The sequence below is a fragment of the Peromyscus californicus genome, unplaced genomic scaffold, assembly GCF_007827085.1.
Source record: "Peromyscus californicus insignis strain IS unplaced genomic scaffold, ASM782708v3 Scaffold_6__1_contigs__length_162567912, whole genome shotgun sequence".
Lineage (NCBI taxonomy): Eukaryota > Metazoa > Chordata > Mammalia > Rodentia > Cricetidae > Peromyscus > Peromyscus californicus.
Genome location: NW_026294584.1, coordinates 59,453,996 through 59,737,436, shown reverse-complemented (window position 1 = coordinate 59,737,436; position 283,441 = coordinate 59,453,996). Strand labels below are relative to the sequence as shown.

General features: G+C 45.8%; 8 protein-coding genes, 2 long non-coding RNA genes, 2 other non-coding genes and 1 pseudogene across 19 annotated transcripts; 6 read left to right on the top strand and 7 right to left on the bottom strand.

Annotated features, from left to right (window-relative positions):
* Positions 1-5,939: 5,939 nt before the first annotated feature.
* LOC128099375 (glyceraldehyde-3-phosphate dehydrogenase-like) lies at positions 5,940-9,367 on the top strand (annotated as a pseudogene).
* Positions 8,052-8,155, bottom strand: LOC128100192 (U6 spliceosomal RNA). The gene has a single exon (XR_008214709.1). It is a non-coding gene; the product is annotated as a U6 spliceosomal RNA (small nuclear RNA).
* A 3,888-nt stretch (positions 9,368-13,255) lies between the features above and the next one.
* Positions 13,256-43,737, top strand: Znf777 (zinc finger protein 777). Of its 3 annotated transcripts, none has more exons than XM_052720497.1 (6): positions 13,256-14,901; positions 18,904-19,761; positions 20,933-21,059; positions 25,189-25,302; positions 38,082-38,333; positions 42,271-43,737. In XM_052720497.1, the coding sequence occupies exons 2-6, from the start codon at positions 18,919-18,921 to the stop codon at positions 43,443-43,445; spliced, it is 2,511 nt and encodes an 836-aa protein (XP_052576457.1). In that variant the 5' UTR covers positions 13,256-14,901; positions 18,904-18,918; the 3' UTR covers positions 43,446-43,737. The 3 variants fall into 3 exon arrangements, with proteins under 3 accessions (XP_052576457.1, XP_052576455.1, XP_052576454.1); XM_052720495.1 differs by lacking the exon at positions 13,256-14,901 and adding an exon at positions 15,471-15,598 and having other exon boundaries at positions 42,274-43,737; XM_052720494.1 differs by lacking the exon at positions 13,256-14,901 and adding an exon at positions 15,471-15,598.
* Positions 43,738-78,757: 35,020 nt separating this feature from the next.
* On the top strand, positions 78,758-94,398 carry LOC128098483 (uncharacterized). Its single transcript, XR_008214270.1, has 3 exons — positions 78,758-79,207; positions 80,647-81,052; positions 94,316-94,398. It is a non-coding gene; the product is annotated as an uncharacterized LOC128098483 (long non-coding RNA).
* Positions 85,106-85,177, bottom strand: Trnac-gca (transfer RNA cysteine (anticodon GCA)). Its single transcript has one exon. It is a non-coding gene; the product is annotated as a tRNA-Cys (tRNA).
* LOC128098480 (zinc finger protein 282-like) lies at positions 94,290-106,059 on the bottom strand. Its single transcript, XM_052719682.1, has 5 exons — positions 105,920-106,059; positions 102,791-103,144; positions 100,754-100,880; positions 96,905-97,012; positions 94,290-96,211 (listed from the first exon to the last, which is right to left on the bottom strand). The coding sequence occupies exons 1-5, from the start codon at positions 105,941-105,943 to the stop codon at positions 95,124-95,126; spliced, it is 1,701 nt and encodes a 566-aa protein (XP_052575642.1). The 5' UTR covers positions 105,944-106,059; the 3' UTR covers positions 94,290-95,123.
* Positions 106,060-106,198: 139 nt separating this feature from the next.
* On the bottom strand, positions 106,199-120,076 carry Znf783 (zinc finger protein 783). 5 transcript variants are annotated; one of them, XR_008214269.1, is made up of 8 exons: positions 119,005-120,055; positions 116,910-117,248; positions 116,697-116,823; positions 116,455-116,580; positions 111,408-111,542; positions 110,388-110,495; positions 108,340-109,348; positions 106,199-106,312 (listed from the first exon to the last, which is right to left on the bottom strand). XR_008214269.1 is itself a non-coding variant. In XM_052719685.1 (8 exons), exons 1-8 carry the CDS (start codon positions 119,026-119,028, stop codon positions 109,334-109,336), a joined length of 951 nt encoding a protein of 316 aa, XP_052575645.1. In that variant the 5' UTR covers positions 119,029-120,066; the 3' UTR covers positions 109,208-109,333. The 5 variants fall into 5 exon arrangements, 4 of the variants coding, with proteins under 4 accessions (XP_052575643.1, XP_052575645.1, XP_052575644.1 ...); XM_052719685.1 differs by lacking the exon at positions 106,199-106,312 and adding an exon at positions 109,487-109,563 and having other exon boundaries at positions 109,208-109,348; positions 119,005-120,066; XM_052719683.1 differs by lacking the exon at positions 106,199-106,312 and having other exon boundaries at positions 107,450-109,348.
* Positions 120,077-124,698: 4,622 nt separating this feature from the next.
* On the bottom strand, positions 124,699-142,485 carry Znf212 (zinc finger protein 212). Of its 2 annotated transcripts, none has more exons than XM_052720813.1 (5): positions 142,180-142,485; positions 135,219-135,608; positions 134,964-135,090; positions 128,287-128,367; positions 124,699-126,598 (listed from the first exon to the last, which is right to left on the bottom strand). In XM_052720813.1, exons 1-5 carry the CDS (start codon positions 142,471-142,473, stop codon positions 125,760-125,762), a joined length of 1,731 nt encoding a protein of 576 aa, XP_052576773.1. In that variant the 5' UTR covers positions 142,474-142,485; the 3' UTR covers positions 124,699-125,759. The 2 variants fall into 2 exon arrangements, with proteins under 2 accessions (XP_052576773.1, XP_052576774.1); XM_052720814.1 differs by having other exon boundaries at positions 124,699-126,595.
* On the top strand, positions 142,374-152,475 carry LOC128099122 (uncharacterized). Its single transcript, XR_008214434.1, has 2 exons — positions 142,374-142,487; positions 150,263-152,475. It is a non-coding gene; the product is annotated as an uncharacterized LOC128099122 (long non-coding RNA).
* Positions 152,476-152,754: 279 nt separating this feature from the next.
* Znf282 (zinc finger protein 282) lies at positions 152,755-180,191 on the bottom strand. Its single transcript, XM_052720815.1, has 8 exons — positions 179,758-180,191; positions 177,181-177,600; positions 168,170-168,296; positions 167,255-167,374; positions 164,940-165,059; positions 163,210-163,323; positions 162,334-162,447; positions 152,755-155,184 (listed from the first exon to the last, which is right to left on the bottom strand). Exons 1-8 carry the CDS (start codon positions 179,920-179,922, stop codon positions 154,355-154,357), a joined length of 2,010 nt encoding a protein of 669 aa, XP_052576775.1. The 5' UTR covers positions 179,923-180,191; the 3' UTR covers positions 152,755-154,354.
* A 3,500-nt stretch (positions 180,192-183,691) lies between these two features.
* Positions 183,692-215,355, bottom strand: Znf398 (zinc finger protein 398). Its single transcript, XM_052720812.1, has 6 exons — positions 215,094-215,355; positions 210,049-210,444; positions 198,163-198,289; positions 197,705-197,815; positions 193,752-193,868; positions 183,692-191,788 (listed from the first exon to the last, which is right to left on the bottom strand). The coding sequence occupies exons 1-6, from the start codon at positions 215,115-215,117 to the stop codon at positions 190,632-190,634; spliced, it is 1,932 nt and encodes a 643-aa protein (XP_052576772.1). The 5' UTR covers positions 215,118-215,355; the 3' UTR covers positions 183,692-190,631.
* Positions 215,356-230,375: 15,020 nt separating this feature from the next.
* On the top strand, positions 230,376-246,638 carry Znf786 (zinc finger protein 786). The gene is made up of 4 exons (XM_052721115.1): positions 230,376-230,503; positions 234,006-234,132; positions 237,485-237,640; positions 244,533-246,638. The coding sequence occupies exons 1-4, from the start codon at positions 230,486-230,488 to the stop codon at positions 246,515-246,517; spliced, it is 2,286 nt and encodes a 761-aa protein (XP_052577075.1). The 5' UTR covers positions 230,376-230,485; the 3' UTR covers positions 246,518-246,638.
* A 5,504-nt stretch (positions 246,639-252,142) lies between these two features.
* Positions 252,143-278,405, top strand: Pdia4 (protein disulfide isomerase family A member 4). The gene is made up of 10 exons (XM_052720572.1): positions 252,143-252,391; positions 257,325-257,499; positions 263,487-263,692; positions 266,693-266,831; positions 270,051-270,256; positions 270,372-270,530; positions 272,442-272,593; positions 274,948-275,104; positions 275,805-276,038; positions 277,652-278,405. The coding sequence occupies exons 1-10, from the start codon at positions 252,304-252,306 to the stop codon at positions 278,065-278,067; spliced, it is 1,932 nt and encodes a 643-aa protein (XP_052576532.1). The 5' UTR covers positions 252,143-252,303; the 3' UTR covers positions 278,068-278,405.
* The last annotated feature ends 5,036 nt before the right edge of the window (positions 278,406-283,441 follow it).

Here is a 283,441-nt window from a genome sequence, read left to right as displayed (position 1 = left end):
TGCTCTATCATCCCAGCAACTGGAAGGCAAAGGCAGGAGGGTCACTGCAATTCAAAGCCAGCCTGCTCCACACAGGTCCAGTAAGCCAGGGCTTTTCATCATGAGACCCTGGAAAAACACAACTGGAAAGTAACTATAATTGTTTTAAAGTTCTTCTCATGTGTGTGTGCTTGTGTGCGTTAGTGTGCACCGTGTGTAGCAGTCCTCAGAAGTCAGAAGAGAGTGTTGGATCCCCTGGAACTGGAGTTGCAGGCCCTGTGAGCCTCCACACTGGTTCTGGGAATCAAACTAGGTCCTGTACAAAAGCAGCAAGAGCTTCTAACTGCCAAGGAAGCCACTCTCTCCACCCAGCTATGATTCAAACAAACAAGCAAGCAAACTCTTACATCACTGAAGGTCTCAGTGCCACAGAGGCCCCATTCCATGCTCCCTGGTTAGTAAAGGTTAAAATCTAAAATTCAGCATAGTGCTTCTAACCGTTTGCATCTCACCCTAGAAAAACAGCCACTGGCTCCCCCCAGAACTCCATGTCACAGCCACTGCAAACAATATCCACCTTCCCCTTGTCCCCAGTCCACCTGGTACATTCCTACCTCCCCTTGGGTCTTGGCTCAAAGAGCCATCCAGCCTCCCCTGGTCTCTGCAAGTGGAACTGACACCAGCCTCTCTCCCAGACTCCTGTGTAGATTCCATCTGTCACCTTATCCAACCCTTTCCTACCTTGTAGATGTCTATGGAAGTTGACCATTTAAAAACAAGGCAAGAGACATAGAAAACAAGACCTTTTCTCTTGGACAGCTGTAAGACAGAGTTCCTAATTTGGGTGTAATTCATAAAGTTTCCTACAATGTACACATGATTGTTTAAAAATATTAAAAGACCATTTAGACATTAATATATACTCTCAAATAATTTCTATGTTATTTTTAAAATGCAGGGGTATCAGGTGTGGTGGCTCACATCTATTAATCCCAGCATTTGGGAAGCTGAGGCAGAAGGATCACTTTGAGTTCAAGGCCAGTCTGGGCTGCCGAGTGAGGCCCCGTTTTAAACAAGGGGCAGGGCTGGGGGAGCCACTGGAGAAATGGCTTAGTGGTTGGGAGCACTTGGTCCTGCAGAGGGCCTGAGTGTAACTCCCAGAATGCTCATGGTAGTCACACCCATCCATAACTCCAGGTCTGGGAGATCTGACACCCCTTTCTGACCTCCACGAGTACAAAGCATGCACATAGTACACATACATACATGCATGCAAAACACTCATAAATCTAAAAAAACTTTTTAAATAATAAATGCAGATATTGTGAACCATATGACCCAAACAGATTGCTGATAAGTGCATCTTGAATTTCTAAAAAATACTTAATAAACATGCTTTCAAATACAAAGCTAAGACAAAAAATAAAGGGTAAAGACTATATGCCCCAAATGAAGACAACTGCATGCCCAGTTACAAGTCCCTGTTGTACCTCCCTGGGGTTGGTTGGGTCTGGAGAAGAGCACAGCCATAAGTCGAAGGCAAGACTGGACTCCACAAAAACCTTGTAAGCCATGTCATCAGCACACACGAGGTTCAAAAACACATCCTGGCACCGTACCACCATGTGACGGTGGGTCCTCTAGGAAACGAGTGCTAAGACAGTCTGAAGTGCAAAAAGTTTACCTCTGGAAGATCAAAGGGAGAGGAAGCAGGGCTTCACAGGCTATACATCTCAGGCCACACGGCCACTGGAGCATCTGCAAAAGGACAGCCGAGGAGGCAGGTTTGGAAATCAGGAACAAGGCAGGATGCAGACCTGGCCGTTTCAGCCAGCCCAGCAAGGTGATCTAGAGGAAGCGCTGCCCACTGAAGGAGTCCTATGCTGGACAGAAATGACCAGGCCCTGAGCCCCAGCTGCTCAGTCCCTGTCAAGCAGAACATTAAAACCAAGGCATTTCCCAAAGGTGTTCACAGGCAGAGCTGAATGGCAAGCTCTTAAACTGAGATCCAAACTGTAGAGCAACATGGCTGCCACAGATGACAAAAGCTTGTCCATCTGAAGCTGGGCTCTGGCCATGGTAAGAGCAATATCCTTCTTGAGAATTCAAAACCAGAACTTGTAGCCAGGCAATGGTGGCGCACGCCTTTAATCCCAGCACTTGGGAGGCAGAGGCAGGTGGATCTCTGTGAGTTCAAGGCCAGCCTGGGCTACCAAGTGAGTTCCAGGACAGCCAGGGCTACATAGGGAAACTGTCTAAAAAAACAACAACAACAACAAACAAAAATCAGAGCTTGTATCTGCTAGTACCATACCTAGCAGGTTAGGGGTTCAAATTTACCTTATCTGAGGGGTTGATAAACGGACATAAAAAGTGGACAGAGAACAACGATAGAACTGAAATTTCCAGGTGAAGCAGACAACAGGAGGGACCACCCCAGAACACAGACCTGAAGCCCTGCTCAATACAAACACACAATCACACATTACAAAACCAGAAACAATCCAGCCAAGAGGTGGCTAGAAAAACCCTGTCTCAAAAAAATTAAAACAAAACAATCTACCATTAATAAGGAACACTAACAACATGGTTAAGTATCCAGAACTCAAATTCATATAAAGATACTCCTAAAGCCAGATGTGGTGACTCACACCTTTAATGCAAGCACTCGGGAGGCAGAGGCAGGTGGATCTTTGTGAATTCAAGGCCAGCCTGGGTTACAGAGTGAGATCCAGGACAGTCAGAGCTACATAGTAAGACCCTGTCTCAAAAAAAAAAAAAAGATATTCCTAAAGATAATATAACTTGTTTAGAGTGTATAAAACTTAACAGCACAGAAGCAGAAAGTAGAAAATGCATAGTCAATAGAAACCACCAAACCTTAATCATCAGTCTTACACACAACTGTGAACCCCACAAGCTCCAGTAACCATCCGCCTGGTAAGACATGCCCACTGGCACAATGGTGGCTTGAGTGTCATGGGAGTAACTGACCCTCTCTGGTTGAATTTAAGGCCCACTCCACAGGATGGACCCCATGCCTGGCACTGTTACCAGGGTCAAAAACCTTTGGCTAGACAGGTCATAGGCTCTAGGGGAGAGCCCGCCATTTCTCTCTCTCTCTCTCTCTCTCTCTCTCTCTCTCTCTCTCTCTCTCTCTCTCTCTCTGCCAAAGGGACATAGTATTAAACTGACTCCTAATGACTTCCTGTTAGGCTCATAGATTAGTGCATCTCTCAAACCTCATCAGAAAAGTTTTTTTTTTTTTTTAAGAGTGTATGGCAATTAACACAGACCCACATTTGGGCAAGGTGCAGAGAATAAGGAACTACGAAGTGACGGCCCTAAATGTGCATCTTTATCACCACTCTCTTCTCCTACCACGGCCCAGGGACGCTAGTGGGAAAAGGGGTGGGGTGGAACGGTTCTAAGAGCCAAAGGTGGTAGTGACTACAAAAGAACCCCGCAGGGCAGCTGCACAGAGGCACTTCCAGCAGGTAGGAAACCCCAGCACACAGGGAGGAGGTGGGCACAAAGCTACCCCTTGCTGAGTTGCTGCTATTGGTAATAGAGAGTTGCCGGGATTAGGAGAGTAGTTTTCTTTAAGGGTGTGGTCCCAGGTAGGTTAAACACACTACAGTGGATGGACACACACCCAAAATGATATAGACAGTGCTAATTGGTCTGGATTTCTTTAACTGAGGACAAATAGTTGGGTGGGCATGGAATTGGGGATGGATTTGAGAGGAGTTGGGGGGTGAATATGATCAAAATACAATGTGAAATTCTCAGTTACATATATGTGTGTGTGTGTGTGTGTGTGTGTGTGTGTGTGTGTGTAAATAAAATCATCAAACCTTAAGAAAACCAATATACTATGAAGAACAATGTACCATTTTTTTAAAAGGTATTTCTAGACAGGCATGATAGCCCACACCTTTTTTTTAAAGATTTATATATGGATGTTCTATCTGCATGCATGACTTTATACCAGAATAGGACATCAGATCCCACTATAGATGGCTGTGAGCCAGCTGCCATGTGGTTGCTGGGAATTGAACTCAGGACCTCTGGAAGAGCATCTAGTGCCCTTAACTGCTGAGCCATCACCCCAACCCCTAGCCCATACTTTTAATCCTAGCAATTAGGAGGCAGTGGCAGGTAGATAACTGAATCTGAGGCCAGCCTGGTCTACATATGGAGTTTCAGGCCAGTCAGAACTACATAGTGAGAACCTGTTGCAAAAACAAACAAACAAATAAATACGATATTTCTAAAAGTAAAAGTATGGTGTCTTAGGGTTTCTATGCTGTGATGAAGCACCATAACCAAAAAGCAAGTTGAGGAGGAAAGGGTTTACTGGCTTCCACTTCCACATTGTAGTCCATCACTGAAGGAAGCCAGGACAGGAACTCGAACAGGGAAGGAACCTGGAGGCAGGAGCTGATGCAGAGCCCATGGAGTGGTGCTGCTTACTGGCTTGTTCAGCCTGCTTCCTTATAGAACCTAGGACCACATGCCCAAGGATGGCACCACCCACAATGGGCTGGGCCTTCACCCAACAATCGTTAATTAAGAAAATGCCCTACAGCTGGATCTTATGGAGGCATCTCAAATAAGGTTCCCTCCCTTCAGATGACTTAAGCTTGTGTCAAGATGACATAAAACTAGCCAGGATGTATCATCACAGAACTTGAAAAAAAAATTAATGGACTGATTAAACAACAGAACCAATAGTTGAAAAAGAAATTATGGTCATTCATCAATATTAGGGAAGGACTCATTCCAAAGCCCTCACCCCATAGCATTTGTATATAACCTATACACATCCTCCCAGCCAGCTTAAATCACACCAATACTACTAGTAACATCTAATACGATATAAATGCTATACAGATAGTTGATATACTATATTACTTAGTGGAAATGTGACTACTTTTAAAGAATATTTTATGTCTAAACCCACAAATACTGGGATCTAACTGTAGTTACATCAAAGATAGATGAAGAACCTACAATGAAGAATAGAGAAAATGATAAATGGAAATATGTTGTGTTAAATGCATAAACTAGAGGACTGGAGAGAGCCCAGTGGTTAGTGTAGTCGACTCTCCTTTGGGTCACCAACTCACAAATAATGACCCAGAGCTTATTATTAATTATGAAAGCTCGGCCTTATCTTAAGCTTGTTTTTTTAAGTAGCTCTTATAACTTAAATTAACCCATTTCTATTCATCTATGTTCTGTCACATACCACCCATCTTGCTTCTTTTGTGTCTCCTGGCGACTCATACCTAGATTCATCTCCTATTACTTTCTCTCTCTGCCTGGAGAGAAAGTATACCTCCTGCCTAGCTATTGGCTGTTCAGCTCTTTATTACACCAATTACAGCAATACCCCTTCATACTGTGTACAGATATCCCACAGCAGTTAAGGGCGCTTAGTACTCTAGCAGAGGTCCTGGGTTCTGTTCCCAGTATGCACATCAGGGAACTCCTAACTGCCCATCTGTTCCTAGTTCCAGGGAATCTGATGCTCTCTTCTGGCCTTTGCCAGCACATGCATGCACACGAAGACCATAAACTCGCACAGGCACAACATACCCATAAATAAATAAATATTTAATAAAACAAAGCAAAATTAAAATAATAGACAACAATAAAATCTAAGATGGAGATGATTTAAATGAAAGCATCCTATGGTCCCTGTGATTTCACAAAGGTCAGAGATGTTGAGAGTAGTGGTCCCCTGTAACCTCAGCACCATGAAGGCAGCGGCAAGAACATCAGGAATTTAAGGCCATTCTCCGTACATAGTAAATTTAAGACTAGCCTGAGCTACATGAGCTTCTAGCTCAAAAAAAAAAAAAAACAAAAAAAAACAAAAAACTTTTAATCAAATTAAATTTTTAAAAAGAAACAAAAAGATACCAATTTCATTGTTTTTTTTTTTTTTTTTTTGAGACAGAGTCTATGTAACATGGGCTAGCTTGGAACTCACTATGTAGACCAATCTGGCCTCAAACTCACAAAGATCTACCTGCCTCTGTCTTTACTGAGTGCTGGAATTATTGGGCATGTGCTACCGCACCCAGGGAAGCAGGTTTTAGGCGTTCTAAGTCAACCATACAATTTAAAATGTTCATTCACACCACTAAAAGAACAGTAGGATGGCTCCTAGCAGAGGTAAAAAATAGGAAGAAAATCTGCTTCACTGAGCATGGTTGTGTGTGCATTTAATCCCAACACTCAGGGACAGAGGCAGAAGGAGCTGTTGAGTTCCAGGCAGCCTGGGGTACAGAGTGAGACCCTATCTTTAAAAAAAAGAAAGGGCCAGGCGGTGGTGGTGCACGCCTTTAATCCCAGCACTTGGAAGGCAGAGCCAGGTGGATCTTTGTGAGTTCGAGGCCAGCCTGGTCTACAGAGCGAGATTCAGGAAAGGCGCAAAGCTACACAGAGAAACCCTGTCTCGAAAAACAAAAAATAAAAAATTAAAAAAAAAAAAAAGAAAGGAAGAAAGGAAGGGAGGGAAGGGGGGAGGAAGGGAGGGAAGGCAGGCAGGCAGGCTCCTCCAGAGACAGCCATATCTTCTCATGCAGTGCCAGCCTTGTCCCTGAGACTTGATGGTGAAGCTTGAAGTGAACGGATTTGGTCGTATTGGGCACCTGGTTACCAGGGCTACCTTCAACTCTTTCAAAGCGGATACTGTTGCCATCAATGACCCTTTCATTGACCTCAACTACAGGGTCTACATGTTCCAGTATGACTCTACCCATAGCAAGTTCAAAGGCACAGTCAAGGCTGAGAATGGGAAACTTGTCATCAACGGGAAGGCCATCTCCATCTGCCAGGAGCGAGATCCCGCCAACATCAAATGGGGTGAGGCTGGTGCCGAGTATGTTGTGGAATCTACTGATGTCTTCACCACCATTGAGAAGGCTGGAGCCCACTTGAAGAGTGGGGCCAAAGGGTCATCATCTCCGCCCCTTCTGCTGATGTCCCCATGTCTGTGATGGGTGTGGGACCATGAGAAGTACGACAACTCACTCAAGATTGTCAGTAATGTCCTGCACCACCAACAGCTTAGCCACCCCCCCGCCCCAGCGAAGGTCATCCATGACAACTTTGGCATTGTAGAAGGCCTCATGACCACAGTCCATGCCATCACTGCCTCCCAGAAGACTGTGGATGGCCCCTCTGGGAAGCTGTGATGTGATGGCCATGGGACTGCCCAGAACATCATCCCTGTATCCACTGGTGATGCCAAGGCTGTGGGCAGGTCATCCCAGGGCTGAACGGGAAGCTCACTGGCTTGGCCTTCTGTATTACACCCCTAACATGTCCATCTTTAATCTGACATGCTACCTGGAGAAAGCTGCAAGTATAATGACAGCAAGATGGTGGTGAAGCAGGCATGGGAGGGCCCACTAAAAGGCAACCTGGCCTACACTGAGGACCAGGTTGTCTCCTGCAACTTTAATAAGGATACCCACTCCTCCACCTTTGATGCTGGGATTGACATTGTTCTCAATGACAACTCTATAAAACTCATTTCCTGGTATGGTACTGGTATGATAACGAATCATACAGCAACAGGGTGGTGGATTTCATGGCCTACATGGCCTCCAAGGAGTAAGCAGCCCTGGACCACTCACCCCAGCAAGGACAGAGCAAGAGAGGCCCAAGGCTGCTGAGGAGTCCCTGTCTCAACTGAGTATCTCCTCTCACAGTTTCCATCACGGACCCCCCAGGAGGAGAGGAGCTTAGGGAACCCTACTCTCTTGAATACCATCAATAAAGCTCACTGCACACACACACACACACACACACACACACACACACACACACACACACAGGAAGGAAGAAAACCTGTTTAATCTAAGAAAAAGGAGAAAGTAACCCCAAAAGAATAGGGGAGGGTGAGCAAGATGACTTAGCAGATGACGGCACTTGCCCCCAAGCCTGATGACAGACTGAGTCTGATCCTTGGGACCCACAGATCGGAAGGAGAAAACCAGCTGTCCTCTCATCTCACACGCGCCTCCTCACACACAAAATAAACAGGTGAATGAATGGAAGTTGAAAATTTAAGACAAATTTTTGTGCCATTCTTGCTCAGAGGACATGCTAATCCCTGCATCATTCCAATTTTAGTGTATGTGCTGCTACAGAGCACTAATGTTAAAGCTTTGGCGGGTTGGTTTCTTTGTTTTTATTTTTAGACAAGGTTTCACTGTATGTCCCTGTAACAAGCTATAGAAACCTGGCTGGCATGGAGCTCAGAGATCCACCTGCCTCAGCCTCCTGAGTTCTGGGATTAAAGGTGTATGCCACCATGCCTAACTTAAAAATGGTTTTTGTTTTTTAACTAATTTTTATTTCTTTTTCTGTACATGTCTGTATGTGTTTATGCCACACATATGCGGGTACCCAAAGAAGCCTAATGAAGGTGCCAGATTCTCTGGAGCCGGAGTCACGGTGGTTGTGAGCTTCCTGACGTGGGTGCCGGGAACCGAACTTGTGTCCTCTGGAAAAGTAGCAGATGCTCTTCATCGCTGAGCAGTCTTTCCAGCCCTTTAAAACCTTTTTTTTTTTTTTTTTTTTTGATAGAGGAAAATCTAAACCTTCACTATGAAGCAGAAAAGCTCTCTGGACGAAGAACAAATTGTGCTTTCAAGTTGCAGGAGCACGAACCCACTGGGGCAGAAACATTAAAGTGTCTTCCTTTCTGTGGTGACTGCCCTGTCCCTGCATTTGTGTCAAACCTTCCTTTCTCACTGGTTATTCGGTACCATAATGACACCTTGCTAAAATGCCAAAAGATTTTGTCACTTGCTCTCATCAGGAAAAGTATCGTGCTCCTCTGAGTCAGATTGTATTTAGGGTTCAGTGTGAAACATTCAGCAAAGAACTGGCTGGCTCAGCCACTGGTGAACCCAGCAGAATGCTCTTCCCACCTTCCCTCCTAGCCTCCTTTCTCTTCCTTTATTTCCTTTGCTCAGACCTTGGCCTAGACTTAATTTTGAGACAGGGTCTCACTAGCCCTGACCAGCCTGTAACTCAGAGATCTGCCTGCTTCTGCCTTCTAAAGAGATGGATTAAAGGCATATGCCGCCACACCCAGCTCATGGCCTAGACTTTCACAAAGCATTCTTCTGGCTTTAGGAGTTTACACGGAGCTGGTCCCAGTGGCCCATACCCTTAATTCCACACCTGAGAGGCAGAGGAGGGTGGATCTCTGTGAGCTAGAGGCCAGCCTGGACAGCAGGGCTATAGAGAGACCCTGTCCCATAGATAGATGATGGATGATTGATAGATAGATGATAGATAGATAGACAGATAGATAGATAGATAGATAGATAGATAGATAGATAGATAGATAGATAGATAGATAGATAGAGAAAAAAGATAAAAGTGTTTACACAGGAATTAGGAGCAGAGGATACACACCTTGTCATCAGCTTGACTCCATTATTGCCTGTGAGTACCTGATTGTGGTATCCAGGGGTCATCCTGAGCCCCTAAGGTGTTGAGAATCAGTCCTAGAGAGGTACATGGAAATCCCTGCATCTCTGTGGTGTAGGCTTCTCACCCTACAGCATGAAGCCCAGAGCGCAGCCTGAGACCAGCCCCTTCATCCATGATGTTGTTTCGTAGGAGGGTGAGGAAGCTGCTGGAACTCTTATGTAGCTCATGTACTACTTTGGCGCAAGGGGAGCTGGAAAGGGCTAGAAGCCACCCTGTACTAAAACATGTTTCTGTGTCTTAAGCGTGCCCACTCCTGAAGGAGATTAATAAAGATCACATGACCTGTGTTAGGCTCCACATCTGCTCGGTATGTGTGATGGGGACAGCAGTGATTGGCCAGTCCTGGACAGACAGTGATCATGCCCCTGAAGCTCTGTCCCATCTCTTGGGAACACATGAAATTAAAAAGTGGGGTACCTTCAAAGTTAATCAATGGACGAGGAGGAAAGACATTAACCAACATATGCCAACAACAAGCCAGGGCGCGAACACTACCAGACAAAGCGGGCTTTGATACCATAGGCACTACCTACTGGGATATAAAAGCCACAGTATCAAAGGGAAAATAAGTTTAATGTACCTAACATGGCCTCAAAATACATAAAACAAAAAAAAATTACAAAACTATAAGAAAAAATTCAAAATGAGATATGTTCACATACTTTTCTCAGTAATTGGTCAATTAATAAGGCTATAAGAAATTTGAAAGGTAGTCAAGTGGTTGTGGAACACCCCCTTAATCCCAGCATTGGGAGGCAGAGACAGGAGCATCTCTTTGAGTTCAAGGCCAGCCTGGTCTACCAAGTTCCAGGACAGTCAAGGCTGAAAAACAAACAAACAAACACACAAACAAACAAAAAAATTGAAAGGCATGGTTAGTTTTTATCCTGAGATTTTTTTTTCAGTCATTTACAAAGCAAGTTCCAGGGCAACCTACTTAAGACCCAGTCTCAGAAAACGTATTATCACTGTTGCAAAGCAAAACATAGCACATTTCAAATAACCTACTTTGTTCAGACTGCTCTTAAAAAAAAAATCACCATACACCAAAATAAAAAGCAAATAATAAAATGATACATAATTTGTGTGAGGGGTACTGAGAATTTGACCTGGAACATTTTACATGCTAGGCAAATATTTTACCACCCAGCTATAATCATAACCCTATAAAATGTTTTTGTAACCAGGCATATTGGCAAATTCCTTTAATCCCTGCAGAGGCAGGCAGCTCTCCTGAGTTCAAGGCCTGCATGGTCTACATATTGAGTTCCAGGGCAGACAGAGATACATAGTAGGGCCTGTCTCAAAAAAAAATTAAACCAAACAAAAACTTTGTAAAGAGAATAGCCATTTATTGAAGAAAACGTAAAATATTTAATAGTATTTTGGGGAAGCAATCATCCCTTCCATCAAAGTACTAACCAGGCCTGACCTGGTTTAGCTTCTGAGATCAGACCAGTTCAGGGCAGTCTGGACACACATCAGAGCAATCTTTTCTATGGAAAGTTCATAACAAAATTTCATCTGATTACAGAACATGTAACATTGATGTTTAAATATACAGTTGGTAATCCTGAAGGGGGAAATATAGAGCACATACCATTACAGAAACAAACACACCAGTGTAAGAAACAAAATGCTGAGAAACAGAGAAAACTACGTGCTTGGAAGATGTGAACGGGAATACAGTCCAAGGTCCCAGTGGACTCGTGGCCTCAGCTAACACAGCACCCTATTATACAGCTATCACTTGGTACCGGGATGATTGGGATGATTGGTTTCAGAACCCCCATGAGTACCAAAACCCATGGATGCTCAGGCTCTTATCTAAAATGACAATGTATTTATACAGAACTTATGTGTGCCTTCTCATATACTTTATGTCATCACTAGATTAGTTATATCTAATACATGCAAATGATAAGCAAATACTTGCTATATGGTATTGTTTGGGGAATAATGGCAAAGAAAAAATTATGTAGAGATATGATTTTCTAGACAGTTTTTCACATTTGTTTATTTTTGGTGGTGGGGTGTCATGAGGCATGTGTGGAGGTCAGAGGACAACTTGTGGGAGTTGGTTCTCTCTCCCACCATATGAGTCCCAGGGATCAAACTGGTCATCGGGCTTGAGGGCAAATGTCTTTATGCACTGAGCCATCTTCCTAGCCCCTGATACAACTTTTTAAAAAAGGTCCTCTGCAAGAACAGCAAGTGCTCTTAACTGCTGAGCCCGCCTCCAATCCATTCGAAGGAGTTTATGAAAGGCGGAGCTGGATGGATGTGGTGCTGTGATGGTGAAACCCACCTCTAACCTCGGCCCTCAGGAGGCAGAGGCAGGAAGATGTGCGTTTGCCGTCAGGGAGTGGGCGACACAGCAAGACTGTCTTGGTCTGCTCTTTACTGCAATGGTAAACACCACGACCAAAAGTAACTGGGAACAAAACGGTTTATTTGGTTTACACCACATAACAGCACCTCAAGAAGGGAAGTCAGGGCAGGAACTCAAGGCAGGAACCTGGCGGTGAGAACTGAAACACAGAACTGCTGCTTCCTGGCTTGCTCGTCCCTCGTGGATTGCTCAGTCTGCCTTTGTATACAACCCAGGACCACCTGCCCAGAAATGGCATCACCCACAATTGGCTGGGCCCTCTTACAATCATCTATCCAAAAAAAATGCCCACAGCCTTATCTACAGGCCAATCTGTTAGCAGCAGTTCTCAACCTATGGGTCATGACCCCCTTGGGGGAGGGTGTCAAACAATGCTTTCACAGAGGTGGCCTAAGACCATCAGAAAACAGGTATTTACATTACAATTTACAACAACAGCAAAAACATAGTTATGAAGTAGCAAGGAAAATAATTTTATGGTTGGGGGGGTCACCACAACATGGGGTACTGTATTAAATGGTCGCAGCGTTAGGAAGGCTGAGAACCACTGTGATAGATGTGCTTTTTCTGAACTGAGGTCCCCTCTTCCTAAATGACTGAAACTTGTATCAAGTTGACAAGAAACTAACCAGCACAAAGACCCTGTGTCCCGATACTCTATAACTTAAGGCAACTACTTAAAGTTAAGTGTAACTAATAAGCAGACAGTGAAAAGCAAAAAGTAACTTTAGAATGAGAAAGCTGCCGTGGTGCTAGCTCACGGCTGTAAATCAGCACTCGGAAGCTGAGGCAAGAACACAGCTGCTGACTGCGAACTGGGATGCACTGAGTTCCAGACCAGCCTGTTACAGGGGAAGACTCTGCCTCAAAAAACAACAAAGTAAATGCTAATATAGTTAACCTATAAAAGGCAGGGGAGAGAGGGAGAGAGAGATCTTTGAACATCTGTAAGAGGGAGAAAATAACTCATAAGATGGTAGATTCAAGTGGAATCATCTTAGTATTCTTACAGCCAAGCAGAGTAAACTGTGGCTATGGTTTATTGAGTATTTCAAAACCGTGAGCAGAGGACTGGGAGTGCTTGCCTAGCATGCCAGAGGCCTTAGCCAAGAGGATATTGGGTAGTCCCAACACTAAGAAATGGTAAAGGTTTGAACTAATGAATAAGCCAGTTGTCCTGATCTATGCTGTACAGACAAACTGAAATGTTCAAATGCCATCCAGTACTTCACCAAGTCTAATGACCTGAGTTCAATCCTAGGAACTCACAGATAAAAGGGGAAAGCCAACTCTACAGGTGCTCGCGACATATGCATGCCCACGCCCATCCCCACCCACCCACCCACCCCCACATACACACAAATAAGTAAGTAAATAAATAAATGTAAACTAAAAAACTAAGGGCTGGGGATGTAACTCAGCGGTTGAGCAGTGCTCTAGCATGCACAAAGCCCTGGATCTCAGTACTGCATTAAATAAATAAGTAAATGCAACTGCGCAGTAGTTACATTAAGTGTTTGGTGGATGATAATAACCAGGATGTATTTCTTATAAAACACTATAAACCAATGGGAGAACAAACCAACCAACAGAATAGGCAAAGGATACGAAGAGAACTTTACGGGGTGGAAAACTGCTAGTGTTGAAAATATAAAAAGACAATTTCTTTAATGAGGGCAACATAAATATAAATATAAATGATAATAAGGAGTTGAATTTCTCATTCAACTTTTGGATAAAATTTCCAAGTCACTTATCAGTAAACGTTGGCCAGGACATGAAAACAGGAAGTCATGCATTGTCAGGCGGTAGGGTAAGTGGGCACCATCTCTGGTAAGCAGTTTGAAGCCTGGGAGAGTTGAAGGTACCCCTGCCACCCACTAGTCCTTATCTGGTGAACAGCACAATGAGCCACGTGTGCCTGTGATGTGTATGTGGCATCCTGGCAGCAGATTTGTTTTCATTCCCCTCAAAGGCTAATGAAATACTATATAGTGGTTAAAATGAATAGACCAACTAGACTTGTTCACATATGCTGTATCTCAAAATAACAATAATCCACCATGAAAACAAAAAGCTCAACAGGATGTGCGCTGAATAAATACCATTTAAGTAAAATTTCAAGACTATCGAGCCCAGTAGTGTGCACTGTTTGTGGATGCACACATGATAGGCAATTCTTAGACATACTGGGGGGAAGGGGGAGCAGATTGAGATGACCCTGGCCTGGTCTCCGTTTTTAGCAAGAGCTGTAGATTGCCCGGTTGCCTTCTAAGACCTGTTCCAACCCACACATCCCCAAGGTTCCATGAAGTGAAAAAATTATTCTGCCTTTTCCTCTCGGTTCCAGTTGGGGTTCATCCCTAACTGTAACCAGGGCACCTGCTCAGACTTTTTTTCTCTTTTCATTCCGTTCCCAGATCTTTCCAGCCTCGGCATTCAATAAACACGCGTTTCAGTGAACCTGTCCAGGAAAGAGGGTCATCTCTCGTGGTTGCAAAGAGCACTGTGTCCACGGGGGCGAAACAGCAACTTGGGGTCAGCAAGCCGCTCCCCGCTCGGCCTCAGTTTCCTCCTTAGCAAGCCCGTCTAGCCCCTTCCAGCCCGTGCCCTCAAGGATTCCAGAAATTCTGTCCTTTCTGGCCGAAAACAACACTGAGGCTTTTCACAAAGCACTCCCACCCCCACCCCTCGCTCCCCTTAGATCCACAGCCCGCGTCCCTGGAACCCGGGCTGCACCGCGCTGGTCACATGAACTCCGGCTTTCTCTGGTGTGACGGCTCTCTCCGATCCCTTTGTGAGCGCAGGTTTTGAAAGCCAACGACCGGGTTCTGGGTTTGAGACGCGCAGGCGGCCGCGGGCGGAAGGCTGTCGGAGCCCATCGGCCCGCCTCCAGAGCCAGCGCGCCGCACGGGTCGCGCGCCCCGGATTCCGCTCCGCCGCCGCCGCCGCCGCCGCCCGCCGCGGCCTGGCCCGAGGGCGCCGGGCCGCCAGGACGCCAGGTGAGCCGCGAGGGCCGGGGAGCCGCGACGGGCTCAGGGCGTGTCCGGCGCCGCGGCGGCCCGCGCCTCACTGTTCGCTCCTACCGGCTGTAGATGGAGCTGTCTGGGTTCCGGCCGCCTCCGACGAGCCTCCGAGCGCTCCTCTTGAAACGCCTGAGAGGGACATGCCTCCCAGGATGCAGTTTGTAGCAACATGGCAGCTGCGGTGCAGCTCCCCTGCTGAAGAGGCGCCGGGACGGCCGCGCAGCTCGCAGCCGGGACCCGGGCCGCAGCCGGGGTCGCAGCGTCGGCCGCTCGGGGCGGGCGAGCGCGCCGGGGGCGGCCGCGGAACGCTGGGGCCCAGCTTGCCGCCGGGGCGCAGCCAGCCCAGCCGCGCTCCGACGCCGCCGCCGCCGCCCGCGCCCGCCCGCCGCGCGCAGCCCCGAGCAGGCCGGGGCCCGACGGCCGCGCAGCCCCGGCGGGCGAGGCCAGGCCGCGCCGCACTGCCAGCCCGCCCACGGCTCCGGGCCTGCGTGGGACTGCGCGCGGCGGCGGCGGCGGCGGCGGGGACTGCGCGGCGCGGGCCGGGCGGCGCAGGGCCATGGCCGAGGCGGCCCCGGCTCCGGGGAGGGCAGCCCGCGCGCGCACGGACGCGCGGCCTCGGGGCTCGGGGGACTGCCTGCGTGCTCCGGGCTCGGCGGCCCGGCCTGGGGTCTCGGTAAGGGCCGGGCGCGGCGACGTTAGCGGGGAGGGGGCGCCCTGGCGGGCTCGCGCGCCCCCTGGGGGGGAGGCCGGCCGGGGCGGGCGGGAGCGGCGGCCGTCCGTGCGAGGCTGCGCGGCCGCACGGCGCCCGGACACGCGGCCCGAGGTGGGGCGCGGGCGGCGCGCTCGCTCCCTCGCTGCGGAGCCGGCGCTGCGTCCGTCGGGGTGGCCGGCGGCACGTTTTCCGCAGAGCTCGGCCCCGCGGAGCGGCTCCCGGCCTGGGCGCGGCGCTGACGCGGCTCTCCCATTTCGCAGAGCGGAGACACTGAGGCACGGACACCCGGCGGCGACCTGCCCTGCCTGCCCCAAGGTCACGTAGAGAGTCGGCCCGGGCTGGGTGCCCGAAGCCCCACTGAGGCCTGCCCGGCGTGCTGCGGGCCTGGACGGGGAGGGGGCGGCGCTGGCGGCGGCTTCACCGGGGTGGGCGGCCTGGGCTGGCCGAGCACTGGCTGCGGCCCGTCGGGGGAGGAGGGGAAGGCCGGGCAGCGCCCAGCCCAGCCAGCGTCTCTGGTGTGGGGAGCCCTGTGACCCACAACCTCTGCATCGGGAGGACCCCGAGTCAAACTTGGGGTACGGATGGATGGGGTCTGGCGAGTGAGCACCGAAGAGGTTGACGGACCTCTTCAGAGGGCCATTCAATAATTAAACGCCCTCCCACTCAACGTGCTCTCTGAGACACCCTGGCTGTGCTAGGCAGGTTTGCTGCATGGGAGTCCGTGCCTTTGAGCCTGTGTACGGAAGAGATGGGATAGATGGCTTTCTAAAAAGCCTCGCAGTTCTTAAAATAACAATAACAAAACTCCTGGGAAATAAAATGATTTTTTTTTAAACATGCCTACCTCCGGGCTTAAGTCTCCAGAACCCTTTCATGATATGGCATGTAATTCTGGGTGAACCATCCTGGGTCATGTAAGAAAATGGCACATCTTTTTGTAGGAAGTCAGATGTGTTTTGTTATGCATTTTTCTAGTACATTGGCTTGGATCCTGGGGCCCCCATTCTCTGATCATACGGGGAGGGAGAAAGAGACAGGTAGAATCTATGAAATGTGGCGCAGAGGGGTTCTAGCCTTCCTCTCTGCTAGCAGTTTGAGAATTTGAGCTTATTCATTTTAGATCTTTGCTTTAAGGGTAAGATCAAGCCACAGGTTTACTGGAACTGATGACATTGTATCAGGACTTAAGTAGTAGATGGGGAAAGGGACACATCTTGTGACCCTTCACCCCTTTCCAGTACTCCAAATTCCTAAATGGAGAAAACAAAAATTACTATTTTCCTTTGAGCTCTGATTCAACTGGCTAATAAAGATGTCTTGCCCTGCTAGCTTTATTTACTATAGCCTTTTTTCTTGAGTTAAAACCCTGTGTTATCGGGAAGCTAACCTGCCCTCCAGGTATTTTTTCCTTCTTCCTACTAATTGTAGGCAAATACCCCACAGGTAGACAGTCTTAATGTACCTATTGTGTTGGCTCTGTTGTCCCTTTACCCCGTGAGCGGGGCTTCCACCTAAGGGAGCTGTCTAGTCTTGCTACCAACTCAGCAGTGAAGGGTTGAGAGTTTAGGGGTCTTTGAACTCGGTGTTTGCAGAATTATGCATCTGTGTGTATTTTGAGGAGAACTCATCCCTTGCGATGGGCTTTCTAAGGGCTCTTAACACCACCGTAATCGGGGATGTCTTTAAGGGACAGGACCTTCTATTCCCACATGATTGCATGTGGTAAGCCTCCCATAGGTCTGTTAAATCACCAAGCCTCTGACTTGTTTCACACCTATCAGCTTCCTCTGTCTATAATTGAGGCCTAGAGTTCACCTATAGACTCTGAAGCCTGCAATCTATGTGACCTGAGGCAAGGTACATGCAGCCTCTCCTGTTCCCAGTGTTTTCATAGACTAAAGGTGGATAGTCCTAGTAGTGCCTGTTCGTTCCATCAGGTTTTGTGAGGCGCACATGAGATGATCCTTGAAAATGCTTTGACACAGTTTATGTCACATAATAAATCCTAAATATTTACTCAGCTAATGAGCTCCCATATAACAGAGCTATGGATCATGCTTTCTCAAAGATCTTTGCTGGACAAGGTCTCAAAGTCTTCAGTCCTTGGCTTAAAAGTAGAATGCTGCTTTAGTGAAGTCATCTGTGCGTGAATCAGCGAGCAGATGTAAGAAAGACAGCTGTGGAAGGCATGACGTGGGTTCAGACAGGTCTAAAAGGTGGCGAAAGGAACCTCGTCACTTACCTGGATGATCTCTTTAACTATCAGTATACAGTTGACTCATTGGACAGGCATTTATTGAGCACATACTATAAGACTGGACACAAGGGATATGCTAATTTTCAAGTGAAGAAAGCAAGTTTTAAGTACCTTACAAAACACTCTTACAGAGAACATAGAAGCTGAACAGGTTCTTTGAAGGAATATTATGAAGAAAAGAACAAAAATGGTTAGAAAAATTCCGTTTAGATCCAGTAAAGGTATTGAATGGCTAGGTCAGTGGACTAGGCACCCACAGAAGAGCATGGCTTCACCTCCCTGGTGGTTCAAGATTTTAACATGGATGTAGCAAGATGGGGATCAGACCGCCAGAAGGAAACTTACCTTTACTCTGCTGTGGTCCCCACCACTCTTACCACACTCTCAAAACTAGTGTGATGCCTGCCTGGCTTCAGTCACTGCAGGCCCACCTTCTCCCTTAACCCTACCTCAAGAACCACAGTGAGGGAGCCCAGCAGTGTACGCCCGCCCCGGTGGACCCTCTGCCTAGGAAACGGGCTCCTGAGGAGGCTGAATTGCCCGCGTTACCGTCACCACGTCTCAGTGTCCTTTGCTTGGAGCAGAAGCCAGTCGCCATGCCCCAAGCCCATCAGCTCTGCAGAGCTTTGCAGACAGACAAGGGCAGCAGTCCCAGGGGCAGGCTGTGGTGGAAAGGGCAGCAGTAGGTATTGATGGAGCCACGAGCTCAGTTCTTCCCGGTACCCTTCCCCTCCTGCACACCATTCGTCATGTCTGAAGCGTGTTGGGGAGGGAAGATGGCTCTGGAAAACAGAAGGTGGCATAGCCATCTCTTATGCGTTGTTCCTAATAGCTTTATCATTGATGTCAACATCAGTGCCACTATCAGAAGAGATGTGCTTCCTTGGAATGTGTCTTATTGTGGCAAAACCTGAGGGCCTTTTAGCATGAGTGCTTGTCTCTTGGGTTTGTTTAGCCAGCTGGAGACTGTGACCTTCAATGCTGTCTTTCCTTCTCTCCCTGAACACAGGTCCAGCAGCTGGACATGGAGGACGGACATTCATCACCTCTATCTTTCTCCAGGGGTCCACACAAAGAGTCTGTGCATCAGGCCCCTGCCGGACTCCCCAGAGAAACTGTGTTCCCTTCTTGCGTTCTTCCCCCCAAAGAAATTCCTTCCTTGTCTCCCACTGCCCCTCGGCAAGGTGCCCTGCCCCAGTCCGACAGTACTCCGAAGCAAGAGACTTCTGGCCAGATGTCACATGTTCTCCAGAAGGGACCTTCACTCCTGTATCCTGCCACCTCTGAGCAAGACGCACACCACCAGGGATCCCTGGCTTCCCAAGAAGAAACCCAGTACTCTCCTTCAGCTGCTGGTCAGGGGACCCCTCTCCTTTCCCACTCCACCCACCATCAGGAAGCTCCACCCCACTCTCCTGAAGTTCCTGAGAAAGACTCGCTGACTCTGTCACCCACAGTTCCCGAGACTGACATGGATGCCCTGCTCCAAAGTCCCACTTTGCAAAAGGACACTCCCTTCCATACCTCTTCTACAGCCCAGAAGGAACAGCCCCTGCCCACCGCAGAGATCACTCGCTTGGCTGTGTGGGCTGCCGTCCAAGCGGTGGAAAGGAAACTGGAGGCCCAGGCCATGCGGCTACTGACCCTGGAGGGCAGGACGGGGACAAACGAGAAGAAGCTTGCGGACTGCGAGAGAACGGCCGTGGAGTTTGCAAACCATCTGGAGAGCAAGTGGGTCGTGCTGGGGACCCTGCTGCAGGAGTACGGGCTGCTGCAGCGGCGCCTGGAGAACATGGAGAATCTGCTGAAAAACAGGAATTTCTGGATCCTGCGGCTGCCCCCAGGCAGCAATGGAGAAGTTCCCAAGGTACACCCATTCCACTGGGGTCTCCCCAAGGAAACCATCCACAGGGGAGCATGGCTTAGGGATTTAGTTCAGTTGAAAGAAAAGGAAAGTGATGGTTGGGAAAGGAAAAACAAGAAGTAAGAATCCATGACGTCCAGTATTGCTTCACCCAGAGCAAATTATTTCTGCTGTTGTTAAAGCACAGATTGGTATATAAGTCCACTTAGAAAGGAGTCGATCAAGCCCTTCCCAGAGCCTGAGACAGGCCGCAGGAGGAAGGCTTGGGAGAATGTGTGGGAGCCTGCCCTCCTGTCAGTCTGCCCTCCACACGCTCCGGTTCTGCATGCCGATTTCTGCCCACTCTGGGTTAATACGTCTGCCCTGAACATGAACGTGTTTTTCTCGCTGTCCCCTGAATGATAGATTATAACAGCTGTACCCAGCATTCACATTGAGGCAGCATCACATGCCATCAAGGGGTGATTTAAAGTGCTGGAGTTTTTTTTATAGTTTTTATGCAGATACTGTGCCATTTTATATAAAGACTTCAGCATCTGCAGACTTGGGTATCCTGAGATTCTGGAACCAATCCTTTGCAGGTACCAAGGGACGACTGTACCAATGAGCAGTGCTTAATGGGTTACCATCAGACTGGACGGGAGAAGACGGTAGTTTAACTGATGGAGGTTTTGTACCGTCTAACTTTTTTTTTCAATTTACTTATAAATCTTTAATGCCAATAAAACTCATTTCAGGATGTATCCTTAAGGAACTAAGAAACAGGCTTTAATCTTATTTTCCAGAAGGTTCTAAAGAACCTTTTTGTTTCTTTTTGTTCCAGACTGAGTCTGTACGCCAACACCTCTTGGAGGCTGTTGTACATTAGAATTCTAGGGTCTCCCTAAAAGCGTACTGGTCTCTGAAGGTCCAGGGTGAGGCCTAAGAGTGCATTCCCAGCCTGTTCCCTGCTGCTACTGCTGCTACATGTTTTAAAGTAGGAAGGGCCTGGGCAAGATGAGTCCTCCACCCCTTGGCCAGGAATGTGGCCAGATTTCAGCCCGTTTTTAGGAAAGCCCCCTGAGCAAGTGCAGGGGAGGAAGGCCTCCCTCTCCGGTCCTTGGGAAGGGGGTTGGGTTTAACAGTCTGTGGTGTTAGCTCTTTGGTCCTTGCTGACCCGGTTGCTTGGTTTCAGGTCCCTGTCACATTTGATGATGTTGCCGTCCATTTCTCGGAGCAGGAATGGGGAAACCTCTCTGAGTGGCAGAAGGAGCTCTACAAGAATGTAATGAGGGGCAACTATGAGTCTCTGGTCTCCATGGGTAAGTAGGCAAACATTTGGTTTGGTTTCGGTTTTATTTGGTTGATTGGTGGAGGTACTTGTTTGGGTTTGGTTTTGTGTATGTGTTGTTTTGTTTTGAGGTAGGGCTACACTGGCTGGCCTAGAACTTGCTGTGTAGACCGTGCTGGCCTCAAGCTCACCGAGATCCTCCAGCCTCTGGCTCCCTAGTGCTGGGGTTATAGAAAGGCACTGCTATGCACATGATGGGTTTAACAGGGTCTTGCTGTCGAGAGTTTAGCCCAGGCTGACCTTGAATTCCCAGTCCTGCTGCCTCAACTCCCTGATATTGAGATTATAGACATGCACTACCACACTAGAATTTTACTCGTTTTGTGTGTGTGTGTGTGTGTGTGTGTGTGTACAATGTGGTGCATACCTCTGTGTGTGTGGAGGCCAGAGGTCGATGTCAAATGTTTCCTCTGTTCTCCTCGTTAGTGTTTTGAGGTGAGGCCTGTCACCGAACTAGTTCACCTGACTAGGCTGGCTGGCCAGAGTGCGTCTGGGACCTACCTGCTCCCTTCCCCTCCCTCTCCTCGCCAGCCAGCACTAGGGTCACAGATGGTCACCACTACACCTAGTATGCTGGGTGCTGGGGATCAAAGCCGTGTTCCCATTCGTACAGAGCAGGCACTTTACCAACTGAATCATCTCCTGGCCCTCCAAACAGAATTCTAGAGAATACCACAAAAGGGCTAGAGATTGCTCAGTGGTTAAAAGTTCCCAGCACACACATCAGGTAGCCTAGAACTGCCTGTAACCCCAGCTCCAGAGGATCCAACACTTCTCTTCTGAACTTTGTAGGCACCTGGAATCACATGTACACAAACATACATACACATGTAATTAAAAATAAGATAATTTTTTCTTTTAAAAAGAGTGATATAAATGAAAAAAACAAACAAAAACGAACATCCCACATACTCTTGTATGTCAATATGGAACAATCTATTCATAGAGACTATAGGACACTTGGGCCGCAGGGGAAAAGCTGGCTAGACGTTGGTGGGCCACCATAGAGCATTTTCCCCTGCATCCTGTTTATAAAATTCTAGTGAATTATTAGTAAAAGGAAAGTAACTAGAGGAATACGGATGTACTGAGGGCCTACTGTGTGTCAGCGGGGTGTGAAATGTTTCTAGGAATAACAGTAGTGAGGGACTGAGGACAGGATTAGAGATCTAGTTTTCTTACTCACACAGCTGGACACTATTGCTACTAAGGCCAGATGACCCCAGGGTCCTGGTCCCCATTAGGAAGTCACAGTGTCATAGAAACTGTTTTATACCAAGGTCTGTTGATTCTTGTTTTCATTAAAAACATGAAAGGACAAAAAAAAAAAAGGAAAGATGGACTTTCTTTCTGTATGTATCCTTTTCTGTCATGTGTAGGATTTTTTGATATAGATAAAAGAAAAAGCTGAGGGTCTCAATGGATAAAGAGCTTGCTATGAAGCATAGGAAACCTGAGTTAAGATCGCCACCACTCACCTAAAGGCCAGCACAGTGGTGTGTGTCTGTAACTCCAGTTACAGCTGGAGGTGCCTGGAGCTTTACTGTCTAGCCTGTCTGGTCAAAACAGATTCAGGTTCAGTGAGAGATCCTATCTCAGAAAATGAGGAGGCAGAGTAAAGAGAAGGCACCTGATGTAAAACTCTGGCTTCCATGTATGCATACAGGTGAGCACACCTGCATACCCCGCCTCCCCAAAACACAAGTACAAGAGAGAAAGGTGTGAATGTTGAGTACACTGTTGGACAGAAACTTGGATTTGGGTGCTAGAGATGCCTCAGCAGTTAAGGGCACTTGCTGCTCTTGCAGAAGACCTCAGTTTGGTTCCCAGCACCCACATGGCAACTATCTGTAAGTCCAGTACCCTCCTATGGCCTCAGTAGGTATGAGGCACACAGGTGGTACACATGCAGACATGCAGGCAAACACTCACACACGTAAAATATGAATGAGTGAATGAATGAGCAAATGAATGAATATGGGATTGGAGAGAGCGCTCAGCATTTAAAAGCATTGGCTGCTCTTCCAGAGGACCTGGATTTGGTTCCCAGCACCCAGATGGTAGCTCACAACCATTTGTAACTTCAGTCCCAAAGGATCTGATGCCCTCTTGCCTCCATAAGCACTGTTCACAATGGTGGACAGGCATCCATGCAGGCAGAAATGCCTGAAGACATAGAGTGAAAATCTCAAACACTTTTAAGTTTAAAAAAAAAATCCTTTTTTAAAAAACAAACTTTGATTCATGCTAAAATAGGTAATTTTAGACATACTTTTCCATAGGCTAACATTACTCTTCTTAAAAATTTGTGTTTTTTAAAATACAGACACAATTATAAAAAGTCAACAATTTACAATTGCATAATAAAGAGCAACCACTAGCCCACAGAGGAGGCCACCAGGCCCCCTTTAGATCCTGTCCTTTCTCATCTTTTCTGTACATGTATAAACATGCACAGTGTATGCCCCGTTACACATGTAGTGTGGAGTCTGCACAAAGGCGACCATTCATTTGTAGTACCTCATATTAGACAGCTTTCCTCATCAGCACCTGTGGGCCACAATCCTTGGAAAGAAAGTACAGTATCCAGGAGAACTTTGGCTTTTTTTTTTCAAATATGTATGAGTGTTTTGCCTGCATGTTAGCATGTGTACCACATACATGCCTGGTGCCCATGGAGACCAGAAGAAGGCATTCAGTCCCTTAGAACTAGAGTTACATGTGATTTGTGAGCCACCATGTGGGTTCTGGGTACCTAACCGCGGTCCTCTGCAAGAGCAACAAGCGCTCTTAACCCCTGAGCCCCTCTCTGGGCCTCTGAACTCGGGCTTTTGACTGTACTGCTGCTGGGCCATGGTGCTTCTGTCTCTCTCACTACTGTTGTGAGAAACAGCCCTGTTTATCTGGGCAGTGACCCAGTGATTGACAGTACAGATGTGAAGTGGACTGTGGGGTAGAGGATGCACTACCGAGGAGCCTCTGACAAGGAACCAGTGTCTTGTCTGTAGCAGCACGTGAGAATGCCATTTCTCCACACCCTGGTTTCTTCTGTTGTTTTGAATCTCTGTCATGTTTTGTTTTGTTGTCTGAGACAAGATCATGTAACCCAGACTAGCCTCAGATGTTCTGACCTTGAACACCTGATCCTTCTCTATTCCAAGTACTTAATATAGGCAAATATTTGTCCCTTTGATAGATGAAAAAATGATACTATTTTTATTTGAATGTATTTATTTGATGATTAGTGAACTTGTGCATCTTTTTTTTATATAATTGCTAGTCATTTGTATGTCTCCTGTGAATTACCTATTCATACTTCTGCCCTTATTTTCACTTATTATAAAGGTTGCTTCTATATAATTATGAATATTAACCATTTGCTATATGTGGTAATATGTATGTTTCTAATATTTCTGCCATGTTTCTTCATCTTTTATTTCAAAATGATTTTTAACTTCTTGAGGAGTAGTGAAGGTTGAACTGAGGGTCTCCTACATGTTAAGCACATGTTCTACCACTGAGCTGCACGTCGGCCCTAACTTTTTTCTTTTTCTGTCGGTCTGGCTATGTGTCCTTGGCCCACCTGAAATTCACAATGTAGCCCAGGTTGACCTTGAACTCACAGAGATCTGCCTACCTCTGTCTCCCCAGTGCTGAGAATAAGGGTGTGTGCCACCACATCTGGCCTCCTATTGTGTGTTTTGGAACAGGATCTCCCTCTGTGACCCAGCCGCCATCAGACTCACAGCAGTTCTGTCTCCAGCTCCCAAGTGCTGGTATTAGAGGCATGAGCCATCATGACTGGCAACGCTTTTTCACACAAGGAACCCACTCTATCAGTATTTTGTTTTATGAATTTTATACTTTATCAGGATTAGTTTTGTCTGGAGCTCCTGGGCAAGCTTCATTCCCTGTGAGCAGCGTGAGACACATGTGCACACGGGTCCTGAGGAAAGAGGCTGAATACTTCCTGTTTATTTCCCAGCATTGCAGCCCCTGGCAGAGGGGCTGTTCCAGGTCACATCCCCACAGATAACACCTTTATAGCATACAATGCCACCTCATACCACAGAATATTTTCTTTCCTTCCTTCTGCCCAGACTATGCAATATCCAAACCAGACCTCATGTCACAGATGGAGCGTGGAGAAAGGCCAGCCATGCAGGAGCAAGAGGACTCTGAGGAGGGTGAGACGCCCACAGACCCCAGTGCTGGTGAGTGGCAAATGGATGTCCCAGGGCCCTACATCCTGGGTCTTTCAGTAGCTCCAGTCTAGAGTGCCACAGTCAAGACAGGACCTGAGCAAGCTGTATAGGAAGGAGGAGGCCTGCAGGTAGATGTCCTCTTGGGACACCAGTAGCACAGGTAGCTGATAAGTAGGAATGCATAGAGTTCATTGTCTTGGAGATTTTTTTTTTTTTTTGACCTGACCCATTCTTGCCATACTTTTTGCAGGAAGAATCATAGAGAAGGCATTCCTGTGTTATGCTCATACCTTCTGGCCCACAGAAGGGCCATGTCTCTGCCTGAATAGAGGGCAGCATGGACTTTACTAGGCAGTAGCCTACACACATTCACTGTGAGTGATATCTTGGTGCATCAGTTTTGTAGGCTCTGCTTGGGATTTTCCTTTGGACTTGAGTCACTTGCCTCAGAGATTTTCAGTAGAAACATCCCCTTGTCCTTGGTGGTGAATGTAACAGTCAAGCATAACAGAACATCAGCCAGGCAGTGGTGGCACACACCTTTAATCCCAGCACTAGGGAGGCAGAGGCAGGTGGATCTCTGGGTTCGAGGCCAGACTGGGCTACAGAGTGAGTTCCAGGACAGGCAGAGCTAGCAACACAGGAAAACCCTGTCTCAAAAAAATGAAAGGAAAAAAAAAAAAAAAAAACGACTAGAACAGCACTGGGGATCCTATTGACTGCAGAAAGGAGAGTGTCCTGCTGGGGAACTGTTGGTGACCAACAGACAGCTTTGTTATGATTTAATGTCATTGATTTGAAGACTGCATTAGCTCAGAAACAACCCAAGGCAGGGAAGGTTTGTCTGGGCTCCCAGTCTCAGAGGGGTCAGGCCATGGCTGCCTGGCCCATGCACTCAATGCCCAACATCAGATGGAGGGGTGGGGCTTACCCCAACTCAGTATCACAGATAAAAATAGATGAATTTGAAAGTAGATGAGGTTGAGGGGTTGGTCTAGGGATATACTTGTTATCCTCTTGGTTAGAGGAAAATCTGAAAACAAGAATTGGGTGGGAATAGAAAGATTCTGTGTGGAAGAACTCAGGCAGGGAGGCTTAAAGCAAGAATTGGCAGAGATGCTTCGTGGCCAAAACCCTGAAATATGGCTGCTGCCCCCACTGGTTTTGAGGCCAGGGGCCGCACTGGTAGCATCCACCTCTTTCCCTGTCTCCTTTTGCCATCTGCATCCCAGATGGGCCTCCCATTGAATAGGGTTTGAGTGAAAGACAAATGACCTAGCCCACTTTGCGCTGAGCTGGGTTTAGTCTGGCACACATGTCCAGGGCCTGAGCTTCTACAGAAGCAGTGGCCTCGTGGAGAGCCCGCCTGTGTCGTTTGCACGTCTCCTTCCCAGCCCTTGGAGCTGACATCAGTGGGGGGGGGGGGGCAGGTGACACGGAATATTTAGCCAAAGGCAATTGCTACCGGAGAAACTGTCGGTGTCTGCCCTTCCACAAACCTGGGTGATCTGCCCAGTGTCTTCTCCCTAGCAAGAAGGTGGCAGAGCAGCCCTCAACCAGATCCAAAGGTAGACCAAGAGGGTCATCTAGAAAACTGAGAACTTTCTTAGTTCCACGTATATCAAGAATGACAATTTTATGAGCTGTCTCAGTAAATTCATTCAGTGCTTTGGGTCCCTAAGAGATCCAGAGAAAAATCAGATATTTGCACTTAGCTGGAAGTACTCAGATTAGTTGTGTCCATGTCATCTGTCTGTGTGTCCATCCATTTGTTCCCTTCCCTGTGTACTCACAGCTTGCAAATGCAAAACAAACCAGAAGGCATGGAAGAAAGGAGAATTCTCATTTGTTTTAAACCTTTTTTTTAATTTTTATATTTTATGTGCATTGGTGTTTTGCCATGGGTGTTGGGTCCTCTGGAACTGGAGTTACAGACAGTTGTAAGCTGCCATGTGGGTGCTGGGAATTGAACCTGGGTCCTCTGGAAGAGCAGTCAATGCTCTTAACCACCGAGCCATCTCTTCAGCCCCTGTTTTAAACATTTTAAAAATATTAATACATTTAACCTAATAAGGTCGTTTGAGAGAGTCTAACATTGAACAGAATCTAAAATATAGTTTAAAACATACTACGTGTATCATAACATGGTACACTTTCTGTCGCCTCTGACATCGTATTATGAAGAATTTTTATACCATAAGATTCACTTGTTTGTTTATTATTTAGTTCATCAGATTTTTTTTGTATCAGGTACTTTGTCCGTAGCTGGGTACCCAAGAGGTCCTTGCTCTCTCTTAGGCTTACACCAGTAGAGAAGACCAGTTTTAGCAACCACATCTACACTATATGAAAACAGTCACTGGACTGGAGAGATGACTCAGCCATTAGCATGTACAGCTCTTGCAGAGGACCACGTTCAGTTCCCAGCACCCACATCAGATGGTTCACAACTGCCTGTTATTTCAGCCGTAGGGGACTCACTGCCATCTGGCCTCCTCTAGTATGTTCATGAACGTGGTATGTGCACATGACCTTTGTGCACACAGATGTACATATAAGTAATATAAGTATTTAAAACAAAGCAGAAAAATCACAGTCATATCCTATAATACAGCTGTGACAAAAAGCAGCCAAAGAAGAAAGACAAAGCAGAAGATTTTGCTGAGCTTGGGGGGTCAGAAAAGGCATCATACAGACTGGCACGGTGTCTCAACAGGTAAAGGTGTTTGCTGCCAAGCCTGAGCATCGGAGTTCAATCCCCAGGATACCCATGATAGAAGGAGAGAACCATCTCCAACAAATCCTCTGACCTTCACATGAATGTGTACACAACACACAAGTACAGTAAAAACATTTAGTAAAGAAGACAAATCTTGGAACAATGAAATTTTAGTAGAGACCTAAATAGCAACTAGATTCCTTGCTCCTAGGAGAACTAATTGAAAGGAAGATACTGGAAGCTGGGAGATAGCAGTATGTAGAGCCCTTGGCCACAGCCCAGTGGGAACAGTGGCTATTTGCAAGATATGTATTGGCTGTTGACCAAGAAAAACTTAGTGACTGGTGGGTGTGAGTAAGGGGAGTGGAGGGTGCAAAGGATGATTCCTAATCTCTAACTCAGTGAGACCTGGATGAAGAGAAACAATAAAAATTCACTTTTGAATATGTCCCAGCAAGACACTAAGGAGAAAGCTGCTGAATAGAGTCTGGAGTTTAGAAGCAGAGTTCTGGTGTTGGACATTGGGACATTTGGACATTAGGTATTGATGGTATAGACAGAATTAGATTGGTCTGAAAAGTACAGACTGTCATTGCAGAACCCCAACTCTTGGCAGAATTGGGGATCTGGGATCTGTTGATCAGAAGGAACACAAGTCTTGTTTTATCTTAATTAATTGTTTTATGTATGTGTGTGTGTATAGTGTGCAGACGTGTGTGTGTGTAAGGGTTCATGTGTGTGCAGGTTCCTATGTCTGTGTATGATGTCAAGAGTCTTCCTTGGGCTGGAGAGATGACTCAGAGGTTAGTAGCACTGGCTGTTCTTCCAGACGTCCTGAGTTCAAATCCCAGCAACCACATGGTGGCTCACAACCATCTGTACTGAGATCTTGTGCCCTCTTCTGGCCTGCAGGAATACATGCAGACAGAACATATTATACGTAATAAGTAAATTTTTTTTTTTTAAGATCTATTTATTTATTATGTACACACAGTGTTCCACCTGCATATGTGCCTGCATGCCAGAAGAGGGCACCAGATCTTATTATAGATGGTCCTGAACCACCATGTGGTTGCTGAAAACTGAACTCGGGTCCTCTGGAAGAGCAGCAGCCAATGCTCTTAACCTCTGAGCAATCTCTCCAGCCCCCGTAAATCCTTTTTTTTTTTTTTTAAGAGTCTTCCTCAATTGCCCTCCACCATATATATTAAGGCAGGATCTCTCAGTTGAACCCAGAGCTCACTGATACGACTAGTTCAGGTATCCCTGTCTCTGCCTTCCTTATGCTGGGATTATAGGTGAGCCACTATGCCCAATCAGCTTTTACATAGGTTCTGGGAATCCAAAGTGGTTGCTTATAGCCATCTCCCTAGCATAATTTTTATTTATTTTATGTGTATGAGTATTTTGCTTGAATGTAAATCTGTGCGCCCCACATGCATGCCTAGTGTACATGGAGGTCAGAAGAGGGCATTGGCTCCCCTGAAACTGGAGTTATTGACAGTTTGAGCCACCATGTGGTGGCTGGGAATTGAACCCAGGTCCTCTGCAAGAAAAAAATGCTCTTTTATTGTTGTTGTTTGTTTGTTTTGTTTGAAACAAAGTCTCTATGTAGTCTTGGCTGTCCTAGTGCTCGCTGTGTATACTAGGCTATCCTCAAACTCACAGATCCTCCTGCCACTACCTCCAACAAATTAAAAAAAAAAAAAAGGAAGGAAGAGATGGGAGAGAAAGCTGAGGACAAGGTGGGAAGCTGTGAAAGATCCTTGCCTTTTCTTTTTGGGAACCACTGGTATAAGCCAGTACACTAGAAGGGTCTAGAATTTTTACAAGTAGATGAAATTAATAAATGCTGCATGTGTGTGAATGCTTTGAGAGCAGAATTACATAGCTTGGGGACTGAGGAGGATTTGGAGCTGACTGTGTGGCCATTAACAGTGAGCAAAGCAAAAGAAAAGGGAAACAGCCAGCTGCAGACAAGAGCTCGCCAGCTGTGGCTCCGCATCAGGCTCACCGAAACCGTGAGGCATTTGGGGGCTGGCGAGAGGTTTGGAGGGAATGGTCCTGTCTAACCAGCTCAAGAAGTGCCCATACAGGTGTGTTTTTAGAAGTCATGAGGTGAGAAACACGAATCCTTGGAATCCCTGGCTACATAGTGAGTTTGAGGCCAGCCTGGGCTACCCACGGCCCTGTCTGTAGGACAGTTAGGTGGACACAAAGGTGAGAGAGACTGTATGCACATCCGACTTCTGAGACCTGAAGGAGAGCATCCAGGTACTGTTTATACCAGTGGTTCTCAAAAAGAACAGGCAGGGTGGGGTGGGATGGTAAGAGTCAAATCTTAAGTCACCTTTTTATTCTTTCCAGTGTTCTGTGATATGCTTACACATTGTTGTAAATTATAAGTGCATCCTGCTGTAAAACAAGTTCAAATAATATAGATGCACATTACTTGCCGGCTTTTTTTGGTAAAGTATCTGACCCAGGCAAGTAGTTTACACCTTCAGTTCCAGCAGTCAGAAGGCAGAGGCAGGAGGATTGACACGCGTCTTACTATTTAAATCTAGATTACTTTTAATAGCAGATTCTAATGTTCATAATCTATTTGCATACTCTCCTGTTGATACGCATTTAGGAGGCTCACAAGTTTTAGTGCTGCATCAGTAAAGACCCTTATAAGTAGATCTCTGCAATGGCCTGAAACTTTTAGAACTGGATTTTCTAGGTCAAAGGATATGCCCACTTAAACATTTAATAGATACTGGCAAATGCCCTTCAACTACTACCTCAGTCTATCTGCTTTCATTTAAGTATGAAAGTGATGCCATACACCCTGTCCAGTAGTCAGTTTTTAGCTTCGCATGACTTGCAGGAGCTATGGGTATAAAGCCAGTGGTTCTCAACCTTCATGATGCTTCGACCCTTTAATACAGTTCCTCGTGTTGTGGTGACCCCCACCATAAAATTATTTTGTTGCTACTTCATAACTGTAATTTTGCTGCTGTTGTGAATCATACTGTAAATATCTGATACAATGTGACCCTTGTGAAAGAGTGGTCTGACCAAGACAGTTGAGAACGGCTGCTACATCAGTATTTTGATGCCCTTCTTCAATTCTATGCAGAGTGACGTACATAGTTTCGCCTTTGTGTCTGATTCTAGGAGCTGTCTTGTACTCCTTTTCCTCTTTGAGATTATTTCTTTTCATTATTGATTTCTAAAAGCATTTTGTTAGTGTTGACAGGGTTTCATGTAGCCCCAGGCTGGCCTTGAACTCCTGATCCTACCGCCTCCACCTCCCAAGTGCTGCTCTAAAGACGTTTTAAATATCAGAAATATTCTTGGTTGTGGCTCTTTGCGAACTAAGCATTTGGCAGGTGGAGACTGGACAAACACCTAACCCAGCAGTGAGAGGCTGAAGCAGGCAGGTCTCTGGGAGTCTCGGGCCAGACTACATAGTGAGACCTCTCTCTCAAAAGCCAAACAAACAAAAGATATTGCCTGTCCTATCTATGAAAACATTTCCCTAATTTGGGGAGTATTTTTGTATTTAATATTTATATTTGTGTTGGTATAACCACTTTAAGTTTTTATTTATTGAGATGAATTGGTCATTGTCTTTGTGGTGTCTGAGTTTCACATCATCAACTATAGAAATATTGGGCCATTTTATTCAGTAATACTGTGAACACAGAACTTAGGCCTTTGGGCTTCCTAAAAACTGGTAAAAGCCTATAATGTCTGCTAATTAGGAAGATGAGAGAGTTGGATCCAAAGTTCACAGGCCTAGCTGGGCAGCTTAGTGAGCGGCTATCTGAAAAGTAAAAAGAGGAGCCCGGCGTGGTGGTGCACACCCCTAATCCCAGCAGCACTCAGGCGGCAGAGGCAGAGGCAGGTAGAAAAGGGCTGGGGCTAACCCTGAAAACATTGAAAACTTACAACAACTTTTGCCCTAGAGAACAAAACAAACAAAAAAAAATGCTAAAGTAAAGAATTGTTTATTTTAACTAAGTCTCTCCAAATATAACACTGCATAAGCTCCATTAATAAGTAACCCTTGGCCGGGCGGTGGTGGCACACACCTTTAATCCCAGCACGTGGGAGGCAGAGCCAGGCGGATCTCTGTGAGTTCGCTAGCCTGGTCTACAGAGCAAGATCCAGGAAAGGCGCAAAGCTACACAGAGAAACCCTGTCTCGAAAAACCAAAGCAAACAAACAAACAAACAAAACAAAAACAAAAAACAAGTAATCTTTAAAGCCGGGGCGTGGTGGCACACACCTTTAATCCCAGCACTCAGGAAGCAGAGGCAGGTGGATCTCTGTGAGTTTGAGGTCAGCATGGTCTACAGAGTGAGTTCCAGAAAAGGCGCAAAGCTACACAGAGAAACCATGTCTCCAAAAAAAAACCCCAACTAACCCTTTATATATTCAAAATCAGTTTGTTGGATAGAGTTTTTTCTGTTTCATAACAATCTTTACAAAAAATGATTACAGAGATTAAAAATGACAGAGTTACAGCCAGGTACAGTGATACATGCCTATCATCCCAATAGTTGGGACACAGAGGCAGGAAGGTCTTCACAATGGTGAGACCAGCCCAAGTCTACACAGCTAGTCTCAGCTAGCTGGAACATAGAATCACAGATTAAATGAAGATCTTGTAACCAAATACAAACAAGCTGCAAAAATACTTCCAAAATGACTCACAGGGACCAGAATATGGCTCAGTGGGCAAGAACACTGGCAGCTTAATCCTTGAGCCCACATGTGGTTTAAAGAGAGAACTTGTGGGTGGGGTTTTCTGCCCTGCCAGTCAGCTCTGTCTGGTCAGCCAGTTCCCCAAATAACCACACAGGGACTTATTAATTATAAATGCTTGGTAGATAGCTTAGACTTGTTACTAACTAGCCCTTACATCTTAAATTAACCTATATTTCTTATCTATGCTCTACCACATAGCAGTACCTTTTTCATCACGTCATATTCATCTGCTGCTTCTTCACCTGGCTTGTGACTCCACCCTTCTTCCTCCCAGCATCCTCTCAGTTTGGCTCTCCCGCCTAACCTCTTCCTGGCTAGCTATTGACTAGTCAGCTCTTTATTAACAATGATAGCAATGCATATTCACAGTGTACAAACGGATTATTCTACAGCATTTTCCCCTTTTTGTTTGATTAAAAAGGAAGGCTTTAACTTTAACATAGTAAAACTATATACAACAAATACATTTATCAAGTAAGAATCATGGTCACAATATCCAGTCCATTTGTATTTGGCAAAATCAGAGAAAATACTCGATTATCTTATGTTTATGAGTCTAAAGTTTTATATCTAATTTACTTTTTATCATAACTAAGGAAAACTATAAGTTTAATTATTTAGTCTTTAACTCCATCAAAGCCCCCAGAAGGGTGTGATGTTACCTAATGACAGGGACATCTGGCTGCCTGGACAATCACCCAAAGTTCTTTTGTAATGTTGGGGCATCCAACCCTGGCCTACAGGCCTAGTATATCTGAGAGACATTTCTGAGAAGCAGGGAATTTTGAAGGACTGTCCTACCTTGTCTTGACAAAGTTTGGTAGTCGATTTCTTTTGCATCCTGCTGGTCTAGTTTGGACAGTATACTGTCAGCAATTGAGGCAAGTGCAGTTTCTTTGCCCAGTGTCTAGCTTTTGCCACAAAGAAAGCAAACTCCATATGGAGTTTCTTCAGTGCCCATCATCTTCTTTGGAGTAAATTGGTGCTGCTGGGATCAGGCATGTCTCACTGTCAAGAAAAACCTTATGTTATTAAAACATTTTAAGTGCCATATTCTGTAGATCTTTGAAGTATTTGAAGATCACCTATCTATCTAAATATATCTATGTATGACATTGAAAACATATGTAACATGACTATAAGTTTGATAGTTATGGGTGACTATTAACCTGTATTTCTTTATTATCCTCAATAGCTTTGAAGGAGTAAAACTTTACATACTTAAGCAAGCTACATAGGTACAATACCTTAAACAAAAATAGACATGTCTGGCTTGCATGAGATCCCAGGTTCCATCTCAAGGACCACAAGAAATGAGAGGGCACCCCCTGCCTGTCCCAGTCTTACATGGAGCATTTCTGAGTTAACCCTCTGTCACCACCCAAATGATCCAAACTGGTGGAAGGTGTGTGCAGAAGGGCATTGCTCTTGGACCTGTATGACAGTCCTACTGCACATTAGGTTTAGCTTTATAACAAAATTAAGAGAACATAATTGTCAGCCAATGGCCACTAAGAACAATTTTTTTTGGGTGGGGGGTGGTTTTTCGAGACAGGGTTTCTCTGTGTAGTTTTGGTGCCTGTCCTGGATCTTGCTCTGTAGACCAGGCTGGCCTTGAACTCACAGAGATCTGCCTAGCTCTGCCTCCCAAGTGCTGGGATTAAAGGCATGTGCCACCACTGCTGGACTAAGAACAATTTTTGATGATGTGTTAACCCCATGCTTTTTGTAGCATGTAATTTAGGGTAAGTTCAAAGAATCAAGTGACATTTTCCCCCTGAGCATTTTCCAACCCACCCATAATACCTATGTCTGTAAAAAATGGAAAACAGAATAGACCTGATTCTGATCTGTCTAATTATACAGTAAGAACATGTGTTCATTCTCTAGTAAGTGAACTAATTGAGGAAAATTCCTACTTACCCTTATAAGAGATTTGTTTCCAAAGTTTTTTATTTTCCATGCTGGATAACTGTTTATCGTTCTGCATAATTGTCGCTAAGGATAACTTCAACCAGGAAGAAATGAACATGTCCAGCCTTGTGACTATTAGAGATGAAAGCAAGATTATCTTTCAGTTTATAGGAACATTTTTTGTGGCAGATGAGGTGATCATCAAAAGGCTCCTAAGCATGAAAGCGCATTCTATTAGGGTAACATTCCATGGGCAAAGTGGGATTGGAAACAGGCTCACAGTGAAGAGGAGTGGGGTATAAAGAACCCAGCTATCAAAGAAGAACTTGGCTGTGTATTTTTTTTTTTTTTTTTTTTTTTTTTGGTTTTTTCGAGACAGGGTTTCTCTGTGTAGCTTTGCGTCTTTCCTGGGACTCACTTGGTAGCCCAGGCTGGCCTTGAACTCACAGAGATCCGCCTGCCTCTGCCTCCCGAGTGCTGGGATTAAAGGCGTGCGCCACCACCGCCCGGCTGGCTGTGTATTTTTTAAGCAAATAATGATGGATTTAAAACTGCTGGAGTTTTTAGATTCCATTGGTGACATTAAATGAGGGATGAGGGAAAAGCTTATTTCTATCTCAATGTTTACTCTAGAAATCATACTTCTGTTGAAACTTTTTTTTAGTCTGTCTCGCTGTATCCCAGACTGGCCTCCAGCTTGTGACAATCCTGCCTCAGCCTCCCAAGTGTTCCGATTATAGTAGTGACCCCGCTTACCTATAGGTTTATTCAAAAAGGTGCAAAGAGACTGTTTTGAAGTTTTATTTTAGGGAGTAGACAAGTAAAATACTTTCAGGAGTTTATGCAGGTTAGGGAAGTTGTGTTTCTGGAGGGCCTGTAATGATTTAATATGGACTTGAGGCAGGATAAAGAGACACAATTCAGGAGGCCCCCAGAATGAAGACAGGCAGCATAGGGAGAGAGAGTGGACATAGGTTAAAGGAGGGAGGAGAGGTTGGAGAAGGGGGTGAGGCTAATCTGTTTTGTATTGCTCTAACAAACTACCCCAAAATTGGTAATTTATACAGAAAACAATTTTGTTGTAGACATTGTGTATCTATAATCTCATTCACTGGGAGGTAGAGGTTGGGAAAATTAGAGTTCAAGGTCATCCTTGCCTGCAACGCTAATTTGAGATCTGCCTAGGCTGTACTATAAGTTCCAAACCAGCCTGAGCTGAGAAGTGAGATCCTGACACTGGAAAAGAAAGCAAGTGTGTTTAGCTTACAGTTTTGGCTGCCGAGAGCCTGTCGCCAACACCTCATTACTCTTAGGAGTCCTTCTGGCTACATCATAGCGCAGCAGATGGCATCCTGGAGATGAGAGGAAGAGAAACCCAGGACTTTTTCTCAGCATCACTGCCTTCACAAGAGCAATGCCCCCAATCTACCCATCTTTTAAAGCCCCCCCCCTCAATACCATTACATAGGAACCAAACTGACTGCATGTGAGTCTTTAGAACCTTCTAAAAGGTTCTCAGGAGCAAACCTCTACAAAATATTTACATTACAATTCATAACAGTAGCAAACTTATAGTTATGAAGTAGCAACAAAAAATAATGTTATGGTTGGGGTCACCATAACATGAGGAACTGTATTAAAGGGTCACAGCTTTAGGAAGGTTGATAACCACTCCTTTAGAAGATACTCAAAAGATACACAGACCACCAGGACTGGAAGTTTGGGAGGCTGAGGCAGGAGAATCACAAATTTAAGACCTGACTGGGCTGGAGTGAGTTCAAAAACAGCCTGGAAAATTGAGCGTGAGCCTCTCTCAGAAATGAGAAATAGGAGCTAGAGAGACAGCTCAGCACTTAAGAGCACATGTAGCCCTTAACTCAACTCTTGATCCTCCTGCCTCCGCCCCTCGGACTAGGATACATCACTAACTTATATCTAAAAATAAAAATTAGAACTAGGTGGTACTCCCCACAAACGAAATCACTTTAAAGGACCAATAGAAAAAGGAAAGCATACCTAAACCTCCCCATCCAAGAAGCAGCCTCAGGCGGGCTGTCGGTGCCCTTTAATGATAGTGCCTTTAGTCCTGGCACTGGGAGGCAGAGGCAGGCAGATCCAAGTCCCAGGCCAGCCTGGGCTACAGGGTGAGACCTTGTTTCAAAAAACGAAAACGAAATGAAGCAACAAGAGGAAAGAAGAAGAATCAAAGTTGCCACTTTGTACATTACCTGAGGGAAGAAGTGAGCATGCGCAAATGTGGCTGGCGGGGTGTCGGGAGAGGGTCTCTTGTGAGCATGCGCAAATGTGGCTGGCGGGGTGTCGGGAGAGGGTCTCTTCCACAGCCTAGTGAAGGATGGGCTTCCATTACCTTACTGAAAAGCAATCTGGTTGATCCGCCAAAATTAACAATGTTTCATCTTTGGATGCTGTGGTCCCGTAGAAATGAAACCACTATTTTGTAATTGGGGATATAAACAGATGTTTGTTGTAGTATTGTTTACTGTAGCAAAAGATGAGGACAAAAAGTTTTTTCCATTAGGGAATAGCTTGCTAAATTACTGTATGAGCCAAGGATGGGATATATGGATCTTTAAAAGACTAGTTAGCACTGTGGAAAATCAGCTTGAAGGAATTTCTACAAGATAGTTGATACAGAGGAGAAAAAGAGGCTGCTTGATTTTAACTCCAACAGTGACCCAAGAATAAAATTAATGTATGTATGTTGATATGAATGTAACTATATAAGCATAGAGGCAATCATAGCTAATTATAGGAGTTATCTTCGTAATGATGAAATGAGAGGAGAAAGGAAATTAGGAAAAAAAGACTGCACTGAAAAGCAAAAATGGGTATTATGCTCCCATTTGTGTAGAACGATGCTACATCTATAAAGCCCATCTGAGATTAATATAGATCTGTGCAAGAAAACACAAATGTTACAGCCCTTTATCTAACGATGTCTGTCCAACTAAAAACAGACAAAACCCAAACACCCCTGTCTCAGTTATACCTGTGTGAGAAATTATGTGGGCCAAGAGAAGGGCCTTCCGGGAGTCTGTAGGAACCGGGTCAGATTGAGAAGTGAGGAGATAGCCACCTTTTTATGATCCTCGATGCATGAATGGACCAGCAAGAGAGAAACTGGGTTTTGGCTGTGAAATAATTTTCTAAACAACTTAGGATTTATAGAGAATAAAGTTTTAATCTATTATAATGACTCCAATTTGTATTAGCATTCAAGACTACAAAGTGTCCAGAAAATTCTTTCTGCTCACCATTAACTCTATTGTATTTTTTAGGGTCTCTTTAAAAAGACCTGTTGGAATGTAAATGCTAGGACTGTAGAAACCTGGGGAGGTGGCATGACGGCTCTGTGTGTCCTCACCTTCCTCAGCACACGATGGCATCGTGATTAAGATCGAGGTGCAGACCAACGATGAGGGCTCAGAAGGTCTGGAGACGCCAGAGCCGCTGATGGGACAAGTGGAGGAGCATGGCTTCCAGGACTCAGAGCTGGGTGACCCCTGTGGAGAGCAGCCAGACCTGGACATGCAGGAACCAGAGAACACACTGGAGGAGTCCACCGAAGGCTCCAGTGAATTCAGCGAGCTCAAGCAGATGCTGGTGCAGCAGAGGAGCTGCACGGGTAAGTTAAAGGTGGGGGTGGGGGCTGTAGAGGGAGGGCCCTGTCTCCTGACAAGTGGTCCTAATGAAACCTCCCAGCCTAGGAAAGAAGTTGTTCTGCCCAAGATTGGCTCAAACAAGAACTCAAAGGCAGATGAGGATGGAAACATGTCCAGGGTTACCCAGGTAGTGGCAGAGTTCAGACTTCCTTCTCATTCATCTCAGCACTGTTGTGTCTTTGGAGTTTGGTAGTTTTGTTTTATTTGGGTGGTGGTGTCTGTCTTTGAGCCAAGAGTCTCACCAAGTAGCCCAGGCTAGCATCCCGGTGCTGGGAATGAAAGTGTGTGCCAACACACCCTGCAAGAAAAGCATGTTTTAAAAACAACTGTGGGCAGTGCCTGTGAGCCAATACAAGGGTCTGCTGGCTCTGCCTGCCATTCTGAGTCCTAACCTAGAAAGGGTTAACTCTTCTCTTTCCTTTCCTGTCCATCTCCCCTACCCTCCTCATTCCCCACCCCTGTGCTGGCCAGAGCCTGAGTGTGCTTTCTCTTTACTCTTTGTCTAGGCGCCTCTCTGACCTCCGTGCCAGCCTAACTCAAACAGTATAGCTTTTTCCTTCATTTCTCCAGTCTCCTGTGAGCAGCTGCTGAGATTTACAGCTTGCCTGCCCTGGGGTTTTCCTTTTAAGCTCTAAAGAGAGAGAGAGACTGAGAGACTCCTATCCTTCTCTGGTCGACGACGAGTCACAGTGCCTGTTACTACATAATCTCTGTGTCCTCACTCTCCCCAGGAGTGCTGTACTGTAGCAGGGCATTAAGTGCTGACCCTGGAGTGTCCTTCCTGACAGCTTTTCCCGTGTCCCACTGTTTGGTTGCCTGTTTGTGTTTTTATTTGTCTGTTTTTGAGAATGGGGGCTTCCAGTTGTAGTTTAGATTCCTCCTGCTTCAGCCTTCCAAGTGCTGAGAGTGCAAGCATGTACACCACATCTGGCTGTAATTTGCATATTCTCACTTAGTAAAAACCTCATGGTATCCTTGGTCAAGTGGTCAGGATCTAATTCCTTAGATTTAAGTAAGTGCACAGAGGCCAGGTGTGGAGGCTCACTCTGCATACTCCTGTAACACTACAGGTTACAAGCTGTAGGGCAGCGGTCCTCAACCTTCCAACGCTGTGACCCTTTAGTACAGTCCTTCACACTGTGGTGACCCCAGCCATAAAATATAGTGTAGTTTTGCTACTGTTATGAATCATAATAAATATCTGTGTTTTCCAATAGTCTTAGGCGACCCCTGTAAAAGGGTCATTCATCCCCCAAAGGGTCATGCTATGCTCAGGTACAAAAGACAGGTATAAAATGTTCTACAAAGAATTTGTTAGAATTCAAAAACTAGACTGGAGACATAGCTCAGTGGTTAAGAGGACAGTTCTCAGCACTCATTTTGGGCAACTCAAAATTGCCTGCAATTCCAGCTCCAGTGGGATCCAATACCCACACACAGATACACACTTAAAAGATAATAACAAAGTCTGGTACACCAAATGGTCATCCCAGAAAACATATATACAAATAACATTATGCAGACTGAGTAGGTTATACTTAGGAGAGTGTGTGTGTGTGTGTGTGTGTGTGTGTGTGTGTGTGTGTGTAATAACATCTAAAAAGGAGGCCATGAATTTGAAAAGAGAACAAGGAGGGGTAAATGGGACGGTTGGAGGGAGGAAAGAAAGGGAAGAAATGTTGTAATTATGTTCTCAAAAAAAAAAAATCTGAGCATGGTAGCACACACCTTTAATCCTTAAGAGGCAGGGACAGGTAAACTCTTGAGTTCAAGGCATCCAGGGCTATAGAGAGAGACCCTGTTTCAAAAGCAAACCAAAAAACCTCTCCAATTAAAACTGGTTAGGAAATGCCAAAGGTCGGACTACAAAAGCACCTGGAGAATTCAAATGAGTGAGATGTTCTTAGGTTCTCAGGGGCCCCCATAGAACCTGGCTTTTTATAGATCCTGTAGGGACAAGCCAAGCTTGGAGGTAAGGGGACTCCACCAGTTGGGCATTGCAGGGCACTGCCCTCTGGAGCCTGAAGGAAGCTGTGAGGCTGGTGTTTTCAGAACACCTTGTTCTGGCTGCACAGTGAGACATGCATCTGTAGTTCCCTGGGTTGCCCCAGAAAACCAGAGCCTGAATCCCACCAGAGAGGAGCTCAGTTGGTATTCAATGTCACTCACGAGTCAGGATCACAAAAAACGACATGGAGACTGAGGAGGAGGGAGGAATTAATGGAGGAGGGTCAATGAAGGTGTGATGAGCCCACAGGTGGGCTCAGGAAGGAAGAACTGTCTGAAGACGGAGGAGAAGAAGAAAGTTATGCATCAGTGCTCATTGAGACCACTGCAGACACTAGCTCCAATAGAAAAGTATCGGGGACTATGGGGGTTCAGCCCCTCGATAGTCCCCTCCCAGGGTCTGGGAAGAATCTACAACTAGCTGATAATTTAATCTTTGATGATATGAAATGAATCTATGTACACGAAACTCCTTAGTCCACACACTTTATTCTTCTGAGTCAGTTCTCTCTCTACACAGCTTCTATTCTGCTCTCGTGCCTAGCTCCTTTCTTGCCTGACTTCTCTCTACATTTATCTGTTGTCCCCTCTAAGTTCTAACTTAATTCTCTCATCTTAGTTCTGCCCCATCTGGGTTCTCATCCATCTTGTTCTTACCCATCGTAGCTCCTCTCCCATCTCCTTCTCTCTCGTCTTGTTCTTCCCCATCTGGCTCTTCCCCATCTTCCATCTCATTCCCTCGTACTCTCTTCTAGCCCTTCAGTCTAGTTCTTCCCCATCTCAGTTCGTTCCTCTCCAGTTCTTACCATCTAGTTCTTCCATTCTCTTTTTTCCCCTCTCTCTCCTCCTCTCAGTCTCCTTATTCTCTCAGTTCTCCCCAAGTCTCTCAGAAATCCAGTTATAAACCCAAGCAATAGCAATCCTCTGGCAGAGCAAGGTCACCAGGCTTGAATTCTTACGGGGTCATAAAGGCAGATAAGAGTTTTCCCCAGGCAGTGACCACCAGGCTTTCTTTTACAACCCAGAAGGGGAGTGGTAAAGGAGGAGGTCAACTGAGAACTAATGATCGGTTAGTATATCAAAAAGGGAATTTATGTGCTCAATCTACATTCCTAGAAGTGGTTAGGTGAGAAGTTAGGAGTCTATGATGTTAGCAATAGAAAAGGAGGGTCTCAGGTTGCACAAGAAATAAAGCTATCCGCCTGACCTAGGGAACAGGCGTTTCCACAAGGGTGTTACCTTAGTTCAGGAGATTGTTTGGCCTTGGATGCTTGATAGGTATTTTAGATAAATACACTGTTAGGAGTTCTTGGAAGCACGCATAGCATTACAAGAAAATCACTGTAAGAACCAGCTAATATATATACAAAAGCTAAAATATCACCAAGACTTCTTTAGCCATGGCTTGACCTTTGGAAAAGTCCTTGACTTTTCCAGGTAGTAGCTTTTGTGATTGTAGCTGAATTCCATTATGTTTTCCTGCGGCTTGCAGCAGGAAAAGTGGAACTTTGCTGGCTCCCAGACTTGAGTTCATGAACACAAGCTCAGGCACACTGTAATGGTTCTTGGGACTGGTTTCTTTCCCTCTGAGGACTGATCCTCCAGCAGCTTCCTATCCTGAGCACCAGGGTGCCAAATAGCCATCTCCTCTGCTTCCTCAAGAGCCCTGTTAAGCTCTGAGTTTCACGACTGCTCATCTGAAGGTAGGAATCATGGGACAGGGAACTAGATTTTCCCAAAAGGAGGAATTTGGATAAATGTATGTATATATCTGTGTCTGTGTGTGTGCACACACATGTGTGGCACAAAATCTGTTGGTGAGGATGAAACCTTGTACTTATCCAGGATCGGGGTTCTAGATAATAGCTAAAGTCTTGCTTTCTAACCTTGGAGCAGAGGGGATCGTGATAAAGACTGAGGAGCAAGAGGAGGACGAGGAAGAGGAAGAGGACGAGGACCTGCCACAGCACTTGCAACCCCTTGGGCCGCTATCCGGGAGGTACGAGGCCAGTATGTACCAGACCCCCCTGCCTGGGGAGATGTCCCCTGAGGGCGAGGAGAGCCCTCCACCCCTGCAGTTGGGCAACCCATCAGTGAAGAGGCTGGTGCCCAGCATTCATGGGCATTCTCATGGGCATGGTGAGCGGCACCTGGGCGAGAACCGTGGGACCTCCAGCCAGCAGCAGCGGAACCGACGTGGCGAGCGGCCCTTCACTTGCATGGAGTGCGGCAAGAGTTTTCGGCTGAAGATTAACCTCATCATCCATCAGCGCAACCACATCAAGGAGGGGCCCTATGAGTGTGCAGAGTGTGAGATCAGCTTCCGCCACAAGCAGCAGCTCACGCTACACCAGCGCATCCATCGGGCGCGCAGTGGCTACGGCTCCCCAGAGCGCGGGTCAGCCTTCAATCCCAAGCACTCGCTCAAGCCGCGTCCCAAGTCACCCAGCTCAGGCAGTGGTGGTGGCCCCAAGCCCTACAAGTGTCCTGAGTGTGACAGCAGCTTCAGCCACAAGTCAAGCCTGACCAAGCACCAGATCACACATACCGGGGAGAGGCCCTACACTTGTCCGGAATGCAAGAAGAGCTTCCGCTTGCACATCAGCCTGGTGATCCACCAGCGTGTGCATGCAGGCAAGCACGAGGTCTCCTTCATCTGCAGCCTGTGTGGCAAGAGCTTCAGCCGCCCATCACACCTGCTGCGCCACCAGCGGACTCACACCGGTGAACGGCCCTTCAAGTGCCCGGAGTGCGAGAAGAGCTTCAGCGAAAAATCGAAGCTCACCAACCACTGCCGCGTGCACTCACGCGAACGGCCGCACGCGTGCCCCGAATGCGGCAAAAGCTTCATCCGGAAGCACCACCTGCTGGAACACCGGCGCATCCACACGGGTGAGCGGCCCTACCACTGCGCCGAGTGTGGCAAGCGCTTCACACAGAAGCACCACCTGCTGGAGCACCAGCGAGCGCACACGGGCGAGCGGCCCTACCCCTGCACGCACTGCGCCAAGTGCTTCCGCTACAAGCAGTCGCTCAAGTACCACCTGCGGACCCACACGGGCGAGTGAGCATGCGCCCCGCCCCTGCCCCGGCCAGATGAGCAGCCAGGTGCAAGGGTCTAAGGCCCCTGGGACAGGTGCCTCGGCTGCCCCCAGGCTGAGCCCAGTGGGCGGGAGCGGGGCGCCCCAAGCCCTTCTGCTGTGAACCCTCCTCCCCTCCTGTCCCTTATCCCCAGGAGGGGGTAGTGAGACCAGGTCGCTTGTTGCCTGCTTCCCCAGGGCCCCAGGGGGGGAGCGCTTGGGCCTGGGGAACCCCTTCAGGCTGTTAATTTCCTTGACAATAAAATGGATGAAAACAGTCTGCACGGGGGCGGTGATTTGGCTGCCAGCCACTCACAGGCGCGATGCAGGGCCATTTAGTCGGGGATAGAACTGTCTGATTACCTTTTGGATACTGTGGTTCTATTTGATAATAATAGAGTAATTTTTAAAAGACGAGCGTTTCCTGTTTGCTGTTCTTGTTTAGTTTGTAAGGGGAAGGGCTGAAGTGGCCCGAGGGACATGTGCCTAGTATCAGCTGATTTCCTTTCTCAAACTCATTGTCCATGCTGTGAGAAGGAGAAGCAGGTACCCTGACTATAATCCAGAGGAGGGGCAACAAAGCCGACCAACCCGAAGGATTAAAGGGAAAGTGCAAGGCTGCCAGTCTAACCGCCCCGGTGTCTACCTGGGCTGGGGAATCTCAGAGTGATCGGGAGGTCAGGTTGAGAATGACGTGAAAAGGTGCTCCTGAGGCCAAAGCTGGGGCCTTCCCTCGGGGCCCACACTTTCCTATCCAGCTTGGAATGCCTCTGACAGAGGAGTGGAGTCTGTAGAGGGGGTAAGGACGCGTCTCATGGGTTTGTTGGAGCAGCTACAAATACCATCAGGACGCTTCTCCTTTTTTTTTAACTTTATTTGTAATTATGTGGGGAATGGGACGTGTGTGTGTGTGTGTGTGTGTGTGTGTGTGTGTGTGTGTGTGTGTGTGTATGTATGTATGAGTGCACAGAGAGCTTATGTAGCCCAAAGTCACACAGAAGGAAATGAGAGAGCCAGGATTTTTGTCTATTTACTTTTTTTATTTTAGTATTTTGAAACAGGATCTTACTCTCACCCAGGCTGGTCTGGAACTCACTTTGTAGCCCAGGCTGGTCTCAAATTCATGGCAATTTTTTTTTTCTTTTTTTTAGACAAGCTGTCACTATTTACCTCTGGCTAACCTGGAACTTACTATGTAGACCAGAGTGGCCTGGAACTGATAGATATCCACCTGCCTCTGCTTCCAAAGTGTTGGGATTAAAGGCCTGAACCACCCATGTCTGGTTGCAGCCCAGATTTGAACTCAAGTCTTCAACCCAAAAAGCCGTGTTTGATCATAAAGTTCTTTTCCTGGGATCTGGAGGTTGTTGGAAAGAGAAAAGCCAGTCTGTTATCTAATCCATTTACACCAGATTTTTTTCATTGAAAATAAGATTGAGGGAAAAGGAATCTATTAAGGGAATAGGCTGTGTTTGTCAAAATGGTGAGTGTACTAAGATGGAAATGAACATTAGAGGTAGAGAAAACTCTGGAGTCAAGACAACATTTCCTAGCAGAAGTCATTAAGTGGGCAACTCATGGGTTTTCTTGGCCATCTGAGAGGCTCTTGTGCAGGGGCCAGGAGGAAACGGAGTAGGCATAGGTCTAGTACCTTTAAGGGTGCTTGGTAATAGCCTTCCAGAATTTACTATGTACTCAGCTCCATGAGGAAACAAAATACAAAAAACCATTACTGCCTTGAGAGTATGGATCTGGGCTTTGGGCTTCATTCTCTAAACTGAACCTTTGGCTCTGGAGACACTTGGGCCTTCGGGGAGAACTTTTTAACTCAGGTATCACTGGCAAAAAAAAAGGCCACATCTTTGATTTTCTACCTCTGTCCTTCCTCAGAGCAGTTTCGACAGCCAGATGCCAAGGGAGACCTTTCCTGAGGCACTGTGTGCCAGCTCTTCAGATTAAGGGATCAGGGACTGAGGCCCTGTAGGCCCTTCTGTTGCCAGGGTAATGCTGAGTCAGGCCCAGGCCTCTGCATCAGCCTTCTGGGAAGTGATTTGGCTGCAGAATCGTCTTGCTTCTCATAGTGCGAACCTTTACATCTCAATTTCTTCAAAATCAATTTTGAATTGATCACTTCAAGTTTGGTTCCTTGAAATGTGGATTCGAAGTAAACACATACAATTTAACTTTTCTATTTCTGACAAAGGATAGCTGCAGAATTAAAAAAGTAAAAAGAAAAGGAGTTAGTGTAATACCACTGATAGCAGCCTTACATAAAAACTGCTCTGAAGCCATCGCTCAGAATTTTATTAAGGATGATGACAATAACCTACACCTCATTGACTGTTACCACGTTCTAGGCATTGTGCAAGACCAACGCTTCTGTTTCATACTGTGACAAGCTATGAAATTGCTGTCTCTGTCCCTCTAACAGATGAAGTTCGGACATCAGCCCTAACTTGCATGGCCAGAATTTAACCTAAGCTCAGCCCCGACGTGTTTGCTGTCATGCCTCCCAGTTTCAATCCGGATGATCCTTAATAAAAAAAAAAAAGGCAAAAACTGCAGCTCTGACTCTCACGGACACCTCATTTAAGTCTGGACCTGGCCAAAAGCAGCCATCTTTTGTCACACAACATTGGGACATGCAGCACTTTTTTCCTTAGCCAAGATCTGGTAGATGTTGCTCACTACTGAAATGGGACTCGGGGAAGACTGTCAGTTTGTGTGTTTGTCAAAATGATGGCTGTAGTGATGTGAGCTACTTTGGGTCCTGAGGTTAACACAGTCTACCACCTCCTGAGGTTCTGTCTGAGGATCAGAGCAGCAGCTGGGGAAGGAGACTCTTTTTGTTTTGGTTTGGTTTTTGGTTTTTCAAGACAGGGTTTCTCTGTGTAGCCCTGGCTGTCCTGGAACTCCTCTGTAGACCAGGCTGGCCTCGAACTCACAGAGATCTGTTGTGGAATATTTGTTTACACTGTAAAGATGTGTCTCTGCCTAAGGTGCCTTCTAATTGGTTTAACAAAGAACTAAATGGCCAATAGCTAGACAAAAAAAAAAAAAAAAAAAATAGGTGGAGCTTCCGGACAGAGAGGGGGAAACTGAGAGGAGGGATCTAGGCACAATTTTGCCAACAGACTCGGAACAAGTCAGATGTGCTGTACTAAGAAGAGGTAACTGGGCCACATGACAAAACGTAGATTAAAAACATAGGGGTTAATTAAGTTATAGAGACTATTGGGGGAAAAAAGCCTAAGCTAAGGCTAAGCTGTCATAAAAGTCTCCAGGTCATTATTTGAAGGCTGGTGATCCAAAGATAGTTCAACAAGAAAACTTGCTACAGAGATCTGCCTGCCTCCAGAGGGAATGGGACGTGTGTTTGTGTGTGTGTGTGTGTGCGCGCGCGCGCGCGCGCGCGCGCGCACGCGCGCGCGTGCATGAGTGCACAGAGAGCTTATGTAGCCCAAAGTCACACAGAAGGAAATGAGAGAGCCAGGATTTTTGTCTATTTTTTTTATTTTAGTATTTTGAAACAGGATCTTACTCTCACTCAGGCTGGTCTAAAATTCATGGCAACTTTTTTTTTTTTTTTTTTTTTTTCGTTTTTCGAGACAGGGTTTCTCTGTGTAGCTTTGCGCCTTTCCTGGGACTCGCTTGGTAGCCCAGGCTGGCCTCGAACTCACAGAGATCCACCTGGCTCTGCCTCCCGAGTGCTGGGATTAAAGGCCTGCGCCACCACCGCCCGGCCTTTTTTTTTTTTTTAGACAGGCTGTTACTATATGCATCTGACTGGTCTGGAACTTACTATGTAGACCAGAGTACACATACATTTCCATCAGGAAACAGATGTAGACAGATGTTCCAGCAGGAAAGGAGATTCTTATAAGAAAAAGGCACTAATAAAGTAACACCCTGTCTCTGTGCTGCAGGGTCAGCTACCATCCCTCCCCACACCAATAAGAAGAAATCCTAAACCAACCCAGGCTGACTTTGAACTGGTGATGTTCCTGACTCAGCCTCCAGAGTACCTGGGGTTACAGGTGCCACCAGGACTGGCTCAGAAGCTTTGTTTTGTTTTTCAAGACAAGGTTTCTCTGTGTAGCCCTGGTGTCTGGAACTCTATAGAGTGGCCTCAAACTCAGAGATTCCCCTGCCTCAGCCTCACAAGTGGGATCAGAGGTGTGGCTCTTACCATTCTACCAGCATCCAAGATAAAAATTTTGTGTTGGGGCTGGAGAAATGGCCCAACAGTTGGCTGATCTTCCCGAGGACCAGGGTTTGATTCCCAGCACCCACATGGAGCTCACAACTGTTAGTAACTCCAGTCCCAGGGGATCTGCTGCCCTCTTCTGGCCTCCCAGGACACCAGGAACATATGTGATGCATAGATGTACATGCAGGCAGAATACCCACACATATAAAGTGTGTGTGTGTGTGTGTGTGTGTGTGTGTGTGTGTGTGTGTGTGTTTACCTAGTTGAACATAGTTATCAATGGAAATTACATTGATTTTGTCCAAAAGTAAAAGTACATTGGTTCTCATAATTTACTTCCCAATAATTTAATGATAATTAATGTTAAACTAAAATGACTGCTCATTTCCCTTTGTAATCATGTGTTTGCTTAACTTGAATTAACCAGTGCCTTATTCAACCAAAAGTTTGTGATACATCTTCAAGTAAATTTTGGGAACAGAAATTTAAAAGGTTTCAGAATGCTGGGGGTGGAAAAGAAGCTGCAGCAGCTGAGTGTGGTGGCACATACCTTTAGTCCCAGCACTACAGAGACAGGGTCAGACAGATCTCTAAGTTCCAGACCAGCCACTGCTACATGGTGAGACCCTGTCTCAAAAAGCAAAACAAGTAATATGATAATAATACCAAAACAAACAAAAAAGTCAATAACCAGACCAACTGACATGATCTCTGTATATTTAATTCAAACAGTAGACATATTGAGAGAAATAGAGATGCATTTTTCTTGCCAGCTGCCTGGATTCTTGGAACAAATATTAACTTCACCCAAACAGACTCGGGTGTTCATTTTACAGAAAAGATTAACTCGCCTTAGTACATAATCACAAAATTTGAAAATTTTACTTAAAACTTTTTTCCCCTCAAATGAAAATAGTGGGATTTTTTTTCCCCTTTCTGGTTTAAAAGGAATTTCTGAATTTTTTTTCCTTTGGTTTTTCTAAGACAGGGTTTCTCTGTGTAGTCTTGGTGCCTGTCCTGGAACTCACTCTGTAGACCAGACTGGTCTTAAACTCACAGAGATTCCCCCTGCCTCTGCCTCCCGAGTGCTGGGATTAAAGACCTGTGCCACCACCGCCTGGAGAATTTCTGAATTCTAAACAACAAACACTTTTAGGTGAGCAAATGACTTCTTTTGGTGCTAATCAATTTCTCTCCTAAATGTGATGGAAGAAATGTGTGGTAGGTGCCATCTGGCTGAGGACTTGTAGCCATTTGCATACCTGTGATGTCAACATGAAGTGTGTCACTAGGAAGAACACAGGGTGGCGGAGAACGCACTCTGTATGGAAGGGTGACCACTGGTCTCATTTCCCAAGTCCTGGAACAACCAGATACAAGACCGAGCTTTGTCAGCTCTGTGAAGACCTGCCAAGTCGGCAGCTCTAACTTTCTGCTCTCGGTCAGTATTCTCAAACTCTTGTTTTCAGCCTCTGAATCCCTTGTTTGAGTAGAGCCGTTTCCATGGGAGGGCGTCCTTCCTGCTGGCCACTGTCTGCCGTGGCTTCTGTGAGGGGACCACCAAGGGGGAGGCTTTCTTTAAGCCCAAGGCTCTGGCCAAATCCCTATGACTCTTCTTAACAGTTCCCCGTCTCAGACCAAGCTCTGTATGCTTAATGTATCCAGTGACACTTGCCATAGTTACCTCGCTCTTAGATAGAGCAAAGTTTCTTAACTTAAATTTTCTTTTGTGTTTTGTATGCTTGGCAGATATTATCAGAAAATGGTAAGTCCCTGTAACCTCACCAGGAAAATCTCAGATGCCAAAACTCACTAGGAATTCCTGGAAGGCTTTAGAAATGACAGCACAGATGTCCTTAAAGGATGCATTATAATTGCAGCACATGCTTCCACTGCGTATGCCAGGGAAGACTCCAGGACCGCCCCTCAGCTTATGAGCATCCTAGAGGGGCTGTGCTGGCCTGGGCTTAGTGCTACTTCCTTGGGTCACTCAATGGCCACCATGTGTTTGATTTTCTCCACAAATAGGGATAGCTTTGTTTGTTTGTTTGTTTGTTTTGTGCTGCTCTGGAGTCTGACACCCAGGCCTATATATAAGAATCTAGTGGTTAGTGGTAAATATGCTACAGGTCAACAACAATTTAAAAACTCTGCCTTGCTGGAATTTTGTTGTAGTTGTTTTTGTTTTCTAGGTTGTCACTAGGTAGCTCTGGCTGGTCTGGAACTTGTTATATAGACTAGGTTGGCCTCGAACTCAGAGCCCTGACTCTTGTCTCCCAAGTACTGGCATTCAACACCACCATGCAAAACCACCTCCCAGTCAAAAATACTTTTCTTCATTGTAGGCAATCCCAAACCAGAGCCATGTGTGGTGGCACAGCCACCCCCCAGTGCTCAGGAGGCTGAGGCTAGCCTGTGCTACATAGCAGATTGAAGGCCAGCCGGGGCCATAGCGAAATTCTGTCTCAATAAACAACAAAAAATCTAAAACATTTAAATGATACTCTCTTTTAGTATGCGTTCATTCTAGCATCCTCTCTCATATTTAATCCACATACTACACCTTTTTAACTGAGCACAAACTGTTGGAATGCAAAATAAACCAGATTCTGAGGCTCTTGTGTCAGATGCCTGACTTGACTGCCTGCCCACCCTCTAAGGCGCACACAGAAGCTCTGACCCTGGAGAGATCTCCCAAACCCCTTCCAGATCCCCTCCAGCTCTCCACTCCCAGAGTGGCCTTGATCTCCCTTGCTGGCCTCAGAGTCCATCATCTCTGCCCCAGAGACTTGATGGCAAACTTTCAAAGCCTGAACACCGGTGAAATCCTGCGGTTTTTGTCTCACAAGTTTCTGTGAGTGTGGCAGAGAGATCAGAGCCAAGGCTCCAAGAAAGCCATCCTGTTTTTCAATCCAAAAACATATAGGTTTCTATATTTATATTTTCAATAAATGTAAATATTCTGTTTATATATTAAAACTAATTAAACTAATTTTAATTCCAAGCACCCTCCCGCCCAGCATCTTCTCTAGGCCGGGCCCACATGCAGGCCACGCCACGTCGGGCCGCGCTGGCCGTTGTGCTGCCCCCTGGCGGCCATCATTGATAAGGTCTTGGAGGCCGGCGTCGTACCTGGCTGTTGGTGGCCGCTCTAGGAATGTGAGGGGGACCTCTCGGTGGTGGTGGTGGTGGTGGTGGTGGTGGCGCTGGCCGTTTCCGCGCGCCCAGTCCCCAAGCCACGCCCAGGGGTGGCTGCTCCCCGAAAGGCCAGCCCCAGCGTCGTCTGCCAGTGCAGTGCCCTTCTGCAGCGATTCCTCGGCGCCGGCGTCCTCGTTGCCCTGCACCCTCGAGCCAGCCTGGCACAGTTCCCTGGATCTTGTGCAACCCGTTCTTTATGCAAATCCTGTGCAAACACAATTGTGGGTACCCCAAGGCGAGGTCTCCAGAATGTGCAGGGCATAATAGATACGAGGTTTACCCCAACCGATGGCTCAACCAGTTGCCGCGAAGAAAGTCAAAAGCGAGAATAAAGGAATGAATCAGTCCTTTAAGGTTTATGTATTTTAAAATTATTTTCGTGTGTTTCTAAGCGTGGGTGCGTGCACATGAGTGCAGTACCCACAAAGGCCAGAGGCACTCGATCCCCTGGTGGTGGTGAGCTGCGAATTATGTGTGCTGGGACCTGAGCCCCAGTTGTCTGCAGGAGCAGCAAGCTATCCCTCCAGGCATTCTGGTTTTTGTTTTTAGCATTTATTTATTTTATTTTACGTGTGTGAGTGTTTTACCTGCATGTAAACGTGTGAGCCTCAGAGGTCACAAGAAGGTGTTGGGTCCCAGAGCTGGCTCACCACACCCACTAAGTCTCTCACAATTTTGGAGGCCAGAAGATCAAGTTCAGTTTGGAACAGATTGATTCTTCCTGGATGTGTTAGTCTGAGTACTGCCTCCGTGACCTAGCTGAACTTCTACCCCATCCTTACCATTGAAAATAGGCTATGTCTTTCTCAATAAAAAATAAATAAAAATAAAAAATGAAAATAGGTTGCCTGTAGGCTAGAAATCCCTCTTTTGGTAAGCCATCAGAACTAATTGGATATAAGACAATGTGTAACCTCATCCTGTTTGCATGCTAAAGAACACACCCTCCATTGCCATAACGGCTGACAATTTCCATGTGTCTATCTGGAAAGAACCTTTGAGAGAGATGGAGTGGGGAAGAGAAAAGAGGTGTCAGACTTCTGCGAAACTCACAGTCTCAAAAAGCATGCTGCTGCTCTCCTTGTGAGCCTACCTGCCCCCATTTCTTTTCTTCTATAACTTCCTAGACACAGAGTTGAATTGACTATGGAGTTTATCTCCTGCTTCTCCTATTCCTGGAGAATAATAAGAGTCACAGTGCTCGGTCGTCCTTACATTGGTTCCACAATTCCTAGAGGGAAAAGGGGCCCACTTTAGGTACAAAAACTAGGACCTGAAGCCATAGGAAAAGAATCTGTCCGTGGCTGTCTCTTAGCTTCTGATGGTTGCTCAGCAACCCTTGGCTTGTGGACCTATCAGCTTCAGCAGGAGACATTGATGTTCCTACCTGTGGGAAGACATCCGGTGAGCGGTGCTGGGCCAAGACTACTTGGATCAGTCATTTATTTTTGCCATATTGAAGCATAGCACAATTTTGGGGGAAAGTTTTCAGATAAGGACTCAGCCCGGTGAGTATAACAAAACTTAGGCATGTTTACATTGAAGCTCTTTACAAAGTACAAAGATGGGTTTTTGTTGACTTAGAAGAGTCAAGGGTCTAGGGAGATTGACTAAAGTAAATGTATGCCTGTGGGAGTCAGGATTTGGCCTGGCCCTAAGATATCATAGAAGTCACTTTGAAGTACAAATGATATTTCTCACAAGGATGAGGTTTATGTCCTAGAAGGTTTTAGGGGGAAAGAGTCAGGAATATGTAAAACATAAATTCTGGAAGATACGGGTGGAGCCTGGCTCATCAGACAGCAAAGGATCAACAGGTTGTAAACTCCGTCTATTCCCAGCATTCTGGGAGGAACGGGTTAAACAGCGCGTTTCTTGAAGGATGCCTGAGAGTAACTCTCCTGGCTTCTTCTGTGCTGATCTGTGTGCACACATGCTTTTTTTTTTTTTTTTTTTTTTTTTGTTGTTTTTTGTTTTTTGTTTTTCGAGACAGGGTTTCTCTGTGTAGCTTTGCACCTTTCCTGGATCTCGCTCTGTAGACCAGGCTGGCCTCGAACTCACAAAGATCCGCCTGCCTCTGCCTCCCGAGTGCTGGGATTAAAGGCGTGCGCCACCACCGCCCGGCCCTTTTTTTTTTTTTTTTCACACATGCTTTTTTCTCCACACCACCTGTAGCAGCCTGACCACTAAGACAGAGCTGAGATCATTAGCATATGTCAGAAAAGAATTTCAGAGCTCATCCCAGAGCTGAACTCCTGTGAGCCAAGGCCTTGGGAGATGGATGTACAGAATCAGGGGTTCAAAGTCATCCACGGCTACATAGTGAGTTCAAGGCTAGCTTGTGTTTCATGAGACCTTGTCTCAAAACAAAACAAAAGAATCTCAGGAAAAGTCATGGTGAAATAAAGTTGGAGTTCTTGAAGAACAGGGTTTAATATAATTTGATCATAGATATTAAAAGTAGGAGAGAGAGCCAGGCAGTGGTGGCACACACCTTTGATCCCAGCATTTGGGAGGCAGAGTCAGGTGGATCTCTGTGAGTCTGAGGCCAGCCTGGTCTACAGAATGAGTTCCAGGACAGCCAAAGCCAAAGCTGGTTCGTGGTGTCACAGCCTTCCCTCTGCTGGTCCATGATGTCACAGCCAACCTTCTCCCATGATGTCATGGCCTTCTCTCTGCTGGCCTGTGGTGTCATGGCCTTCTCTCTGCTGGCCTGTGGTGTCATGGCCTTCTCTCTGCTGGCCTGTGGTGTCATGGCCTTCTCTCTGCTGGCCTGTGGTGTCATGGCCTTCTCTCTGCTGGCCTGTGGTGTCATGGCCTTCTCTCTGCTGGCCTGTGGTGTTGTCCCAGCCTTCACCATATGCTCCATCTTCTCCACCTTCCCACCCATGGACATCTTAGTCATCTTATCTTCTAGGCCTCCACTCCCACCCCTGCCACTTTTTGGAAATGTCACTGTCTCAGGGAATTTTTGGAACCACTCAGTTGAGGATAACATCTTGCCCTGTCTTGTTCTGGGCTCACAGCACTTACCACAGTTATGACTGAGGTGACACCGAGTGACTATGATGTATTCACCTGAGCTCCCCCACCAGAAGCCTCTCCTTGAGGCTGGGAAGGAGGAAGACTGCATGAAGTTTATTGAACTCAGTAACTCAGCATGGCTGAGGTGCTAGCAGGTAGCATGGGAATCCTGTTTCAATAGGACTGGCCAGAGATGAGGAATGCCTATGTGAAGCCCACTGGAGACAGCCCATCAAGGAGGTCTCAGGGGCATGGCCCTGTCCTCAGGATGTTGTAGAATATTATTTTAACTGGGCAAAGATGTGTTACATTTGTTTATGCTACGGAATATTACTTTAACTGTGTAAAGGTGTGTTACTTCTGTTTACTCTGCATTTGTTTAATTGCTGTGGAATAATCCTTTTGTATACTGTGAAGATTTGTCACTTGGATTGGTTTAATAAAAAGCAGATTGGCCAGTAGCCAGGCAGGAAGTATAGGCAGGACAACCAAACTAAGGACACCAGGAAGAAAGAGGGTGAAGTCAGAGTCTCCAGCCAGACAGAGTGTAAGAAAGACATGCCAGAGAGGTAAATGCCACGAGCCTTGGGGGAGCACATAGAATAATAGAAATGGGTTAATTTAAGTTGTAAGAGCTAGTTAATAATAAGCCTGAGCTATCAACCAAGCATTTATAATAGTATTAAGTCTCCGTGTCAGTTATTTGGGAACTGGCGGGTGGGGAAGAAAAGTCCACCAAATGTAGTTATGAAGAGATGTGTTGTTTCACCTTGCCTGCCTAAGGCATCTGATTGGTCTAATAAAGAGATGAATGGCCACGAGCTAGGCAGGAGAAAGGACAGGCGGGGCTGGCAGGCAGAGCGCATAAATAGGAGGAGAAATCTGGGTTCAAAAAGAATGGGAGGAACAAGAGGAGGGGGAGAATGAGGGAGACGCTGGAGCCCAGAAGCCAGGCAGCCGCCGCCAGCTAGCCGATACGAGAAGCAGTGAGAGGGAGATATACAGAAAGAAAAGTCAAGAGCCCCAAGGCAAAAGGTAGATGAAGAGAAACAGGTTCATTTAAGTTAAAAGAGCCAGCCAGAAAAGAACTAGGGCTACAAGCATTCAAAACTAATAATAAGTCTCTGTGTCATGATTTGGGAGCTGGTTGGTGGCCTAAAAGAAAAAGCCTGGAACATCAGGAGGTCCAAATCTAGGCGTCACCTTCCTCCCTGCCAGGAGTGCACACGAACTGGAGCTCTCAGCCTGACCACAGTGGCCTTGCATAATCTTAGGAGATGGCTGCGCTTGTAGATGTTCACCTTAGACAAAATGAACTTCCTAAAGCCGCACTTTGATTTCTGGAATCGACGCCAGAGCCACAGGCCTGACAGCATAACTGTCCCTGATGGCAGACTCGTGTTCCCCCTAGGAAAAGAGGGTTATGTAGCTTCTGACCGTCTGCAGCTGCCATTGGTGCCTTCCTGAGGGTGGACTCTCAACTGGAAGGGAGGTAGAACAGGAAGGATCAGGAGCAAGCCGCACTCCTGGGAGGTCTGAGGTTCAGACTCTGAAAATACCAAATCTCCCATATCCCAGCCTTGAATGTTGCCACCATCCCCAAGGTGCTGGGCAACCTGGAGCCTCTTTCAGACAGAGCTCAAAGAAATTTTCCAGTGGCTCTGAGAGTTTGTGAGTATTTCTTTATTTTCCTTCCTTCCTTCTTTTCTCTTACTTTTCTGTTTTATATTTATCTCGTGTGTGTGTGTGTGTGTGTGTGTGTGTGTGTGTGTGTGTGTGTGTGTGTGTGTTGCGCATGCGCACACAACAGCATGTGAGTAGAGGACAATACAGTGGAGCACACCAGTAACCTCATTTCTTTTTTATGGGTATTTAGGTGTTTTGCCTGTATGTGTGTTTGTGAACCACATGTCTGTGTCAGATCCCTGGGGACTGGAGTTACAGACAGTGGTGAGCCGCCATGGGGCTGCTGGGAATTAAACCTGGGTTCTCTTAACCACTGAGCCCTCATATCTTTTGTTTTAAACGGTTTGGGTTTTGCTTTGTTTGAGACAGGCTCTCATGTAATCCAGGCTGACTTCAAATTCACTGTGTAGCTAAGAATGACTTTCAACTCCTGATCCTTCTGCCACCACCTTTCGAGGGCTGCAGCCACAGGCATACTCTATCACACCAACAACCCAGCCATCCAGCAGCTTTGATGATTTTAATGCAGGCATGCTGCAGACTGGCCACTTTGTAATCAAGAGCTACTTATAGACACTCAGTGCTTTAGAGTGTCTGTGTGCTTGATCTCACTCGAGTACTTGAACACCTATGATGTAAGGACAGAAGCTGGCTATATTGTCAGAGGAGGACTGGGGTCAATGGGGTGGTCACAGGCTCGGCAGCCTCATGAGCATCTCAAGCAGGAGCTATCATAGCTAGCAAAAACCATGTCACCAAATGGCAGTTAACATGAAAGTCCAGAGAGATATGACCTTGGTTTTTGTTTGCTTGAGACAGGATCTTATGCTGAAGCTGGCCACAAGCTTGTGGTGATCCTCCTGTCTCAGTCTCCCAAATGCTGGGATTCTAGGTGTAAGTCTCAGCTTTATTTGCATTTATTTCTAAAATTATTTTGCCTTAACAACCTATGAAGCTTGCAGCATGGGCATTTATGTTTCAGTCTGTGCACTTATTTGTATACAAACACAAGCGTCCTGACAAACTGAACCCTCGGAGGCTAAGGAAGTCCTTCCTGTTTGAGGGTGGACAAGAAACGGGTGACAGGGTGGCATGGGGCCCGTGTAACACAGTGGGATGAAGTCTTTAATTCCTCTGTGCGCCATTTTGTAACTTTTTGCTCCTGAGCTGTGTGAAAGCATTGTTCTTATGAGGGCTAATTAGCTCAAGCGTTCCAAAAAGCCTCAGTTATCCAGGTATAGTGGAATAGCCTGTAATCGTAGCACTCAGAAGGCATAGAAACCAGTCCACGGAGAACCCAGGCTACATAGTGTGTTCCAGGATGCCAGGGCTACATAGACCCTGTTTCTAAAAAGCAAAAACCAAACAAACAGTAAAGTTCACATTAAACAGTTGGCCTCTGTCTAGCGCTCTCATGGTACTAGGCTGGGTGGAATTTCTGATCCCTGGGCAACCCCTTCCCAGAGAGCAGCTGTGGGTGGCATTGGTCAAGGGGAAGGGACAGGGAAGGAAGAGTCAGTTGGTTGTGAGGCAGCATCAGAAAAGACAGCTGACCTCGGGACACTGATCATCCCCGATCCTGTCCACTCACTATCATCTGGAGCAGTTGCCTCGGTGTCCTGTGTCTCTGTTGTCAATTGCACCACCACAAATAATGTCTCAGCCCATACATATGAAGCTCCTGGCCCAATGTCTCTGGAGCTTTGTGCAGAGCTCAGAAAGAGGAGAGCAGAGGCTCACACCTGTAATCCCAGCACGCAGGTGAAGGTAAGAAGCCAGAGTTCAAGGTTGACCTTAGCTACAGGAAACCTAGTGTTAAAAAAATAAAACAAGGTTGGTGGAGAGACGGCTCGGTGGTGAAGAGCACTCTTGCAAAGGAGTTGGGTTCCCAGCACCCACATCAGGCAGCTCACAACCACCTCTAACTCCAGCTCCAGGGGATCAGAGACCCTCTGGCCTTCACAGGCTCCTGCACACACAAGGTGCATATAAACTGATGAAGAGACACACATGTACACACTAAATAAATAAGTAAATAAATAAATAAATAAATAAATCTTTAAAAGTCAAACAAAGGCCAGGTGGTGGTGGCACACACCTTTAATCCCAGCACTAGGAGGCAGAGGCAGGTAGATCTCTGTGAGTTCAGGCCAGCCAGGGCTACACAGAGAAACCCTGTCTCAAGAAACTGAAAATATATAATAAAAAAGAAAAATGCTTTAAAAAAAAAAGACAAGGAAAGAGAAAGGCATAGGCACAGCAGTTCTGCAGCTTCTTAGATACAGCTATTGAAGTGGGATGTGCTCAGGAGGCAGCTGGTTCAGGTGTAGATCAGGTGTCGAACACCTGACAGCAGTCCTAACGTTCTGTGATTCAAACCTAGGTGTGCCTCCTCCCGTAATTGTTGTTTCTGTACCTACTGAGTTCTCTGATGATGCTCCTCTTCCAGCAAAGCTCCTGAAACCAGGAGGGATGATGACATCGTTCCCTTTTAACAGCATCAAGATACTGGGAACTGCATCTCTCATCTTGGGAGTGGATGCTCGCAAGTATTGTTCAGATAAAATTAAATCAGATGGAAGAAAAAGCAAAATGTGGTACCGTGTGTATTATTCAGCCATTTGTGTTTGTAGAAAAGGAGTGGATGCTCTCTAGCAACCCACTTTTGGAAGAATACAAAAGAAGCTGTTGACTTGCTGTTCTAGATTCATTTCTATGGCTGTGGTTAAAAAAAAAAATCCTCTGACAAAAGACAAAAGGGTAGAAAGGATTTATTTTAGCTCACAATTCCAGGGTGCAGTTCACTCATCACGGCGAAGAACATAAAACAGACACTGACATGTCATACCCACAGTCAAGAGCAGAGGAATGAATGCTTTCCCCATTGCTTGCTTGTGCTCAGCTCCGTTCCTCCACTCTCACACAGTTCAGGACCCCCCCTAGGGAATGGCACCACCCACTGTGGGCTGGGTCTTCCCACACCAGTTAACTTGATTAAGACAACCCAGTGAATGACAGTTCCTCACTGAAACTCTTCCCAGGTGATTCTAGGTTTTGTCAAGTTCACAGTTTATGCTAACCATCACATGTGGGCTCAAAAAACGTGGGTAAATGAACCAACCAGAGGAGAATTTTTACTGCTTGTTATGTTCTTTTTGAATGAAAACATTGTGAATCCAGTGTTCATGTTTTAAAAGTACAACTGAACTGGGCATAGTGGCACAGGCCTTTAATCCCAGCACTCTGGAGGCAGAAGCAGGCAGATCTCTGTGAGTTTGAGGCCAGATCTACATAACAAGGAGTTCCAGGACAGCCAAAGCTACATAGTGAAACCTGTCTCAAAAAATAATTTGTTTTTATTTAAAGAAAAGGCACAATTTAAATTTGGGTATGGCCTGGAGACATGCTCAGTGGTTAAGAGCACTTGCTGCTCTTGCAGAGAACCAGGTTCTATTCCCAGCATCTACCACCATCTGTAACTCCAGTTCTGGGGATCTGATGTCCTCTTCCGCTCTCCTGAGGCACTGCACACATGCGCTGCACATACACACGTGCAGGCAAAACACCTGCGCACTTAGAATACATGCATGTTTTAAAAATGCTAGCTAAGGGCTGGAGAGATGGCTCAGAGGTTAAGAGCACTGGCTGCTCATCCAGAGGTTCTGAGTTCAGTTCCCAGCAACCACGTGGTGGCTCACAACCATCTATAATGAGATCTGGTGCCCTCTTCTGGCCTGCAGGCATACATGTAGGCAGAGCACTGTATACATAATAAATAAATAAATCTTAAAAAAAAATGCTAGCTAAGCACTCACGGCCTTCCTCCCCTTGTTTTCCTTTTCACTTCCCCCTCCTTCCCTCCTCTTTCTCTTCCTCTTTTTTCTCATTATTTTGAGAAACAATCTAGTTTCCCCAGGCAACTCACTCCGGCCCCTGCAGAGTGAACTTGCATCATCCCACTCAATCTCCCAAGTAGAATGTGGCTGGATCACAAACCTATCCCTCCAGGCCCAACCTCGTGCTTCACTTGTTTTCTGTTTTTGTTTGATAGGGTTTCTCTGTGTAGCCCTGGATGTCCTAAGACTCACTCTGTAGGCCAGGCTGGCCTCGAACTCACAGAGATCCACCTGGTTCTGCCTCCCGAGTGCTGGGATTAAAGGCATGCACCACCACCGCCCACTAAGCTTTGCTTTTCAATTTACCAGGCTGAGTGCCGAATGATTCAGGAAATCGACGTTGGCATGAGAACCACTGGTGGCAGAACTGATTGGGCATGGCTGGACATCTTCAAGAACATGATGAAGAGACACTGAGAAGAAAACAGACTTACGCAGGAGGTGGCTGGAGGGACTCGTGTCCATGTGTGATTGGAAGGGTCAAGGAGGCCAGAGTCCCATTACAACCTCACCATTGGACTGCACAGAATGCCACTTCAGAATTTACCGATGTGAGAAAAGCATTGGGGGAATCCAGGGTGAAGCCCCTAAATTTGTACCATTCAGTTTCTGCTGAACCCAAAATATAAATCAAGTTATTTTATTTTGTATTATATTATCTGAGACAGAGTCCGACTATGTAGCCCTGTCTGGCCTGGAACTCACTTTTGTAGACTAGGCTGGCCTCAAACTCACCGACGGCCACCTGCCTCTGCTCCTGAGTGCTGGTGTGTGCCATCACACCTGGTTTCGGGTTGTTTTTATTATAAGAGAATAAAGTTAACTATCCTCTATCCCTCAGCTTGTGCCGGAAGATTTTAGACCTGCACAGCAGGTCACAGAGCTGAGGAAGCAGCGGTGGTCAACTGGGGCTTAGAGTTTGTGGATGTGAGGATATATTCTGGTCTCTAGAGAGGGGCCAATATTTTGCAACAAGAATAATTCATATTAATTTTCCACAGCCTGAGAAAATAGTCTCAAGAGCATTTGATTCCATTTGCTCTGATGGCAGCCTCACTAAGCAACCTTCTGTTGGCTAATTTGGTTTCCCAGGTAACCTGAAGGGCATTCTGGCTTATTATGAATCAGTCCTTGAGAGTGTAATTAAAGAGGTTTTAGGAACACAGTCAAGTCAGGTTTCTGTACAAGTTGAGAGATCTGGGCTGCAAATCTGAGGTCCAAACTCCATTCCTGGATGGCTGCGTGGAAGGTCTGCCAGGTCAGGATTTCTGAGCGCTTTTCCTAGCTAATTATTAGCACTCTGGTGAGGGTGAAAGGCAGAGTGAATGCTAGAGCCAGCAGGCACTGTGGTGAGGGAGAAAGAGACCTGCCAGAAACTCTAAGGGTTAATCCTGAGACTCACTGTGAGCCACATTAGTCAGAGTAGCCTTGGACCCTAAGATTCTCACATTAAGGAATCAATCCAGGAGATACAGTCTGATATAGGGAAAGGTGTATGTTCAGAATCATTAAAATGTTGTTTATAATATTGGAAAAATAATCCACTTGATACTACTCTCTGTGTGTATATGGGGCATATGTACCTGTGAGTACAGGTGTCCGTGGAGAGTGGAAACCAGAGGCATCGGATCCCCTAGAGATGGAGTTACCAGTGGTCATGAGCCACATGATGTGGGTTCCAGGAATCTAACTCAGGTCCTCTGCAAGAGCAAGATGTGCTCTTAGCCTCTGAGCCATCTCTCGAGCCCTATATTTATTCTATTTCTAATTATGTGCGTGTCTGTGTGGGTTTCTGCACATGAGTGCAACACCCATGGAGGCCAGAAGAGGATTCAGATCTCCTGGAGCTGGAGTGGCCAGTGGTTGTGAGGGGCCCCACGTCAGTGCTAGGTGCTGAGCTAAAGGGAGTTTGGGTCCTCTGGGAGAGCGGGACGCACTGCTACCACTGAGCCAACTCTCCAGCCCCTTCACTACTCTTTGCTCCTTGGTCTCTCTCTTCCTACTTGTCCTTGTAGGGCAAAGCTCGACCTGGGATCAACCCAACAACACACTCACCCTAGGAGAATACTCAGTCATGGATATCCATGTTGCTAGAGGAGAAAAAAAAAAGTATAATTCTGGCATATTAGTTTGCCAGGATTGCTACAGGAAGGGTCCCTGTTTTAGTTAGGATGTCTTTTGCTGTAAAGAGACACCATGACCACAGCTACTCTTATAAAGGAAAACATTTCCCCGAGGCTGGCTTACAATTTCATAGATTTAGTCCATTTTTGTCATGGCAGGAAGCATGGTGGCAGGCAGGCATGGTGCTGGAGAAGGAGCTGAGAGTTCTACATCCAGATTGGCAGGCTTGAGCTTCTGAAACCTCCAAGTCCACCCCCCAGGGACACACTTCCTAAAACAAGGCCACACCTACTCCAACAAAGCTATACTCCCTGTGAGTCTCTGGGGACTATTTTCATTCGGACCACACAGTCCTCAAACGGAGTGGTCTGAACAATGGAAATTTGTTTTCCTTCAATTCAGAAAACCAGAAGTCAGAACAAGGTGCTGGCCAAGCTGGTCACTTCTGAAGTCTCTCTCTTCTGCTCTCTGCCTCTGTGTCTTCACATACGTGATCAGTTTTCAACCTTCTTAAAAATGTAATGTATATGGCTGTTTGCTCACAAGTATGTCTGTGCACCACCTGTGTGCCTGGTGCCCACAGAGGCCAGAAGAGGATGTCAGATGCCTGGAACTGGAGGTCCAGATCATTGTGAGCTGCCCATGTGAGTGCTGGGATCCGAACCCAGATCCTCTGCAAGAGCAGCAAGTGCTTTTAACCACTCACCCATCCCTCCAGCCCCTCAGTTACATTCTGAGGTCTTGGGATTAGAACTCGCACACAGCGGTCTTGATGCCACAGTTCGGTTGATAACAGCTGCTCGACTGCTCTCTAATTTTAAGGCCAGGAGCGTCGCTCATCTAGGTTCCAGCTGCCCAGGGGCGCCACACTGCATTTCCCAGCAAGGCATCCTTCTGAGCTCCTGGATGGCTGCAGCAAACCTTCTCTCCCCTGGTTTGCAACACTGTTCCTCCTCATATTTCAATAAGAAGTAGGAACCCTGCTCTGCCACTACCATGGTCTCCAGTCTGGAATTCTCCTTCCCCAAGGACAACGTGTCCTTGCTCCGCTCTGACCAAAGGCCGACCCTGTCTGCATTCTGTGTCGGTTGGTGAGTTTTGGGTTTTTTTGGTTTTTTGTTTTTTTTTTCTTTTGTTTGTCAATTTGACACAAACTCGAGGCATCTGGGAAGAGGGAAACTCAATTGAGAAAAGACTTCCTTGAGGCTGGCCTGTAGGCGAGTCTGTAGGGCATTTTCTTAACTGATGTGGACCGGGCCACTGTGGGCAGTGGCAGCCCTGGGAAGGTGGTCTTGCGTTGTATAAGAAAGCAAGCTGAGCATGCTGGGAGGAGCAGGCTGGTAAGCAGCACCCCTCCACAGTCTCTGCTTCAGTTCCTGCCTCCATGCTCCTGACCTGACTACCCTCAGTGTGCCCTGAGAGTTAGAAAAAGAAATAAGTCCTTGCCTTCACAAATTGCTTTTGGTCATGGTATTTTATCACAATAGAAACACTAAGACATCTGTGTTCCTACCCTTTCCGGCTCCTAACACATTCTTTTTTTCTTTTCTTTCTTTTTTTTCTGATTTTTTTGTTGTCTTTTTTTTTTTTTTTTTTTTTTTTTTTGCAATACAATTCAGTTCTATGTATCAGTCACGGATTCCCTTGTTCTCCCCCCTCCGGCCCCCCTCACCTTCCCTCCAGCCCTCCCCACAGTCCCACCTCCTCCAGGGCAAAGCCTCCCCTGAGGATTGAGATCAACCTGGTAGACTCAGTTCAGGCAGGTCCAGTCCCCTCCTCCCAGGCCGAGCCAAGCGACCCTGCATAGGCCCCAGGTTTCAAACAGCCAACTCATGCAATGAGCACAGGACCCGGTCCCACTGCCTGGATGCCTCCCAAACAGATCAAGCCTTTTGTTGTCTTTTGAGACAGGGTTTCTCTGTGGTCCTGGCTGTCCTGGAACTCACTTGGTAGCCCAGGCTGGCCTCGAACTCACAGAGATCCGCCTGCCTCTGCCTCCCTGAGTGCTGGGATCATGCCGCCAGGCTCTCCTAACACATTCCTGCATTCTCCGTGTTGCTCTCTCTGTTCCCTTGGCAACCGCTGCACTCCAAAGCCTGAGTCGTAAGTCCCCATTCCCCTCTCCCACCCCACAGCCTCCTCAGCACGTGCTGTTCTCTGTATGGACAGAGCTGTCTGCACTGCGTTTCCCCTCCACATCATGGTGCTCGCTGACTTACTCCGAGTCTTTGACTGTCGAGATCATCCGTGCTGCCAATCACTGCTCCGCTTCTCTGAGTCCCACCCCTCTATTCCTTGGCTGTGCCAACCCACAGACTCCTGCGTTCCCCTCCGACACATTCGTTTTCTTTGAGCTTTCATGACATATACCTCCTGTCTGCTCTTTACCCCACCTTGGAGCCTAGCCCTAGGCTCTTTGCTGTTCGTCCTTTGTCCAGTCTGACTGAGAGGTGTATGTCCTCGCAGCCCTTGTCATCTACTTCTGATTGCTCTAACTGCTCAGCCACACGGCCTTTCATCCCGTTCCTCCACACTACTTCTTCCAGTCTCGGGACTCAGGTGTAATGTACTAGACTTTTCTCCCGTACAAAGAAAGCCCTACACAGAACAGCCCTCCCCGGACATAATATGTCACATTGGCTCCATGCATCTGCTACGAACTTACTCTTGGCCTTGAACTCCTGATTCTTTTGTTTGTTTGTTGTTGTTTTGAGACAGAGTTTCTCTGTGTAGTTTTGGTGCCTGTCCTGGATCGCTGTAGACCAGGCTGGCCTCGAACTCACAGAGATCCCGAGTGCTGGGATTAAAGGTGTGCACCACCGCCGCCCGGCAAACTCCTGATTCTTACAGCCTTACCTCCTGAGAGCTGGGTTACAGGCCTGCGGCACCAGGCTCTCCCTTCGTTTCTTTTCCTGTTGCTGAGCTAATACTCTGACAGGAACAGCTCGAGGGAGAAAGGGTTTGTTTTAGGTCATAGCTGAAGGCACAGTTCATCCTGGCAGGCAGTCCAGACACCCGGAGATGAGGTCCCTGGACACACTGCTCCCACAGTCGGAACCACAAGTGGTTGCTCTCGCTGTAGTCCCGAACTCGGGAGGTTGAGGTTTGAAAGAGAAATGCCTCTCATAGCCGTGTGTATTTGAGCACCTGGTCCCTAGTTCCTGTACTGTTTCCTCCCCCACAGTACATTTTCGGGGGAGGGGTGGCTGGACAGAGCTTAGGAGGTCCAGCCTCCTGAAGGAAGCGCATCACTGCATGGGGACAGGGGAGCTTTGAGACTGTATGAGTCTCTATTTCCAATTCACTGGCGTCTCTGCTTTGTGCTTGTGGTTGAGACTACGCTCTCAGCTTCCTGTTCCGGCCACCACGCCTGTTGGCTGCAGGTAAACACTTCTCTGGAACAGTAAGTGCAAATAAACTCTTTCTTCTATACCTCCACATGGTACTTTACCACAGCAACAGAAAAGTAAATAATACAGGGAGCTAAGGCAGGAGGATTGCCATGAATTTAAGGTCAACTTGACTATATAACAGGTTCTGGGCTAGGCTGGGCTACAGAGTAAGACCCTATTTTAAAAAAGAACAAAAAAGGGCTGGAGAGATGGCTCAGAGGCTAAGCACACTGCCTGCTCTTCCAGAGGTCCTGAGTTCAATTCCCAGCAACCACATGGTGGCTCACAACCATCTGTAATGGGATCTGGTGCCCTCTTCTGGACTGCAGGGATACATGCAAACAGAACATTGTATACATAATAAATAAATCTTTAAAAAAAAACAAAAAAAAATAACAATAACCCTCCCACAAATATTCAGTATTGCCTTATTTTGTCAACTTTTGAACCATTAACATAACAGTTATTGCTGTAAAATAAATTAATTATTTTATATTTAATGATACTACATTTAGTTAATGTTCGTTTAGATTATGAGCCCGTTTCCCATTTCTTTCTCCATTTTCTCATATTGCCTATCAGTCACTCCTTCTGAATAGCGTTTTCTTCCTGAAAATGTTTGTACCTTGCCAAACATTTATCTGGTGGGCCATCAGATGGGTGAGCAGGTAGAGCTGCCATGCCTGACAACGTGAATTTAATCCTCAGAACCCACGTGATGGAAGGATACTGACTCCTGCACCTTGTCCTTGGACTTCCACGTGTGGCAGGCACATACTCAGCATGCACAGTTTTTTAATTAGATACGAAAATTGATTGATGAAAAAAATGTAATCAACAAGACCCTCTTATCTTGCTATCCTCTTATTTATTTTTCCTTCAGTGTTGGGAACCTGGTGTCAACCCAGGGCCTCCTGTATGATAGGCAATTGCTCTACACTAAGGCACATCCCAGCCCTTCTCATTATCCTTTTGTTTTTGTTTTTGTTTTTTTCCAAAACAGGGTTTCTCTGTATAGCTTTGCACCTTTCCTGGAACTCACTCTGTAGCCCAGGCTGGCCTCGAACTCACAGAGATCCCCCTGCCTCTGCCTCCCAAGTGCTGGGATTAAAGGCGTGCTCCACCACAGCCCGGCTCTCTTTATTTATTCTTTTACGGTGGCTTAGCTGATATAGGAGACAAGGTTCTCCAGAGAAAGAACCAACATTCATTCTTTCTCTCTCCCTTCCTCCCCTCCTTCTCTCTCCCTCCCTCTTCATCTGCCATGTAAGTCACAGGTTCGTAACCCAGAAAAGCCAATAGTTTACTTTCAATCCAAGTCAGAGGAACAGCAAGTGCAGGAGCCAGGAAAAGACAGTGTTATCAGTTTTTTGTTTGTTTTGTTGGTTGATTTTTTTCAAGACAGGGTTTCTCTGTGTAGTCCTAGTTGTCCTGGAACTTGCTCTGTAGACCTGGCTGGCATTGAACTCAAAGAGATCCGCCTGCCTCTTTCTCCTGAGTGCTGGGATTAAAGGTGTGCGCCCCACCGCCTGGCCCAATGGGCCTGACCTTATGCAGATCTTGTGTAGTCATCAGAGTGGCTTGATTCAAGAGTGCAATGGCCTTAAACTTGTGTAGCCAAGGATGACCCCAACCAAGATCCTGCTCCTTCTGCCTCCCTGTCCCAAGTGTGGCGATGACGGGTTTGTACACCACGCCCTACTCGGACACCACCTGCTTGTAATGTTGCAGGGAGCCACAAGAAGCAACAACCTTTGTTGTGTGGGGCGCAGACACCAGCCAGTACCTTGGGGTGTTGCAGTAGCAGGTCTTTGCCTCCACTGTCTCACATTTCAAGGAAGCTGAGGAGGCCACAGGAGTTCCCGGTGACTCTGGGACAATGGGAATGGCTTCACTTAAGGAACAGTCCTGTAAAGGAAGCAAAGGAAGCGTGCTCAGTGGGAGGTGGTGTCACACACCTTTAATCCCAGCACTCAGGAGGCAGAGGCAGGGGGATCTCTGTGAGTTTGAGGCCAGCCTGGTCTACAGAGCAAGATCTAGGACAGTCAGGGCTGCACAGAGAAACCCTTTAAAAACAAACAAAACAAGAAAGAGGGGGTGGGGAAGCATGCTCTTTTAGGGCTCCTGGGCTGCTCTCCCCTGAAAGTTTCAGTGGTGTTTTGTTTGTTTGTTGTTGTTGTTTTGGGTTTTGTTTTGTTTTTTGTTTTTTGAGACAGGGTTTCTCTGTAGCCCTGGCTGTCCTGGAACTTCTTGTAGACCAGGCCTGCCTCTACCTCCTACGTGCTAGGATTAAAGGCACGTGCCAGGACCACCGGGCTCGCTCTTTGTAGTTGTGGCCAGGGCTGGCATGGGAACTTAAGGGTACTTTTAGGCACACAGTCTTCTTTTACCTCTCTATGAGCCTTCCTTAAAATGTGAATCCCATTCTCAAAGTTGGCAGCTAGGCCTCCAGCCATCCATCTGTATCTCAAGTGGAAAGGGGTAAAATTAGAGTTCTAAAACTAAGGTAAATGATGGAAAATAATTGAGGTTCTCTGAGTTAGCCTTTGCGCTGCTTAGCTGTGTGTGTTTCTTTGTTTATTTTGTCAACTTGACATAGCTAGTCATCTGGAAGGAATGAACCTTAATTAGGAAAATGCTTCCATCAAGGTGGCCTGTAGGGACTCTGTGGAGCATTTCTTGATTAGTGTTTGAAGGAGGAGGGTAGTACCATCCCTGGGCAGGAGGTTAAGAGCACAGCTGTGTGAGGTGTGGGGAGCGAGCCAGTAAAGACATTCCTTCACGGCCTCTGCTCCAGTCCTTGCCTCCTGGTTCCTGTCCTGACTTCCCTCTATGATAGACTGTGATCAGACATGTAAGCCAGATAACCCTTTCCTCCCCAAGTTACTTTTGGTCATGGTCTCTATCACAGCAACAGAAAGCAGACTTGAACAGAGTGGATGTTGTCTAATGAAGTGGTGGACTCAGGACCTATCCCGCCCTCAGGTCTGCTGTGAGTTCTGCTTTTTACAATGTGTGGGATGGCAACATACCACGGTGCATGTGTGGGGGTCAGAGGATGGCTTTGGAAGTCAGTTCCCACCTTCCACCATGCATGTCTTAGGGATTAAACTTAGGTGGTCAGACTTGGTGGAAGCACCTTTACCCATTAAGCATCCCCTGCTTTGTAACACATAAGGTATGGCAAGTGTTTGGGGTCACTGTGTTGTAGAGCCCTAGGGTGCTATGCACCACCTGTGTGCTGTAGAAGGCTGCCCTGGCTGTGACGACATCACCTGTGTGCTGTAGATGGCTGCCTTGGTAATGACATCACCTGTGTGCTGTAGATGGCTGCCTTGGCTATAACATCATCTCCCTGGTAAAGATCTGTTCTATGAATGTCTACTGTTCTTCACAGGTAATCATAGCTATTTCCTAGTTGATGGGAAGTTTACACTTCTTTTTTATGACTAGGAAGCTGCAAGATGGTTTGTATTTCACTGTGATATCTTTTAAATCAGGACTTCGAGAATATTGTCTACTAGTCCTCCAGATTGTCAGCTCTTGTCTTTATGTTTTTGTTAGACAGGTTGGTATTTTATTGTAAGCCCTGGATCCTATGTCCCTTAAAAGAAAACTTGGGGTTAACAAATAAAGTCAGGATAGTAATTATTAGACACAAGGAACACTGACAAAGCCTGGGACAGATTTCCTCAAGTCCTTCAGGGACTGATTGTGACCAAGGGGGTAAAGATGAAGCGTGGAAAATGTCACAATAGGAGGAACATGCACATCTGTGACGCTGGTTTAAGAATTTCACGAGTCAGTCTACCAGATAAAAGGGGGCTACACTCCTCCTGGAATAAAAGTAGAAAAAAGCCACAGAGGGTACCTGTAGCGTGAATTCTAATTTGTCTTAATAATAAAAACCTATGGCATCCAACTTTGGGGGCCCAAGTTAATGAAAAAGCCGCTTGCCTGAGGCCTTGCAGCCACCGGCCCAGGCCAGAGCTGCACGTGGCTGGAGTCTGTACCCGCCGCTGGCTAAGGTTTTCTTTTCTTTTCCTCGAGCCTATGAGTGAGTTGGGATTTTTCTGTTACAGCCTCTCTGCAGCAAACTCCACACACAGGCGTTTGGGCTCCAAACGCTGCAGGAGATAGCTGCTTTCCTGTGTGTGTATGTGTGTGTGTGTGTGTGTGTGTGTGTGTGTGTGTGTGTGTGTGTGTGTCCCCGTCCCGTGTAGATGGCTGGCTCTTTGGCTTCTTCTCTCCCAGTGGGTTGTGGGCTTTCCCTGGACTCCCTTCTCAGGCTGCTGCCAAAAAGCAGCTGCTTTGAAAACCCACTCGGGCTTCTACTGTTCTACGCAGAAGCAGTCAGCCTCACATCTGAATCATCATCGTCTACAGATTTGGTGAGACAATTGGGAATTCTTAAAGGGAGGAATTAGTTAAAAGAGTTTTTTCCCCACATTAAAAAATAGGAAACACTATTACAATGGAGGGAGTTATATATCTGTATGATAATATGCTGGATGGTTTGAAAATGGAGCAATTAAATGAGAGGATAATTAATTTAGATGGGATTTACATAATGTTAATTATAAATATTATGTTTGATCATTTTTGTTTTATCATTTAAAAAGTTGGTTAATATGAGTGCCAAGATAAAAGTTTTAGAAAAACTTATTAAAACAGATCATAGAGATACTCAGACCCAGACAGAGGAATTTAAAGGAGAACCAGTCTCAGCATTATAAGGTTAGAGAGGAACAGCCTAAGGTTTTCAAACAGCCAACCTTAATTTATCCGGTAACCTTACAGGAACTGCCAAGTGATAGCTATCCTCAAGGCTGTGTAAGAGCTGAATGGACTCCTGTGCAAATGTTAGATTTGAGGAGATTCAAGGAAGTGATAGTCTCATATGGCATGCATTCACCTTTTGTGAAGCAGACGTTAAACTCATGGTCAACTTGTAATGGAATTATTCCTCAAGACTGGAGAGACTTTGTTGCAGCAGTCTTGGAGCCTGGTCCTCAATTACAGTGAAGGACCTGGTGGAAAGATGAGGCTAACACCATTGAACAATGAAGTAAGGCTAGAGGTATGGAAATCTCCCAAGACCAACTTCTTGGAGAGGGAGATTATGCTAATGTCGAAAGGCAATCTCTATATGATGACCACACCCTGGCTTTATGCTGTGCAGCAGCCAATCTGTGGGACAGAACTGTAGCTGGAATGTTTCTCAGTCCTGCCTGGCCCCTTGGTCCAGACAAAACTCTCCCACCTGAGGGACCGCAGATGCTTATAAAATAACCACTCAGGCCGGGCGGTGGTGGCGCACGCCTTTAATCCCAGCACTCGGGAGGCAGAGCCAGGCGGATCTCTGTGAGTTCAAGGCCAGCCTGGACTACCAAGTGAGTTCCAGGAAAGGCGCAAAGCTACACAGAGGAACCCTGTCTCGAAAAACCAAAATAAATAAATAAATAAATAAATAAATAAATAACCACTCAGAGGCTTATATTAATTACGGACTATATGGCTTCCACTTCTGGCTAGCTAGCTCTTTCATCTTAAATTAACCCATTCCTATTAATCTAATAGGATTAATTATTAACAACACATGGCTGTGTTGTTACTGGCCTGTGGCATCTTGTTGCTCCTTTGGAGGTAGCTGGTATCTCTCCCAACTCTGTTCTTCTCTCTCTCTTTCTTCCTTATTTATTTATTTATTTATTTCGAGACAGGGTTTCTCTGTGTAGCTTTGGAGCCTGTCCTGGAACTCACTCTGTAGACCAGGCTGGCCTCAAACTCACAGAGATCCGCCTGCCTCTGCCTCCAGAGTGCTGGGATTAAAGGCATGTACCACCATCGCCCGGCCTTCTCTCTTTATCTTTGCTTGGATTTCCCAAATGGCTGTAAGCTTTCTTGCCATAGACCAAAACAGCTTTATTTATTATCCAATGGGAGCCACACATATCACAGCATACAGAAAGACATCCCACAGCACAGAATTGAAGAAGTAGGAAAGAAAACTGAGTCATTTATTAAAGTTATACAGGGCCCAAAAGAAACCTTCACTGATACCTTACAAAGATTGACTTCAGCAGTAAATAGAATGATACCAAATTTAGAAGCTAGACAAATAATAATTGAATCTCTGGCTTTTGAAAATGCCAATGCACAATGCAAAAGGCTAAAGAGGCTGTTAAAGGCAAGATCAGCACCCTTAGAGGAATGGATCCAAGATACAGTCAATATTGAATCTCATAACTATGATAGTGCTTGGATAGGAAAGGTGAGATTTCCAGAGGTTTAAAGATAAATTGGGGGGAGGGGCGGGAAAAAAAAAAGATAAATTGGAATGTCAGGTGTTTCAATTTTGGTAAACAAGGTTACCTAAGAAGGGACTGTAAACAGGGCATTCCTAGAAACAATGTTTCTTCTAAACATAATCCCAACAGAATGCACCCCTTCTGTATTATGTAGAAGGTGTGGTAAAGGCAGGCATTGGACTAATGAATTTAGATCAACAAGGAACAATCAAGGTAACTCTTTGTCATTGTGAAACACCTAGAGGGGCCTCTCACAGGCCCCCATGTCAAATTCAGTTCAGTCATTTCCTGTCATCGTGGAGGAAAACTCTTTCCCAGAGCAATTAAAGAACCTAATGCCGCCAGGCGGCGGCGGCGGCGGCGGCGGCGGCGGCGGCGGCGGCGGCGGCGGCGGCGGCGGCGGCGGCGGCGGCGGCGGCGGCGGCGGCGGCGGCGGCGCACACCTTTAATCCCAGCACTCGGGAGGCAGAGCCAGGCGGATCTCTGTGAGTTCGAGGCCAGCCTGGTCTAAAAAAAAAAAGAGGTGATAGTTCATCAACCAGTGTGACCATTCAATCTACACTAACTTATAAGACTTACAAATGCTTTTCATTTGATCATATATAACTTGCCAAAAAGAAACCTCCCTTGGGGCTAGAGAAATGGCTCAGTGGTTAAGAGCACTGGCTGCTCGTCCAGAGGACCCGGGTTCAGTTCCCAGCACCCACATGGCAGCTCACAACTGTCTGTAACTCCAGTTCCAGGGTACCCGACACCCTCACACAGACATACATACACTAATACACATAAAATAAAAAAATAAAAAATTCAAAAAAGGAACCTCCCCAAAGGTAAGGTTGGAATAGGGTCTCGTTTTTGTCTTTCACGAGAATGAAGGCATCCAGCTAAGGAATCTGAAGAACACTGGACAAATGAGACATGTGAAGAAAAAGGACAAATCATAAAAAAAAAAAGTCCCAAGAAAAAGAGTAAATTGGCCTATTAGTATATCACATCTCCAACAGGATAAAATTTCATAAATCTTCCCAAATGTTTGTTTCTGTTGTTCTCTACAGACATATAATATAGTCTTTTTGTAGTCCCAGTCGAATTAAAAATTAAAGATGGCTTTGGAGATGAAGTGTGGCTCTCTCCTTCTCTAAACCCAAGCATGCTTGTTAAAGTAAAATCCAAAATCTCTGTCTTATGTCAGAAGAGCCACCTGATATGGGACAGAAGAAAAAACAAAATTCAGAATTATTTTATTGCCACTAATCTCGTAATCCTTTGGTTTTATTTTGACTCTTTAAAGCTTTTCTTAAGGTATAAATATTATCTCAAAATTTATAAGATTAATATATATATTAAACTTTTTGTCATGATATTAATGGTTATATAAAGTACTAACTAATTCTAGAAAAACGTTTCATCTAGCCTCCTATACATGATTTCAGGTTTGAGTCTCTATCAGGTAACTAGGAATTAAGTTTTTATACTTTGGATGTACATAACAAATATTGATCCTTTAACATCTTTGAATTCTGCTGCATATGACATTTAAAATGTTTAAGATTTCTGCAGTGAACCATGACCACGCCTAACAATGACCTTTGAAGTCTCCAAAAGAATGGTGGGGCCCCACAGTGATGCTTCCACATGGACTTTGATAATGCCACTAAGCTGACGAACACCACCCAAAGATCAGCTTTGAATTACAAACCACTCAGGACAATTTGAAAGTGGCTAGTTGAGATGATCCAGCTTCACAGATTACTCCAGCCAGGACTTCAGACAAGCCCTGCACTTTCCCATTACACAGAGACTGGACAACAAATGATACAGCTACCTCTCCCAGGATTTGACAATTAACCCAAATTTTTCTTTTCAGGATCCCCTAAAGATGCCATTGCTCCCAGACAGCAGAGAGTAAATTTAAGAACATGATGTCCACATTCCCAAGAGGTGGAGTGGGTGGTTTTTGGTCATTCAATGGTATGGATATCTGTCATCATTTGTGGGGTTGGTTACAAGTCGTTATTGATAGTGGTCAGGAAAAAAGCTGAAAAAAGGAGATTAGATTCAGAGTTCCTGTTTTAAAAAGAAAAATGGGGGATATAGAAATGATAGGATAGGACTGGAGAGATGGTTCAGCGATTAAGAGCACTGACTCTTCTTCCAGAGGACCTGGGTTCAATTCCCAGCAACCACATGGTGGCTCACAGCCACTTGTAATGAGATCTGGTGCTCTCTTCTGGCCAGCAGGGACACATGCAGGCAGAACACTGTATACATAATAAATAGATTTTTTTAAAAAAAGAAATGATAGGATAAAAAATTATTGAATCTACTTTTAAAAAGTAGCTACTTGTTTTAAATATTTTGCATTGATATAGATCTTTGTATATTGATACAAAGTTGAGATTATTTTTGTTAGAGCATATGTTTCTAATCTTGTTCAAGGTATTGTACCTATACAGCTCATTTAACGATGTTATACAAATTTCTAGTTCTTCAAAGTCATTATTACAGCCTATTTAGGATAATAATGGAATGTAGGTTAGTAATTAGTCACCTATGACAATTGAACTCATAGTCATATTAGGTATGTTATCAAGGTCAAACAGATATATTTTAGATAGATCATCTTCAGACACTTCAGAGATCTACAGAATATGGCATTTAAGATGTTTTAATAACATAGGTTTTTTTCTTTATGACACTGAGACATGTCTGCTCCTGGCAGCACCAATCTACTTCAGAGAAGATGATGGATATCAAAGAAACTCCATATGGAGTTTACTTCTTTGTGGCAAAATTTACCCACTGGGCAAGAAAATTTCCTTGCCTTGACTGCTGACAGTATGCTGTCCAAAATGGACAAGCAGGACACAAAAGAAAGGACTGCCAAACTTTGCCAACACAGGGTAGGACAACCCTTCAGAAAATCCTGCTTCACAGATAAGACTGTCAGACATTCTAGGCCGGTAGGCTGAAGATGGATGCCCCAACGTTGCAAAGGAAACTTGGGTGACTCTCCGGATAGCCAGCTGTTTCTGTTATTTTTCACATTTTTTGGAAGTCACTTGCTTGCACTTCCTGATTACTCAGGAATATTATATCCTTCTCAGGTCTCTAATGGAGTTGAAGACTTTATAGTTATAGTTTTTTTTTGTTACCAGATTCAGAAAAGAAATTCACTAAAGAGGTGTAAAATGTATAAGGTTGAGAGACATTAAAAGATAATTTTGGTAGCCGGGCGGTGGTGGCGCACGCCTTTAATCCCAGCACTCGGGAGGCAGAGCCAGGCAGATCGCTGTGAGTTCGAGGCCAACCTGGGCTACCAAGTGAGTTCCAGGAAAGGCGCAAAGCTACACAGAGAAACCCTGTCTCGAAAAACCAAAAAAAAAAAAAAAAAAGATAATTTTGGTAATGCAAGTTAGACTAGAAAGTGAATTAGGTACAACCTTTTGGATTCACCAAGATAGGATAGATAATAGAGTATTTTCTCTGAATTTGTCAAATGTTTATGGACTAGACATTATGGATGTAATTATTGCCTGTATATATTGTATGCAGTTATTGTACTTATTGTATATAGTTTTTCTTATATTATTTATAACTTTTTTATTTAGACAAAAAAGGGGAAATGTGGTAATACTTTGTTTGTGCTCTAACAAATAAAGCTTGCCTGGAGATCAGAGTGTGGAGCTGGCCACTAGAGGCCAAGCAGTGGTGGCACACACCTTAATCTCAGCATTTGGGATCACATGCCTTTAATCCCAGCACTTGGGAGAAAGAAACAGGAAGTGATATGGCTGGAAAGAGAGAGGAAGTGATAAGGCGGGGTAGAGACAGGAGCTCTGCCTTTTCAGTCTGAGGATTCCTAGAGGTAAGAAGTTTCACAGTTGCTGGCTGCACTGTTTCTCTGGTCTTTCAGTTTTCGCCCTGATGTCTGACTCCAGGTTTTTATTATTAAGACCAATTAGAATTCACACCACAGGCACCTGGATTTGAACCAGGGACCTCTTGAACTGCAGTCAAATGCTTTACCCCTGAGCTATATTCCCAAGCGTTTGATAGCTTCTTGTAAAACCGCTTCATGATCACTGACCTCTCCAGCTGTGCTATGGCTGGGTTGTCTTCTGGGGACTATCCAAGCCGTTCTTCTGCCCACACCCCTGCAAGGCTCAGATCTGCTCCCTTGCCTGGGTGTTCCCACCCACTCACACCCAAGCACCCCTCTCCAAGAAGCTTCCTCTCTTTCCTCACTGTTCCACTATTGGATACGAAAGCTCTCTGGTCATGCTTTCTACTTCCTTTGCGTCTTTTCCCACGCCCCACTTGTTTTGGTTTTCTTTACCAGCGGCAAAGGCCTAGGCCATAGAGGAGGCTGTTGCAGGGCCTGACCAATGCCAGGAGAGGCATCTGGCCCACTATGTTGCAGTCTCATAATAGGTCAAAGTGGTGTATGCAAGAGTAGGGCCAGATGTTAGCAGAATTGGAGAGCCTAGGGTGGGCATGGAGACTGCTTGCTTAGGGCCTTGAAGAGTGCCTACTTTAGTAAATGTTCTACTATTAAGCTGAGCTTGAGACACACCTCCAATCCCAGCACTTGGGAGGTAGAAGTGGGAGGATCGGGAGTTCAAGGTCATCCTTGGAGTCTTGGTTGGTTGGTGTTGTCAATTTGACACAAACTAGAGTAACTGGGAAGAATCCCAACTGAGAAACCCTCCCTAAGATTGGCCTGTAGGCAAACGTGTGGGAAATGTTCTTGACTGATGATTGATACGGGAGGGCCCCGCCCACTGTGGGTGGTGGTGGTGCAAATCAAATGATCCTGGGATGTATCAGAAAGCAAACTGAGCAAGCCAGTAAGAAGCATTTCTTCATGGCCTCTCATTCCGTGCCTGCTTTCAGGCTCCTGCCTTGACTTCCCTCAGTGGACTATAACCCAGGATATGTAAGCCAAATCAACCACTTGCTCCCGAAGTTGGTTTTGTTCAGTGTTCTATCACAGCAATAGAAACCTAACTACAACTCTTGGCTACCGAGGGAGTTGGAGGCCAGCCTGAAGGGCATGATAAAGACTGCCTCATAAAAGAACAAAGAGTCGGGAGGGCAGTGAGAGGGCTCAGCAGGTAAAAGCACTTGCCCCATGCACAGTAAGAGCAGCTGCTGCTCCTGCAGAGGATCCAAACACCCTCAGCAGCAGGTCCACAACCACCTGTAACACCAGCTCCAGGGGATCCAGCACACGTGAGTGCATACAGAAAAAATTCTAGCTTGTTTTGTTTTGTTGAGACGGGTCTTCACTGTGTAGCTCTGGCGGTCTGGAACTCACTATGTAGACCAGGCTGGCTTCACTTACAGAGATTTGCCTGTCTGTATCTCCTCAATGGTAATGTCATGCCTGACTAACTTTTTTTTTTTTTTCTTTAAAGAAAATTCCTAAAAGGTAACACCAGAAGAAGGTAGAGTTCTTGCTGAAGATGGGTGCATGATTGGATGGGACTTGGGAGTCAGTGAAGGGTGAAGAGCTTGATTAGATGCTGGTAATGAGCAGGTTTCTAGGGTGATTCCTGCTACACTGACGTGGCAGAGTTCTTTGCCAAGGCTGATTTTACAGTGGCATGCACAGATGGGCCTGTCTGTAGTTAGGGTCCCTGGGAAAGCTGGGACTGATGTTCTGCTCTGAGAGGTAAGGATCTCTGGTCAGCTGTTGCTTCCAACAATTATCTTCGTACTGCCTCTTAAAACACCTGACTCACTGACCGCTCTGATAGTGCAGTGGGGCTGTACATCTCTCTCGAGATCAGCTGGCATAGTGTAATGCTTTGTCATGAGAGTGCAGTGGGGCTGTACATCTCTCTCGAGATCAGCTGGCATAGTGTAATGCTTTGTCATGAGAGTGCAGTGGGGCTGTACATCTCTCTCTAGATCAGCTGGCATAGTGTGATGCTTTGTCATGAGAGTGCAGTGGGGCTGTACATCTCTCTCTAGATCAGCTGACATAGTGTAATGCTTTGTCATGAGAGTGCAGTGGCCCCAGAGAAGGAAGAATCCATGTTCCTGATGGCAGTGTGCTTTCTTGGCAGGTTCCTGCAGCAGTGGCGCTGGTGGCCAGGGACTGGACCAGATTGCAAGGATCGAGGAATGCTTACGCAAAGCAAAGCGGGAGAACAGACCAGAAACACACTGCTAAGACTGCCGGTGAGCCTCATCAGCGAGGGTGCCCAAGGCCCCCAACTATTAAACACACTTCTAAGCCGGTGAGCCCTTTGTATACCCAAGGTGCCCGATTATTGTTTGGGGCTTCCTTTTATGGGGTTCAAGAGAAGGAGGAGCTGGCTGTGGTGGTGCAGGCCTTTAATCTCACACTATGGCGGCAGAGGCAGGTGGATCTCTGTGACTTGGAGGCCAGCCTGGTCTGTATAGGGGGTTCCAGGTCAGCCAGGGCTACATACTGAGACCTTGTCTCACAAAGAAGAGAGGAGTTTGTTGCTAGGGCTTTAGTTTGGTGGTTCTCTGTTTTGACTGACAGGCTTGGATGACTTAAGCCCGTGCTTACTATATATGCTCCATCCTATAATACATCTAATTTTAACCATATACACACCCACTATAAATAGGCATAAGATGGCCGAGCGGTGGTGGCGCACGCCTTTAATCCCAGCACTCGGGAGGCAGAGCCAGGCGGATCTCTGTGAGTTCGAGGCCAGCTGGTCTCCAAAGCGAGTTCCAGGAAAGGCGCAAAGCTACACAGAGAAACCCTGTCTCGAAAAACCAAAAAAAAAAAAAAAAAAAAAAAAAAAAAAAAAAAAATAGGCATAAGATGATAAATCGGGGATTTTCCCTAGAAGTCTGCCTTATTGCACGTGCACCTAAACCCTGGAGTTCCCAGAAGTGTAATAGAAGTGAGGCATTATGGAGGAGTGGTTAGGTTTTTTGTTGTTGGTTGGTTGGTTTGTCATTTGACACAAACTAGAGTCACCTGGGAGGAGGGAACTTCAATTGAGAAAATGCCTCCATCAATGGAACCAGGCAAGCCGGTGGGGCATTTTCTTGCTTGATGGCCCCACAGCGGGGAGGGCCATCCTGGCACAGGTGCTTCTGTGTTAACTGAGAATCGGGTGTGGTGGCCCACGCCTTTAATCCTAGCAGAGGCAGGCAGACCTTTGTGAGTTCTCCGCCAGCCTGATCTACGTAGTTCCAGGTCAGCCAAAGTTATACAGTTAGTCCACATCTAAGGAAAGAAGGAAAGAAAGGGAGGGAGAGAGAGAGAGAGAGAGAGAGAGAGAGAGAGAGAGAGAGAGAGAGAGAGAGAGGAGAGGGGGGAGAGGGGGAGGAGAGGGGGGAGAGGGGGGGAGGAGAGAGGAGGGAGGAGAGGGGGGGGGAGAGGGGGAGAGGGGGGAGGAGAGGGGAGGGAGGAGGAGAGGGGAGGAAAGGGACAACTAAGCAAGCTAAGGAAAGTAAGCGGTAAGCAGCACTCCTCCATACCTCTGCTTCAGTCCCTGCTCTGATTTCCCTTCGTGATGGACTTGAAGTTGTAAGGTGAAATAAGCCCTTTCCTCCCTAACTTGCCTTTGGTCACGGTCTTTATGAAAGCAGTAGAAAGCAAACTACATTGCAAAGGAGAGTAATGTAAATAAATAGAGCAGGGGATTATGCTTCTTCATAGCTGGGCCTGTCTAAAGCAGGCATACTGCAGTTCTATGTGGATGGAGGTTGTGGGTTGCAAACAGATTCTGAGAGGGGTGTGTGCAGAGTCCCAGGTTGCTAAACTCTTCCCATGTTTGCCTGCCTCAGCAGGTAGCAAATGCTGCTCCTGCCTCCTGGAGTACTTGGGACCAGCAGCACCCAGCATCATGCACCAGCTTGGGGCACCTCCCACACGGGTGGCTTCCTCTGACTGTCCTTACGCTGCTTTCAGGTACGATTGCTGTTTTTATGGTATACAGCTGAGCAAGACTGTTACTGACAATTCACCCCAGCACCCTCTTGAACTTTGAGAGCTAGCCAGCAGGAAGGAAGCTGCCGATTCAGTTCTCCAGCTTGATTTTTCTGTGTCCTGCAACCGAAGTGTTTGGCATTGGCACTGGTAAAGTGCCAAGCTCTGACAGAAAATCCCCACACCCATGATTCCATAAGCAGTGCACTGAGTCATCATAAAACGGGTGAGGAGTGAGGGGGCTCAGCAGGTAAAAGCCTTGAGTGCCTGGACCTGAGTTCCACCCTCAGAATCCACAGTAGTTGAGACCTGAATCCCCAGTGTTTCCTCTTTCTTTCAGACACCTGCTGTGACATGCACACCTGCACACATATTATGCACATAAGGGTAAGAAAGTAAATAATTTAAGAAACTGTAGCTGGCTGTGGTGGCACACGCCTTCAATCCCAGCACTCAGGAAGCAGAGGCAGGCTGATTTCTGAGTTCGAGGTTAGCCTGGTCTACAGAGTTCCAGGACAGCCCAGGGCTACTCAGAGAAACCCTGTCTCAAAAAAACAAAACAAATGTTGTTGGATGTTTTTGCTCTTTTGGGGAAACTGCCACCCAACTCCCAAATGAACCACACGCAGAGGCTTATTCTTAATTATAAATGATCAGCCTTAGCTTGGCTTGTTGCTTGCCAACTTTCCTTAAATTATCCCATCTACCTTTTGCCCCTGGGCTTTTCCAGTTTTCTTACTTCTGTAAATCTTACTCTTAACTCCATGACTTGCTGTGTAGCTGGGTGGCCGGCCCTGATGTCCTCCTCCTCCTCTGGCTAGTTTTTCTTTTTCTCCTTCTATGTATTTTCTCTGCCTGCCAGCCTTGCCTATCCTTTCTCCTGCCTTGCTATTGGTCGTTCAGTTCTTTATTAGACCACCAGATGTTTTAGACAGGCTTTTAGACAAGTAACACAGCTTCACAAAGCTAAACAAATGCAACATAAACAAAAGTGACACACCTTAAAATATTCTACAACACAAAAAATTGTAAAAAGACATGCAAGTAGAAAGGGCACTAGCTAGAAAGGAAGATGATAAGTGTGAGTGGAAGGGCAGGAGCTGGCGAAGGGGTGAATGTGATCGAAATATGTTGTATACGTGTGTGAAAATGTCATAATAAAACCATTGCTATGGAATTATATATAACTAATATAGGCCAATAATTATTAAGGGGTCCCTGGTTCAAACCCAGATGCCTCCTTTGAGTGAAATGAATCCTTCTGGAGCCATTTTAGCCCCTGGAGCTAACACGGCAGGACTGGGAAAGCTCAGAGTCCCTTTTGCACAGTTCAGCGGCTCCACCTTTACACTCCTTTGACTTTGATGGCCCTGTGGTAGTTTTAAAGTGTGTTCACAGATCTTTGATACTTCTCCCTGAAGGCTGTGAAGCTCAATTAACCTCCCTTTGAAGGCGAGCTGACTTGGTCACACCATCCTAATGAACAGGATGTAACAGAAGTATCACTTCTGAGCCTGCTCACAGCACACACTGACTCTGCTCGCTTGGATCTCTGGGGCAAGTCAGGCACATGTCATGAGGACACATAGAGCGGCTCTGTGAAAAGCCCCGTGAAGCATGTGAAGCATGAAGGGAGACCTCCTGCCAGTACCAGTGAGGCACTAAGTCCTTTCCAACAACCATGGCAGTGGGCTGGCTTGGAGGGGCCCCTCATGGGACAACTGGCTTGGAGGGACCCCACCTGGGACAGCCGGCTTGGAGGGGCTCCTCCTGGGACAGCCAGCTGGCAACTTATGGCAACCTCCTGAAGAATCCAGAAGCACTAAGGTAAGTAAGTCCTTTCCTCATTTCCAGCCAAGGGAACCCTCGGTTGTCCAAGAGGTAACCGATGTTCAAAGGGCCTGCTTTGCCAGACTGTACCTCACAAAAAGCTAAAACAAAGCTTGAAATTCCAAGTGCCTCAAGAGTATGTAGAATTTGAAGGAGACATGTGGGAGGGCTCATCTTGGTCTCTACCTGAGTTACAGGAAAGAGACCTTGTATTAGTACTTTTCTCATTGCTTTGTCAAAATACATGATAGAATCAAGTCAAGGAGAGAAAAGTTTATTAGCTGACAGCTGAAGAAGTGACAGTCTACCACAGTGTGGAAAGCGGTGGCAGAAGCTCTGAGAGAGCAGGAAACACTGGGGCTCAGCGCTTTTTCGTTGTTGTTCTATGTATGTGTGTGGTATTGTGAGTGTGTGTATTCATATTCAAATATGTGTAGATACACATGGATGTGTGGAGGCCTGGAGTAGATGCCGGGCATCTTCCTCTACTTCTCTTCACCTTATGTACTGAGGCGAGGACTCTCACTAGAACCTGGAGCTTGATGATTCGGCTAGTCTGGCTGGCCAGCTTGCTCCATGATCCTGTCTTCATCTGCTGTGCCTGCTTGGTAATTACTGGTTGCTGTGGATCCGAACCCTGGTCCTCACGCTCACACAGCGTGTGTCTTACCCTCTCCCCAGCCTCCGCTTTCTCCTTTTCATTCAGTCTGGGATCCCAGCCCATGGCATGCTGCCACCCACATTTAAGTGGGGGCTTCCTACCATCAACCTAATCCAGGAGCTCCCTCAGAACTCCTGAGGTTCATGTCCTAGGTGATTCTAGAGCCCATCAAGTTGACAGCATTCCCCATCCCAGCTCCCAGCAAAGATGGCAATGAGTCCTCTAGTTTTTGCTTAGAAAGCAGCCCCTTCCCTTGGGGTTTGTCTTCTGCTTGGACTCCAAGCCAGAATAGAGTATCACTTCATGTGGAACCTGCCGTGACCTTCCAAGCTCGTGGCAAGAAGTGATGGTTTGTTGTTGTTGTTTGTGTTTTGGGACAGGGTCTTTCTGTGTAGCCCTAGCTGTCCTTGAAATCCATATGTGGGCCAAACTGGCCAGCTCACACAGACCCACCTGCCTCTGCCAGGACTATGGGTGCACACCACCACACCTGGCTGATGGTGGTTTTGGAAAGTGTTGTAGAATATTATTTTAACATATGTTACTTTTGTTTATGCTCTGGAACGTTTGTTTAATGATGCAAAGATGTGTTTGGTTAAATAAAATTCACCTGCTCAGCAACTAGCTGACCGGAAGTGGAAGGGAGGAGCCAGGTGGAGAAGGGTTTTTAAGGAGGGGCAAAGAGAGGCACGAGGGCTTTTTGGAGCAAGGAGAGGAGGTGAGCTACTTTCTATTCAGCCTCTCTGGAGAGCAGAATTCCACCTTAACCTTTGAACTCTTGCAAAGGACCCAGGTTCAGTTTCCCACATACATGTTGGCTCACAAACACTAATAACTCTAGTTCCAGGGACTCCTAAACCCTTTTCTGGCCTCTGTGGACACCACGCACCCACTTGGTGTACATACATGCATATAAACATTCATACACATAAAAGAAAAATACATTTTTAAAAATAAAAATCTACAAGGTAAGCTGGAGCACACGCATAAGTAAAAATAAACAACTTTTGAAAATCAAATGTTCTGTACCGTCATCATCATATATCTCTTTTCATAACTCATCCTGTAAAGCTGAGACATTATTAACCAGTAACTCGCCATTCTCCCCCTTCCCCGCCCCTCAAAGCCACTGTTCTACTTTCTCATCATTTTAATGGCTTTTCTTCATATAAATAGAACCGTACAGTTTGTGTGTGCACTGTACACCTTTCGATTCTTCAGTTATTTGGGGGTGTGTGCCAGCCACAACAGACATGTGGAAGCTGCAGGGCAACTTAATGGGAGTCAGTTCTCTCCTTCTACCATCCAGGGATTGAACTCAGGTCATCAGGCTTAGCAGCAAGCACCTTTACCCACTGAGCCATCTCATTGGCCCAAGCCTAGCTTTTATTTTGCTTTATTTTTTTTTCTTAAGGTGGGTGCTGAGGTTTGAACTCAGGTCCCAGTGCTTGCGCATCGTACCAACTGGGGAGTCTTCCCAGTACCCGCATTAGTCATTACGTGACTAGATTTTTTTCAGTTAGCATAATGCTCCTGCTGTGGCATATATCTGAATGTCTGTTGTGTAATGTTTTGTTTGTGTTCTGAAAAATCTTGCCTGGAAATCAGAGGGCGAAGCTAGCCGCTAGGTAACCATAGAGGCCAGGCAGTGGTAGCACAACCTGTAATCCCAGCACTTGGGAGAAGAAAGCAGGAAGGTCAGGAGTTCAAGGCCACCCTGGGCTACATGAAATTAAATCAGTCTAAAAGAGAAACAGAGCCTGGCAATGGTGTACGCCTTTAATCCCAGCACAATCAGGAGGTGGAGACAGGATCTCGGGGCCCCCATTCAGTCTAAGTATTCATAGAGGTAAGAAGTCTCTAATGACTGCTGTTTTCTGCTTCTCTGATCTTTCAGCTTTCACCCTAGATATCTGACTCTGGGTTTTTATTAAGACTAATTAGGATCATGCTTCAAATGTCCTTTTTATTGTTACTTGTTTTGGTTTTGTTTTGAGACAGGGTCTTCTGTACATCCCTTGCTGGCCTGGAACTCCCCATATAGATCAGGCTGGCCTTGAACTAGCAGACATCTACCTACCTCTGCCTCCTGAGTACTGGAATTAAAGGCGTGCAGCACCATGTGTCTTAGTTGGGTTCCTAGTGCTATGATGAACCAGTGTGGTCAAAAGCAACTGGAGGAGGAAAGGGCTTATTTCACTCGCTTCCACACAACAGTTTATCATCAGTAGTAGTTAGGGAAGGAACTCAGACAGGAACTTTTGTTTATGGAGGCAGGAGCTAATGCAGAGGCCACCAAGGAGTTGCTTACAGTTTCAGAGGGCAAGTCCCTGACCCTTCAGGGTGAGGAACACGGCAGCAAGACAGGCAGGCAAGATGCTGGAGCAGTAGCTAAGAGCTTACGTTGTGTCTGTGTCTGTGTCTGTCTGTGTGTCTGTGTGTGTGTGTGTCTGTGTGAGATAGGGTCTCACTTTATAGCTGTGGCTGTCCTGAAACTCGATGTGTAGCCCATGCTAGTCTCAAACTCTGAACTCAGAGATTCTCCTGCCTCTGCCACTTATGGGATTAAAAGCATGCTAAGAGCTTACACATAATCCAAAAGTTGGAGGCAGAGAGAGAGACGAGGCCTGGTGTGGGCTTTTGAAACCTCAAAGCCTGCCCCCAGTAATACACCACCTCCAACAAGGCTACACCTCCTAATCCTTCCTAAACAGTTCACCAACTGGGAACCAAGCATTCAAATATATGAGCCTATGGAGGCCATTCTCATTCAAACCACCATACCCAGTACCTTCTTTGGTACACTTGAATTAGTCTGTCAAATATATATGCACACTACATTTCGTTTGCCCTTTTATCCCTTGCAGCCCGTGTTGCTTCTGTATTTCAGCTATTAGGAATAACACCACCATAAATCTAACTTGGATTTCCTGTCCTCTCTTCCTAACCCGCAAGGCCAAGGGGTCTTTGCGCTTGAGCTTTGTGTGCAGATCAACTAGGAGAAACATCAAGATCATTGATGTTTTTGACAGCAATGTGGGGAAAGAAGAGAGCTTGCAAGGGTTATGGGATTAAACCCTCTGCAGGGGAGGCAGACTGTCAAGGGGCCAGGTCCAGTCCAGCCCTGGTCATCATCACAGGGTAGCTGCTCTAATTTCTATTCTCTCCAGCCAGGTCTTTGAAGTAAACATGGCTAGATGAGTGGTTTTTGGTTTTCCAGTTTCAGCCTGATAACCGCTCCCTCTGGTGGTCACCTATTTATTGATTCTGTTCCTTCAGCTCTTCAGAATTTCCCTCGTTTCCCCACTATCGACACTTTTTTCATCCCAAATAGACAAATATGACTGCATATGCAAAAGAGTGACCCACACCTGTGATAGGAGGGGGTAAGGGGGCACCTGGACTTGAACCAGGGACCTCTTGATCTGCAGTCAAATGCTCTACCACTGAGCTATACCCCCTTCTGGTAGCAAGCAGTCTCACTAATCCCATTTACTTTCAGTTTCATGTTATGGTCACTGTTTACAAAGACCGCCATTAGAGCCGGACGGTGGTGGCTCACGCCTTTAATCACAGCACTCGGGAGGCAGAGCCAGACAGATCTCTGAGTTCGCCAGCCTGGTCTACAGAGTGAGATCCAGGACAGGCACCAAAAACTACACAGAGAAACCTTGTCTCGAAAAATCGAAGGAAAAAAAAAAGGTTAAACTCTTCTTCCTAGAGAAGATTTGAGATTGAATTGACCCTTAGAGAAAGGCAAGAAATCCCAAGGATTGATAGCCATCCCCAGGAATGAGGAAAGGGAGGGAGAAAAGGAACCGAGCCTCCTCCTGGATCTCACACTTCTGCTCTTGAGAAATGTGAGATTAAACTTTTACTATTGAGACCACCTAGTTTGTGGTATTTTGCTCTGGCAACCTTAGGACACTTGGTCCCAAGATGGGGGTTCCCTGGGCAGAGCCTTGGTCTGCAGAGAACAGTGAAGTGGTCCTGTGTCTCCACCGGCGTCTCCAGCTTCACTGACCTGCTCAAGATGTGCAGGGCCCTGGGGTGGCATCCTGTTAGACCAGAAAATAGTTTTCACTGGAGCCCGACTCCCCAGATAGGTAAGCTAAGTAAGAGGCACTAAGGAAAGAATTCAACTCGGATTGGAGGAACACATACGGCATCAACAGCATGTGATGCTAAGAGATACCTAGGCAGGCAGGAGTGCTCACACACACCGTGCAAAACCCAGTCCTTCTATCCGAAGGCAGGGAGTGTGAGCCGCTTCCTGCCAGCACACCCGCGGACAGAGGGAAGGAAGCCGCAGCACTCTGTGGTGGTGGAATGTGTAAGTGAGCTGGAGTGCGGCCTTACCTTAGCCTCTCAAGCAGCTGGGCTCACCAGTCCATGCTACCATCCCCAGCATGAGATTTCTTCCAAGACAGGGTTTCTCTGTGTATTCCTGACTGTCCTGGAACTCACTCTGTAGACCAGGCTGGCCTCAAACTCACAGAGATCTACCTGTCTCTGCATCCCAAGTGCTGAGATTAAAGGGATGTGCCACATACATATTTTTAAAGTCTATTATTTTTACATGAGAGGCAAAGGCATGAGGCATGGTCTACAGAGTGAGTTCCAGGACAGCCAGGGCTATATAAAAAAAAGCCTGTCTCAAAATAATAATAATAATAATAATAATAATAATAATAATAATAATAATAATAAACAACTATTATTATTATTATTATTATTATGTGCATGGGTATTCTGGCTGCATGTGTATGTATGTGTGCATGTGTGTGCCTGATGCCTGCAGAAGCTAGAAGAGGTTATTAGATATTCTGGAATTGGAGTTACATAATGGTTGTGAGCTGCCATGTGGATGCTGGGAATCAAACCCAGGTCCTCTGGAGAGCATGCTTTTAATCACCGGGCCACCTTTCCCGTTACTTATTACCCATCTCAAAAGGAAGAAGGTGTGAAAAGAACAAAGCTCCAACATACTCCAGGAATTGCCTTCTGTGTGCTATGGCAATACTTTGTCCTTTCACCTCTGTTCTTTCCCCATTGGCCATCTGTGTCCCTATATAAACATGTACATTCTCTTAATATAAAATATAAATGACTGAGTATACCTCAGTTGGTAGAGCAATTGCCTAGCATTCATAAAGCTGTAGGTGACACATGCCTGTAACCCCAGAACTAGCCAGGTGGAGGCAGGAGATCAAGAATTCAAGGTCATCCTTAGTTACATAGTAAGTTCAGGGCCGGCCTGGACTACATCAGACCCTGTCTCAAAACAGACAACAAAATATAGAGCTAGTCATAGTGGCAGTAGCATGTACCTGTAGTGACATCCACATGGGATGCTGAGACAGAGTCACTTGTGTCTAGGAGTTCAAGATCATCCTGGAAAGAGATACACACGCACGCACGCACGCACGCACGCGCGCGCACACACACACATATGCACACACGTTGTTAAAACTGGGATTGGAGAGATGGTTCAGTGGATAAGAACACAAGCATGAGGACCTAAGTTCATGATCCTATCACTTTGGATCCCCAGAAACAACATAAAAAGCTAGGAATGGCCACATGTGCCTATAAACCAACCTGGGGGGGGGGGGAGGGATCCAAGAACCTATCAGAAACAGCAAGTTACTGGTTTAATGAGCAACTCTGTCTCACGTAGGTGGAGTTTCTCTGTGTCTTGGCAGCCACTCCCAAATAACCACCCAGAGACTTATTACTAATTAAAAATGCTTGATTGATAGCTCAGGCTGGTTACTAGCCAATTCTTACATTTTGAATTAACCCATATTTCTTACCTATGCTCTGCCACATGGCTGTACCTTCTTTTAACAATGCATGTTCATCTTGTTTCCCTCTGTGTCTACTCTCGACTCCCCAGACTCCACCCTTCTTCCTCCCAGTGTCTTCTGTCTGGCTGTCCCGCCTACTCCCTGTCCAGCTACCAGCCAGTCAGCTCTTTCATTAAACCAATCAGAAGGCACCTTGGCAAAGACACATCTTCACAGTGTACAAAAAGATTATTCCATAACAGTCTCAAGGAAGAGGGGCTCAAAGAAGACACCTTATGTCCTGCTCAGGTCACTACATTCAGGCACATTTACCCACACACTCATTTTAAATGAGTATATGTACGAGTGTGAGTGGGACCTTGCACGCCATGCACATGTGCTGAGGTCAGAGAACAACACTTTATAGTCAGTTTTCACCATCCATCTTTATGTGGATTCCAGGAATCCAAGTCATCAGGCTTTTGTTGTAGAGTAGCATTTGCCTTTGCTCATTGAGCTCTCACGGCGGCTAAAACACGTTTTAAAGATGATAGGACTAATATGGTCTCTAAACCCAGTTGCTTGTGAGTTATTATAAAATACAGGTAAAAAGGGATTTAGGAACCAGGGGTGCAGCTCGGTGGTAGTGCTTGCCAAGTACACCTAAGGCCCTAGGCTTGATCTTCAGCACTGAAAAACAAACCAAAAACAAAAAACAAAAACAAAACATTTTTTATGGAAAGGAACCACACTTTTTTTTTCTTTTATGTACACTGGTGTTTGACCTGCATGTACATCTGTGTGAGGGAGTTAGATCCACCAAAATTTTAGTTACAGACAGTTGTGAGCTGCCACGTGGGTGCTGGGAACTGAACTCGGGTCCTCTGAAAGAGCAGCCAATGCTCTTAACCACTGACACATCTCTCCAGCCCTGAAAAAAAGGGTGATTGGCACTGGTGGTCTAGGTTAGTGGTAGTCAACTGCGTTGCATGTGTGAGACCTAGGGTTTGATCCTGAACACCAAGAGAACAGAAAAAAAAAAAGGGATTCATACTTAATACTAGGCACAGAACGTTAAATTTGTGGACATACTGTTTCTAATACTAGTGTGGCCCATTGTTATTTATAGAATGCCCTACTGGACCAGGTCTGAGTAGGGCATTGATATCTGCCTCCATCCCTCTACACCTTCCCATAAGGACCACCACCATGCCTCGGTTCCCTGTGTTGCTCCATCATTTAGTGCAGAGACTAACATGCCACTGAGGACCAGCAAATATTGCTAAAATAACGAGGGACAATCCAAACCCCATAGACATCTGAGCAGTCCTTCTCAGCATCCGCAGTGCTCGGCAAACACTCAGTAATGTCCACAGGACCAGTGAATACAGCTGAAGACAGTGTGCTGGCCCGTTCCTGCAGCTACACAGAGTTCACTCTGCCTTACAAGCCATTTTCTCTCTCAGCCATCGGCAGCGTCCCTACTCAAAGGCCCCAAATATTGTTAAGTGACCATTTGGGGCTTCAGGAGGAGTTAAGTGTGATTATAAGGAGTATAGTGGGGGTAGGCACTCTCTTCCTCTGAGACAAGGTGTCAGTCACTGTGTAGCCCTGGCTGACCTAGAGATCAGTATTTAGACCAGGCTGGGCTGGAACTTGGAGATCCACCTGGTAAAGGCATGTGCCACCACACCTGACCTGTTTCTTGGTTTTGACCAATCGATGAGGTCATATAAACATTTTTCTACTGTGCATGTTCCTTCCCATAATGCATCTGATTTTAATCATAGGCATGCCAATTATGCATATACATAAGATGATAAATAGGGGATTCTCCCTGACAGTTCACTTGAAGGATGCAGTTTGCCTTACTGCTCAAGCACCTGTTACAGAGTTTGTGATCCCTGAGGAAAAAAAAACATATAATCAATCCAATTATAATTAAAGATTTATTGATTAGCTGCTAGCAGGACAAAAAAAAATCTCTGAGTCAAATTTGAGATTGCTTTAAGAGAGGGATGAGGGAAGGGTTTTTAAAGGGGAAAACCACAAGAAGACCTTCAATATCAATGTAAGCAAGAAAAACTGGTCTGTTTTGCCAAGTTAAGTGACGCAAAACAATCTTCAGGTATCTAGGTAAGCAAGTTACAAAAGCCAAAAAACCAGTCATATAACAAGTAGATGGTCACGGCTGTACATTTTTGGGTGGAGGTCATTGAATCAGGGTTACTGGGAACTTACTTTTCAGGGACTGGAGTCAGAGACAAATGTCTAAAGGGTACCAAGATGGATGCTGTCTTAGGGTTTCTATTGCTGTGAAGAGACTCCATGACCACAGCAACTTTTTTTTTTCACACAGTAACTCTTATTAAGATAAATGTTTAATTGGAGTAGCTTGCTTACAGTTTCAGAGGTTCAGTCCATTATCATCACGGCAGGGATCATGGCGCTGTGCAGACAGACATGGTGCTAGAGAAGTAGCTAAAAGTCCTGCATCTCCAAGGCAACAAGAAGTTGACTGAAACATTGGGCAGTATCCTGAGCATAGGAATCCTCAGAGCCCGCCCCCACAGTGACACACTTCCTCCAACAAAGCCACACTCCCTTAATAGTCCCACTCTCTATGAGATTATGGGGGCCAATTACATTCAAACGACCACAGATGCCTAGCATAAAATGAATTTCTTTAGCTATCACACACGCAAAACCAGTTTAGGCTGGACTGGCCTATTTTTTTCCTATCCAGATACATTAAGAACACACTTGATTGTTGTGAGGCATGGAGAAACGTATACTAATGTCAGTGAGGGGTATAGCCTGATAGAGGTGGGGGTCTGAGGAATTCTACAGTTGTTAGGTGTATTGTTTAGAAGAGTGTGTGTGTGTGTGTGTGTGTGTGTGTGTGTGTGTGTGTGTGTGTGTGTGTATGTGTGTGTGTATGTATGTGTGTATGTGGAATTTGATGTGTGGACCAGACCGGCCTTCAACTCTGCCCCTGCTTCTGCCTCCTGAGTGCGGAGATTAAACATATACATCATCACTTCCCAGTCAAATTTCCTTGCTGTTTTTGAAACAAGGTCTCATATAGCCAGGCTGATCTTTAACTTACTTTATTGCTGAAGCTGGCCTTGAACTCCTGATCTTCTTGCCTCTAGGATTACAGGTATATGCCAGCATGCCTGGTATATTCTTCCTTTTTGATCAAGATCTTTTCCCAAAAGCATCACTAATCCTGTTACTTATAGTTAAGTGGGTTTTTTGGTGTTTGTCTTTTTGTTCTGTTTGTTTTTAGCTCTTCCCATAATGCATCTGACAGGGCATTATGTGTAGTTCTGTGTCTACACATAATGTAGATAGGGTCTCACTGTAGTCCTGGCTGTTCTGGAACTCACTGTATAGAGCAGGCTGGTTTTGAACTCAGGGACACGTGTGTCTATGCCTTCTGAGTGCTGGGATTAAAGGTGTACACCATCAGCGTCAAGACCTTTTTGTTTTTCCTGAGACAGGGTTTCTCTGTGTAGCTTTGGTGCCTTTCCTGGAACTCACTCTGTAGCCCAGGCTGGCCTTGAACTCACAGAGATCCACCTGGCTATGCCTCCTGAGTGCTGGGACTAAAGGCGTGCGTGCGTGCGTGCGTGCGTGCGTGTGTGTGTGTGTGTGTGTGTGTGTGTGTGTGTGTGTGCGCACGTGCCTGCGTGCTGCGTGCGTCTGTCACCACCACCTGGCTCAAGACCCCTCCCCCCTTTTTTTTTATTCTGCAGAGGGCGCCAGATCTTGTTACAGATGGTTGTGAGCCACCCTGTGGTTGCTGGGGGTTGAACTCAGGACCTCTGGAAGAGCAGCCAGTGCTCTTAACTGCTGAGCCATCTCTCCAGGCCCATCAAGACCCTTTTTAAGAGAATATTTTTTTAATGTGTATGGGTGTTTTTATATGCATGGATACTTGTGCATCTCTAATGTGCCTTGTGCCTACAGAAGCCAGAAAGAGCATCAGATCCCCTAGAACTGGAGACTGGAGTCACAGACAAGGTGTGAGCAGTCATATGGGTGCTGGGGATCACACCCAGGTCCATTTGGAAGTTTTTAATCACTGAGCCATGTCTCTAGCCCATGATGATTCTCTTAGCCATTTCTGAGCAATCGGTTTAGAAGAAGTGGCCCTCGGTCTATGGCTGCCTAAAGCTTATTATTAAGTTCAGTTTCACTGCTCCATAGGTGCTGACATCATTTCAAAGCACTGGGCCAACATTATTCAGTTTCTATAGAAATTTGGCAGGTAGCAGGTACCCATCTTAAAAAGGAATAGCACAGGGACACTGTAACAGCATATTGACAATCCTGGTTTGTAGAATGGTTTCCAGTTACGAACTCAAGACTGAAGTTAACCAACTAAACCAACCAGATGACAACAGGGGGTAAGACTTGTAAACAAATATTAGAAGAAACTAGTTGAATTAAAATAACTTGAGAATGATGAAGAGCTATAATTGAATAAAAGGTATACTATAGCTTTCTTTTGAAATACAATTTTTCTGTTTATAATCACCTCAAGTGTCTACCTTGGCTTTGGTAGCTTTCATAGTTTTTTGAGGCAAGGTCTTATTGTGTAGCTCTGGCTGGCCTGGAACTCACTAGGTAGAGCAGGCTGGCCTCAAACTCAGAGATCTGCCTGCCTCAGCCTCTGGAGTGCTGGGATTAAAGGTGTGCTCCACCACGCTCAGTGCCTTTACAACACTTAAGTATCCATTCACTCGTTGAAATATTTGGTAATCATCTAAGGCATGCCAAGCAGTTTTTTTCGGGAACAAAAAGTCCCACTCTTGTGGTTTTTGTCATGGAGGAAGATAATCAATTGATTGTAGGTCAGACAAAGAGCTATGGAGAAACATAACAGAGTAAGGGAAATAGGAAGGGCCAGAGTAGACTGTGAAGTCAAGCATGGCTCCTCATACTGTAATCCTACCACTCACAGGCTGAGACAGGAGCTTCGGGCCAGTCTGGGCTACTGCATGTAAGACATGGTCTCAGAATACTACGTAATGGAAGAGCAGAAGGGGAATATAGTAGTTATTTTTGTGATCCTGGCAGAGTGTCTAAGAAGTAGTCTAACGGAAGGGTTTATTTTGGGTCGTAGCGTAAGAACATTTGGTTGGTCCATCATGGTGAGGGAAGCATGGCCACTGTGTTGGCCTTTGGCCACGGTCGTGAGAGCGTCTGCACAGGGCTTCCTCCTTTCTGGGTAGACGGAGAAGAGGAAAGGCTTTCCATCTCATCACCAGCTCCACAGCTTCGGACACAGGACCTGTTCTCTTATAGATCCCCAAAGCTCAGCATCTTGACATGCAGTAGGCAAACTCCAGCACCCTCTGCACAGGACTAGATTTCCTTTCCTACCACCTGTCCCCAGACGCTTCCAGTTCTCAGACATTCAGCTCCTGTTAGTAAGACTCTTTTCTGAGATGGTCTAACTGTAGTCCAGGCTGGCTTCAGGACTTTGTCTTTGAAGACAGGGTTTCAGGTAGCCAGGCTGGCCTTAAATTCCCTGTCACCAAGGATGAAGATCATTCTGCCTCCACATGCCAAGTGCTGGGATTATGGGTGTACACCATCGTTGCCAGTTTATATGGTACTGGGAATCACAGTTTCATGCATGCTAGGCAAACAATTCTACCAGGCTCCATTCCCAGTATATAGTATTATCCCAAGACACTTGTTCATTCTTTGAGATTATGCAACCGGATGCAGGCCCTTTGTGAGGACCATGAATGACGTCCTCACCCTGATGGTGGCACTGCAGAACAGGCTAGTTTCCAGGTCCTTGTCCTACTGTGACATGGCAGCTGGGACTTGGGGTTATGGGGGCACTTGTTCATTAAGGAGTGCTTTCTACGATATGGGAGGGGTTTGTTGTTGCTTTTCGAGACAGGGTTTCTCTGTAACAGCTCTAGCTGTTCTGGAACTCACTCTGTAGACCAGGCTGGCCTTGAACACAGAGACCCACCTGCCTCTGCCTCAGTGCTGCGACTAAAGGCCTGCACCACGTGCTTGGCTACTATGGGAGTTTTGAAATAATGCCACTGGGGTCCATGCTCTGAGTGTGTGGGCTGCGTGTGTTATGTAAAGGGCTTACATCTGGTACAAAGTAACAGGGGAGGAATACAAATTACCACCAGCACCTGGGGATGGGGAGACATTTGCTGGTCAGCATCTACCCAGGAGAGCCTGACATTTTGCTCAAATTGAAAATATGGCTACAGTTGGGATGCACTTACCTTGCATTGGTAAGTCATAAGGACAGGGCTACAGCTTTTCTTTGCTTAGAGAAGTAGAAAATAAAGGTGTTTTACAATCAACAGACCTCAGGATTAATGAAAGTTAATGTATAAATATTGAGGTGGGAAGAGATGAATTGTGTGGTGCCCCCTAACGGAAACATAGCACCCATTCCACAGATAATGCTTGCTTTCTTAAGCTTCTCTATGTGCACATGTCTATGTGAGCACATGCTCCGTGTATGTGTGTGTGTGTGTCCCTTGAAGGGGGCTTGAGTTGCAGGCAGTCATGCTTTCTATGGCCCAGACACGGTGCCCTCCAGGAACACATCAGCCTGCCCCACCCCAAGTCTGCCTCCATGGTGCTTCCCATCACTCTTTCTTTCAGAACTTCAACATGGACACACAGTTAAAAATAACTCGCCACTATTACCCAAATCTAGAGCCAAATATTACTGCAAAACAATAACCAATTTTGGCAGGGTCATCAGGGCAAGAAGGGGAGTTTATAGTTCTTCATAAATATCTTTATTTACAGGTTTTAAGTGAATATGGGAAATCTCAGATCTTGGTAAAAATCACCTCCAGACGCAGACAAAGCCCAGAGGGCAGAGCAAGCAGCCCAGGTCTGTTTTCCCACATTCCTCCAAAGTGGGGACAATGACACTGAGTCCCAGGCCCTCCAGTGGGAGTCCTTGGGAACACGCATGCGGTTATTCTACAAATATGGGCCACTGGTGAGACACAGGGTATCTGAGAACTCCTAAAGGAGACTTTGTTTCTTTAAACAGGGACACTGTAGCCAAACAGACCTTGAACTTCTGAGGATCACAGGTATGTGCCATCATGGCCAGCATAATTTATGCTGGGGATCTAACCATGGCTCCATCCATGCATGCTAGATGGACACTGTTGAGTCACATCCCCAGCCCTGTCCTAGGTTAATCTTGGAAACTAGTTTGAGTTGAGTTGCCCAGACAGAAGTGGAGCAACTCAACTTTTCAAAATTGCAGCATTCCTAACTGGCCAAACCTCTTTGATGGTGAAAAGCTCATTGCTGCCTAAACCGCTGAGATGGTGATGGAGCTGCCAGGATCTCAGGGGACTCTGCTGCTGCTGGCAGATACTCACGTTTCACTTTTCCCTTCACCTGATGCTGGAGCCTTCCCTGCAGCAAGAATCTCAGGGCACTTAGCACCTGCAGTCTGAGGGAGACAACCTTCCCCGGGAGGCCTAGCAGATGGCAGGCACCACACATCTGACCCAAGAAGCGCCCCGTAGGAGGCAGCTTGGATTCAAGGGGACCCAGAAGCCCTGTGCGGCCTCATTAGGGAACTCTCGGGGTGCTACCCTGCATTCTCCATCTTTACAGAGAGACAACTATGCAGAGACCCCACCAGACCTTCCTGACCCTGGCCACTGAGCTGCTGACCTCTGCCATATGCCTTAGTGTCCTTGGATCTGGGTGAGCCAGAAGGGTCACTGGAAAACTTCCCCCTAGCTGCGCCTTTAAGGAGACCTGCCGGTGACTCATGGCTTGGTGAGCTCTTCTCACAAGTCACGTAAGTAGAGGCGGCTGAGCGGGCATGACTGCCCTGGTGGCGCACCAGCCAGGAGCGGCAGGTGAAGCTCTTGCCACACTGGCCACAGGTGAGGCGCTTCTCCTGAGAGTGGCCGCGCAGATGCCGCAGGAAACTGGGCTTGTGCGTGAAGCAGGAGCCACACTGGGCGCACTGGAAGGCATGCTCCCCGGAGTGCACACTCTGGTGTACTGTCAAGTTGGCCAAGCGCGTGAAACGCTTGTCACACTGGGTGCACGGAAATGGTTTCTCACCCGTGTGTGTGCGCCGATGTTCCACCAGTGTGGACAGGCGCCCAAAACGACGGCCACACTGTGCACACGGGAAGGGCCGCTCTCCGGTGTGGGTGCGCTGGTGCTCCAGCAGCGTGGACAGGCGGCCAAACCGCTTCTCACACTCGGCACATTTGTAAGGCTTCTCCCCGGTGTGCGTGCGGTAGTGCGTGGTGAGTGTGGACTGGTGGACGAAGCTCTTGCCACACTGGATGCAGGTGTAGGCACGCTGGGCTGTGGGTGCACGCCGGTTCCTGGTGAGAGGGACCTGCTGTGTGGCACTCTGGGGGCACTGGAGACTGGCAAAGGACTGAGCTCCATGGTGTGGGTGATCATGCTGAGTGCCGGGTTCTTTGACAATGAAGTTCTGGCCATTCTCAGTGCCCTCAGGAGCTGGCACAGGCTGACTCTGAGAGCCTCGGGGGAGGGAGGCAACCTCTCTCTCTCTGGAAATAGGGAGCAGATGCCCACAGGTTCCCCTCTCCAAGTCCTCCTTGCTGGCTCTTCCATCGGTTGCCCAGGCTGACTCTGGTACCACGGACTCTCCTTCCAGGGTCCTTTTCTTGTTAGCTAGCCAGGTTTCTGGTGGGAGGAGACACAGCAATGAGTCATCTCTGCCACAGGCTCTGGAGCGAGGCCACCTGATCCCTCCTGTTCTTTGGTATGGAAGGCCTGAGGCTCACATGAGCCTGTCACTCTGGCCCTAACCTACCCATTTCCCACTTGCTTTCTGCCAGAGGCCTTAGTCTGTGTCATCTACATGTCATCCAAACGCCCTTGCAGCTAAGCTGTGGCTTCAAGAGCCTCCTAAGACCAGCTTCCTGACAGCCCGATGGGTGCCACCAAGACCATGAATGAGATAGCCCACCCACCACACCCTGATTACAGAAGGCCTTCACATGTAAATACAGTCTAAGTGTACGTGCCTTCTGAGGATACTGTCCACAATTTTTATCATTCTCAAAGGGCTCTCTGGCTCAGACATGGTTTATTCCTCTTAAGTTGTACTGTTAATTTGTGGTTGTCTTTCTCTTAACTGAAAAGTCCTGTGGAGATGGGGCTGTGTCCTCTGCATCAGTGTTACAGTGCCCACCTAGCACAATGCCAGCATAGTTCCTAAGCCAGCCAGCATACTGTGGGACAAGTGTCCACAGCAGACAGCAGAGACAACAGGGTAACACAGGATACTTGCTCGCTGCCACTTCCAGACATGAATACAGAAGGCCCCCCGGAGGTGTTCAGAGGCCCAGATAAACAGCCTGCCCCTGGCCTCACCTGAGCACAGATATGCACTGCTTGTCTCCCGCAGGCTCTTCTCATATGCCTCTTCTTCTTGCTTGATCCAGGGAAGAACAATTGGGACAGATTCCAGCTGGCCTGTTTCTAAGGAAAAGAGAGGAAGCCCCGAGGGCATCAGATGTCATGGCCTCTTTCCTGTGATAGTCTCTGTCCAGGACCACTGACCACAGTGCGCTCCCAACAGAACCACAGAGCCCAGCAAAGCCAGAACAAATAAGTACTGGGATTTCTGATAAGACAGGAGAGCAGGAGTACATGACTTCTGAATGACCAGTGGTAGCCTATGACCAAGGGCCGGCAGCCTTTCATCTTTACCACCCCGCTTTCTGAAGGAAAGAACAGCTGGAGTTTGGCTGGGCCTTCAGATCCCTCCAGAATACAGACCATGCCTCTAGAACACTTCTTCAAGCAAATAACCAACAGGATGTAATAAGGCTCAGACTTTTCTAGCTACATGACCTCTGATAATTTACCTAGCCTCTCTGTGGCTTAGTTTTTTCATCTACATATATGAAAAGACACAAACCTACAAGAGATTTAAGTGGATTAATATTTATCGTGCATAAGTACTAACTTTGCTTGTTAAATTGGAAATAAATGTATTGTACTAAGAGAAAAGGCAATCCTTTCCCTTCTTGTTTTTTGTTGTTTTTCAAAACAGGGTTTCTCTTACATGGCTCTGGCTGTCCTAGAACTTGCTTTGTAGACCAGGTTGGGACTAAAAGTGTCACTGCACCGGGCTCCTACTAGCTTTTTTTTTTTTTTTTTAAAAGATTCATTAGATATACAGTGTTCTGCCTGCATGACAGAAGAGGGGACCAGATCTCATTATAGATGGCTGTGAGCCACCATGTGGGTGCTAGGAATTGAACTCAGGACCTCTGGAAGAGCAGCCAGTGAGTGCTCTTAACCTTTGAGCCATGTCTCTAGCTCTAGCTTTTTTTGAGACAAGGTCTCACTGTGTAGATCAGGCTGGCCTCGAACTCACAAAGTTCTACCTGTTTCTGCCTCCTGAATGCTGGCATCAAGGTGTGCACCACCACCACCAGCTCTACTTGCTTCCTAATGGTTACCTTGAATAGCAGTGGCAAAGCTACTCCCTAGGAAAGGCAGAGCGACAGGTTGAAAGACACTTGGGTCTGGGACATCTGAGCTGCCAAACAAGCCTGTCAGGAGAGGGAAACCATCTTGTCTAAGCTGTTACTGCAGTATTTGGGTATGGGTTTTATCAGTCTCTGTCTGGCAGCCTATGTAACACAGTACCCTAGGGTAGGTGTCCTTCAAGGTCCAAGGGACCTCACTACTCTGTGCCCATCTCTAAGCTCCACATCCATACCACAGCACGTCATCCATGCTCCCTCCTGATAAATAAATGCTGCCCAGCCACGTGTAGCCACCTCCCCTACACAGGCTGCTTCCATAATTTTAACTGGTGGCACTTCGAACCTTGGGAAAAGAAGTCAACAGTAATGTGTCACCTGGGTAAAGCACTTGCTACCAAGTCTGATGACCTGAGTTGAATTCCTAGAACCCATGTGACAGGAGAAAAGTGATTCCCACAAGTTATCTTCTGACTCACACACGCACACTGTGAGGTCTCTGAGTCCGAACACCAATAATAAGAATAGCAGCTATGCTGGGAGGGGCTTAGGATGGGGGAGGTAGCCAACAAAGAGGCTTTAAAAATATATGGTTATGATGCATGTATGTATGTGTGCACATGAGTGTGGTGTGCTCAAGGACAGCCGGCATCAGATCCCTGGAGCTGGCGCTACCAGCAGCTCACAGACACCTGACACGGGTGTCTGACATCGGTCCTGGAGTCAGACTCAGAACCCTTAGATGGCAGAATGCAGTCTTAGCTTCAGAGTCGTCTCTCCAGCCCATGAGAAGCCTTTTAAATTGGGCCTGGTGGTGCACAACTGTAATCCCAGGTCTTAGAAGGCAGTGGTAGAATGGCAGCTACAAGTTTAAGGCCAGCCTGGCCTATATAGTAAGTTCTGGGCCAGCCAGGGCTACATAGCAAGACCGTATGCAGACAAAGAAATGCTTGACCTCTGCATTGCTGAGCAAAAACATATTCATGTAAGAATGCACTTGCATAATCATCAAAAGGCTAGAGGCTCATCAGCCCCTGCCCGGGGGACCCCTATAACCAGCTTCTCAAACTCTGAGGTATCCAAATCACCTGAACATGTTGAAACTGTAGGCCTATGCTTACTGATTGAAGATTCTCAGAAATTTGGCAGGAAGAGCTGCCTTTGGAAACTTGTAGAAAATAAAGCAAGTTTACACCAAATGACAGTGAAGTCACTGCTAAGGCAGCAAAGACTCTCCAAGGTGAGGCAGTCCTAAGTCCCCTAAGGATACCACATTCCAGAGCATGCCAAAGCTCCAGAGGAAAGTTCTGGGCACCTCCAGGGACATACTAGCCAAGCCCAGCCTGTTCTGCATCTGCTTTCTGACCACACCTACCATGGGGCCCCAGGTCCCCTCATTGTACCACAGGAAGGGGAAGCAGGGTCCTCAGTGAACCAACAAGTGCCATCACCCACTAAGTAAGCTCTCCTGGCCCTTTATATCTCCCAAGCACTATTGGCTGATTTCTGTATCCTGGCACTCTACCTTCTCTGTGGTATCCCTACCCCTGCAGGGACCCCAAAACGCTTTTAACCTCAGTGCAACTTGCCTACCACTCAGTGTGCTCTTCCTTAATTTACCTACCCAAAGAGACCCCTTCAAATGAGGGCTTTTCTCCTCAAATATAGTAAAAATCTAAAAACAAGGAACAGGGCTTGAGAGAGAGTTCTTACAGAGAACCTGGGTTTGGTTCCCAGCTCCTACCACTGACTCTTAACTCTTCCTAGGGGATCTAACATCACATGTGTGCAGTGTCCCCACAGGTACATACACACACACACACACACACACACACACACACACACACACACACACACACACACACACACCCCAACATGGAATGGTACCTTGGCTAATCTTTGTGTTCTCAGCAAACAGGGAATCTATTTCCTTTCAGTGGAGTGCTCCCTTCTTCTCCTATTGCTTCTTCCATTTGAACTAAGGGTTTCTTTACCTTTCAAAAAGCCAGGGTGGGTCACACCCATAATCCCAATACTCCAAAGGCTGAGGTAGGAAGCACAAGTTCAAGGCTAGCCAGAGCTACCCAGTAACTTCCAGGCCAGCCTAAGTTATAGTAAGAGCCTGCCAGATACAGGGGAAAAGGCTGGAGCTATAAGTCAGTGGGAGGGGGCTTCCCTTAGCATTCACAAGGTTCCATCTTTTTGCAAGCTCCAGGATGATGCAAGAGCTGGGGATGTGGCTATGAAATTCTAGATCAAGTCTCACATAAAACTCCTGCACTCTTGGCTGGAGGGCCTATTGTTTACTGCTAGCCCTCAATTCTTAAATCTTAGATACCTTTACAAATCATGCCCATGGGGCTGGAGAGATGGCTTAGTGGTTAAGAGCACTGAATGCTCTTCCAGAGGTTCCAAAGGACCCAGGTTCAATTACATGGCAGCTTACAACCATCTATAACTCCAGTTCCGGGGATCCAATGCCCTCTTCTGGCCTCTGCAGACACCAGACATGCATATGATACACAGACACACATGCAGGCCAAACCACCCATACACACAAAATAGAAGCATGTCTACACTTAGTTCTAAAGATGGGAATTAAGGATACCTTCTACCAGCTTCTAAGACAGAGGCCCAGTCTACTCTGGCTCTCAGATCCAAGAGTCTCAACACACTGAGGAAAAGGATGAAAGCACATCTGGAAGCCCTTGGGGATGTCTCTTACCCAGAGAGCCCAGCACCTCACGGCTCTCCTTGGCTCCGTGCGTGCAGAGCTCCTTCTGCCAATCTTCCGGACTGCCTTCCTGTTGCTCGGGGAAACACCCAGCTACCTCTTCAGCAGTCACAGAAACCTGGAGGAATACAAATCCCCACAGCCCTTCAGAGAACAGCCAGAAAGAGCTCTGAAATTGTGGGCACCACTGGCCAAATGCTAGCTTCTGCCCACCACATGTCCATAGAAAGTGTCCCCCCAGCTCCTCCCGTGCACACCTGCATCTTCTGTTGGAAGCCGAACGGAGATGCTTTCTGTAGATTTCCTCGACTTGAACCAGTCCTCACTCTCAAAGTCATTCTGGGGCCTTCCCTTCTAGCCCATCTCCATTCCTTTGTGTCAGTTGCCCACACTCAAACACTTTCTACCAAAGACCCCCAGTGGCCGAACCAGGCTGAGGCTCAAATCGGTGCCTCATTCAGCCCTCATCAGAGAAGCTTCTTCCAATAGGAGGTGGGAATTAACAGAGACCCACAACTGGGCAATGTGCAGAGTGAGAAATTTGGAGCACTCAGTCCTAAATGGAATGTCTTCATCCCCCCTCCCCTCAAGGCTCAGGGATCTATGCGGAAAAGGAGGAAGAAGCCAGAGGTGATGGACGACTCCTTGGAAAAAGTGTCCTCCAGACCCCGATGCACGTGGGAGCTCAGGGAGACCGGCGTGTACACATGACCTGCACGGGTTCAAGGCGGATGCAAGTCCCACCCTAACTAAGGAGCTATCCGACATTGACAGCCGATGGCAAAGGAAAAAGCAGTTTTCCAGTGGAGTCTCACTGGGTATATTAACCACACTTCACGGCAGGCCCCATGTCCAAGAGGCGTCGGTCAACATAAAACAAACTCAATGGTATTTTTTACAGACTTTAATTTTAATTAAAATTTTAATTTTAATTTTGCTTTGTTTGGACATGTTTTTGTCTTATTAGTAGTCTTTTGCTTGTATATTTTGGTATCTGCTTTTTTATTTTTGTGGGTTTTTTCTTTTTCTTTTTTTTTTTTTTGTCTTTTTTTGTTTTGTTTTGTTTTTTTGGTTTTTTTCGAGACAGGGTTTCTCTGTGTAGCTTTGCGCCTTTCCTGGAACTCGCTTTGGAGACCAGGCTGGCCTCGAACTCACAGAGATCCGCCTGCCTCTGCCTCCCGAGTGCTGGGATTAAAGGCGTGTGCCACCACCGCCCGGCCTTTTTTTTTGTCTTTTGAGACAGGGTTTCCCTGTGTAGCTTTGCGCCTTTCCTGGATCTCGCTCTGTAGTCCAGGCTGGCCTCGAACTCACAGAGACCAGCCTGCCTCTGCCTCCCGAGTGCTGGGATTAAAGGCGTGTGCCACCACCGCCCAGCTGTTTTTGTTGTTGTTGTTACTCTTTAAAGAGAGACAAAAAGAATGTAAAGTTGGGTGGGTGGGGAGATAGAAGGATCTGGGAGGAACTGGGGGAGGGGAAAACATGATCAAAATATATTGTATGAAAACATTTTTTTCTTTTTTTTTGGTTTTTCGAGACAGTGTTTCTCTGTGTAGCTTTTGGAGCCTGTCCTGGAACTCACTTTGTAGACCAGGCTGGCCTCTAACAGAAATTCACCTGCCTTTGCCTCCCAAGTGCTGGAATTAAAGGCATGCACCACCACCCAGCAACAACTTTTTTCTTTTTCTTTTTTGGATTTTCAAGACAAGGTTTCTCTATGTAGCCCTGGCTGTCCTGGCACCCTGTAGTCCTGGCCTCAAACTCAGAGATCCACCTGCCCCTGCCTCCCAAGTGTTGGGATTAAAGGTGTATACCACCAATTGAAAACAATTCTTTTCAATTAAAAAAAAAAGGGGGGGGTCATTCTGCAATAAGACAGCTGTCGCTGCCCAAACGTATCCTTCCCAACAATTCACTCTACTGCCTAAGCAGACTCCTTTCCAATGTCACATTCTCTTTCTGACATTTTTAACAGCTCCTTAAGGTCCACTGTAACTAGATTGGAGGCCTCCCTTCACACTCTATGAATACCTTGGGGGCTTCATCCTTGCTGCTAGGGGGCAGCCTCAGGACCCAGGAGTTCCGGTTTTGCATCTGACTTTCTAGGTTCTCCAGCCGACGCTGCAGCAGCCCATACTCCTGCAGCAGGGTCCCCAGCACGGCCCACTTGCCCTCCAGCTGGCTGCTGAGCTCCATGGCTGTCTTCTCAAAGTCAGCCAGCCTCTTCTCAGCTGACCCTGTTCGTATTTCCAGGCTTTGAAGATGGACAGCCTGGGATTCTGTTTTCTTCTCCACTGCCTGAACAGCGGCCAGGATGGCTAAAAGGGAGATCTCTGCGGACTGGATCTGGACCTGTTGTTGGAGGTCAGTTCCCACATGCCAGTCCTGTGACCAGAGACAAGGAGATGGGTTAGCTTCCAGAAGGCCAAGAACTGTTCTCAAATATAGTAAGATCAGGATCCTCTGGAATGGGTTCAGATTCCTCACGGGCTAGATCCCAGTCAAAAACAAGACACTGGACCCCACAGAGCCTTCATGGGAGGAATAATTCCCATTGCAATGGAAAGCAAAATAGTGAGCATTCAAATGTATACTGGATTTACTCTTGCTCTGTTGAGGAATATTTGTTTATGCAAAGATGTGTTGTATTTGTTTATGCTGCAGAATATTTAACTATGTAAAGATGGGTTGCTGTTTTACCTTGCCTGCCTAAAGCACCTAATTGGTCTATGGCCAATAGCAAGGGAGGAGGTATAGGTGGTACTTCCAGGCAAGGAATGAGAGGAGGAATTTTGGCTCAGGGAGAAGGAGAGAGACACAGAGACACCAGGGGCCGGACAGACAGACATGGAGGAAGCAGGAAAGTAGGACATACAAAATGAAAAAAAGGTAAAAAGCCTCAAATCAAAACACAGATGAATAGAAACAGGTTAAATTAAGTTAAAAGAGCTAGTGGGACAAGTCTAAGCTAAGGCCGAGCTTTCATAATAAGTCTCCATGTTTTTATTTGGGAGCTGGTTGGTGGCCAAAGAAAACTCCAACCACACTGCTTTTCTTATATTATTAGTTCTATCAGTTACTTAACCACCTTTTCTTCCTCTGGGAACACAGTCCAACAGGAAGGTCACAAAACCTGCATACCCAATGGCAATCTCACCCCCCCTCCTCCCACCCACAGGGGTTCTCAGTATATCCTTGGCTGTCCTGGAACTCACTCAGTAGACCAGGTTGGCCTCAAACTCAGAGATCTGCCTCTGCCTCCCAAGTGCTGGGATTAAAGGCGTGCGCCACCATGCCCAGCACCCTTACCTCCTCTTACAGCAGCTTCCCCTAAAGTGAGGCCCTGCTGTTCTGACCTCAGTGATCTCTAAGGGCCACATGAATCATCTAGTGCTGTGTGAACTCCCAACCTGCCCGAGACACTAGGTGTCTTAGTTAGGGTTTCTATTGCTGTGATGAAACACCATGACAAAAAACAACTTGATGAGGAAATGGTTTATTTGGCTTACACTTTCACATCACTGTATATCACTGAAGGAAGTCAGGGCAGGAGCTTGGAGGCAGGAGTTAAAGCAGAGGCTGTCGGGGAGTGCTGTTTAGTGGCTTGTTCCTCATGGTTTTCTCAGCCTGCTTCCTTATAGAACTTAGGACCACCAGCCCAGATGTGGCGCACCCACAACGGACTGGGCCTTACCACACCAGACACTAGTTAAGAAAATGCCCTACAAGCTTGCCTACAGTCTGACATTATGGAGGCATTTTCTCAGTTGAGGTTCCCTCCTCTCAGTGGACTCCAGCTTGTGTTAGGTTGGACACGGGGCACTTTACTAACCAGCCCCTGAAGCTTCCTTCTCCACTGGAAGGCTAGATCTTAGCTGCCAATAAGCATGAGTCAGAGAAAGCTGAAAGCCAGCATCCTTGTCAAAAGGAAATATCCCGAAGAGCACCCTGTCTAAAGGAGGTGGACAATGTTATCATGCATAACTGCAAATAATAAGACAAAGAGCAAGGAGCTCCTCTGTGGGCGGCAGATAAATCCTGCACCAGGCCTCTCCCAGAACTAAACTCTGTGCAGTTTGAGGCAAAGATACACTATTCTCCTAAGGCTGTTTTCTCAATTACAAGGTCATCATGACTTTCCTATCTCTTATGCAGTGAAGGATGAAATAAACTACAGGTATAAAAAAAGCACTCAAGGTGTACCACATTACCTTATATTGTATTATTACTAATAAACACGAAGGTTACAGACCACCGACCAGAATGTTTTATGTATTATAAACCAAAGACTGCAATTAATCAAATTTTGTGACACTAAACTTTCCCTTAGACATCTTCCATAAAAAGTGCCCCCCACAATTAGATACTACTTGTCACCGACACTGATCCTTTCCTCCCTTCATTCACAGCACCATGACACCATCCTGAGGTCTGACCACTGACCCATACAACAAAATATGGCTGGGAGGAGACAAACAGTCTTCACAGGTAAGGGTCAAATGTCTTCGTTTCTCTGTGACCCTCGCCACAAATCTGGCACCAGAACTGTCTCTGAAGTCACTGCAAAGCTCTTGCTAGCAGATGACCTCTACCTTCAGAGACAGTATCTTAGCAGTTCATTCACACGAGTTGGAAGGCGATAGGTCATGCCTGAGCCTAAAACACGCCTATCAGCTGCAGTAGCAAAGTCATTCTGTGGATTATTGGGAAATAGCAGGCGAGGATGTATGCATCCACCCTGAATGGAATCCAATTCAGGCCTGAAAGGCCAGGGAACCCCCGTAGGCAGGGACAAGATTACGGTTCCCAGGACCAAGAGGATTAGCTGGAGGGGCCTTAGCTCGGGAATAGATCTGAGATAGCTAATAATTTCGAGGGGAAGGCAGAGAGATCCCAGAAAAGGAGTCATATGGAGTAAAAACGTCCACAGCCGGTGCATCAGGCCCAGGCATTTCCTGGTTAAGCTCAATTGGCTTACATTATGAATGCTCAAAACCTGGACAAGAGACAAGGACTTTATCATGTGGACATAGGCGTCCTAGTCTTCCTCCCTGAGGCCCTAGCTGAGCTCTACCCAATTTCAGGAGGTGTAAGATGTCCTCCTGGCTAATTCAGGAACCTTTTCGCATCCCCCACATGGTCGGTGCGGGCCGCCCTTACCGGAGCAGCAGCCGCCTCGGTCATGGCTGCACGCGATGCTGCCTCGTCCCAGAGTCGCCGCTGCGATCGTCCCTACAGACGGCCCTTCCTGGCCCACACGCACCAGGCTCGGATGGCCGTCTGGGACGAATAGCCTGGGGACGGAGTCTGCAGAGCCGCGAGGCCGCGGCGTCTCAGCTGCTCCTCCACGGCTCCCGCGGCTGGATCGCAGGCTCCACCCGCTGCAAGCAGGCTCCCTATTGGCTAGCCCTGGAGGTTCCGCCTCCTGGCTGCACAGAGCCCGGGCCTCATTGGCGAGCTGGAGCATCAGCCCCACAGCGTGCGCTGGCGCGTTGTCTCCACCCGGCAGGTGTGAGCGCCAGGTGTCTGGCTCCTTTCGCCTATGAACTCCACCTGTGTAGAGCCAAACAAACCACTGAGGTCACCAGCTCAGACTACCCTGTACAAACTAGGCCACAAGCACGTAGTTGCTTATTCCAACGTGTTTATAGAACACCGATTAGGCTAAGATTTCCACCTTCACAGTTCTTAGAGTCATACGGCCCAACCATTTCTTTGTTTTAAAAAATGAGGGAGCCAGAAGAGTCTGGGATCCTATCTGGACTCCATCGCTGGGCTCCTGCAGCAAGCAGCCTTCATTTTAAACTCAAAACATTCTTTAACGTGTCCCACTGAATTCCCGGACAAACGCAGTAAGCCTAGTATGGGCATGATGGCGCAGGCAAGTAAATCCTAGCATTCTGAAGGCAGAGGCTGGAAAATCACTCAAGCCCAGAGCTACAAAGCACCAATTTCCCCACTCCTAGCATTTGAATTTGTGCTTCAAATATAGAATGTGTTTCCAGGGAGCATTTAGCATTAGAAGAAGGCCTAGAAACCTTAGCCCTGCACCTCCAGAGCAGCAGCAGTGAGCTCTTGCAGCTGAGGATTATGCTGGAGACAGGCTGTGTATATCTTGTCCGAGCACTAACCAACTGCTGTAGTCTTGCTTCAGGGGCTTAGCCAGCAGTTGGGTGAGCAGGCAAGTAGGATCCAGAACCATGGTTGAACTGTCATAGGCTTGCTTACTCATCCCTGCCCCAGGAATGATGGCAGTGCTACCCTCTGCCTCATCTGTTCAGGACTTTTGAGAGGCAAGGGTCTGAAGGACATCGGGAAACAGCACAGTCAGATGAGGGCACCTGGGAGCCCTCCTGAACATGCCCAGGTGTCTGAGTGCCAAATGAGAGCCAACTACCAGGAGAGCTGGGACCCACCAGGCTGTCTAGGCGGCATCCAGCATCGTGTGGCCGAGGTCCAGCCACCCTCAAGACTCTGACACTGTCACCTCTAACTCCTGGTCTTCAGCATGTGCTTCTGAAGGGCCCCTAAAGTGCCAGCTCAGCTGGAAAGTCTTACTTTCCAGAAACTGAAGGAACTGCCACTTGGCAAAATAGAAAGGTCCTTCCCAAAGGAGTCTGGGGAAAAGGGCACAGGATCAACCAAGAAAAGGCCCAGACTTAAAAGGAAGGACAACCAGACGCACCTGTCTAGCGTGTCTAGCGTGTCTTTTGGCACAGACAACTCTAAGGTGACATCCTGGGGTGTTTTCATTGTTAGACGAGGAACATGAGGCTCAAGAGAGCTGAAGGATTCCCAGAGTCCCCCAGGCAGGGGCTGCCTGGGCTTGTGCTACAATCCCCACAGGCATTTCTGCAGCTCTGTCATGGTGGGTCAACCACACTGTCAACCCCAGACCAGAGGGAAGCGATCCATTCCCAGTTTGCATTTCCCTCAGTAGTAAAAGTAGTAACGGACGTGATGGCCTCCTGAGGGAAAGGCAGGGAAGACTCCCAGCACTTGGGAGGCAGAGCCAGGTGGATCTCTGTGAGTTCGAGGCCAGCCTGGTCTCCAAAGCGAGTTCCAGGAAAGGCGCAAAGCTACACAGAGAAACCCTGTCTCGAAAAAACAAAAACAAAAACAAAAAAAAAAAAAAAAAAAACCACCTGGCACTCTGCTTTCAGAACAGCAGCCAAGCCGTCCCAACCAAATCAGGTCTAACTAAGCAGGTCCTCCCACCCTGTCAGCACCACATGGAGGAGGTAGCAGAGTTCTTGCCCCTCAGCAGCGTGGGATCTCCTAGAAAAGTCTCAAAGTTACAAAGTAAAGCAAAATAATAATAAAAATTCTTTTAAAATGCAAATTGCCGGTGCCTTCCCTTAGCCATCTGTGAACTGCTTTTTTCTCTGACTGCAGATTTTTATCCATTCAAACCTTTCCCCCCTGAGGCCTCTCTTGTCCCATTCTGGAAGAGCCAAAAATCTTTGTTCCTACTGACTACAGTACCAGCCAAAGACCCCACCTTAAATCTTAAGGAATCTTTCACCAGTCAGGAATGTCCTAAAGAGAGGGTTAGGAGATAGAGGCACCCAGTCACACACCTACGCAGTCACCAAAAGGGTGACTTCTTCCCATGGAAGTGGAATGGAAAACAAAACCAACAAGACTCTCCAAAGCTCCAGAGCGAGGGACCAGTGTCAGGCCAGGCACAAGGAAAGGCCCTGAGAGAGCACGGATCCTGCACGGTACCCAGGAGAGCCAGAGGGTACCACGGCAGGCTCCTCTGGTCAGGTTCCTCTTCAGGCCTGGGACCACATAGGCCTGGGCTCTCCTGGTGGCCAGAAGGCATGAGGAAATGCAGGACAGTCTGGCCTCAGGAGTGGGTCTGCATGTGGACAGTAAGGTGGTGGTTCCTGTTGAAGGCCCGGCCACACTTGGGGCACTGATAGGGGCGCTCACCAGTGTGGATGCGCTGGTGACGAAAGAGGTCCGAGGGCCGGCGGAAGGCCTTGCCACAGTAGGGACAGGCAGGCCAGCTTTGCCTGCTGCCTGTGTGCTGACGCTGGTGCAGTATCAAGGTCTTCCGTTGTTGGAAGGAGTGCAGACATTCACTGCAGTGGTAAACCTTAGCTGTTGACCTCTGTCCCATGAAAGCATTGTTTGCCAGGGAACGGTGGCTCATGGGCTCCTCAGGCAGCCAGCCGATGACAGGCCCGGGTACCACCACCTCCCCTGGCTCCAGTGTGGAGTGGCTTGACCCAAGAGGCAAGTCACTCCAAGCCTCCCTGTGTTCCTCCTCTTCAACATGGGTCCGCTGATGGATTGTCAGATTGACCTTCAAGCGGAAGCTCTGCCCACAGTCAGGACATGGGAATGCCCGCTCCCGTTGTCGAGGAAGGATACGGGGTGGCTCTCTCGTAGCCTCTGCAGCCCGGGGTTCCCTACTCCATCCCCTAGGCACTTCCTGGGCATGATGCCGTCTAGGGCCTCTAGTCTTGTTCCTGGGCCTTCTGTGGACTCTATACATGGACGGGCTCGGGGACTCCAGAAGGTGCTGCTCAGGTTCATCCGCAGACTGGGCTTCTGTCTTGATGGTCACGGCACCACCACCTGGTAAAGGAATCATCACTGGTTCCAAGAGGACCCACAGCCCCCTCGCCATTTGATCCGGGTTTTGTGCCAGGCCCAGGCCTCTCCTCCCTTCCCAGTTCTGTGAGTGCCAGCAGAGAAGATCAGGGTCCTACTCACAGACACCATGGGGCAGGCACTGCCTCGTGGATTATTCCACATGGTTTGCTGCCTTATGCTCCTTCCTAGAAGACGAGCTAAGAACAGCAGAGAAGGGAGAAAGTTGCAGAGCCCAAGAGGACTAGGGACTCTGTGGAGTTAAGGATTGGACTCTGGGGGACAGACGGGCGAGACCGTAGTGGGGAGACACTCCAGCCATGGCAATGGTGCTCCCGAGACCCTAAGTGCTGTGAGGATAATAGTTATAATCCGAGAAGGACAAGGGGCCCATGGGCCCCGGCTGCGTCCAGACCATGACTGGGAGGCCTTGTGGGTCACCTGTGGCTGTAATCCCAGCACGCAGGAGGCTGAGATGGGAGAACTGCCACAAATTCACAAATTTAAGACAAGACTTGCTACACAGTGATTTTAAGTCAGCAAGCTATATACACCCCATCTCAAAAAAAAAAAAAAAAAAAGCCTCTGTGGCCTAGGGGAGGGGTGATGCAAGGGCGGAGCTGAGATGGCACAGCTGCAGGGACAGAGCCATGAAAGCACAGGCTGAAGGGAGGACAGTTGTCCCCAGGTGCAGAGAATAGAGGGTCTTGTCATTGAGCCCTACCAGAAAAACATGGACTTCAGGTGAAGAACCTACACTTAAACTATTGGTCAACACGCAAAGTGCGAGACGCCACAGGCTATGAATGCAGGTGGGCCACCTCACAGGCTGCTGTGGGACTGGAGCAGACCACAGGAGCAGCCTTTCTATCCCTAGCAGACCATAGCCTGAGGCATGCAGCATGTCCTCAAGCAGCCTTTCCATTAAGGCCAGCTAACCACAGGCCGAGTGCTACTCCCCAGTGGCCCTCTGAGCTTCTGTGAGGCTCTGCCACGGCCCCAAGTGTCTTCTTCTTTCACTCACCTGGCCCCTCAGAAGGAAGGCTATCTGCAGGAGGGGAGGGTGGCAATTCTCCCTCTGTAAATTCTCCCTCCTGTTTAATCGATAAAGTGCTGGTGTTTGCTGGAATTCCTGCAAGAGGGGGAATCGGATGAGGGCCATTCCCGACACAAGTATCACAGGAGATATGACCATTTCCCCAGCAGGCCCTGGACATGCTTAAGGGCCTGCCAGGAAGAGGAGATCTTCAGGCTTCCATCTGGAGGGCTTCTGAGGTAGGAACAGAGCTATGAAGGCCACATCCCCAATCCCTTGTAGGCCCAGGCTCACAACCTGTGCCTCCCCAGGTCACCTTCATCAGCCTCAATCACAGAAGGTTTGGAAGGCCCCAGGACAGAGTCCAGGTCTGCGAAGAGCAGGGACACTACCTCCTACCCAAGGTCCCACCTCACAAATTCCATGCATACAGTGTGGGCTTACAGACTGGCTGGGAGGAACACAGGGTAGGGAGAGTCACGTGCGATGGGGAAATGCAGAGAAACCACTAGAAGGAAGGCGACAGCACTGGGAGTGAGGCCAGCGTCCAGAAAGAACAGGGGAAGAGAAGGAGGCGGAGCTGAGTGCACGAGGCTCAGTGCCCTGAGTCAGTCTCAGAAAAGGACCAGCAGGAACTGCCTATAGACAGAAGCAGACACAGAGTCCTGAACGAGTGGGAAGTCAGAGTTCTCAACAGGTTTTCAGAAGACTGAGAAACTGCAGCATGCCAACCCAGCACCACACTGGAGGTGTGTGGACACAGACCGCCATGTTGACATGACCACTGTAAAAGCTCCAGCAGGCCCCATCCACACTCCTCCCATTACTCCAGCCAGACAGGTATGTCCAGGTGCTATTCAGACACCTGGGTACTGAAGAGACTAAACCTGCCTCTCCAAGGCCCATCTTAAAGGCCCAGCTCCCAAGAGCCTACGCAACACAGTTCAATATTTGGCTTGTTTCCTGTGCTGCGGACACCAGTGGTGCTGCCCAGCTGTCCTCACTCACCAGTGTCTGGCTCAGGTGGAGTAGCTCTCGCTTCCTCTTGCTGCCGCTGCTGCTGCTCAGGTGCTTGCCTTTCTTTTGGCTTCTCCTGGGCAGGGCTGGCTGGACTTGGGGCATGCTCTGGACTCAGAGGGATTCCTAGAAACACAAACCAACATCACTGAGAACAATACCAAGGTCTCCTAGGCAGGTGGCCAGTGACTCTGGGGCCACATAAATGTAGAGTCTTGGGATCCTGGGCTTTCAAACCGAAGACAGGATGTGAAGATACAGTGGCCATGCTCATTACCCCCAAAGCTTGATTCTTACGTAATGCCTCTTTTTTGTTGCTGTTTTTGAGAAAGGGCTTTTCTACATAGCCCTGGCTGTCCTGGGACTAACTATGTAGACCAGGCTGACCTCGAACTGCTTCTGCCTCTCTCTGCTGGGATTAAAGGTGTGTGCCACCATGATAAGCTGTGTCTAAAGCCTCTTTGTCCACAAGGACTCTGCACAACATGTAATTCAACTGAGAGTGTGAGACAGGACATGACAGCTGGATCAAGAGCCTGGCTGTTCACTCGCATGGTGGCTGACAACAGGCTGTAACTTCAGTACCCTGGGTCAAATGTCCTCTTCTGGACTGTGGGACAGCATGTACAGGGTGTGCATACATACAGGCAGGCAAAACATCTATACACAAAAGTAAAATAAATATACATAAACATAAAAAAAAAAGAACCTGGCTATTAAAGGAAAGGAGGAAAAAGGATGTCCACCAGACATCAGGGTGGCTGCTGCCTTCCTGCTTCAAACTATCTTCTGTAATGCCAGGGAGCCCCTCGGCAGAGCAGAAAAGACACACTGAAGATGTCATCTTTGGAGCTCTGATTTTCTTCAATACTCTTTTTAAAAAGATTCATTTGTTTGTTTATTTAGTGCGTTGATGTTTGCCTGCATATATGTCTGTGTCAGGATGCCAGGTGCCCTGGAACTGGAGTTACAGACGGTTGTGAGCTGCCATGTCAGTGCTGAGAACTGAACCAGGTCCTCGGGAAGAGCAGCCTGTGCTCTTAACCGCTGAGCCATCCCTCCGGCCCCCAAATACTCTTTTCAGACAACTCCACTTCCACACCTACCCTCTTCCTATCCTCGGATCTATGCATGGTGTTGCTGTGGCCTGCCTCCCAGAATAGCTCCTATAACCTGGTTGTGGCTGTGGTTTTTGAATGGAGGCCCCCCAAATGTGATTAAACAGCCTCTCCCACACAAAACAGGGCTGGGGGGAGGGCATTTTGGTTTTCTTTCCTTTTGCTTTTGTTTTCTTTTGTTTTGTTTTGAAGACAGGGTCTCACTGTATAGCTCTGGCTGGCCTGGAACTCAACATGTAGACTGGTCTGGCTTTGAACGCATAGAGCTCTATCTCCCTCTGCCTCCTGACTGCTGGGTCACACCATGCCCAGCCTTATTTCCTTCTTTTAAAAAAAGTACTAGAGAGAGGTATATATGAAAGAGAGAGAAACAGAGACAGACAGACAGACAGACAGACAGATGGGGTATGTAGGTCAGAAAGCAACCTTCAGAAGTTGGTTTTCTTCCTCTGTGGGTTCTGGGGATAAAACTTATATCATCAGGTTCATACACGGTGAATACCTCACCACTGTGGTGAGGACCTCTCACCACTGTTGAGCTATCTCAACTGCCCTTCTGTGGTGGTTTTTTGAGATGGGGTCTCACACGTATTCCAGGGTGGCCTTGAACTCCCTATGTGGCTGAGGATGACATTAAACTTCTGACCCTCCAGCATCTATATGCATAGTGGTGGGATTAGAGGCATGCACCACCATACCCAGTTTTTCTGGTGCTAGGGATCAAACCGGGGCCTCATGTATGCTAGGTAAAACACTCTACCGAGTGAGATACTTCCTTCATACTTCCTCTCTCCTGTCTTTCAGGACTAAAAAACCACAACAAAAACCCAAACGATTAAGAAACAGACTATGAACAAAAGGTTGATGGTTTAGAGAGCTGATGGTCTGCTGATGAAATCAGCCAAAGGTTCCCACCATGGACCCACGTGTGCTGAGGACAGCTGGGATGAACAGCATTTGGATGAGAAATCCACAATCACAGAAAGGGGAGGCTCTATCTCTACATGTGTTTGAACTTACCAGTGTGGTTTTTCATAAACACGGGGTTCAGGGAACAGGACATGTGAGACACTCAAAAGCAACGTAAACAGGCCTCTCCCCTGCCTCGGCTGGCATTTCTCTTCCACAGGAACCACTAACACCAGTTGTAGTGCTATGAGAAGGGGATCTGACATGCTGCTACTGACTCTTTCACATACAAGGCGCAGTGCTGGACACTGGGGGGCCACACTGTTCGCAGACAGTGTACACACAACACTCAGTAGGTCCCAAAATTGTTACCTCCATAATAAACCCAAACACAGCTGCTTTAGCTAGGTGTGGTGCTCATACCTACAATCCCAGCACTCAGGAGGCTGAGGCAGGAGGATGGCTATGAGTTAAAGGCCAGCCTGGGCTACATATTAAGTGACAGGCCAGCCTGGGCTATGATGTGAGACCCTGTCTTAAGCAAACAAGGCCAGCAAGATGGCTCAGGAGGGATGTGCCTTTGCTGCCAAACCTGACAACCTGGGTTCTGTCCCTTGAACTCACATGCGTCAGGAGAGAACTGCCTCCAAGTATTTTCCTGACCTACATACGTACACACACACATAAATGAATAAATACAATGGTTTTTGTTTGTTTGTTTGTTTGTTTTTTAAGCAAACAACAGCAACAAGAAGCCAGTGTGGTGTCACATGCCTGTAACGCCAGCTCTTGGAAAGCTGAGGCAGGAGGACCACCAACGTGGCTACAAAATGAGTTCCAAGCAAGCCTGGGATACAAAATGAGACCCTGCTTCAAAAAACAACTCAAAATGTCTATAAGGGCCAGTGAGATGGTTCAGCAGGTAAGGTAGAGACAGGCAGATCTCTGTGAGTTCAAGGCTAGCCTGGTCTACATAATGAGTTCCAGGACAGCCAGGACTACATAGTAGCAAGACCCTGACTTAAAAAACAAAAACAAGTAAATAAACATTTTGTGCCTGTGTATAAGTGTTTTGCCTTCATATGTATGTATACTATATGCATGCCTCCTGCCCAGAAGAGAGCACCAGATTTCCTAAAACTGGAGTTATAGACAACTATAAGCTGCCATGTGGTTGCTAGGAACTGAACCCAGGTCCTCTGCAAGAGTAGTGAGTGCTCCTAACCACTGAGCCTCTCCAGCTCTCAGGAGTGAGTAACACTTCCCTTTGGTATCGGGGGCTAAGGGGGTCCAGCCCCTCGATAGTCCCCTCCCAGGGTCTAGGAAGAATCTACAACCAGCTGATAATTTAATCTTGATGAAAAGAAATGAGTCTATATACACAAAACTCCTTAGTCCACACACTTTATTCTTCTGTCAGTTCTCTCTCTGCACAGCTTCTATTCTGCTCTTATTTTTGTTCCTTTGTCTGATTTCTCTCTACACTTGTCTGTTGTCCCCTCTAAGTTCTATCTTAATTCCTTCATCTTAGTTCTGCCCCATCTAGGTTCTCATCTATCCAGTTCTTTCCCATATCAGCTCCTCTCCCATCTTGTTCTTCCTCAACTTGTTCTTCCCCATCTAGCTCTTCCTCATCTTCCATCTTGTTCCTCTGGTACTCTCTTCTAGTCCTTCAGTCTAGTTCTTCCCATCTAGTCCGTTCCTCTCCAGTTCTTACCCATCTAGTTCTTCTGTTCTCTTGTCTCTTCTCTATCTCGTCTTCAAGTTCTCTCTTCAAAAACCCTCCTCTCTCCCCTTCTACCTCTCAGTTCTCCCTAAGTCTCTCAGAAATCCAGTTATAAAGCCAAGCAATAGCAATCCTCTCACAGAGCAAGGTCACCAGGCTTGAATTCTTATGGGGTCATAAAGGCAGGTAAGAACTTTCCTCAGGCAGTGACCACCAGGCTTTCTTTTACAACCCAAAAGGGGAGTGGTAAAGGAGGAGGCCAACAGAGAGCTAATGATGAGTTAGTATATCAAAAAGGGAATTTATGTATTCAGCCTACATTCCTAGAAGTAGCTAGGTAAGAAATTAGGAGTCTATCAGTAAGGCTGTAAGGAAGGAGGGTCTCACCCTAAATTGCACAAGAAATAAAGCTATCCTTCTGACCTAAGAGACAGGTGTTGTTTCATTTGGCCTTGGATGCTTAAGTCTGTTCTTAGAGAGTAGAGAGGTATCTCTGATAAAGTACCTTCATCCCTCCAGGGATGGAGCTGGCGGGATGCTGCCAATGACAATAATTACAGGGAGGCTTGAACTGGGGTTCTGGCTGTGCACAGCTGTCAGCGCAGGGTATCTAAACATTCCTTTAGTGGAGGGGAAATGGTGCCCAGTAAATGATGGAAAAGCCACAACAGCACAAGAAACTCATAGAAGGAAACAGCTGATAATCAAAAGCCAAATATCACCAAGGCTCCTCGAGCCTCAGCTCCACCTCTGGAAGGTCTTTGGCTTCTTCCAGGTATTAGCTTTGTCATAATCAGCTGAAATCCTACTTTATACATTTTTTGCGGCTTGTAGCACACTGGCTATGGAGGAACAACCCCAGCCTTGTCCCCAAAGGGCCATCACAGAAAGAAGTCCAACAGCAGCAGTGGTCTCCTGATAACGGCCGAACTGAGCAACAGTGACGCCAGGTGGATGTGGGCACCACTGAGGCTGGCACAGTGCGGTGGTGGTGCCACCATGCTTTACCATGACTGACCATCAGCCCACTTAGGAGATGCCTATTCTATCCTTCATCTGTATTTGCCATCCCTTTTGTGCTGGTGCCTCCTATACAGAGGCAGAATCCTTAGAGCTCTAAGAAGTCTTCTGCTTACTCCTGCTCAGAGCAGCCTTGGACAAGAGCAGGGCATTCTGGGTGAAGGGCCTGTGCTCCCTTTCCAGCTCCAAGACGGTCCAGTATATCCAGGAAGGGAATGTGTAGCTCACTGTGCCCCAGCAGCTCCCAACGTGTGCCAATACTTACCAGCGTTCGGTTTCCTGGGGCATGCTGCCTCCTCCTCACTCCCCGTCTGACCGCAAGGGTCTGCAGGACAGGGCTCTTCTCCCCTCTCTATCCGGATGAGGATGTCTGGTTTGGAGATGGCATAATCTGCATACAGAATGGGGGGGCATGGAGAAAGGTCTGGGGCCGACTGCCTATGGCAAAGGCAAAGACTGCAGGAAGCTACCCTCAGACAGAAGCCCAGGGATCCTCTGCAGCCTTACCCAGGGAGACCAGCGACTCGTAGTTGTTTCTCATCACGTGCTTGTAGAGTTCCTTCTGCCAGTCCTCCAGCATGGCCCACTCCAGTTCAGAGAAATACACAGCCACGTCATCAAAGGTCATAGGCACCTGAAACCACAGTGTCACACTCGCTCACCCACACATTTACAGGCATGGGTCCTCAGGCTCCCCACCTCAGGCTGTCCAAAGGCTACCTTGGGGACCTCGCCCTTGCTGCCAGGGGGAAGCCGCAAGACCAAGAAGTTCCGGTTGTGCAGCAGGTTCTCCAGGTTCTCCAGCCGCCGCTGCAGCAGCCCGTACTCCTGCGGCAGGGTCCCCAGCACGGCCCACTTGCCCTCCAGCTGGTTGCTGAACTCCACAGCTGTCTTCTCACAGTCAGCCAGCTTCTTCTCGGCTGTCCCTAAGCGTCCTTCCAGAGTCAGCAAACGGGCCAGGCAAGAATCCACTTTCTTCTCCAAGGCCTGAATGGCTGCCACCACAGTCCACAGTGTGATCTCTGTGGAGTAGAGGTACGAGCTCTTCTCTGCATCTGGCTGGGGTGAAGAAGAAGGGGCGGGAGGCCTCTTATTACACATCTGCTTGTCCCTCTGAGAAATCTGCTCAAGGGACAAGAGAATCACATAATCAAAATAGCCACATTGTAAACTAGGCATGGTAGCACATATCTATAATCCCAGCATTTACAAACTGAGGCAAGGAGACCGCCTCAAGTTCAACGGCAGCCTGAACAGGACAGTTCCAGGCTAGCCTAGACTAAAGAGTTGAGACCAGCCAGGTATAGTGGCACATGTCTTTAATCCCAGCCCTTGGGAGCCACAGGCAGGTGGATCTCTGTGAGCTTAAGGCCAGCCTGGTATGGTTGGTCTACATGGCAAGTTCCAGACCAGCCAGGACTGCATAGTATAACACTGTCTTTATTAAAAAAAAAAAAAAAAAAAAGCATTTCTTCCCATGTACCTGCAGGTCTACATTTAAAGATTCACCCAACCTGAGATAAAAATATTTAGAAAGAAAAAAAAAATTGTATCTGTTCTGAACATGTACACACTTTTCTTATCATTATTTCCTCCACTATGCAACTTTTAGCCTTTCCATTGCATTGGAAATCTAGAGATGATTTACGGTATTTTGGAATATATGAGTGGGTTTTATGTAAAGGACTTGAGCATCCCTTGTGCACTGGGGGAGAGCAGTAGTTATTACAATAATGTGGTAGGTAGTGTTGAGATCTATCCTGTTGGTAAGTTTTTTGGGATATGAGGTGCTACAAGACAGCTGAGGGATAGGAGCAGGTGGAATGATCAGGCAGACGTCATCTGGGCAGGTACAGAAAGGCCTTCCAGCCCCACTCCCATAAAGCCCATTTTCTCTTCCTCGAACCCAGAAGGACACACAGAAAACTGAAGGGAAGGAGAGGTTCCCTTCAAAAACTTTCCAGAAAACTAAGGTTTCAGAAACTTGTCTAAGACATATTGGTAATAACAGATACCACTTACCGGGTGATTTTTACAGGCAAAAGTTCTTTTAGCATGTCCTCTGAATTGGCCATACTGAACATGACCAAGCTACCCTTTTAAAACTGCTAAATTTGCAGTGGTCTCTCAACCTTCCTAATGCTTCGACCCTTTAATACAGTTCCTATGCTGTGGTGACCCGCAACCATAAAAATTATTTCGTTGCTACTTTGTAACTGTAATTTTGTTACTGCCATGAAGTGTAAATATTTGATACGTGACCCACAAGTTGAGAACCACTGAAGTAATCTTTAAAGAAACAAACGAAAAAGGCCACAAAATTCGGAAACCTGTTGCAAACAGGGTTCAAATTGTTTCCTACTTAAAAGAAGAGTTGCTAGGTATTTTAATGGTGGTCACATTCCAAGGTGTTGGCCTGAGGCCTAAACTCAACATCTACCTGCCCCTCGGCATTTTCAGCCCCTGGGCCTTCTCTGACTGCTCGGCCGAAGGCCTCAGAGGAAACAATGGACAGGGGCTCTCAGCTGTGTTATCTGCGGGGACCTTCGAGGCCCTTCGGAGGAATCCGAGCGCCCGGCCCAGCGGGGACACGGGGGTAGGTTGGGGGAGCAGGTCACCGGTCTTGGGGCCCAGCCCACCGGGCCTGGTGTTTGGGCCTCCCGCCGCTGGGTGCAGGCCAGTGGCCTCTGCGGCCTCCAGGCCGGTGGCTCCATGACCCCGGCGGGCTGGGTGGGGGCCAGGGTAGGGAGGTGGCGCTCCGGGACCGGTGTGCCCCAGACCCTCGCAGGCGGCGGCCACGGGCCGGGGCGCTTACCCGGGCGAGCGCCGCTTCGGCCATGGCTACCGTGCCGTCGCTGGGGTGCGATCCTCCGCCGACAGGTCGGGCCAGGCGCGGGCTGTGGTTCTCCGCCGACAGGCTGCGCGTCGGTGACGAGCAGGAGGCGCCCAGCGTCGGAACTGCTGCCCGGCGGCCGCAAACTCCGCACTGTCCCGTGCCACGTGCCCCGCGGGCCCTTTAACAGAGCCGCCGGGAAGGCCGCGGCCCGGCGCGCACAGCGCCCCCTGCAGTCCGAAGGACCGCACCCCGGGGGCGCTCGGGGCGGGCCCTGAGCGCGCTCCACCCCGCGGCCGCTAGCCTGCGATGCCCACCCTGCTGCCACTGGTGCCCTGCTCGCCCGGCAGCTGGCCTCAAGCAAACCCACGCGCGGGTGAATTCAGGGAACGAAGCCGGTGAGGGAAACGCTCAGGAAGTTTCCAGACTACCCTCATCCCAAGGGTTTTCAGATTCCAATTTCTAGGGCCTGTAACCAAGAGAAGGTAACCTAGGGGGAAACATAAAGGTTTCTAGACCCTCTCTTTGCTTTTTCAGAACAAATGGGAAGCCCTAAGGGGGAAAGTGCATTTAAAACAAAATGCAAGCCCAGGACTCGGGGGGTACCTCAGTGGTAGAGCGCTTGCCTGGCTTGCGCCAGAACTCGAGGGAGGTGTTTCTGGGGTATCCTCCTCTCAGGCACCCACCTTCGAGGCTCTTAGCCTCGGGGATTGATGAGTCTCATCTGCATCCTGAGCAGATCCCTCTCTTCCAGCCCTCTCTGCCACACCCAGTCTGGACTGGCATGTGACATCAGCAGAGCATCTTGAAAGCCTTGGTTCCAGGCGGATCATCCTGTACCATTCAAATGATACAGTGCAGGACCGCAGCTACCGTGTTCATTTGTAAGGCTCTCTAACCAGTTCGTGTTCTGAATTATCCTGAATAAACTATTCCACTTAAGACCAATTGCCTTCTGAAACCAGAAAGCCTTACTCAGGAAAGCCAGAATTAACCTTGGAATCGAAAGTAAAACCTGCTTTTCTCATTTCCTGCATTTTCCACTCATGCTATGGTCTTTATCCAATAAGCCAATAAACTTCTGGTTGGCAAGTGGGTTTTTATATTTTTGAGTTTGTTTTGGTGTTTAAAATATTTTAAAAATAATTCTAGGGCTGGAGAGATGGCTCAGTGGTTAAGAGCACTGGCTGCTCGTCCAGAGGACCGGGGGTTCAATTCCCAGCACCCACATGGCAGCTCACAACTGTCTGTAACTCTAGTTCCAGGGGACCTGACACCTCCACACTAATGTACATAAAATGAATTTAAATAAATTATTTAAAAAATAATAATTCTAAAAGAGAATTAGTTCTGAGGCTGGCAAGAAGGCTCACTATGTAAAGGCCTTTGCTGCCCGAGATGATGCAAACCTAATGATCTGAGTTCAACCTCCAGGGCTCACATAAAAGTAGAAGGGGAGAGCTGACCTACACACACATACACACACACACACAGTAAGTAAAACTTAAAAAAAAATAGTTGCATGCTGGGCATGTTGCTGTACACCTTTAATCCCAGTACTTGGGAGGCAGAGGCAGGCAGATTTCTGAGTTTGAGGGCAGCCTGGTCTACAGAGAGTTCCAGGATAGCCAGGGCTACAGGGAAACCCCGTCTTGAGAAACCAAAACAAGCAAACAAAAAACAATTTCATATTCATCTGCGTGTGTGGCACTTTCCTGTAATCTCAGCACTTGGGAATCTGGGACAGGGAAAGATCTAGGTCTGCTTGGATTACACAGTGAAACCCTGTCTCAAAAAACTTTCTTTTTGCACATGAAAGCTAACAGTCATTTGGTAACTCGAGAAATCCATGAATTCTGCTTAAAGGGCAAAGGAATTTACAGGGGAGAAAACTCACTGTATAGAACAGAATTGTCGCAGGTTCTGGAATGCTGGGCACAGTCTCACCTGGTTTGGGCTGTCAGTCAGTCCCTCATCCAAACCCTTGAGGGAGAGAAGAGATCTGCACAGTGCATTTCAGGTCTTAAGGGTAGCCAAAAGGCCACGACCCAGAGGCATGTACTTCAAGGTCACAGGCAGGCAGAGCCGTTACCTGCTTTGTCTCTAGGGCTGTGCTTCAGGGTCACTGAACTACAATCTGGGAGTGCACACTATAATACTGTGTTAGTCTAGGGAAGTCCGTATAAAGACCCAGTATAAGAAACTAGATTTAATAGAAAACAAACTACGGCCCATGTGTCTGTTCACTGATGTATCCCAAATGTTAAAACTGCCTACATAACAAGTACCCATCATTTATTTGCTCTCTAAAGAAATGGATGAGAAAATGATGGCTGAGTAAAGAAGGTGTCTGCTGCTGAGCCTGCCACCTGGAGTCTGATCAACATTCCCACACGGTGGAAGGAGAGAACTCTAGGTTGTCTTCTGATCTCCACTGTGTGCCATGGCTATGTGTCCTCATGTAGGCAGATTTTTCTGTCCCACCAATCTGCTCCCAAATCATGACACAGACACATTATAAAAGCTCAGCTAATAGCTTAGGCTTGTTTCTAACCAGTTCTTATAACTTAAATTAACCCATTTCTTTTACTCTACGTCCTTTTATGTGGCTCAGTTACTTTTACTTTGTAATGCCCATGTTGTTTCCTCTGCGTCTGGCTGGCGACTCCACCTTCTTCCCAGTGTTTTCTCTGCCCCCCCCTCCAAATCCTACCTGGCTATTGGCTGTTTAACTTTTTTTTTTTTTTTTTTTTTTTTTTCCGAGACAGGGTTTCTTTGTAGTTTTGCGCCTTTCCTGGAACTCACTTTGGAGACCAGGCTGGCCTCGAACTCACAGAGATCCGCCTGCCTCTGCCTCCCGAGTGCTGGGATTAAAGGCGTGCGCCACCACCGCCCGGCTTGGCTGTTTAACTTTTTAATCAAACCAACCCCAGTGACATGTTTTCACAGTGTAAAGGAATATTCCCCAACATCCTCACACATACAGTAAGTGTAGAGGAGATCAAGACAGCTCTTTCAAAAAGGAGCTTGGACACCAAAATACCAAAAAACAACAAAAACAAAACACAAAAAAAACCAAAAGAGGCTTCCTCATGACAGGAAGAATAATGTGACTGCAATACCACTGAAGAGACTTGGTAAGGTAGGCTGCAGAAGCCTTCAACACTAAAGAGTTTGCTTTTGATTAGCAGCTGGGAATGCCACGGCAAGACCCTGAAGAAAGCCCATGTCCAACAGCTCCAGAACACCATGTGGTGATGAGAGTAGCCTGGCTGACTAGAGAGTCAAGTTAGCGACCCTTAGAACCTAAACTGTGTGAACAGGAAGGAGAGAGAAGCCATGCCAGCTTAGTTGGGTATGTGATGTTGTTGCCCTGTGTGTGACATCCAACTTAACCAGTCCGCTTCCCACCTTCTTCTCCACACCTCCCAGAGCAGCCTTTCAATGTGTGACAGTTGAAACAGGCAAGTAATTTGTGTTATTTAAAACAGTGCCTACAGAGCCTGGCATGCTGGCTCACACCTGAAATACCAACATTTAGGAGACTGGAGGTGGGGGGATTGCTGTGTATTGGAGCCTAGGCTACATCACAAGTTCCAGAACAGCTGGGTTAGAGTGCGCTATTAAAAAAAAAAAAAATGGCCAACACCAACTGACAACCTGAATCCAAATTTGACCCTTGGGGTAGGAGGGACCCAACTCCTACATGTTGTCCTCTGACCTCCACACATACACCATGGCATGCATGCACCCATACACGTACAAATGTTAAAAAACTAAAACTAAACAAAAAACAGTGCCTACTGAGGGTCACATAATGATGTTAAGATGTTGAATGTGCCGAACATGGTAGCACACACCTGTAGTCCCAGCACTCGGGAGGCAGCGGCAGGTGGACCTCTGAATTCAATGCCAGCCTAGTCTACAGAGTTCCAAGAAAGCCAGGGCTACACAGAAACCCTGTCTCCAAAAACAAAAACAAGTATGTTCTGTGTACACATGGACCCATGAGATTTCCCCAATGCCCAGCTTCAGTCTTTGGATAGACACCTACCTGTGTTCCACCACTCAGTTTTGATTCAGACACCTCCATGTCCTCTTCCTGTTCTCGTGTTGAATAAAACTATATGCCATAAAACCCAATTTACTCATTTTGTTTTGAATGAAGATTCAGTTTCTGTCTTTTAGATATAGGACTCCAAGGAAGGATATTGTCTAGTACTAATATCATAAGTGATGTGTTAACTCTGGAATAAGAATTGCTGTTCAGGTGGGGATGCAGGAATTTTAATTTTTGAATTAAATTATTATACATTAAGACAGTCTTGCTGCTGTAATGCAAAGATATGATGGACTGAGGTGCTATTGATTTTTCTCCAATGTGAGGGAGGTCCTTCTGTTAAATATAAAGTCCTACCCAAGTTCAAGTGGGAAGGAAGGAAGCCTTTGCCTCTGATAGCCCCTCCCATCTTCAGAAACTATCTGCCTTTTAGAACAGGTTCCTTCCTGTGTTGGACACTACAGTATCTGTCCCTCGGTGAGCAGGGATCTCTGAAGCCTTCTTTGTGACCTGGGCCAGGCAGGGGTGGGGCATGCCTTTAATCCCAGCACTCTGGAGGCACAGGCAGGAGGATCTCTGTGAGTTCCAGGACAGCCTGTCTATAGCGTGAAGTCCAGGACAGCCAAAGCTATTCCACAGTGAAACCCTGTTCTGAAAAACCAAAAAAAGAAAACAATCCTTTTCTTTTTCTAGTGGATTTTTCACAAGTTTTGTAATCTTGTAACTGTCCAAGCTCTACTTCCTAAACTTTCAGAACTTTAATGAAAATTTTAAACTGAAGGTGTTGTTTAGGGATTGTTTACAGGCGTTCTACCCAATGCACACCCAGCCATCGTGACAAAGCCTTAAGTGTTCTCTGAGAAAATGATGCTGATCACCACAGATACAGCATCTCTTGGGTTGTGAAGCCTGGCTCCCTGCTGTTCACTTCCTAGCTTTTCTTCAGTCTCTTCTCACCTCCTGCTGTCCTGTGCAGTGATCTGTGGGATAAAGTATGCTTTTGTCCCTACCCCCTACAACATATGCGTTTCAAGTTTCAATATTGCAGTGAAAGTGCTATATGCTGGCATTAAAAAAAGTTGCTCTGCATGGTGGTACTTGAGAATGGTGATGGGAAGATCAGGAGTTCAAGGCCAACTTGGGTCATATGAAACCCCACCTCAAAAAACCAAAAATAATAATTTTTTAAATGTAAATTCTGCCAGGCAGTGTTAGCACACACCTTTAATTCCAGCACTTGGGAGGCAGAAGCAGGCGCATCTCTGAGTTGGAGGCTAGCCTGGTCTACAGAGACTTGGGTACCAGGACAGCCAGGGCTACATTGTTTGGAAAAACAAAAACAAACAAACAAAAAAATGTTCCAACCCAGAGGGATGGAGTCTGCGCTTGTACTACCTTCAAGTTCCTAGCAGGTGCTGAGACTGTAGTTCTGGGAACAGGGATACAGAATCTAACCCTGACATTAAGGTATACAACTGGAGAAGCAACAGTACCCCTGGTCCAGTGTGTGAGCTCTGAGGCAAGGTGGTCATAGGTTCAGGCTAGGCTTCCTGGTGAGGGATCTCTCCCAACTTCATTCCAGGTGACAATTCTTGGTAAACAGAAAACCTCCCATGTGACTTTTTTTAAATACATGTAACAAGATTTATTCCAGACAACTGTAAATCATCCAAGGATACATTCACATATGACCAAAGAACCCACTCTCCTCCCTCCCCGAATGACAGTGGGGCAGGTACTCAACACTCCTGAGACAAGCATCTGTGCTTTTCTCCTTCATCCCAGGACAGACACTGGAAAGTCTAACTTGAACCACCTCAAGTGATATCTGGTGTAACAGGATCAAGCTCAGTCTTCCACCCCCACCCCACCCCCCACAGAGCTGCAGAAACACAGCAAAGCAAGGGGCAGGGATGAGGAGAGGATGTCCAGACACCAAACTCCCAGAACCGAACCCTCAGCTTCTTCAGAGAAGTCTTGACTCCCCGCAGGGGCTTCGGGGCTTCCTCTCGGCCCTTCTGAGTGCACTCAGCAACCCACTGAGGGCAGCCAGCAGTGTGTCTTGGCTCTGCGGCCTATGTTAAGTGTGGGTGGGCTAAAAGAGCCCATAAACTATTCCCTCCTGGAGGGTAGGCTCAGTTCCCATGTTAGGAACAACTTCTACAACTCTTGAAATTTATAAAACAAGTTTGAGCTATATTTTAAAAAAATCAACGAGAATCTAACTCCAAAAAGGGGTCTTTAGAACAACCTAAGCAGTTCCTTTAAATTATTTATACTAGTTATTAACAAGGAGGCTACAAAAGGCAGGGAAATGGAGGGTGACTTCCTGGAACTCTCCACGTATCTGTGGCCCCATTGAACTGTGGGAAGACGTGTGAAATGCTAAGATGGACCCTGGAACTGACCACCAGTCCCTGTGGTGTGACAGTGCACCAGAAAGGAGAAAACCAGGGGCCTGAAGGGCTGAAGAAACAGTAAACCCAGTAGCAGGGCCAAGATGGCCGAGGCTGGGGCCATAGATCCTCTCCTGTGTCTCAGACTAGCCTTTGTGCTTAGCCAATGGGGGCAAAGCAGAAACAATTCTCCTCAGGAAGAAGTCAGCCTGACTTTGTAGTATCTCTGCGGGGGACTCATGCCACCCCCCTCCACCCCCGATGGTGAGGGGCCGGCAACCTTAGAGCAGGCCATTTGGCCTTCCGTGCTCTGCAGCCAGCCCACCTCGCTCCCGCTGGTGGATCTTCTGGTGCTGCAGGAGGTGCTGCTTCTGGACAAAGCTCTTCTCACACTCAGGGCAGCTGTAGGGCCGCTCGCCGGTGTGGATGCGCTGGTGCCGCACCAGGTCAGACGGGTGGCTGAAACTCTTCCCACAGTACCCACAGATGAGAGAACTCCGACTTTTCCTCCAGGGGATGTGGCCGGGCAGCGCAACCAGGCTGTTAGGTGAGAACCTCTCCTGGATCCGCGGGCTGGTGTTGGGGCCTTCCTGCTGGTGGCAGCGCTGGTGGGTCACCAGGCTGACCTTGCAGCTGAAGCTCCGGTGGCACACGTCACACTGGTGCAGCTTCGACTTCTTGGCCTGTGGTTTCAGCCGTGGCCTGGGCCTAAGGCTCTCCTCTGGGTCTGTGGCCGAGGAAGGCTCTCTGCCCGCGTGGCTCTGCATGTGAGCAGTCAGCTGCTGCTTGTAGCGGAAGCTGATCTGGCATTCAGAACATTTATACGGGCTGGTGTCCCTTTTCACCTTCTGGCTCTGTCCACACTCCTGACCCAGCTGCACCTGCCTGTGAGACTTCTGTTTTTTACCAGGGGCAGGGTCCCTATTGCCCTCAACAGACTCAGGGTTAGAGTCCCCAGGGCCTGGTTCCAAGAGGGCAGAATCTCCTGGACTATTCCAGAACACAGCCTGCTCCGAGCCAAAGAAAGCCTGCTGTTCAGAAGCACTGGAAAACATGCTGGGAAGACCTGCAGGGCCCTCCTGCTTGTACAGCGCCTCCTGCTTAACCATGGCCCTATCTGCTGCAAGGAAGAAGACCAACAAAAGATTACATTCCAGCACTTCGCTATCTCCAGAGCCAAACGCTTGAGGACTTCAGAAGACTCAGAACAGAGCTCCTTAGGATGACTGAATGAGGACAATCTGGAGGAGGATCTGAACATCTTACTCTTAAGAGAACAATGTTACTATAGTTCTCCAAACTTGTCTATAGACTGGTATTTAAACTGTGAAAAATGACAAAATACACTGTAACAACAGATTAATTCAAAAGTGTTAAAACAACAAATTTGAAGCTGGGCCTGGTGATACAGGCCTGTAATCTCAACTACTCAGAAAGATGAGGCAAGTTAACAGATTGCTTAGGTTACAGAGCAAGTTCAAGACGAGTGTGGGCAACTCAGTGAGAGTCTATCTTTAATAAAAAAATTTCGTTTGGTTTTTGGTTTTTGAAGACAGGGTTTCTCTGTGTAACAGCTCTGGCTGTCCTGGAACTCACTCTGTAGACCACACTGGCCTCGAACTCCCTATCTCAAGTTTTTAAAGGGATTTTTTTAAAAGGGGGGCTGAAGATAAAGCCCAGCCGCAGACGCTTGTCTAGCATGTGCAAGGCCCTGCATTTGACCCACTAAACTAACAGTTTGAAAATTATGCATCCAGGATAAGGAGAGACGACTCAGTGGATAAGAGTCCAAGCTGTTCTTGCAGAGAACTCAAGTTCATATTCCCAGCACCCACATGGTGGCTCACAACCATCGATAACTCCAGTTTCAAGAGATCTGACATCTTCTTTACTTCAAACATGCAGTACACATAAGCAGGCAAAACACCCACACACATAAAATAGTAAAATAAAACAAATTACAACTCCATCCAGTTCTGTCCTCCTGGATATTCTGCTCAAATGCCTTTCCCAGTTTCTTTCTCCCTTGGCCCTGAGACTCATTGCCTACCCTCTATCACTCACTCTGACCACAGCCTATTATGTCTATTACTTATAGGGCCTGAAAAAGCATGCCACAATCTGCAATACTCCAAAGACTGGCAGGAGTTAAGAAACACCTATAACAGCTCTAGTGCAAGTGTGGTGGCTCACAACTGTAATCCTACTCAGGAGGTAGAATCAGGAGGATCATGAATTCTAAGCCAGCCTGAGCTACATAGTGAGTCCAGGCTATTGTACACTACATAGTAAGACTTGTCTCAAAAACAAGCAGAGGCTGGAGAGATGGCCCATTGAACAAGAGCCTTTGTTTCCAACACCCACGTCAGGTGGCTCACAATCATCCCTAACTCCACCTCTAGGGGATCAAACACCCTGTTTTGCCCTATATGGATACCCCACACACATATCATACAGTCACACAGACACACATGCATACATATAAATAAAAATAAAATAAACCTTTAAAAATAAACAAATAAGCTGGATGGTGTTAGCTCCCAGGACCAGGGAGGCGGATACAGGTGGATCTCTGAGTACAAGGCCAGCCTGGTCTACAAAAGAGTTCCAAGACAGCCAGATTTACACAGAGAAACCCTTTCTGGAAAAAAATAAAATAAAATAAGCAAAAAACACAACAACAACAAAACCAAACAGGAGTCCACAACCTGCATGTGCCAGATGAGATCACTGACATTATTGCTATAGGAACCTACAAGACAGAGACAGAGGAAGAAGGCGGGAGGAGAATATGCTAGAACTACTCACCCAGGTGGGTACCTTCTTCCACCAGGTCACCCACCATCTCTGCACCCAATTCTGCTGCTTCTTCTGGCTGGCCAAGGACCTCTGGGTTGGAAAAGATACAGTGTGAGTCCAAGAGAGTAAAAACTTACAGCATGCTGGTCAGATGCCAGGGAATCAATACTAACGGTTAGAAAGACACAGAGATAATGTTACTGGCATTTCCCCTAGACATTTCCGGCCAATGCAAACCTCATGATGTCATCGTTTTTAACAACTGAGTAGTACTCCATTGTGTAAATGTACCACATTTTCTTTGTTCATTCTTTGGTTGAGGGGCATCTAAATTGTTTCCAGTTTCTGGCTATTATGAATAATGCTGCTATGAACATAGATGAATAAGTGTCCTTGTGGTATGATTGAGCATCCCTTGGGTATATGCCCAAGAGTGATATAGCTGGGTCTTGAGGTAGTTCAATTCTCAATTTCCTGAGAAACTGCCATATTGATTTTCAAAGTGAAAAGTTTGCACTCCCACCAGCAATGGAGGAGTGTTCTCCTTACTCCTCATCCTCACCAGCATGAGCTGGCCCTAATTTCTGCTGTTCCTCCATGACGGCCACTAGGCTTAGCAGTGTCCACACAGCACTACCACCTCTGCCCACACAGCTGAAGTTTTGCCAAGGATTCCTTCCACAGTGCCTAATTTCACCTCCTGGCCTCCTTGCTGAAGCAATGCCACCAGGTAAGGCAGGCTCTGTGACATGGGAATAGCCTTCAGAGAGTGCATAATCCATCTGGGACATCAGTCACCTCTCTGACCCACTGACTTTCCTCACCCTCATTCTGGTCAGCCAGTGGCCTCCTTGGTATTCCTCATTTTTAAAATAATTTATCTAACAAGAAAAGAATACATTTGTCATGTAGCATGCATTAGTATATATTTTTTTTTTTTTTTTTTTTTTTTTTTTTTGGTTTTTCGAGACAGGGTTTCTCTGTGTAGCTTTGCGCCTTTCCTGGAACTCACTTGGTAGTCCAGGCTGGCCTCGAACTCACAGAGATCCGCCTGGCTCTGCCTCCCGAGTGCTGGGATTAAAGGCGTGCGCCACCACCGCCCGGCGCATTAGTATATTTTACCTAAAAGACTTCCACAGACGGTACTTCCAGTCTACCAAACAAACATGGAGACCACAGTAGCTGGTGATGACACCGGCTAACTGCCAAGAAAAGGGGTTTTGTCAGCCTGTGCTGCCTATCTCAAGTCACAAGATTCCTTTTTTGTTTTTGAGACAGGGTTTCTCTGTGTAGCCTTTCCTGGATCTCGCTCTGTAGCCCAGGCTGGCCTCGAACTCACAGAGATCCGCCTGCCTCTGCCTCCCGAGTGCTGGGATTAAAGGCATGTGCCACCATGGCCCAGCGCTAGATTCCTTTTTAAATGTTTTAATTTTATTGTTTATGTGTGTATGTATATAACATGTAACAGTTTGGGTACATCTGTGCCATAGTGAAAGCCAGAAGGCACTATTGTTGTGGCAGGAGAGCCACTTGTTGTGGAATATTACTTTAACTATGTAAAGGTGTGTTACATTTGTTTACGCAGCATTTCTGTAACTATGTAACTATGTTGCTGTTTTACCTTGCCTGCCTAAGGCACCTGACTGGTTTAATAAAAAGCTGAATGGCCAATAGCTAGGCAGTAGAGGGATAGGCGGGGCTGGTGGGCAGAGAGAATAAGTAGGAGGAGGAATCTTGAACAAGAACAAGGAAGAGAAAAGAGGGGTGAACTGTTGTAGAATATTTGCAGTGGATAGCTGTTCTGTCTATGACCTTGAAGCACCGCCCCTAGAGATGTGGCAGGTAACTGATCCACCTACCTATGACCTTGAAGTACATGCCCCTGGGGCGTGGCCTCTTGGTGACCCTTAAGACCTGAGATGCACATAGGCATCGGTCTCTCTTCGCTCCCTCATGGGACTTGGATGCAGGACTGATCCAGGTGGCTGGAACAGCGTTCCAGAACCTGTGTCAATTCTGTTCTGTACGATGAGTTTTTCCCCTTAATAAATTCTTTGCCCTTTAAACAGACTCTGTAGATCTCTTGTTATAAACATTATTTTAAGATGTGTTACATTTGTGCTATGGAACATTTGTTTAATGATGCAAAAATTTGTTGCATTCTTTTATGTTGCATTTGTTTAACTCTGTGAAGCTGTGTTACATTGCCTGTCTAAAACATCTGGTGGTCTAATAAAGAGCTGAACGGCCAATAGAGAGGCAGTAGAGGGATAGGTGGGGCTGGCAGACGGAGATAATAAATAGAAGGAGAAATCTGGGAGGAAAAGGAGGAGGGGCAAAAAACAAGGAGAGGAGGATGCTAGGGGCCAGCTACCCAGCCACACAGCCACCCAGCCACCCAGCCAGCCATGGTGTAAGAGTGAAAGTAAGATTTACAGAAGAAAAGTAAAAAGCCCAAAGGCAAAAGGTAGTTGGGATAATTTAAAGTTAACAAAAGCTGGCATGAAACAAGCCAAGCTAAGGCCAGGCATCATTTATAGTTAAGAATAAGCCTCCATATGTGATTCATTTGGCAGCTGGGTAGTGGGCCCCCCAAAAGAACAAACGAGCAAAATAACCAAGAACATGTTGGTGTACCAATATGAGGCTCAAATTTCCCTAGGGTCTGAGAAATTTGAGGGGGGGGGGGGGAGTGGTGCACACAGGGGGAGGATATGGCTCTTTAAGAGTTTTTGCCCTGGCAAGCCTTTGAGCAGCTGGTACGTGAAGTAGGAACAAAAAACTAACTAAGAATGCCTGCCATAGAGCAGGGCACTGGCATTTCATAGCTAGGAAGGTTGAATGCCGTTCCTGGTCATGCACCTCCCACAGGGCTTTAGGCTTGGCTCTCGTGGACCTAGAAGCAAGTGGAGTCAACCAAGAGCTGCTCAGAGGATCCAGGTGTAGCTCAGCAGTCTAGTTCGCTCTTGCCGTCAAATAAGGCTAAAAGATACGCAATAAAAGAAGTCCAGACGGAGAAACCTCTAAACAGGTTCCAGTGTGTTTTACAATGTGCATAGGCTTAAGAAAGAAAGAAAACGGGTATGGGCAGTTATAGAAAGAAAGAAATAGTTTAGAAATAGGAGAGAGAGTAAAATAATAAAATAATTAGTAAAAGAATAAGCCACATAGACATGGGAAATACACAGGGAAACTGGATCATGTATATCATTGTGTTGATTTTGAATTTTTGAATGTTGATAAGCAAACAACAGCTGTTAAGAGACATGGGATTGCGAACTGGACTGCTAAATTGAACCAACTTAGATACTTTAGGAATGCTTGAACTTTAAAAAAGAAATTAAAAAATGCATTACTTTGGATAAGTGGTTTTGCTTTTGTTTCCACAGGAAACAAGAGGCTGTGGGTTTGTTCCAGGTTAATATGGATCAGGTTTGATCAAGGGAGACCTCCTGAACCTTGACAGGTGATATCTATCAACAAAGGTTATAGCTGGTCTTTCCAGGACTTGGCTAGTATCTCAAAATTTTCTCAAGGACCCTAAAGATGCTTCATCCACAGACAGCAGGAAGCAATTTGGAGAAAACAATGCTCACATTCCCAAGAAGGGTGTGGGGGGCTTTTGGTTAATTGGTGGGTTATGGATGTTTGTTATCTTTAGGAGAATATAGGAATGATAAAAGGGTAGATTATTGAATCTACTTTAAACTAAAAAACAACTATTAATCTCAAATATTTTGTATTGGTATGGACTTTTGTATATTGATATAAATTGAAAGTAATTTTTGTTATAACATACTGTATATATATTTCTACTCTTGTTTAAAGGATTTTTGTATATTGATACAAATTTAAGGTTATTTTTGTTACAACATATTGTACATATGTTTCTACTCTTGTTTAAGGTACTGTACATATGTGGTTCATTTAAAAATATAAGGTAAAATTCTAGTTTTTGAAAGCTATTATTATGAACTATTTAGGATACACATTTAGGATCATGAAACACAGGTCAGTAGTTAGTCATCTATAACAATCAAATTTGTAGATATATTACGTGTGTTTTCTAGATCATACAGAGATACGTTTTAAACAGATAAGTGGTCTTCAAACACTTCAAAGACCTATAGAATATGGTGTTTAAAATGTTCTGTTAACTTAGGGTTTTTCATGACGATGAGACACATCTGCTCTTGGCAGCACCAATTTACTTCAGAGAACATGATGGGCATTGAAGAAATTCCTTATGGAGTTTGCTTTCTTTGTGGCAAGGTTAGCCACTGGGCAAAGAAACTGCTTTTGCCTTGACTGCTGACAATGTGCTGTGCAGACTGGACATGCAGGACACACAGAAAAAAGACTGTTGAACTTTGCCAAAATAAGGCAGGCAGCCCTTCAAGGTTCCTGCTTTACAGAAGAGTCTGCCAGATATTCTGCAGAACACAGAGAAAAGCAACCGACGAACTTTGCCAATACAAGGCAGGACAGACCTTCAAATTTCCTGCTTCACTGAAAAGTTTGCCAGATATTCTGGATCTGTAGGCTAAAGATGGATGTCCCAACGTTGCAGAGGCACTTTGGGTGACTATATAGGCAGTCAAATGTCTCTGTCATTAGATAATATTATATCCTTCTGAGGTCTCTGATGGAGTTGAAGACTAGATAGTTATAGTGGCAGTTTTCCCTAGTTATGATAGTTGCAGTTTTCATTAGTTATGATAGAAAGTAAATTAGTTGAAAAACTTTGGGTTCACAAAAGTAGGATAGATAATGCATTATTTTCTCTGAATATGCTAATTACAAGTGGACAGATTATTGTAAGTGTAATTCTTACTTAAGAACTGTTTTTGTTATGTATAGTATTACTGTTAAAGTTAAAACCTTTTTATTTAGACAAAAAGGGGGAAATGTTGTAGAATATTATTTTAAGATGTGTTACATTTGTTCATGCTGTGAACATTTGTTTAATGCTGCAAAGACGTGTTGCATTCCTTTATGTTGCATTTGCTTAACTCTGTGAAGCTATGTTACTGTGCCTCTCTAAAACACCTGATGGTCTAATAAAGAGCTGAATGGCCAATAGCAAGGCAGGAGAAGGATAGGTGGGGTTGGCAGGCAGAGAGATAAATAGGAGGAGAAATGTGGGAAGAAAAGGAGAAGGAGTGAGAGAACAAGGAGTGGAGGACGCTAGGAGCCAGCCACCCAGCCACCCAGCCACCCAGCCACCCAGCCACCCAGCCAGCCAGCCACCCAGCCAGCCAGCCAGCCAGCCAGCCACGGAGTACGGGTGAAAGTGATTTACAGAAGTAAGAAAAGGAAAAAGCCCAGAGGCAAAAGATAGTTGGGATAATTTAAGTTAAGAAAAGCTGGCTAGAAACAAGCCAAACTAAGGCCAGGCATTTATAATTAAGATTAAGCCTCTGTGTGTGATTTATTTGGGAGCTGGGTGCCCTGGGTGGCCTCCTCACTGCCCCCTGCCCCCACAAAAGAACAAAGGAGCAAAAACAACCAACAACAGAGAATGAGGGAGAAAGAGAGGGAGACGCCCGGGGCCAGCCAGGCAGCCAGATACAGAGGAAGCAGTGAAAGCAGGACATACAGAATGAAAGAAAAGTAAAAAGCCCCGAAGTAAAACACAGATGAAAAAAAAAACAGGCTAAATTACATTAAGAGCTAGTGGGACAAGCATAAGATAACGCCGACCGTTCATAATTGATAATAAGTCTCCGTGTCATGATTTGGGAGCTGCCGGGGCCCAGAAGAAAGCCCGAGATGGCACCTTTAAGGGTCAGTTGTCTCCTTCTATCCTGGGATTGAATGCAGGTATCAGGCTGTACAGCGAGCACGTCTGTCCACTGAACCACCTCATCAGTTCCAAACTTATGGGATTTCTCATCAAACCATCTTAACTATTAAAGAGGTACATTAGCTGGGCATGGTGGTACATTAGGTCCCAGCACTTGGGAGACAGATGACAGGAGTAGCTGTGAGTTCAAGGCCAGCCTGATCTCCATAATGAGTTCCAGGACAGCCAGGGCTACATAGAGAGGTTTTGTCTCAATAAACTAAATTAAACAAAACAAAAGTATATTTGTGGTGGTTTGAATGAAAATGGCACCCACAGGCTCACATGTTTGAAGACTTTGTCGCCAGCTGGTGGAGCTGTTGAGGAAGTTAGGGGCGGAGCCTTGTTAGAGGAGGCAAGTCAGTGGGCACAGGCTTTAAGGCTTCAAAAGACTGAGGGCAATCTGAGTTAGTTTTCTCTGCATCCTGCTTGAGGTTCAAGGAATGAGCTCTCAGGGCTGTTCCAACCACTTGCCATCTGCTACTTCTGTTTAGCCATCAAGGACTTGAACCCTCTGAAACTAGAAACTCTAGGTAAATTTTTTTCTATAAGTTGCCTTGGTCAGTGTCGTATACAGCAATAGAAAAGTAACTAATACTTTGTAGCTCTGTATTAAATACCTATATTATACAGCAGCATAATATCATCATAAACAGTTTCAAGAAGTGAACTGTGTTACCACAGAGAAGAAATACAAAAGACTCATCCCTGAGACCTTTCCAAGTCTCTGCAGGTGACTCATCCCTCCTCCCAGCAATGGATCAGAGGACGAGAGCCAGGCAGAGGCTCAGGTGCCATCAGGAGGGCCCTGAGAGGATTCACGGAGAAAACTGCCACTCACTCAGAGAGACCAAGGTCTCATAGTTGCTCTCCATGACATTTCTGTAGAGCTCCTTCTGCCAATCCTCCAGGTTCTCCCACTCCTGTTCTGAGAAACAGACCCCGTCATTCTCAAGGGATCCGGACACCTGCAGGGGTAAGCCACAAGAGATGAGTACTTCGACTCCTATCATGAGTACGGCCAGTGATTTAACATCTTGACTAATCAGGGGCTAGGCTCCCCTTCTTTCCTAACTTTTAAATTTAGAAGTTCTACCTTGGGGACCTCGCCCTTGCTGCCAGGGGGAAGCCGCAGGACCCAGAAGTTCCGATTGCGCAGCAGGTTCTCTACGTTCTCCAGCCGCTGCTGCAGCAGCCCGTACTCCTGCAGCAGGGTCCCCAGCACGGCCCACTTGCCCTCCAGCTGGTTGCTGAACTCTACGGCTGTCCTCTCAAAGTCAGCCAGCTTCTTCTCGGCTGTCCCTGCACGTCCCTCAAGGTTCTGTAGTCGGGCAGCCTGGGATTCCATCTTCTTCTCCACAGCCTGAATAGCGGCCACCACTGTCCAAAGTGAGATCTCTGTGGTCTGAAAATATGGGCTTTTCTCTGTTGTTTGTGAAGGTGGTGTGGCGGGAGCTAATGGTGTGGAACGCCGTTTCCTCCTGTGCTGTAGGATTGAGGATACGAGCCAGTGAGACAAGGTCACTTCCAAATATCAAAGAAAGCAAGCAAGTCCAAGTCCAGGACTCCTAGCTAGCGTCTTTAAAACAAACAAAAATTCAAATATGCTTTTTTTTTTTCTGATAATGTGCCAGCTAGTTTTATGTCAATTTGACACAGGCTAGAGTCACTGGAGCCTAAACTCAGAAAATGCCTCAGTAAGAGCAGGCTGCAGATAAGCCTATAGGGTATTTTCTTAACTGGTGATTGATGGGGGAGGGCCCAGCCCACTGTGGGTGGGGCCTCCTTTGGGGAGGTGGTCCTGAGTTCTGTAAGAAAGCAGGCTGAGCAAGCCATGGAGAGCAAGCCGGTAAGCAGCTCCCCTCCATGGCCTCTGCTCAGCTTCTGCCTCCAGGCTCCTGCCCTGACCTCTTTCAATAATGAACAATGATAAGGAAGCGCAAGTCCAATAAGCCCTTTCCTCCCCAATGTTCTTTTTGGTCACGGTGTTTCATCACAGCAATAGAAATCCTAAATAAGACAGGTAATGAAAATTTCCTGTGGGGCTGGGCGTGCAGCACTGTTGGTATCATGCTCACCTAGCATGCACAAAGCCCTGACTTCGATCTGAAGCACCATATAAACCACGGTGCACGCTTGTAATCCCTGTACTTGAAAAGGAGGCAGCAGAATTAAAAGTTCAAGGTCATCCACTACAAAGCAAGTTCAAGACCAGCATAGGTTACAGGAACCCTGTTTCTCAAACAAACAAACAACAACAAAAAAAAAAAAAAAAAAAAAAGGAGGGAAGAAAAAGTTACATGTGTATTTTATAATAATTTTGGAAAATATTAGAAAAATAGAAAAAATATCACCATACAGTTAAGCTTTTCCCTCAAGCTGTCCTCTGACCTCTACATTCATGTGTGCACACATATGCATGCACACATATACACAAATAAATAAATGTAAAAAACCATTTTTAAAGCCATTATCGGGCTGTTGAGATTGCTCAGCAGATAAAGGCCAAGCCTGAGGACCTAAAGGTTAATCTCTGGGATCCACATGGTGGAAGCGGAGAACTGACCCCACAAGCTGGCATCTGACAACCACATGAGTAAAATGGCACACTCACACCCACACACACACACTACACACAAAATAAATAAACAAATAAACAAACAAACAAACAAATAAATAAATAAGAGCAGGGCCAGCCATGTTGGCACATGCCTTTAATCACAGCACAGGTGGATCTTTGTGAGTATAAGTCCATCCTGGTCTACATAGTGAGTCCCAGGCAGCCAGAGCTACATAGTAAGACTCTGTCACAAATAAATAAATAAATAAATAAATAAATAAATAAATAAATAAATAAATAAATAAATAAATCTAATAATAATAGTAAACAGTCAACATTTACCCACTAATCTGCAATGTTATTCTCTACCATAAATCAAGTTCCTCTACCTGTCAGTCTGTTTCCGCCACCTTTTTTTCTCTTCTATGGGTTAATTTTCTATCACTTAACCAATATTGTGACCTTATTAACTCTAGCTGCATAGTAATTATTTATACTTACTAAGACAAATCCCATCTCTTTTATAGTAGTACCTTGGCTTCTTTTGGCCCACTGATATTCTACAAACATTAAGAATTTCACAAAAGTATCTTCAGAGACTGTGTTGGGAAATGCATCAAATTCCAGAGATTAAATTTGAGAAATAACATTTTTAGGATAAAATGTTTTGATCCATACATAGAGTATGCTATTGCATTTGAAGGAATTTTAAAGCATGTTCGATATTTTAATATATTCCCTTGCTTTCTATTCCAGACAACTCTTGCTATGTATCAAGCCATCTCAAAATTTAGTGACTTAAAGACAACATCTACTTTGCTCACAAATCTGAAGTCAAAGTGGAGAAAGCCTCGAGTCTGTGCTCCACTCTGTGTCAGTGGGGCAGACACAGGCAAGCAGGTATGTGAAGAAGCCCACGTGCATGCAGAAGGCAGAGGGACCCCAACTATTCAACAGCCCGACCCAAAGTCTAAGTCACATCCAATACCAACCCAGACCTGTGTGAACACACTTCCATTTCTGATGTGTCTTTTCCTTTTTTCTTTGTATTTTTTATTCTATGAATGTTTGGCCTGCATGTACATTTTTGAGTACCACACGTATGCCTGTACCGGTGAAGGCCAGAAGAGGACATCAGATTCTCTGGAACTAGAGCTACAGATGGTTTGGAGCCACGATATGGGTGCTGGGAACTGAACTTCAGTCCTCTGCAAGAGTATCAAGTGCTAGGTGGCACCAGCCTACACTTCCAGATGGAGCAGTTCATCTCCAAAAGGAAGACTGACGGTGTCGACAGAATAAATCTGAAGAGGACCTAGCAGAGGCTGTGGCGAGCAGCTACTGTTTCCAATGAGAACCCTGCTGCTGTCAGCATCTCCAGGAACACTGGACCAGAGAGGTCTGCTAAAGTTTGCTGATGCCTCTGGAGCCACTCCAACTGCTGGCTGGGTCCCAACCTGGACCTTCACTGATGAGATCCCAGCAGCCTTCTGGGAGCCATGCTTCTGGGGGTGACTCATCCCAGGGCTGACCACCAGCCCTTCACAAAGGCCTCTTTGTTTTGTTTTAGTTTTTTTTTTTTTTTTGCAATTGTAATCATTTTTAAGTTCATAATTCAGTGGCATGAACTACATTCAAGATATTAATTATACTCATGATATTCATTAAAAAAAAAAAGAGTATCAAGTGCTCTAATCCATGGAGCCATCTTTCCAGGCCATCCCTCCCTCCCTTCTTTCTTTTATCTATACTGTATCATTATATAGAGATGTTATATGCTGATAGAAAATGGATAAAATAGTGAGGCAGTGGTGGCACACACCTTTAATCCCAGCACTCGGGAGACAGAGGCAGGTGGATCTCTGTGAGTTTGAGGCCAGCTTGGTCTACAGAGCGAGATCCAGGACAGCCAGCGCTGTTACACAGAGAAAGCTTGTCTTGAATAACAATAAACAAGTAAATAAATAGAAATAAATAAAAACTAAACAAATATTAATAATGGCTTTTGAACACACACCTTTCCCCAGCTCTCTATCTATTTCTATTTTGGGGAAGGATTTCCCTTTTCTGAGACAAGTTTCTATATAGCTCTGGCTGGCCTGGAACACGTAATACAGACCAGGTTGGCCTAGAACTCAGAGATCTAGCTGCTTCTGCCTCCCAAGTGCTGGCATTAAGGGCAGAGCCATCAGGATGAGCTAAACTAAAAGAATGTAATGCTCATTTTGTCAGTCACACTAGCTGTACTTCAAGGCTTGACAGCCCCTGCATCTAGACTACTGCAGTGAACAGAGCAGCGTATCCCCATCCTCTGCAAGAGTTCTGCTGGATGTACAACATCCTTACTATTTTTTTCTGCTAGATAAAATACTAGATTATATTTGAATATTCTAAATGATGATGAAATTTGTCTGTCAATTTTTAAATATATCCGAAGCTATGTAATTAGCCTCAAACTAGTTTAAAGATGTCATTTCAAGATAGAAAATTGAATCCTTTTCCATATTAGCACAGGAGTATTTTCGATCTCTGGCAATGATTCACTTCTAAGCCAAGTTTCTTTTAATTACTGTTATTCTGATAAATTGTTCTCATACCCTTTTATATTTAACCATTTGTATAGACTTTTCTTTTGGATTTTTCCAAAATGAAGGTTGGATTTTTCCCATCCTCATAATCTTTGCCTTTTAATTCAATTAAATTTATTGTGACTGACTTTTTAGTCTTTTAGCAATTATGAAAAGCATATTTACAGAGACCACTGACTTCTCATCACTTCTTCCTAACTTTTACATCAATGTTGTCATATAGCTTAATTATTTCTCATTAACTCCATGACAAGTTACTGTCTTATTCAGCCAGGCATTTAATTTGAGAACTTGGGCGGCAGAGCCAAGGGTTCTCTGTGAGTTCAAGGCCAGCCTGGTCTACATACCAAGTTCCTAGACAGCCATCGCTCCCTACATTGTGAAACCCTGACTTAAAAAAAAAAAGTTTACTCTTTGACCTAGTGTTGCCTTCAAGTCCCATCTTTAGTTTTTCTTTTTTCCAAGGTCCCTTGATTTCATAAATATCAAACACAATTGTTCAGCAAATGCTCTCACAGTTGGCTTCACAATTCGGCTCATCTTTTAAGAGTTCACACTGCCTACTTTTGGGTTGTAAGTATCATTTGTTATGCTGTTTTTAAATTATCATACAAAATAATGGGCTTCTGATTTACTATACATCTCATTTACATAGGGTTTTCTCCCTCAGCATTTTTTAATTTTGGTTGTCATTATCAAGACATGAATTTGGCTTAGCAGTACAGAATCCTCACCTGAAGAGATATGTGAGAATACAAATATGTTCAAGAACAGTTTAAATAAATTCTACAATGTCAAAACTGTAAGTTCAAGTTGAGTTTGAGATTTTAGTGGACCTTTACCGTCTCAATGAGGTCTGCCGGTGACGCATAACTAAGGGTGGAATGACCAGAAAAGGAGTCTGCTGGTCCTCCCACCTCATGCTAGTTCAATCCAGTCTAGAGAAACACCAGATGCAGAAATGCTGTAAACACAGTGTCCTCTTTTCCCAGTTCAGTGTTAATTCCTTGAAAATAAACACTAATAAATCCTTCAGTCCATTCCTAAATTGTTCTTACCCATTTCCTAGAAAAACCATAGTCAATTCCAGCCAAGGCAAAGTTCTCAACACAATTTTTCTTTGACCTCTTTTTTTCTTTCACAAAAAGATATCTCAGGATTCCCAAAGTGTTTCTGAACCCAAAAAGCTGCAGTAAAACTCAATTCAAATGCCAAAGTGCGCAAGGGTGATCGTACTAACACTATCTAGGAGTCTGGAGATGAGACAGCCTAGGGGTCTGGAAGGGGTTTGTCCTCTCCGCCAGTTAAAGAACTAAAAGGCAAGAGAAATCTCAAGCACTACTGACAGAATCCGCAGTTGATCAAAAGTGTTCATTGGGGGTGAGGAAACACGTGAACAGCAGACACAGAGAAAGGACCGCCTGCAAAGCGGAAGGGAAACTCAGGAAGCTACTGGGACTTTTCTGAGGCTGGGGGTTTTAAAGCCTCTGAAGAGTTTCCCTCCCCTAATTTAGTGTCCTTCCATTTGAAGATGACTGATTGGCCCATAATTGTCGTGCAACACGGTCTGATCAGGCCTTGAACTTGTTGATCCAGACCGTCAGCAGGGGACCTCCTGGTGGGAGACAAGCCTCCAAAGGCCTTTGGTGTAGGCTGCCAGTCTTGTCTCAAGTTGGGAAGGTGAGGAAGAGGACGTCCATCTTGGAAATTTGCCATCTTTATTACCTAGCCGTCGCCCCTCTGTTTGCCTAGCAGGGAGTCTACCTCCTAGTCTCTAACTAGCACTTGGGAAGCTAGCCTGGTCTACATAGCTAGTCCCAGGCAGCCAACTACATGTCAAGACCTCATTTTAAAACATAAAAAAAAAAAAAAAAAAAAGCTAGACAAGAAAAAGGCTTATGCTTCTAATCTACACTTGGGGGTCTGAGGTAGGAGTTTAAGGCCATCCTCAGATAGGCTAGGCTGAGGCACGTGACACTGTGCCTCAAAACAAACCACCACCAATCAAAACCGAGCACAATGGTTCACACCCGTAATCCTAGCACTGAGGAGAGTAAGTAGGGAAGATTGTCACCGGCTGGAGGCAGAGTGAGGCCCTGTCTCAACGACAAGACGCCAGTTAAGTTCCATCTGTCCTACCCTTTTCTTAAGTTAACCGCTACTGTGACAGAGTATGGAAAAAAAAGAGCCAGAAAAAAAAAATTCAGAAATTTCTTTAATCACGAACCCAACATTCTCAATTCAAGTGAAGGAGACAAAGGCCTAGAGAGGTGCGCACAGGCTGCCGAAAGAGGTGAGCGCTGAGACCGCCCTCAAATCATTTTCAGTGTCTTCACACTCCCTGAATAGAGACAGCTGGAAGGGGAGGAAAGCAGATAATAGTGCGCACCTACAGCTCTGAAAACACACCCGTCCCCAAGGAGAGGAGGCCCCGCCTGGCTCAACCTGTAGCTGCAAACTCAGTACAGAAAAATCTACGGCAGAACATGGCACCCGGACCAAAACCCACTGGTCGGAGAGCAGCCCGAAGTCCTGCGGTCTCCCGCAGCTGAGCTCAAAAGCAACGAGCGGAACCAGGGTTTTAACCCGCGCCATCACTCCAACTCAGAAAACGAGTCCCTCAGCGGGCACGAAGCTGGACCTAGGTGGGCACAACCACAAACAATTCAACAAGCTTCGCCCAAGTTTCTCCGCGGAGACGCAGAGAGCCCAGCTCGGAGCCCGACGCACAAGGACCCGGAGGGCGAGCGAGCGGGCGGAGGGGAGCGAGGGTAGCCGGGCGGAAGGTCGGCATCCGCCGGCGCCAACGGCCGCGGAGGAAACCGAGCCCGCGACCGAGCCGCTCAAGCCCCGCCCCGGGCAGGCCGCTGTCTCCCCCGACGCCCTCCCCGCCGGCCGGCGCGCCCTACCCGAGCAGGCGCCGACTCCGCCATGGCCGCAGTCGCCCCACAACACCGACTGGCGGGAGAGTGCTCGGGCCGGGTGCCACTCCGCCAACCGCCTGGACTTCGGGGAGCCGCCACCGCCGCGGTGTTGATACAAGGTGCATTCTGGGAACGTGCCCCCTCCCCGTGCCAAGAAGAGCTGCCCCCGCTCCTCCCGCCGCGCGGCCTTGCTACTGCGCCACAGTGCTCCGGGAAGGTGAACTGCAGCTTGCCACTCCAGCCATTGAGTATGGGGTATAAGCGCAAAATCAAGAGCATCTTCTGGGTTTAAGGTAAGCCCCTGCACACCGCGAAATGCTGTAAGAGATTCAAATATGTGTAAGTTCAAAAAAAAAAAAAAAGGCACGTGGGAAGGAGAGGGACTAGTAGAGAGGGTAAGGGGGGGTGTGATCACAATACGTTCTGTACATGAACGTAATTGTCAAAAATAAAGATAATATTTTTATTTTATACATATGATATTATAATATTAAATGAGTAAACTCACTTTCCTCTGAGGGGAGAACACAGCCTAAGCTGAAAAAAAAAGATGAATTCTCAAAGGCCAGTGATTTTATTCCAAACGCTCACCGGTTACTTGGCTTTTTAGAAACTAGAAACGCAGATTCAAATGCCCAGGTCAATCTACTGTAGAATAATAATTATGGCAATCAGAGGCATTGCAGAATTCAAGGTATCCTTAATCACAAATAATTAACCTAGTCCTTGTACCATGGTGAATATGTAGAGCATTCCGGTTTGGAAACGTCTGGCCGCATCATCATCGGCACCTTTAACCCCAGCACTCAGGAGTTTGAGGCCAGCCTCAGCTCTGTAGTGAGTTTCAGGCTAGTCAGAAATATCGAGAGAGACACTAACTCCAAACAAACCCCCCACACCAGTTCCAGCAACACCAGTCACACTTGCCTCATTTCCACCACACTGTCCCATCGATGATGAATGAGAAGGATGGGAGTTTCCACTTTGAACAATGGGCATGAATAGCTTCCTCTGAGAATTAATCTACTCTCACTAGACTGGTTCCTTCTTCATGTTCAGGACTGGGATCAGATTCTACAAGTGATCTCTGAAGGGACACTAGCCCACTCGAGCATGTGGCTCTGGCAGGCCTTGACCTTCTCCCTGATTCCCTCTGCTTTGCTAAAAACTGTTAGATTACATTCCTGAAGCTAGCCCCCAAGGTTCATTCCTGTATTTGGCCATTTCCTCCTCCTGTGGCTGACTGCCAAGGTCCAGCTATCAGAGTATTGAAGTCCAGCAATCAAAAGCCCCTTTGGCTCACCTAATTAACATGTAAATTAAACACCTCATCTTAACATGGGGGTTCCCTTTGTACCTTTATAAACTGCCATTTTCCTATGTGCCACATCTGTCTCCTCTCCGTCCAGAGGCAGTCCTCCCCCTGGGGCAGACACCCTGCCCCCTCTCCCTACTCCCTTCCTCTTCTCCCTTGTCCTCTGTCTCCTGTCTTTGTTCCTTATTCCTGTCCCCCTGTCCCTCTGGAGTAAATAACTGTCCTTTGTGCTGAGTACTTGGTCTTGGGGGTCCTGAGCCCATACTTTTCCTTTCAATCCCAGTCTACATTGACTACAGCTAACAACGTCCTCCACGACCTGCTGAAAGAAATTTCTCAGCATCTGTTTTCACAAGCACTTAAAGCCTCCATTTATATATTTTTTTTAAAAATCACTGGCTCATTTAGGCTCACAAGGCAAGTCCCAGTGTCCCTGCCTTCATCTTGTTTATTGACTTGGTTCGGATCATTCCTGCTTGACTCTGCATAAGCCTGTAAATCATCCAAGGAGTGTGTCTGCTGGACCCATCTCATCCCTTTCCTCAGCCAAAGGTGCAGACATAAGTCATTGTCCCAAGCCTGTAGTCACTTTGAATCCCAGGAAGAGGAATGTTGAAAAACAGATCATCTCTCAGGTAAGGGCAGTTACACCCTGAAGCTGCACCCTGCAGCAGAAGTAACCATCTTGTAGGAGCCAGATGGAGCCTCTCAAGCAATTCAATGGCAGCGATAAGGACTTCTTCTAACCACTTTGCAGAACCAGAACTGGGACATCAATGAACTAGACCATCTATTAACCACGACTGCCTAATTATGCATGCTTCTGCTTAATTATGCATGCTTTCTTGCCCTTTGTTCCAATTCTATATATGCCAAAACACCCCAAAAATATAATTGAGGTCTCTGAACCCCTAATTCTCTTCTCTCTGCTTTTCATCTTATCTCTTTAAAATCTGTGTGTGTGTGTGTGTGTGTGTGTGTGTGTGTGTGTGTGTGTGTGTTGCATACCTTTAATCTCAACACTTGGGAGGCAGAGGCAGGTGGATCTCTGAGTTCCAGACAGCCATAGCTACATAATGAAACCCAGTCTCAAAAAATCTAATTATTTTTTTAAAGGCACGAAGGCTGGAGAACTACCTAGTTCAGTTCCCAGCACCCACATGGTGGCTCACGACCACCTGTAACTAGTCTAGGGGGTCTGACACCCTCTTGTGGCTTCAGAGGGCTTCTGTATACATGTGGTACACATATGTTCATGCAGGCACACAAATACACAAATAAATAAACATTTAGATGGTGTGGCTCGTGCTCTCTCTGTATTTGCTACCTTTAGCTCCCCACTGAGAATGTAAGGCAATTCATGTGGGCTGTTTGTGGAAGCTGTGTGCCTGGCATGGAGCAAGCACTCAATAACAAAATTTCTGGCTTCTCCTTTGCTTCCATATTTGCAAGACCAAAGCCTTGTACTACAAGGAACTCACCAAGAAAAATGTCACTTTGTTGAGTCTTTCTCAGAAACTACATTTGCCCCTTCCTGCTGACGACACTCATATGTTGACACATGCCTCTGGAAAAATCTTTCAATGTGGCTTCCAGTCACTACAAACAGTGCTGCTGCTATTAGAGAAATAAGGAGTGTGCACTTGTTAGGATCTGTGTCATCTACGTCTGTAGAGTATGAGCACTACACACAGAGCTAGCGGGTTAACAGGGGTGACTGAACAGTACAGTCATGATACATGCCTTTAGTCCTAGCACTCAGGAGGCAGAGGCAGGCGATCTCTGTGAGTTCGAGGCCAGCCTGGTCTACAGAGTGAGATCCAGGACAGGCACCAAAACTACACAGAGAAACCCTGTCTTGAAAAACAAAAACAAAACAAAACAAAACAAAACAAAATACTAGACAGAGCATACCTTGGCTCAAGGTGCCTCCATTGCTGTGTGTATGCTGAGGAGCCCCATTGTATCATCAGCCTGGCATGCCTCTCTTCCCCTGGCACAGAACTTCCCTCCCTGTAGGAAAGGCTCCTCTCAAGTTTTGTTCACTTGTTTTTTTTCTCTTTTCCCCTTTATTTCTTTCCCTGACCTCAGTACTAGGAATCATTCACATATTTTAAAAGTCATTCACATGAGGGTCATTCACATATTTTAAAAGTGCCCCCTGATATGAGCTATATCCCAGCTTTTTTCCCCTTTTTGTTTTTTTTTTTAGGGGTTTTTTGAGACAGGGTTTCTCTGTGTAGCCCTGGCTGTCCTGAAATTCACTCTGTAGACCAGGCTGGCCTTGAACTCAGAGATCCACCTGCCTCTACCCCCAAGTGCTGAGATTAAAGTTGTGAGCCACCACCGCCCTATTCTGTTTGTTTTTGAGACATAGTATCATTATGTTGCTTAGGCTGGCCTTGAACTCATTCTATAGCACTGGCAAACCTCAACTGGCTTAGGATGGCCTTGAATTTAGGGCTCTCCTCTGTCAGCCTCCTGTAGTTGGGATTACAGACCTTTGCCACCGGGGCAAGTCACTATTGCCATCTTGTTCGGTGGCATCGCCAGCCTGGTCAGTGATGGAAGGGCAAGCATCTGACTTAGCTGAGCTCCATCATAGCATCCTAGTCTCCAGGCAATAGTCCTTGAGGCAGGGTGGGCTTGTGACATGAACTGAACCAAGTAAAGCTCTTCCTCTTCAGGGATGAAGAGGTTCGAAACAGTCTGATCTCTCATTTTTTGGAGTAAGTAAGCTGGTTTGGAAGAGAGACCCAACACAGAGAAGGGAACAGAGATAAGAGGTGATTTTTTTTTCCTGTATCCTGGGTTGGTTCAACTGCACCTGAGTCTGTGAATGATTCCAGATTCTTTCCAGAAGTTTCTCATTCTTGGTTCATCAGCCAGCTTCTGTTGATCACAATTAGAACTATTTGCACTGATGAAAGCATTATGGGGGACTATAGAGATGGTTCAGCAATTAAAAGCACTGGCTCTTCTTCCGGGGGACTGGGACATCCGCATGGTTGCTCACAGCAGTCATTCTCATTTCAGGGGACCTGCTCTATTCTGGCTTCTGTGGGCTCCAGGCACATGTGTGGTACACAGACATATATGCAGGTGAAACACCTATACACACATTTTTTTTTTTTTTAAGTTAAGGACTATAGGAAGCTGGGAACTCTTTCCCTGAGCTGAAGCAAACAAACACCTACAGACAACAAATCAACGTGGGATTCCAGCTTGGGGAACCAATGCATTTATTGAACTTATTTACAGAGCATGGGTGAGGGGTTATCTACAGGAATGTGAGTGACCCTAAAACAGCTGCACCACTGGGAAGTCACCCTTCACCATGGACAGCAGTTTCCTTAGAGCTGCAGAGATGGAATCTCCCATCAGTCAGCCTACACTCTTAGGTGCTCCAGCCCCTCCTGAGAACGGAGGCCACGTGCAGTTAGAGGAGAATTGCATTCAAGTGGCTGGGAGGTGCAGGAGGGAGCTGCTGGGACCTCACATCCTCCCTACTCTCTTCTGAGGGAATGTCAATAGTCAGCATGCCAGATCTGGTTTCTTGCAAGCAGTCCCAGCTGTTCTGATGATGATGGCTGTTCCACTTGGAGAGCAGTGCTCTATGACACTGGGATACCGGACACTTTGTCTCCAATTGTTTAAAAGAAGTATTACACGAAGCTGGGCATGGTGGTGTGGATATACTGTAATGCCAGCAGGGATGAGGGCAAGGTGTTGAGGCAAGATTTTTCTTCCCTGTTTTGAGCCTAGGACAGGCTCGATCTCAGTCATCCTTCTGCCTCAGCTCCCTCAGTACTAGGATACGTGCCTACATCACCATGCCTGGCTTAAAGCAAGATATTGAGTTGGTCGTCAACTTGGGCTACACACTGCACCTTTAAAAAAGTATTATAGTCTTCCATGATCAAACCAAATGTAAAGGCTCAGAAGGCCCTCTGCCCTGTCCTTGTGCTTTTCTCAGGCAGTTTCTAGGACCTGGAGATATTTCTAAAAAGCTCTGCTCAAAGTCAGAAAAGGATATAGCCTGGAGTGATGGGGCATTCTGTATTGAGGCAGTAGAGGCAGAGCTGGAGTTTGAAAGAACAAGACTTGAGCCTAATTTCCCTGGCCCAGGACCTCCTAAGAGCATGGCTGGAAATAAATGGGGTCTGGTCTGGTCATGCTGAAGATACAGGCCTGGCACAGCAGAGAGGGAACTGTGGGCAATAAAGGACAGAGCAGCGAGGACATTGCAAGAACGGCGACCTGTCGGTGTTGTTCTCATAGGTGCAGTGTGGAGAAAGAAACGCTTCTTTTAAAGCAGGCCTGTGGGGTTGGTGGGACAGCTCTGTGGGCCAAGGCACTTACCAGACAAGCTCGGCCACCCGAGTTCCTTCCTGAAACCCAGGTAAAGGTGGAAGGAGAGAACTGACTCCACAAGGTTGTCCCCTGACCTCCACAGAGTACAACAGAACACCCTCAAATAATAATAAATTAAAAAAAATAGGCTTGGTCACTTCCATGACCCCAGCACATGGTAGGCAGAAACAGGCCATCCTCAGTTACACAGTAAGTTTACAGCAAGGCCTTGTGTCGGAAGCAAGCAAGCAAACACATAAACAAGCAAACAAAAACACCCCCAATAAAAACCACACGGTAATCAACAGAGATTTGGTAAAATAATAATAGTAATAATAAATCAGGTCCACCCACTCATGTAAAACATGCAGCTGCTCAGCTGGGCATGGCAGCAGCCTACTTTTAACACTGGGAGGCAGAGGGACCCAGGTCTCTGAGTTTATACCAGCCTGGTCTATACAGCGAGTTCCAGGACAACTAGAGCTATATGGTTTGGTCCTGATTTTAAAAAGAGCAACCTCAAAAAGGAAGACATTTCCTATGTACCCATCCCAATAATTTCTCAGACACCTGACAAAAGGAAGGATATGACATGAAGAACCAAGTGCCATTTCTACAAAATTAACATTAGAGGCAGTATTTTCTAGAACTCATAACTTGGATGCTTCCTCACAGGGGAGCCAGATATGTGTATGACAAGATTTTGTTTTGTCTTAGCTTCCATAGTAGCTGGGACTACAGTTGTGGCCACCATGCCCTGCTAGACTTTTTTCTGCATATCCCCTTTTTACATTTTTTATTTTAAATATATTAATATAAAATCTTCAAAATTCCATTCATTGATTGATGGTTTGGGAAAAAAATGATACACAATTTTTCTTAAAGAGCAACTAATATTTTGTTTAACCAGCTTTTTATTGGCCATTTGAATTGTGGGAAAGGAGGCCACAGGAAGTGGCTTGGAAGACAGAGGCGAGCAAAGACGGAACAAAATTGTAGCATAAAAAGATTAAGATTTGGGGGTTCCCAAGTATATCCTGGAGAGGAGGGCTGAGGAAGCCTCCAGATAGAAGAAAGCTGCTCCTTAGTGAGATGAGGGAATACAGAACAGAGAAAGATCAGGATGGTGGGCTCTGAGACATTTCTGGTGATGAGAATGCTTCACAGTCTTTTAAGAACAGAGACAGAAGCCGGGCGTAGTGGCACACACCTTTAATATCAATGCTTGGGACGTGGTAGCAGGAGGATCTCTGTGAGTTCGAGGCTAGCCTGGTCTGCATAGTGAGTTCCAGGACAGCCAGAACTACATAGTGAGACCCTGTCACAAATAAACAACAACAAAAGAACAGAGAGGGCTGAGGGGGGTTAGGTATAATTTCAGGTCTTTTGCTATGCTGTGCTGTAAGGAGGCACCGTCTCTGACTTATAAAGTACAAAATCTACTACACTTAAGTGTCTTATGGGGGAAATCAGTGCAGAGCCAGAGGGGAGACCAGCCCTGGGCCCAGTTTGCCCTGCAGGGCCCGTGTGATCCCCGCCCCCATTTTTCCCTTACTCCCTACCAATGTCCAAAACCCAGGGGTCAGATCTCAAAAAGACACTTAGGACACTAGAATCCTTGATCCTAAGATAGTGTTTGGAGTTGATGATATAGCTTAGTTGATAGTGTTTGCCTAGCACACACAAAGCTACAGGTTCAGACTCAGCAATATATAAAGCGTGTGTGGTGGTACACGCCTACAATCCCAGCACTCAGAGGGTAGAGGCAGGAAGATCAGAAATTAAAGGTTATCCTTGGCCACATAGGACATTGCAGGACACTCTGAACTACATGAGACCATTTCGGAAAGAAAAAGAAAAAAGAAAGGAAGAAAAGGCTTGGAAGAAATACAGTGGGAAAGTGCTTACCTAACATTTAGGAAGCCCTGGGTTCAAAATTCAGCATCACCTACCCCACTAAAAAAAGAAGGGGAGGGAGTGGTGGGCGGGGGGGGGGGGGGGGGGGGGGCGGTTAGGGAAGGGCACTTGCTGTGCAGGTAGGAGGACCTGAATTCAAAACCTCAGTACCACAGAAAAAGCCAAGTATACTTGTAGCCCCAGTGTGCTGTGTGTGTGTGTGTGTGTGTGTGTGTGTGTGTGTGTGTGTGTGTGTGTGTGTATGTGTGTGTGTGTGTGGAGTGGGGCAGCAGAAGCAGCACTAGGGCTGTTGGCTGCCAGCTTAGCTTCAGGTCCAGTGAGAGACCCTCTCTCGAGGGAATAGGCAGAGAATGAAAGAACAGGACCTAACAACCTCTGCTCAAGTACACGAGAGCATCCGCACACAAAAGGTATTTGCTCAGAAATGGAAAAATCCGTTTAAATTTTAAAAAGACATTTACCTGTTTTTTTTGTCACTTTCAGTGGTCTCTGGCTTATGCCACCTTCTCAGGACTTCCATCGAACCCTTCCTGACCTCCTCTGACAGCTGTGCCTGCCCCGCTTCTAACAGGTTCTACAGGGCTACACCACAGTGGATCCCCGGCTCGCTGATGGTCGTCTGTGGGACAGTTTGAGTATTCAAGGTCTTCCGTGGCCTGGACTGTGCCTCACCATCTAACCGTGTATCCTGCACGTCCGTACCTCTCTGCTCTGGCCACACCGATCTCCTTCTTCCTTACAGTCCCTCCTCCCTGCCTTCCTCTCCGTTTGCCCCATGCAGCTCATGCCTGCAGCCTGACTTCTCCAGGCAGCCGCACCTGCCGCTTCATGCAGCCTCCTAACTCCAGCCACATGCAAACCATCCCCCAATACTGACATGGGTGATTCAGTGATTGATATGCACAGGCCAGCATACTGAAAGTCACTGCCTTTGGTCAGTTCTGAAGTAGAGCTTATTGTCCTGGGGCTTGTCTCAAGGACTGGGACCACTCATGCTGTGGCTGAGGGCACCAGTACAGTGAAAGCCACTGGAATGTGATCCAGGAACCCACAGGTAGGCACTGTGGGCATTGGTGCTTGCTCACTGGCTTCTCTAGACCAGTGTTCTCCAGCCTTTCTGTATCATGCCACTGTGGCAAGCCCTAAGGGAAATCAAGTGTGTGTTTCTTCATCTAGCCTACATGCAGCCACATGGTTTCATTCTCACAAATGTCTTCTCTCCTATCACATCTCAAACTTGACAAGAATTGGGTCTTACACATAGTCACTAAGTGTTGAATAATGATCAAGGTCCATCTGTCATCAGTCTTATCCTCTAAACACTTTTTCTATAGAATGACACAAATCACAAAATGTTAAGGGACCAGGTCAAGCTTGGTGGTGCATGCCTTTAATTCCAGCACTCAAGAGACAGAGGCATGCAAATCTCAGTGAGTTCCAGGTCAGTCTGGTCTACAGAGCAAGTTCTAGGCCAGGCAGCGCTGCATAATAAGACACTGTTCTTAAAAAAAAAAAAAAAAAGTTCCACAGGGTGGACACCTTTAATCCCAGCACTCAGGAGACAGAAGCAGATGGATCTTTGTATTTGAGGCTAGCCTGGTCTACAGATCAAGTTCCAGGATAGCCAAGCCTACACAAAGAGATCCTATCTCAAAAAAGAAAATAAAACAAAAATAACAAACAAACAAACAAAAGAGGTAAGGGACTCAGGCCCTGACCAGTGTCACACAGTTCTCTGGAAGGTAGACATGACCATCACCACCGTGAAGCAGAGCTGCTGGGGTAGCCTACAGGAGACCTTGGTCCACAGTCTCAGTAAAACGAACAGTACAGCCACTGGGTCTATAATGGCAGTGAGGCTGTTACGATCCCTTGTGGAAAGAGGGAAGCGTCACAGCTGACCTCACCAGAGGATTTGGTCAGCCCTCCCCCTGCCCAGTTGTATATAATCTTAGACATGCTCATGTGTGTAAGAGGTAGAAAATGGACTGGGGTGGAACCCTTCAGGGGTGCAGCTGCCTGAGCTGTCCATGCTTCTGTAATTGCTCTTAGTAAACCCACTCACCAACTGCACTGGCTGGAATCCATCTTTGGTCTGTCGGAGTGAATACTACTTTCATGGCTCCCCAGATGCCCTCCTTGTCTCTACTTTTGAGAAGCAGCCTTTGCAAGGCTCTGTACCCAGAGTGGTGGCAGTGCGGAGAAATGCTGCAAACCAGGAGTCAGCTGTCTGGACAATGAACACAGCTTCAGAAGGATCTAGAAGCAGCTCTGAGCACTGGATGTTTTCATCTTTCTGGGTCTCTCCCCCCACTTTTCACTATTTGAGACTTCAAGTACACACACACACACACACACACACACACACACACACACACACACACACCTGGGGCTGGAGAGATGGGTTCTTGCTATTCTTGCAGAAGACCTGGATTTGGTTCCTAGCACCCACATCTGGAAGGGGGCCATGCTAACAAAAGCCATTCAGAGTGTAGTGGAGGGTGGTAGGACCCACCAAACTGGGCTCCAGAGCCTTGGCTGTCAATAGCTCCATCAACATACCTCTTTGGGAATCAGCTTCTTAGGGGTAAGATGAACTAAACTCAAACTATGTGTTAAATGTTTTAAACTTATGTCTCAGTAACTATTACCAGTCCCCCACACACTTCCAGCTGTCAAAAATAATTTGCATCTTACTTTCCGTGATTTAGATTATGAATTATTGTCTTTGAATGCTTCTGAAAAGTAGTATATTGTCCCCTCCAAAACAATCCCTGAACTGGAGGGTCCCCTCCTACTCTACCAGAACTCCACTGAACCCTCCCTTGCACATATTTCAAGATAACTTGTTTTCCTAAGATCAGCCTCCTCCAAAAAGCTTAGTGAAGAAATCCCAGCTTATTGGGTTGCAGTTCATTGAGGTCTGCTGTAGGATGCCATGCTGGAGGACCCCCCAGCGTTGGGAACATGCAGTCTGCAATCTGGATACCTTTTATTTAATTTCAAGAATTCCCTTTGCACGGCAAAAAGGGGTCTGAGGAAAGCGGAGCAGCGCAGATGAGCAGAAGGACAGAAGCAGAGCGCTCACAAAGGTGGTGCCATGAAATGCTGGCACCCGCCACGCTCCCTAGCTGGGAGAGAAACAGGATCCACAAGAGGAGCAGGAAAGCCATTTTTGACACAAACAAGGGTCCTGGGGCACGCCACCCCACCCCAGTGCCTGGCCATGCAAGATGCTGAAATGGAGACTGGCCCCCGGCGGCTGCGGTGCTGGGAGCCATGGAGCGATGCACCAACATGAAAAGGAGTCCTTTGGGCGCTTCCCAAGGCGCCTGCAGGGTCAGAGCATAGTAGGTCTGTGTCCATGTCCATGAGCACAATCAGTTAACAGATAGCACCAACTGGGATGCCCAGGGCAGGAGAGAGCTCAGGCTCTAGCACCCACTTGCCCAGCCCTCTTGGGCAGAGTCTTATTCCTTGGTGGCTACTCTGGCAGCCGGTCTTTCCTCACCCTGTGCCCTGGGAAGCTGGAGTAAATCATCAGGGTGAGGTCTGACCCAGGGCACCAGCTGCCTCTGGAGGGCCTGGCCTTAACTGTGCAGTGAAAAGCTGCTGCTGCACCTGACTGAATGATCAGAATTGGGAAAGACAGGCTGGGGGCCCAGGCTCGCGTCAAGGAAGAAAGGGCCTTCCCAAGAACAAGCCTAGACATTTTATAGCCAATCAGTTCCCCATTCCCAGTAACCCCAGGAGCTGGCCCCTGTTGCTTCTGAGAGAATTTGGGGGATCCGAGGAGGGAAGGGAGAGAGGAAAGAGACCAGGAAGGCCAGGTGAGAGCGGTCTGAGACCGACAGAGGTAGGCAGTGTGTGCGCTGGGGACACGGCACTGGGCTAGAGCCCGGTGCGGCTCGGCCACACTGTTCTCATGTGGTCTTGCTCAACAACTATCTCACTGGGTCTCACTTTCCTCACTTACCACATCGGGAATATCCTACCCCACCTATCTCGAAGGGATAAGCTAAGGGTGTAAATAGATAACGGATAGAAAACACTTTTTAAAAAAGTACAAAGCGCTGTTAGAGCGCGAGGCAGTGTTGTCATGAGAATGTCACCCTTAGCGCACCCCTCAGTTTCCCATTGCATCTTTCTTTCTTTTTCAGGGCGTCTCCTCACCTTAGGATGGATCGTATTTCCTTATTTCAGAAGGGTTTTGAGACTCCCTGGTCACTTTCCCTGATCAGAATCTGTGGCCCCAGCGGCCAGTGGACACACTAGGAAGTTCGAGGCGTGTCCAAACGATTCCTACCGCCTTGCTGTCCCTCTGGAACCTTCCCTGGCCACTGGGTCCACCCTATGAGATGAGCTGGACTGTCCACGAGGGTTGGACAGTACTGGGGTACCCCGGTCCACCCTTTGGAATACCCTGTCTGGAGTGCAATTCCTGTGCCGATTTCCAGCAGGAGGTGGGGAGAGGGCGGGGAGGTGCGCTGAGAACCGTGGGGCAGGAGGGTTGGTCCTCAGGAACCCTGGCCCGCCCCAACTTCAGTCCGGTCCTCCCCGCCCTCCAGCCCAACCCTAGTCTCGCTCTGGCGGCACCTGGAGCGGCCGCGGGGCCCCCAGGCCAGGGCCGTTGTGCACGCGCAGGTGGTCCTTGAGTGACTCCTTGTAGCGGAAGCTCTTGCCACACTCGCCACACGTGTAGGGCCGCTCGCCCGTGTGGATGCGCTGGTGCTTTAGCAGGTTCTGCTTGCGGATGAAGCTCTTGCCACAGAGCGCGCACTGGAAGGGCCGCTCACCCGTGTGCAGCCGCTGGTGGTTCTGCAGGTGCTCCTTGCGGCTGTAGGTCTTCTCGCACTCGGAGCATTTGTAGGGCCGCTCGCCACGGTGTGTCATCTGGTGGCGGATGAGGCCGGAGTGGCAGTTGAAGCTCTTCTCGCACTCGGCGCACTCGTAGGGCCGTTCCTTGGTGTGGCTGCGGTGGTGGATGATGAGGCTCTTGCGCACGCCGAAGGTCTTGCCACACTCCAGGCAAGAGTAGGGCTTGCTGCGCGCGCCGTGAGCCAGGAGGCTCCGCCGCAGGCCTCCCGGGCAGCAGCTGCCGCAGCCATTGCCCGCACTTGCACCCGTACCGCTGCCACTACCCGCACCAGTGCCGCCGCCGCCGCCGCCGCTGCCGCCACCGCCGCCGCCACCACCTCCCGCGCTGCCTTCCCCGCTGGGCTGAGTCTCGCCTCCTGTACTGCGCTCCCCGGGAAGCGCGGGGAAGCCGTCCTCCAGCAGGCTGCGGCTCCCGGGGCCTCCAGGGTTCTCCGGCACCGCCAAGGCGGGCAGGCTCTGCTGGTGAGGCTGGGGTTGGGGCTGCGCAGAAGCTGGGGTTGGATTCTTCACCAGCAAAAGGCTGTCACCTGGAGGCGGGGAGAGACAGAAGTGACACACTGATAGTGCTCTTCTTCAGGAGCCCACAGTGTCCTAGAGCGGGGCTGGATCCTCAGGGCCTCGCTTTCTCTGATAAGCTGAGCCCGAATGCTCACCAAAGCCCCTGTGCATTAGGATTAGGGATAGGAAAGCCCTCCAGATACTTCTGCTACCCAGAAGTCAACTTCAAAGGTAGCCTGTTCAGGGGTCTAGAGTGCCAGCTCTTCCTCAAGATCTGGATTGGATTCCCAGCATCCACAATGCAGCTCACAACTGTCTAACTCCAGTTCTAGGGAGGCGGGATCTGATGCCCTCTTCTGGCCTCCACAGACACCAGACACGCACAGGGAGCTTAGACATACAAGCAGGCAACACCCCCTCTCCAACCCCCCCCCCCATATTTAAAATTTTGTAAAGATAGACTGAGTTGGGTGTGGTGGCGCCTTTAATCCCAGCACTCGGGAGGCAGAGGCAGGAGGATCTCTGTGAGTTTGAGGCCAGCCTGGCCTACAGAGTGAGTCCAGTACAGCCAGAGCTGTTACACAGAGAAAACCGGTCTTGAGGGAAAAAAAAGACTTAGCTGTAGTCTGAGGGACAATGCTAATTTATCTTTGGAGATTCTCTCAATGGGAAGGTGAGAATTTGCCCTAGGTGAAAACCCTCTAGAGGTTTACCAGAATGGAGCACAGTGAGCTCAGGCCCAAACCTCAGAAGGATGTGCAATTAGGGCACCAGGCCTGAAAAAGCAAGTTGGGTGACCAGGATGGTGTGAGTCCTGTCAGGATTTAAGGGGACCTGGCCTCTGACAAAACTATGGTGTCATTTCACAGCATGGCTCAGGAAACTGCTTCTACCCAGGCAATAGTGTCTTTCCCTTGCACCCCAGCATCTCCAGGCCAAAAGTCCCAAAGCTCACCACTGCTCTGGGTATCAGTGTGTGTGTGTGTGTGTGTGTGTGTGTGTGTGTGTGTGTGTGTGTGTGTGTGAAGGGGTGCAATGGGCAGAGTCCAGGCTCTTTGTGTCAGAACAATGATCTCAATTCCCTATATTTAGGAGTCTTATGCCTCCTTTTCTATCATACCGTGTTATGGGTCCCCACCCAGGACCTGACCCCCATTCAGACGGTGAAGAAGGTGAATTTTTATCCACCCCTTTTGCTCCTCGGTACTCCCATTTGGGAGCACGGTCAAATGGAGGCAGCTTCTCAGGTTACAACTGCCATGCTTGTACCCCATCCTTGACTCACTGGCATCCAAAGCCAGTTCCTAAACACCACCTTACACAGGCCAGGCCACCCTCCCTTCGGGCCTAGTCAACCCTGACCAATATTTCTATAGGAGTGGCCAGGAGCAAAAGCCAAATGCATTCTCACCTGTATGCCGGATGCTCAAATGCACTATCCTGGCTCCACAGCACTGTGTGGGACTGGCTACAATGTGGGTTTGCTGCTTCTCCACCAAGGCCTGTTTCTTCACTCCTTTCATATGCTCATTAATTCCCAGAGGTACTTCCTGGGGAACCCACCTACAACCCCACCCCGATAATTCTGGAATCTCGGCAGGAGCAGAAGTCCACTTTCTCCACGGTCTGTCCTGCCTGCCGCCCAGTCTTTGCTTTCTGTCCCCGTCCAGCACTCAGGGTCTAGCAGTGCAGTTGCTCAGCAGCCAACACCCTGGTGGCTTTTGATCCTCCTCAGTTCGGTTGCCTAGAGAACCCCAATCTCCCAGCTTCTCTCAGGCACTTGCATGAGCTGAAGAAACCGCACACCTGTCCTGAGGGCCCTTCCCACAGCCCAGTGCCCTGGCTCTTGCCTTCAGTGACTTCTGCGTTCCCACCCTGCATCTGTGCTACCACACCCCCCTCCTCTTCCAGCTGTGTCTCCTCCTGCACACGCATGGGCGCTTCCACTTTCTAGTTACTGCTAGTGAAGATTCAGATACAAGCAAGAGACTGAGATCTGTAAGTAGGTGTGAGAAGTTTCCTGGGAGACTTCTGGAAGGTTCCTTATCCTTTAGAGCAGTGCTTCTCAACCTTCCTAACGCTGTGACCCTTTAACACAGCCCCTCATGTTGTGGCGACCCCCAACTATAAAATTATTTTCGCTGCTACTTCATTACTGTAATTTTGCTACTGTTACGTATCTGTGTTTTCTGATGGTCTTAGGAGACCCCTGTGAAAGGATTACTCCAGCCCCTAGAAGGAGTGGTGACCCACAAGTTGAGAAACATTGCTTTAGAGTTTGTAGGAACAGAATACTTTCCTCTTCTCATCAAGTCTGTATGTGATGCTTGGAATAGCTGATGGGATGTTGACATCAGCCCAAAGTTGGTACCATGCCAATGGTGGCCACTGAACGAGGCGGAAAGAACCTAGTTCCTCAAAAACATAGTTGGGTCCTCAAATCAAGTAAGCCTGACCCTGAACTGCCTGCTCTAGTTACAGAGAAGAATAAACTTTTTTATCCCTCAAGGTAGTTGAAATCAGGGCTCTAAAGGGGTTAAGAGTCTAGGTATTGGAGCTGGATAGATGTCTCAGTGATTAAGAGCACTTGCTGTCCTGCTAGAGGGCCTGTGTTAGGTTTCCAGCACCCACAAGGCTTCTCACAACCATCTGTAACTCTAGTCCCAAAGAATCTGATGACCCCTTCTAACCTCCTTGGGTACATACACACATGTGCAAAGACATATATCCAGGCAAAAACTCATTCACATAAAATAAAGGAAAAAATTATCCCAGATCCCATGTGCCCTGCCCCACCTGCCACCTCCGCTCATTTCCCTGTTCTTTAATATAGCCATATATTACCAGGAGTCAGAGCCACTCACATTTGCTCTTACCACTTCATCAACCCTCCCTGCCTGCTCAGGTTTGAATTCAGGACCTTACACATGCTGGGCAAGCATTCCACCACTGAACTACATCCCCAGCTGTTTTTTTGTTTTTTGTTTTTAAGACAAAGGTCTCACTCTGTAGCCCTGACTGGCTTTGAACTCACAGAGATTCACCTGCCTCTGCCTCCCAAGTGCTGGGACTAAAGGTGTGCGCCACCACACCAGCTAGAAACAGCTTTTGTGAAGGTCATGAATAATCTCCAGCCTCAGGGTCGTGAATAATCCAATAGCCTCTTCCCTGCCAAGCATATTCACTCTCTCTTGGGAGACTGACATAACTTTTCTCTCCCTTCCATCCAAGAGATTATTTTCTTCCTAGCCTCAGTGAGGCCATGTTTTGGTCTCTACTGAGATTTCTTGCCTTCACTGTCGTCTGTGTGGTTTAAGGGCTCACACAGCCCACAAGCCTTGAAACAACTAATGTAATTATTTGATTCTTTGATCCTGGTCCTGGGAATGTAGCCTCTAAGTCCTTGGAGGTTTCTAAATTATTAACAGAAGTGTCCTTATTGCTCCAAGTGGGCACTGATGGAGTACGTTAATGGGCTCAGTGTGTACCCCAGACAGTTGTCACTAATAAGATGACTCAGGATGGGGCTGGCCATGCCAGAAAGATCAACTCAAAATTAAAGTTGGGATTTGTCACTCAACTTCGAGGGAGGGGATGAAAGAGAATGAGTTGGATCTCATGGCGTTGATTCAGTCAGTCAGTCACAGTCAAACTCTGGACACTGAAGCTTAGGGAAGCTTCACTGGGTGGCAGTACTCTGCATACTGCCACATATCAATGTGTTGGAAGCATGGAATATCCTGACTCCACTGGGAAAGGACCCACCCAGACCTATCCAGACATCTTCCTTCTGCTGGTTCTGATTTGAATCAATTGGCTAAAATAAAACTGCAACTCTAAACACAGCGCATCCTTGAATTTTGCAGGGAATTCTAGCATGTGTTTGAACTTGAGAGGCAGCAGGAATCCCAGAATTTGGAGCCCTAGGTAGAGGTGGCCTGAGCCTCACAAACTGGATACTCGTATCTGAAGTGAGTGCCATGTTAGACTCCACCAGGTCGATGGTGTCTGAAGTCATTCAACCTACTCAGCTCTAAACTTTCTCTTGAACTCCAGACTCCTATACTCATCTACTCAGCTCACTACTTGAAAGTCGCCTAAGGTATGAATAGTCAAATGCAGAACACTCTGTTTCCATGGCTACTTGCCTGTTCCCCAGGCTGAGCATTTCAGCAAACCGTCCTGCCATGCACTGAAGCATTCCTAATGGCTCCTTCACACATGTCCCTTCTCTCCACGAGTACTGCTACTGTGCCTACTCTGACTTCACTTGGCTTATTGCAAACTTACCAACTTACAAACATTTCCTCAGCTTCCCATCTAGCTCTAAACCCACCATTCCCATTTCTGAACTGACCTTGTAAAAATGGAAACCAGGGGGCTGGACAGGACTGTTGAAGAGGATCTGGGTTCAATTCCCAGCATGGCCCCTCCATGGCAGCTTACAACTGTCCATAATGCCAGTTCCAGAGGATGCAATACCATCTTCTGGCCTCAGGCACCAAACATACATACAGTGCACATACATGCATGCAGATAAAACAATCCAACACATAAAAGAAAAAAATGGCCAGGCACACTTGAGAGTAAGGCAATTAGATCTTATTACATTACCCTATTGAACTCCCTCTGCTAGGCTCCTTCCTTATTAGAATACAGTCCAGGGCTGGCATGATAGCTTAGTAGGAAAAGGCACTCAATTCTTGCCTGATGACCTGAGTGTGATCTCTAGAACCCACATGGTGGAAGGAGAGAACTGACTCCAACAAATTGTTCTTTGAACACACACACACACACACACACACACACACACACACACACACACACCACACACACACACACACACACACACACACACACACACACACACACACACACACGATATAGGAGCTCTACCCACTGCCCCAGCTCCTAAAAGCTCCTAAAGCCTCCCTGGCCTTGTCCTTGCACTTCCCTCTAGTGTACTATTCCAGATAGGCCCGTGTCTCCTCTTTTCGGGGGTCTAGAGCACATTCAGCTATCCCTTTCCCAGGAGGCTTCTCCTGGTTCTTTTGCCCTAAGCCCTCCTGCTTGCTCTCTTCTTCCTGATCTGGCATCTTGACACACTGGCCACACTCTGCCTTTACTTAATGTGATTGCTTGTTGGCCTGTTTATTGCCCTTCTCCTTCCCACAGAGGAAAAGGTCTTCCTTCCCCGCCTGTCCTTTGTATTTACAACACCGCAGAGCACTGAGTAGGCACTAGTAAATTACTGTTCAATACACAGAAACTAGAAAAGGTGGGGCCCGCTGTTTTGACCCAAGGCAGTGGTTAACATGGAAATTTCATGAGTGCCTTCAAAACACAGGGCATCTGGGTAGAGAGCGCCTAACTCAGCTTCCTCTGGAAGCAAATAGTAGCCAATGGACTCCAAAATTCTACCCAAACCTGCCTAATAGAGTCTCACTCACAGTAGTTTTTAGCGAACTAAATTTCCAATCTTTCCCTACAGTCTCAATTCACACTTAATACATAAAATAAGGAGCCTCTTTCACTGAAATACCACATCCAGCTGGGCTGAAGTCTGACCTTGAGTCCAACAAGGACACCCTGTGCGTGCACTCTCTCTTGTGCATGGCTAGGACTTGGGAAGGAGGCTGGCCGGCCAGCTAGTACCTGTCCCTGCATCTTACCCTCTGCCTCTGCCACCCTCTTTCCTGCCAATCCCTTTCCAGAAGATTCTTACACATAACACCACATCTTCCAAAGCATCCATCTAGTCCATCTAGCTCTTCCTGGAAACCACTGTACTAAGGCTGCCATTAAACAAAAAAAAGATTTATCTATGGGGCTGAAGAGATGCCTCGGTGGTTAAGAACACCTGCTCTTGCAGAGGACCCAAAGTCAATTCCCAGCACCCACCTGGTAGCTCACAATTGTCTATAACTCCAGCTCCAGGGGATCCAATGACATCCACATTTAAATGGTACATAGACATACATGTGGACAACACTATACACATAAACTAAAATAAATCAATCCAAAGGTTTTAGAGATCTCATTTTACTTATTTGTATCTGTGTGTGGGTGTGTACACATGAGTGCAATGCCCATGGAGGCTAAGGTGATAGAGCCTCTGGAGCTGGAATTACAAGGGATTGGGAGCCACTTGCTGAGGGTGCTGGACAGCAAAGATCTGCTGTACTAGAGCCGTCTTAACCCCAAAGGAGCACAGGTGAGATGCTGGTTCCAAATTCTAGTGTTAATAAGCAGGAGGCAGGTTCCCTCCAGGAGAAGGAGAGAAGCCTTGCAAAAAGGCTGTAGTAACCGAGGGGACAAACATTTCTAGATCCTCACGCCTCTGCAACTTTGGGCATTGCCTCCCAAATTCTAGGGCTCAAAGATGTCCCCCAAATAAAATACCCTGACTCAAAATGTTCTGTGAGTTATCATATCCAAACTAAAGTAGGAAATAGCCCTTTGCAAAGCATAGCAAGTTTTCTGGGGGTTTTCCCAGGTCTGTTGCCACGCCTGCACAGACCCAAGGAAAGGCTCCTTCAGGCCCACCTGGAGAAAGGAGCGGTGGGGCCAAGGACAAGGGCTGAGCAGACCTTCCTGGCAATACCTGCTGAGCTACTTCCTATGCCTCCAGGCCGGACCTAAAGGCCAGGAATGTGCCTCCGTTGTTAGAGTGCCTGCCCTAGTATGTTTAAAGCCGTGGGTTTGATCCCCAGAACCACATAAAACCAGGTTTGTGGTCAAAGGCCTACAATCCCAGCACTGAAGAGGTGGAAACAGGAGAACCTGGAGTCCAAGGCCATCCTTGGCTACATGAGCCTTTGCCCAAAACACTCTAAAACATAAAATTTAAGTAAATTAAAAATGCCAAATCTAGAAATGGTGGCTAGGGGCTACTGAGGTGGCTGCTGCTGTCATTTCTTCCAATGCCGTGGCCAATCTTCTGGTTCTCCCTACATCATCCTAGTTTGCCAAGAGGTTGCAAACAAGACTGCTCTAAATTCACTTCAAACGAGGACTCACACCTCTCCCATCCAGTGACAGTTCCCCCAGACTCTAAAAGGCTGTGACCAGCAAAATCACCTTACAAGGGAGTAGACTGAGGAAAGCAGCTCTACTGCAGGCTTCAGCTGCTCTGAACCAAGGACCCCAGGCTTCTAGAAGAGGCACATATTACTCACTTGGGCCGGAGTCTAGTCCAAGCTCTCCTTCCATTGAGTCACGTGGGCCCCATGGATACGGCTGCTCTTCCTGCTTGATCCAGGACAAAATGTCATGTGCTGAGATGAGAGATTCTGTTGTCAGGAAAAAAGGCAATCTTAAGACTTCATTCATTTTCTCTGAGCATCCACTATCCACTGAACTCCAGAGAGACTACGAGGCCAGGCTATGCTGGAGGGAAGCTCAGCTTTGAAGGCCGGAAGAGTCACAGCTGGCTGGTCTGACCAGTAGTGCAGAAGCAGCAGCCACTGACAAGCCCATGGCAAGACCTGGGGACTCTGAGGGGACTGTGCTTCCATCTGCCTGGTCCCCTCAATGGACTCCTAGGCTCAATTTGCCATCCTCTCTCCCAGATACAGAGGGTAGAATGAGACCTCCCCGCTCTACAAACTCACATAAACCATCCCCAGCCCAGAGGGGTGAGTTTCCCTAAACAGCTGGAACCTCCCCAAATTTTCAGGGGAGATACAAATGAAATTCCAGAAAGGGACTGGAGGGATGGCCCTGTGATTAAGAGCACTTGCTGCTCTTGCAGAGGACCCAAGTTCAGTTCCCAGCACCCACATGGCAGCTCATAACTTTCTGTACTCAAGCCCCAGGGAATCTGGCCTCTGTAGGCACCCACATACAAATAAGTAAAAATAAAATAGGTACTGGGAAAAAAAAAAAGGAAAAGAAATTTGAGAAAATACTTGCTCTTTGATACATAAATACACATAGCTTTTAGAAGACTTTTGTTTTGAATCTTCAAAAAGCAATGCTAAGGTAATTTTTGTATCAGTTCCATGGACACAATGAATGCCAAATTCAGTAATTCACTCTGACATCTCTCTCACCTGAGTTGGGATCTGTGGGAATATCTCTCTCTGCCAAGTCCTGCTGGTCCCACACACACTGCTGTTCCTCTTGCTTAATCCGGGACAAGAGGTCCTGGGCGGAGATTGGGGAGTCTACTCAGGAGAACAAAGGCAAAGGTATTAGAGAGGAGGGAATTCCCACCAGTCTGTGTTTGTAGTGACTCTGATTTCATGCAATTATTTGTTTTCCCTAAAAGTCAAGGATAAGAATAAATAAATTATCCCAATTAACTAAAGGTTGCACCCACTCTGGCCATAATGAATGGAGCTGTGGCTGAAGGTCAGTGGATGTCCCAGGGCAGTGAACAGGATATAGAATGTCTCCAGAGACTTAACTAACCAGGATGAGTTCTCTCCTCTGGTGCTATGACCTCCACAGAAGGGGACCTCATGCAGGCACTTTCCAGGAATACAGCCCTCCCCAGGAAGCCTTTCATCAGTATCTGAATGGAACTTTTCTAAGACAAACATCTTTTTTCACAGGCTACTAACTGGTATTTAACACCTGTAACCCCCACACTTGGAAGGTGGAGGCAGGAGGATCAGAAGTTCAGGGTCACCCCTGACTACATAGGAAGTTTGAGGCTAGCCTTGGCTACATTAGTCTCTGTATCAAAAATTTTTTTCTTTCTTTCTTTTCTTAAACCCAATTTATCCTTTACATAGCCATTTTTTTTTTTTTTTATCTCTTAATGGTTTCTAGAGACTTGATACATTTAAGGAACCCATTGACAACCAGTGAGAAGGCACAGATCCTGCCCTTCAGCTGCTATCACTTGCCTGTGTGTCTCAGGCTTTCCTGGAGGAGGGATGGAGCATTCCCTAGTAGCATATGGTAGCTACTTTTAGTGTCAACTTGGCAACAATACTCAGATATCTGGTCAAACATCATTCTGGATTTTATTATGAAGGTATTTGTTTTTTCAGGTGAGATTAACATTTAAGTCAGTAGACTAAATAAAGCAGATGATCCACTATAATGGGGATGGGCCTCATCCAACCTGGTGAAGGTCTTAATAAAAAAGATGGCCAACCCAGGGAAGAAGGGATTCTGTCAGCAGATAATCTTGTGAATGGAGCTGCAACACCAGTCTTCCCAGATCCCATCCGGTTAGCCTACTTGCTAGCAAATTTTGGATCTGTCAGCCACTACATTAGCCAGTTAAACAAATCCCTCTCCATATGTACATGTACATGATCTCACTGCACACACACAAACCATTGGAGAACTGGGCCTCATGCACACACCTGCCACAGCAGATTCTCATCTAAATACAGCCCAGCTAAAACACCATGGAGGAGCAGCTCCCCATGGCACGCAGCAACGGGGTGCCTGGCCTGGAAGTGGCAGCCCATAAATATTTGTGTAATGTATCTTTGGGTCCAGGAACAGATCTTATGGCTTTTATCTTCTGCCACCCACAGAGCCCAATAAAGTGCTTGTACTAAGCTGTTTTTATAGGGACAGAGGGACAATCGGAAACTTACTAGGCAACGGAGAAAAAAACCAAACAAGCAAAGCTGAATGTGGCTCTAGACCCTCAGTGCTGAACACCGAGTCTGTGCTCTGCAGGAGCCTTGTCTCAGCCCAGCTCTGCACTCATAGCTCTTCCTTTGCTAGCATGGCCCTGCAGCCTGACACCCTCCGGGGCCTCAGACCATCGCTCGCCTCACCACTCCTGGGCCAAGCGGCGATTTGGCTCACTTACCAGTGATGGATTCTGTGGGGATGGCTCTTTCTTCCAGGCCCCTCTGGGCCCGGGCACACAAGGCTTCCTCTCGCTTCACCTGGGAGGACATGTCCTGTGCAGGCACCAGGGGTTCTGTTCCTGGGGAGAGAGAATCACACTTCTGAGAACCTTCTACCAGTATGTTGGTCACCGAGATGTCCCGCGGTCAGACTCATGGTTGTCGGCACTCCCAGGGGACAGTACAAGAATCTTGGCTCCCTGCTGGAGTCATGTGGGACCCTGTGGAGCAGAAAGTCCCAGCAGCAGAGAAGTGAGAATATTCAAGAAAAAGGGATAAGAAAAAGGATATGATGATGGCTCATGGATGCAATCCTGGCAGTCAAGAGGCTGAGGCAGGAGGATCACCAGGAGTTGGAGGTCAGTTTGAGCTACATAATGAGTTCTAATCCAGGTTAGGCTCAGAGTAAGACCATGTCTCAAAGAAGAAAGACTAGGCTAACAGCAGCATGAAGTATGAGAAGCCAAGGAGAAGCTTTGGAGACGGCGTAGCATATAACTGGTGGGGCTGACCAGAACATGGAGCACGTTTGTGCAGAAGTCACTTACCCTTGTTTTTTTGTTTTACACTAGTGGCCAGACACAAACATATTGCTCTATGGAGCAATCAGGCTGGGCAGAGGCACAACCAAATCCTGATGCTGGGTGAATACAAAGTATCCTTAAGCATGAAAGCCAACAACCTATATTTTTCACAGAATATGCTTTGTGACCAACAGGGCATTTTCTTCTGGAGCGTTGTAGGACAATGTAATAGCTCTTGGTGGAAGACAGCTTAGGCAACAGGAGAGACTGGGTGAGGACCTAAAGAGGGTGACCCTGGTTTCGACTCCACCACCATCCTGCTCCATGAAACCTCTCTGAATTTCAGTCTGCCCATTTCATCTAAAGTGGGGGCAGTGGTCCTGGCTTTGTTTTGTGACTCATAGTTTGATAACTCAGTGAAACTGCTGAGTTCACAGGGCCCAAAATGTAAAAATCTGCCATACAATATTAGAATCTGTAACCACAGCTGCCAAAGAATATCTGCGGTGCTTGATGAAGCTTGGGAAAGGCACTGAAATGAAACATCTATCATGTGAAATCCACAGAGACAGAGGCAGGCCTACCTTGCTGGGACTGCAGGAAAGGGAAATGGGGAGTAGCCGCGAATGGTGTGGGGGAGTCTCAATCTGCATGTATGCCTTTATACCAGAAGAGGGCATCGGATCCCACTATAGATGTGAGCCACCATGTGGGTGCTGGGAATAGAACCCAGGACCTCTGGAAGCGCAGCCAGAGCTCTTAACCACTGAGCCATCTCTCTAGCCCCAAGTTAATAATTTAAAAGGGAGAATTTTATGACCAATAAACTATAATAAAACTAAAGATCTAAAAGGAGAAAGGATAGTGCTGGACATTCCCATGAAAATATTATTAAAAGACAGTGGGGGGGCGGGGGGGGGGGGCGAGAGACAATGGGTGTGAGTTCATAAGTGAAGCAGAAGACACCAGTACAGCATTACTCCACACCTTGCCCAACACTGTTCAGGAAGCAGAGGGACCCAGGAAAGTCCTCCAAGGCAGAGCTTAGGCTAGACCCTAGTGTCTTCCATCCCAGTAAAAGCTGCCAACTATGATATTCTTAGGACTAATGGTTTCTTTATGGGTGAGGGAAGAGACCTGGGGTGAGTTGGGAGGTGTGTGTATCAAAGCAAGAATGGGCTATGATGTATGGATTACACCCAGGCAGTGAACAACTGGCCAGGCAGAACCACACTTCTCATGCAGACTTCCACCGCATCTGTCAGTTTCCCTGAGCCTGGGCCCGGGCCCTTTAGCTGTTCCTAGACCTAAGACCTCATGCACCCCATCATGTCTGGGAGGTGTCTCAGCTCAAGCCCTTCCTTACTTGGATTTTATTTTTTGAGATAGGGTCTCAATATGCTACCCTTGCTGGCCTTGAATTCTCTACATAGACCAGGCTAGCCTCATACTCACAGAAATCAACTTGCCTCTTACGCCTCTTGAGCATTAGGATTAAAGGTGTATACCATGTCCCGTCTCTTCCCTGGCTGTAAGTTCAGAGCTATCAAAGGCCGATAAGTATGGTATGGTTTTAGGACCTGAGGGCATGACCTGTGATCATATTACAATTGTGGCAGCAGTGGGTCCCAGGAGCATTAAGAGCTGTTCTCTCCTGACCCACACAGAGTCGACTCCTTGTGTGAGTGCAGGGTGCCCAGCTCTCCTCTCCTGCTCCTCCTTATTCCCACCCCGAGCTCAACAGCCATTACCTGTGTCTGCAGCCACTGGGATTTCTCTCTCTTCAGGATGCTGCTGCTCCCACACACAAGGCTCTTCCCTGGGTTCTGCCTGGACTGGAGCATCAGGCTTGGACACCGGGCCATCCGTGTCTGTGAGATGGAGAGAAAGCGGGAAAGAGGGTTATGTGAAGTTGACTAGTGAATTCAGATTGAGGTGATGCAGCCGGGCTCTCTGGTACCAATGTTCCTCAGCATGGTAGTCATTAAGTAAGGAAGGAACCCTGACAGCAAGCCAACAGGATCCGAGGCTTCTAATGTAGAAAGAACTGGTTTCCAAAAGTCAAGAGCACACAGCCCGTGACTGACCCCAGGCTGCTAGGATACAACACAAGGAGGTATAAGCTTGCTATTTTATGGTATTCTAGAGTAACAGTAGTGTCACATATACTACCACAGTGACAGGCTCAGCTGTCAGCCTATTAATTTTCATCTTATCATAAAAAGATCCGTATTCCTCTCCATTAGGCTCCTTTATGCTATGGGATATTGCTTTTGTACACTGGTTTAATAAAACGCTGATTGGCCAGTAGCCAGGCAGGAAGTATAGGTGGGAGAAGCAAACAAGGAGAATTCTGGGAAGAGGAAGGCTGCATCAGAAGACGCCAACCCGTCGTCCAGGGAGCAGCATGTAATGATACACAGGTAAAGCCACGGAACATGTGGCAACATATGGATTAACAGAAATGGACTGAGTTTAAGTGTAAGAGCTAGTCAGTAACAAGCCTGAGCTAATGGCCAAGCGGTTTTAATTAATATAAGCCTCTGTGTGTTTATTTGGGTCTGAGTGGCTGCGGACCAGGCGGGACACAGGAAAACTTTCAGCAACACCTTTACATCTTGAAGCCCTGAGCAGCGCTCTCGCCGGCAGAGGGTTGGTAGCCTTACCCAGGGACATGAGGGTCTTGTAGTTCTCCTTCACCAGATTGCTGTAGAGCTCCTTCTGCCATTCGTCCAAGTTCTTCCACTCATCCTCAGAGAAGTAGACAGCAATGTCCACGAAGGTCACTGGGACCTGGGCCAACAAGGGTTTTAGTAAGCAGCCTGCTGCTGTACCTCAACCCCCTCTCCTGGGGCCACAGAGCCAACCTATCTCAGAGCGTGGCCTCTGTTCCCAGCACCCCAATTTCTACATCCCGGGTCCCATCCATTCAGTCCTATGGATGCAGAATCCCCTGGAGCTGGCCTTCCTAGGTAGCCAACAGCAATGCTGTCAGTGCTGCCCTTTTATTTATTTACTGTGTACTGTCATGCGTGTAAAAGCATCTACGTAATGGCACACATGCAGAGGTCAGAGGACAACTTGCAGGAGCTGGTTCTCATATTCCACCAGGATCCAGGTTGTCAGTCTCAGTAGCAGGAGCCCCTACCTGCTGAGCCATCTCTGGGCTCTCTTTTCTGTTTTTAAGTACTTACGCCTGTCCTTTGCTATTTCAGACAATTAGACACTGAAGGCAAAGCCATAGTCAGTGTGCGTCTTTGGGAGTTCAGGGTAACAGGGATATGAGAGATACCAGGTGTGGGAATCAGGAAGCCAAGAACTGTAAAACTGAGTAACAAAACCTGTATTTCAGGTCGGATCACCTGTGTGTACACAGTTAATTTTTTTTTCAAGATTTAATCATTTTTACTTTATGAGTGTTTTGTCTGCACGAATGTCTGTACACCATAGGCTTGCAGAGGCCAGGTGAGGGGCTAGATCCTCTGGAACTAGAGTTACAGTGGTTGTGAGTCTCCACTTGGGTGCTGGGAATCAAACCTGGGCCCTCTAGAAGAACAGGCAGTGCTCTTAACCACTGAGCCATCTTTCCAGCCCCCCAAAGTTAAATCTTGTCACCCAAACGGACAAAGGCATGTGCCTCAGCTCCAGGATGCTGCACTGTCTTATGAGGAAGTCCTGCTGTAGCTGTGGCTACGATCAGTCAGTCACTGTCAGTCCCGGTACTCTGATCTGTTGTAGAGAGCTGCTGTTTCATTCTGACCGGGAGCCTCGTCCATACTCATTTCAGCCTCCACCAGCACTGCCTCGCTCTGAACCAAGTTGTTTCACTTCCATTAACTAATCCCAGAACTTCCCTCTCTGACCACACAGGCTTCCCCGCTACCCCTCTCACATCCCTACTGAACCAGCTTCGGACTCTCACTCTGAAATCCACCCAGCCCTACATGCCTGCATATTCAGGGACAAAGCTGGCTGAGTGGGACGCTGGTGTGAATGACGAAGAGCCAGCAGGGCCAGGTGCAAAGCTGCTGGGTGCGAGGCCTGCCAGTCCACAAGCAGGTGCATGAAACTGCAGGGGACCCCATGCAGGTGTGATATGCACAACTGTGTGCAGGGGCCACAGCTCCCTGTCCATCACTAGAATTAGAACAAGAACTCCTACCAATCTGGGGAAACATGCAACCCCCTTTCTCCATTTTATTTCCCAGTTGCTAGATGAAACCAAGGAATTCTGCAATCAACATCTGCTCATGCCAGCTGCCCCAGGGCTGCTTTGGAAGCCCTGTGTTGACCTCCTGTTGACACCTTGTCATGTTCCCCAGGGAGTTTACTGCAAACCTCACTCCCCAAGCCCTGTCTGGCCTCCCGGCATCTTCTCCCACCTCTCCCTGACCCCGGGCTGGTGTTAGGGAGCTCCTTCTTTGCCCTTTTCTTCTTGCTAAGTCAAACCTGCCATATCCATTCTATGTTTCTCCTCCGCCTCCCATCCGCAAAAGTTAATCCAAACAGTGTTGACTCTTTCACATCTCTGGTTTCTCCCTCTCACTGGCTCTTTCTCCTGAGGGTCATTTCAACCTAAGAAAAATCGTCATTCACTCAGACTGGAAGATGGCTTAGTGGGTAAGGACACTTGCCACCAAGTATGACGACTTCAGTTTGATTCCCCAAACCCACATGGTGGAGGGAGAGAACTTATTCCTGCCTCGACACCTGTGTTACGGGGGGGGGGGGGGAGACACACAAAATAAGTAAATAAATGATTGGTAGATACATAGATACATACATAAAATATATATATATATATATATATATATATATATATATATAAAACCCAGCCGGGCGGTGGTGGCGCACGCCTTTAATCCCAGCACTCGGGAGGCAGAGGCAGGCGGATCTCTGCTATCTCAGTTCACTCTGCTCCTGCTCTTTACTTGGGATATCCTAAGAAAAGTCTTTTTGTTTTTTTTTCTTTTTCAAAATCCATATACATTTTAGCTCCCTAAAATCTAACATCTATTCTCTAAAACCGAACTATATCCTGAAATTCACCCATGACTTGCTGCTAAATTCTCCCTTTGCTAGGCCAGACCACCGTTCTGGAGCTTCCTTTTGGGGTCCTGTGACTGTGTCGCCTGTCACTCAGCTGGTTCCTGTCCGCTCTGCTGTTTCTCCTTCATCTCCTTAGACGAAGCTCTGCTGTTATCCTTTGCTGTTTCTTCTCCTTTCCATTGTTTTTTTTTTTCCTTTCCATTGTTTTTATTGTAACTGTTACCTCTCTGAGGATGGCTTCCCTTGTCCCCTTCAAAGTTCTACAGTCTTCTAAGTCACTTCTTCAATCACCTGTGAGTACCTAACACTAAATATATCCAAGGTGTGTTCGCCATCTGCAGTACAGCTGATTCTTCACTTTATTTTACCATTGCTTTGGAGAGTAAAAATTTCAGAATAATTTCTAAACAGTTGGAAACAGACATCCCTCTTTAAAAGCTTCATGGTGGCAGAATATAGAAATCTAAGACATGGTCTGAGATAGAAGGGAGTCTGCAGACCAGCTTCAGACAGGAAAGACTACCCATGAATTAGTTAGGAATCCATCAGGAGACACGATAAGCCTAAAGGGTCAGAGAGAATATCCTTCCTAGACCTAACAGATAAAGAGAATGCATCTTGAACACCCAAGAACATACAGTGAGCCATTAACTGTGGTAAGCAACATTCATGAACACTCTCCTGGAACTCTAGAGTTGTAGTGGTTATAAAACACGCCTGTGATTTCTTTTTGTGCATATGTGTTCATGTGTGTGTGCAGATTCACATATGGGTATACGTGTTATGTCTGGGTATCCACCTCCTTTGTGACAGGCTTTCAATGGCTTGGAGCTCATCAATTAGGCTAGACTAGCTGGCCATCAAGCCCACAGGATCCTTCTGTCTCTACCTCACTAGCATGTGATTCCAAGCATACACCAACATGCCTGGCTATTTTTCATGGGTTCTGGGAATCAAACTCAGGTCTTTATGCTTGTCTGGCAAGCATGTTACTGACTGAGCTATCTCAATAAACATTTTTACACCCTTCAAGTTGGAAGAGCCTAATTCTCCATCTCCTGAGTGCAGGCAGGATTTAGTAACTCACTTCTAGCAAATGAAGTAAAACTGTATAGCATAGAATACACAACACCCATCCTAGTCTCTCCCTTTGAACCCCTCGTTCTAGGAAACAGGGAGGTAGCTTCTATGTTATAAGTAGGTTCAAGCAGTCTTGAGGAGGTCCAATCAACCAGGTAAGGGAGTTGTAGTCAACCTTCAAATGACAGCATTACCAGTCAAAGGCCACACTGACACCTCACAGGACTGACTGAGTAGAACCACCCAAGCTGTTCCTGATTCCTCACTCACAGAAACTATCAGATGATTTATTTTTTAGGCTACCATTTTGGGGTCATTTGCTGCCTGTCAACAAATAACTAACAATGACTACATAGTGTTTTCCCATAAACAAAATCAATGACTTCTCGTAACTCCAAAAAGCAATTACAATGTCATCTTCATGTTATAAATGAAGCTCAAAGGGACCAACTAGGAATTTGCTTCACTACTTACAGGTCTTTAAGGAGAAACTGAAGAGGCTCAGAGACAACAAAAATACACTTGCCCAATAGGAGGAAAGGCAGCAGGCAGCACAGTGAATGCAAACCCAGGCCTGCTGATTCCGTTATCATGCAATGGCACGGGGCAACGTGAGACTCCTACCGCTTCATCCAACCATCAGAACAAGTGGCAGGAGGTAAGGATACTGCACATGTTAAGGCACACAGTACAGACAAAAGCAAAGGGACACATGTGACTGGATGCTGATCATGCTACTCAGGCAATATATACAAAAATCACAGTTGACGCAAGATCCACTTAGGGCTATTACAACTCAATTTCTTACAGCCTAGATACACAGATGTCGGGCAGCTCTTCTGGTAATGTCAATAGACTGGGCGTCCCATTGGATACAAAGACATACTGAGACATGGTCCCTTCCCAGGAGCTCTGAGCTCTTCAGTGAAAGACTAAGTAAATGTGTTCCACATGCCATCTCTAAGCTGATTGCCACTATAAACACAAGGCACAGTCATGAACCAATAATTTACATTCTGAGTAGGGAAAGCTAACCAAAAGAAAAAAAAAGTAAATATTCAAGACTCAGGAAGAACTTGGTACTCGCTGTTGCTTATTTGTCCATTTGGACAGGGTCTTGTTGGCTTTGAACTCAATACATATCCCAGGCTGGCTGCAAACTCAAAATCTTCCTGCTTTCCAAATGCTGGTATTCCAGACATGTGCTACCACACTCACTTGGGGCTTGATTCCTTGGTAATCAGGTGACCATGGAAGGGCACACTGATTAAGTAACAGCTAAGCAAACTCCAGTGGAATTGGGGGACTGACTAGAGAAGCAGATAATCAGAGAAGGAGCTTCCTGGAGGAATGTCCCTGTGGTAGGAACATCTTATGATGCTGGAGAACAGCAGGAGGCCAGACGTCTGGCAGGTACTAGGCAAGAGGGAGTGTGGTGGGGATGAGGTCAAGAAGGTAGCAAACTTGGATGTTTATTTGGAATGAGATGGGAAGCCAGGGACAGGTTTGATGGCTGTGTGTGGAGGCACCTGCCAGCAACCCTGACAACCTGAGTTCCATCCCTGGGACCCACAATGTAGAAGGTCAGAATCATCTCCGACAGGTTGTCCTCTGATCTCCACAGACATGCTGTGGTACATACCCTTCATCCCCCTAAATTAAATGTAATTTAAAAAATGAAGCCAAAGATTGCATGTAAACTACATTTAAAAAAGAAAAAGATGAGAAGCCATTAGATGGGTATAGTATGACACTTTTTTTTTTTAAAGACAGGGTCTCATATATCCCTGGGGTGACCTTGAATTTGCTGTGTAGCCTAGGATGATCCTCCAATTCAGACCCTCCTGCTTCCACCTCCAAGTGCTGTGATTACAGGCATGTGCTGCCATGCCGGAGTTTATGAGGTGCTAGGGATCAGTCCGTGCATGTTAGGCAAGCACTCTACCAGGTGAGCCACAGCTTTAGCCCATGAATGAGGTATGTGAATGGGATCACTGTGGCTATTCTTTTAGGAATATACTGTAGTATGGGACTTAAACAAGGATGGAGAACAGGAGATGGGTCAAGAGATTGAGACAATTAAAAGGTAAAACGAGACTGGCTTAAAGCAGGTGACGGGCCCGGTCAGACTATGGAGGTGTACCAGAGGAGGAATGTGAGAAAGACAGCAGCTGAGCAGCATCCTAGGGCTTTGATCTGAAGGCTGAAAGGATGGAACTATCACCAGCAAAGATGAGGGTGACTTTGGACAAAACAGGCTTCAGGCAAAAGACCCACAGTTTAGTCTGGTCATATTAAATCCAGGATGCTGAGTTAACAGGAAGAAATGTGAATCTGACATCCAAGAAGAAAATATGAGTGGGATATATGGGAAAGGGTGCATCTGAGAGTCACAAGCAAATAGACTGCAGTTAAAACCATGGTCCAGATGAAGTTATGAGTGAAGGGGTACGAATGAGCACCAATGCTGATACTGAGCCAGGACCACTCCACAAACACTCAGAAGATGAAAAGAGGAAGCCAAGCCAGCAAGGCAGACTGAGGACCAGTAGCTAGCGAGACAGAGAATGAAGACAGAGAGGCATCCTAGAAGCCACATGAAAGATGTTTCAAGGAAGGAGCAGCCACCTGCTACTGGTAATGGGATTAAGAGGATGATGACAGAGACCGGACTAATGGTCTTATACTGAGGACATAATGAAGGTCTTAGGAAGACCAACAGGAGAGAAAGGGGATAAAAAGTCTGATTGGAGTTGGTTGTGGAGAGAGTTATCCAGTTACCAATGTACTGGAATACTGAGAACAGATGAACCTGTTCAATGAGAACAAAGGACCCAGACAGCCCAGTCCCTCCACTACATGGAGTACATGGAAGGATAAGAAATGAAGGAAGAGCCTACAGATTTCAAAAAGTCCTAGGCCAGCAACATGACTTAGCAGATAAAAATTTGTGCCTCATGCCTGGTGGTAGCGCACCCCTTTAATCCCAGCACTTGGGAGGCAGAGGCAGGAGGATCTCTGTGAGTTTGAGGCCAGCCTGGTCTATAGAGCAGTTCCAGGACAGCAAGCGCTGTTACACAGAGAAACCCTGTCTTGGAAAAGAAAAAAAAAAAGTATGCCTCACAAGCAGTTCAACCCCAGAACCCACACTACAAAGAGAGACCCAAGTCCTGAAAACTGTCATCCAATCATGTATGACTCTTAAAATTTTGATTCAAACAAAGAAATGGAGAAAAAGAATCCACTGAAAATCTGAACATCGAGGTGGAGGTGATGGAGGCAGGGTAATATGGAATTTGTCATACTCTAAAACGAGTCCTTACATTTTAGAGTGAATACTGAAATATTTATGAGTAAGATGATGATGATGATGATGATGATGATGAAGATGATGATGATGAAAGACAGGGTCTCACTTTGTAGCCCTGGCTGACCTAGAACTCACTATGGAGACTAGATTGATCTCCTACTCACAGAGATTTGCCTGCCTCTGCCCCACAGAGGCTGGGGTTAAATGCACGCACCACGATGGCCGGTATAAATAAAATCACTGATGCCTAGGATTAGCTTCAAAATAAAACATGAGTTGGGAAATGAGTAGAAAAACCAAGCTCAGCCGAGAGTTTGAATGCTGAAGCTCATGATGGACACTCAGGGGGCCATCACAATGTTCTATCTGCTTTGGTACATATTTGAAGAGCCTGTAATAAAATGGTAGGGAGGTATTGGATGTAACAAATACAGAGAACTCTTTCAAGGTATTTTTCTGATGATAAGGAGAAGGAGAATGAGGCAGAAGGAGGTGTAGGGTCCAAATAGGAGTACAGTGTTCGCATGATGGTGAAGATGATTTTAAGATAGAGGAGACAGCTGATGATGTAGAAGGAAGGGTAGGGGTGGACACAGAGCCACAGAGGCAGGTGGAGGCAGAATCCATGTACACCAAGATGACAGACCAAGGAATGAACTTCTATACTTCTATTTATGGAAGCATCTTTTTTGTTTGTTTGCTGCATTTCCTTGCATGAGCACGCATGTAACAGGACAACTTATGGGAGTCAGTTCTCTCCTCCTATGTGGTGATATTTTACTTGTGCTGAAATGTGGTGATATTTTATTTGTGCTTTAATAAATAAAGCTTGCCTGGAGATCAGAGGAAAAAAACAGCTATTTATAAGTAAACGAAGAAGTCAGGCAATGGTAGCACATGCCTTTAATCCTACCATTTGGCAAGCAGGGATCTGTCTGGATCTCTGTGAGTTCAAGGCCACACTGGAAACAGAGCCAGATGTGGTGGCACATGCCCTAAATTCCAACACTAGTTAACCATGGAGGTCTGAAGGTCTGTACAGACAGACAGGAAGTGACAGAGCTGGGCAGGAAGAGGAAGTGATGTAGCTGGGCAGAGAGAGCAAATCAGACAGCAGAACAGCAAGGCATATAGGCGTGGGTAGACAGGAAGTAAGGCGCTTTTGGAAGCTGAGGTGTTGGTGAGGCGAGGTTAGCTTGTGGCTGTTCCTATTCCTCTGATCTCTCAGGCTTTAACCCCTGTACCTGACTCCATGTTTTTTATTTAATAAGACCATTTAGAAATTTGTCTACACTTCTTCTGTCTAGGTCCCCTGGATCAAACTTAAATCATCAGCCTTAGCTGCGAGTGCCTTTACCAACCCATTGCCAGCCCTGTTTTGCTTTGTTTTTTAATTTATTCATTTTTTAAGTGTGTGTGTTCCACGAATGAATGCTGGTAACCAGGAAGGACACTGGATCCCCACTGGATCCCCAGGAACTGGAGTTAGAGATAGTTGTGAGCCACTTGACCTGGGTGCTGGGAATTGAACTCAGGTCCTCTGGAAGAACAGCCAGTGCTCTTAACCATTGAGCCATCTCTCCAGCCTTGTTTTTGTTTTATTGAGAAAGTGTCTCACTCTATAGACCTGGGCTGGCCTAGAACTCACCATGTAGCTCAAACTGCCCTCGAACACATGGCAATCCTACTGCCTCAGCTCCTCTAGTGCTTAGATTCCCGGTGTGAGCCACCATACCCAGCTTTGGAAGCCTCCATTCTCTGAGAAATACACAACAGGGCCATCGACTTGGGAATGCAGTGGTTGATGAACCAAGAGGAGGGTGGAAACGGGAATAGAACAGAACTCTATAAATTCCAGAAGGGCCCACCTGAAATCAGTGATCATAACTCAAAAACGATTTTAGGCTGCATGGCTTTGAGCCTTTCTCCAGGTCAGACAAGCACATACACTGTCACGTGAATAAAACCAAGCAGTAAGAACCATAGTTCTACAGACAGCTAAACGACTCAGGGCAGCTGGAGCAAGATCAAAGCCTCTAAAATATAAGCACATAGGGTCATTATGGGGAATGGGGCCAGCTCTGCACTCGGGACCAAGCGAAAGGCATAGCCAGGCTTCCCAAAGCCACCGAGACAACATGGACCAGTGAAATCTGCTACGCTTGACAAGGCAAAATCAAGGGTTTGTTCACCTGTGTCGGTCCTCACCTCTAGCCCTGCCCCTGTCTCACCACATACCTTGGGGGCCTCCCCCTTGCTGCCCGGGGGCAGCCGTAGGACCCAGAAGTTCCGGTTGCGAAGCAGGTTCTCCAGGTTCTCCAGGCGCCGCTGCAGCAGCCCGTACTCCTGCAGCAGGGTCCCCAGCACGGCCCACTTGCTCTCCATGTGGTTCCCAAACTCCACGGCTGTCTTCTCGCAATCCGCAAGCTTCTTCTCCGCTGTTCCTGTGCGTCCCTCCAGGTTGAGCAGCTGGCTAGCCTGGGCGTCCACCTTCCTCTCTACAGCCTGAATGGCAGCCACCACGGTCCAGAGTGAGATCTCTGCTGTGGGCAGCTGGGGTTCGCGCATCATGCGGTCAGGAAAGACAGGGGCCCTATCTGGGAAGGGCGGGAACTGAAAAGGCATGGGTCGCCTGGCATCCATGTCCCATTCTTGAGCCTGGGTACAAAGGGAGAAGGGGACAGCTCAGGATAAGAACATGTGTGAGAGAGAAGGTGGCCTAAAAGGGGGTAACCAATCAAATGCTATGGAATATCTTCCTTCTACCCAGCCTCCACCTCTGGCTGTGCTCATCAGTGATAGCTAGAGCAGCCACCCATCCATCCCACTAACCACTCTTCCACTTCCTTCTTATGAGAGCCAGGCTGGTTGCTAGTTCACCTGCCTTGGTCCCTGGCATGTCCAGGGCATGGCCTCCTGCCTAGCATGTCACAGACCTTTCTCTGAACAGAACAGCCGATTTCCTCGTGGGCCACACTGAATGACACACCTGCCATTTGGCTCTCATTCTTTGTTTCAAGGGAGGAATTTCCGTGTAACTCGTCTGAAGTTAATCTTCTGAGCAATCTCTCTTGCAGGTTAGGGCAAGAATGATTATCTCTGCTTTACAGATGACGAAATGGGGAACAAAGAAGCAGCTGGTCATTCTTGAGCACCGCCCTGCACCGCCAGCTGGTTCCAGGTGCCACAGGTAACACAAACACTTTGCAGACACGCAGCCCCTGTTACTCCTACTAGGCCTACCAGCCAGAGGAGGCCGAGCACCTAGGCTAGACAGCCTACCAGAAGTCGTTAAATCCTACACACAGCTACTTTTTCATAACTGTGCAAAAAGAAAAACAGGTTTACTAGGCAATATCGCTTATTAGGAAGAGGGGACATTCTTCCGTCCCATGAGGACTAAAAGGGAAAGCTCTACCCTCCCTTTTCTACTTCCGGACGAGGGGGCTCCCCATGGCCCAGAGCCTTCTTCTTTATTTTCCAGGAGGTACAGGCTGGGCGCTGAGCCCTATGGCAGAGAAAGGAGCGCAGAGGGTGGCCAGGGTGTGCTGGATGACAACACGGGCTGACAACGACTCTTGGTCCCACACGGGACAGGGAGAAGCGTCCCTTTCTCTTTCTGTCTTCCCTGCTTCTGCCGTTGGGAAAAGTGGAATCCTACAGCTGTGAGGTGAGCTCGACAGGCCTTCGACAATAATACAAACTACTTTCTCAGATTCAGAGAAGCTGTGACAGCCAGAGGACCACCCCTCAGTGTCTAAGAATTCTTCTCTGACACGGAGAGAGAACAGGGCCCCAGGAACGGCAGCCCCTGCCGGGTCCCGGTGGCTGGATGGCCATCGGTGCCATCCACAGGGCTTATGGAGGCTTCACTGGGGCCTTGTCCAGAGAAGGGGTAAGAGTGGCAGTGGAAGTTCGGGAACTCAGAGGCTGGTGCATTTCACCAGGTTTGAAGACCTGCTGCGGATCCGTTTGCTCAAAACCAAACACAGTGACTCCAGGTTGACTTGTCAAGTCCTAAGTCCTGGCTGAGAGTCAGGTGGGGACACCGGGGCCTTCTGTGGAGTCCAGTCCCGGGGCAACTCAAAGCCTTCCCTGTGAGACAGTGATCTGTAGCCACTCTGAATCCTCTTCCCCTTGTGTTTTATACCCAAGGCCGTGCCGGCTAAGTCCTAGGCACCCTGAGATCACTTGCGGAGCCTAAAGAAACAACTGGAGCCTTCTCTCTCACCCCCAGGACCCCAAGACAACGCTCAGGGATGCGGTTTGGGCGTAGTCAGTTGTCTTAAGCTGCTCAGGCGATTCCAATATGCAGCCAAGTTTGCTAAACCAAGGCGACAAAGTCCCCTCCCAGGCCCTTGCCTGGCTCACCCCTTGTACAGAGGAAAAGTGGGCTGCTCTTTATTCTCGGAGAAAGACAGTAATAAAACAGCTGTAAACCCTTTTATTAAACTGACTACAGTGTAAACATGGTAGAATCGTTCCCTCTGTGGGTCGGGAAGAGGCCTGCCGCAAACCCAGGCGGGTCGGACGCCAAGAGGAACCCCGGTCCCGGCTCAGTGAAGCGGCCACGGCCGCGCCAGGTCCGGGGCAGCACAGCCCTGGTTCCTGCATCCCATGGGCCCTGGGCCCAGGCAGCACCGGCCCGGGCAGCTGCTCCGTGGCGGCGCGCAAGGGCCTGGCGCTCGGGGCCTGCGCCGGGCCCGCTCCGGCGGCCGCCCGGGACCGCGGCAGCCGCGAGGCTCCCCGAGGCCCGGCCCCGCCCCGCCCCCACGGCAGCGGCGCGGCCATGGCGCCCGCGGGCGCTGCACCCACCTGCATGGGCGGCATTCCCTCGGCCATTTCCGCACGCAGCGCCGGCTCCTGGTGGCAGACCTCCTCCGGGGGCAGAGCCTGGGCCCAGCTCCAGCTCCCGCTGTCCAGCCCCAGGCCCTGGATGCCCAGCTGCTGAGGCTGCGGCCGTGTTGACACAAACTGCATCCTGGGAGTGCTGTTCCCCGCTCGGGCCGGCCAGGGAGAAGAAGAACGTTTTCCAGGCGCCTTCCCCCTTGCCGGGGCCGGACAGCTCCATCTACAGCCCGTAGGAGCAAACAGTCCCCTTTGGTGGCGCTCCCCGCCCCTCGCAGCCGGCGCGCCAGCCAATGGCCTTGGAGCTCCGGCCCGCCTGCAGGGCTGGCCGGGGGCCGCTCCAGGCTGGGGGGCCACCGCCGCCCCCCAAAAAGGAGATGTGGCGGCGAACCCGGCCTCTAGGTCTGGGGGGGGGGGGGGTCGGTCTTCATGTCACAAGCCATGCGCGGGCCTGGACTATGGGCTTGATTTCTATGACTTATTACGAATGCATTGGCCATCCCGGGAGAAAAATGGTGCCTCACCCTTGTGAAAATTTTATGGAAATATTTACTGAACACCTACTATGTGTCAAGATTCTGCTTAGGCAGAAGGTGGCTTTTGTGGTTACATACTCGTGGGTTTAAACTGCAAAATCACTACTGGCTGTGATTTTTGAATATTTACTGTCCCCAAGCTTCCTGTGTTCTATATAAGCGATGGTGGGGACGGTACATTAGTCTTATTCTACTGTTGAAAACTTGGGAACTAATGCCTAGCACACAGTAGGCTCTCAGCAAAGGTAGTTACCCTAACCCTTTTGCCAGGCATGGTGGTGCACACTTTTAATCCAGCACTATCTAGAGGCAGCTAGATCTCTGAGTTTACGGCCAGCCTGGTCTCCAGAGTTAGTTCCAGGCCATCTTAAAAAGAAAAAAGTAATCACCTCCCACTGATAAGTCCCTGTAGTTATCTACTGCACACTGTCCACTTTGTCTTCCTAAATGACCAGGCTGTGTCTTGCGGGGGGCAGAGCTCTCTAACGCTTATCACCTTATGGAAAGTCAGACCTGATGGAAGCCATGAGTTTTACTACACTTAAAATTGAGAACAGTATGAGGCTGTGGGGAGGGGTACCAGGGGGACTATCTTCAGAAGGACAGTTATCAGGTGCTTTGTTAGGTATGCTTCCAGAATATAGAAATGAGTATTTCACAGACTTATTCTCAAGGAGCTCTGGGGCTAGTAAAGGTTTCGCTTCCAGAAGTCGGTGATTTCTCTCCCTGTTTCCTGGATACAGGCTGTGCATGCATGCTAGTGCAATATCCCATTGTAAATATCATGTCCACTATTATGAGAGGAACCAGGCAAGTCCAGCCTGGAAAGCTCCAGACAAATATGCTTCTACCAGCAATCCACATCTTCGAAGACATATTCTGACCTATGGAGGTCAACTCTATTTTCTCTTTCCTAGAGATGGGAAACGGAGGACTAGGTTAGTACCAAGTGTTTAAGCTATCTCCTCAGAATAAAACGAATACAATTTCCCATCATAAGTGTGTAGTGAGTCATAGCAATGTCCCTTTTTATCAAGTGACACCACCATCTAATTCAGTTACCTCTTTGCTGGTGGATTTTCACACAGCCACTCACACTTTTACCTTGTGGCAGTTTCTGCTTAGGCTAGCGGTCCAGTTCACATTTTTATATGAACAAAATGCTCAAACAGGTTCTAATGTGCATTTTCAACATAGCTGCATTATTTTATAACTACCAAGCCTACCAACTGTGGGGCACAAAACTCTATAATCCATGCTAGCTTTTCTTCTGGGAGAAAAGCAAGGAAGCACACGATGGGGGAGCTGTGGGAGCTGCATTGGTCATGGACCCTATGAGAGGTGCTGTGATGACCAAGGAATGGAGGAAGCTGAGCTATCCCAGGCTGCAAGACAGCCTGCACTGGGGGTGTCCAGTCATTCGTTAGAGCAGTCTCCAGCAACCACTGGTTAACTATGAGCTCCCTGAGGAGCAAAATGGGCAACTGGTTAAAGTATCATAGTTAATGTACACTTTCTGCAAGAGATAGACTTAGGCCTGGCCCTTAACTTGTCAGGTGGATATTGACTATTTCCATCTCATCTCCAAGAATTCTATAGCTATTGCTCTGGACAGAGGACAAAAGAGGGGACTCAGAATTTTCATTTATCTGCCATTTCCTAAAGCTCTCCAAGCCTCCAATGTTATATATAAATGGGGGGTATGCTAGTCTATTTTAATGTTGAAAAATTATAAACTAATGTCTGGCACATAGTAGGCACTCAGAAAAGGTAGTTACTTCACCCCTTTGCCAACATGGCAGTGTGCACCTTTAATCCCAGCACTCTGGAGGCAGAGGCAAGTGGGGTTTTATTTAATAAAGGAAATAGCTAGGCTTTCTCTTGGCTTAAGTAAAGAAAATAATAGGTTTCTATCTACTAAATTAGGCCTCATCCCTAATTTAACAAGCAGGCTTTCCACATGTGATATTGAACATCTATCATCTCAGCATTCTGGAAGCTGAGGCAGGAAGATCAAGAGTTCGAGGCCAGTCTGGGCTGCCCTTAAGCCACTCTCAAAAACAACAAAATGAACCAACCAAATAAACAAGCCCCCCCCCCCCCCCCGAAAAAAAGGCTATGGGACTGCCAAGGTGGCCAGTGGGATTAGGAAACAAGGCCAGCCTCAGAGACTCAAGCTTTCCTCCCTGTTGGCATGTGCATGGCTATAGACCTACCTCTGGAATAAAATTATGGCTCTGCACTAGGGAGTCAAAGACCCTTTATTATTCTCTAATCCCCACTCGCTGCTCTAGGAAAGCAGGCCAATTTAGGCTATTTCCAGTTCAATAACCAACTTTCTCATTCATGATCTTCTAATTCTCACAGGCACTCTGGAAGCATTTGAGGGAACTTGAAAAAAATAAATCCATTCTCTGTCACAGAGCAATGAAGCCATGACAGATACTTTTAAGTATTTCCTAAGCCCCCCAGGTCATTCTCATGTTCAGCCATGAACAAACCAGTGCAATAGTCATTTGTACATCTCCTTGTCCTTACCCCACAAGATCATATGAGAAAATGAAAATCCTAAATCCTACTGGCTAATAATGTAAGCATGGTTTAATTATCTTTGGTAACTGTGTTTATCCTGTTTATTTACTGAGGTTGGCTGGTAGATAATGCATTTCTTATGCTATTTTTAATTTTTTTAAATTTTAAACTAGAAGCCAAGAATTGATTGGCATATATTAGTTCATGTACATCCTTAATTTTGAATTCTGCTTGGTTTGGTTAAACAAAACCAAGTCTCCAGGAATGTGCTTGCTACCTTCCTGACCTGATATTCTCCATATATTTATTTATATTTATGAATATTACATAGTATGGATATAATGTGGTAGTAAAGGCTTATAATCTCAGCCCTTGGGAGGTGAAGACAGAAAGATAAGGAGTTCAAGGTCGTCCTTGGTTATATGTCAAGCTCAAGACCATGCTGGGCTACTTGAGATTATGTCTTTAAAAAAGTTTTCTTGCCAGGCAGCTTTGGTGCACACCTTTGATCCCAGCACTCTGGAGGCAGAGGCAGGTGGATCTCTGTGTTCAAGGTCAGCCTGGTCTACTGAGCAAGTGCCAGGACTACCCAGAGAAACCCTGTCTTGGAAAAAAAATTTCTTGGGAAAGTTGCAACCCTGGAGCTATTGTAACAGGAGGTTATGGACACCCAAAATGGATGCTGGGAACAAAACTCTGGTCCTCTGTAAGAGCAGTAAGTGCTCTTAACTCCTAAACCCTAACTCCTAAACCCCAGCCCTATCTTTTAGGGCAATTTCAAGATTGAATTATAAATACTGCTTTGCTAATAAGCACAAACCAACATAGTTCAGTGAAGTTTTATCAAGCCCTTTATTTGGAATGTAACGACTGAGATGAGAACTTCGGAATCACTGTTTTTGAGGTTGTTCTGATGAGACTGTAGTGTTAGCCTTCCTTGGTGGTCTTAGGCATGATATGGAGGGGACATTTAATCGACCAAGTTGACCAAAGCCGTCACATATCTGTGACTGCGGTCAATTCTATAAAAAGAAAAAGAGGCTGGGGGGGGTGTGGCTCAGTTGGTAGAGTGCTTGCCTGACATGCACAAAGCTCTGAGTTTGATCCCTAGCACTTGGTAAAACCAAGGAGAGGCAGGAGCAGAAGTCCAGAGAAATCTAGGCTACAAACCAAGTTTGCAGCCAGCCTGGGATACATGAAACCCTGTCTCAAAAAAGCAAAAAGAAAAAGGAGGAAATGTGGGGTGGGGGCATGAAGAGTCAGGCATGGTCCACTCATCTGTAATCCCTTCTCCAGGGAAGCTGAGCAGAGATTGTGAGTTTGAGGCCAACTGGGTTATACAGTGAGACTTTGTCTCTAATAAACAAACAAATGAAAACAGGAGCAGGGTCAGAAAAGGATACTACCTCTCCCTCCCTTGACTTCAGGTGGCAAGTGACTCCTTTCACAAGACAAACGGCATCTTCCAGGTATTCTCAGCAAGGACACTAAGTGTTGGTCTTATGATCGTATTGGTGAAATAGAAATATTTGAAGAAAGCTCAATAAGCATTAAACAGAGATCCTGTCCCCTCTGGCAGCACTAAACTGCTGTATGGTTCCCATTCCTGGACATGTTTATGAGGTTCACAGATCCTGGTACAGGGACCAGAGGAATTTTACTGCTGACTGTAGCTGACTGAGTTAGAATGAGCATGGGAAAAGGAACTGGGCCAGATTTCCCAATTATAGAATCTAAGAAAAACTGAGAAATATCTAAAAGAATATATTTTAAATTTTTTTTTGAGTTTTCTTTGTGTAGCCTTGGCTGTCCTGGAACTAGCTCTGTAGACCAGGCTAGACTCGAACTCACAGAGATCCACCTGCCTCTGCTTCCAGAGTGCTGGCATTAAAGGTGTGTCCCACCACTGCCCTAAAATTCTTTGTTTTAAAACAGTGGTTTAGCAAAGTCCAGCTTTGACTTCATGAAAAGCAACAGAATGAGCCAGCCATGTGGGACTGGACAGGGAAATCAAGATTCCCGAGGGGATGGAACTTGGTCCTCACACTGTCAGCAGCTGTCACTCCTTCATTTTGGTGTCTTTCTTTTGGAACATGGGAAACTGAGGATTGCCCGAGTCTGTATTGATCAGCATGGTGCCCCAATATGTTTACTGCCAACCTAATTACAGAATCTGCTTTTGAAGTTTAAAAAACAAAACAAAGTGGTTTAGAGCATTTGTTGCTCTTGCAGAGGACCCAGGTTCAATTCCCAGCACCCACACAGTGGCTTGCAATCATTCATAACTCCAGTTCTAGGGAATCTGACACCCTCTTCTGACCTCTGCAGGCACCAGGCACACACATGATGCACATACACACATGCAGACAAAACACTGACACATAAAATAAAATCTAAAAAAAATTTTAAGAGGAGGAAAAAGAAGAAAAATCAAGTGAGAATCAGAGCCAAATGGGGTTGTGGCATCAGAAACTTATGTGGGCTGGTAGATGTGGAAAATAATCAGTAAGAGATCATACTAAATTTATGAAAAAGATGGTAGGTAGCAAAAGGCTGAGCCAGCTAGGGGTCATGTACTTCTGTGGGCAATCTTTTTTTTTTTTAAAACAAAATATGTGCCGGGCAGTGGTGGCACACACCTTTAATCCCAGCACTTGGGAGGCAGAGGCAGGCAGATCTTTGTGAGTTCCAGGCCAGCCTGGTCTACAGAGCAAGATCCAGGAAAGGTGCAAAGCTACACAGAGAAACCAAAAAAAACCCCATCTTTTGTTTTTTGTTTTGTTTTTTGACACAGAGTTTCTCTGTGTAGCTTTGCACCTTTCCTGGAACTCACTTGGTAGCCCAGGCTGGCCTCCAACTCACAGAGATCCGCCTGCCTCTGCCTCCGAGTGCTGGGATTAAAGGCGTGCGCCACCACCGCCCGGCAAGATGCTTGTTTTTATGTGAATGAGTGTTTGGCCTACATGTATATATATGTACCACATGTATGTCTGGTGTCTGTAGAGGCCAGAAGATGGGACCAGATCCCTTGAAACTGGAGTTAAAATTGTAAGCCACCATGTTGGTGCTGGGAACTAAACACAAGTTCCCTCTCCCCTTTAAAAACAGGGTTTTCCTATGTAACCTAGGCTGGCCTAGGATCCTCAGCAATCCTGCTGCCCCAGCTTCCCAGGTGCTAGGACAACAGGTGTGAACCATCACACCTGGCCAGACCCTGGCTCTTAACACTTCCATTTCCAGTGCAGCTTGTGATCACCTTTCAGATTGGTTCTGTAAAATGTTGTGTCATGGGTTCTTAAGCCTTACCACATCTGAGATACAGGAAGCATTCCCACTACCTTATAAGGAAACAAGGTCTTCAGAAGGTAAAATAATGTTATATTACTTGAGACTTGAATCTAGGTCTGACATCAGAAGCTCTGCTCCTAGCCATTAATACTGTACGGATGATGACGAGCATTGAGTCCCTATACCCTCCTTAGCTCCACCCCCAATCAACCTGACGTGCGTGCGTGCGTGCGTGCGTGCGTGCGTGTGCGTGCGTGTGTTATACTTTGATGTGGAGACCAGAGGACTTTGGGAGTCATTGCTCAGGAGCCACTTGGTTCTTTGAGACAGGGTCTCTTATTGACCTGAGACTTACCAATTAAGCCAGGTGACAGGCCAGCAAGAGCCTCCCCAGTGCTGGGATTCAAGCCCGTGGCATTGGTTCTAGATTTTTCACGAGTTCTAGGGATTAGACTCAGATACTCATGCTTGCATAGCAAGCACTTTACTGAGATATCACTCCAGTCCCTAATTTTGAACTCCTAATTATCTTGTTTATAGGAACCTGAAACTTGCCAAAAGAACAGCCTGTTGTATACACCCCATATGATAAGAGACTACCCCTTTGCTACAGAGAACCAGGGTGAAATGAGCAATCAAAAATATCCATCCAATGACACATGCCTTTAATCCCAGAACTTGGGAGGCAGAGGCAGGAGGATCTCTGAGTTCAAGGCCAGCTTGATCTACAGAGCAAGTTCCAGGACAGCCAAGGCTATATAGAGAAACCCTGTCTCAAAAAACCAATATATATGCATGTATGTATGTATGTGTATATATGTGTGTGTGTATCCAAATAGATATGTATATAACAATACCAGGTCCTCATCTGAAAATGCCCCATTGCTACTCAAGCAGCTGCAGAGGCTGCTTTTTGTTGTCTAAGGAGCTAAGGCATAAGAAGAGGGGAGGAATGTTCTGTCTCCTCAAGAAATATGACATAAACTTGGGATTTCCAACCCATTGACATGAACTTAGGTACTCTTTTCAGTGAGTCTTTTTGAGACTGAAATATTTGTTATTGTCTCATAAGTCAGGGGGACTGGCTGAGATAGATATGGATATCATCTCAAGAGAAGCCTAGGGGAGCCCTACCGGAAACTTTGTAGTTTATTAATGAAGGAAGTGATGTAGAGCATGGCTCTCTCTGGAGTTCACGACTAAGGTGTTTCCATTATCAAATGCCAAGTAGGAAAGGATCAATCTTCTTTTACTTTATAAACAATTGACCAACTTGCATTTATTTTCATACTGTGGCTGAACCAGAGGCTCATTCAGTGTTGACAATGAAAACTCCAGAAAGTAAAGAGTAAATCTGGTTAGAGCCATCTCCTGGATGCACTCTGAGGAAGAGTTTTTGTGCCATCATCTAGGGAACAGACAGATCAGTAGGACATTTCTGGAGTTTCCTCTTCCCTACAGGAACTGGTCATGAGCACTAGGCCCCAAATGCCTCTTTAATTCTAGGGTTAAATGTATAGTTTCTCTCAAGACACCAGGTAGACAAGGAGATTCTACCCGCTGAAAATTTCTGTTGGACTTTACATTTCCAATGAGCCACTTTTGAATCTTTAACAAACAAATGGGTTCTATTTGATAGGAGACTGATGAATGGAAGAATTGACTATACAACAACTGAAGTTCCTACTTTGAGCCACACCAAGGACTAGCACTGATTCCATATGCTTCCAAGTTTCTGGAATGGCCCTGCCATTTTATTTGATTTTATGGCTCTTGTGTGGTTGGTATTTGAACTACATTCTCTTTTAGCCATTTTAGACCCCTGCTGGCTATGGCTCCTAACAGAACAGGCATTGGGATCCGTCGGCAGCACTCTGGTACATAGGCCTCTCATTAACTTTTGTGTCCTTGGTAAATCTGTTAAGTTCAGATGAACTTCAGATGCTATCTAGCCCCACACCAAAGCTTCAGTAGGTATCTTCTCTTCAGCTCTAGCAAATCCTTCCATCACCCTGAGTGTAATGCCTTGATTCATTCTTTTTCAGGTGCAAATCTCACATTCAAGTCCCTACTGGGTCATTAATGAAGCTGGAACCTGATTTGGGCATTTCAGAATTTCCAAGTTTTCCTGTGGGATGGTCCAGATTCTGGCTAAGCTCTTTATCCCAATATACCACAGTTCTGCCATCATCTGTCTTATCTATCCCCTGGGGATTTTCACTGCCTACAGACTGAAAGTTATGACAGCAGACCAGGTCTTACATACATTTCTTATGTCTCCCAGGACCCTTGGTATTATTAATGTCACTAAACAGTGTTTCCTATATGTGATTATCCTGAAGAGCAGCATGTTCAGGCAGAACTTTGGCAGGAGCACAGTAACTAGGCAAACACCATTTCCTACTGTGGGTACACTAACTATGCAGACTGAAGGTTGGGCCTAGTAATCAGGAGAAAGCATTCTCTTCCTTATCCAGAAAGTGCCATGTCTAAACAGTTCTAGATCTCATTCTAGACATTACAGAAGACTCTGGAGGAACAAAGGAATGTGGGATAAACAGCTCCTGTCCCAAATATAGGGCTTCTACATTCTCTGTCTTCTACTTCAGGACCCACTAAGAGCAGAACAAGACAAGCTGACTTCCACCAAGTTTCTACATGAGTTTCTCTGCTTTGGTTTTTCTGCCTCATTTGACTTTGTTTGGACAGAAGCCAAAGGAAGGACAGGATTTTGGCAGAGAAGAACTGTATCACAAGATTCTTCTTTCTTTTTAGAAAGTTTCTGGAGGCCCACCTTTTCTTTTAACAGCCTCATTTTGGTGATAACAATGTGAGAGCTGAAATAGGAAGAGGACACATAGCTGGTTACACAGACACTTAGGAATAGAACTAGGTTCAGGTGCTTTCAGAGGACCAAGAGTGCCCAAGAACAGAATGCATAGTAGTCATGACCCCTCAAAGTGCAACAGATGGCTGAGCATGATAGCACATGCTTTTAATCCCAGCACTCTAGATGCAGAGGCAGGCAAATCTCTGAGCTCCAGGCCAGCCAAGGCTACACAGTGAAGCCCTGTCTAACAACAACCACATCAAGTTGGGTGGCGATGGCACATTCCTTTAATCCCAGTGCTTGGGAGGCAGAGGCAGGTGGATCTCTGTGAGTTCGAGGCTAGCCTGGGCTACTGAGTGAGTTCCAGGATAGGCTCCAAAGCTACACAAGAAACCCTGTCGCGAAAAATCAAAAAAATTTACCAATCAGGTAGACAGATAGGATGTTTAACTCTCAGTGACTGAGGAGAGGTTTCATTCTGTTCACTGCCAGTGAGGGTGGAGCAGGCAGGGATGCAAATCCTTTCCTCAAGAGCATCACATTACAATACTGCCATCATACTACTAAGGGAACAGAAGCCCTGAGCTCAGCAGCACTTGCTAGAGTGCTTGATGCCTTGAAGTGCTGATTTTTGCTGCTAAGGATTGTAAAGAAAATCAGGTTGGGCATGGTGGTGCACCCAGAACATGAGGCAGAGACAGGCAGATCTCTGTGAGTTCAAGGTCAGCCTGGTCTATGAAGCAAGTTCTAGGCCAGGATACACAGAAAGACCTTGGAGGGGGGGGGGAGAGAGAGAGAGAGAGAGAGAGAGAGAGAGAGAGAGAGAGAGAGAGAGAGAAGTAAACACCAGAAATAGAAAAACATGATCATCGGCTAGGAAAAGAGAAGGGATAAATTGATAAGAAATGACTCTAAACTAATGATTCAGGTAGATTTTTAGGTCCTGCTATCACTGTTGTGCCTGGGATCTCTGGGATCTTTAGCTCCTACCTGGAGAGAAAACTCTTTTCCTAATTTTCTAACCAGGGCTATGGTAAAGTTCTCTACCCTTTTAAAAGCTGCTACAAGAGTCAGAATGTTTCAAATCAAGCTAGTAAAAGCTAAGAACTGTCCCCTTCAATAAGCTATTAAAGTCAGATTTCTTGTTCACCAACATTAAACAAAATGTATTAGCAGACAGAATCTAGGCCTAGGAAGGCAGCCTCAAGTCACCATGTTTCAGGAGAAGGTGACTACACAGGTATGAACAGAGCTTAGCTGGTTTCAGAGACACATTCCCCCAGCAGTCATCCCATCACTGAGGAATTAAAGACAGGCTTCAGGCTTGGGGGGCTCTTCCCATGCACCCGTCTCTACCTAGAGGCAGTCTACTCTCACTCTGCTATCCTGACAGAATGATCAGAAGCCAAATCTTGCTTCCCAAACTCCTTTTGTGGTATCTGGAAAGACATGGGTGCTGACTTCTCTTCCAGTTTTCAAAATAAGGTATTCTTGTACTGTTGTGGACTTCCAAAGCACAAGTATGTCTCTAGTTGAGTGCAGACACCCCCAAATTCCTCTGTGTACCAGATAATTACTATGGATTGTGGAGCTTGTCGGCTCTTTCCTGGGCCTTCCACTCTGCTGTGAACATAAATAATCAACGGGCCACAGATCTACAAAACCACCCCTCCACTCCCTTCCCCATACCACTGACTAGATTCTAGGCCCTCAGTGCTAATACCTAGGCCAGAGGTTTCCAGGGCAGTTAAGAGTGGACCAGGTGGGTCTGGTGGCTGTGCGGAAGGGTCCCTATCACCCGCACAGCCTCCACCGTGACCGGTCCGCAGGTGGTCCTTGAGCGTCTGCTTGTAGCGGAAGCTCCTCCCGCACAGTGCGCAGGGGTAGGGCCGCTCGCCTGTATGGATGCGCTGGTGCTTTATGAGGTGGTGTTTACGGATGAAGCTCTTGCCACAGTGCGGACACTGGAAAGGCCGCTCACCTGTGTGCAGCCTCCGGTGGTTTAACAAGTGTTCCTTACGCATGAAGCTCTTGCTACAGTCTGTGCACGGGTAGGGACGCTCGCCGGTGTGGATCATCTGGTGACGAATCAGGGCAGAGTGGCCATTGAAGTCAATGCCACACTGAGGACAGGAGAAAGGGCGCTCCTGCGCATGCCCCCTCTGGTGCAGCAGGAGACTGATCTTCAGACTAAAGCTACGGCCACACTGTGGGCAACGGAAGGGCCTCTCGCTAGCATGAGCTCGCCGATGGCTGGTGAGTCGCGCCTGGTCAGCAAAGCGCTTGGGACAATCAGGACAAGGGAAAGGGCGCTCAGTACTGTTGTGGACCCGAAGGTGGTAGGTGAGTCGTGAGGGGTGAGTGAAGGTCCGGGAGCAGTGAGGGCAGGTGGGTGGTGTTTCACTGGCATGGTCCTGGGAGGTGCTACCGAGGTCCACCTGTGGGGCAAAGTGCTTGGGACACTGGGCACAGGTTAAGGGGTGTTCGGCAGCATGGCTACACTGATGTGTCATTAACATGTCTTGGTTGAGACTCTTGCCACAATGGTGGCATGAGAACATCTGCTCTCCAACTGGAGGTGGGAGTGGGTAGCTTCCTAACTGAGTAAAAGTCACTTGTCCCTCTGAGGCTTCGGGCAGGTCAGTGGCTGCGCGTCCAAAAGGTGTCATGGGTGCACACTGCTGGCTCTTGAAAGCTACGTCTGAAAAAGCATCCTTGGCTGCTGGTGGTGGGGGCGCAGGGAAGGCTACTGGAGCTTCAGGACACAAGGAGGCTCTGGCAAGGTCTTCGGCTTTGATGACAAGTTCTTCATCTGAAAGAAGGGACTCAGAGTTATCTCACCAGTACCTCTCACATTCCAACCAGTTCTAGCAGGCTGCTCTAAGCAGCTAACTGCTCACATAAGCTCAGGGAAGGGCTCTCATTACTAACACGGCCCCTGTAGACCGGGTGCCAAATCATTACAAATATAAGACTGTACGGCGATGCTCCATTTTGAAAAGGAGTAACCTTGGCACCAATCTTCCCCACAGTATTTCCTTCATGTTTCACTTCTACTCAATAACTTTATCCATTGCCTGGTGTGACAGGGCCTGACTCACCTCTTTACTTCCATTCCACATCTTATGAGATAGACCCTTCCAGAGTCAGCTGGCTGTCCTCCCAGAAATAAGAACACATTTCCACCTTTGTGTCTTTGGTCATTCTGTTCTCCCTTTTCCAGGATGCTTCCCATCTCTCTCCCTGTCTTCCCAAATCACAGTCAAGTCAAACTAGTCAATCTTTTAGGCCCATTCTTCCCTCACACTCTTTTACTGGGGAGGAGGGTGGCGCCGGGGGGTGGGGAGGGTGGGTGGGGTGTGCAGGGCATGAGACGGGTTTCCTGTAACTCAGGCTAGCCTCAAACTTGAGTCTAGCCCTGAACTCAAGTGCTGGGATTATAGGTTGGCTTTACACACACTTGGTCATGCAGTACCTAAATACCTAAACTAAAACTGACATGTTTTCTAAACCCCAAATATCTTTAAGTCATCCATCTAACTCACTCCCATGCACCTAACGACATGTCTAGATTGGTATGTATGTCTGTGGTATAAATTTTCTAAAGAGCAGAAACTGTCTTATTTCTCACTTCCCAGAGTCCTGAGAAACATAGGGCACAGCATAGACTAAAGCAAAACCAAAAACAAACAAAAAAAAAACAAAAAACCACCAGGTTCTATTATGCTATATAAACAACTGAGTCCTTTCTGATCTTCAGATTCTCTTCTATAAATTACACTGTCTATCTTGTGGAGGGGGACATGTGCATGCCATGCTACACATGTGGAGGTCAGGGGACAGCTTGTGAAGCTGGTTCTCTCCTTCCACAATGCGAGTCTTGGGAAATCACACCTAGATGGTCAGGCTTGGTAACAGGTGCCTTTACCCACTAAAGCCATCTCATTGGCCAAGATTCTCTTCTATTGTTCAGAAAGTAAGTCACAGCTGGCCCTAGCTCTCATTACAGAAGGAAACATTCGTTTCCTTGTCTATCACTATTTTTCCTTTTTCTGAGGGGAGATATTTCCACTTGCACTCCTCCAACACTTCTGCCTACTTCTCTCTACCCCACTCTCCATTTTTGTTCTATTCTATTTTGACTGATTGATGACTGAGACAGAGTCTTGTTGTATAACCCTGACTGGCCTAGAACTTACTGTTTCCAGGCAATCCTAGACCAGGCAATCCTCCTGCTTCTGCTTCCTGAGTGCTGGGATTACAGGCTACCATGCCTGGCTCTATTCTAGCTATCCTTTCTAAGTGATCTTCAGATACTCTGTTTTTCTAATTTCCATCTTTTATTCATTTCTATACACTTATTATTCTTCCTCTAACAATCCTGTCTTTCTTTTTTAAATATAGTGCTAAAGATTGAACCCAGGGCTTTGTACGGATATACCCAGCCCCAACAATTCTTATTTGCATTTAAGAGTACGTTTTCTGGGCTGGTGAAACGGCTCTGTGGGTAAATGCATTTGCCATCAAGCCTGACAACCTGTGTTCAATCTCCGGGACCCACACAGTAGAAGAGAACCAGCTCCCACAACCTGTCACTGCATGTGCCTCCACACACACTAATCTTGGTGGTCCTTTGGTTTCATTTCTAACTTGGCTGACCATTATCTTTCTTTTCTTCCTCTCTGCTCCTTGTCTTTCTAGCACCTTGTCAGCTGCATTCTTTAGTCACTCCTAGTGTGAGCTGACTATGAACGTCTCTGTTCCCTGTTACTCACCAGCATAGGAGGAGCCTTTGTACAGGTCATTCTCTTTGGACTCCTGGGGAACTCCAACCTGAGGCTCCTCCTCTTGTTTAATCCAAGACAGAATATCTGAGGTTGAAAGGCCAGGCTCTATTTGTGGAGAAAAAGGGAGAATGGATTTTGGGGACTTGAATCAGAAGGTAAAATTGGGCTGGAGAGTTGGTCCAGTGGTCAAGGCACTTGTTGCTCTTGCAGAGAATCTGGGTTTGATTCCTAGCACATAACCATTTGTAATTGTAGTTCCAGGGGATCCAATGGCCTCTTAAAACCTTATTGGGCATGCAATTCACATACATACATACAGGCAAAACATTCATACACATAAAATAATAAATAAATCTCTTTAAAAGGTAACATAATCATGTTTATTTGTTGAACATGACATTATTAATTTTTTTGTTTTCTTTTTTTTTTTGAGACAAAGTTTCTCTACATAACAGTCCTGGCTGGTCCTGGAACTTGCTTTGTAGACCAGGCTGGCCTTGAACTCACAGAGATCCACCTGCCTCTGCCTCCCAGTGCTGGGATTAAAGGTGGGTGCCACCACTGCCAGCTTGACATTATTAAGTTTGTACTTTTTTCTTTTCTTTTGCTATGTAGCTTTGGCTGGCCTTGAATTCACAGAGATCTACCTGCCTCTGCCTCTGCTTCTGAAGTGCTGGGATTCAAGGCATGCGCCACCACATCTGTTTACTGTTACTTCTTTTTTTTTTTTTAAAGATATAATCTCGGGCCAGGCAGTGGTAGTGCACACCTTTAATTCCAGCAGTCAGGAGGCAGAGGCAGGTGGATCTCTGTGAGTTCAAGGCCAGCCTGGGCTACCAAGTGAGTTCCAGAAAAGGCTCCAAAGGGAAAAAAAAAGAAAAGAAAAGAAAGAAAAAGAAAAGGAAAAGGAAAAAAAAGGCATAATCTCATGTAGCCCAGATTGGCCTCAAACTTGTTATGTTGCCAAGGAAGACACTGAATACCTAATCTTCCTGTCCCCATTCTACCTGTATTGCTAAGAATATAAGCTTGTACCATCATGCCTGTTAAATGTGACTATAAAAGCCATTATTTCTGATGAATAGAATTTCATTCATTTGGGACTTTCTCTTCATAGCCACCAGTCCTCTACACTTTCATATATTTTTTTAAATTACACTTTTATTGTGTGTGTGTGTGTGTGTGTGTGTGTGTGTGTGTGTGTGTGTGTAAGCTTACAGCAAATCCTGTAGTGGTTGATTCTCTATTTTCACTCTGTGGGTTTTAGGGATCAAATTCAGAGCACCAGGCTTGGCAGCATGTACCTTTACCCACTGTCTCAATGGCCCTACCCCCCTTTCTTTCTTTCTTTTGGTGGGGAAAGGAGACAAGGTCTCAACTCATAGCCCTGGCTGGCCGAGAACTTCCTATGTAGACCAGGCTAGCCTTAAACTCCCAGAGATCCCTCCGCCTGCCTCTACCACCACACCCCTCCCTTTTCTTTATATATACATGTATAAACAAAATCAAGGAAGGAACAAAGATAAGGATGGACTTAACTTACTAGCTTTCTTTGTAGCTCACAGTAGGAAATAGGAAAAGCAGGTTGCTGTCCACGCCCAAATCTGCACGTTCTTCCTCTCTCTCCCCACAGCAGGTAGTCCTTGGGCCCTATTCTTATTTAACCTTTTCTTTCTGCTCTGGGCAGTTATATTCCACTAGTTCCTGGCTGATTTAAGAGGGGGCTGGAGAGATGGCTCCACAGTTGGGAGCACTGGCTGCTCTTCTAGAGGACCTGGGTAAAAATTTCCAGCATCTATATGGTAGGTCATAACTATCTGTAACTCCAGTCCCAGGGGATCCAATGCCCTCTCCAGCTCCCCATGGGCACTGCACACATGTGGTACACCAACAAACATTCAGGCAAAAGACCCATACACATAAAATAAAAATAAAGGTAAAGCACTAAAGAAGCAGAGGCAGGCAGGTCTCTGTGAGTTCAAGACCAACATGGTCGACAGAGTGAGTTCCAGGACAGCTAAAGCTGCATAGAGAGACCCTGTCTCAAAAAAGAAGAAAGAAGAGGAAAAAGAGGGAGAGGGTGAGACAGATGGTAGGAGGGTTGGGTGGAAGCGCGGTGGGGGGGGAGCCGGGGGCAGGGGGAGGGGGCGGGGTAGAGATTTTTAAAAAGACACTGAAAAGCTTAACATGTCTATAATCCTAGCACTTGGGAGCTGGAGGTAGAAGATTGTGAATTTGAGGCTATGATGAATTTCATAGCTGGAGAACATAAAAAAACTCTGTCTCAAGAAACAAAACAATTAGTACAACAGTTAGCTATTTTTATTTGCAAGAAATAAAACTATAAGTAATCTATGAGGTCTTTGAAGAAATAACTATAGAGAGCTTGACTCATTTTCTGGATATTAGCAGCTTTCTAATAGCCCAAAAAAGGGCATCCTAGGCCTGGGATGAAATATCAAGCACACAGAGTATGTGTGTGAGGGAAAGCGGAAAAAGGAGGGAGGAAGACACACACACACACACACACACACACACACACACACACACACACACACACACACACACACGGGGGGGGGGGGGGGAGGGAGAGGGAGAGGGAGAGGGGGGAGAGAGAGAGAGAGAGAGAGAGAGAGAGAGAGAGAGAGAGAGAGAGAGAATGATGAAGCCCTTTTTTGGGGAGAGTTCTTTCAAAATGTATCCTTAAATCCTAAAGGACTTTACATCTCTCCCAAAGTTCTAAAAACAGTGACCTGTGCGATTTAATAAGCAAATATAAGGATCAATATAATGGTACACACCTATTGGCCCTTGGGAAGGGTGCTAATTGCTAATCAGTTATCATTGCTTTTTTATCTTTTCAGTGGATATGGCTACAAAGAACACAACATTTAGAAAAAGAAAAGCATCATGATTTCATTTTAATATTTTGGATTCATATTTAAGATTACTGGGTGTGATGATCAGCTTTAATTGTTAGTTTGACACAACCTAGGAAGAATCTTAATAAGGGACTGTCTACATTGGGTTAGCCTGTGGTCATGCTGAACTGTGTAAAATGAATAAATCAAGCTGAACACAAGAGAGCAAGCATAAGCGTGTGCATGCATGCATTCACTTCTTTCTGCTCTCCGCTACAGATGTGATGTGACTGGCTACTTTAAGCTCCACACTGCAGCTTCTCCACCTGATGGACTGCCACCTGAAATTGTAAGCTAAAATAAATGCTTTCTCCCCTAAATTGGGTTTTGTCAGGACATCTTATCATAGTAATCGAAATGAAACTAGACCAAGTAGTCAGTAGTCTTCGCCACTGAAAGGAACCAGGGCTCATTCCCCATGTCAGAAGGGAAATTCAGCACAGGCCGAGACTGCTCATCTTGATAAGGAACTGCCTGCAGGTATAGAGATCTGGGAAACTGTTCTTTATACACACAACACTTTGCCTACATTACAAGAGCATCTTACTGTGCCTCAACTGCCAACAGTATGCTTTCTTCTGAGCATCTGTTTTCATTTTGGGAATATGTAATTTGAGTACCATAAGTAGAGTAGGCCTGTGTGACAATCCTGTCTCAAAAAACCAAACAAAGAAAAAAAGAAAAAAGAAAAAGAAAAATGAACACACCGTTTGATCATTTTCAGCAAAAAAATGTACTGAATTAAATTTATGCAAAAAAAGAAAAATATATACATCAAAAGAAAAACGGGGGAGGGGCTATCGCTCAGTGGTAGAGTACTTTATCAGCATGTATGAGGTACTGATGGGTAAAGGACAAGGTGATCATTGAACTCTCTCTAGTTGTTAAATGTAATATTTAAAGTGTAAAATATTTTAGCACTGAATGGCTCTGGACACCTCTAAGCCATGCTTTCTTCATATTAAGCCCCCTTCTTTGACCAGGAAAGGGAGCTTAAGAGCATATAATCTTATCTCTTACCTTCACTGGCATCTGCAGGAATCTCACTTGCTTCTGGCCTTGGTTGGGCATCTGTACTGTGTTCTCCTGGTTGAATCTGAGATAAGACATCAGGTTGGTTCATGGCATAATCTAGGAGAGGAAAAATGGAAAGCAGGCATGACAAAGAGATAAATCAGTATGATAATCTCCAAGGCAGTGGAATGTTTGAGGTCCACAGTCAGGGAATTAATTTCTTTAGATCCTTTATCATTTCTCCTCATCTATCAACCTCAAACTATTTACAAGTTCCTCAAGAAAGAAGGTACAAGAAAATGAAAAAAATTGCACATAGTAAGTTAGCTCTGTCCTTCTTTGGCTTAAAACTAGATTCTGAGGACAGAAGGACAGTGAGAATGAGGACACTGTAGGAACAGGGACTGTCTCAGCCCTCTTGGGACTGCTGGCACCTCGTTTAAAAGGTGCCAACTCAGCCTCACCCATGGAGATGAGAGACTCGTAGTTGCCCTTCATGATATTCTTGTAAAGTTCCTTTTGCCATTCTTCTAATTTTTCCCACTCTGGAGTGGAAAAGTAGATGGAGACATCATCAAATGCCACAGGCACCTAAAATTATAATCACATGGTTAGTTAGTCCCTCCCACACCGTTCAGTCATCCAATAAATCTTTTCCTCCACTCATTAGCTATTTCACTTAATTTTTACAACCTCAAAGGGAGGTCAGTAAATATACTAGGAACAGTGAGATGGCTCAGTGAGTAAAGGTACTTGTCATTGAGCCTTGTAACCTGAGTTCAACTACCACAACCCATGGTAAAAGAAGAGAAGTGCCTCCTAGTTATCCTTGGACCTTTACACATGTGCTGTGGTACATTTGCACCCAGACATACACACACAAAATATAGATGTAATCTAAAAAAAGACTTTAAAAATATTCTAAACTGGACATGGTAGCACACACCTTTAATCCTAGAATTTGGGAGGCAGAGACAGGCAGGTCCTTGAGTTTGCAGTCAGCTTGGTCTACAAAGTGAGTTCTAAGACAGCCAGTGTTACAGAGAAAACCTGTCTCAAACCAAACAGAATTTTAAATAGCTTATGTTGTTTTTCCTTGGGTTTTTAAATACTATTTTTATTAACTGAGAATTTTGTTTGCTTGTTTTGTTTTATTGAGAGTTTCTCTGTGTAGTCCTGGTTTTCTCTGTAGACCAGGCTGGCCTCGAACTCACAGAGATCCTCCTGCCTCTGTCTCTCGAGTGCTGGGACTAAAGGTGTGCACCACCACCGCCCAGCTGAAGTCTTAATCATAACCTTTACTCCTTCGATGTCTTATATGTTGATTTAGTTTATATAAACACGTGTCTATATAGTAATTGTACTTTATTTGCATATTCTTGGGCAGGGGTGTAGCTCAGTTGGTAGAGTATTTGCCTAGTCTGTATAAGATTAGTTTCAATTCCCACAACTACATAAGCCAGGTATGGTGATGTATTCTTGTAATCCTAGCACTCTGGAGGTAGAAGCACAAAGTTCAGTCATTCCTGTCTAATGACTTTGAGGTCAGCCTGCCACATACGAACATCTCAAAAATAAAAATACACATATTCTTTCATTTTCAGATATTCTCACCACTTGACAATACAACTTCATGTTTTACATAGCTGTTCTACTTGGTCAAGTCATTTGTAAAAGCAAGTTTCTTCAATGGGTTAAGAAGGATTCTCATTAGGTTTTTGCCTCTGTTCTGATATGTTGGATCTAGAAATAGAAAAACTTTGATGTCAGCACCAACCCCCAAGACCAAAGCAATTCTTGCCATTTGTGTCTGGATTTTCCTTTTAAAGAGCATGCAGAAACTGAGAAAGCCCCCTTCTCAAATGTATCTGGAATTATTTCTGCAAGTGTCTAGCTACATAGTGTAGGCTGGCTTCCTCATTCCTTAGCCTCTCAAATACTGGGATTACAGGAATGCACTAACAACTTGTCTAGTATTTTGATTTTTGAATATGTTCACCTACTCTTTTCCTTTGGATGTCTTCCAAAGATATATATATATCTTTCTCTTACTTTCTGTTTTCCACTCTGAGAGTTCTCATAGGGAAAGAAGGTCTAGGATGTGTCAAAGGCTGGCTTTATATAGTCTTAAATGAAATGTTTTGTTTATTTTTTCAAAACAGGATCTCACTATGTAGTCCTGGCTGTCCTGGAACTATGTATACTAGGTTGGCCCTGACCTCACAGGGATCTACCTACCTCTGCCTCCATGCCAACACATGCAGCTCTGATTTTTTAATTTTAAGATGTGTTTTTTATTTATATGTATGTGTGTATGTGCACATGAATCCAGGTGCTCTTGGAGGTCAGAAGAGGGTGTCAGATCCAGAAGCAGGAGTTACAGGTGGTTGTGAGTTACCTTATGTGGGTCCTCTGAGAAGTACTTTTAACTGTTGAACCATCTCTCCAGTCCCTCTAGTTCTTCTTTATGGGCCTCTAAGACTTCCACTTTCTCCTATAGTCTCTTTAATTTGTATTCATGAAAAGATTTTCTCTCTAGTCCACTGCAACTCACTGCAGTTTATCTTCAGCTTGACTACATGTTTCTTCTCTGATGCATTCAGCCCGTGCTTTTCATTCAACCACTGTGTCTGTTTCTCTTTGGCTATCTTTCCAACTTCTAGTTACACTTTTTCAACGTGGCTTCTTAAATTTACCATCCCAGTTTATCCTCTACTACCATTTCCTTCAATATTTGCTTTGAGTTCAGCAATTCATTCTCTGACTAAAGAAATTAGGTCACCTAAATCCACAAACTACCTATTTACCGTTTTGGGTCAGAATTTTCATTGTTTTCCATTTTCAATGCATCTTCCATCTTCTGCATTTCAATGTTTGCAACTTGTTGCTGTTTAATCAACACTCTGAAGTTCCTTTCTGGCTAACTCTTACGCCATCTGGAAAGTCTACAATTTTTCTTCACACTGATTTTTTTTTCAGATCGCTTCCAGACATCACACTCCACTTTCATTTTCTCTAAATATACTAATCTGTTTTCATATTCTAATTTTCCTTTCTTTTTGGGGGTAGTGTGGAGAGACAGCCATGGATGCTGGGAACCAAACTCTTATATTTTCGGTTGTGAGCCTAGCCTTTAATACCTGGTCCATCTCTCCAGCTCTCAAATTTGTTTTTCATTTATAAAATAAAGTACCACAATTTCTGATAAAAGTCTTCCTTTGTAGCAGATATTTTACATGTTAATTCATGATCTTTTTTTCTTTTAAGAAATGGAGGTTTTACTATGTTCCCAAGGCCGCTCTCAGACTCCTGAACTCAGGTACACTGTACTGCCCTAAGCTCCCATTAAGAATGCTATGGAGCCGGTTGGTGGTGGCGCACGCCTTTAATCCCAGCACTCAGGAGGCAGAGGCTGGCGGATCTCTGTGAGTTCGAGGCCAGCCTGGGCTACCAAGTGAGTTCCAGGAGAGGTGCAAAGCTACACAGAGAAACCCTGTCTCGAAAAACAAAACAAAACAAAACAAAAAAAAAAAAACAAAAAAAAAGAATGCTATGGAGAGCTGGGTGGTGGTGGCTGCAACAGGTAATTTCAGTACTGGGGAAGCAGAAGCAGGCCAATCTCCGTGAGTTCAGGGCTACACACACACACAAAAAAAAAAAAACCTGTCTCAAAAAACCAAACCAAAGAAAACACAAAAAACTCGCCATGGAGTATTTACCAGCCGATCTGAAAATTTCATTATCTGACTATCTAGCCATTTCACCTCGAATCTTATTCCTCTCTTTCCAGTTCACATCTAGATCTTATTACCTCTAGTTTTTTCTGTTGGTTATATTTAGTTTGATTTTGTTTGTTTGTTTGTTTGTTTGTTTTCGAGACAGGGTTTCTCTGTGTAGTTTTGGTGCCTCTCCTGGAGCTCACTTTGTAGACCAGGCTGGCCTTGAACTCACAGAGATCCGCCTGGCTCTGCCTCCCGAGTGCTGGGATTAAAGGCGTGCGCCACCATCACCGCCTGGCTAATTTGAATTTTTTTAAAGTTCATTAGTCAATTTATTTCTTGTTAAATTGTATGTGATTTACTGACTTAAAAGATATTTTGTCTGGCAGTTCTAACTTTTGTTTTTTGTGATGCCTGGGGTCAACCCTAGGGCTTTCCACAGGCTATACAAATGCTTTACCACCGAGCTACATTCCAAGACTGCTTTGTAGCTTTTTGCCCCAAGCAGTTAGCCTATAATTTAGCTGACCATTTTCAGTCATTAGAGAACAAACTCGTTACACTCACAGTCTTTGAAGGATATTGTGGGTTGTTCTTTTAGAGATGGAGTATTTGTATGTAGCCCAGTCTGATCTAGAACTTGCTTTGTAGCCAAGGATGGCCTGGATCTGGTGCTCCTTTCTCCATCTCCTGATTCTAGACATGTGCCACCAAGCTTAGTCTCTTTGGAGATTTTTCTACTTGAGCAACAGAATTTTTTTCAGCCCTAAATTCTGACATTTCAGCCTCTGAATATTATAATTTCTAGAAGACTTAAAAGTTATTCTACTCTATTTTATTATCTATTGTATTATTTATTTACTTAGTAATTGAGACAGTCTCATGTAGCCCAGACTGGCCTTGATCCTCCCATTCCACCTCTCAAGTACCAGAATGACAGGTATATGTCACCATGCCCAGCTCATTGAGGGTTTATTGTCTTTTTTCTCTTCCAAAATTCATTTAAATTCTTTCTGGTATTCAAATTTTGGGATTTTGTTTTGTTTTCCTGTATTACAAACCCATTGCTGACCTCATGCCCTTACATGTGCTAGGTGAGGTCACTGGTGTTAAGATTCTAATTTAAGAAACCTAAGTCTGTGAAAGACACAAAAAATAAATAAAAATGGAGTTCAAAAAAAAAAAAAAGAAAACCCGGGCGGTGGTGGCGCATGCCTTTAATCCCAGCACTCGGGAGGCAGAGCCAGGCGGATCTCTGTGAGTTCGAGGCCAGCCTGGGCTACCAAGTGAGTTCCAGGAAAGGCGCAAAGCTACACGGAGAAACCCTGTCTCGAAAACCAAACAAACAAACAAAAAACAAAAAAAAAAAAGAAAAAGAAAAGAAACATAAGTTCTAGTTGGCGGTGGTGGTATGGTGTGTACTTTAACCTTTAATCCCAGTACTTGGGAGGCAGAGGCAGGCAGGTCTCTGTGAGTTTGAGACCAGTCTGAGCTACAGAGTGAGTTCCAGGACAGCCAGGGCTACGTGGAAAAATACCTGTCTCAAAAAACAAACAAACAAAAAACAAGAGAGGGGGGGGGAAACATAATTCTTGTGGGTTTAGATTCATAATAATTCATAGCTTTTATGGAGTTAGGACCTTGCAGCATCAATTCTTCTAAGTCTATATTTTTTGTACTAATTCTCCTCTGAGCTCTTTGAGCACTACTGAAATTTTTCTTGGTGAGTTTGTTTTTCACTAAAGGCACTTGAGTTCTTTTATAGCATTGTGTACCCATTCCACATCCACTTTCAGAGTCCAATACTAGTTTTACTTTACTCTCTGGCACTTGGTTACTTTTTTTATTTTATTTTATTTTATTTTTGAGACCAGGTCTCACTATGTAGCTCTGGCTGGCCTGGAACTTGATATGAACTCACCAAGATATGCCTACCTCTACTTTGAGTGCTGGGATTAAAGGCCTGAACCTGTGAGTTGATATCTGTAGAACACTGACTATAATCTGTCAGCCCACTGTCTTTTCCAGGAGGAAAAGTGTCCACATTGGAAAATGAGCCGGCAATCATGAAAAAGGTTCTGGTTTTCTTTCTTTTCAGTTTTCTTTCCAGGAGTATTTCTGATTTCCTTCTTACTAAGGCAGAAAGAACCTCCACAGGCCAAATTGTACCGGATTTATCTGCAGGCTTGCCAGAGGGTAGGAGAGGACACTGCCATAGCTCTAGCTACTCACATCTATTCAACCCACCTCACCAATGCACTGGGGTTAAGCAACTAGGCACTCGGTTAAATGACGTGTTCCTACACTGGGGGTATTAGTTCAGCCCACCCACCATCCCTATAAGGTCTCCCAGCAAACAGGAGATACAGCAAGCAAGAAAAGACCACAAGAGGGCGGAGTACGGAGGAGTCAGAGCAGCAGGAAGGAGAACGTGGACAGAGGAGGCGCAGCAGCAAGAGGAGAAAGGCAGAAGTGGGCAGGAGAAAAACCTCAAGTACCAATGAAACCAGGAAGAGCAGCCAGGGGAAGGCCTTGGAGCAAAAAAAGGAGGCAGAAGAGGGCCAGGCTGCTGCCCCAGATGGAATCCCAGAGAGTTCTGGAAGAGAAGATGCCACTGGAGAAAGCCCCTTCCCTTCTTAGTAGACCAGCAAGAGTCACTACTTCAGACTACTGTCCTTCCCCTCAACTTCCTTATTCAATAATATTTTCATTTGTTTTATTAACTAGATAAGTTCTCATTATATAGCCTGGCTGGCCTGGAACTCACTGTACAACCTAAGTTGGCCTGGAATTCATGATCCTCCTGTCTCAGCCTTCAGAGTATTGTGATTACAAGCCTATGTCATCACTCCTGGCTTCATTAAATAAATCTTAGTGTCTACTTAGCTGCAAAGTATTATGTGAAATAACAAAAAAGATGCTGGGCCGGGCGGCGATAACGCACGCCTTTAATCCCAGCACTTGGGAGGCAAAGCCAGGTGGATCTCTGTGAGTTCAAGGCCAGCCTGGTCTACAGAGCGAGCTCCAGGACAGGCACCAAACTACATAGAGGAACCCTGTCTCGAAAAACAAAAACAAACACAAACAAAGATGATGGAAAACTTAAGGAACAGCCCAGTTCCTAGTTCACAATGGTTTCAGGGAGCTATGCATTTTGGGAAGGGAAAGACCACTACTTTTAGTCAGAGTAGGGACAACTGCAAAATAGTTCTGAACATTCACTACATACAAAGTTCTCCCTAAGTACCAGAATTATTAAAGTATAGTTTCAGTCCAAAAGAGGCATATGATTAAATACAAATTGATAATAGAGACATGAAATTTTAGAAACAGATTTCTAATAGAGATGTGATGACCCTAAAAGAGATGGAATTTGGGTTTAGTCTATGAGTTTGAGGCTAGCCTGGTCTATATAGTGAGTTGCAGGTCAACCAATGATACATAATGAGACCCTGCCTCAATAAATCAAACACAGAGAGAATGAAGCAATGTCTCAAAATCTCTGAGGAAGAACTATTTTCACAAAATCTTAGAACTAGCTAAAATACCAACCTCACATTAAATTATTATTACTCTATGTCTTTGTTGTTGCTGTTTGCTTAGGTTTTGTTTTTGTTTTGTTTTGTTTGTTGTTTTTAGGTACTGTCTTGACATGTAGCTCAGGCTAGTCTTGAACTCACAGCAATCCTTCTGCCTTAGTCTCCTGAGTACTAGAATTACAGGTAAGTGCTACTAAGTTTGGCACTCCCACAATAAATTAAAGACATTTCCAACATGAAGTACGCCTCCTATGCATCTTTTCTTTGAAAGTTTGAGGATGTACTCCAGGAAACAAATGAGTAAAAAAGTATACTGGTGCTTGAGACACACTGAGTGCCATAAAGGAATGAGTTAAGGCAATCTCGGGACAAGATCAGTATAGTAGGCTAGGAAAGCAATGAATCCAGATGAGATTAAATATCTGAAGAGAACCCAGAATATGAATACAGGTCAGAAAAGGAGAAGGACACCAAGAAGTCTTAGAGAAAAGAGAACATGCAGTAACAGAATACACAACACAGCTCAGAACTTTCCAAGACTTGAGAATACTGTAAAAGTAGTTAGTTGAAAAGGAATATCTCTACTGGAAGATACAAGAGCTATGTGAGTCCTTAGAGAAATGACAGCAAGTGGGAGATGGCTTAGTGGTTAAGACACTGGCTGCTCTTCCAGGGGACCTAAGTTTGATTCCTAACACCTAAATGGCAGCTTGCAATTATCTGTAACTCCAGTTTCAGGGAATCCTGTGCTCTCTTCTGGCCCCCAACAGGCACCAGGTACAATGCATGATAGACATACATGAAGGCAAAACACCCATACACAAAATAATAATAATAAAAGGAACAACTGCAATCCTAGCACAGACATTCTCAAACTTTTTGGTCTCAGAGTCCTTCATAACCTCTTAAAAAGTTCACAGACCTAAGAGCAAGGAGGTGGGCCAGCACAGGAAAGTGCCTGACACTTGTGGTGCAAGCCTGTCAGAGTAGAATTCCTGGAATGAGATGGAGTCAGTGACAGAAACAATGAGACTCTGTCTTAAAAACAAGGAGAGAACTGACATCTGAAAAAGTTGTCTTCTGACCTCTACACATGGGCTGTGGCAAGCATGTGCCCCATATCTGACAAAATAAATAAGATGTAATTTAAGAAAATATATTAATTAAAATTATATAAGACATTCATTAAAGGGAGGACCTGGTACACTAGAGGAAAGTACTCTACCAACAATGACGTATCTCTCAATCCAAATTTTCAGTATATTTTGACTAGAATTAAATGCACTTCTGTCTTCTATCTCTATCTTGCCAGAAAAGCAAATTATGTCACGATCTCCTCTGACAGCCATGCTGCCAGTCATGGTCACTGTCCTTTCCTTTCTGGACCTCCCAGTACTGTAACTCACAAATCACAACTCTACTTGAAATGCTGTTTTCCTCCTTAGCCCTGTGGCACCACCCACTCTCTGATTGGTTTTCCTGCTGAGGCTCCTCAGTTGACTCCTTCTATCTCTGAACCTCAACCTCTTGTTATCCACTCTCTCTAGAGACGTCTCTTCCAACTCATAACTGACAATACTATCTCCACGTCAAGGACTCTTCACCCTTCCTTGAGCTTCTTGCACCCAACACTGCCCAGTGATAACGACCCATTCCTTTTATTCCCTGAGGTACTGTGATGAGGCAAGACAGTGTAGAGGTTCCTCCACCCTGTATTCTTGCTGACGCCATTCCAGGTTTAACTAGATTCTGATCTCTTTCATGGAGAATCCCATGGAAAACTACCCAACTCTATTCCAGGAACCAAAGGTCAGGATGTCCTAGCTAACTTATCTTAGCCTTTGTTAAAACTGCTTGTTTGTGAGGAACTCCCTCCAGCTAACTACTTATCTTAGCTTTTGTTAAAACTGCTTGCTACAAACTGCTTATTTCTGCAAAGTCCCCCTGCACCTGTTGAATGAGGTGCCAGGATTTAGTTTCAAGCCTTTAAAAATCCTGTGTACTGGATGGGAGTGGGAGAGGAGTGTGGTGGTATTGTGTCCAAGAGCTATTGCTCTGACCTCTTGGACTTTCAACTCTGAAAAAAAAAATATCTGCAGGGAACACAATACCACCACAGAGGGGATGGGAAGGGGAATACTCAGGACCCTGAACACTTGGGTGTGGCCTCAGTCTGCTGGAATAAAGACTTTCAAATGGCTATACACTGTGTCTGAGTGGTCATTTCTGGTGAGCTCTCCATAACAGTATCCTAAAGGAAATGTTACCATCTATTCAGTTCATTTTCTTTTTCTAAAGATTTACTTTTATTTAATGCATCTGTATGAGTACTTTGCCTGCATGTATGTTAAGTGTATTGTGCGCATGCCTGGTGCCTGCAGAGGCCAGAAGAGGGCACGGAGTCCCCTGGAACTGGAGTTATAGATGGCTGGGACCCAAACCCAGATCCTCTATAAAAGCAACAGGTAAGCCATCTATCTCTCAGTTCTCTCTCTTCTCTGTCCCTCCCCCACTCTCTGTTGTTTGGTTTGGTTTCGTTTTTTGAGATCTTTCTGTAGCCCTGGCTGTCCTGGAACTCACTCTGCCTCCCAATTGCTGGGACTAAAGGTGTGCGTCACCACCACCCAGGCATCTCTCAGTTCTTAAACTAAGAGCCTAAGAGTCAGTAAATCTACAGAGTATATGCTTCAGAGCCAACTAGGTTAAAAATACAACTCTGCTGTATATTGTTAGTAGCCATAAGATCTTGGGCAAGTTAGGACTCTTAAGAAAATTATAAGCCTTGAAATAAGTAAAACAGAACACTAAGTTCTAAGTAAATTATCCCACAGTTAATTCACAGTGATGGTTATCCCTCATGTCAAATTCCCAACAAAGGAAATCCTATTGTCAGTCCCCTGTATCTACTTCTCCTCATCTTCCAGCTTCACCACCCAAGCTACTCTCACTTTCTTGTTATGAACACTCCCTCCCGGTTCCCACTCTGTTTCTGTTCTTCCTCCGACAAATCTCCACAAAGCAGCCAGAATAATTCTTTAAAACATAAGCCAGTAACAATTCCTGTACTCAAGTCCTAGTTCCTTCCCATTGTACTCAAGTTTCTAATTCAAATTCCTTTCCTTGGTCTTAAAGGTCATAATCTCAGTCATATATTATAATGTCTATAGAGTTTTTAAAATTTTTCCACCTTGAACTCCAAAAATTTTAAAGTATACCAAGCCAGTTGACTTCTTCTTGTTGTTGTTTTGTTAAGAATAAAGTCTTGCTGGGGGTGGTGGGGGTGCGCACCTTTCGTCCCAGGACTTGGAAGGCAAAGGCAGGCAGATCTCTGTGAACCCAAGGCCAGCCTGGTCTACAGAGTGAGTTCCACAACAGCCAAGGCTACACAGAGAAACCCTGTCTCAAAAAACAAACAAGCACTGGGTGGTGGTGGCGCACGCCTTTAATCCCAGCACTTGGGAGGCAGAGCCAGGCAGATCTCTGTGGGTTCGAGGCCAGCCTGGTCTCCAAAGCGAGTTCCAGGAAAGGCGCAAAGCTACACAGAGAAACCCTCTCTCGGGGAAAAAAAACAAAAACAAAAACAAAAAACAGGGCCTCACTGTATATCCTTGGCTGGCCTGGAACTCCCTATGTACCATAGTCTGGCCTCAAATTTATAGAGATCATCTATTTCTGGCTCCCAAGTGCTGGCATATGCTACCATACCTGGCTAAATATCATTTTCTTAGTGACACCTTTTCAGGCATCCACATAAAAACAGAACACTAGAAAGCACCTGACTTTACTTTTATCAAAGTATTTAAATGTTTTACAAGTTATAGTTTTTTCTTTGGGAAAATATATAAAATAAGCAAAAATGTATTCAAGAAATACTTGTGTGGCACATGCCTTTAATCCCACCACTCGGGAGGCAGAGGCAGGTGGATCTCTGTGAGTTCGAGGCCAGCCTGGTCTACAGAATGAGTTCCAGAAACCCTGTCTCGAAAAACAAAAACAAAAAAAAAAAAAAAAAAGAAATACTTGTGAAACCCAGGTATAGTGCCCTATGCCTGCAATCCCATTACTTGTGAGGCTGAAGAAAGATTCTAAGTTGTGAGCAGGTCTGGGCTACATATCAAACTCCTAAGCCAAAAAAAAAAAAAAATTTTTTTTTTTTTGAGACAAGGTCTCTCTATGTATTCCTGGCTGTCCCGGAACTGTTATGCAGACCAGGCTGACCTCAAATTCACAGAGATCCTCCTGTCCCTGCCTCCAGAGCGTTAGGGAAAAAGGCATACCTACCTCAAACAAATATTTTTTTAAAGAATTAAAAAGGCATGTGTCTGTGAACAAATGTATGAATGAAAGAGTATGTTTGGAAACCAGGTGTCTCACTGTCAAACCGGGATCATCAAAACTTCCTGTTTTATAAACCGGTTCCTTCAGAAGACAGCATTAGCTTCTCAGCATGCTTGTTCTATGAATGACAGCCTAGCCTCACAGATGACCCTCAGCCCTTATAAGAACCACATGATTATAATCCCTCACATTGTCTTCCCTCTAACTTTTCACCAAAATTGTCAACCAAATACAAATTAACTGATTTAAATGCAATTGAATTCAATTTTGTCACTAAGATTGTGGCAGACAGTTTTACAGAGAGAGAAGTGACTCATATACAAGCAAAAGTGAAAGAAAGTAAAAGAGGAAGAAGAATCTGGAGAGTCCACTATGGACGAGAAAGAGTTTTCTCTCTGGGAGCCTGACAATGTGTACTGAGCCACTGGTGTGCCATGCCATCAACCTAAGTCTTTTTTATTTTTTTTTTTTTTTTTTTGGTTTTTCGAGACAGGGTTTCTCTGTGTAGCCCTGGCTGTCCTGGAACCCACTCTGTAGACCAGGCTGGCCTCAAACTCACAGAGATCAGCCTGACTCTGCCTCCCGAATGCTGGGATTAAAGGCGTGGGCCACCACCGCCCTGCTCAACCTAAGAGGAAACAGGAAATTTTAAGAGGAAATAAAAATACCTAAGTAACTGACCGACTAAGACTACCTCTTAAACGGCTAGTGTCCGAGCTAGTGGTACCACTGTAGCCTAGAAGTGGGGTATTACCTTTGGGATATCTCCTTTAATACCTGGGGGCAGCCGCAGGATCCAGAAGTTCCTGTTTCTCAACAAGTTCTCCAGGTTCTCCAGCCGCCTCTGCAGCAGCCCATACTCCTGCAGCAGGGTCCCCAGCACAGCCCACTTGCCATCCAGCTGGTTCCCAAGCTCAGTCACTGTCTTTTCACAGCTGGCTAGTTTCTTCTCTGCTGTCCCTGTCCTGCCTTCTAGGTGGAGGAGTCGCCGGCTGTGGACCTCCACCTTCCTCTCTATGGCCTGGACAGCAGCCACCACTGTCCACAGGGAGATGGCTGCAGTCTGCAGGTGTGCCTCATTTGCAGCTGGAGGTGTAGGAAGAGAAAGGGGCTGCAGGGGTGTAAGGCAGTCCGAGTCCCATTCAGAAGTCTATGTGCAATGGAGAGATGGGACAAGACATTGAGATTAGAAGGAATCCTGACTCTAAACCACAACCAAATAAGAACGACTTAACTGTCCAGCTGATATTAACCAAAATTGTTTTAGTACAGCTTTACAGTGCCTATGTCAACCTTGTTGCTCCGAAGCCTGTTGGCATCAAAAGCCGAGGGAACTGTTCTGGTGGGTTCAAGGATGGATTGGGAAAGATACTGAATAAATAAATTGGCTTCTTAAGGCCAATCTGGCCCATTTCTCTAATAAAAGGCCCAGAAGTACAGGTTGCTGCTGCCTCTTCTATCTCTGGAAAAGGCTAATGTACATAAGAATTCTCACCAAGTTTCACTGACCTCAGTGCCCTCTGACAAATCTCTCTCTTTTTTTTTTTTTTTTTTTTTTTTTTTGGTTTTTCGAGACAGGGTTTCTCTGTGCAGCTTTGCGCCTTTCCTGGAACTCACTTGGTAGTCCAGGCTGGCCTCGAACTCACAGAGATCTGCCTGCCTCTGCTGGGATTAAAGGTGTGCGCCACCACCACCCGGCGACAAATCTCTTAAGAATTTATATCTAGCCCTGTCTATCACTCGTTAATACACTACAACTATACCAATTAGTAATAATTGAACAGGCTGAGGATGTCTAGTCTAGAGAAAATATGACAGCTATTTTCAAATATTCAAGGGTTCTGAAATTGAAGGTAGAACAGGTTTGTTTAATCTTATACTATGAAACTCCAAAGGCCAAATTAGAAAAATACATGGGAATTTTCAGGCTGGTAATGATGTTTGAATTAGATTTTTTTCCAAGAAAGTCACAGGCTGTTTGTTCATTACTGAATATACTTTGAAACAGAGTATCATAAATGGAAGAAATCTGTACAACAAATAGGAAGTTAGACTAAGCCTCTACAAGGCCTAATTCTCTGAACCTGATACACCACTCTGGCCACAGCCTTCTATTTCCACTTTACACACTGTCTTATTCTCATTTCATCAGACCTCCAGTCCATTAATAATAACTCTTCTATGATGATTCCATTTGCTCCTGGCCTACCACCTGCACATGGCTTTGCTTTCTTCCCTGCTCGACCACTTCTGACACTTTTCAACCCCATTTCACTCATGTCTCTAATGCCTCCCTTGCTCAGCTGACCTACTTTGAGTTGAATCATTCACTTTTTTTTTTTTTTTGCTTCTACAAGCATCAGGTGAGATCTACAAAAGAAAATCATACAACCATGTGAGATGCTGTCAACATATACCAATGGTCAGAGCTCAGTGGCGCCCTCGACACGGTAGTGTCCTCCAGGCTTCTACAAACTCTCAAACTAATGTGCAAAAGAATCAACTGGAAAAGGTTGGGCAATCGGCCAGTGCAATGGCTTAGCAGTTAGAGGCACTTGCAGTCAAGCCTGATTATCTGAGCTCAATTCCTGGGACCCAAACCATGGAAGAAGAGAATCAACTCCCCGGTGTTGTCCTCTGCACTGAGGAAACTGAGTCAGGAGAACTGCTGTGAGTTTGAGTCCGGTCTGGGCTACATAGTGAGTACCAAGCCAGCAAGGGCTACAATGGCAAGACCGCAATCCCAAGTCCTGATCCCCGCCCCCCCAAATCATTGACAATCCAGTTAAAAACACATAGTTTCGGGGCTGGAGAGATGGCTCAGCGGTTAAGGGCACTGACTGCTATTCCAGAGGACCTGAGTTCAAGTCCCAGCATCCACATGGCAGCTCACAGCTGTCTGTGACTCCAGTTCCAGTTCCATAAGCAAAACACCAATGCACATAACATATAAAATAAAATAAAAACCACATAGTTTCATTTAGTAAGTGTGGAAAGAAGAGAATGGAGATGTGCGATTTAAACAAGCTAATCTTAGTTGATGGATGCTGCACCTGCTGATTCAGGGCTCACACAGTGAGGGCAGAGACTTCTCCACACTGCACCCTTACTGAAGTAAGCCAGGCTGTGGTGACCCACGCCTTTAATCCCAGCACTAGGGGTGGAGGGGTGGGGGCCAGAGGCAGGCCGATCTCTGTGAGTTCCAGGACAGCCAGGGCTGTACATAGAAACCCTGTCTCGGAAAACAAACACAAAACAAAAAGGAAACTGAAGTAATTAGACCTAAGCTCTTTTTCTTCATATTCCTTCCCACACCAAACTATCAGTAACAATACACGTATTCTTTCTTTCTCAAAGGAATTTGATCTTATTTAAAGCGAGTCTCTCCACTTGTGCTCTTAATACCAACCCTTCTGCCTTATAAGGTACATTACAAAGATAACAGCTGGCGTGATGGCACATGCCTTTGATCCTAGCACTTGCAGAGGCAGGAATACTTCTGTGAGTTTGGGACCAGCCTGGTCTATGTTTGCCAATTAGGGCTACAGAGTGAGATTCTGTCTCAAAGAGAGACTCAGTAGTAGTAGTAGTAGTAGTAGTAGTAGTAGTAGTAGTAGTAGTAGTAAAAACTTGTCAGTGAAGTGTTCAACCAAATGGGGCATCCACAGCACTGTCCAAATCCCAAGGTTCAGGCCCACTGAGGAAGAAGGTCAATAAGATTCTAAGACCAAGGCTGGTGAAACAGTGTCTTCTGGACATGGCAGGACTGTTGCTCTCATGAACTCCTATCAGCCGTGGCTGCCTGCAGAAGATCAAGCTAGTCCCCATTATAGCATAGAAGGGGAAGTTCATGAGCCCCACCCATAACTGGGGAGCTGTGGCCAACTGATGGCATCTGGGGGGGAGCCCGTTTTTAGGGGTGTGGCCCCTGGTAGATCAGCCACATTCCAGTGAATGGAATATACACCAAGGAGTATATGAAAACACAATTTAGACTCCATGGGTCATTAAAAAAAAAAAAGACACAAAACTGTAGGACACTGGGAGGGAGGAGTGAGTCTCGGATGAGTGGGTGAACATGAACAAAAGACATTCTCTTAAATTCTCAAAGAATAAAAATATTTTTAAATCATTTAGATTTATTTGCTGTATGTATATCAGTATCTCGTCTTCGTGTATGGATGTGGCACCATGTGCGTGCCTGATGCCCTCAGGGGTCAGAAGAGGGCATGAGATAGTCTAGAGCTGGAGTTACATTGTTGTGAGCCACCATGTGAATGCTGGAACTACACCTGGGTCCTCTGCAAGAGCAACAAGTGCTCTTAACTTCTGAGCCATCTCTCCAGCTCCTAAAAATATTTCTTAAAATTAAAATTAAAAATATCAGTATCTCCCAATTCTTCTTCATCAAAACAGACTTGCTCTGGTCAGTACCATAGCCACTGATTCCATGGGATCACTGAGGACTTGAAATGTGGTCAGTTCAACTCAGATGTGCTGAGTATAAAAAACAGTGGTATGAAGACTTAGTATGAAAAACTGTAAAATCTCATTAATAATTCTGTAATATTTATTGCTATTGAAAATTTGCATACACGAGACTAAATAACACTAATCAATGAAATTAATTTCCGGTTTTACCTTCTTTCTTTCTTTTTTAAGACACATAATCTGGTTATTTGGCCAAGCATATCCTAAAATTTCTGATCCTCTTCTCTCAGACCCCCAAGTGTGAGCCACCATGCCACCATGGTTTTACCTCCTAAACATGACCAGTAGAGAATTAAAAGTAGGTGCCCGGCTCTCAGCATATACCTATAGGAGACATGACGGTCTCTACTATCTTTTAAATTATTACTTTTTGTTTGGAAAAAAAATTAAGCTCCAGGAGTAAGGATGGTATTCTCCTCTGCTCTCTTCCCCACGCAACCCCACGGCTCCCGTTTTCCTCTTCCTTCCTAAATATTTCTCAGCGGACCTGCCTGGCTTCTGACCTATTTTTTTTTGAGACAGGGTTTCTCTGTGTAGCTTTGCGCCTTTCCTGGGACTCACTCTGTAGCCCAGGCTGGCCTCGAACTCACAGAGATCCGCCTGGCTCTGCCTCCCGAGTGCTGGGATTAAAGGCGTGCGCCACCACCGCCCGGCATCTGACCTATTATTAAAACGTCTCTTTGGGCTGACCAAAGGCTTCTTAGGTGGCAAACACAAGCAATACTTCCCATCAGAACGTCCTGTTAAGCAACCATTCCCTCTTCCTCAATGGCTGTGTGCAAGGATTGTCGCGGTAGCCCTGGCGGCTCTGGCGTCTCTCTGGTGCCCGACTGGGCCCGCTGCAGGCCTGCAGCACACATGCACCCGCGCGACTGGCTGAGCCTACGCTCCAGTCGGCCCTTCCAAGGTCCCTGCAGGGCCTCGGCCCGTCCGGGCGGGCGGGCGACGCTGTCCGTCCTCACGCAGTCTGTTAAGGGCACACCTTGGCTTTTACCTTCGCCGCCTGGCAGGGGACTGTCCGGCCGCACCTAGCAACCGCAGCCCTCGCAGCTGTACAGAATGGCTGGCGGGTTTCAAAAACACCTCGAGCCCACTTCCCCGTTCTGCGGGCTAACCCGAAGCGGCACGGCGCGTGGGAGCTAGAAACCTCAGACCCGGGTCCCCTGGCGCTGCTGCAGTCCGCGGTGGCCCTTCAGGGCGGGCGACAGCCGCAGACCCACGCGGGCGACAAGGCCCGCGGCCGTCCCCAGCCTCCTCGCTTCCCCCGAAGCCCGGGTGACAGAGACGCCCGTGCATCATCGCCCTTACCGGAGCGGCGGTCGCCTCAGCCATGGCCCTCCGCTACCCGGTCCGGTCCGGTCCCGGGAAGTCGCCGCCGCACGCAGGCCGGGCTGTTCGGTGCTTCTCCGCAAGCGGCGAGAAGAGGTCTCGCGTTGCTCGCACTGACAGGACTCGCGCGGCAATCCGGCTTCCGGGAGCGCAGGGCCGCGGAGCAGCAGAGTGGCTGACAGCCTCCGCCGCACCGGCTGCAGCCGCCCCTCAGCTGGCGCTTTGTGGACAGCGAGTACGGCAGGCGCTCTGCCGGCCTAGACGCGCCCCCTTCCTGTCGGTCCTCCCGGGCCAGCGCGCCCCCTGGCGGCCCCCGAGTCCGGCGCACCCTTCCAGAGGTCAGCCTCTGGGAAGAGAGTTTTGATGAATGCAGATCCCACCTACGGCGTTGGGTTTTCTCATCCACCCAGAAGGCCCCACAGGTGCTAGGTAGTTTAAGGCCCAGCGGGCGGCATCTGGGCTGGACGATAGCCCAAAATCTACTACCAGTGTAGAAATGAGTGAGTTAGATAGGAATGATGGAGTTGTATCGTTCATAGAAATTACAAATGGGTGAAGATCACATTCCACGTGACTTGTACTGGCAACGAAGACTGCTCTATTTGGATTACCTATTCTCTTGGGCTTGGCTGAGAAGGGGAATTTTTATATTTGTTTATTTTTATCTTGTGTGTGTGGGTGTTTGCCTACACTTGCCTCCTCTGGTGCCCATGGAGGCCAGAAGAGGGTGAAGGCTAACTTGGAACTGGAGCTACAGACAGTTGTGAGCCACCATGTGGGTGCTGGGAACCAAACCCAGATCCTCTGCTGAGCCATCTCACCAACCCTGAGAAGTGAACTTTCTGAGGCCAACAGAAATAAAGCTTGTGGTTATATCTGCTGGATCTGGACTAAGGGACAAGTGAAGACAAAGGTACACACAGCCTGTGTGGTAGAAAGATAATCACACAACCATAACTTTCCAGCGTACTCCTCCTTTCAAACATGTATGAATCAAAGTCTTCCCAAACCTGTATTTCGTAAATGAATCCAGTCAATTCTCTTAACAGTAGAAGTGTCTATAATTCCCCAAAGTATGAAGAGCATCACGTTGGACCACTCCCACTTGAGCAAACTGTTATTTAGTGTACATACAAGGTGAGTACCTTATGTGTAATTTGAGCATGGATTGTGGTCAGATGGTGCGTAGTTGAGAGTTAAAATCACCATTCTCTGAACCAGAACATCACCATAACTGAATGAACTTCTAGAAGAAGAAAAGAAGAAGAAGAAGAAGAAGAAGAAGAAGAAGAAGAAGAAGAAGAAGAAGAAGAAAAGCCTGACCTCAGGAAAATATTTATTGATTTTACTATTAAAAGTCATAATTTAAAAATTTGGACTTAAAGGGCAAGAACAAAGCCAGGGTATGGTGCTACTTGCCTTTAATCCTAGCACTAGGGAGGCAGAGGCAAGAAGATTTCTGTAAGTTTAAGGCTAACCTGGCCTACATAGCAACTTCTAAGCCATCTAGAGCTACACAGTGGGACTCCATCTAAAAAAAAAAAAAAAAGAGTAGTAATTTCCATGCTCTTTATTCCCCTGTTAACTGTTAGATGTGCCTGTGGACACTAAACATGGACATCTGTATTACTACATAAGATTCTTTATCTTTTTACTTATTTTAGGCTTTTGAAGTATGTAGCCCAGGTAGTGGAGGATGACCTTAAACTCCTGATCCTCCTGCCTCCAACTCCCAAAGGTTGGATAAGTATAACTAGTCTTTTTTGTTCCACCAGCCAGCTCCCAAATAATGACAGGGAGACTTATTATTAATTATGAAAGCTTGTCCTTAGCTTAGGCTTGATTTTAACTAGCTCTTATAACTTAAATTAATCCATTTTTATTTAATCTATGTTCTGTCAGGTACTGTCCACTGTAGGCAGACTTTTCTGTCCAACCAGCCAGTTCCCAAATAACTGACATGGAGACTTAATATTAATTATAAATGCTCAGCCAATTGCTCAGGCTGATTACTAGCTAACTCTTACATTTTTAATTAAGCCATATTTTATCAGGGACTATGGGGGTCCAGCCCCTCGATAGTCCGGGAAGAATTTACAACCAGCTGATAATTAATCTTTGATGAAAAGAAATGAATCTATGTACACGAAACTCCTTAGTTCATACACTTTATTATTCTGTGATAGTTCTCTCTCTGCACAGCTTCTATTCTGCTCTCATGTCTAGCTCCTTTCTTGCCTGATTTCTCTCTATATTTATCTACTGTCCCCTCTAGGTTCTATCTTAATTCCTTCATCTAGTTCTGTCCCTTCTAGATTCTCATGTATCTAGTTCTTTCCCCTATCAGCTCCTCTCCCATCTCCTTCTCTCTCATCTGACTCTTCCTCATCTTGTTCTTCGCTCTCTTGCTCTTCCTCAGCTTCCATCTCGTTCCTCTAGTTCTCTCTTTTAGCCCTTCAATCTAGTTCTTCCCCATCTCAGTTTGTTCATCTCAAGTTCTTACCCATCTAGTTCTTCCATTCTCTTTTCTCTTCTCCGCCCTGTACCCTGGAAGTCCCAGTATATAAAAGGGAGGGTCCGAGCTAAACTGTGTAAAGCTATTACTTAACGTCCACCTCTCCTGGGCGGTGTCTCCTTGTGGAATTTACCGTAAGTCAGGAGACTTGCATGTGGGCTGTTATCATTGTTAGTCCTCGGAAGTTGGGCGCCCACCTGGGTGGTGTTTCCTGTAGTCCTTGAAGAAAGTGACTAAGGGAGATAATCTGATTCCAGAGAAAGCCTTTCCTGAGGCTGTTCTTCAAATACCTGGAATGCGTATGTCCAGAGAGTGATCAGTCTACACTGTTAGTCCTTCTTAGGGGGAAGTCAATTGGAAAAACTATGAAGACACACATGATTTTCATAACAGAATACAGCTGATATATAACAAGCCAAGTAATACCAAAAACTCCTTGGGATTTGGCTTCCTCTGGAGGAATTCCCTGATTCCTCCAGGTAGTGACTTTGCCATAACCAGCTGAGTTCTTATGATATATTCCTGCGGCCTGCAGCAATATTTCTTATCTACCCTCTGCCACAAGGCTGTACCTTCTTTCAACAAGGCACATTCATCTTGCTTCCCTCTGTGTCTGCTCCAGACTCTGCCCTTCTTCTTCCCAGCATGATCTCTGCCCTGAAAATCCTGCCTAGCTATCAACCAATCAGCTTTTTATTAACAATGAGAGCAACACATTTTCACAATATACTGAAGGATTATTCCACAGCAACCCATCCTGCTTCTTCTGTCTCCTGGCATCTCTCATGTGCCTAGATTTTGCTCCTCTTCCTTTTTCTCCCAAGAAATCCTGCCTGTACCTCCTACCTAGCTATTGGCCGTTTAGCTTTTTATTACACCAATCACAGCAAATATATCTTCACACTGTGCAAATATCCCACAACAGATAAGTAATACACTTTCAACTAAGCTCCACCAAGTATCAGGACTAGCTCTGCCTATTCAAAATGGTGATGCTATCACTAAGCTGTTAAATGTTTCTTCCTCTAACAAGAATTATTAAAGACTTTTCTCACATTTAATTATTTGTCTTAAATACTTTGGGGGCTGGGGCTGGAGCTGGTGAGAGATGGGTCAGTGGTAAAGAGCACTTGCTGCTCTTGCAGGACTGGGATCCTGTTCCCAGAACTAAGTAGGAGTTGGCCATCATCTGTAACTTTAGTTCTAGAGTGTACAATGGCCTCTTCTGGCCTTCAGCTCCTGCACTCACATGATGCACAGAAATTTACAACGACTCACATACATAAATAAAAAATAAATCTAAAAACAAGCAAACAGGGCTGGAGAGATGGCTCAGTGGTTAACAGTACTTCCTGCTTTTGCAGAGGACTTAAGGTCTGTTCCCAGCACCCACATGGTACTAACAACCATTTGTAACTCCAGTTCCAGAGGATCTGGTGTCCACTTGTGGCCTCTTCAGGTACTTCATGCACATGTGAACAGACAAACAGGAAGGCAAAACACCCATATACATAAGATAAAATAAATCTTTAAAAACAACCCTGAATATACACTCATATTGTAGCACATAGCTGTAATCTACGGTTGTCATCTCAGAAAGTAAGAGCATATGCTTACCCAAAGACCTCTAGTGATTGGACTTTTTTTTTTTTTGTACTAGCTAGAAACTTGAAACAGCCAAAATGTCCCACAGCAGGAGAATGGTTGCTTAAATTGGTAAATCTATACCTTGTAATATTGCTTATCAAAATAAAGGAAATAAAATGTTGAGTAGAACAGTATACCAGTATCAATCAATTCCCTGGTTTTGATATTACAAGATTATTATATAGTGTGACCTTTGGAGGAAACTTGGTTCAGAATATATTTTCTGTACAATCTTTGTAACTCCCTGTGGATCTGTAGCTATTCCAAAATAAAAATTTTTTTAAATTAACACATTCAATAAATACTGGGCCCAGTCTTGCATGGCAATGATTACTTTTCTAAATAAGGTATCTCCTTTCATATGGGATGTGTGTTCCAAGGCTTGCTAGTCAATCACTCTCTTTGCTTTATATGTATGATTCTTTTATTATTTTGTTCATTGTATGGAACCATTCAAAGATAACCATAAACTTCATATATAAACATAAGCATAAGTATGTTTTCTTCCTGTCTTTTACTTGTTTTAATTTTATGTGTTTAAGTGTTTTGCTTGCATGTATGTATGTACACTATGAGCATGCCTAGTACTTTTGGAGGCCAGAAGAGGGCCCTTAGAACCAGAGTTACATACAGTTGTTAAATGCCATATGGGTGCTGGGAACCAAGCCCAGATGCTCTGCAAGAGCAGTGTCTTAGTGACTTTTCTATTGCTGTAATAAGACATAATGATCAAGGCAGCTTATAGAAGAAAGAGTTTATTTGAAGTTTATGGTTTCAGAGGGCTAGAGTTCATGTCCATCATGGCAGGGAGCATGGCAGCAGGCAGGCAGGCACAGCACTGGAACAGTGGCTGAGCACTTGTATCCAGGTCTACAAAAAGAATGGCATCTTTTGAAACCTGAAAGCCTGCTTCCAGTAACAGACCTCCTTTAACAAGGGCACACCTCCTAATCCTTCCCAAACAGATCCTCCAAATAGGTCCAAGTATTCAATCACCTATGGGGCAAATCACCACAAGTAGCTGTAGGCAGAGTTTTCCTGTGCCAGCAGCCACTTCACAAATAACCACTCAGAATCTTAATATTAATTATAAATACTTGACCAATAGGTCAGGCTTGTTATTAGCTAACTCTCACATTTAAATTAACCCATATTTCTTATCTATGCTTTGCCATGTGGCTCATGGCTTATTACCTCATATTCTACATGTCAAGCTTCCTTGGCAGCTGGCTGGCATCTCCTCTGACTCCATCCTTCTTCGTCCCATCATTCTCAGTTTGGCTTTCCCCCCTAACTTTATCCTGTTCAGCTATTGGTCAGTCAGCTTGTTTATTAAACCAATTGTAGTGACATATATTCACAAAGTGTACAGAAAGATTATTACACAGCATTTCCCCCTTTTTGTCTAATTAAAAAGGAAGGTTTTAATTTTAACATAGTAAAATTATATGGAACAAAAACAGTTATCAAGAAAGAATTAGTTACAATATCCAGTCTATTTGTATTTGGCAAAATTAGAGAAAATACTCTGTTATCTATCTTATCTTGGTGAGCCTAAAGTTTCACACCTAATTTGCTTTTTATCATAACTAGGGAAAACTATAATTGAACTATTTAGTCTTTAGCTCCATCAAAGATCCCAGAAGGATGAAATGTTACCTAATGACAGGGACATCAGGCTGCCTGGCCAGTTACCCCAAGTTCCTCTGTGACATTGGGGCATCCTAATCTAGTCTACAGGCCTAGCATATCTGATAGACTTTCTTGTGAAGCAGGGAATTTTGAAGGACTCTCCTACCTTATCTTGACAAAGTTTGGCCATTGCCTTTCTTACCTAAAGGTCCAGTTTGGACAGTATATTGTCAGCAATTGAGGCAAGAGCAGTTTTTTTGCCCACATGACTAGCTTTTGCCATAAAGAAAGCAAACTCCATATGGAGTTTCTTCAATGCCCATCATTTTCTCTGAAATAGATTGGTGTTGCCAGGAACAGACATGTCTCACTGTCAAGAAAAGCCTTAGGTTATTAAACATATTAAATGTTATTCTGTAAGTCTTTCAAGTGTTTGAAGACCATCTATCTATCTAAATATAGATGTGTATGACCTTGAAAATATACCTAACATGACTATAAGTTTGACTATTATAGATGACTATTAATTTGTATTTCTTTTTTTTTTAAGATTTATTTATTATGTATACAGCATGTATGACTGCAGGCCAGAAGAGGGCACCAGATCTCGTTACAGATGGTTGTGAGCCACCATGTGGTTGCTGGGAATTGAACTCAGAACCTCTGGAAGAGCAGCCAGTGCTCTTAACCTCTGAGCCATCTCTCCAGCCCCCATACTTTACATTTTTAAATGAGTTACATAAACACAATACCTTAAATGAGTAGAAATATACATACAATATAACAAAATTAACTTTAAATTTGTATCAATAAACCAAAATCCATACCAATGTAAAATATTTTGAATTTAATAGGTTTTTTTTTGGTTTAAAAGTATATTCAATAATCAATCTACCCTTTTATCCTACCATTCTATATCACCCCTTTTTCTTTTCAAAAAGAGATCCTTGAATCTATTCTCCTTTGTTCAGCTTTTTTTCTGACCATTACCAATAACAACTTGTAACCAACCCCTTTAAATGATAACAAACATCTATAACCAATATTTTTGGAATGTGGGCATAGTTCTCTAGACTGCTTCCTGTTGGTTGGGGGCATTGGTAATCTTTGGGGGACCCTGAGAAAATCGGGATAATAATGAAGTCCCAGCTAGAGTCATCTGTGAAGGTGGACCGTCTCAGCCAGCAGTCTTGAAGTTGTTTTGGATGCTGGATCACTTGGACCATCCATTTTCATTGGTGTCTGGTGCCCTTGCTCTGAAAATATATAAACTTTTAAAGGTAACATACTTGTCTGTATTAATACAAGTATAGAGTGTGCATTGTACACAGTCAGTCAAAGATGATTTTTTTTTGTTATGTGTTTAATCAGGTAAAATATACATCCAGTGTCTTGTAGTTTGTCTATGTTTTTTTTTTTTTTTAATGTCTGTAGTCAGGATTTCAGTGGGACTTCCTCAATCAAACCTGGTTTTTTAAAACCAGAATGAATCCACAGCTTCTCATTTCCTGTGGAAATTAAAAGCAAAACCACTCCCCCAAAGTAACACATCTTTTGACTTAAATTTTAAAGTCAAGATATCTTTAAAATATATAGGTTGGTTGATTCTAGCAGTTTTTATAGTCTAATGTCTCTTCGCAGCTAAACAAAGACAACACAATAACGTACAGGATCCATACTCTCTGTGTATTTCCCATCTTTACGTGGCTTATTATATTTTTATTATTACTCTATTCCTTTTTTAAGAACTTTCTCCACTTTTTTTCTTTTCTCTTGCAAGCCCATGTATATTTTTAAACATGCTGTAACCCACTTAGAGATTTTTTCCAATCTAAATCTGTCTTTACTGTGTATCTGTAACCTTTTCTGTCTGCATGAGCAAAATCCCTAAACCTGCCATGTGGCATGCTGGCGGAGCTCCCAAGCCCACAGGCAGCAGCTGGAGCACACAGCCTGTATGGGAGACTGCAGGAACCCACCATGCTGCTTAGATCATGGCAGTTGGCAGCTGGCTCCATCTCACAGGCAGCTGTTGGGAGATGTGTCTCTACATTGCATCTGGCATGAGACTGTGAGACTAGGAAGCTGCATCTGGCTCTGTTTTTGTGTGTTTAGAACCTTTTCTTTTAAAGTTTTTTTAGGTCTTATGAGGATCTACAACAGACAGTGGGTACCATTTGTAGGTGGAATTTTCCTGTGCCAGCAGCTGCTTCATGAATAATATTAATTTGTCCTAAATATTAATCATAAATGCTTGGCCAATAGGTCAGGTTGTTATTAGCTAACTCTTACAAGTAGCAATTGCTCTTAGCTACTGAGCCATCTCTCCATCTCCCAATACTCTGATTTTTTTTGTTGTTGTTGTTGTTTTGAGACGGGGTCTCACTATATACCCTTGGCTGGCTTGGAACTCACTATGTAGACCAGGCTGACTTCAAACTCAGAGATCCACCAGCCTCTGCCTCCCAAGATCTCGGATTAAATATGTGCACTAATACATTCAGTTTTTACCTAGCAATTCTAACTGTGGGAATAGTGAAAGAGGGATGAAGTGAGTGATGAAGAATGCAGAGCTGAAAAAAATTTAAATAAAAAATAACAAATAAATAAATAAATAAATAAATAAATAAATAAATAAATAAGTGATGCAGAGTTGAGCCAGACATGGTGGTGCATGCCTGTAAGCCCAGCACTTAGGGGGCAGAAGCAGGTGGATCTCTATGAGTTTAGAGCACCCTGGTCTACATATTGAGTTCAAGGCCAGCCAAGGCTATATAGTGAGACTGTCTCAGGGGAAGGGGGGAAATTGCAACATAATCTAATTGCCCTTATAAGTGTATTCTTTTTTATTTCTTTAACTAATACTTCAATGCCTGCTCATGCTGCCAGAATAAGACTAATTTTCTACTCAAGGAGTGGATTAAAGAGAAATTTGGGGAAGTTATTCCTCAATGCTTCTCAAACTCATTATTCAATTCTTGTGCCATGAAGGCCATTTTTACTCATAAAAATTTAATAAGTAATCTCAGTCTAGCCTGAAGGATTTATTCCTGTTTGGGGAGTTATACTTCAATTAAAAGAAATATCAATGGCAGTCAACCATTTGAAATCAGAGAGAAAAGAATTCTTGACAGAAGGAAGAAAGAATGCAAATGTATAAAAATAGTTTTAAGGGGCTAGAGATATGGCTCAGTGGTTAAGAGCACCCACATTAGCCTGTAACTTGAGGTGATCTGATATCCTTCTGACTTCCTCCTGCACACACACACATACACACACACACACACACACACACACACACACACACACACACACAATAAGTAATAATTTAAAGAGAGAATGGTATTGAATCGTATTTGGTAAGCTTTGGCAGGGTGCACTTCTTAAAGCTACAGCTGCTAACCTAGATGGAACCAGGAAGAATGCTATTATTAGGCAGAGACCAGGGATATCTCAACAAAACAAAAATGGCAGTTAGGCCTTCTGAGGATGAGCTGTTGGACTTGAAAGGTAGAGGTAACTCATCATGTTGTGGTAAGATGAGCTTATGATCATGGATCATTGAGTTTCCCCAATCTTGTTTCCAGGACCTTTCTTTCTGGACAGTTGGTTAGAATTAATAAGAAACATTTTATTTGGTTGGTTAGTTTTGTTTTCTAGAGACAGAGACTTCCTGTGTAGCCCCGGCTAGGCTGGAACTCTCTATGTACACCAGGCTGGCCTCTAGCTCACAGAGACATATGTGCCTCTGCCACAAAAGTGCTAGGATTAAAGGGATATGCCAACACAGCTGACAAAAAATTAAATATTCTTAAAATGTCTTTTTAAAAAAGGACCTGGGTTTGATCCCCAGAACCCACATAAAAATGGCAGACATGAGCCGGGCGGCGGTGGCGCATGCTTTAATCCCAGCACTCGGGAGGCAGAGGCAGGCAGATCTTTGTGAGTTCGAGGCGAGCCTGGTCTACAGAGCGAGATCCAGGAAAGGCGCAAAGCTACACAGAGAAACCCTGTCTCAAAAAAAAAAAAAAAAAAAAATGGCAGACATGATGGCAAAGCAGAACTCATGTAAAAATGCCACATCTAAGGATGACAGGCAGGGCTGTCCTCCAGCCTCCATGCATATACATACTTTCTATCTATCTAGCTATCTGTCTGTCTGTCTATCTATCTATCTATTGAGGCAGGGTTTTACTACATTACTTTGACCAGAGTGGAACTCACTAGGAAAACCAGCCTGGCTGGCCTCAAACATATAGAGATCAGCCTACCTCTGCCTCCCAAGTGCTGGGATCAAAAGTGTACACCACCATGCCCAGTGCTCCCACTTGATTAAAAAAAAAAAAAGATAAAGGGTTGCTGAAGTATTTATCTAATTATTCTTTTGTCAATAAAAACTTGGGAGTCAGATATCGGAGTAAGAACCTGATTGGTAAGAGAAGTGGCAGAGAAGCAGCCAGTGACCTCCTCTCTCTCTCTCCTTCCTTTATTCAAAAGGACCCAGCCTCTTTCTAAGCTCCGCCCTACTACTTCCTGTGTCTGTCTATATGTCCTGGGTCCTCCAAAACCTCTATGGCTAATTTTGGTCAGCTAGTAGCTAGCTCCACTCTGATTCAAGAAAAACTTTATTGACAGTCTCAGGAGTGTAAGAGTGCAATCCAAATATTCTACAACATTTCACCCTTTTGTCTAAATAAACAGGGAAGATTTTAACTAAACACAGTAAAACTATATACAATAAAAACAATTATCAGGTAAGAATTACATTTACAATGTCCATCTACTTGCATTTGGCAATTCAGAGAGAATACTTCATTATCTATCCTATCTTGGTGAGTCCAGAGTTTTGTCCTTAATTCACATTTTATCCTAACTTGTATTACCAACCCAAACTATCTTTTTGGACCTCAAACTATTTTCTTAGATAAACAATTTAAACTTTTATATCTCTCAAGCTTATGTACTTAGAATCTTTTTTGAATTTGGTAACAAGAAAACTGTAACTACTGTCTAGTCTTCAACTCCATTAGAAGTCTGAGAAGGATACAATATTACCTGAGTAAATAGGAAGTACAGAGCAAACAACTTCCAAAGCTACAAAAATGATAGAAACAGCTGGCTCCATGGATAATCACCCAAGGTTTCTCTGCAACATTGGGTCATCCATCTTCAACCTATAGGTCTAGAATATCTGACAGACTTTTCTGTGAAGCAGGAATTTAGAAGGACTGTCTACCTTGTCTTGGCAAAGTTCGGCAGTCTCCTTCTTTTCTGTCTTGCTTGTCCAGTTTGGACAGCATACTGTCAGCAGTCAAGGCAAGGGTAATTTCTTGTCCAGTGGCTAACTTTACCACATTGAAATCAAACTCCATATGGAGGTTCTTTGATGCCCATCATCCTCTTTTGAAGTAAATTGGTGTTGTCAGGAGCAGATGAGTCTCACTGTCATGAAAAGTCTTAGGTTATTAAAACATCTTAAATTCTGTAGTCTTAGGTTATTGAAACATCTGAATTCTTAGGTCTCTGAAGTATTTGAAGACCATTTATCTACTTAAAATATATCTCTATTTGACCTTGAAAACATACCCAATATGACTATGAGTTATAGATGACTAACTACTAGCCTGTATTTCTTTATTATCCTAAGTAGCTTTCAAGGACTAGAACTATAGTCAGAAGTTTTCCTGTGTCCCACCTGTCCAGCAGTCACTCAGACAAGTAAACATACAAAGGTTTATATTACTTACAAACTGCATGGCCTAATGGGTCAGATTTCTTGCTAGCTAGCTCTTATAACTCAAATTAACCAGTTTCTATTAATCTATGTTTTGCCATATGTTCCGTGGCTTACTGGTCTGCTGACATGTAGTTCCTTGGGTGGAAGGCAGGCATCTTTTCGCCTCTCTTTTTGCTTCCTGTCTATCTGCTTGAATTTCCACCTGCCTCTAAGCTGCCTTGCCATAGGCCAATGCAGCTTTATTTATCAACCAATCAGAGCAACACATATTCACAGCCTACAGAAAGACATCCCACAACATAGAACTTTACATTAAATTTTCAAATGAGCTGCATAGGTAAAATATCTTAAACAAGAATAGAACTATATATACAGTATAACGAAAATAACCTTAACTTTGTATCAATATACAAGAACATCTTAAACAAGAGTAGAAACATATATACAGTATAACAAAATAACCCTAAACTTGTATCAGTATACAAAAATACCTTAAACAAGAGTAGAAACACATATATAGTATAACAAAAATAATCTTAAATTTGTATCAATATACAAAAATCCATATCAATGTAAAATATTTAAGACTAGTGATTGCTTTTTTAGTTTAAAAGTGTTTCAATAATTTATGCCTTTATGCTATCACTCCTATATCCCCCCCTTTTCTTTTCAGAATGAGATCCCTGAATCTAATCTTCTCCCTGACTATGACCAATAGCAACTTGCAACCAACCCCCTAAATGATGACAAATATCCATAATCCACAAGATTTCCAAAAGCCACCCACCCCAGCTCTTGGGAATGTGGGCATCATGTTCTTAAACTTACTTCCTGTTGTCTGGGGGTGATGGTATCTTTGGGATAACAGTTAAGTCCTGGGAGAGCCAGCTCTTGTCCAAGTCGGTGTGATTGGAAAGTGCAAGGCTTATCAAGTCCTGGCTGGAGTAGTTTACGAAGCTGGACCATCTTAGCTAACCAGCTTGAAATTGTCCTGAGAAGTTTGTAGTCCCAAACTAATCTTTGGGTGGTGTTTGTCAGCTCAGTGGTGTTACCACAATCTAGGTGGAATCGTCGTTGTGGGGCCCCATCATCCTTTTGGAGACATCAAAGGTCGTTGTTAGGAATGGTCATGATTCACTGTAGAAAACTTAAACATTTTAAATGTCATATGCAGCAGATCTCAGAGAAGTTAAAGGATCACAATTTGTTAATTACATCCAGGGTACACAAATTTAATTCCTAGTTACCTGCTTCAGACTCAAGCCCAAAATCATGTACAGGAAGTTAGATGAAGCCTATTTCTAGAATCAGTGCTCTATATAACCATTAATATCATGATAGAAAGTTTAAATATATATTTAATTTTACATATCTATTTAATTTATCTTATAAATTTTGAGATAATATTTATATCTTAAGTAAAGTTTTAACCAGGCAGTGGTGGTGCAGGTCTTTAATCTCAGCACTCAGGAGGCAGAGGCAGGAGGATCTTAGTTGGAGGCCAGCCTGGTCTATGGAGTGTGTTCCAGGACAGCCAGGGCTACACAGAGAAACCCTGTCTTGAAAGAGAAAATGAAAGAAAAGTTTTAAAGAGTTAAAATAAAACCAAAGGATTATGAGATTAGTGGCAATACAATCGTCCTTTTATTTGATTTTTCTTTTGTCCCAAACCAGGTATCTCTGCTGACATGAGACTAAGATTTTGGATTTTCCTTTAACAAGCATACTTGGGTTTAGAGAAGGAGAAAGCCGTGCTTTCAACTGCAAAGCACAGACATACATGCAGCCAAAACACTCAGATATACAAAAGAAATAAATCTCTCTTTAAAAGGGTGGGAGTACTGGACATAGTGCTCCTCTTCTTTAATCCCAGCACTCTGGAGGCAGAGGCATGTAGATCTCTGTGAGTTCGAGGCCAGCCTAGTTTACACAATGAGTTCCAGGACAGTCAGGGCTATGTAGAGAGACCCTGTCTCAAAAAGAGGGAGGGGAGCATGGTGGCGCATGCCTTTAATTCCAGCACTCAAGAGGCAGAGGCAGGAGGATCTCTGTGAGTTGAGGCCAGTCTGGTCTGCAAGAGAGTTCCAGGCTTACCAGGGCTATATTGAGAGACCTTATCTCAATCGATCAATCAGTCAATAAGCCAGTGAGATGGCTCAGCTGGTGTTTTGTTTACATGTATGCTCATCAAAAGAGAACATTGGATCCCATGGTGACTACAATTACAGATGGCTGTGAGCCATCATGTGGGCTCTGGAAATTGAACTCTGCACCTCTGGAAGAACAGCCACTCTTAAGCACTGAACCATCTCTTTAGCCCCCTTCAACTGAGTTTAAAGATGAAAAAAAAAAAAAAAAAACCCAACCATTATACTTAGAAAACAGGGAAACGGGTCAGATAAAATGTTACACACCTGCAATCCCAGCATTTGAGAAGTGGAGGCAGAAATTAGGAGTTCGAGGGCACCCGCTGCCAAAAAATGACTTTGAAGCAAACGTCACCTAAATGAGACACTGTCTCAGAAAACAGTTGGGGCTCTGGAGAGATACTCAGTGCTTTGGATTCCCAGCACTTACATGGCATTTCACACCTGGCTGTAACTCCAGTCTAGGGATCCACCCTGGGATTCCTAGTGAATTCCAAGACAGCCAGAGCTACTTAGCGAGACCCTATCTCAAAGGGAGGGGATCAGTTTTTACCATACATTTAGATTATTTTTATTATTTTGTTAGGCAGGGAGGGTGTTGGGGGTTGAGTGCTGGAGGGTGATGACATGTGGGAGTCAGAGGACAACTTTGTGTTCTCTCTCTCCCCCCCTCCCCCCTCCCCCCCTCTCCATAGGTCCCTAGGATCAAATTGAAGTTGTCAGGCTTTAGCAGCACGTGTTTTGCCTACTGAGACAACTCGCCAGTCCCCACGTATGATGTTTTATAAAATAAACCATTCAAATAGCGGTCCATATGTGTACATGCCAAACAGGTGCGTGTGCACACTGACATTACTATTCGGGGGCTACTTTATTTCTCTATGTACTCGCCCCAAGATGCACACTTTTTCTTTTTCATACTTTAGCCAGACACGGAACACACCAGGAAACACTTTCAAGTTAATCGTCTGGGGACACTGGCTGTCTTCCATCCTTACTTCCATTCTTACTCTCTTCCTGCGTTTCCATTTCTCCCATGCCCCCTTTTCTGTGTCCTTTCCTACTTCTTTGTCTATTTCCTTCAGAATCTAAGGCTTAGATGCTGTGGGTTCTCTGTTCTCACTCCTAGGACCTACCTGTCACCTACCCCAGAAGCTGAAGCCTGAGTGGCTACCTTCATTACCTAGGGCTTCTCTGATTAAGGGAGGGAACTCCACTCATGCTCAGGTCAGTGACTTCTCTCCACCTGAATGGACAGGATTTATGCACAAAACGCGCACCTCTGGCCCTGACCTAGGGGCAACCTGTTCCAGGAGAGGCCCTTTCTGCGGCCATGTCCTTGCCAGTCTTAGTCCCCGTCTCCCCCTGGTGATTCCTGGGCCCACTGCAAAGATGGACCTTGTGGGCCCCAGTCCTTGTCTCAGAGCCCGGGAGGTCTCGGTCTTCCCTCCCCTCTCCCTTGCTCTCAGTCACTGCGGAGAAAAGGGGGCGAGGGTGCAGACCGAGCGGCTCCTCCTGCCCGCAGGGGGCGCTGTGGGGCGGAGCGACGGCCGCGTCGCACCCGCGCGGGGGCTGGCGCTGGGTTTGGGGGGATTGTGGCCTGGGGTCGGGGAGGAGCGGGTCCCCGCCTCGTCGCCGGGGAGCGTGGGCGTCGCCGGGGCCAAGGCCCAGGCTAGGCGTGTCCGCGCTGGCCATGGCCGGACCCGCTCGGGTAAGGGCCCCGCGCGGACCGGGCTCAGGGCGGGGCGGGGCCGCGGGCTGTGCGTGCGGCGGCGTGGGGACCCCGACAAAGCCGGGTCCGCGCGGCGGTCGCGGGCGCCACCGACCGCGGCGGCTTCACAGCCTTCTCTCACGATCGCAGCAAACGCCTTCGGGGTCTGGGTTTCCGAAGGTTTGCAGTGGAATCCTGCGGGGTTTACGAGGTCATAATTTAGCCGCAGACTGGCGTTCACTGCGTTCACGTTGTGCGTGAGGAAGGACCTCATGCCAGGAGGTCTACGAAAAGGGCTGTAAAATCGGCATGGAGCTCGCGCCCTGTGATTATTTCGTGTTTTGTTGAAATCAGGGAGTAGAGGGAATGGCTGGTTTTTATTATGCTGCTCTAACTGCTCTATTAAGCATTCTTGATTATTAAATAAGGCAGAGATAAGTAATTTTAAAACACCCTGTACGTTCTCGACGAATGTACAGTTTTTCAGGATTACATATACAAAAGGTAGGCAGTGCAGTTATAAACAGAATTTTGAGTAGACGGGAGCTGGCCATTTCTGTAGATAGAAAAATAAACAATAAAACATTCTTCCGTAAATCCTTTTCAGTTTCATGAAATGACAGATATTTGTGAATTTATTAAAAGTAGATAATAAAGCTCAGTAGATAATAAAAGCAAAAGATACAGTAGTTCTTCCTAATCCACAGGATATGTTCTCTGACCTCCAGTGGGTGCCTAAAATGGAGTATCATAGGAGGAGCTCTAATGTAATACTTTACTGTCTTAACCAAAGCCCCTGCTGTACACTATTGCTGTGGAACTCTTGCAGTTTAAATTATGACGGCAAAACTGGCATGACTTTGTTCTTGTTGTTATCATCTTCACAATTTCACAGGTTGAGGGTTCATTCTTGCTACAAATTTTAGCAACTTCAGCATAGAAAAATTCTTTTAAAGTGGGAAAGTGGGAGACTTTCACTTTTCTCCTAAAGGAAACACTTTGAAGCTGGACCTGGCACTGGGGAGGCGGAAGCAGGAGGATTGCTGCCAGATTTGGGGCAGTCGGACCTGGGGCGTGAGACCTTGTCTCAAATGCCAAAACAAAGTACAACTTTACAGCTTCTCTTTGACATTTTTATCTGAATTACCACAATACATACTCTTTCACTTTGGTGGCATTATTAAGAAAAGTAAGGGTGTGCGAACACATACTCTGATATAGAAGAGTAGTGGGTAATTTTTTGTATGGGCTGTGTTTTCTTAGCTGATAACCACTAGCACACCTCCTGAAATTGTTTTGTTTTGTTTTGTTTTGTTGTTATTGTTGTTGTTGTTTTGGTTTTTCAAGACAGGGTTTCTCTGTGTTGCTTTGCGCCTTTCCTGGAACTCACTTTGTAGACCAGGCTGGCCTCGAACTCACAGACACACAATCAAAACAGTCTCCAGGCTTTGCCTGTGTCCCATGGAGGGCAAATTGTGGACGAGAACCATTAACTTCGTATTTCTCACAGAAGAAACTGCACATAAACAAATATGAAATTTTCATTTGTTTTTCCTTAATACATTCGCCATGTTAGTACAAATTAGTGGGTTTGTTTTTGTTTTTGCTTTTGTTTTTTGAAACAGGGTCTCTCTGCATATCCCTGGCTGGCCTGGAACTCGCTCTGTAGACCAGGCTGGCCTGGAATCCAAGATCCATCTGCCTCTGCTTCCTGAGTGCTGGGATTAAAGGCGTTCGTTACTACACCCAACACAAAATTATTGTTTTAAAATAAGTACTATGACACAAGTAACTTGCATTTACTTAAAATATTGGATTTTGCCAGGTAATGGTGGCACATGCCTTTAATCCTAGCACTCAGGAGGCAGAGGCAGGTGGATCTCTCTGATTTTGAGGCTAGCCTGGTCTTTAGAGTGAGTCTAGGATGTCCAGGGCAGAGAAACCCTGTCTCAAATAAAATTGAAATAATACATACTTTAGTAGCCATAGAAAACAAACACATGCCAAAAACAAACGAAGCTAAAATAGGTTTTAAAGAAATCGGGTGTAGGTAGGGTTATAGTCAGATAGCAAGAGTGGTTTTTTTTTTTGTTTTTGTTTTTTTTTTGGTTTTTCAAGACAGGGTTTCTCTGTGTAGTTTAGGTGCCTGTCCTAGATCTCGCTCTGTAGACCAGGCTGGCCTCAAACTCACAGAGATCCACCTGACTCTGCCTCCGAAGTGCTGGGATTAAAGGCATATATCACTGCTGCCCAGCTAGCAAGAGTATTTTCAACTAACAAATATAATTTGCATGGTTCTAATTATGAACTTCAACTATTTTTCTAGTCCACCATAATAAACACAAATACTAAATAGTTTTGAGCTAGGGATATCACTTACAGGTAGAGAAGTTGCCTAACGTGTGCAAGGTCCTGGGTTCAGTTACACACACACACACACACACACACACACACACACACGCACGCACGCACGCACACACACACATGCACGCACGCACACACGCACACTTTAAAACTCAGGTTGTTTATACCCTTTGACTTAGTAATACTCCAGTTTAGGCTTTATTCTATGAAAATGAAAGTCCTGGTACATAAGGAAACCCATCCGAGGGGAGGCAAAGCATGGTGGCGTTTGTCTTTTAATCCCAGCACTAGAGACAGAGGGAGGTAGATCTCTGAGATCTAGGTCAGTCCAGGTCTATATAGGACGTGAGAACCTGTCTTAAAATAAATACATAAAATTTACAGAGAAGAGAGAAGCAGTGTGTGTATGGCCCATTAATGGGCTCTGTCTCCTTGTGGAATACGATGTAATCATGCAATTTACGCCAGTGTGAGTTGGCTTCCTGTATTGGTCTGAACAAATGGCCATGACACATTGAGAGATTGAGGTTTCACACTGATTTGGTTTCATGTTTGTAAAGAACTTACCGTCCCGCACATACAGATGTGAGGTTTGAAGACACATGAGATGGATGTAGTGGCGACAGCAGAGCATAGAGGAGAGGAAACAAACCATTTTGTTTATTTAATTACATTTTTTCCTTCATGTTTTTTTTTATGTATATGGGGGTTTTGTCTGCATGTGTGTCTGTGCACCACGTGTGTGCAGTGTCCGTGGAGAACAGAAGAGGGCATTAGGTTCCCTGGGACTGGAGTTATGGATGGTTGTGAGCTACTATGTGGGAGCTGGGAATTAAACCTGGGCCCTTAGGAGGAGCATCCAGTGCTCTTGACTGTTGAGCCATCTCTCCAGCCCACAAATCACACCCCTTCCCCCCAGACAGGGTCTCACTGTGTAGCCCTGGCTGTCCTGGAACCCATTCTGTAGACTAAGCTGGCCTCAGACACCCAGAGATCCACCTGCCTCTGCAAATCCCTTTTGTGGAAGAGACTGCTGAATCAAAACAACTGTCCACTCCATGAGTCTCAACTAAACAATGAGGATGAATTGGAGTCACTTGTAGCGATTGTGACTGTATCTGTATGTCTTTCACTTCAGTTACCGATGACTTTTGAAGATGTGGCCATTTATTTCTCTGAGCAAGAGTGGCGGCATTTGGAAGCATGGCAGCAGGAACTTTACAAGCATGTCATGAGAACCAATTATGAGATTCTTGTCTCTCTAGGTAAGAAGTTTTCAACTCCTGGGGTGAGTCTTGCAACTGATCTTCTGAGAGCCCCTCAAGCACTTGATACTCCTGTTGGGTGGCAAGATTGCTTAGGTACTAACCCAGAAAAGCCTGTTAGTTCTTTGTTGTTGTTGTTAATAATAAAGTACACATTACACTTCCTTACTCAGGGTAGACGGTACAGGACAGTATTTAAGACAACATGTGATGTCACATAGTCAGAGGTAGCTAAGGCATATGTTAAAACTTTTCCCATCACAGTTTTCTCTGAGATTGCCTGATTTTCCACTGAGAAGCACACCTGCCTTATCCCGTAAAGGACCTGTGTGCCTTAACCTAGAAATTGGGCTCCTTGCAGCTTTACAGCGGGGTTAAAGACTGCAAGACACTAACGGTCTTCTCTGTAGTGTGGTTCTGAAAGAGTGCACATTGAGGTGATTAAGTGTGACTGAATCTGATTAGGATAATGGATGTTTTTCCTTCTTGGGTTCTATCATCACCACCATCATCATCATCATCATCATCATCCCTCCTCTTCCTGTGTGTGATTCTGGAGAGAACATCCAGGTCTTTGCATGTGCTAGGCAAGGGCCTTACCACTTGAATTAAACTTACATCTCCTTTATAGTTATTGGTTTTTTTTTTTTTATTTTTGTTGCTGTTTTATAGTTTTTTGAGACAAGGTCTCACTTACTGTATAGCTGAGGCTGTCCTGGAACTCTCTGTATATAGCTCAACCTAGCTTCCAACTCACAAAGATCTACTTGCCTCGAGTGCTGGGATTAAAGGTGTATAGCAGCCAGGTGTGGTGGCACACCCTGGTAAGATATGCTGAAGAGGCAGAGGCAGGAGGATTATAAATTTGAGGCCAGTCTGGGCTATATAGTGAATTCTAGGACATGATGGGTTACACAGAGATGCTATTAAATAAATAAATAAATAAATAAATAAATAAATAAATAAATAAATAAATAAATAAATAAATAAATAAATAAATAAAATGGCGTGAACCATATGCCTGGCTAATTTTTCTTATTTATCAAATGAATTTTTAAGTGAGTCTGGAGCTGGAGAGATGAGTCAGTATTTCAGTAGTGAAAACACCTACTTTGGCAGCATGAAAATCTGAATTTACAGGCTCAGAACTCACATAAAAAGATGGCACATGCCTGTTTATAATCCCATTGATGGGCCAGGTGAGAGGTGAAGACCGGTGGATCCCTAGAAGATTGAAGGCCACCTAGCCTGACCTACATGGCAAAAAGATTGAGGCTAATGACAGATCCTGTCTCAAAATTTAAAAGGTGGAATGTAGCAGGTCTTTCTTTGCACTACCAGCTCCCAGATAATGACACAGAGACTTTCTATTAATTATGAAAGCTTGGCCTTAGCTTAGGCTTGTTCCCAACTAGCTCTTAAAACTTAAATTAACCCACTTGTATTAATCTACATTCTGTTTCATGGTTTGTTACCTCTCCTCAGTACCATATGTCCTACTTCCTCCGAGTTTGGCTGATGAATCTCCTGCCTCAGATTTGAATCTCTCAAATGTAGCCAGACACTTCTCCCACCCATGGTCCCGCAGCCGCTTATAAAGTAAACACACAGAGGCTTATATTAATTACAGACTGTATGGCCTATGGCTCAGGCTTCTTGCTAGCTAGCTCTTACAACTTAACTGAACCCATTCCTATTAATCTGTCTTGTCACACGGCTTTGTGGCATTACCTGTTCTCTCATATCTTGCTTCTCCTAACAGCAGCTCACAGCATCTCCATCATTCCATTCTTCATCTCTGTCTTCAGTTTTAATGTACCACCTAACCTTATTCTGCCTCACCATTGGCCAAACAGCTTTATTTATCAACCAATGAGAGCAAAACCTATTCACAGTGTACAGAAAGATATCCCACAGCAAGATTCTTTCCCAGAGTTCCTATCTCTCCCTGGATGTCCTGCCTATCCTCTCCTGCTTAGCTATGGGCAGTTCAGCTCTTCATTAAACCAACCAGAAGGTGCCTTAGGCAGGTGAGGAAGGACAGAGACACATTTTCATACAGTTTACAAAAAGATTGTCCCTATAGTAAAAGGTATCCTGAGAACCAATACCCAAGGTTATCCCTTGACTTCCAAATGCATGCCACGTACCTCCCAACATACACACATACAAAATTATTGGAATTTTTCCCAAGGGCCTGCCCTTTGCAAATCATTCCCAGAGTCCTGGGGAAGACGCTATGTTCAGCGTGGGGTTGGTTATCTGAGGGAAAAGAATCTGTGTACACCATGCTCTTTCGTCCGTTACTTTATTACTTTGAGACAAAATTCTGTCCTCATAGCTTCTGTTCTTAACTCACACTCAGCGGCTCTCTGTCCCGTCTTTTCCCGTCCTCTTAGAGCCCTAGTAACTAAGCTCTTGTGCTCTCGATCTCATCCTCCACCCCTCCATCCTCCATCTGTACTTCCTCTTTTCCTCTTCTGACCTGGTTCAAACCTACCTATAGTCTGCAAAACTTTTCCTTGCTCTTTCTTCCTCATCCCAAGCCATTCTGCCTTATCATCTATAGATACTGCCTTATTCCTCTAGCCATGGGACTCTGCTAGGACCAGGAATTCTCTCCCAGCTATCACTGCACCTGGTTATGCAAAAAACTCTATTGTCCTGAGTCAGTGATTCTGCAATGCTACTAGGCCTGAAAGAAAAGGATGGTCTGAGCTTCATTTGCACAAGAAACAAAGCTATGCATCTACAATCTGCCTGTCTCTTAGGCTCTGTAGGGGTGTTACCTAGTAGATCAGCAGTAGGTCTGAGAAGCTTATACTGTTTGCCATAAGGCCTGTAGTATATGAGTGCGCAAGAATTTCATAGCAGAAGACAGCTGATATATTAAAAGCTGAATAACACCAAATATTCCTTGATATTCTTTTTTTTTTTTAATTTTATGTGTTCATGAGTACTTTATCTCTGGAGCTATAGACCGTTGTAAGCTGCTGTCTGGATGCTGAGAATTGAACCCAGGTCTTCTGGAAGAACAGATCTCTGTGAGTTTGAGGCCAGCCAGAACTACATACTGAGATGTCAGACATCATCATCATCACAATAATAATAACAGTAATAAAGCATTTTCCCATTTGTTTTTTAATTAAATAAAACATCATTAGATATGTGGAGACTATGAAAAATGGCACAATTGCTATAACATGTCTAGATAGACCAGGAAGTGCTGATAGATGGGTGAGTCTGTTTGTCAACATATCATATATTGTTCCAGAGTAGATTTTGAGAAATTTAAAATTGATGTGCCTTATAACACCCAAACCAAACTACCCTGTTGGACTTCTCTGTACAGATAATGGACTTCCAAAACCACAACTAATATCCTCGATTGAACTTGGGAGAGAGCTCTTTGGCAGCTGGGGAGAAGAACAGAAACTAGAGAAAGGGACTCACTCCTCTATAGATGATGTGCACTTTCATCCAGTTATTGAGGAACGGCTAATTGAGAGTGAGTATGAAGAGCCTGGTGTCCTAAAGTGGATGTTGTGATGTACACTTGTAATCTCTGCACTTGGGAGATGATGCAAGAGGAGAGGAGCCCCAAGTTATCCTCATCAGCATAGTGAGTTAAGTCCAGTCTGAACTACACGAGGCCCTATCTCAGAAAAGAAAGAAACCATGGTCTTACCCAAACACATCACATTCCGACTTCTTGTTTTTCTTTCTCTGATCTTTTCTTCCTGTTTGACTGACCTGAGGCTTGATGTTGCATATATTTTAGAGAAAGGCAGTAAAGCATAGTGGTTAGGCATGTGACTGCTAAAGCCTGAGTCTGATCTCTCCATTTGTAGGTGACTGTCATTTTCTATTGTTGTGACAAAATACCATGACCATGACAACTACTAAAAGAAGGTTTTAACTAGGGGCTGATGGCTGCAGAGGCCTAGAGTCCATGACCATCATGGCATGGGGCATGGTAGCAGGCAGGCAGGCATGGCAGTAACACTGGAGCAGTAACTGAAAACTCACATCTCATCCACAAGTAGAGACAGAGAAAGCTAACTGGGAATGGCATGGGCTTTTGAAATCTCAAAGCCCACCCCACAGTGATGCACCTCTTCCAGTAAGGCCACACCTCCTAATCTTTGCCAAACAGTTCTACCAACTAAGGGCCCTGTGTAGATGTAACCAACGGTCTTATTAAATAAGAAACACAGAGCTGATTCAGAGAAGAAAGCCAAGAGGTCAGAGCTAAGAGCCTCACCCTTCCTGATTCAGGGATCCTGTTCAGCCAAGAGAGCTCTCCGAAAGGGATCTACTTCCTGTGTGTATGTCTTTATATACTCTAGCTGTTCTGCCTTCTCATTGGTTGTAAACCCAAACATGTGACTGCCTTGTCACTGCCTGAATGTACCGCCCTCCAGGTCCTTAAAGGCGTGCGCCACCGCCGCCATGCACTTGCTATGGCTCTAATAGCTCTGACCCCCAGGCAACTTTATTTATTAACATACAATTAAAATCACATTTCAGTACAAGTAAAATACCACCACATTTCCCCTTTTCTATTTTAATAAAAAGGAAAAAAAAGAAAAGGTTATAACTAACAAAAGAAAAACTATATACAAAAGTACAATGACTATATACAATATATACAAGTAATAAATGTCTAAACAATGTCTAGTCCATTTGTAGTTGACAAATACAGAGAAAATTTCATTATCTATCCTATTTTGTTAAGTCCAAAATGTATCACTTTCTATCCTAATTAATCTTCAACTATAACTAACTAACCTTCAACTCCCTCAGAGACCCAAGAAGGAAATAATATTAGCTAACAAAAATAAAAACAGGAAGTGCACATGAGCAACTTCCAAAAAATTTGTGAGTTGACAGAAACAGACAGCTGTCTGGACAGTCACCTGAGGTTTCTCCGAAGTGCTGGGGCATCATCTTCAGCCTATAGGCTTAGTATATCTGACAGACTCATTTGTGAAGTAGGATGTACACAAGGTCAACAGTTCAACCTCACATTGAGTGAGAGTAGTCCATGTACCAGAAACACCTGAATTCCACTAGTGTCATGTCATGATTCAGGATTTTAAATTCTGGAAATTGTTGATAGTTTTTTAATTCAGCTGTCCATTCTTCTTGACTGTGTATATATGGCTTCATCTCAGCATCCCATTCTTCTCCATATCCCTCTATCAAATGCCAGTCTACTATTGAGAGGTGTGAGCTTAGTTACTCTTCAAGAATAACTGTTTCAGCTGCTGTTCCATTGCACATCAGAGGCCATCGGCCCACTGCCTGTTCAGCTGCCTTCGAAGAAAAGGGCACTGTACCTTTTTCGAATTGCGAAGGCCACTTCAGGGATGGTGCCATATTGTCCTGGCCTCTGAAGATGCCTTTTGATAAAGCCATAACCACACTTGTTTTGGCAAGAATCAGTAATCCTTTGTTTTATGTCCTGTCTGTCCATTTTGTCCTGTTGATTCGAGGATACTTTGTTGTCCAGTGGCTAACTTTTGCCACAATGAAAGTTAACTCCATATGCAGTTTCTTCAATGCCCATATTTTCTCTGAAGTAGATTGGTACTGCCAGGAGCCGACATGTCTCATAATCATAACAAAAAAGAAAAATTTTCTAAGTTATTAAAACATTTTAAATGCCATATTCTGTAGATCTCTGAAGGGTTTGAAGATGACCTGTCTAAAATATATCTGCTCAATTTTTAAGACATATCTAATATGACTACAAGTTCTATTGTAATGTCTAACTACTAACTTTCATTTCTTTATATCCTAATAGTTGGTAATAATAACATTCAAGGATCAGAAAATTGCATTGTTAAATGAACGGTATAAGTACAATTAGAAATATACATATAGCATTTTCTAACAATATCAATTTCAATATATATATAATTTGTATACAATATAAAACAATCCAATCCAATGTAAAATATTTAAAACTAGTAATTGTCTTTTTCTTCTTCTTTCTTTCTCTCTTTTTTTTAAACAAGAACCTTAAATCTAATCTCCTTTGCTTAGCCTTTTTCCTAACCCTTGACAACAACTTGTAACCAACCCCCCTAAACAATTAAAATTATCCCAGACCCAAAACCCATTAAAAAGACCAAAAAACCACCCGCCCCACACCACCTCTTTGGGAATGTGGGCGTCGTATTCTTAAAATTGCTTCCTGCTGGGTATGGGCGAAGGTATCTTTATCCTGAAAGAAAAATTTTAGGTTAATTGTCAAATTCTAGGAAAGGTAACTATGTCCTTCATTATCCAGTCTGTGTATAATGCCGAAGTTCAGGGTTTATCTCAAGTCCTTATTCAAGTAGTCTTTGAGACTGGATCATCTCAGCTAGTCATCTCAAAATTGCTCTGAGCACCTTGTAGTTCAAAGCTGATCTGTAGATAATGTTTGTCAGCTTAGTGATGTTATTATTGTCCACGTGGAATTGTTGTTGTTGTGGGGCCCCAACTTCTTCCTGGAGACTTCAGTTGATGTTAGGCCTGGCCGTGATTTCCTGCAGAAAACTGATAAGAGACTCGAACACAAAGACATATATATGCAGCTAATTGAAGCCTTTTTTCTAGAATTAGTTAGTACTCTATATGACCATTCATATCTTAACAAAGTTTAAAATGTATATATATCTATATATATTAATCTTGTAAATTTTGATATAAAATTTATACTTTAAGAAAAGTTTTAAAGAATCAGAATAGAATCAAAGAGTTGAGATTAGTAATAGAATAGTCCCTTAATTAATTTGGCTTTTCTCCTGTCTCATAGCAGAAGATGGCTCTTTTATTCTGGCATGATACAGGGAGTTTGCATTTTCCTTTTAACAACATGCTTGAGTTTAAAGAAGGAGAGAGCCATTCTCCAACTCCAAAGTCAGCTTTAAATTTTAATTGAACTGGGACTATTAGAAGACCAATAGTGTTAAATTTTTAGAGAAAAGCAGAAACAAACCTTTAGGAAGACATAAAATTTTTTAGATAATATATACCCATACACCGTTTCACTCTGTTTCCTGGGATAGATGATTTGTCCCTTTTCGTCAGTTGTCTCATTTGTCCAGTGTTCTTCAGATTCCTTAACCTTCATTCTCCTAAAAGACAAAAACAAAAACCTTTCCCCAAGACTAATTTTGGGGATGTTCCTTTTTGGCAAGTTATTATCTGATTAAATGAAAAGACATGTTTTACTGGTATAAGTTAGTTTTAATTGGATGTTCATGCTGGTTGAAGAACTATCACTTCCTCTAATTAAGAGGTTTCTCTTGTTCAAACCTTTTGAAATTGCTTCTCCTACCCACGTATCATCATGCTCATGAGCTTCAACATTAACCGTGTCTCTAATTCAATCTTCCAAAGGTGCAGATCTTGCCTTTAACGGCCTGATTATTGTTTTGCATGCTGCATTCGCATTCTCAAAGGCCAAAGATTCAATTATTATCTTACTAGCTTCTGAATCCGGGACCATTCTCTTTACTACTGAGGCCAGTCTTTGTAAAAAATCTGTGAAAGATTCTTTTGGGCCTTGTACAACCTTTGTAAATGACTCAGTTTTTTTTCCTGGTTCCTCAACTCTGTCCCATGCATTCAAGGCTGCTGTTCGACATAAAATTAGGGTTTGGACATCATATAAACATTGTGCTTGTGCTGAAGCATATTGACCTTCTCCAATAAGCTGATCCTGGCAGACTTGTATTCCTTTATCCCTCCACTGTTTTTCTATGTTTTTAGCTTCATCCTTGAACCAAGTTAGCCATTGAAGCCTTTGACTGGGTTCAAGAACAGCTTGTGCCAGCTCCCGCCAGTCCTGTGGTACAATCCTATTATATGTTGACCAAGAGTTTAACATTTGCTTTACATATGGGGAATGCATGCCATAAGATACTATTGCCTCCTTAAACCTTCGTAAATCTAACATTTCAATTGGAGCCCAAATATTTTGTGTAGTCATTTGATCAGGCAACTGCTGTACGGTTACTGGACAAACTAAGGGTGACTGTGTGAAAACAGGCTTTCTTTCTGTAACCCTATGATCCAATCTTGAAGCAACTTCACTGTTAGTTTCTTCTGTCTGAGTTTTTACAGATTTATCAAGTTTTTCTAAAGCTGTCACCCTGGCACTTAAATTGACTATCTTTTTAAATACTAAAATGAGGATAAGCATAGTAATAAAATGCATAATTCGATCAACATTAATCTTCTCATATAGCTGTTCCATTGTCAGACTGCTTAAAATTGCAAACAAAGCCCAATTTTCTTCCAATGTACACAGAAAACCCATTTTTTTTTTAATGTGGAAAAAAAATTTCTCTTTTAAATAGTTTCCTTTAAAATATTTGATATATTAAGTGACTTACCAAGTCCTCGTAGAACAGTACCAATCCGAGGGAGTTTCAAAACAGCCACCTAGTGTCCGAGGTGTGAATCCAGAGAGAGAGAGAGAGAGAGAGAGAGAGAGAGAGAGAGAGAGAGAGAGAGAGAGAGAGAGACAGAGAGACAGAGAGACAGAGAGACAGAGAGAGAGAGAGAGAGAGAGAGAGAGAGAGAGAGAGAGAGCACGCAAGAACCGTAGCCGCAAGTTCTGCCTAAGAGCTTGAATCCAGCCACATGTTCCCGCTTGAGCCTAGTCAAGCCTTGGCTCTGGCTACCTTAAGCTCCAACCACGTGTGTTGGCTTTACAGGCAGGGGCCCTGTTCGGCAGGGCAGGCCTGAGTTGTCTGTAGCACCGGCTTTAAGCAAGTAGTTGAAGGTTAGTCCGGCCTGAGGCCAAGCCGACCTGGGCCCGGCCGGGCTAGGGAGCCGGCTGTCCTGGGAAACCGGACCTGCCACCAAGCCAAGTTAAGCGGTTTTTAATGGATTCTTGTCACGTTGGGCGCCAAATGTAGATGTAACCAACGGTCTTATTAAATAAGAAACACAGAGCTGATTCAGAGAAGAAAGCCAAGAGGTCAGAGCTAAGAGCCTCACCCTTCCTGATTCAGGGATCCTGTTCAGCCAAGAGAGCTCTCCGAAAGGGATCTACTTCCTGTGTGTATGTCTTTAGATACTCTAGTTGTTCTGCCTTCTCATTGGTTGTAAACCCAAACATGTGACTATCTCGTCACTGCCTGTATGTACCGCCCTCCAGGTCCTTAAAGGCGTGCGCCACCGCCGCCATGCACTTGCTATGGCTCTAATAGCTCTGACCCCCAGGCAACTTTATTTATTAACATACAATTAAAATCACATTTCAGTACAAGTAAAATACCACCACAGCCCTGTATTAAAACATATGAGTCTGTTGGGCCATTCCAATCCAAGAACCTACAGTAGAGTGTTAGAAAGGAGTAGTGTGTACAGTGCTGAAGTAGTCATTAATGGAAGCTGTTCTCACCAGTGGATGGGAAAGAACAAAGCTGAGATTGACTTTCCCTGTCTTCTTGAGCAAAGCAGTCTTTCAGCTGTGAGCCCCTATAATATCCAAAGAGAAGTAACATACTACTAATATACCATGGCACAGTGCAATGATTACTCTTCCAAAAATGAAGACTGGGGGTATAGCAAGAAAATAGAGGACTGAAGGAAGACCCACATCCAGCAGGGCAAACACTAAGCCCTGCAGGTCCATATCTACCAGCTGGGGCTTATGCTGGAATCATTTAGGTTCTACTGGCCTTGGGCAGCTCTGTCTCTCTAGCTCTGCCCCTATAGTACATCTGAGGTACTTCTTGGGCCAGCTCCAGATTGTTCCTGCAATTTTCCAGAGTTCGGGCATCTCTCCATAGAGAGACCCTGTCTCAAAAAGAAATTAATAATTTATTGTATTATTTATTATTTGTGTGTATGGTGTGTATGCCTGTGTAAGTTTGTATGCTCCGTGTGTATGCAGTGTCCACAGAGGCCAGAAGATGGAGTTGAATCCCATGGAATTGGAACCATCATGTGGGTGCTGGAAACAGAACCTGGGTCCTCTGCAAGAGCAGTCAGTCAGTCCTCTTAAACCACCCATCTGTCTCTCCTGCCATATTCCTCCTCACCTCTTTTTTTTTAAGCAGGATAAAGAGCCCCAAACCAGAAGCAATTAGCTTGGCAAGGTTTGCACAGTGGGCAAATGGGATTCATACCTACGCAGTCAGTTTCCAGGCCTTAGACCCTCCCTTCGAGACTGGGGTTTTCATCTTTTCACTTTCGTCATAACATTAACATAGCTCAGTTTAGTTTAGTTTCTGCAAATGGTTGTTGAACTCATTTTGGTCATGTTTTGTAGTTTACTGGGAGCAGGATGCTCCCACCACAGGTTGACTGTTTATGGGTCACTTTACCGGTGATGACTTTCAGTCATGCCATAGACAAAAGATTTACTGAATTTTTGTTTTCATTTACAGGTAGGCAGCATGCTGCAAAGTCAAGAGGAGTCACACGCCGTTTGCAGTTAAGTCCTCTGGAGAGTCAGCATTCCTTTGGGCTTGGTTTAGGAGGAAAGGAAGATGTTTCCCTCGGGTGTGACCAAGGCATCGGTCTTGTAAATGCACAGACACACAGCCTCGGGACTCTGGTTTCCACAGTGCACAGTTCCAGTGAGGCTGCCCCAAAAGAAGGACTCTGGAGTCACAGAACTCCGGATCTCCCTGGCTTGCAAAAAGTCACCTCTGGGCAGAGTACCCAACACTCTTGTCCTGTCTGTGGGGAGAACTCTCGGGAGGAGAATCACTTAGTGAAGCCCCGAAAGGGTCACCCCAAGAACCCATCATGTAGGGTCTGGAAGAAGGTCAGCAGGCAGGCTGAGTCACAGCAGCAGTGGGATTTCTCCTGTCCTGAGTGTGGGAAGAGCTTCTGCCTGAAGCAGTATTTGGTGAGACATCTAGATGCCCATACAAGGAGGAGACCACCTCAGTGCCCTACATGCAAAGTGCACTTCCATCATGAGTGTACCCTTTTCAGCTCTCACCTCAAGAACAGTTCTTCCCAGCACCCCAAATGTGTTCACCAATACCAGCAGAGCCAAGAGAGGCCAGCCTCCTGGAGGGAAGACACCATGGTGCCCTCAGGACAGAAGCCAGATCCCAGCCTGGACGATGAGGGCTGCTGCCACAAGGGTAGCAAGCTGAAGGCCCTGCAGTGTGGCTGCAGCCTAGGTGAGGACAAACCCTGCTCATGCACAGAATGTGGCGGTTGCTTCCTCTCACGGTCTAAGCAGGCCATCCTCTGCAGGACACACACAGGAGAAAAACCCTTTTGGTGTCCAGAGAGCAACAAGTGCTTCTGCCTGAGAGACCTGCAGATTGTCCACCGGAGTGTGCATGGTGAGGAGAGACGGTTCTCCTGTAGGAAGTGTGGGCAGGGCTTCACTAAACATTGCAAACTCACAGAACATACCCGAGACCTCAGTGGGGAGAAATCTTTCTGGTGTACCCAGTGTGGAAGGAACTTCAGCCCAAAGGGACAGCCGCTGAGGCACCCGCGCCTTCACCCAGAGGAAAAGCCCTTTCAGTGTACAATGTGTGACTTATGCTTCCGTCTGAAGAGCAGGTTGAGAGAAAGGCCATTCTCCTGCAGCGAGTGTGGCCGTGCCTTCACCCATCAGTGCAAGCTCCGTGAGCATCTCAGAGTGCACAGCGGAGAGAGGCCCTTTCGGTGTCCCGAGTGCCACAAGAGCTTCCGCCTGAAGGGCATCCTGAAGGCCCACCAGCGCACCCACAGCAAGGAGAGGCCGTTCTCTTGCGGGGAGTGTGGCAAGGGCTTTACCAGACAGTCTAAGCTCACAGAGCACTTCCGTGTCCACAGTGGAGAGAGGCCCTTCCAGTGTCCAGAGTGTGACAGGAGCTTTCGCCTAAAGGGGCAGCTGCTTAACCATCAGCGCCTACACACGGGAGAGAGACCCTTCCAGTGCCCGGAGTGTGGCAAGAGCTACCGTGTGAAGGCCGACATGAAGGCACACCAGCTGCTGCACAGCGGCCAGATGCCATTCTCCTGCCATTGTGGGAAGGGCTTTGCCAAACAGTCTAAACTCGTGGAACACATGAGGACACACACAGGAGAGAAGCCTTTTCAGTGTCCCAAGTGTGACAAGAGCTTCCGATTGAAGGCTCAGCTGCTCAGCCACCAGGGCCTGCATACAGGCAAGAGACCTTTCCATTGCCCCGAATGTGATAAAAACTTCCGGGAAAGGGGTCACATGCTCAGGCACCAGCGCATCCACAGGCCTGAGAGGCCCTTTGCCTGTGGAGACTGTGGGAAAGGTTTCATTTATAAGTCCAAACTGGTTGAGCACCTTAGAGTGCACACAAAGTCCTGTCAGGTTCCACGTGAGCCTGACATTAAGAAAAGGCTTAGCCAACTCTTTGCGATGATCGAGGCTGACTGGAGTTGAGGCCTCAACTTAATCGCCAGGGTAGCATGAAGGATGGTAGCTAAACCCACAGGAAAGCAGGTTTTAGGAGAAGGGGCTCTACTTTTATCAAAAAATATAACAAATTAAAAATTGGAAACTATGGAGAATTTTCTTTTTTGAAATACCACCAATTATATTTTCCCTCCCTTGGTAAAAAGGTATTTGTTCTTCCTCCCACTTTAACTGCATTTTGCCCAAATGCAGTTAGTTCAAAAGTCCTATCTTAAACCAGAAGGAAATCCCTCCAGTACCACTGTCAAAGCTAAAAGGGAAGTCTGTTTAATATCAAATCTACTCTGTTCTTTTCAGAATATGATTCTAAATGGTTAAATCCAGCAAATTTTATTCCTGTCGTGATACACTTTTTGATTTGCTTTTGATTCATTTATTTTGAATCCAATAGCAATAAGATGAAGTCTGAATTTCATGTGAATGCTGAAGTTTCTCGTCAGGGCCCTTGGTGATTAATGTGTGGTGTACCCTAAGAAAATGCTGATAGTCTGAGTTGAAGAAACAAAAGACCAAAGGTGTTGAGAGGTTTGGATCAAGATCGGAGTTAAGCCGGGCGGTGGTGGTGCACGTCTTTAATCCCAGCACTCAGGAGGCAGAGGCAGGCGGATCTCTGTGAGTTCGAGGCCAGCCTGGTCTACGAAGCGTGCAAAGCTACACAGAGAAACCCTGTCTCAAAAAAAAAAAAAAAAAAAAAAAAAAAAAAAAAAAAAAAAGATCGGGGTTGAATTGGTGGGTAAAGATTTGGGAGTTCCAGAGTAGAGATGCTACTTGGAGCAGAAGTGAGATTCCCAAGAATGAATGAATATTTAAGCAATTGCCTAAAGCATATGCAGAACACAAAACAGAGGTATCACAATATGTGAATGATTTATAGTCTCAAGTCTTTTTAAACTACAGAGATCAGAAAGGGATTCTTTTAAAATTTCAAATTCTAATGTTAGAGAAGGAAACAAAAGCCACCAAAGTCTCCCCAACAGCCTCAGGCCCAGGTGGTGACTGTATTGAGGTTCCTCCCTCTTACCTGCCCAACACAGTCTGACTATGTAGTCCTGGCTGGCCTGGAATTCACTATGTAGACCAGGCTGGCCTCAACTCACAATTATCTACTGCCTCGGTCCCCCAAGTTCTGAGATTAAAGGTGTGATCTTCCACATACAACTCACTGGACTTATTCCAGGGCAGGGATTTCTTGCATTGCACTTAACTGAAAAATCTAGAAATCCATGTGATGTTTCGTGGATAGGAAATACCTCGAACCAAACCTAACCCCACTACCTAACTAGTTAATCACAGAAGGAAGAAAAGAGGAGGTTGTTTTTTCAAATATAAAAGGGCAGCACAAGGGGAAAAAGGATGGACAAAACCAAGTGTTCAATGAAAAAAATCACAGGCAGGATAACCAGCAGCATCTCGGATGAGACCAAAAGCTTGGTAAGAAGGAAATCTTGAGATAAGGAAGATAGATCAATGATTAATAAGTTGTGATTTTGGAGACAAAGAGATGTTTTAGGGACAAAATGGAAACCTCTATCAGCTTGAATGCAATTCCTTGGCTCACTTTTTATCAAGACAGATTTTTGTCATTGTTTGTTCGTTTTTTTAAAATTTTTTTATGCGTATGGGTGTTTTACCTGCATGTATGTCTGTATACCATGTGCATGCCTGGTGCCCACAGCGGCCAGAAGAGGGTGTGTAGTATGCTCTGGCTCTGGAGTTATGGACTGTTGTGAACTGTCATGTGAGTGCCACGATTCAAACCCAGGCGCTCGACAAGAGTAGCAAGTGTTCTTAACTGGTGATCCGGTCCTCCAGCGCCTGCATTGACTAATGCTTTTCTGTATGTGTGTGTGTGTGTGTGTGTGTGTGTGTGTGTGTGTGTGTGTGTGCCAGCGCATGCGCCATGGTGCTTGTGTAGAGTTTAGAGGACAACCCCTCTTTTCTACCTTGTGTAGTCAGGGCCTCTGTCTGTCTCTATGCTGTATACTCCCTTGAGCTTTACGGGGACTGGCCTGTCTCTGCCTTCTACCTCAGAATGGAAATGCTGGATTACAGACAAGTACCATGGTGTCCAGCATTTTATTTTTAAATTATTTATTTAATCCTGTGTATGTACATGGGTCTATTCAGCTGTGTGCTTGTGCACTGGGAGGCCAGACTCATGGAATCCCCCAAGAATTACAGGTGGTGGGTGCTGGACTGGAATTCAGCTCCACAAGAGTGGTACACACTCTTTTGTTTGTTTTCGAGACAGGGTTTCTCTGTGTAGCTTTGCGCCTTTCCTGGATCTCACTCTGTAGACCAGGCTGGCCTCGAACTCACAGAGATCAGTCTGGCTCTGCCTCCCAAGTGCTGGGATTAAAGGTGTGCATCACCACCGCCCGGCAATGGTACAGACTCTTAATCACAACCACTGAGCCATCTCTCCAGCACTGAATGCAGTTTTTACTTGAGTTTTGAGGATCCAAACTGAGGTCATCAGGCTTGAGCACTTTTATCTGCTGAACCATCTCCCCAATCCAGGAGTCTGACTTTTAAAATGCTTCCTCAAATAGCATAAAATATTACAAAATGTACACTGAAAACTAGTTGGCACATAGGTTTTAATAGACATCAAATAAGCCGATCAAGGGGTAGAGTCTAGATTCAGCGTCATGCAGTCTGATTCCAGAAGACTTAAAATCTGATACACTTTTTTTTATAAAATTATGCTGTTTTTTTTATGTTTTAATGCTTAATTTCTACAAATTCCAACAGTGCTTCTCTTTTTAGTAGCAATATCAAATACTTAGAATACCCTAGCATTTAAAAACAATGAAACCTAAGGAGTATAATCTTCTTAAGGGGTTGTGATTACGGCTCCATGGTAATACACATGCATGGACTTGGAATGGTGCCCAGCACTATTAAAAACAAAACAAAACTTAAGGATTAATTCAGCTGGTAAGATTTTAAAAATTAGTGGCCAGTACCCTAGGCATAAAAAGGAAATGACTGAGCCAGCTCTCCATTTCTACAAACTTAGAAATAGCTTATCAAGAGCAATCCTCTGAAAAAAAAGATTTGCCCACCCTGTGTGGTAAGTAGCTGGAGATGCCTAAATGTGCATCTTGCCCTGTGACATCAAAGGCAGTCAGCACTCAGCTATAGGGAAATGCAATTAAAATGGCATCTACGGAAATATTATTATATTCTAAAACATGATCATATAATTTGAGTTCCAGGCCAGCCTGGTCTAAATAGCAAGTTGAAGGCCAGCTCGGGCTATGTAGTGAGACCTTGTCTAAAAAACAAAAACAAAACAGAAAATAAACAAACAAAACCTGGGGCCGGAGAGATGGCTCAGTGGTTAAGACCACTTACTGCTTTTGCAAATGATATGAATTCAGTTTCTAACACTCTTATTAGATGGTTCACAAGTACCTAAGTCCAGCCATAGGGGATTCAATGCCCTCTTCTGACCATTGCAGGCACCTAGCTAACACCTATACAACACATAATTTAAAAATAAAAGTGAGGGGCTGGAGAGATGGCTCGGCTATTCTTCCAGAAGACCTCAGTTTGATTTGCAGCACATACGTGGTGGCTTATAACCATTTGTAACTACAGTTATGGAAGTTCCAATACCTTCTTCTGGCCTCCTAAGGCACCAGGCATATAAGTAGTACAGAAACATATGTGAAAGCAAAATACCCATGCACATAAAATAAAAATGAAGGGCTAGGGCTGGAGAGATGGCTCAGAGGTTAAGAGCACCGACTGCTCTTCCAGAGGACCTGAGTTCAATTCCCAGCAACTACATGGTGACTCACAACCATCTGTAATGTGATCTGGTGCCCTCTTCTGTATGCATAATAAATAAATCTTAAAAAAAATGAAGGGCTAGACAGATGGTTAAAATTCAGTTCATAGCACCCACACTTTAGCTCCAGAAAATCCGATGACCTCTTCTGACATTTGAGGACACCAGGAATGCACATCCACATGGTGCACATGTATACATGCAGGCAAAACATGCTTCCACAGAAAATAAATCTAACAGTAAAAAAAATGAAATCTTAAAAAATGGAGAGATTACATTTGTTTTGTGTTGAGGGGGTTATATGAAGATGCATATCTTTTTTGCTTTGAGACAAGGCATTACTATCTTGTCCGGCTTGGCCTTGAAGTCCTGGGCTAAATCAATCTCCTGGTTCAGGCTCCAAAGTAGCTGAGACTACAGGCACACATCATCACAGCTAGATCAAAGAAAATATTTCTGAAAATAAATTCGTTTCTTCAGGCTTCCCTTGCTTCCCGTTCTAGTGAAAAGAGTTACATCAGAATTAAAAAAAAAAAAAAAAAAAAAAAAAGGGTGGAACCATCGTTGAGTTCTTCAGAAAATACAAGAAACTGTTGTCAACTCGTGTGGCTTAATAGGACTTAATAAACCTCATGAATCCAGAGCATATAGGGTGTGTGCCTGTCTGGTCTTAATTTTCAAAACATATAATCTGAACTTCTGATTGTGGACATGTATGCCAGAATTGTCACAGACTCTTCTGTAGACAGGCAATCTAGATGATCAGGACTCTTTCCCAATGGGCTACTTCTCTAGAGAGCTCTGCAGGAGTAAAGGAAAACATACATTCAAATTGGCCTAGTAACCTAGCCTAATAGTGTTAAAATGACACCCCACGGGAGCAGTCCTATGTATAGCTCACTTTCTCCTCTTGTATATGCAAGAAAATACTGCTGGACTCAGAGTTTTATTTATTTAGCCTCAGTGGTCGTCTGTATCTCTTCAGAGCATTTAACCCACGGGTGTTAGCCCTAATACCAGCACAGGCTTCTTCCCTGGCGTGCAGACCTAGTTTCTTCTCCAGAATAGTCACTCTTATCTCTACACCTAAACCACTAGGTTATCTAATTTTTCTTTTTAAAAGAAAACCATAGACTAAGCAAGCCTTGGAGTCCTAGTTCTGATTTTTCCTTCCTTCCTTTTTTTTTGAGAAACGATCTCACTAGAAGTCATGAGTCTCTGCCTCCACAGGCGTGGGTCAGCACATCCAGCTCTCAGTTAATCTACTTCATACTCCTTCCCTCCCAACCTAACATCCAGGAAAGAAACTCAAACTTTTACATGCCCAAACAGAAAAACCAAGAAGCCAAAGAACAGAGGCAGGACCCCGATCTCTCCTTTTTCCAAAAGTGTAGCCCTGTCCACTTTGGTTTCCAGTCTTCCCGGACTGGGGCAGGCGGGACCTAACAAAGTCCTAGACCTGCATCCACCACTCCTTTGAGTTACTTACACGTGTTCTTCCTGCCTAGCTTGGCCAAAGGGAGTGGGCCTCCCACCAATGCCTCCCCCAGGAGCGCCCGAGCCCCGCCCCCTGGGCAGGGCTAGGCGCCTTTGTTCTCCCCGCACTCTTTCTAGGCCTGGGCGCTCCAGGCAAACCGAGTGGCAGCCGGTGATTGGTGGTCGCGGCGCAGCCAATCAGAAGGGGGCACCTCATGCTAGGGCTCGGAGTTTTAAACGCTGAGCTGCTGGGCGCGCCGACGCACAGGGCTTGGGCCGCGGGGAGGTGTCGGTGTGGGCGGGGCGCCACGGCTCTCGTCCCGATTCGCGCGGGGATTGGCCGGCCCGCGGCTTCCTCGCCACTAGCCAATCGCCGAGCAGAACTTCCTGGAGGTTTTGCTGCGCTCCGGCATCGCTCGGGCGGTCCGTGAGAGCTCCGCGGTGGCCGGTCCCTGCAGGCCTCGCTCCGCGCCTCACCATGAAGCTCCGGAAAGCCTGGCTGTTGGTCCTGCTCTTGGCGCTGACACAGTTGCTGGCTGCGGCGAGCGCTGGCGATGCGCAGGAAGGTGAGCGGGTGGGCGGGCCGGCGCTGGCTGGGAACACCTAGCGTGGGTTGCAAAGGGGCCTGACAGGGTGCTTCACACACACACACACAAACACATACACACACACACACACACACACACACACACACACACACACACACACACACACACACACACACACACACACACGGTGCTTCACACACACACACACACACACACACACACACACACACACACACACACACGGTGCTTCACACACACACACACACACACACACACACACACACACACACACACTGCAAAGGGGCCTGAAAGGGTGCTTCACACACACACACACGCGAAATTAGTGACCCGGGCGCAGCGAACTTGCTGGAGTTTCAGTGCAGTACCCAGTCAAGGGGTTTGGGTCTTATGAATCCGTACTCGAGCCTAAGACGTGGAGGGATTTGCCTCTTCACCCTCATTGCTGAGATTTGCCCCTCTGCCCAGGTGAGTAAAATTTCCTGGAGAATACTCCCATGGAGGGAAGGTCAGACGTTTCCAAAACGGGTTTTAGAAACGGGACGTAGGCGGGAGAGCCGCTAGTAGGACCTGTAAGAGGCAGTCGCGGATATCGGGCATCTACTTCACAAATTGAGATTTGGAAATAACGCAGGCTTTGTTTTCGTCTTTCATGGAAACGGGAGCTACCATTCCTTCTACAAACATTTTATTCAGCACCTGTTTGCCAGTCTCTGCACCGGGTTTTGAGAGTCGAGGCTGATGAGACATGTGCTGTAGTAGGAACAGTGCATGTAACTCATAGACGTATGCCCCCGCCTTTTCTTCGAAATCATCTAGCCGAAAACATGAGACCTTTGAAATTAGGAAGTACTAGTTAAAATCGCTGTTCCTAGAGAACAGATCTGATCGACACCTTTGCCCTTCTAACCACTATCTTGTTACTCTTATTCTAATATAAACAAACCCCATTTTCTAAGATTAGTGTGTAGGGGGGGATGTGAACTTTATACTCTTAGGTTGAGTAAGATCCGTGTGGATCATTGGTTCACGAGTCTTTGCTCAGGCAGAAAGGAGTAAAAATGAAAAGGGAGCCACGTATCTGTCCTGCCTACAAGGATGTCTTGGTGCTTTTATCCAAATCGGCTGAGTGCTCCTTTCTTATAGAGAACCAAAACACACCAAAATAGGAAGAGGCCAGATTCTGCATTTTAAGCAAGTTTTTCACTTTTTATGGCAGACTAGGCTTGGGGAGTGGTGAGGAAGCCCACGTGGAAGTTTGAGAATCATCGGTCGAAGGTGGCGCACGCCTTTAATCCCAGCACTCCGGAGGCAGAGCCGGGCAGATCTCTGTGCGTTCGAGGCCAGCTTGGTCTACAGAGTGAGTTCCAGGACAGGCACCAAAAACTACACAGAGAAACCCTGTCTCGAAAAGCAAACAGACAAACAAACAAAAACAAAAAAAAAAAATGGGGGCTGGAGAGATGGCTCAGCGGTTAAGAGCACTGGCTTCCCTTACAGAGGTCCCAAGTTCAATTCCCAGCAACCACCATCCATAATGAGATCTGGTGCTCTCTTCTGACCTGCGAGCATACATGTAGGCAGAACACTGTATACATAATAAATAAATAAATCTTTAAAAAAAAAAGTTTGAGAATCAGTGTGATTTGGTGGATACTTTTAGAACATAGATAAAAACAAACAAACAAAACACCTGGTTTTTGAGGCAGTGGTCTGTTTTAGGGTGATTTTTGTTTCTTTGAGACAGGGTCTCATTATATGGATTGGAGCTCACTACTGGCCTTGAACTCAAGAGATCTGCTTGCCTCTGCCTCCAAGTGCTGGGGTTAAAATGCTGTGTAGTGTGAATTTTTGAGAGGCCTGGGTGAGTAGACTTCAAAGGCTGTTTAGACTAGCCAGTGTCCCATCTTTTGGGTCACTGATGCAGTCCCTGGAAACAGTTTGCCCTGGGTGAACCCAGGAATCTCTGTTGTGTCTGGACCAATGACAGTCCTCCTGGGCTAGGTCCTCAGGTTTGGTGGGGCTGGCCATGTGGTTCAGTGATACATCACTTACCTAACATGCACAAGGTATTGGATTCCATCCCCAGCACTACAAAGGGAGAGAGAGAATTCAGCTTCACTCACTGGTGCTTGGTCCATACTAAGTATCATTTGTAATGATTAATCATTAGTTACCTTTCTTTTTCTGTTGTTCACAGTTTGATGTTGGCCTAAAGAGTGTTTGTCTGGCTGATAGTAGCTCCTCCTTGGCAGGGTGGAGTGTGGCCCACTGAAGAAGTAGGGACATCCTCCGAGTCAGTAACTGCCAGTGCCTGGTCTGGTCAGGGATGCAGTGTTATCATCAGATTTGTTCAGAGGTCGTTGACAGGGACTCCAGTAATCTGGTTCGATCCCCCACCTTTCAGGAGTGGCCAGCCTTACACTGTGGGCTAACTAATGTGAAGGGGGATATGGAAGATTGCACCCTTTCAGAAGGCACTGGGAAGTTTTGGATATATTTTCTAGGCTAGAATGCCAGACTTTAAAAGTGAGATCCAATCTGGACTTGTACAGTGCTTGAGTCATGAGTATCATACATGAAGCCCCCAAATTCAACCACTAGTACCACTTAAACTAACCATGGTGACATATACTTGTAATCTCAGCATTCCAGAGTTGGAGACAGAAATCAGTTCAAGGCCATCTTCTGCTGCATATGAAGTTTAAAGAGAGCCTGGGATACATGAGATTCTCTAAGGAAAAAAAAAATGAAGCCTAGTGAGACGTAATCTGTAGTAAGATGTGGGGTGGTTAGCTTTCAGGACTGTGTTGGTTTCTGATAGACAGGATTAAAAGCTATTGATTGAAGATGTAATTCAGTGGTATAGCACTTAACTTAAATGTGCAAGGCCCTGAGTTTGATCTCTATCGTGACAAAACAAAAAAACTAATAGAGCTAGTCCTCGTCTCAAATTGCAGAGGTGTCAACCTTTCAGTTTTCCAAATTGGGGATGGGGTTGGAAAGATGGGGTGCTTTTTAACCACTAAACTGTCCAGCTCCCCAAATCATATTTATTTATTTAATTATTTACTTACTTGCTTGCTTATTTTTTTATTTGAGGCAGGGTTTCTCTGTGTAGCTGTCCTGGACCTCACTTTGTAGACCAGGCTGGCCTCAAACTCAGAGATCTGCTTTCCTCTGCCTCCCAAGTGCTGGGATTAAAGGGGTGTGCCGCCACCACCTGGCTATTTATTTTTTAAATTTTATGTGTTTGGGTATTTTGCCTATGTGTGCGCCTGTGTGTGTGTGCAGTGTGTGCACCGTGTGTGTGCAGTGCCTGCAGAGGCAAGAAGAGGGAGCTGGATCCCCTGGAGCTGGAGTTGAAGACAGTTGTGAGCCACCACGTAGTTGCAGGGAATTGAATCCTAGGTCTTCCAAGAGAGTGGAAGTGCTCTTAGCCACCATCTCTCCAGACCTCTGGTGTGTTTCATCAGGAGAGGTCCCCTGTGGTGATGAACTTACTGTGCAACCGTGCAGTAAACGGCTACCCTCGTGCTGTCAAACGTCAGTCAGGGACCCATACTCCGACCTTCCTGGATACACACCCGAGAGCCTGTCCCCTTGATTCTTCCCTATCCTTAACACCTGTTTTGATGGTGCCCAGAAGGAGGAAGCAGTGGGCGAGAGAAGCACAAGCCAGCTTGGTTTCTACTCTGAAAATGGGCATTTTAGAGCTGTTTCTCTTACCTCTAACAAAGGAAGAATGTAGGCCTAAACTGAAGGAAGGGATGTGCAAGGCAGGAGAAGGTAGTGTGGAGTTGGGGGAAAGTGAGTAAAGTATGACCAATAGAGATGAAATGGAGGTCGAGTTTTTATAATTTTACAGGTTGGTAAATTTCATTAATACTGATCAAAGCTGAGAGTTGTGAAAGAACAGTGTGGGTGTAACACAGGGTCTCCTTGTACCCACAGTTACAGAGCCAGCGTTCGGTTACTTAATACATTCCACAAGTCTCAGGGGTCCCTGGATCCTGGGAACAGGTTTCAGGCCCTGAGTGTACTCACAGTCCCAGACACTAACTAGCAGTGTTCTTGACTGAGCTTCTGAAAAAATAGTTGGCCCTTTGACATGTTCTGGCTTCAGGGTGAAAGGAGCAGTGTGCTTGCTGCACATAGATCTGTTTACTGCCATTACACACGCCTTTCATCCCAGCACTTGGGAGGCAGGGGGCAGGTTCAAAGCCAGCCTGGTCTCAGGAGCAAGCTCCTTTTGGTGTAATGCACGTTGGTTCCATAAGTCTGTAAAGTTGTTGTCTCAAAGTCTCTTCCTCTCTGAGTATTACTCGGAGCTGGGTTTTTTGTTGTTGTTGTTGGTGTCGTCCCCCTCTCCCGAGAAAGGGCTTCTCTGTGTTGTTTTGTAGCCCAGACTGGCCTCGAACTCACAGAGATCCACCTGCCTCTGCCCCAAGTGCTGGGGTTGAAGGTGTGCGCACCCGCCCGGCTTCGGAGCTGGTTTTCTAAGGAAAGCATATATCTCTGTTTTCTTCCCCTTTGGCCTTCTGAAGGATCAGGCCTATGGGCTATTTTTAAAGAATATGAAGTAAAGCTTTTTCAGAAGTCGAACTTAAGTACATACCAAAGAGTGAATCCTGGGTTTCTGCATACCTGGGGGGAACAGGCAGGTAAAGTGTCACTGGGGAAGGTTTATTGAGGTCCTGGAAAACAGCAGGACAGTGGACTTTGAGCCCATGGCATGCTGATCCTACATCTAGGTCCTGGGGCATTTGGATCACCCTACATGGAATCTAAAGTAGCCTACAGTATGCAGAGTGGAACAGGATTTCTAGGATAGAATATACAGCCCCCATGACTGGTTTTGAGAGTTTGGGCTGCTGGCAAAGTTGTAAAACAGTCGTGAGTTTCCTAACCAGCATGGGTATTTTCTGGTCAGATGCTTCAGATACAGAAAATGCCATTGAGGATGAAGAGGAGGAGGAGGAAGATGAAGAAGAGGAAGATGACTTGGAAGTTAAGGAAGAAAATGGTGTTTTGGTCTTAAATGATGCAAACTTTGACAACTTTGTGGCTGACAGAGATACAGTGCTACTGGAGTTCTATGCACCCTGGTAAGTACCAGCTTGTCAGTCCTTACAGCTGGACAGCCTCTCTGATGCGTGCTTGACCTCCTCGGTCATTCGGGGCCTAGTTACAGCCTCTCTGATGCGTGCTTGACCTCCTTGGTCATTCAGGGCCTAGTTACAGCCTCCCTGCGTGCTTGACTTCCTCAGTCACTCAGGGCCTAGATGAAATGAAGGGTCTGACTGCAAGAGCTCCAGCTCTTTCCTGTTTTCTAGTACTTTATTTTATTATTGTGTTTTTAGACAGTTATTATATTTTTGATTATTTTGTGTGTGTGCCATGGCATGCTTGTAGATGTAAGGACAGCTTGCAGGAGTCATTTCTTCTGCCATTGTGGATCTGGGAGATAGAACTTGGATCATCAGTCTTGGTGGCAAGTGACTTTACCTGCTGTGCTGTCATCCCACCAGCTCTAGAACTCCAACTCTCGATGTCAGAGTATTGGGAACTAGAGGCTCAGTCCTTGCTCAGCTGGCATCAGCAGCCTTTAGCCAGCCCTCGCCGTAGAGTGGTAGTCTGTTCCTGAATAGGCAGGCCAAGGCAGCCCCAGGTGCAGGCTGTTGACCATGGGGATATTTCATTGTTTCGTTTTTGTTCTCATGTGCAGAGCTTTGGGGAAGCAAATACAAATTCTTTTCCTGTTTTACCCCTCACGACTTAGTGCGTGGAAACTGTTATATCCCTGACTGCTCCTGTGCTGCTTTGCATCTCAGAGCCCCTTCTGTTCTTTTCTCTTCCTCCTGTGCTCTCTGTTTCACTTCTGAGGTGGTAAGATGTTCTCACATTAGTTTTCTAATATGTGGGGTAAAGGCATTTCATTGTTTTCTGTAAAATAAACAATACTTTTAGCAGTTCTGAGGTTATGTTCCTGTTTTATAGATAAGCTATTTTTATGCTTTTTTATTGCAAGAGTTCTTAACACTCTAGATTGAAGACCCCAAAGAGCTTTTTATGTGGGTCATGTTTATCATTTGTTGTGTTAGAAATTAAAACAAGGGGCCTGGAGAGATGGCTCACTAGTTAAGAACACTGGAACCTGGATTCAGTTCCCAGCATTCACATGGAAGCTTACAACTGTCTATATGTAGCTCCAGTTCCAGGGGATTTGGCAACCTCACACAGACATAAATACAGGCAAATAAACATAACATCAAAAAAAAAATCAGAGCAAATAAAAATAAATCTTAAAAGAAATTAAAACAAAACCAAAATTTTTTATCGTATTTATTATTATAACGTGCGTGAGAGTGTAGCAGTTAGACCTACTTTTGTGGGTCAGTTTTTGCTTATCTTGGGATCGGGAATTTAACTCAGATCCTCCGGCTTGCACAACAAGCTTTTTTAACCACTGAGTCATCTTGACAACCCTGAATAAAAAAAGTGATGCTTATTAGTTCATTTTTAGCAACTTTCTTTTTGTGGTTCTGGGAATTTTAACTCAGGGCCTTGAACATGTTAGACAAATGCTTTACTAAGCTCTACTTCCAACCTAGTAGTTCATTTAAAAAAAAAATTTAAGATTTCTTTATTTTATGTATATGGATGTTTTATCTGCATGTACATCTGCACACCAGAAGAGGGCAACAGCTCTCATAGGGCTACAGTTACAGATGGTTGTGAGCCTCCATGTGGGTGCTGGGAATTGAACTCAGGACCTCTGGAAGGGCAACCAGTGCTCTGAACCACTGAACCATCTCTCCTGCCTGGTAGTTCATTTTCAAATAACAGTAACAGTTTACATGTTGACAGACTGCTGATGTCCTTGTAAGTCAGGAAGCATCTGGAAAATGCCACAATTTATTCAGATTGAGTGTAAAAAACTTCCTATGTGAAGAGTTAACCTCATAGACCCCATAAAGAAAGTCACTGGCCAAACTTTAAGACAGATTTGCACATTAAACCAGCTTCCCCTGTCCCCTGTAGTCAACAAAATACATAGGTGCTTAAATCCCTTTTATAAAATGCCATGGTATCACATAAGACTTTTTATATACCTTCTCATATTCTTTAAATCATGTCTGGGTTATCATCTAGGTTAACTTGTTATTTAAATAGTTACACTGCTCTGATTAGGGAATAATGATAAGAAAGTCAAAATCCGCACAGATGCTGTAGTTTGTTGCTGCACTAGAGGTCAAATGTGGGGCCTTGCACACAAGGCAAGCACTCTTGTAGGCAGACGTTTCTGTCACGCCAGCAAGTTCCCTTACCACACAGAGACTTATAATTCATTATAAATTCTCATCCAATAGCTCAGACTTGTTACTAGCTAATGCTTACATTTTAAATTAGCCCATATTTTTTATCTACGCTCTGCCATGTGGCTCGGGTACCTTTTCTCAGTATGGCAATATGGCAGGTCATCCCCTCTCTGCTTCTCCTTGTGATTCCTGAGACTCCGCCCCCTTCTTCCCGGTGTCCCCTTAGTCTGTTTCTCCCGCTTAAACTTATCCTGCTTAGCTATAGGCTAGTCAGCTTCTTTATTAAATCAACTACAGTGACATAAATTCACACAGTGTAAGGGAATAGTCCACATTTCCCCCTTTTTGTTTAAATAAAAAAGGAAGGTTGTAACTTTAACATAGTAAAATTATATACAACAAAAACAGTTATCAACTAAGAATTGCACTTACAATGTCCAGTCCATTTGTATTTGGCGTGTTTGGAGAAAATACTTCGTTATTTATCTTATCTTTGTGAGTTTAAGGTTTTATACCTAATTTACTTTTTTTTATAACTAAGGAAAACTTTTAAGTCTGATTATTTAGTCTTTAACTTTGTCAAAGACCCCAGAAAGATGTCCCAATCATTAGTTAACATTACATCTGGCTGCCTGGACAGTAAACCAGAGGTCTTCTGTAATGTTGGGGCATCCACCTTTGGCTTATAGGCCTAGTATAGCTGACAGACATTTTTGAGAAGCAGGAAGTTTTAAGGACTGTTCTATTTTGTCTTGGCAAAGTTTATCGGTTGCTTTCTTTTGCATCCTGCTAGTCCAGTTTGGACACTATTATGTCAGTAATTGAGGCAAGGGCAGTCTTTTGCCCAAATGGCTAGCTTTTGTCATAAAGACAGCAAACTCCATGCAGAGGTTCTTTGATGCCCATCATCTTTTTGAAGTAAATTGGTGTTGTCAAGAGCTGCCATGTCTCACTGTCATGAAAAACTTTAGGCTATTAAACATACTAAATGCCACATTCTGTAGGTCTTTATAAAGTGATTGAAGACCATCTATCTATCTAAATATATCTGTTTAGCCTTAAAAACATGCCTAATATAACAAGTTTGATTATTACAGATGACTACTAGCCTGTATTTTTTTTTTTTTTTTTTTTTTTTTTTCGAGACAGGGTTTCTCTGTGTAGCTTTGCGCCTTTCCTGGGACTCACTTGGTAGCCCAGGCTGGCCTCGAACTCACAGAGATCCGCCTGGCTCTGCCTCCCGAGTGCTGGGATTAAAGGCGTGCGCCACCACCACCCGGCTCTAGCCTGTATTTTTAATTATACATTACATTTTTAAATGAGCCACATAAGCACAATACCCCAAACGAGTAGAAACATTCATATAGTATAGCAAAAATAATTTTAAGTTTGTATCAGTAAACCAGAATCTATACCAATGTAAAAGTATTTTGAGATTAATAGTTTTTTAGGGGGAATTAAAGTAGATTCAATAATCTACCCTTTTTTCCTATCATTTCTATATCATATCCTCCTTTCTTCCTTTAGAAAGAGATGTTTGAGCTGGGTAGTGGTGGTGTACGCCTTTAATCCCAGCACTAAGGAGGCAGAGCCAGATGGATCTCTGTGAGTTTGAGGCCAGCCTGGTCTACAGAGTGAGATCCAGGACAGGCCCAAAACTACACAGAGAAACACTGTCTTGAAAAAAACAAACAAAAAAAAAATAAAATAAGAGATCTTTGGTTTAACTCTTTTGTTTAGCTTTTTTTTTTTTAAACTATGACCAATAACAACTTGTAACCAAACCCCCTAAACAATGACAAACATCCATAATCCATCTCTTGGGAATATGGGTGTTGTTCTCTAGACTACTTCCTGTTTTCTGTGGGTGGTGGTATCTTTGGAGGAACCTTGAGAAAATCAGGATAATGGTTAAGTCTTGGCTGTAGTAGTTTGTGAGACTAGACCATCTCAGCCAGCAGCCTTGAAGCTGTTCTGGATACAGAATTCTGAGGAGACTGTGACAGAGGCATTTTGAGATGCTGGATCACCTGGGCTATCTGTTTTCATTGGTGTCTGGTCCCCTTGTTCTGAAAATATATAAACTTTTAAAGGTAACATACATATCTGTATTAATACAAGTATAGACTGTGTGTTTTACACAAGTTTTTTTGTTTTATGTTTGAGCAGGTAAAATATATGTTATGTGGGGGTTTTTTTTTTGTTTTTGTTTTGTTTTTTCAGGTTTATTCTTTTTGTCTGTAGCCAGAATTTTTAGGGGGTCTTCCCTGATCAAACGTGATCCATATCACCCTGGAATGAATCCATAGCCTCTCGTTTCCTGTGGAAATAAAAGCCTAACCTCTTCCCCAAAGCAACATACCTTTTGACTTCCATTTTGAAGTTAAGATATTTCTAAAATATGTAGGTTGGTTTAATCTAGCAGCTTTCATAATCAAATGTCTCTTAGCAACTCTTTTATTAGCAATCAAAATTTTAAAGACAGCACAATAATGTAGAGCATCCAGATTCTTTGTATTTCTCATCTTTACATGGCTTTTTTTTTTTCATTTTACTTTACTCCTTTTTAAGGACTTGATTATTTTTAAACTGTTTATTAGTCTATGACTGTCTCTGCCCTTCCTCTTTTCTCTCCCAAGCCTATGGATATTTTTAACCCCACTGTAACCTGTTCAGAGGTTTTTTTCCCATCTGTCTTTGCTGAGCATCAATATTGTTTTTTGATCACATGAGACGAATCTTTATTGTGTCAGCCGCCAGCATTGCTGAGCTTAGCGAATGGCACCGGTGCATGATGGATGGGGGCTGGCCCCTTCCACCCTCCGTTTCCTGAGAGCTTAGCTTTATGTTGGAGGTACTGCCGGGAGTCATGTAGTCCCAGCTCTGGGAAGTTGTTGTGTTCATACTGTTACCAAGTAGCACCAAGTGTTTGGTAGCAGGGTCTCTTAAAAAAAGAGCTGTGCCCATGTTAGCCCCTAGCCACGAGCCAGGAAGCTGTCCCTTAAAGGAACCGTGCCTCTGTTTACTGCTAACATCAAGCCTACCCAAGGAAAGGTGGTCACCAAGAAACCAAGTTTGATTCCCTTTTTCTGTGTTTGGGACTTTTTTTTTTAAGCTTTCTCAGGTTTTATCTACGTTGTATCCTGCCAGCAAGTTTCCAAATAACCACACAGAGACTTACTATTAATTATAAATGCTTGGCCAGTAGTTCAGGCTTGTTACTAGCTAGTTCGCACATTTTAAATTAACTCATATGTTAATTTATTATTATTATTAACTTATATATGTTCTGCCACGTGTCTGAGTACCTTTTCTTAGTATGTCTGTCTCTCAGTTCCCGAGACAATGCCCTCTTCTTCCCAGTATCCTCTCAGTCTGGTTCTCCCGCCTGACCTTATCCTGCCTAGCTATAGGCCAGTCAACTTCTTTATTAAGCCAATCACAATGACATATTCACATAGTGTAAAGCAATATTCCACACATTCTACCACTTAAGCTACATCCACAGTTCTTGTTTAATTTTGATCCATTCTGTGAATATGGCTCTTATGGACATGGAGGGCCAAGTGTAATAGAAACAGTCATGTAGGTTTAGAGTTGAAAGTATTTGCCCAAGCTAGAATTCACAGCTCCTGTGACTTTCCTTATTTGTTATGTGTGGTATGTCTCAGCTACAAGTCTTTCCATAAAGCTTCCATTTTTTAAAATGTCTTATTAGATTTCAATCTCCGTGGATACAGGTAATTCTTTTTCTTCTTCCTTTAATTTCTTAGGTGTGGACATTGCAAGCAGTTTGCTCCAGAATATGAGAAAATTGCCAGCACTTTGAAGGATAATGATCCTCCCATTGCTGTTGCAAAGATTGATGCAACCTCAGCATCCATGTTGGCGAGCAGATTTGATGTGAGTGGCTATCCTACCATCAAGATCCTGAAGAAGGGACAGGCTGTTGACTATGAGGGCTCCAGGACCCAGGAAGGTGAGCGCCAGCACGTGAGCTGTTGGGGAATGGTGCCTAAGGAGTGCCTCCACATGCCCATATACACACATGTGAAAGAAAACACAACCATACTCACACACAAAAAGTATTGTCTTCAGCCAAGGACATGCCTCCTTTCATCCTTTAAAAACATACATTGAGCCGGGCGGTGGTGGCGCACACCTTTAATCCCAGCACTCGGGAGGCAGAGCCAGGCGGATCTCTGTGAGTTCGAGGCCAGCCTGGGCTACAGAGCGAGCTCCAGGAAAGGAGCAAAGCTACACAGAGAAACCCTGTCTCGAAAAACCAAAAAAAAACCCATACATTGAATGCTGCTGAATTTCTCATTCCCGTTGTGGGACACTAGAAAGAATGTTAAAAAGGGTCTCTATCTTTATAGCCGTGAAATAAACACATGACCTAGACAGGCCCCTTCTATGTTTTATTTTTTTGAGACAAGATCTCTTTTTTTTTTTTTTTTTTTTGAGACAAGATCTCTTTAATTCAAGCTGTCAGTCTTGAACTTGTGGCAGTCCTTCTGCCTGGGCCTTTGGAACTCTAGCATTGCGAGTAGAAGCCGCCATGCTGACTTCATTTCTGCTACAGAAATGTGGCTCTTCACTGATGCACAGTGTGTTTGTCTGATAACTAGGTAATGTTTATTTGCCTCATAATGGGAAGTGTTTGATTAAAGAAAGTCTTTGTACCCCGACCCTGAGTGATTCAACTCCTTCCAAGGAAAGGTTTCGGTTAGTAAATTACTTTTGTAGTCTTCAGTGATAGTTTAATCAAAAAAAAAAGGCAAGTATGTTTGTGTGTGTATAAGAAGAGTTTTTCTCATTTTTACACAACTGTTAGGATATCTTAGATACCATTCTGTATTGCTGTCTTTACTTACCAAGTACATCTTAGTCATAGGAGTACATAGGAATTTAAGCCCCAAACAGGTGGAAAACAGTGTTTGTTTAAAAGTAAGTCAGGAGGCTAGGGAGGAAGCTCAGGGGATAGAGCGCTTGCCATGCAAGTGTGAGTTCAGACTGGAGTTCAGATCCCCAGGACCCAAATAAAAGCCAACTAAGTGACAGCCTCCTGAAATCCTAGTGTTTGGGAGGTAGAGAAAGGGACTCTCTTCAAGGAAAATGGTTAGCTAGGCTATCCAGAATTATTGAGCTTGGGTTCACTAAGAAACCCTGCCTTAATGAAGTGGAAAGCAATTGAGGAATATACGCAGCATCAATTCAAGTCTTTGGTATGCGTGTGTACCCATCTGCATTGAATATACATCCATACATGGAAAAAAAAAAAAAAGGGAAGAAAAAGATAAACAGATCCGCACCCAGCTCTAAGCCTTGGCTTCCAGGCCCGTTTTGGAACCTTTGTAGCTGCATGTGTCAGAGTGGATCCTCATCCCGTGGCCATGCCCTCTGAGTGAAATGTTAATATGTGGGTGTGAGCGGTTCATAGAGTGAACGTGTGGAGATGTGTCTCATGCAGCTTCAGTTTGAAGACTGTTCTTTGGCAGCAGTGGTCTCCTTGGCTCTTGGTGATATCTGTAGTAAAGAGCAAAGTTTACAGCTCCTGGTTCTAAGAATCAAATATATATTTGTGCTGGGAATCAAACCCAGAGTAACTTACATAGTAAGCAAAAATGTTACTGCTTGGGCTGCCTCCTCAGCCTTGGCCTTTATATTTATAGTTTTGATTTTTTTTTTTTTTTGAGCCAGGGTCTCACTATGTAGCTCTAGCTGTCCTGAAACTCGCTCTGTAGACCAGGCTGGCCTCAAACTCATAGATACCTGCATGCCTCTGCCTCCTGAGTGCTGGGATTAAAGGCGTGTGCTGCTTACCTAGCTGACCTATTTATTTTAAGAATGTGTTATTTTCCACTTCAGCTATTGACTCCATTTCTGAGAAATATCTTAGCTATGTTTTTAATTAACATTTTTATTTCATTTATTTATCTGCATATGTTATGGTTCTGAGCATGCCATGGTGTGTATATGGAGACCAAGGACAACTTGGAGAGGTTGGTTCTTTCCTGCCATGTGGGTCCTGGGGATTGATCTCAGGTCTTCAGGCTTGCCTGCTGAGTCATCTCACAGTCCCTAGGCATGCATTCATAATCACTTCCCAGGCGATTCTGCTGCAGCCTGTGCAGTAGGAGCTGCTGCTCTTCTTTTGAATTTTTCTAGATATTTTTTTTTGGCCATTTTTCATGATGCCTGTGATGCTTGTGCTGGATACACGTGGTTGAACACATCCATAGTTTCTATATGTTGCAGGAATGTTGCAAGATTGATAATAATCTTCTGACTTAGTCACAGTTCTGTTGCTGTGAAGAGACACCATGACCAGGGCAACTCTTAGGAAAAAAAAAAAGCATGTAATTGGGGGCTCACTTGCGGTTTCAAAGGTTTAGTCCATTATCATCATGGTGGCATGCAGGCAAGCACTGAAGCAGTTACTGAAAGCTACATCCTGATCCATAGGCGGAGCGTGAGACTGGGCCTGGCATGGGCTGTTGAAACTACGTAGTCTACCCCCAGTGACACCTCCTCCATACCTCCTAGTCTTTCTCAAACAGTTCCACCGACCAGAGAACAAACATTCAAGCATAGGGAATATTCTTGTTCAGACCACCACATTTTTCTCAATGAAACCCAGCTGGAGGTGACCACCGAGGGTTTTCCTGCAGCTGGTTCAGTCTGGGAATGGAGGAAATCACTCACTAGAGTAGATTGCATACCACCAAGAAAAGGCTGCAGTCATCAATGGCAGCAGAAATGGCATATTGGAAATGAGACCTTCTGACTTGATTGTCTTCCCAAATTCTGAGGAGACTGATTAAAGATCAGCTCAGCAAGTCACACATTTTCTACTGTCTTTGTGGATCCTGGCATTTTGTCCCCACTCTCTGCCAGCTTGTGGGTTTGAGGTAAAGTACTGGCTAGCTTGGGTGGCAATGCATTCAGTCTCTTTTGTTTCTGTTTTATTTTTTAGAAATTGTTGCCAAAGTCAGAGAAGTTTCCCAGCCTGACTGGACACCTCCACCTGAAGTCACGCTGTCATTGACTAAAGACAACTTTGACGATGTTGTGAATAATGCAGACATCATTCTGGTGGAGTTCTATGCCCCATGGTAGGTTGGCAGTCGGGTTCGTGATTTTAGGGTAGTGAGTGTTCAGCACCCTGCTAAGCACTGATGAAAAGTTGCAGGCCACAGCCCGCACAGGTTAACACAGAGGCAGCAGTCTGGAAGTGTGATGGTTATAGAGGAAGTCATGGGAGTGCACATGGAAGGAACTTCTCGTTTTAAACTGTGTTATCGTGTGGGTGTGTATAGTGTGTGTGTGTGAGTGTGTGTGTGAGTACGGGTGTGTGTGTTACAGCAGGTATGTGGCAGTGAGAACAGACAGCGTTGTGGAGTGAGTGATCTCCTCCCACCTCTGTTCGGGGGAATTGAACTCCAGTTGTCTGCCTTGCATGACAGGCACTTTTACCTTCTGAGCCGTCTTTCAAGCCTGCTTTTGGTTTACTATGTACCTCAGGCTGGCCTCCCAACTTGGAGCAGTCCTCCTGCCTCGACCTCCTGAGTTCTGGAACTCAGGCATGTGTTACCACACCTGGCTGAGAAAAGACTTGTATAGCTCTGGGAGCCCCTGAACTCCCCAGGAAATGGCCTGTGGCACCATTTGTCCTGATGCATTCTTCATCCCGCAGCCAGGGGTTCTGATTTTTGAGCAGACTTGGCATTTTTCAGGATAGTGGCACAGAACATTTGTTTATACTGTAAAGATGTGTGTCTGCCTAAGGCGCCTTCTGCTATAAGAGCTAGTTGGAAAAAAGCCTAAGCTAAGGCCAAGCTTTCATAATTAATAGTAAGTCTCCATGTTGTTACTTGTGAGCTGGTGGCCCAAAGGAAAGTCAGACTACAGGATGGGCCATGCAGACTAGAGTAGAGACTAAATGATGAATTCTGGATGTGAGCAGAAGGCATTAAAAGAGTGTCCTCAAGCGTCTGCATGAATGAGGCCCCAGAGTGTCAGCAAGGAAAAGAAGCTTCGGGGCCTAGAATCAGCAGGTAGAGGCTGTGGTTGATGCATAGCAAAGGGGTAGGGTACCCTGGCTCCAGGCAGTGCCTGTGTGAGCCAAAACTTGTGGCTTTCTGGCTTCTGCAGCAGAAACCACTCTGACAGTTCATCGTTGGGTGACAGCACAAGGGGGTGACAGAGAGGAAGATGGCTGGGGAGGGAAGGAGACAACCTCTATTGGGGGGCAGAAAAGCCCATGGCACCCTTGGAACCCTACTTACACTGCTCTAGAAGGGACCTGGCATTGGTGGGGGGACATGACATTGTACTAGCGGATCACTTACCCCTTCTGGTTATGACTGTATTAGTTACTATGAGGAAACACCACAACATAGGCAGCGTATAGAAGAAGGGGTTTATGTGGCCTTACGGTTCCAGAGAGAGAAGGGTCTATACCATGGCAGAGTGGGGACATGGCAGCAGGTGTAGGAAGCTGAGGGACCACATCTGGAACTGTAAGAATGAAGCAGAGAGCAACTTGAAAGTAGTGGGAGCCTTTTTAACTCCGAAAGCCCTCTTCAGCTACACAAATTCCTCCAACAAGGTCACAGCTCCTAAGCTTCCCCCAAACAACACCACCAAATAGGAACCAAGCATTCAGATGCCCAAGACTATGGGATACATTTCATTCAAACCACCGCAGTGACCACCCAAGAGCTACATATAGCAGACCCTGAACCTAGCCACTTCATTAAGTACCTCATAAGCTCATGGCACCTAAGAGGGGAGTTATCTTTTCTTACAGATAGTTTGTGTTGTCGGATGTACCTTTAATTAATTTTCTTAACGACGTGGTCAAGACAGTGTTAATGTTAACTGGGAGGACCTGAGAACCTGATGTGTCTGGGTCAGATAAGAGTCATCAGGGTCAGCCGGGCGGTGGTGGGCGCACACCTTTAATCCCAGCACTCAGGAGGCAGAGGCAGGTGGATCTCTGTGAGTTTGAGGCCAGCCTGGTCTACAGAGCTAGTCTAGGACAGGTTCCAAAGCTACAGAGAAACCTTGTCTCGAAAAACAAAAAACAAAAAACAAAAAACCAAAAAGAGAGTCATCAGGGTCTTATGGTGTAGATTGTCTATTTCATTTATTTACATTTTGTTCGGTGGTATGTATACCGTCAAAGGTCAACCCTGGGTGCCAGTCAGCTAGGCATGTGCTCTACTGCTACTCTGGCCCCTAGACAGTCTATGCTCACCATCATAACCTTAATTGCAGATGCCTCTGGCTCGTGGTTCTCTCCTGCTCTGGTTGGTTTGCAGGCGAAGAATTTGTCACACTGATTCTCTGTGCCCCTGTTCATGTTGTTGGCTCTCTCAGACTTCACATCCGGCTAACCTGTTGTCTTCACTCAGTGTGAGACAAAGGCCAAGAGAGCAGCAGCTGTCATTGACGCCATTCTTGACTTGCATCATGGACAGCCTCCAGTTCCCAACCAAGAAAATCCTCTCCTTTCTCAGGACATGGGCTCTCTAGACTTCCATTGTTTCACCTTGTACCACTGTAGACAGACTAATCTCTCCCACTTGCCTATCCCCGAATAACCAGTCAAAGCCTTAATATTAATTACAGATTGTTTGGCCCATGGCTCAGACTTGTTATTAACTAGCACTTAGAACTTAAATTAACCCATTTCTAGTAATCTATATATTGCCACGTGGCTGTAGTGTTACCGGTCTGCTGGCATCTTGCTCCTTGGGTGGCTGGATGGTGTCTCCCTGACTCTGCCCTTCTTCTCCCTGTGTCTCTGCTTGGATTTCCCGCCTGGCTTTTATCCTGCCTTGCCATAGGCCAAAGCAGCTTTATGTATTAACCAGTGGGAACAGCATATATTCACAGCATACGGAAAGACCGTCCCACAGCAAACCACCGTTTGTTGTGCTTCTGTCTACATATATGGGCCTCTAGCATGTGAATGCCATGACAGGAAGCTCATGTTATAAAAACCTGGTTAGCCAGACAGTGGTGGTGCACACCTTTAATCCTAGCATTCAGGAGGCAGAGGCAGGTGAATCTCTTGAGTTCGAGACCAGCCTGGTTTACAGAGCAAGTTCCTGGACAGCGAAGGCTACACAGAGAAACCCTGTCTTGGGGGAAAAGCAAACAAACAAAAAACTTGGCATGTACTGTGGGGCCTGTCTTGGCAGTCTCACCTAGGAGACATTCCAAGATTTGGTGGATGTAACTGAGTTGCTTAGGAACATGAGATTGGTCTCTGCACCTCATTTAGCTGAAACAAGTCCCTAATGGAATTGACTTCCTTTTGGCAGGTGTGGACACTGCAAGAAACTTGCCCCTGAATATGAGAAGGCAGCCAAGGAGCTCAGCAAGCGCTCTCCCCCAATTCCCTTAGCCAAAGTTGATGCCACTGAACAGACAGACCTGGCCAAGAGGTTTGGTGTCTCTGGCTACCCCACTTTGAAAATTTTTCGAAAAGGAAGGCCTTTTGACTACAATGGCCCACGAGAGAAATATGGTATGGCTGCTACCTTCCTCATACTGTGTGGAAAGGGAACTTCCTTTATACAGCTGGGAGCTAGAGGATGAGGTCAGCTGCAAGGACCTTCCTCAGACATGTGCTCTGCTCCTAGGAATTGTTGACTACATGATTGAGCAATCTGGGCCTCCCTCAAAGGAGATTCTGAATCTGAAGCAGGTCCAGGAGTTCTTGAAGGATGGAGATGATGTAGTCATCATTGGGGTCTTTCAGGGAGACAGTGACCCAGCCTACCTGCAGTATCAGGATGCTGGTAAGTACTGACAAAACAACATGCCCGCCACATTCCTAAGGCTTTGGGGAGGTAGGCTGTTTTGCATAAAATTAGCATAGTGGTAGGTTATTTGTCTAGTACTCATGAGGTCCTGGACTCAAACTCTAGTACCATAGTACTACAGAAAGAGTAAGTGTAGCAAATGGCTCCATGGAAGAACCAGTGTAGTACCTTTGGGAATAAGCTTTCCAGCCTTGGGCTAGGGCTGTAGGTCAAGTCCCTATGGCTGTCCTAGGTGATGGGTTGCATAATCACGTGCTAAATGCATAAAGACCAGCTGCACCATCTCCCCCATACCACACAATCACATTAATTTATTTGCCTTGCTCCTCTCCTGAGTATCTCTGCAAGAAAGAACAGCTTTAACAGCTTAGATGCAAGATTGTAAAACATCGGTAGTGAACTTCTGCCCTCCGGGGTTCTCCCATTGTGCTGTAAGCCTGTATTTAAGACCGCCTCCCTCCTTCAATAAACGGCATTCGGCATTAAAAAAAAAAAAAAAAAAAAAAAAGCCAAGTTACAACACAGTAAACCAGACTTCATGGGAGAATCCATGCCAGCCAGCCAGACCTCCTCCAAGAATATAGAAAGCACTCAACATTATGTAAAACCCTGTAACAATGCAAGATTTTTTTCTTTTCTTCTTTCTCTGTTGTAGAATATTATTTTAAGGTGTGTTACTTTTGTTTATGTTGCATTTGTTTAACTCTGTGAAGCTGTGATACTGTGTCTGTCTAAAACACCTGATGGTCTAATAAAGAACTGAATGGCCAATAAAAAAAATGCAAAAAGAAAGAAAGAAAGAAAGAAAGAAAGAAAGAAAGAAAGAACAGCTCTGGCCTTGGAGCAACACCTCTGACCTGGGTTCAAGTCCTGGCTCTTGCTAGTTATTAAAACTGTGGCCACAGACTCACTCCATCAGCCCAGGGTTTGAGTTTTTCGGATCCTCCTTACCACCTTTTCCTCAGCTCCCCTTTGACACACACAAAGCTTAGTCTGCATTACTAAGTACACTCTCAGCATGCCACGTGCCAACTCATGCTGATTTCTCTGAGGTACAACAACAGTTATGCATACTTCCAGTTCAGGCTGGTGATTTGTCTGTTTAATTAGAGACAAGTCCTCTCTGTGCAGCCCTGGCTATCCTGGAACTCACTCTGTAGACCAGGCTGGCCTCAAACTCACAGAGATTAAATAAAGGCATGCGCCATCACCATCCGGCTGGAAACTATTTTTAAAAGGAGATGGATTTGTTTGCTTGGTTTGGTTTTTCAAGACAGAGTTCTGCCTGAGATCTGCCTGCCTCTGCCTCCCAGGTACTGGAATTAAAGGTGTGCACTACTACGCCCAACTCAGTCTGGTGCTTTGTCAGAACTTCAGAGAGGAGCTCAGTTTAATTCATGTTTCTTTGGTCTTGATTGGTTAGTTAACTATCATCTGTCTGTTCTTGACTAATCAGGAAGAAACTTACCTAGGGAAAGTCCAGCCCACCCAGGGCTTTGGCCGAATGCAGAGTCCCTAATCTCAGGATGACCACTTGAAACCTCAGTCAGGTCATCGGAGTTTGAGATACTTGAATGTCCTCTATGAGGTACTGTCATCCTGAGTGCCAGTTTGCTACCTGTCGTAGACGGAAGGTGGCATTTGCTCTAACAAATAGCTCTAAATTTCTGTGAACATGATTTTTGTATTTCTGGAAAATTCTAAGATGGAAGACTTAGATATTATATCTGTGCTGAGTTTTAAAAACAGGCTCCTTTGTGTGCATAAGCTCTGGATATTGTCCATTCAGAATTTACAGTGTTAGTCATACCCTTCAGGCCCTTGCTTGGCCAGTGAGGCTCATAAACCTGATATTTAACAATGTGATGTATTCTGTTAATTTGTCAGCTAACAACCTGAGAGAAGATTACAAATTTCACCACACTTTCAGCACTGAAATAGCTAAGTTCTTGAAAGTCTCCATGGGGAAGTTGGTGTTGATGCAGCCTGAGAAATTCCAGTCTAAGTATGAGCCCAGGAGCAATGTCATGGATGTTCAGGTGAGTGAGGGCTCTTCAGGGATGTGAAGCATCCTGTGCTATGCTAGCCCCTGGGTACTCTACATGCACTAACACCTGGACTTCGAAATGTGGAGTGTTTTCTATGCCCACAGGGCGTGGCATGCCCTTAGTTACTCCTTTATTGCTGTGAAGAGATGCCATGACTGAGGCAACTCTTAAAAACACTGGAGCAGTTGCTGAGGGGTACATCCTGATCCATAGGCAGAAAGAGAGAGACTGGGCCTGGCATGGACTTTTGAAATCTCAAAGCCCACCACCAGTGACATACTTCATCCAACAAGGCCACACCTCCTAATCCCTCTCAAATAGTGTCACTCCATGACTACCAAGCATTCGACTATGTGAACCCTATGTGGGGACCTTTCTTTTTTTTTTTTTTTTTTTTTTTTTTCGAGACAGGGTTTCTCTGTGTAGCTTTGCGCCTTTCCTGGAACTCGCTTTGGAGACCAGGCTGGCCTCGAACTCACAGAGATCCGCCTGGCTCTGCCTCCCGAGTGCTGGGATTAAAGGCGTGCGCCACCACCGCCCGGCGTGGGGACCTTTCTTACTCAAACCACCAGAAAGACCACAGTGTCCTCAGAGTGATTCCACCACTCCTTCAGATCTTCTTGTTTTCATCTTTAGTCAGAGACCATGTAACCAAAGAGGGATCCTAATTGGGGTTGTGGACCATTATGGTCAGACACAGCTCTCAGATGAGTGTGCTTCCAAGAGGGGGTCTGGATCATTAAGTTTTTTTTATTGGTTCTTTGAGGTTTTTTTTGAGGCAAAGTTGTTAACTTTTTTTTTCTTTTTTGGGGGGGGGGTGCGGGGGTGGATTGAGACAGGGTTTCTCTGTGTAGCTGTGGAGCCTTTCCTAGAACTCACTCTGTAGCCCAGGCTGGCCTCGAACTCACAGAGATTAAAGGCATGCGCCATCACCATCCGGCTGGAAACTATTTTTAAAAGGAGATAGATTTGTTTGCTTGGTTTGGTTTTTTCAGGATAGAGTTTCTTTGTGTAACAGCTCTGGCTGTCCAGGAACTCGCTCTGTAGACCAGGCTGGCCTCGAACTCACTGAGATCCATCTGCCTCTGCCTCCCAAGTGCTGGGACTAAAGGCGTGTGTCATTGCTCCTGACAGTTCAGTACATTCTTGAAGGGATCCTTATACTCCAGAAAGGTTACAGGGTTAAGGTCCCTGCCATCTTGTCTGCAGGCCATCATTGCTGCCCTGCTCTTGAATTTGCTCTCTAGGTGAACCTTGTCTCCCTTGTCTCGGGGATGGAGATGTGATTAAAGACAGTGTGGTCCTTTGCCTCCAGGGCGTCTTTGCTTGCTTTTTTAGCACTTCCTACACACCCATTGAGATCAGAATGGATCCCTTGACATCTTGTTCCCTCTGCACTGCCGCTTCAGCCCCGTGTGCCTTCTGGTCCCTGATTCCCCATCTACACAGGAACTCTGGGCTCACTGTGTTCTCTGCATTGTATGACAAGTGTTGAGACTTGGGCCAGCGGGTTAATAAGCTTGTACAAGTTTCTTCAGCTGTGAAGGGTAGGTGGCTGTCCTTCCCTTGGTAGTTGTGAGGTGGTATCTGTCAAGGGCTTGACTTGAGTCCTAAGTATGAGCCCTAGGGACCTCCAGTCTCCAGGACAACTGCCCAAGTTCTGTGTCCCTTAGAAACTGCCACTCTGACACGTCGGAGGTGCCGCACAAACTTGTTGGATTCACTTGACACTGAAACATCTCACCTGAAGAGCCTCGTGGGCCAGTGTTAAAGGGCTGTGTATTGAGCCCAGTTACGTACAGCCACCTGTTTATGACTGCGCCAAGCCCTCAGAACAGTCTCCAGAGAAGAGATGGTCTCGGTGGTTGAGCAGCTCACCCACCATGTCGCTTTGTCAGGCTCTAGATTCTAATTTGAGGCTTCACTGCTCTCTAGTCCAACCTGAAGAGTAAAGGTGTGGTTACTTGTGGCCTACAGCAAAGCTCTGCCTGGCCACCTACTAGCTGGAGTTTTATCTATCAAGTGGACTTCAGGGCTCTTATGGAGCCTGGGTGACTGAATATGGAAAGACCTGCACAGATCAGTCTGCGTGTAGTTACTTTTTAAGACTCTTAATTAAGCCCTTTCTCGTTGGGCTTTTGAGTTCAAATCAAAAGAAGGGGTCTGTTAATGTTGACTATGGGGAGGGAGTTGCTACAGTGTGATTAGAGGGGGTGAGTGAACAACGTCCCTGGCCCTCCTGTCTGAACCCTCCAGGACATCTGCGTCTGACAGTGACTCTGAGGGCACATTAGCTAAAGCTCCTCTTGTTGGGCTTTCTCTCACCTGTGCCCTCCTTGAAACAGGGCTCCACAGAAGTGTCAGCCATCAAGGACTATGTGGTGAAACACGCCTTGCCCCTGGTGGGCCATCGAAAAGCCTCTAATGACGGCAAGCGGTACACCAAGCGCCCCCTTGTGGTTGTGTACTACAGTGTGGACTTCAGTTTTGATTACAGAGCTGGTGAGACCTACCTACCAAGGCCTTTGGGGGGGGGGGGGGGACGGGCGGCTGCTGTCGCTTTTAGAGATCTTACTCTAGAGCCCTCCAATTAGTGGTGTGGGCATATTTTACTTATAGCATAGGATTTTCAGTTGAGCCTTGTAGTACCTCTTTTCCCTCCTGTTACAGCAAAAGGGGAGTCAAGAGTCAAACCTAGGGCTAGAGAGCTGGCTCAGCAAGTACAAACATTCAGGGCCCAGCCCGAGGACCTGGGTTCAATCCCCAGGACCTAGGTGGTGGACAGAAAACCAATTCCTACAGGTTGTTCTCTGACCTCCACACACACACTCTTACAGCATGTGCATAAATGCACATGCCCACAAAATAAATAAATATAAAAATTCAAATAACAAGAAAGAAAATAGAATTTAAAAAAAAAAGAGTCAAGCCTAGTACCTCTTTAGAGATGATGTTGCAGATCTGGTGCTGAACCAGCTTCTGGCTCCAGACAGTGCTTTGTGCCAGTGCACAGCTCTGCTGGGACTTAGGTCACCTGCTCACACAGTGTGGCTCGGCCCGGTGTGCTTTTCTGTCCTGTGGAGGTATATCTGGGACCTATGCCTTGTCAGAGAACATCAGTGCCAGAATCCTAAATCTCACAGTCCAGGGCAGGACTATTACTGTGCTCAGCCGCTTAGTCCACAGCCTTTGTCCATTTCAGCTACTCAGTTTTGGCGTAACAAAGTCCTGGAGGTGGCCAAGGACTTCCCTGAGTACACCTTTGCCATTGCTGATGAGGAAGACTATGCCACAGAGGTGAAGGACTTGGGGCTCAGTGAGAGTGGAGAGGACGTCAATGCGGCCATCCTAGATGAGAGTGGGAAGAAGTTTGCAATGGAGCCAGAAGAGTTTGATTCAGACGCTCTCCGGGAGTTTGTTACAGCTTTTAAAAAAGGTGAGTTGAGCCCAAAGTCTCCCTTTGGGAAAAACACAGAACCTGCTCAGGTCAAAGGAATATCTGGCATCCTGCAATGTGCAAGGGGGTGTGGATATGTGTCAGTAGGTGCTTGCTGTGGAAGCAGGTGGATGCTGGATGCTGTTCAAATCCCCAACACTCATGTGAACGGTGCGTGTGGCCACACATGCCTGTAACCCCAGCACTGGGTGACAAAGACAGGTAGCTTCCATGCCAGCAAAGGACTCTGCCCCACCTCCTCTCCCCTTCACAAAAAAACGATAAAAAATAGGGTGGCAAGTGATAGAGGGAAACACCTAATGTCCTCTCCAAAGCTACACACAGAAAAAGACCCAGTAGGTTCTCTACCTTTCCCTCCCCTTCCCACTCCTAAGTCCAAAGCAACTCATTCTCTGACTCCGTTACCTGGAGAAAGACTGGGTGTGTCCCCCAAACTGAGGCACCAAGGCAACTTAAATGTTACGTTGGACCATTTAGGAGGTTTAGTTTTGTCTTTCCATTTTGGCAAGCCTAATATTTACTTTGAAAGCAAAAGCCAGGTGAGAGTTTATTAAGTAGCATCATCCTTAAGAAACTGGTTGACAGGGGTTCCAGGGGGCATCTCCAGATGCATCCATCCCAGACAGACAGGGCACAGTCTGGGTACAGCTGAAGGCCTCTGTGACTTAAAAACTTGACTTGGTGTCTCTCTGTACTACCCCCCAACACTTGTGCTCATGAGTCTGATTCTAATTTTTCCTCTCCTATACCTCAGGGTTGGGAGCCCCGAGACAGAATCTCTATTCTTTGTTTTGTTTTTGCTTTTTGAGACAGGGTCTCATCATATCTCAGGCTGGCCTCAAACTTGTGATTCTCCTGCCTCAGCCTCTCAAATGCTGGTATTATAGTTATGTGTCACTGTCCCTTTTCCTTTGTTTTTTGGTTTGATTGCTTGGTTTTGTTTTTGTTTGTTTTGTTTTGTCTTTGAGATGGGGTTTCTCTGTGTAACATTCCTGGATGTCCTAGAACTCACTCTGTAGACCAGGCTGGCTTTGAAATCAGATCTGTCTGCTTCTGCTTCCTGAGTGCTGGGACTAAAGGTGTGCATCATTACCACCCGGCTTGGTTTCGGTTTTGTTTTTAAGAAAGGAGCTAGTATATCTTGGAAGCATTTCAAAGCTCTTTGAAACAGGGTTTTAAACGTGAGGAATACTTGATGTGAAATTCTAAGCATACATAATCTTTATTGATCTTGACTGACCAAAGCACCTCCCTCTCAATGCTGGCCATGTGGTGTCTTACCACGACCCTTGCCCATTTTGGACAGTTTTGGCATCACAAAGTTGATCTTGCCCCCACGGAGCTTTCGGGCTCTTGGTCCTGGTGCTGTCAATAGCTCTCCCGCATTGGGCGTTGTCTCTGCTAGACTGGACTTTGCAGGGACTGGGAGAGCACAAGGTGCTTTATCATGCATTGCCCAGTGGTGGGGGAGGTTTTAGAGAGGGGGGCTAAGAACTGAGAGCCACTGATTCCGCTTGCCTCGGTGCCTGGTTCAGCTAGAGTACCAGAATCCGTGGCCTTGAAGCACTCACACTTCTTTGTGTTGTTGGCAGGAAAACTGAAGCCAGTCATCAAGTCCCAGCCAGTCCCCAAGAACAACAAGGGACCAGTCAAGGTGGTGGTGGGGAAGACGTTTGATGCCATCGTGATGGACCCCAGGAAGGATGTCCTCATTGAATTCTATGCACCCTGGTGTGGGCACTGCAAGCAGCTAGAGCCCATCTACACCAACCTAGGCAAGAAATACAAGGGCCAGAAGGACTTGGTCATCGCCAAGATGGACGCTACTGCCAACGACATCACCAACGACCGATACAAGGTGGAGGGCTTCCCCACCATTTATTTTGCCCCCAGTGGGGACAAACAGAACCCAATTAAATTTGAGGGCGGAGACAGAGATCTGGAGCATTTGAGCAAGTTTATAGATGAACACGCCACAAAGAAGAGCAGGAGCAAGGAAGAGCTCTAAAGGCCCGCTGGTCTGCAGGAGGTGGAGGGACCAGACACTGGAGTGGACAGCATTGGCCACCAAGCAAGTGAGCCGTCAGTGAAATGGCAGTGTCCTGACTTCTTTTTCTAATGCTTTGTTATGCCACTTCATGCTCTGAGTACTGAATAGCCATGAATGACTTGATAGTTTAGACCACATTTTTTTGGAGGATTCATCTATTTTTATCATTTGGGATCTGATTTGTTTGGTTTGGTTTGGTTTTTAACCTTTTACTTTAGTATTTCCTCGAACAAGTTTTGGATCTTCTGTGTAAGAGTTTTTTTTAATTTAAAGTTTAAAAAATCTTTGCCAAATCATGTCGTTTGCCTTTTTCTTGTTCAAACAGCTTTTAGCTTAAAAATAGGTAACCATTGGTATGTTTGTTTTTGATTTCTTCCTGTTAATGACACCAAGTGAGGACTCCCCCGACACCTAGCCAGGATGGCATTTCAGCCTGACCTCAGAGCCGTGTCCCTGTCCGGGCTGAAGCAACATCACATGATGGATGGACATGCTGGGTGGTGGGTAGTGACAGTGTGACCACTACTGGTTTCTCTTACCAGTCCCACTGTTAAAATAAAATGATCTCAGGCCCTTGTATTGGCAGAAAAGTTATGGTAGGCTGCTAATAATGGAGAAAATATACTGATCCCCTCAATAACTGCTAGAAAAGTGGGTATGGTGGTGCACACCTTTAATCCAGGCACTCACGCAGAGGCAGGCAGATCTCTGATTTCGAGGCCAGCCTGATCTACAGATCAAGTTCCAGGACAGCCAGGGCTACAAAAACAAAACAAAACAAAACAAAACCCCCCAAAACTGCTAGGAAGCAGCCTTTCTTAGGATGATTAGGGTGGAATAGAAGTGAGAGAGGCCAGGCCTGGGCCTAGTAGGCATGCTCTTCAGCCTGAAGAAGGTGTCTTCTGTCTGACGTCATAATCCCTGGGGAGGTTCATCCAGGGTGCTAGAGAAGTCTTCATCCTTGGTTGAAGTGGGTACCCAATGGCAGGTTCTGTCCTGATTGGGACAGATAGAGGATGAGTGAGTGAGGGCTGCTGGTGAGGCTGGGAGGAGGAAGGGTGGGCAAGCATTGATTGAGAGGGTCTGTAGAGACATCGTTCTGGGGATCTGAGTGGGTGGGTTTCATCTAAGTTCTTTTTTTTTTTTTCCCCAAAGATTTATTTATTTATTATGTATACATGGCCAGAAGAGGGCACCAGATCGCATTACAGATGGTTGTGAGCCACCATGTGGTTGCTGGGAACTGAACTCAGGACCTCTGGAAGAGCAGCCAGTGCTCTTAACCTCTGAGCCATCTCTCCAGCCCTCATCTAAGTTTCTCCCCACCTCTACCTCTTCCCTCCCTAAGCACTCACCTGTTCTTTTGACAAAGTGGCAACTCTGTGCAGTGACTGGCTTGGCAGGAGGTCTTGTGGAAAAATGGATTTTCCATATTATCCGCGATAACTTCGAGTCTGGCAGATAGAGCTGGAAGTGTGCCAGTGTCCAGGTCTTTGGTCCCCAGTGTGATGAGTCTGCTGTCTCAAGTTACTCCCATCCTAAGATGTGCCAGAATGCATCTCAGAGTAGGGAAGGTGTGAACAGTGCTCAAACAGTTTCTGGAGAATGAAAGTCCTATTCCGTGTTGCCAGACCTAAGTGCTTCTGCATTACACCAAAGGGCCAGGGTGAAGAGAGCTAATCCCTAAGAGAACAGCCATGTGACTTCATTTCCACAAGTCCTTCCTGGAATGAGCTGGGACTGAGCTAGCTTGAATGGAGGTCCTGGGATCTGCACTGGAAATACCTGGGTGTTTGCCAGAAATACTGAAATTCAGACTGTTCACACCAATTTGCATATAAAAAAGATACCTCCGGGCGGTGGTGGCCTTTAATCCCAGCACTCGGGAGGCAGAGCCAGGAGGATCTCTGTGAGTTCGAGGCCAGCCTGGGCTACCAAGTGAGTTCCAGGAAAGGCGCAAAGCTACACAGAGAAACCCTGTCTCGATAAACCAAAAAAAAAAAAAAAAAAAAAAAAGATACCAAGTGAGGATGGGAGGTGTGGCCCATTGGCTACCAGGGCTAACTCTGCTGATCTGGCAGTTGGCACCTTCCCTGACACTGCCCATGTCTTAGGTTTCACCTGAGGCTGTGCACTTGGGGCGTGGGGACCATTTCTTAGTGGGGGTGTATGAGTAGCTATTACAGCTATAGCTATAATATAAACGAAGAGGCCCCGGTGCAGACCTCTGTAGGCCCTGTGCTTGCTGCTCCCGTCTCTGAGCTCACATGCGCCTTGCTCAGTCGGTTCAGAGGGCCTTGTTTTCTGAGTGTCCTCCATCCCCTCTGGCTCTTAGTTTTTCCCACCTCCTTTTCTGCAGGATTCTCCGAAATGCCTGGCTGTGGGTCTCTTCCTCCATCTACTGCGGGAGGAATCCTCTCTGATGATGACTGAATAAGGCACTGATCTATGAGTATAGCAGAATATCATTAGGAGTCATTTTATTGGTTTATTTATTATTATTATTATTTTTTTATTTTTTTTTTGGTTTTTCGAGACAGGGTTTCTCCGTGTAGCTTTGGAGCCTTTCCTGGAACTCACTCTGTAGCCCAGGCTGGCCTGGAACTCACAGAGATCCACCTGCCTCTGCCTCGAGAGTGCTGGGATTAAAGGTGTGCGCCACCACCGCCTGGCGGATTTATTTATTTATTTATTTATTTATTTTTAAGATTAGTAGTGTTTCCATGACACCTTTTGTATCATGTGCAATCTTCGAGGAGCAGGGAGGAGCCCCTGCAGCTGGCGCCCTCTAGTGTTAAAGCTTTGGTAGTCCCTGGTGGCACAGCTACTAATTCCACCTCTGCCAGAGTTCTCTTCTAGCTAGGCAGTCCGGAATCCTTGGACCTTGGCAGCAGTTAGCCCTGCAGCTTCTGAGCAGGTTTAGTATTGGGATTTCTCAGATACTGACAGCGGCCAGTGTTAACTCCCAGTCTTGGGTAACTGAGACCCTTGGCTCTAAAAGCTTGACAACTTCCTGGAACTCCAGTGGCCAGGGCCTATAGTTTCTCTTTGGTCTTTACATCCCTTTTCCTTCCATCTCAGATTTCTATTCTCTTCTGTCATCCTTGATCCTGCCCAAAATCAAACACAAAAAACAACAACAACAAAAACCCATGAAATACGTATGTATGTATTTTTATCTCTGACCCCCCAGTTAAGCAGCTTTTTTCCTTGTGAGTGTGCTATGTCAGAAGCATGGATATGTTTGTTTCTTTTCACGATGTCAGAATGTATTGTATAACAAATTTGTGGTTTCAAGGACAGCAATTAGTTAGATACTCCTGCTTTCCTTGGTAGCCCTGGCCCAGGGGAACGCAGATTCTTTTTTGTTGTTGTTGTTGTTTTTTGTTTTGTTTTGTTTTTTGTTTTCAAGACAGGCTTTCCATGTGTAGCTTTGGCTGTCCTGGAACTTGCTCTGTAGACCAGGCTGGCCTCAAACTCAGTGCCTCCCAGGTGCTAGGATTAAAGGCTGCTTTGGGCCGCTGAAGTATGAAGTAGGAATTCAGCTGACTATGGCAAAAGCTAGTACCTGGAAGAAGCCAAGGGCCTTCCAGAGTTAAAGCCAAGAAAGGAGTCCTGTTGATACTGGCTCTTGAATATTAAGCCGTTTTCCTGCAATGAATTTCTTGCTGCTCTTGTAGCATTTGCATTCCTAGAACAGTGTGGATTGCTCATTCTTTGGGCATAGTTTTTCCCTATGCACTTAGGGAAAACAATCACATTGGATAACAGTCACACAGGCAGGGCTTCCTTCTTTCAGGCTTTTTGTTTTTTCTTTCCAGCATTAGAATCAGATGTCAGCCTTCTGTAATTATCTCCTTCAGCTAGCATCCAAGGCCAGGGCCAGATCCGGACAAAAGCATTTTATCTGAGATACCTCTCAAACATGCAAGGACAAATGGAAGACAGAATAGCATTCCATACCACCTGCTAGTCTCCTGAATTAAGGTAAATATCCATACAGAGACCTAAGCCAGGCAGATGTTAGGTACATAGCTTTGTTTCTTGTGAAAATTAAGCTCAGACCCTTCTTTCTTCATAGCTTTAGTGGATGTATCTTTAGACTTCCCTTTTGACATAAACTCAGAACAAAAGGGCATTTTACATACCAGGTACATCAAGCTGTGACACAGGCTGCCTAGCTACCCCCACCCTGCCAGAAAATGTCACAGCTGAGTTATACTGAGACAATTAAAGCCCTAAAGAAAAATAGTCAATTTTATTTTACTCATGATTTATATTAACATTGTAGACTCCTAACATTTTTCCTGACCACATTTGGGAATGTAGTTTGAGCACATAAATTCCCTTTTTCTGATATATTAACCAATCTTAGCTCCTAGTTGACCCCACCTCCTTTGGCCACTCCCCTTTGGGGATGTAAAGGAAAGCCTGAAAGTCACTGCCTGAGGTAAACTCTTATCTGCTTTTATGACCCTGTAAGAATTCAAGCCTGGGTGACCTTGCCTTGGCCAAGAGAATTGCTGCTTTGTAATAGGTATATAACTGAAAACCTCTGATATTTGAGAGGATGTTAGGAACAAGAGGGAGGATGGGGAAGAACTGGATGGGGAAGAACTGGATGGGTGAATTAAGATAGAATTTAGAGAGTACAGCAAAAAAAATGTAGAGAGAATCGGGCAAAAAAGGAGCTAAGTATGAGAACAGAATTGAAGCTGTGTAGATGGACTTTTGACTCAGAAGAATAAAGTGCATGGACTAAAGAGTTATCATGTATGTGTACGTAGATTCATTTGATATCTAAGATTAGATTATCAGCTGGTTGTAGATTCTTCCATGGACCCTGGGGAAAGTCATGTGCTACCTCTACCTGGGAAAGACAGCTTCCTTATTCCCAGTCTTCATTATTAATAAGAACTCTCAGATCACACATTACACGTCACACAGTAATATATATGTTTGTATATATGTGGGTTGAAGACAGGGTGCATAGGCAAGGAGCGTCAGTGAGGCCCAAGAAGCCAAAGCTTGGAAAACTGAGAGGAATGTAATGTGTGTGTGTTCTGGAGATAATAAACTGCAATGACTTCAGGGACTTCGAGTCAGGCCATTGCATGTCAGAGGTTTCAGAGTGAGTCTGAAGAGTTGAGTGAGCCATGGAGATGAAAAGGCAAGACCCAGTCCAGTTGAAGGAACAGGCTGGTGGTTGGACAGCATGGCCCAAAGGAGTGAACAGGAGACTGGAGAGACACCAGTTTGAGTAGGCCATGTCAACGTCAACACTGGGAACTGGGCCTCATTTTATGTGTCTGGGTGTTCTGCCTGCATGTGT

Coding starts and splice junctions, on each gene's coding strand:
- Znf786 (XM_052721115.1), top strand. Junction 234,133..237,484: donor TGAGATTCTTGTCTCTCTAG/GTAAGAAGTTTT, acceptor TTCTCTGTACAG/ATAATGGACTTCCAAAACCA. Junction 237,641..244,532: donor TGAGGAACGGCTAATTGAGA/GTGAGTATGAAG, acceptor TTTCATTTACAG/GTAGGCAGCATGCTGCAAAG.
- Znf783 (XM_052719683.1), bottom strand. CDS start 119,028: ATGGCCGAAGCGGCGCTCGCCCGG. Junction 116,581..116,696: donor CGAGTCGCTGGTCTCCCTGG/GTAAGGCTGCAG, acceptor TTCTGTATGCAG/ATTATGCCATCTCCAAACCA. Junction 111,543..116,454: donor CCCCAGGAAACCGAACGCTG/GTAAGTATTGGC, acceptor TTGTGTTTCTAG/GAATCCCTCTGAGTCCAGAG.
- Pdia4 (XM_052720572.1), top strand. CDS start 252,304: ATGAAGCTCCGGAAAGCCTGGCTGTTGGTCCTGCTCTTGGCGCTGACA. Junction 263,693..266,692: donor GGGCTCCAGGACCCAGGAAG/GTGAGCGCCAGC, acceptor TTTATTTTTTAG/AAATTGTTGCCAAAGTCAGA. Junction 270,531..272,441: donor CCTGCAGTATCAGGATGCTG/GTAAGTACTGAC, acceptor TTAATTTGTCAG/CTAACAACCTGAGAGAAGAT.
- Znf282 (XM_052720815.1), bottom strand. CDS start 179,922: ATGCAGTTTGTGTCAACACGGCCGCAGCCTCAGCAGCTGGGCATCCAG. Junction 167,375..168,169: donor CAAGACCCTCATGTCCCTGG/GTAAGGCTACCA, acceptor TCCATCTCACAG/ACACGGATGGCCCGGTGTCC. Junction 163,324..164,939: donor CCCCACAGAATCCATCACTG/GTAAGTGAGCCA, acceptor TCTCCTGAGTAG/ACTCCCCAATCTCCGCCCAG.
- Znf398 (XM_052720812.1), bottom strand. CDS start 215,117: ATGGCTGAGGCGACCGCCGCTCCG. Junction 210,445..215,093: donor CTGAGGCGACCGCCGCTCCG/GTAAGGGCGATG, acceptor CATTGCACATAG/ACTTCTGAATGGGACTCGGA. Junction 198,290..210,048: donor TTAAAGGAGATATCCCAAAG/GTAATACCCCAC, acceptor TTATAATTTTAG/GTGCCTGTGGCATTTGATGA.
- Znf777 (XM_052720494.1), top strand. CDS start 15,482: ATGGCCGAGGCGGCCCCGGCTCCGGGGAGGGCAGCCCGCGCGCGCACG. Junction 19,762..20,932: donor GCAATGGAGAAGTTCCCAAG/GTACACCCATTC, acceptor GCTTGGTTTCAG/GTCCCTGTCACATTTGATGA. Junction 38,334..42,270: donor GCAGCAGAGGAGCTGCACGG/GTAAGTTAAAGG, acceptor CTAACCTTGGAG/CAGAGGGGATCGTGATAAAG.
- LOC128098480 (XM_052719682.1), bottom strand. CDS start 105,943: ATGACCGAGGCGGCTGCTGCTCCG. Junction 103,145..105,919: donor CCGAGGCGGCTGCTGCTCCG/GTAAGGGCGGCC, acceptor CTCTGGTCACAG/GACTGGCATGTGGGAACTGA. Junction 97,013..100,753: donor TGAGGTGCTGGGCTCTCTGG/GTAAGAGACATC, acceptor TCTTTTCCTTAG/AAACAGGCCAGCTGGAATCT.
- Znf212 (XM_052720813.1), bottom strand. CDS start 142,473: ATGCTCTTGATTTTGCGCTTATACCCCATACTCAATGGCTGGAGTGGC. Junction 135,091..135,218: donor GCAAGGGCGAGGTCCCCAAG/GTAGAACTTCTA, acceptor TTACCCCTGCAG/GTGTCCGGATCCCTTGAGAA. Junction 126,599..128,286: donor GGAAGAAGGTACCCACCTGG/GTGAGTAGTTCT, acceptor TCTTCCTTGCAG/CAGATAGGGCCATGGTTAAG.